The following is a 288,358-nucleotide window of genomic DNA, read 5'->3' on the forward strand; positions in this document are numbered from 1 at the left end:
TTGTCAGAACACTAAGAGTCTAGAAGCCTTGTGGTGCATCAGCTGTGACCTACAGTGCAGAAAGCCTCCTCCATAACTCCACTCACCATCAGGAGAGTGATATTAATTAAGAGGGCCACTGAGCTGGAGAGTCACTATGTTTAGCACAGCTGCAGGTCCACTGGAAAGTTTCCAGCAACAGAGAGCTCATTAAAGTACAAGGCCAAAAAATCACACACCTGGGCATTCTTTTACCAGAGCTGTAAAGAGATAGATCAGACTTTCATGACACACACGGTCCCTTTAAGAATCAGATCTGCTTAATGTTCGTACTCACCAACCAAACAATTGGATTGCAACTATTTTAATTGTACAGCAATTTAGTTTAGCACAATTAGAGGCACTTTATACCCATTGGGCTGTAAAAACTGCCAGAGATACACAGATGATCTCACTTTGAACCACATTATAGAATCTGCTGACAAGTTCCAGCATGTTCTGTGGTCATGGAGGCGCGATCAGTGAAGGGAATGAATGGTGAATCTTCGGATAAAGTTTCAGAACAGACGTGACAAGTAATTGGCTGGAATTGAGGAGCAAACATGAATGAATGACAGGGACTCAAACAAGTAGGGGTGTCTGTGTCCCAGCAATGGATCCATTTGTTCCTAATCTTGAGCTATGCACTGGTGAGCAGTCCTTATAAGGAATGCACTCAGCTCCAGTTTTTGAAAATGAATTTATGATCCCAGATTTCAATCAGGGATTAGTGACTGCTCTCCAGCCCACAGCCTGCACTGTTGAGTGAGTTCTCTGCTATCCCATACAGTACAGAGGTACAGAAAGATCCTTCTGCTTCTCTGAGACTGCTCTCCTGACTCTGTTTTTCTCTGTCTGTCTGCAGATCTCTCTTTCTCTAACCCATAATATAACATACCTGTATCAGATATCTCACTATTGGCCTGGAATCATTTTATAAGTGTACTGGAATTTGTTCTTGAAGATGTCAAGCACCCTCCTGTTAAATTGAGGACTGAAGCAAACATACATTGATGACTGGAACAGGTTGTTGTTAAGGATGGTGGGGCCAGCACACTGGACTCATTTAAAAAAAAACAGCTTGAAGTTGTGATAGGGAACGGTAGGGTGGCTATTCTGGTGGGATGAGATCGGAGGGCCGAAGGGTCTCTTCATCGGAACCAATCTTGTCATGTTGTGATTTGTTAGTGGAAGGGTTCACTTTTGTAGCAAAACATCTGTCCAAGGAAACAACTCCAGAATTCAAAATCAAGAGGAAAGATGTAGCTCTACAAAAATCTAACTTTATATTCACTAATCATTAGCATTTCAAGGCCATGCTCATGTACCTTTCCCCATTTGTTAATCCCTTCTCTGCTGACTGAGAATGAGTGTTCACTATTTACTTCCGGTTATGTTTCTGTCTTTTACGAATCTTAGGAGTGGAATCTGTAATGTTTCTTAAGACGTTGCTTGTGATGACTAGGATAAAGGAACGAGTTACAAAACATCACGAATTTCATTCCTGTACTATCCCTGGTATGTTACAGTGGTTCAGTCCAAGAGAATTCTTGGTTTAGCTCAGTGTTTGGGTCTAAAAGTGACAATTCAATACCTCAGATCGCACACCAACTGTAGATTTGATGTTTCGATTAATGCTAACTTCTGTTATTTGGTTTGAGCTAAATATCTGCTTCACTAATGACAGAGTACAGGTAGCTGGAGTGGGGTCAAAATGAAAGATGGTAGGAGAATGGCATAGTGGGCTGGGGAGCACTGTGGTAAGCTGCACCTGACTGGCAGGTCAGACACCAACAGCAATAGTTAAAGACAACATTCCCCGTCCCCTACAATCTGCCCATTCCTTGCCATATACTAATCTGGTGCTTTTTTTTAAAAAAAGAATTTGACTAATGCAGCATTAAGTTGCCTTTCCTGGGACATTCCCTGCTCTGTGTGGGTGTGAGGGGAGTCTTATTCTAGATTTACTTGCGATTTGTTCATTTCAAACCTATGTCTCTAGATTTTCACATTACTCCTTTTAACAAGTTCTTTCAAAAAAAAATTGGTCACTTCAATCCATGACTGTTTGTGGGACACAGCTGTGCGCAATTGGCTGCTGCGTTTCGCCCACAAAATATACAGTCAATTCACTTTACAGTATATTCTGTGAAGTGCTTTGAGACGTCTTGAAAACGTCTCAAAGCACTTCACAGAATATATCAAATATGAAGATTATTATTATTATTAAGTATCTTCCCTGGAAGGACGATCATAACTTATTAAGTAGCTGACTACTCTCCCACTCAGGGCTACCTTCAGTGCCTTGTGACGTCCTCCTGACGTGAAAGGCACTGTACAAATGTAATTTTGCTGTTGTTGTTACACATAATGCCAGGATACAGATTACAGCAACACAGTCGTGTATGCAGTAGCAAAAATTGTAATATCAAATTTGCAGTATCTATTACACACGTTACTTTGAGAATACAGTATATATTGTTCCAAATAAATCATGTGGATTAGAAACACCAGCGAGGACTATATGGTTCAAATGGCCTGTGTTGGTGCTCTGATCTATGTACTGGAGTTCTTTCTGAAGAAGATAAAGCATATTTTGTTTCAAAATTGCTACCAGTCTTATATTCGCTGGCAAATCAAAACCAGTGCAGCTCTGCAGGGCTGTGATTTACTGGTGAAAGAGTCCACGTGCGAGAGTTGTGAAATTGTGAGTACGTGTGTGAGGTTACTGTGTGGGGGACATAGATTTCCCACACAGTGTTGGTCAAGCACAAGATCCCAATTCTTTGGTGGTAGTGTAAAGGCAGGTGTCAGATGAAGTGATAGGAACTGATATCTGGTAGTGTACATTTTTATATATATATATTATACACACAGAGTTTATAATATTCGTCTTTGAAGGAATCAGGTTAAATCCAACTGATTAAAATAGTCCTTGTGTATTTTGTAAGCGGAGTAAGTCCTGTGAAGTGCTTTGTGACATCTTGACAACATGATAAGCCACTACATTAAAATTAGGACTTACAAGTATACAAGTATAATTATATATATAGTATTAATCACAATGCAAGGGCATAGCCATGTGGTACATCGGCATTATGACGTTTAGACCAATTGGTTAACAGCCATTAACTGGGCGACTGCCATTCTGTGCCTTTCTATATCCACTGGTTTTCCTCTGAGTGGGGCATAATACGTTCTACCGATTTAAATGTGATGCTACATGTTAGGCCTAGGTTTGCTAATAGTTTGGACACAATAATGCTCCTTGCCTTTGATACAGCACCTTATCACATTATCAAGACATCTCAAAGCGTTTCACAGGCTTTTTACTGACTGTATATTGTAGGCAAATGCTGAGGACAGAGTGCGCATTGCATCCCAGACATGGGAATTTCCATGTGTAGGTGGAATCATGAAACTCTCAGTCTGATTTGAATAATATTAAATGTGACAAATGGATTTCTGCATTGTCAGACATTGGCTGACAAAAAAAATTGCTTTGCCACAAATATAATAAACCCTCAATCTTATCTACCTGGAACTAAAATAAAAAACAGCAATTGGTTCACTTACGTGGTGGAGCTTGTAGCTGGTGATATCCCTGCTGGTTCCAGTAGGGAGGAATTCCCAGAGGGTATGGAGGAGGATAGGCTGGAGCGTAAGAAGGTGTAAACCTGCTGTACATATGGGATAACAGAGGCCCTGGAGGCTCCAGTTCATTCAGGCCAGAGATGAGCGGCCCTGGTTGATCCAGCTGACTGTATCCAGTATCCTCTCGGGATTCATACCCAGTGTCTTTACTTGGTAAGTTCAAGTGGGGCTGGTGCTTGAAAGTAGGAGGAGTGTTTGTGAATGAGCCGTCAGCTCCACTTCCACTTAAATCGGGAGAAACGTCAGGGAGGCTCTTTTGAACCTTATGCAGATCAACCCAGGAAGCACCAAAGTTCAAAGAATCTAGAAGTAATCATAATAATAATAATATTGATTTGATATAGCGCCTTATCACGTTCTTGAGATGTCTCAAAGGGCTTCACAGAATATACTGTAAAGTGAATTGACTGTATATTTTGTGGGCGAAACATGGCAGCACACAGCAGTGTCTCACAAACAGTCGTGGATTTTGTGACCAAATTAGTATTTTTTTTGAAGAATTATTACCCCCGGAAAAGCGATCCACCAATTGATTAACAACCGGGTTCCTACATAATGCTAGGTAAACAGAGGCATGTGGAATAAGGAAACTTGCCCAATGTTTCGCCCTGCCGGGAATCGAACCTGGGTTCTCTTGCCTATGAGGCGAGTACTCTAACCACTAGAGTACTCCAAGTAATCTTGGTTCCACTTGCTGCCTGTCCCTGGCTTTGTTCCAGGTGTCCTTCAATTCCGAGTGGGTTAGGCTAGTCCTCTCTGACGCTTATGCAGGCCTGCCACAGGTCAATCGGTACTGGAGCTGAGACAAGGCTTGCTCTTTCCACAGCTTGAAGAATGCTCAAGCTGGTTGGCATTACAAAGGCCCTCCAATCCAATTCAGGGTCTACCTTGAGCCCCACTGAATCTGGGTTCCTGCATCATGCCGCTCGCTGCCACTGAACAGCTTTGGGAAACAGAAGTCAGGCTGAGCCCGAAACTGCCTGGGGACAGGAGGTAGGTGCCAGCTTTCCATTCACTGAAGCTGTGCCTTCCACAGCCATTTTATTAGCAGAGTCATTATGAGGTGCAGCACTACAGTACAACACAATACAAAATTACATTTGTAAAGCGCCTTTCACGTCGGGAGGCGCTGAACAATCAGGGATGTGAGGGTGGGGGGGTTGGGATCAGGGAGGGCGGAGGGCAGGAGGGTGGCCGAAGGCACGGTCAAAGAGGAGGGTCTTGAAGGAGGCAAGGGAGGAAGTGAAGTGAAGGCAATGTGGGATGGAGTTCCAGAGGGTAGGGGCAGAGAAGGGCTATGATAGGGACTGGGGTCAGGCTTTCCATTGCTATTGCACTGACCAAAAGGTCCTTGTTCTTCACCAATAAAACTGCCTTGTGAAGCTTCAGGCGGGACCCACCAGTCCGTTGTCTCATCCACCTCCTCAGGCATGCTTTGCGGTTCTGCTCCAACTGAAAAAGTTAAGTAAAATGGTACCAGATTGGAACCACGGACAAGGCTACTATTTAAAACTTTAAACTTCCTATAATTTCCCTGTTTTTAACCAAACAGGCAGCACAATGTTCATACTCTGTTGGCCCATCTTTGTAAGCTGAGGTTGTTCAAGTTCCTGGACAGATAACTGTTGCCAGTATTTTGTGCATCCATTCAACGGAGCTTAAATATTCTGAAATATTTAAAACTTTAAACTTGTTATAATTTCCCTGCTTTTCAGCGATTCAGAGATTTTCACTGACAAGCAAGTCAGACCCAGGAAAGTTGAAAATTGTGAGTCATAGAATCATAGAATTATAGAGCACAGAAGGAGGCCATTCGGCCCATCATGTCTGTTCCAGCTCTTTTAAAACAGCTACCCAAATCAACCCTACTCCCCCGCTCTCTCCCCATAACCCTGAAAACTTGTCCTCCCCAAATAATTATCTACTTCTCTCTTAAAAGTTGTTATCGAATCATCTCACCATAACTGGAGATGTGCACTCCCATAGGGCCCATGTGCCCTCTAGTGGTAGTAGAAGGGGAAAAGAATCGCAAAGTTGGCTGCTCACAGTCTCCATGGGGACAATACCGATCAGGAAGACAGAAAAAGGGAAAATACCTGACGCGGTTTAAACATATTGGGAGGGGAACCTTAATACAATGACCTGTATTCTTAGTGTATAGTAGACTACAGTTAAACTGGGAGAGAAGGTTAAGTGCTCAGGTTGCAGTGAAGACAGGCAAGCAGTTCAGCTGCTAAACTGCTTCAGTTCTTGCTGTGTGGAGCACACAGTGAGGGGAATGCAATCAGTGCTAGACAAACATACATCCATAAATACATACATATATCAGAATATCAGCACAATATTCTGATATACCAAAAAACACTTTCCCCTAACTCCCATTTAATAAAAATCAACAACTCGATCTGAAATATTTAGGCAGTGCCTTTGTACAAATGAGAACAAGCTTGCAGGGCTATGGGAAGGGAGTGGGGGAGTGGGGTTGGTTTGGATAGCTCTTTCAAAAGAGCTGGCACAGATACGATGGGCCAAATGACCTCCTTCTGTGCTGTACAATTCTATGATTCAATTAAGTGCATCTGTCTGAAGAGCATGCTGGGAGAAACTTAGGTTCTTTCTTTTTATTCGGCATATTATTCATTCTATTTTTCTTTTATCAGGTGCTGTATTAGGGTTAGGGTTATCCCTGCTCCAGCATCATTCAGTGCAAATGGAGAGGGCAAGCAGACTGGTCACAACAATTATCCTCATTAGTGTGCCACCTAGTATCCTGGTCAATAGCCTTCAGATGAAGCCATTCACTTCAGAGCTGTTCATCATGGGACATTGCTGTGTGCAAATTGGCTGCTACTGCCACCTTTGCTTACAACGTAACAGACACAGCACCAGCAGAGTTAGGCACATGCAATCCATGCATGGTGCCCCAAGACAACAACAACACATTGCATTTATATATTGCCTTTCCAATTGGGAGAATGTCCCAAGAGGGGTCCTTGTTGTTGTGACTCAGCGACATGATCAGGTGGTTTATCATGGCTCGAGTGAAGCAGTGGTATAGACAGAACAAACATTTACGGAGCTGAGATACTTTTATCATAGGTGGTATGTTTTAATGAAAATGAATAGAAGGAAGTACATATTCATTTTCATATATTAATGAAAATAAACACATTTGTTTCATTAACAGGTATGTGATAGCAAATAATATGCTCTGATTTCTAAGGGGACAGGCATGTGATGGCATCTAATACATGACAATTTCTAACAGAATTTCTGAATAAAGAAATCAGTGTCATGCCCACTCACAACCATCCTACATAGCAGAGTTCCAGTGTGTTAGACTTGGAGATATATGTCTCATAAATTATTGACTTTGAAATTAACCACTTCAAGAGAGAAAATTGTAAACATACCTCTCAGGCAATCCATCTTCTGTGGTGGAGCTCACAAATCTATGGTCAGCCAGTGGAAGCACTTGGAGAGCACTTGTCCAATACAAACCTCTGAATAATGCAACACACAACAAATATTCATTGATTCCAAAAATAATAACTGATTTCACATAAGCCACGACCTTACAGAAAATGTTCACATTTCTTTCTAAACTTATTAAAACATATTCTCTCGGAGCATAGTAACAATACGAAGCCTTCAGTCCATTCAAGTCTGTTCCGCCAGTTTATTAGGTCATGGCAGATGTTCTTGTCTGATAGTGATTTACTAATTATTTTCATCAGACTAGATGATAGAGATTACTAAAGATGAATTTAAACAAGCTTACATGGCAAAATGGGCGCTTGGAAAATTAACAAAAATCCTTGCATTTGATATAGCACCAACCACATTGTCACAATGTCTCAAAGTGCTTCACAGGATTTTGACTATGTATTTTATAGGCAAACGCAGCCGACAATATGCGAACAGCAATGCCCCACAAATAGCCATTAAGCGATTTCCCAATTTTTTTTGCGCGGGACAATTGTTGAACAGGATCCGAGCAGAATCTCCCTTCTCTCTGAAGAGTGTCACGGGATGTTTAACATCCATCTGAACAGGCAGACAGGACCCTGTTATAATGTATCATCCAAAGGATGGCGTCTCCAACAATTTAGCGCTCCCCTGCCCTGCCCTGCCCTGCCCTGCCCAGCGTGGAATGCGAGTTCAACGTCCCGTGGGGGCTTGAACCCACAACCTTCTGATCCATGTCATAACATCAATCACAAAAGAAGAATGTGATTGAACAGATCACTTGAAGCAAATGGACAGAACATAAGACGAGCAACAACAAAAAAAGGCACAGACATTTAGGTTAGAAAGAAGCTGCCCCACTGAGCCAAGGACATGTGGAGCCTCACACATTAACAACAACAATTGCAAGTGTGGAGTGTGTGGACCATTGACTGGTTTTGCCTTTGGATCTTAGCCTCGTCTCTCTCTCTATCGCAAATCCCACTTCCAACCTCCCCTCACTGTCCACCCCCCACACACCCCACCCCCCCACACCACCCACCCCCCACCCCCTACACCCCCCACACACCGCCCCCCCCCCCACCCCTACACCCCCCACACACCACCCACCCCGTGTGCAGCCAAACCAACACAAGAACATCTCAGCACTGGGGGTCCAGGACAGCCCAACGCCCCCTCCCCAGGTACCCACCTGGCAGTGCTGTCGCCGAGTGAGCTGCAGCTCAGGGCCGTCGGGAACAAGTGTTGGGAGCAGGAAGAGGAACTCACACACAGATCAGGGACTGTCCACACACCCAACCTATGCAAATCCACGGACCAAAGGACACCCTCCAGCTGAGTGGTTACTGGAACGCGGATCCACTGCTCGCCCAAAGCCTCCTCTGATCCGCCTCCTCCCTGTCCCGTCCCTGTCCCTGGTTCTGGGGTCATTATCAATGCACAGGACGTGTCGGGACGGTTCGGAAACTTCTCCTCCAACTTTCGTCTGTGTGTGTATGTGTGTGTGTGTGTGACTGTCATTAATGTTCTGGGTGTCAGTGATGGACAGGATCTGGAAACCTGCTCCAGTCTGTCCAGGTTTGCTCCTGTCACAGCAGTGAGCCGAGGGGACAGGCTCCAGCCACCAGAGCATCCCACTGTCTGCAGGGGCTGCTGAGCTGAGGCTGGAGAGGGAGGGAGGGAGGGAGACAGACAGACAGACAGACAGACAGACAGACAGACAGACAGACAGACAGACAGACAGACAGACAGACAGACAGACAGACAGACAGACAGACAGACAGACAGACAGACAGACAGACAGACAGACAGACAGACAGACAGACAGACAGACAGACAGACAGACAGACAGACAGACAGACAGACAGACAGACAGACAGACAGACAGACAGACAGACAGACAGACAGACAGACAGACAGACAGACAGACAGACAGACAGACAGACAGACAGACAGACAGAGAGGTAGTCAGTCAGTCTCAGTCAGTGTCTGAGGATTTCCTTTGGCACTAAACTCCAAAAAGTTTACAACTATTGCACCATCTGTTTCGCCCATAAGATATACAGTCAATACACTTTACAGTATGTCCTATAAGGCACTTTGAGATCAGGGCTATATCAATTGCAAATGCAAGGATTATTATTATTATGATTCCCTGTTTAGCTGTGTCCCCACAAAGCAAGTTCACCAATTGTCTTGTTTGGTAAAATTGGCTTATTCCTTTCAGTGCATTTCATTTGATTTTTAATTTAATTTTAGTTTTAATTTGGCATGCACTAGTCGGGTTGAATGGGCTGTTTCTGAGTTACAACGTGCTACGTAATTCAGTGATGTTGGCTGGTTTTGCCTCTGGATCTTAAACGTGTCTCTCTTTCATTCGCAAATCCCACTTCCAACCTCCCACAAATATACGGTCAATTCACTTTACAGTCTATTCTGTGAAGCGCTTTGAGACGTCGAGAAGACGTGAAAAGCGCTATATCAAATCCAAGGATTATTTATTATATATTTATTTATGTTCTTTGCTATTTTGCCCACAGAATATACAGTATATTCTGTAAAATGCTTTGAGACATGCCAACTGAGTGTTAAGGGGCTATAATAAATGCAAGGATTATTGTTATTATTTGGTTATTATTATTAATTCCCTACATATTGATGATGTAAGAAAACATTGGACAAGAAAAGATCACAAGATTGGTTTGTATGAAGAAGGCCAACCCAGTCTTATTTCTCCAGAACACCCACCTTACTGTGCCCCCATTACATTATAGAGTCAATCCACTTCACACTATATTCTGTGGAGCGCTTTGAGACATCTCAACGACATGATAAGGTGCTATATCAAATGCAAGGAATATTATTATTATTATTATTATTATTATTATGATTATTATTATTATTATCATCAAGCTGCTTTTTAAATTAGTCCAGTCTCCTTGCCTCAATCACCCTTCCTGGCAAACGGTTCCAGTTATTGATTATGATTACCCTTTGAGTAAAGAGAATTATTCGCTCATCAAAGTCAGCTCCCGCTACAGACCCTTGTCCCTCTTGCTGCTTTCACCCACCACTCTATTTTCTAATCAGAATTCGTTTGGCTCTCCTCATAATCTACAGCTCAAAGTCTCATCCTTGTTCATCCAGATCATCCATCCAGAACCACAGCTTTTTTTGATTCACTGATCAAATGCCCTTAAGATGCAACCTGAAATCTATGAGTTTTGTGAATTAATTTCACACCATCTGGAAATCTTAAACAATTCCTCCTAAATTCTTTCCTTCTCCATTTCTGCTAATGAATATCTTTTTATTGTCATACATGTTCACAGTGTATCTTATTCCAATGTGTATTACAGTACCGCACAATTGTGTATTAAAATTAACCTCAGATTAGGTGCATTATAGAATGCTTAATTATTAAATATAACCTAAAATGTCTAATGAAATAAGAATAAATTAAACTTGCATTTAAAATTAATTAGAATCAGGTTTGTGATAAATTTCTATTATCATTTTCTGTCTATCAATAATAACACAGAGAAATTATACCGGAGGAGCCATAATGGTGTAGAAAACTTTGCAAGAGATAAATGTTTCATTGCTAATATGCCTATACTTTACAGTAAATCCTGTGAAGTGTTTTGAGTCATTCTGATGACATGATAAGGGGCTATATCAAATGCAAGGATTATTATAATTGTACACTGCGAGAAATCACAGGGCCAAAAATTCTGTGGCGATATTTCATTGGTATTTCCTGATTCATAAATATAATACAAATTTACATTTATACAGCGTCTTTCACATTCCAAGTCCTTGGCCATCCCAAGGTGCTTGACAGTCCTGTATTGGACGCGAGCTGAGGAATGGGAGTTAAGGGGGTGGGGAGGGGAAAGATAACCAAAGGAGCAGTCAAAGAGGAAAGTCTTGAGACAGAAATTGAAAGAGGTGAGGGAAGGGATGAGTCAGAGGACTCTGAGATGGAGTTCCAGAGGTTGGGTGGCAGACAGACTGAAAGCCTGACAGCCAATGGTGGGGTGGGGAGGGTAGATAACAAGAAGCAGGATATGAAATATTATTTCAATATAATATGAATATATAATAATAAACATAAAATATATTACCAATATGATATGAATACAGAAATAAACATTAAACATAGATACAAATTTATGCAATAACAAAGATGATTTATTTGATAGAAACTGTCAATGCTTACACTTAACTGGAAAGATGAACAGAAAGAGTTTTCCGTCACAGATGAATGGAAACATATTGTGTAAGGGTTTTACCATCTAGTGGCCAATACATGTATTTCAGTACAATTTGGCATTTGCTTTGGTCAGTCCGGTGTCTCATGCAAAAAAAAATCATCTTTCTTAGCAGAGTCTAGACCAGGGCATAAACCAAGAAATATTCAATCAAGAACATTTATTTTGTTGGGCAACCATATAGGTTGGCTACCACTGGCCAATGCCAAATGTAAGGATTGTTATTGGTATCCTTTAGTGCAAAGTGGCAAGAATATGTCATCTTTCTTCCATCTTTTATCTTTCTCTTCTCTTACTGTTCTTTCTGTCTCTTCTCTCCTGTCTCTTCTGTCTCTGTGGGATTTGCCAGTGCTGCTGTTCACCATTTTGCTTCTTTCTCCACTGAGAGAAAGCAGGAGAATGAAGTAGGGCTTCAGCTGCTTCACACTGATTCTTTATTGAGCCCTCCAGACATTCAGCGGACAAAAGATGAAGGTTATAATTAGTTCAAAAACACTCCTGAATTTTATTAAATTTTGGACATATTTTTAGTATGAATAGCTACTGCTTTATTTCACATAATTTAAGGAAATATATTGAGATACACTATGCTAATCATAATAAATTAAATAAAATAGCTCATTCACTTCACGTTTCCTATCTTCACCTATAAAACACATAATCACTACACTTTACATTAAATAATATTCTACTTTTATTATTGTTAATAATAATCTTTGCATTTGAGATAGCGCCTTATCATCTTGTAAATATTTCTCAAAGCACTTCACTTAGTATAGAGGATAACGACTGTATTTTTGGGCGAATACACTCAGAACAGTGCAGAACAGCCATATAGTGAGTGATCACTTTTATTTGAAGGATTATTAATAATAAGTGACCAAATTAATATTTTCTCATTTTTTTTTGAACGGATTGTTATCCCCAGAAAAGGGATCCGCCAATTGACTAACAACCAAGTTGCTACTTACTGCTAGGTAAACTGTGGCGTGTGGAGTAAGGAGACTTGCCCAACATTTCGCCCTGCCCGGGAATCGAACCCTTGTCCTCTTGCTTGCGAGCCAAGTGCTCTAACCAATAAACTACAGGACTCTCACTGTCTTGAATGTTGGTCAGGACAGTGGGAGAAACACCCTTTCTCTTTTTGATTAGTAGCATGGGACTTTTAAATACCACCTAAACAAGCAAAGGGGACTTTGGTTTAACATCTCATCTGAAGAATGGCCCCTCCATCACTGTGGTGCTCCCCCAGTACTGTATTGGAGTGTCAACCTGACCTATGTCCTGAAGTCTAGAGATCTATTAATTCAGCCAGCCTGACACTCCTTTAGATTTTGAAATACACAAGTCATTTATTTACCTACTTAGAGGTGTTTTCAAATACTGTAATTTCTCCCTCTAGTAGCTTTTCCTCCTCCACACTCATAGCGTCCATTCTGATCTCATAAACGGACTGAATGCACTCAGCGTTCAGCTTCCCATTACGGCACCTGCAGCTTCTGCAATTTGCATCCTGTGGGCTCATCCTCTTTGCATCAATTTCCAATTATGTGAGCAGTGACTTAGTTTGTATGAATTTATAACTGGTTTTGTGGTATATAAATAGTTTTCACCCCAAATATGTTACAATTGTAAACATTTCCCAAGTGACTGCGCATGGAACAGCATTCCACCCAGTAATGGCAAGATATATATTGTTTCCTGATGAATCATAATCCATCAATAAAGTTTAAATACTTGTCTACTACTGCAATCCATGTCATGATTTAAAAATAAACCAATTTGAATGTATTGACTTAAGCCGTTGTTTATAATACGGTTTCCTTGGATTTCACCTTACAGACAGTGATAGTGATGTATGTGACTTAATATAAACTGTGACTGACTAATTTCTGCTCCTGTGAATGGATCCACACTGATAACAGGCTGAGATTACTTTTAGTTTACTTGCTATCACTGCCGTGTAACTCATATAGGAGATTGCAGAATAGCAGAAAAACTGCTGAAATCAGTTTTCTCCTCTATGGTAAATGGGCAGAAAGATTGAAATATTTTCATCCAGGTTCTCGAAGCCATCCAAGTGGCTGTAGCAACCAGCTAAACTCACTGCTAAACTGTTGTTATTCTATTCCAACACTATTGTTAAGTTATGGGGAATAAAATTGTGCAGATCTTGCAAAATCATACCCAGTGATTTTGTTCTCACTGATCCAAAACCAAACCCTAGAGAAGGAATCTCTAATTATAATTTTGGTGGCGGCCACACCTACTTTTCAGAAATCATCCTCTCCTATTAACAAAAGTAGAATGAAAACATAATTACATAGCCATATCCTATTCTATAATGACTCTGACCCATTAGAAACATATCCATCTCTGAAATTTCAAGAGAAACGCCCCAAAACTCCTGTCAATCAAAAGAGAGTGAGTATTGCACACAAGTAGTTGTTTTTTTTTGGTCAGCCGGTGCCAAGACCTGCAGATACCCAGAGGACAACCACATCAACATCCTCGATACAAGTTCATCAACTGAGCAGCACAGAAAGCTTAACCCCCATGTACCTCCAATAGAGACCATACAATGGAACACAAAGAAAGTCCCAATCCACTTTATAATGGGCACACCATCACTGGCTAACGCTCTGTATTCACTGCACATGTGAACAGGCAGCCAGCTGACCTCCCACCTGCTGGCTCCTGTGCTAAAGAAAATGTTTAACTTAGCATCAGATCACTGTCAATGCCACTTCACGTATGCTGTATAATGTGTGAGTTTGCCAGCGTGGGGAAGCTAGTTGACTGGCTTTTTGGATTTTTTTATTGGTAAATATTGGGGTTCCATATCCAACCTCACGCTAAATAAATGCAAGTTATAATGGGATTTCACTGTATACTTACGCTTGCTATTAACAGCTCACTCTTACACAAACCTTTGTTCCATGAAAGCCCTTCTCCTTGGTGCCAGTCTTGGGATAGAGCACTTCACTGGTAAATAAATAATCACATTCAGCATTGTGTTGAAGGAAAAAAAAATTATTTAATTTCATCATGGAACAATATCAGAAGGGAAGTTAGAAGAAATTGTTTTCACAAACAATATGTGGGAATATGTTACCAAAACTGGTTGATGCCAAGTCAATTGCGTCATTTAAAAACTCTGCAGCCAGTGTCCTCATCCAGAATTCTGCAACCTGTGTCCTCTCTCACACCAGGCTCTGTGACCCTATCACCCCCATCCTCGCCCAACTCCACTGGCTTCCCATCACACAGAGGATACAGTTCAAGATCCTGGTCCTCATCTTCAAATCCTTCCATGGTCTTGCTCCCCTACCTCTGCGACTACCTAACCCCTTACCATCCTGCCCGCTCCCTCCGCTCAGTGGCTCTGGCCTGCTTCACGTCCCCCACCTCGCTCATCCCACTATTGGTGGGCAGGCGGGCCTTCTGCCACTCTGCCCCACCCTCTGAAAAGCCATCCCTCAGTCCCTCCGCCCTACCCCCTCTCTTGCCTCCTTCAAAACCCATCTCAAGACCCACCTCTTCGACCATGCTTTTGATCACCCTGCTTCCCCCCAGCCCTCCACTCTCCCCGATCCCGACCCCCAGCTCGGGTCCAAAACTCTGTCTGTCCAGCAACTTTGGGACGTACTCCCGACATGAAAGGCGCTATACAAATTAATTTTGTTGTTGTTATTGCACAATGTGTGAGTTTGAAAGCATGGGGAAACTAGCTGACCGGCTTTTGGGATTTTTTTGTTGGTAAATATCTGTATTCAATCTCACCCTAAATAAACACAAGTTATAGTGGGATTTCATTGTATAGTTACACTTGCTATCAACAGCTCATTCCTATACGAACCCTTATTCCATGAAAGCCCTTCCCCTTACTGCCAGACTTGGGATAGACCACTTCACTAATAAATAAATAATCACATTCAGAATTGTTGAAGGTAAAAAAAAAATTGTTTAATTTCATCATGGAACAACACAAAGAGGGGATGTTGGAAGAAATTGTTTTCACAAACTATATGTGGGAATATGTTACCAAAAGCGGTTGATGCCAAGTCAATTGCGTCATTTAAAAAGGAGAAATTAGACAAACACAGGAAGAATAAAATGTGTATGGGGCGGGGGGAGGAGGGGAAAAGCAGAGACATTGGATTAAAGTACTGTAGATAGGAAATGGGATTAGAGTAGATAGAAAATGGTTTTACAGTAGATAGCTCAAACAAGGAGTTGGCACGGCACTAGCAACATGGGATCGAAGCCCTTCTAATGTGCTACAATGCCAAGGGTTCAGCAGTCTTGAGTCCCTGAGTAAACTGGATATTTTATAAAAATTGCATTTGTCAAACAGTCACTAACAACTGAAATATTTTGCATTTTTTTCAATGATGCACAATTTTGCAACAGGTGCCTTGCAATTAGGCACAATGGGCCCTTAATATTACATATAGCTAATTATGAAAATTTATTTAACTATAATTGATTCTATGTTACACATACATATCCACACAAATATCTCTAAATTAAGTGTCACAACATGAAAACAGTTACTTGTTTATTTCCCCCGTATGTTGCGTATCCAGATTTTTCTTTGTGGAGCCAATCTCAAGGAAGGTATATATCTGCATGGTTCAGTTTTCCTTTTTTAGGACGTTACTGTCTACTTTTTTCATCTTTTCTCCGAGCTCAATTTGTGTGGCAGCTGACAGAGCTGGCAACTTACTGCGAAATGCACCCTTCAGTCAATCCCATAGGGGGTAGAAGAAAGAAATGTTCACATTATCCCTTTTTGTTCTCCAAGAGATCAGGAACTCATATCACTGGCCCTTGTTGTAAGCACCTGGATATTGTGGTCCTGAATTGGTGAATGGATAATGGTGCCATCTAGTCCAGCACTAACCTATACACACCAGAGAGTTGATTCAAGTTACGATTCAGGTTCAATTTCCAGTTTCGAGTCCTGAATTACTTGATTTGATCTGGGACTGGCTAGGTAGACTGCAGTTGTCTTTTCAAGTCAAGACCAGTTGTATTGTCCTGACTGTTGTTTTCAGTCTCAATGTTATAGACAATATAAAAATGCAGATTCATTTTTTAAATATTACCTTTCCTATTCCCTGCCCTGTAAACACTGTACAAGAAATAAACATGGTCAGCAGTTCCACTTAGAGCAATGTGACACTTCTAAAGGATGTAATAATATGACACCAACTTTGTACTTACAGCTGAAATAAGACATATTCACTCAGCCTGAACCAATATCACACCTCTAATACTGCTGATGGAATTACCCTATCTCTGTTAGATATAATTCCATTGAGGCTATTGGGGATGTCCTTAGTGCAAGAGCTCTACAGGAGACTCTCAGGGATCCATTGTTGCCTATTCAAGTGCAAAGAGGATTCTCTAATGTGTGCTGATGGAAGGCACAAGGTGAGGTCACCGGATTTCAAGGGCAAGATATGAATGTGGATTTGAAAGAAGGGAAAGAAGCAGAGGGTAGTTATTTATTGAGGGAGCTAAGACACAATGGAAAGAGCACTTGCCTCGAAAGGGAGAAACCTGGGTTCGATTCCAGGCAGGACAAACCTTGGACAAGTTTCCTTACTCCACACGAATGATAATAATCCCTCAAGAAAAAAAACAATAATAAGTTGGTCACTTCAATCCACGACTGTTTGTGGGACACTGCTGTGCACAATTGGCTGCCGTGTTTCGCCCACAAATATACAATCAATTCTCTTTACAGTATATTCTGTGCAGTGCTTTGAGACGTCTAGAAGATGTGAAAAGCACTATAACAAATGCAAGAATTATTATTTTTATAATGGAAGGAAGTATTAAGTTGAGTGCCTCAGGGGTCTGTATACTGGGACCCCCTTCTATTCCATGCCTACATTGACGACTTGGATTTGCAGACTCAGTGTAAGATAGTTCAATTTGCAGATGACACCAAGTTGGTAGGAACTGTGAAATCAGACTAAGCAGGGAAGATCTTACACAGAGAGCTAGATAGGATATGCACATGGGCTGATGACTGGCAATGAAATTTAATACAAAGAAATGTAAGGCACTACACATAGGAAGTAAATATAGGAAGCACATGTACTTCATTACCAATGCAGCAGTAATAAGAAGGCTCGGAGTTACAAAGGGCAATTTCAGGATAGACACCAGGAAGTTCAGCCAGAGGGTAATTCATAGCTGGAATGGGTTACAAGTTATATAGTTGAGATCAGAATGCTGAACTCATTCAAGAAACAACTGATGCTGCCATGGGAAGACAGTAGCGTAGGTATTCTGGAAGGATGAGATCAAATGAGCTGAGGAATATCCTTCATCTGAACCTCTTTTGGTTAATTTGTGTGAGAGAAAGATATTGAATATCACAACAAAACCTTGGCCTATACAACGATGGAAGCACAGTGAACGGTCAGCGAGCATACACAGGAATGCATTTGCAGAAACACAAATAGAGGTGGTTAATGTGCACAGTTGTAGCATTACTCTCATAAAATAAATCTACAATTAATTTTCATAATGCAAGGAGTTTAAGCAAATGAGTTGTACCATGGATAGGACTCGGCTCTAAAGCTCCATTGCTCTTCCCATATGTCCAAACTAAAATACTGAGATCTTTAAAATATATTTTCTTCCTTTCATTCACTCTTGCACCTTGTCTCTGTGTCTTTTTCTCCCTTTCTCTCTCTCTCTTTCTCTCTCTCTCTTATGCTTTCCTCTGAAGACCGTGGGAGGTCTGGAAACTCTCTTACATTGTGGAAAGGTTTCCGTCAGCGATAACCCCCAATGTAATCTCTGTAACTCAATACACTGGAGTTGAGATATTGTACAGCATAAAGCAAGTGATGGAATACTTGTATGAAGATTGTTACTGTGCCTTCAAGCTAATGCGCTGGTTGTCCCATAACACTGTAGAGTTTGAGTCCTGTGTGTGAAGCTTCTGTGGAGTTTCTGGTATTCCTTCTCCTGAAGGTTAAGACCATTAGGAATTCTTGGCGGAACCGCTTGCTGACTACACAGTACAGCACAAAATTGATGGCTGAGTTCAGCCACTGTAGCATGATGCCGATGTCTGCAAACAAGTTGATGAGCTGGGTGTAGTCATTGCGGTCATGCTTTGGTGTGTTATACACTGTTCTCAGGATACAGTAGGTCACAAAGCGTGGCAGGGCGAGGAAGACGAAGGTGAAGGAAACGGTGAAGAGGATAATTACCGACTTCTTAACCAGGCTGCGGGCAGTGATGCCGCTCATGGTCCTCCTCTGCTCCTTGGTGAACATCCTGGTGGTCGCATAGAGCTGCTGGCAGATCAGGGAGTTGAAGAGGATAATGAGGATGAAGGGTATCCCGCCTGAGATGAAGGTGTGGAACCAAACGACTGCAGTGGAATAGAAGCTGTCATTATAGACACAGAGAAGTAGTGTTTCATTGCGAACAGTCAAGTTATGCTTCTGAGCGCTGTTGATCCAATATGCAGGAACTGCGATCAGATGCGAGACCAGGATCACACATAGGATGATTCGGACAGTCACCTTGGTCTGGGAGCAGTGTTGTCTGGCTTGGGTACTCCGCAACACCAGGTAGCGCTCCATGGTGAAAACAATTACAATCCAAATGGAACTGAACAATGAGCCATATTCCAGGACTGTAACCAGACCGCACCACGGGGGACTGTTCCAGAAAGGGTTTGGGTCTAGCCACACCAAACTTAGGTCAATCAGCCCACCCCAGAACAAACACAAGGTGTCTGCAATAGCCAGGGAAATCAGGTACAGTCTTGCAATCTTGGACATGCCACATTTCCTTTGGTGGATCGTGTACACTGTAAAAAGATTGGCTGAGGAGCAGAGATAGAGGAATGTTAGTCATCTCATTCTGAACTTGTTAGGACTGAATGAACATTAGAAAACAGGGGAAGCAAGCCCTTCAAGCCTGGTTGTATCTTGCTTACCCTTTCACAGGTCACATGGTTATATTTTACTGACCACAAAAGATAGTGTGTTTTTCCAAAGCTGTATTATGATCACTATTTTTAGCAATCAGCGTACATTACATTCCCACTTCTAATTCACTCTGTCATGAACTCAATCCTATAACATGGTCAGTAAGTTAATCCCCACATCTTATTTGTTGCTGCTGAGCATCAAGTGTATCACGCTTGAGCCCAATCCTCTCCTCACTCGATATCCATGCATGCTGGCTTTTACAACAACAATAACTTGCATTTATATGGTGGCCCTCACACAGCGTAGTTTTTTGGAATGCTTAAAAATATTTTGTGGGTAAAACACGGCAGCCAATTGCGCACAAACAGTCGTGGATTGAGTGACCAAATCATTATTATTATTATTTTATATTTTTGAAGGGATTATTATTAACCCCAGAAAGCGATCTGCCAATTGATTAACAACCTGTTCCTACTTGCTGCTGGGGAAACAGAGTTGTGTGGAGTAAAGAAACTTGCTTAAGATTTTGGTTTGTCCATGAATACTGATAGCTCACTCCTAATAGTGGGGTGGATAAGGCATAGCACATGTAGCAGGCTGAGACATGTTGAGCCAACGGAGCAGGTAGATTAGTAGTTTTTGAGGATGTCACAGAGGTAGCTTGGGATGAGACTGTGGGGTGATTTAAATGTGAGAACAACGATCTTGAACGTAATCTCCTGGGGGTTGGGGAGCCTCTGGAGTCAAGTGAAGGTGGGGTAGATAGGCTTATGGAGCCTGGTGCGGGAAAGGACACAAACTGTACAGCTGTGGTTAGTATGAAGCTTGTGTAGTTCGACATGCAGAGAGCTGGCAAGATATTTTAATTTTTCCAGCTTGAACGTGATAAATACATGAATGAGAGTCTCTGTGGCCTAGAGGAGAGGTAGTGGCAGAGGTGGACAATGTTTCGGAGGTGGGGGAAAGCTGAGCAGGTCGGAGCACACGTGTGACACTTTCGGTTCCTGGAAGATGCCATTATTTGCACCACTGGTATTGCTTATTCAGGAATCAAATTAAGAAATCTTGTAAATGAGACTCCTAAATCAATGACCCCTAAATCAGCTCTGATATTCTATCCTGAGTGAAGGGAGCTATATCAATGCGATTTGTTATTGTTGTCAAAATCTATCCAGAGATCACTGCTACCTCATCTCTGCCTTCCTCTTTTACTATGAAAAATCTCTGTAGATCAGCTTTAACTTGTGTGTATACTGAGTATAATATGAAAAGCCGTGGAGCCTACCTGGTATTCCAATGGCACACAGTGAAGGATAGTATATTTTCTGCACAGTCGCAAATCTGTTGTACAGAGTGGGGGCCATGTCCAATGTGTGGCTTTATTCCCTGGAAATTAAACCAGGTGTTTCATTCTCACAGCAATTACCTGAAAACAATACAACCTCAAGTTATTTTCACGTATTTACTCTGCTGCTGTGGAAACCATCACCTGTTTCTCCAGAACAGTAAAACTATCCTCCGTGGGCGGGAGGTAAACAGAGTCTTGGAGTTGAACTGGCTCCAAGATGACATGTTTAGCAACAAAATGTCAGAAGCAAGCCAGCCTCTCTATGGTGGTCTTGGTAGTCCGGTTCCTGAGCCTGGTGAATCCACAGTATTCTAGGGCGCTACTGCTGACAGCACAGCCTGCCTGGCTCATCGGCAGGACCTGGAAGAGCAGATCAGTCACTGGGGGCAGGAAATCATTCCACTCAGCTCCTGTTAATCTTGCAAGCCGAAGCTCTAATGTCGGGTGGTCCTAGCTGGACATGCAGTGGGAAGCTTCAACAGCAAGCTATGCAGTTTTAGCTGGTTAGACCCCAGCAATACCCTAACACATACTCTGGGGTTCCCAAGCCTAGACGCACATCTACATGTATGCCAGGAACATTGGTGCACATGTTACTGGTCTTGGGTGATGTTTATTGACAGTGACATAATTACCAGAGAAAGTGGCACATGTTCCCAGGGACAGTGATACAAAGGTATAAAGCAAATTCTAGAACCCTTATTTTCCTGCATGAAATTAAATACCTCAACCCAGTGAACCTGGGTTCTCCTCCATTGATAGCTTGGCTTCTCACCGGAAAAACATAAGATGAGAGGGCTATAAGAGGATAATACCATCTGAACCCTGAGAGGGTGGAAATTTCTGCTTTGTAATCGCTCCTGATAATCCACTGTTCTGATTATTAATGTTCATTCACTATCTAGTAATTCAGTAAAACCGGTGATAACGTAAAACAGATATTTTGTAACTTCCTGTGAGCATGCAAGGTTGTCATTCTTAATTAAGTAGCACATTCTAACCATTCACAGATGTCACTGTAATAGCACCAAATAAAGCCTTAAAAAGCCTTAACAAGCCTTGGATGTGAAGCTTGCTGTCCTCTTAAGAATGAGCTATACGACTATAGCTCATACACACAGGGCGGACAAAAGGCAAAGTAGTATCAATGTGAACCTTGTGGTCTTCCCCCACATAACCAAAAGCATTAAGGAAAAAAAAGGACGATTTTTCAATTAATTTGTAAAATATTTTGAACGACACCGTAGTTCGGACCTGTTGCGCAACACTTGAGATAAGCACTTCATGGGCAATAAATATTTTATTTAAAATTTGATAGTAGGTTGTACTAAACCGGTATGTGCACCACAAGAACCCAAGATTTGCTTGTGTATCTGAGGTTAGTCCTGACTGCTTGATGAGTCTGTACCTTTTAACCTTCTGCATAGTTGTGGCAGGATTTCTGGTGAAAGTTGTACAGTACGCCTGATTGAATTATACGACTGTGCCACCCCAAGGTCAAATACAATGAGTCTATGAGCTCTCAGTCATGGTTGCTACTGTAATAGAATAAGATCAGGAGCGTTTGGTGCTTCTGGATGTACTGACCCTGCACTTAGTTTTATGGCTGGTACCCTGGTGATATTTGTACTCTCTGCCTGGCTGAATTAGGCGGCTGTGCCACCCACGGCATCAAAGTGATTGCTGAATTCCAGTTATTTTATACGAGCGCCTCGATCTCTGAACAGAATTACAATACAGAAGAACAGTGCAAATTCTGCAACAATATTTAAAAAGCTGGAAAATGTCCCTCTCTTCCCACCGACCCCTCAAACAAAACACCAACTACAGAAAAGGTTGGAAATCCACAACGAGGCAATCAGCATCTGAGAGAAAAGGGTAGGTTAGTGCTGCAGGTGCAATCCAGATCTGGCAAAGCCAGAAGGTTAACCTAAATTTCTCTCTCGGATACTGATTGACCCACTGAGAATTTCCAGCATTTCTACTTTTACGACAACTACAACAACTTTGATTTCTATAGGACTCTTCACCTCGGGTAGTTTCTTGTAGTGCTGAACATTGGAGTAGTATGATTCTGAGCTGGGCAGAGAGGAGAAGTGATAGTAGGCACACTCAAAGAGGAAAGTCTTTGGGTGAGATCTGCCAATGAGTAAGGAGGGGGCAAGGAGGAGGGTTTGTGGCATGGAGATCTAGAGGTTTAGGGTGTAGTGGCTGAAAGCTGCCGTTGGTAAAGTCGAAGGGTCGGGGGATGCGCAGAAGATCGGAGAAGCGAGCAAAGCGGGCGGGTGGAGGAGTAGAAGGTGCTAGGGCCCGAAGTGATTTGTAGATGAATGTAAGGATCTTGATTGATCCATTCAATTTCCGATAGGACCGAGAGAGGAATATAGTTAAGAAGATTCAAGTACTGTTGAAAACTAGGATTAATTTCAAGGTTGCTGGGGAGCTCTAAATGGAGACATAGGGAAACATGGAGCTGCGGGTGTCTTGAGGGTCAGAGGTGAGCAGGAGGTAAGCCACGAGTCACCCTGGGCTGCTTATTAAGGGCTACTGATTATCTAAGGTCTTGAAAAAAGCATATTAAATACAGTACCCTGTACGAACGGGTTAAGCAATAAAACAAAAACAGTGGTAAAGAACAACAATCTTCTGGTCAGTAAAAAGTTCCCACTCTATACTTACATCTGGAGAGTTGGTGGCTTTACTGACTAGCGGGAATATGCATCCCTGAGTCTCTACAACCTGCAGCATGTAACAAGCCACACTTTTTAAGGAGAGGAGGAGACTGAACTTGTTCTTTTCGAACAACTTACAACATTAAAATGTTTCAAAGCACTTCACAAGTAATTAATGTCAAGACTAGTGACAAAATTTTAGGAAACAAGGGATCCACATGCATAAACTAAAATATAATGAGGTGAATCAAGTGGATAAACCAATTTGCCTGAAGGAACCAGGGAAGGGCGAGTATTATTTATATAAAAGATAACAAGCTAAGAGCCTGGAGACAAAAGACTATCTTTACATTCTATTGAAAAGCATAGGGAGTGAATAAAAGTACTGGCTAAACAATGCTTGTTGACTCTTGTGGAAAAATAATACCAACACAGACTTGATGGATGTTGCCCCCCGCTCAGCGGGTGTCAACAACAGCAACAACTTGCACTTATATAGCACCCTTCACACTGGGTAACGTTTCAGAGCACTTAATAGTGGCGGAGCCTGGCTCCGAGCTGGGGCGGTGGGGGAAGGTCACTGTAAACACGGTTGAAAAGGAAGGTTTTAAGAGGCAAAACGTGGAGAGAGGGGGCAAGGCGGAGGGATTGAAGGAGAGTGTTCCAAAATTTGGGGCGTAGTGCTGAGGGTGCGAGTGACATGCAGGAGGCTGGTGCCAGGCGAGCGGAGGTGCCAGGTGGTGAATTGGGAAGTGAGGAGGTTGGAGAGGTAGGGAGGTGCCAGGGAGTGAATGGATTTGAACACTAGTGTGAGGATCTTGAAGTTGATCTGTTCTGTGATGGGGAGCCAGTGGAGCCTGACCAGAACTGTGAGATGTGAGTATAGAGTTTGGTCCGGGTCAGTGTGTGGGCGGCAGATGGGGGTCGAACTGGATGCCAAGATTGTGCACTGGTTCGGTGAGTCTGGGTGGGGCGGAGAGTTTAAAAGTGGGGATTGGGGTGCGGAAGGAGAGGGAGATGTGGAAGTTTCCCCTTGTCTGTGATGGACAGGTTGGAAATGTCAAGGCCGTGTGTGATGATACGGTCGAGGGGGTGGCCATGGTTATGGGTCAACAAGTTGATGTGGAGAGTGAGGTTTAGGGAGGAGAGGAGGGCAGTGAAATCTGAGGAGGTGGTGCAAGGGGAGTTTAGGTGGAGGTTGAAATTGTTCATTATGAGCAGGTGTTCAGTGCAGAGAGACAGGGATGAGAGGAGAGAAGAAATATCAATGAGGAAGCAGCCAGGAGGTTTGTGGGGGGGCGGTAAATTAGGAGAATTTTGAGGGAGAGAGTGGAGAGAGAGGATGGTAGAGGGTGAGGTGCTCAAGGGAGGAGAAACAGCCAGAGGAATAGGGATATAGACCAAGGGAAGCTTGGGAAATGAGGGCCACCTCATTTGGTTGAGGGCCACATTGGTTAGGGCGGGGGATGTGGTGAAAAGTGTGGCCAGGAGGAGAGGCTTCAACGAGGGGGACAGGGTCACTGGGGGAGAGCCAGGTTTCCGTAAGCCCAAGAATATCTACGTGCTCATCCAGGATGAGGTCATGGATAGTAACGGCTTTATTGGAGAGGGAGCGGACATTTTGGAGGGAAATGTGGGTAGGTTTGCTAGTGGTAGGAGGGATGGAGGACAGAATGGCATAGAGAGGATGTGGGGTCGTGGGGGGAGATGATTGTATAGTTTGAGGAAGGGGGAGAGTTGGAGAGGGCATGGTGAGGGTGGGGGAAGGAGTGTTTGTCTTTCGGAGGCGGTTAGTGCAGAGAGAGTGAATGATGGGACAGTTGGGGTGGCTGCTCTGGGATAACCAACGGCGGGAGCCACGATGGGCCTAGCGGAGGATGCCCAGTCTGGAGCAGAGGGAGGTAACAGTGGGATCCAGGAGAGAGAGAAGGCGAGGAGGGCAATGGAAGAGAAGGGTAGAATGGAGGTAGCGGAATGTGGGGGGTAGGAGCAGGAACATTTTCAGAGGGAGTGGCTTGGACGTAGTGGCAGCCAAAACGCGCATGCATTGACCCAGAGTGAGCCATCAGTGAGGCAGAATCAGCCCACAGGCTACGGGAGACAGCACAGGGGGGTGGGGGGGGAGTGGAAGAGAAGGGATGACGGTCATTGCTTAGGTCCTAGGGACAGGTAGAGAAAGGAGGGAGGACAAAGTGTGGGGGACGTATCAGCTTGCTTCACGTCACCTACACTAACCGCCCCAGCATCAGCGGTCGGGCTTTCAGCCTATCTGCTCCCATTCTCTGGAACTCCATCTTGGAGTTTCTACGATTCACCTCCTCCTCCCATGCCTCCTTCAAGGTCCACCTCAAGACCTTTGCTTTTGACCAACCCTTTTGTCATCTTTACCCCACCACACCCCCAACCCAACCACCCTCGGCTCCAACCCCCAGCTCAGGGGCAAACCTTGGATGATCCAGCATCTTTGGGATGTTCTCCCAATGTGAAAGCTGCTTTATAAATGTAAAGTTCTTGTTTCTATGCTAGATTTTATGATACTATGTATTGCGTAGTTTACCTTACATTTAAAATTGAAGAGTGAAGCTGGCTTTCAGAGAAATTATCAGATAGCTCTGAGTTACACTACAGTAATCTGTTAGTCCAAGTGTAAATCGTAATAATAACAAATTAATATGTAATTTTGATTCCTGGGCAGAGCAAAACCATAGGCAAGTTTCCTTACAAAATACAAATGTAATTTTGTTGTTGTACTTCACATGCCTTTATTTACCTAGTTGTAAGTAGAACCCGATTGTTAGTCGATTCACGGATTGCTCTCCGGGGGTAATAATACCTCCCCCAAAAATTTGGCCACTCAATCCACGACTTTTTGTGGGAAACTGCTGCCGCATTTTGCCCACAAAATATACAGTAAATCTTAATTATGTGATAAGGCGCTATATTAAATGTAAGTATGTTATTATTATTATTTTTAAAGGTGAGTGTGTTACCAAATGAGCCAGGGTAACACCTAGCAAGCAGAAGAAGACGACGGAAATATGTATCTGCATGATGCCTGGGGACATAACAAGCTACGTGTATGAGGAAAAATAAATTGGTCATTGATCATAAATTGTCCTGGGTGTTTATGGAAGACTGCTGTGTGCAAATTGGCTGCATTTCCTTACAAATACACAATCCATCACACAGCAATTACCTGAGAAGTACTTTTTGGTGTTATAGGCATTATATCAAATACAACCATCATTATTGTTATTACTCCACCTGCAGCAGGGAATATCTTCATCATATCGCAATTTCCTTCAACAGAGCCCTTATTGTCAGACATCAAGTCCTGGATGAGAGCCAACTTTCTACAGCTGAATATCAGCAAGACCAACGCCCTCCTGATTGGCTTGTGCCAACTCTTCTGCACCTCAGGCACTGGCAGCATCCACGGATGCACACTCCACCTCACCAAGCCAGTCAGGAACCTGGGCGTCTTGTTCAACCTTCAACTGTCCTTTCTTCCGCATATCCGTGCCATGACCCGCTCTGCCTCCCCTACCTCCGCAACGTTGTCTGACTTCACCACTGCCTCACCCCTCAGGCCTCCGAAATCCTCATACACGCATTTGTCACCTCAAGGCTCGATTACGAAACTCTCTCCTTGCTGACCCCCTATCAACCTGTCCGGCTCCGGCCTGCTCCACTTCCCCCGCCCGACCCGTCTTACCATTGGCGGCTGGGCTTTCAGCCTCTTTGCCCCCACCCTTTGGAACTCCAACCCCAACCCTGCCCCCCACGCTCGGGTCCTGATCCTCAACTGTTCATCGCCTTGGGACTGCCTCCCGACTGAAAGGCGCTTTACAAATGTAACTTTGGTGGTGTTGTTATTATTAAATTCATGTCTAGAGTTACTTTTATCTTTTACTTCTGGATTTGCTCCAGCTTTAAAGGCGAATTACTGAAAGAACCTGATGACTCATTGCTGACTTGGATGACTTCTTTCATTCCCGGAAGATAATAATAATGCTTGCATTTGGTATAGTGCCTTATCTGGTCATGGAACATCTCAAAGGGAGTCACAGGATATACTGTAAAGTATCCTTGTTTTCCTCCTCTGCATCAGCTCTCTAGCCTGGGCTGCACCTTTATGTCACCATGACCAGCTCCAGCCTGACCCAGGGCGCTATATGAGTATGAACTCTGGGGATCTGAACTCAGCTGATTCAGCAATATAGCCCAGCATTCTGTTTGCCTTGCTTAATTTTGCCTCACTTTGTTTTGACATAAGCAATGAGTCAACAAACACCACTACATCTCTTTCAATTTCCCCTTTCATAGGTACTAGCCCATCCATGGAGAATAGGTATTTCCTATTCTTACTTCCCATATGCAGTACCTTAACATTTCTTTATAATTGAGCTTCATTTGGCAGTCATCAGCGCATATTCATATCTTAACAAGCTCTCTTTGTAAAACCTTTGCTGTCTCCTCTGATTCTACAATTGCCCCCAATTTGGTGTCATCTGCAAATGTCACTAACTTACACTGGGTCTGTGAGTCGAGGTCATCAGTATATATACGAGGAACAGGAGGGGTCCCACATCAGATCCTTGAGACACCATGCTTTATACCTTTCCCCATGTTGACCTGGCTTCCCTTACAAACACTCTCTGCTTCCTTCCTTTCGGACAATTCTGAATCTATGTCCATGCCTTGCTGTTGATACTCAGTGACCACAATGTTGAAAGAGTCTTTCATGAAGTACTTTGTCAAATGCCTTTTGGAAGTCTCTATTTACTACCTCATATGGCTTCTCGCAGTCAATTTGGACTGTCAACTCCTCATAAAAGTCTTGTGGGCCCTGTTTTGCCCACAAAATACACAGTCAATCCACTTTACAGTATATTTTGTGAAGTGCTTTGAGATGTCTCAACGACGTGATAAGGCTCTATCGAATTCAAGGATTAATTGTGTATTCTGGCATATGTTTCCTCCTCATCCAAATTTATTTCATATTCAAATTAATTTGTTACTCATCTCATTGTTGGGTAAGCCTAGTGCAAGTGAATGGTTGAATCTACCTCAATTAAAGCATTTACTTCATTTTTAATTGATCTCATTCTGTAAAAGTCATAAATTTGATTTTGACTTTGTGCTGGAAACTGATTTAATCTGGGATATCAGTTGGGGCACTGGAACTGACTACAGTGTGTTTGGCTAATGGGGGACAAAATCAGACTAGGTTTCTGCTGCTGCAGATGCCTATCCAGTGACTTTGCTGGAAGTTCCATGTGTATGGAAATTGGGTGAGGATAGAGCTGAGCCTGACTGCCAGGTCTACTGAATACAGTGTAGGTTCACACGAAGAACAGGTGCTTAGGTGAGGTACCAAACAGTTGTCAAAACTCATGGTCTGTACCTCACTTGATGGAGGAGAACAGGAAAGGAAACAAAAAAATTTCAAAATGGCTTGAAACAGTTAAAACATAGTTTATGACAAAGTTGAATACTGTAGAAACATATGGTCCCAGTAATTTTTGTAATGCATTTGAGTCCTGCGGGCTTAGTCTAACCTTCGGTTAATCTTTAATAAACGCAATGCAATATAATTACATTTGATAGAATACAATACTTTCCATTTGTGTGCAACAGTCTCCAGGAACACACACTGCAAACTGTGTGCTGAAAAAAATAATAAAGGCGATCACTTATTTTATTATTCTGCTCTTATATATGAGGAGAAAAATATTTGCTGCTCGAGATTTTATTGATTCATTTTTCAAAATATTTAGTTTTAAATCTATCAAATGTAGAACAGTTAAATACAGAGCAAAACCCCTTCTACTCTGCCCTTCTGAAAAGGTGCCTCAAACCTAATCTTGGAATAGCATCCCCTGCCACACCATTCCAGGGACATGTTTCATTCTCTATTGCTGATCCAAATAGGAGGCCAGTTTGTACCGAATTAAAGCATACCCAATCATACTTGGGTTGGATTCAACATGAGATTGAAAAAAAATCTTCAAAATTTGTAGGGACAGTGAATGAGTACCAGGATATACAGAAGGAGTTTTAAAATGAATCCAAGAGAGAAGTGGAAAGGGACATAATAATAAATGTAAAAAATTCAGCTATATTCAGGGAAGATTGTGAAATCATATGCCTTGCTTCTCACCATTAAATCCAGTTGTCACCACCGTAAAATAACCTGTGCGGCTGTCAGACAAGGTATCCACTGAATCTATGCTTGCTGTCATTTATTGTGTTATTTTCAAGCCAGTATTTTACCCAATTTGTTTCTAATGATTTATTCCATAGTTTTCCAATTATTAAGGAAAATCTAATGGGTCTATGGATGTCAGCTATGCCTGTCAGCTATGTTATGTCATCTGCTCTTCCAGAATTCTTGAATACAGAAACTACTTTCTTGTTTTCAGTCTATTGCAACCTCAAAAATAATGATTGATTTCCTCATAATGTCTATCAATGCTATACAAATCTCCTGCCATGTCTTCCTAACTATACCATGGGGTACAGTTTACCTATCCTAGGGGAATATAGGAACATGAAAAGGTCAATTAGATCATCAAGCCTGTTCTATCGATGCATAGCAGATCTTTTAATGCCACTGTGACAAAGTTTTCCATACCACTTAATACCCTAACTTCTAAAGTATCTATTTGGCTTCCTTTCAAACATCTGAATTGATTTGTCCTCCCCTGCCTTCTGAGGCAGACCATGCCACATTTTCTGAATGCTCTGAATGAAGAAATAAATAAATTCTGATCTTACTTCTGTAAATCATCATTTTAATTTAAAAATTATATACTTTCCCTTTGTGATCCCATCACTAGAGAGAAGAGTTGTCCAAATCTCTAGTTTGCTAATTCCCTTCAATACTTTAAACATCTCAATCAGATCACCATCAGGTCTAAGCATCTTTTTTCATCAGCTGGGTGTCTGACACATGTACAAACCACCATCATCCTAAAGAGTATCTAACCCAGATTGGGAATTCCATAATGGCATGTCACTTACACATGGACCTGTGTCTGGAATAGAATGCACACAGTACCTTGCGTATTTAATTCTGGTGAGTATTAATGCAATGCTCCACAAACAGTCATGGAATGAATGACCATTTTTATTTGGGGGAATGTTGGCCAGGGTACAGGTAAAAATTACCTTCTCTTTTTGAATAGTGTCATTCGATGTTTAACGTCCACTCGAACAGGTATACAGGACCTTGATTTGACATCTCATTCAAAGGATGGGATCTCCAATCCAGCACATCCCCAGCATTGCACTGAAGTGTCAGCTTAGACTATATGAGTTCCAACATGCGGCTTGAACCCACAACCTTCACACTTGGAAGCGAGATTGCTACCAACTGAGCAAAGCTGACACACAGGTCACAGGTTGGTAAATGCTAAGGGCTGGGAATCCCAGAGTGTGTGGTGAAGTACTACTGGAGATTAGCTGCATAGTTTTCTGTCTGGCAAACTTTCCAATGCTTGGGGCTTGGAACTTCTGTTTTTTAAATCCCTTTATGTCCTGGCACCTCCCTACCTCCCTGACCTGCTTACTTTGCCCCGAAACTTTGGAACACTCTTCCTCTGTCCCTCCACCTTGCCCCTTCCTTCCCCAACTTCAGATCGTGCCTGAAGACCTTCCTCTTCAACTGTGCATACGGTCACCTTCCCCTCCTCCCGTCTCGGTATTGTGTTCTGGCACTATGTGGGATGCTTCTCTGTGTGAGGGGTGCTATATAAATGCAGGTTGTTGTTGTCGTTGTCTAAGCTGATACTCCAATGAAGTGTTGGGGGTGTACTGGATTGTAATATAGGATATAGAAATATCTAATATAATGCTACTTTCTAACACACAAAAGTGGCAGGACAAGTGGGTACAGGTTCAAGGCTGTGAAAGGCAATTTTAGATCAGATACAAGAAAGGTTATCTTTACGCAGCGTGTGATTAACAGGTTTAAGATCTTTTTTCTGAATCCTCCCTCACATCCAGTGTCTGACTAAAATCAATTGTAACATTCTCACCTTTACCTATAAATCCTTTCATCCCCTTGCACCTCTCTATGTTTCTCATCTTCTCCAGTCTTACAACCCTAGTCGTGCCACTCTGCTTGCTAAACTCGGGCTTGCTGCATGTTCTTGTCGCCTCCGCCCCATCATTGCCAACTGCGCCATCCAACTCAATTTTTCCACCTCACTTTGCGACCCCCAGTCCCCTGATATTCTGTCAGCCTGCCTGTCAGACCTCAGGAGCTGGATGAGCGTGAATTTTCTTCAGCTGAACATTGACAAGATGGAAGCCAACGTCTAAAATCACATGGCTCTCACCTCCTCCACCTCCCCGACCTCCCCCTAAAACTCTCCGAACCTGTACGCACCTAGGCTTCAGGTTCAACCCCCAATTATTCTTCCTCCCCCACATCCAGTCCCTCACCAGCACCGCTTTCTTCCACCTCCGACGCATCACCTGTCTCCGCCAATACCTCACTCCAAAAGCTCTCCTCACCAGTCTCCCCTCCACTACCATTCATAAAATCCAGGTCATCCAAAACTCTAATGCCCGCATTCTTACTGGCACCAAACTCCAGTCCCCGATTACCCCAGTCCTTGCCAGACTGCACTGGCTGCCTGTCCCAGAGAGGATCGACTTCAAGATCCTCATTTTTGTTTGCAAATCCCTCCACTCCTCTGCACCCGCCCCCTACCTCTCTGACCTCCTCTCTCCTCACAACAGTACCCATTGCCTTCGCTCTACTGGGTCTGGCCTCCTGCTTGTCTCCCAAATCCTTCGCTCTACCATCGGCATCCGTGCCTTCAGCCACTACGCCCCGAGACTCTGGAACTCCCTTCCTCACTCCCTTCCCCTCACCCCCTCTCTTCCTATTTTCAGGTCTCGGCTGAAGTCCTTTCTTTTGAACCGCGCCTTTGGTCACCTTCCTCCCCTTCCCCATGATTTGGCCCCGGGATCCGTTACTGTGAAGCGCTCTGAGACACCGTCCGGCATGGAGGGCGCTATATAAATCCAGGATGTTGTTGTTGCGCCTACAGACACAACGCACCCTTTGGAATTTCCTACCATAACCTCTCTGTCTTGCTCCCTCTGTATCTGTCTACAAAAGCCATTTAGACATTTACCTCTTTGACCGCACTTATGGTCACTTCTCTGCTCCTCTGTTGGTTTCTGCCACCATCTCTGTAATGTGCTCTGAGACGTTACTCTATGTGAAGGCGCTATACAAACACTGTACAATCCAAAAGCCTTCGCTCCCTCGTCAACATGTACCTAATATTTTTGTGAATTAAGTAAGCAGAGTGAGTCCCTCCAGGGAAAGAGTGCCAATTGCATTTCAGAAATTTTCATGCATAGATTGCATCAGATGTGGAATTCTCAGTCTGGATTGGTTACTCTTAAACATAGATTTCTTTATGTGTCAGATAACTGGCTGATCAACCAATAAAATAAAGTGCCTCTGGGTTTTCTCATGATTATATATTCTGCTAACAAGTTCAACAGTTTACCCACCTTTGTGTTCATATTAAAAGTACAAACCTATGACTTCTTTATAAAAGTTTACAACTCTGGCTCAAAATGCAATCAGTCACTCCTCTACATTCCAGTGTATGACTTCTCCACCCAACCCCGGCAGAGAGGTAATGAAAAACCTTAAATATCCATGGTAATGAACAAGTCGTTCCAACAAAGCCATCCTTTGCAAAAGGCATTTTAGCACAGGGTGTTGGTCTTCAAACTGCTTCAAAATTGTACAATGTGACGTACAGTCCAGTTCTCCACATGGTGACATGCTTGGTGTCTGATATTAAAAATAATAATAAATAATAATAATCCTTGCATTTGATACAGCACTTTTCACGTCTTCTAGACATCTCAAAGCGCTTCACAGAATATAGTGTAAAGTGAATTGACTATATTTGTGGACAAAACACGGCAGCCAATTGCGCACAACAACAACAACTTGGATTTATATAGCCGCACGGTGTCTCAGAGCGCTTTACAGTTTTGGATCCCGGGACCGAGCCAGAGGGGAGGGGGAAGGTGACCAAAGGCGCGGTCAAAAAGAAAGGTCTTCAGCAGTGTCCCACAAACAGTCATGGATTGAGTGACCAAATTATTATTGTTTTTTTTGAGGGAATATTATCCCCGGAAAAGAGATCCGCCAATCAACTAACTACTGAGTTCCTACTTACCGCTAGGTAAACAGGCGTGTGGAGTAATAATAATAATAATAATAATCCTTGCATTTGATATAGCGCTTTTCACGTCGGGAGGACGTCCCAAAGCGCTTCACAGAATATACTGTAAAGTGAATTGACTGTATATTTGTGGGCGAACGCGGCAGCTAATTGCGCACAGCAATGTCCCACAAACAGTCGTGGATTGGAAATGACCAATTTATTATTGGTTTTGGTTTTGGAGGGATTATTATTAGGCGTGTGGAGTAACTAAACTTGCCCAACATTTCGCTCTGCTGGGAATCGAACCCAGGTCTCTTGCTTGCGAGGCGAGTGCTCCAACCACTGAGCTACAGGAGTTGGCATCCTTCCTAAGTCATTCATATCATATGCTTCCTAACAGGAAGACTGTTGAATCTGCTCAATGATTAGCTGGATTAATATCTGAGGTGGAAGGATATAAATACATGTGAGAAAAGATTAGAGAATTGGGATTAGTCACTCGTTGCTGTTTGTCGGACATTACTGCGTGCAAATTGGCTGCTGCATTCACCCACAAATAATAATCACTGCAATTTACACTATACTCTATGAAGTACTTTGGTACATCTTCCCGTCATGAAAAGCAAATACCAAATGCAAGGATCATTATTATTATTAGCACCTATGTCAGGATTTGAGCCTATGGTCTAGACACAGCAATCCAGTATTAGGGAGATACTGCATTGTTGGAGGTGCCATACTTCAGATGAGATCTTGTTTGCCTGTTCTTCTGGTGTATTTTCAAAGAGGGAGTTTTTCACGATGGCCAATAATTCAGGAGATTAATTGATCATTCAAGTTGGCATTGGGGAGGGGTAGTGGTCGGTAAGCAGTCTCCTTGCGAGGGAGGTAAGCAGGGTCTCCTTGCGGGGGAGGTAAGCAGGATCTTCTTGGAGCTGAACTGGCTCCAAGGTGACATGCTTGGAATGTCAGAATCGAGCCAGCCCTCTGTGCTGGACTCAGTCATCTGGTTCCTGAGCCAGGTGTGTCCACAGTATTCCAGGACACTGCTGATGTACAGCACAACCAGCCTGACAAGACCTGGAATGGCAGACCATTCACTGGGGTCAGGGAGTCATCCTGCTCAGCTCCTGTTAACTCTGCAAGCCAAAGCACTAATGGATTGGGTGGTCCTAGCTGGACAAACAGCAGGAAAGCTTGCCGGAGAGCAATATCAATGGCAAGCAATGTGGTTTTAGGTGGTTAGATTCCAGCAGCACCCTAACGCACACTCTTTCCAACCTGCGCCTAATACTTTCAGGAATTAGGTAAGCAGGGTGCATCCCTCTATTCCAGAGTGCTTGAGGAAGACAGTGAGCTCCAGACACAGATAAAGAGGATGTCCATAGTACCTTTGACCAGTGAAGTCCTAATGCTGTGAGCAGATTTGAAGCTGAACTACGAGTCTCGAAAAGAAAAGTGGATGAAGTGGATGAAGAGAGGGGAAGTGTTGCTGAGGGCAGTGACAACATGCGTTTTAGAATTAAAAGAACTTGGGCGGTTGTCTGAGAAGGTATTAACTCTGAAGCTGGGTTGCTCTGAGTGAACAGAAAGTAGGTCAAGTTTGTTGTGTAATTAAAATTGTATTCACCAGGTTTTACTCCCCCAGGAATAGAAAATGTTTCACATCCTCCCGACGTGAAAAGCACTCTATAAATGTAATTTTGTTATTGTTGTATCTGGCCCAGGCTAATAAACTCACAACTCACAGCTGGACACCATGTGGGACTCTGTTTGATCACTGACAGAAAAGCATTAATATTACAATCCTTGCATTTGATATAGCGCCTTATCATGTCGTTGAGATGTCTCAAAGTGCTTCACAAGATTTACTGTAAAACTGGGTAAGTGGGGTCTCCTTGGAGCTGAACTGGCTCCAAGGAGACATGCTGATAATGGAATACTGGAATCGAGCCAGTACTCTGTGGCAGTCCGCAGTATTTCAGGGCACTGCTGATGAAAACACAGCCAGCCTGGCTCACCAGCAGGATCTGGTAGGGCAGACCAGTCACCGGGGGCAAGCAGTCATCCAACTCAACTCCTGTTAACCCTGCAAGCCAAAGGCCTAACAGATAGGATTGTCCTAGTTGGACAAACAGCGGGAAAGCTTGCCTGACAGCAATATGAATCGAAAGCTATGCGGTTTTAGCTAGTTAAACTCTAGCAGTACCCTAACAGACACTCTGCGGTCCCAAAGCCTTGGCTCTTGCCAACCTGCGCCTAATACTTTCCGGAATTAAGTAAACAGGATGCATCCCACCAGGGAGAGAGTGCACATTCCATTCCAACAATCTATCTCTGAGATTTCCATGTATAGGTCGGATGAGTGGAAATCGCAGCTTGGTTTGGATACTCTTAAGCGCGGGGATGGGTTTCCATATGTGTCAAGACACCCGGCTGACCAAAAAAGCAAACAAACTGTAAAACGGATTAACTGTGTATTTTTGTGGCTGAAAATGTTGCAATACCCCACTCCTGGATGCGTTCCTGTGTGTATTCCAAGGCATTCAGGTTTGAATTCAGAATTTTTGCCGCACCCAATTAGTAACGCATAAGTAGTTCACCATAGATCCCTGTCATACAGCACGTGACACTACAGGTCAACATATGTTTCAGACTGTAACATTGACATTGAAGACTACACTGGCAACCCCTCATTACATAAGCAGTAATTACTGTTAAGCACTGTAAGATGTTTTGATATTGTAGACACTACAGGATCCAGGAATGAATGTCTTGGTAAAACCAGTGTAAAATTTGTCAGGATTTAACTGTATACATGTTCTCTGTGCTCTAGAATCATAGTGCAATTTGCAGGACATCACAGCTTTTTACAGCCTCCACGATTTACTGCTAGTCTATGATTATACACAGTTGCTGAAGAATCCATTCAACTTTGCTACATAAAAAGACTTGAGGTGTGAGTGGAGGGAAGGGGAGAGAATAATTTCATGAATCAAACTGCTTTAAAATAACAAATTGAGCAATTGAATTGAAATGCTTTTAGGAGAGAAGCCATTGCAATGATCAGCAAAATGATTTAAGCTCTGCCAGACAGTGCCCACATTGTGCAGCTGAGATGAAGCCTTCAATAAAACCGTAATAACAAGCACTCTGATAAAATGTTTGCTTTCAACTGTGCCTTCAGCTCCCCTCTCGACTCTCTTCCCCCTCCTCGCTCCCTCCCTTCCCTCCCCTCACCCTGACCATTTCCCCCCTCCTCGCTCCCTCCCTTCCCTCCCCCTGACCATTTCCCCCCTCCTTGCTCCCTCCCTTCCCTCCCCTCACCCTGACCATTTCCCCCCTGCTCGGGTCCTGACCCAACTGTGCAGCGCCTTGGGACGTCCTCCTGACGTGAAAGGCGCTTTATAAATGGAATCTTGTTGCTGTTGTTGTTGTTGCTTTAATTGAGAATCCCAGCTGAATAGAATCAGAGGCGACAGCATAGGGTAGAGGACAAGTCAAATGAAATAGGAGTTGTTAGGTCATACCAAGCTTGAGTCTTACACCCTGGAGATCTTAGGAGGAAGGGAAGACTGAGGGTGGGAAGGAGTTGCACAGTGTTGAAGTGCTGGGAAATAAATAGTTGGAGGAGGAAACAGAGCAATGAGTTTTGATTTCAAATTAGTATCTGATTTTATGTTTAGGGCAATGCCTATGATCTTTTCAGATTGGTGAATTCCTATTAATTCGCCCACAACTATACAGTCAATACAGCATATTCTGTAAAGTGCTTTGAGATGTCTAGAAGATGTGAAAAGCGCTATATTAAATGCAAGGATTATTATTATTATTCAATGTCAGAGATAAGGGAAGATAACTTCTTCAAGTTTAACGTCACCAGCTATTATATTGATATGTTCCAATGTTAATATGAGAAGGTGAGTAAAGGTAAAATAGCACAGTTTCTTCAGGTGCATATAACCATAGAAATTTACAGCACAGATAAAGGCCATGCAGCTCATTGTGTCTGTGCTGTGTGCTTTTGTAAATACAATTAACCCTGGAAAAGTTACTTTCGCTGACCGTTACATGTATGAGAAGACAAGCGACGGGCTGGCTGCACGTGGAATGTTCTCTTTGTTCATCAACATTCATTTAAAACAGAAATATTATGTTTCAAATGAAAAAGTAAATAACGTGAACAAGTAATGTAACAGTTTGAGAGATTTCAAAGTTGGGAATGAATTTCATTGAGATTGAGCAATCGCCATAAACCCAAACTCACTCCTCCACAAGCTCACCCCATCAAAAAATGTGATTACTTAATATCAGTTTCAGGCATTACTGGCTGACCTTTATATCAAATTGCCGCACGTCACTCACTTTGAGTACAATGGAATACTGAATCGTGTTAATATAAAGCAATACAAAATATTAATTCTTTATATAGACAGCACAATTTCATATCCACTCTGGAGATCTCTGAACAATCTAATTTAGGAGATCTCCTGTAGAGCACTCCTCCAACTACCTTTGGTATTTGAATCTTTAAAGACAAGGATCATCTTTTCCTCACTTACGTTGTGTTTATTTTATGAGGGACAAGTTAGAGCAGGAAGATCAAACCCTCTTAAGAACTCATTTTCTGGAAGTAGAGAAAACCACAGGTTGGTGTTTGGTTTTTAATCTTTGTTAAAGAGTTGGCTACATGTTGAATTTCTCAATAGCAATGGAATGTGGTCTGTGGAAAGCCTTCAGGTTGTCTGTGAATGCTTTTGACTGACCATAGGAGCGAATCATTGCATTTCACACCTAATGCCTTAATACTGTTTGGGTGTGAAAGGCAATGCTCCTGATCCCTTCAGGTGCTGTACGGAGCAAGATTCCAGCATGAGGCACACTAATCCAATTCTCATTTAACCTGCATGTTTTTTTGGAGAGTTGGAGACAAAACCAAGAGGTTTCATCACCAAATGTCGAGTATAAAATTATCAAAAAATGTGTTCAGCTGGAGGAGCCCTGGGTACGCTGCAACAAAACTCCAGCTCCCCACATACAGGATGCTCAGTGGAGCTCAGTGCTCCCTCTCACACTAAACAAGAGTAACATAGACAGGTAACTGAATCTTTAGGAAAGTTGGATAGATATATCTGATGGACCAATAGATTGCTTCTGCCCAAACTGTTACTATATTTGCCTACACATATACAGTCACTACAATTGACAGCAATTCCTTGTAGAGCGCTTTCAGACTTTGCAGGTTTTGACATCCTACACTGTTCCAAAACATTGTCATATGTGAAGGGCACCATATAAATGCAAGTTGTTGTTTTGGGGTATATATATATATATATGTGATCAGCCAGGTGTCTGACACATGCAGACACCTATTCCCATGCTTAGCAGTATCCAAACCAGACTAAGATTTCTACATTTGTATGCCACCTACACCTGGAGATATCAGTGTCTACAATGAAATGTGCACTTTCTCCCTCGAAAGATAAACTGTACGTGCCTAATTTCAAAGTCTATTAGGTGCAGGCTGGCAAAAGCCAAGGCTTGGGCATCCCAGAATGTGAGTTAGGGTATGTCTGGAGTCTAACCAGCTAAAACTACATAAGTTGTCATTAAAAGCGCTGTCTGGCAAGTTGTGTCCAGCTACAACCACCCTCATCACTAGAGCTTTGGCTTGCAGGGTTAACAGGAAGAGTCTGCCTTCCAAATCGCACGGGCTGACTGTTATGGCATCAGGAGTGCCCTGGAATATTGTGGACCAGCCCGGCTCAGGAACAAGCCCATTGAGACTGCTACAGCTCCATTCCAATATTCCAGCTCAGCTCCAAAAAGATCCCACCTCTGCCTCTCACTAACCCCCCCCACGCCCCATAGTAATTATATCAAACACAAGGCTCAGTATCAACACTGCGAAGGTATCATTACCAGAGCATAGCTGATCAGTAAAACCCACAAAGTAGTTACTTTCGGTCAGATTATCAGAGAATGTCCCCAAGAGCGAGGCTGACAGTGAGCCCAGGACAGTGTGAGTGAGGGAGCTCCCCATCCCTGATCTCGCTGGCTACAGACACTCTGCTGTGAACACTGCCAGGGATCCCCTCAATGCTCAGTAAGAGTTTCCAGCCTCCTCAATGCAACACAAACCCCAAACAGAGCTAAACCCGACCCGTTCAGCGCCTTGGGACGTCCTCCCGACGTGAAAGGCGCTCTGTAAATGCAATCTTGTTGTTGTTATTGTTGTTGGGCTATTTGTAAATCAGCATTGGAGAGTTCTGATCATGGATCCTGCAACCCACTGATCCAGATGTGCTCCAGCCCTGAACTCGCCTGTTTCTGTAATGCATTGGTCTGAGTGAAACAATTGGCTCAGACTCGCAGTTCCACCAATATCCAAAGCTCTTCTTAATTCAAATGCTATTAAATCACCAAATCTCCCAACATATGACCCCAACTCACAAAGCGATGACCTGGTGCCTGGGATGGACTCGGTGCTCGGGAGCGTTTCTCGCCTCTCTCCCTCTCCCTCTCTCTGTGCCTCTCGTTCACTGGGTTTAACCAACAGTGGATGTGAAGTCCTGTCGCTCCTCCTCGAGGGCCAGTCCCCAGCCTCTCCCTCCTCTCTGCAGCCACTGCCTCTGAATTACATCGAAAGAACAAACAATATTAAAATCTGGATCGTAAATCGCTCAATGTTTGCAAATGCAGCAGGTGCACAACTCTCTCTCCCTCTCTCTGTGTGTCTCTTCCACAGACTCCCCAAACTGGACCCCGGAATTCAGCGCCAGGGCTCTGAGCTGAATGGAAATGTGGGAGATCTGCAGGAGGCAGTATTTCTTGATGCAAAGCGTTCTTAACGTCTGGAAAAGCTTTGAGACTGCCTTCCGTGCAGGCGGGACCCAACACCTGGGTCTGAAACTTTCCAACGAGAGACACACACACACACACAGACACACACAGACAGAGAGACACACACAGACAGAGACACAGACACACATACAGACAGGCAGACAGACACACAGACAGAGACACACAGACACAGACACACACAGACAGAGAGACACACACAGACAGAGACACAGACACACATACAGACAGGCAGACAGACACACAGACAGAGACACACAGACACAGACACACACAGACAGAGAGAGACACACAGACAGAGACACAGACACACATACAGACAGGCAGACACACAGACAGGCAGACACACACAGACACAGACACACATAGACAGAGAGACACACACAGACAGAGACACAGACACACACATACAGACAGAGACACAGACACACACATACAGACAGGCAGACAGACAGACACACAGACACACACAGTCAGAAAGATACACACAGACAGAGACACACAGACAGACAGAGACACACAGACAGAGAGAGACACACACAGACAGAGAGGGATACACACACACAGACACCAAGAGACACACACAGACACCAAGAGACACACACACACACAGACAGAGAGACAGACAGAGAGATCTCACTAGAGGAATATGACCTGAGGAAAAGGCCAGTGAGCAGAGGCAGGAGCACTAAAGATTTATCTGAGGGACGTTTACCTGTAAAGTGAGCTACAGAAACTGAGTATTAATGTTTTATCTGTGGTTGTGGGGGAGGAGGGAGATAGTGAGTGTAAGCACAGTGTATGCAATTACTGTTAGCATGTTAAGATCTGCAAAGTAATAATGCGCTGGCACTGTATTTGCTGAGGTTTATTCTAAATCAGTTTGCAATGTCAGAGCACTGTCCAGACCACATCCTGCTCATTTCAGACTAGTGTTTATTTCTTAAATTACTCATTGAGAATAAAAACTTTCATCTTCTTAAAGCATTAAACAACTGAGCACATGATCTCTGCCTTTTTTCATTCAAATGTGGAAAATATTGTGTGTGTCAGTTGGACTCAGTGAGTTGTACTTTCGCCTCTGAGTCAGAATTAGATTCAAGCCCCTCATCACACTTTGAATTCACAGTCCAGCTTGATGTTCCAGTGCTGTACTGTGGGTGTCTGTATTGTTGTGGGTGCTATCTTTTGGATGAGACATTAAATCAATATCCCATCTACCTGTTCAGGTGGACGTTGAATATCCCACAGCACTATTCGAAAGACAAGGGAGTTTCTCCCAGTGTCCTGGTCAATAATCCCCCAGACACACACGGTCATTCACTCCATGGTTGTTTGTGGGACATTGTTATGTTAACTGGTTGGAAATGTAACAATTTTTATTGAGAGATCCACTTTACACCAGATGTTTTCTCAGTGGAGGATTGTGTCTTCTGATTAAACCAGTGTTTTGATGTTTCTGAGCAGTTTGGGGGTGAGCTGATATCCATCTATTTCCTTGGATTAGAACCAGAGCGAGAGAGACACACCTTCAGAGAGAGACACACCCTCAGAGAGAGACACACACACTCAGAGAGACCTACTCAGAGAGAGACACACACACTCAGAGAGACACACTCAGAGAGACACACACACTCAGAGAGAGAGACACTCAGAGAGACACACAGTTAGAGAGAGACACAGCCTCAGAGAGAGAGAGAGACACTCAGAGAGAGACACACAGTCAGAGAGACACATACTCAGAGAGACCTACTCAGAGAGAGACACACCCTCAGAGAGAGACACACACACTCAGAGAGAGACACACTCAGAGAGACACACACACTCAGAGAGAGACACACACACTCAGAGAGAGAGAGACATACACACACTCAGAGAGACACACACTCAGAGAGAGAGACACTCAGAGAGACACACAGTTAGAGAGAGACACAGCCTCAGAGAGAGAGAGACACTCAGAGAGAGACACACAGTCAGAGAGAGACACATACTCAGAGAGACCTACTCAGAGAGAGACACACACACTCAGAGAGAGACACACACTCAGAGAGACCTACTCAGAGAGAGACACACACACACTCAGAGAGAGACACACACACTCAGAGAGACACACACTCAGAGAGACACACACACTCAGAGAGAGACACACTCACACTCAGAGAGAGAGACACACACTCAGAGAGAGACACACACTCAGAGAGACCTACTCAGAGAGAGACACACACACTCAGAGAGACCTACTCAGAGAGAGACACACACTCAGAGAGACCTACTCAGAGAGAGACACACACACTCAGAGAGACACACACTCAGAGAGAGACACACACACTCAGAGAGACACACACACTCAGAGAGAGACACACACTCAGAGAGACCTACTCAGAGAGAGACACACACACTCAGAGAGACACACACACTCAGAGAGACACACACACTCAGAAAGAGAGACACACACTCAGAGAGAGACACACACACTCAGAGAGAGACACACACTCAGAGAGAGACACACACTCAGAGAGACACACTCAGAGAGACACACACACTCAGAGAGACACACTCAGAGAGACACACACACTCAGAGAGAGACACACACACTCAGAGAGACACACTCAGAGAGACACACTTAGAGAGAGACACACACACACTCAGAGACACACTCAGAGAGAGAGACACACATTCCGAGAGAGACACTCAGAGAGAGACACACACACACTCAGAGAGAGAGACACACGCTCAGAGAGACCTACTCAGGGAGAGACACACACACTCAGAGAGAGACACACACTCAGAGAGACACACACACTCAGAGAGAGACACACACACTCAGAGAGACACACAGACTCAGAGAGAGACACACACACACTCAGAGAGATACACTCAGAGAAAGACACACACTCAGAGAGACACACTCAGAGACAGAGACACACACTCAGAGAGAGACACACACTCAGAGAGAGACACACCCTCACAGAGAGAGAGAGACACACACACTCAGAGAGAGACACACACTCAGAGAGACACACACTCAGAGAGAGACACACATTCCCTCCCATGGGGTGGGTTCAGGCCATGGTGACTCACCCGTGAAGCGAAGCCCATTTACCGTCCGCACTGCTACCGCCACCCGAGAGCTCCCCAGGCCTTGCCCCCAGGACAGCACCAGGGCACCCAGCAAGCCCAGGGCACCCAGCAGCCAGGGCCCCAGCACCCTCCAGGGCACTCAGCTTCCCTCAGGGCACCCAGCACCCCCCAGGGCTCCCAGCACCCCCAGGGCACCCAGATCATCCAGCACCTCCAGTGAACCCAGCAGCCCCAGGGCACCCAGCAGGCCCAGGACACCCAGCACCCCCCAGGGCACCCAGCTCACCCAGCACCCCCAGGGTACTCAGCACCCCCAGGGTACCCAGCACCCCCAGGACCCACAGCTTCAGCGCAGAGTTTTGGTTTACATTCCACAGATTCCAGCGCAATGTTTTATTGGCAATTTTCATAGCTGGTGTATAACTGAACATAACTCAGTAAACCCCCAACATTGAGGCTGGGAGGGTCAGTGGGAGGGAACTCCCCACCTCTGATCTCGCTGGCTACAGACACTCTGCTGTGAACACTGCCAGGGATCCCCTTGCTCAATAAGGGTTTCCAGCCTCCTCAATGTAACACAAACCCCAAACGGAACTAAACCCGACCCGTCCAGCGACTTGGGCTATTTGTAAATCAGCATTGGAGAGTTCTGATCATGGATCCTGCAACCCACTGATCCAGATGTGATCCAACCCTGAACTCGTCTGTTTCTGTAATGCATTAGTCTGAGTGAAACAATTAACTTACAGTATTTAAACTTTGTTTTAATTATATATATTTAGATATCAGGTAAATATTTTGTTATTTAGAGAGTAATTAACAGCTGGAACATATTACTAGAGAGGGTAGTTGAACCTGGGACTATGGACTCATTGAAGAAACCGTTTGATGCTGCAATGGAAGGACAGTATTCGGGCCCAATGGCCTTCTTTAGACCTGGCTTGATTTCTCCAGTGCACTACGTGCAAGAACTCTGAATGTGTGTAAGACCCTTTGAAGTGTTGTTGAAATCTTAAATTATGAAAGATGCTTCAGAATGACATCTGATTGCTGTCTCAACAACAAATTACACTTGTATAGTGCCCTTCACATCGGAAAGATGTCCCAGGGCACTGGACAGTTAGGGGTTTTTGGACACGAACTGGAAGTTGGAGTCAGGAGGGGTGGAGGGGGGCCAAAGGCACAGTGAAAGAGGAAGCTCTTTAGATGGGATTCAAAGGAGGTGGAAGGATTGCAGGATAGAGTTCCAGAGTATGGGGGCAGAGATGCTGAATGCCCGATCACCAATGGTCTCATAAAGGTAAACTAACTCCTTCTGAAGCACACACACCTTATGTTTATTACTGATCTCATGATTATTGTTTATTATTGTAAAGAGATCCGGCAATTCAAGTTTAATAAGCCTCTAATAGTAGGAACACAAGTAGATAAGGCAATAAAGAATGCAAATTGAGTCCTGGGTTTTATATCCAGTAGAATACAAAAGCAGTAATGTTAAATTTGTCCAAAATCTTAGTTGGACTGCATTTGGAGCAGTTTACAGTTGAAGATACCATAGTACAAAAAGGATGTTGTGGAAATATATAGAGAGTATGGCTTAGATTTACTATGGATGTATTCATCGATTTAATGCATTTATTTATGGCAAAAGGTACCATTTGTGTGTCAGCCTTGCTCTCGCTTCTGAGAAGTTTGTAGTTTCAAGCCCCACTTCGGGACTTGAATCACATTGTCTAAGATGACACTCCAATGCAACGTTGGGGTGTGTTCCATTGTCAGGGTGCTGTACTTTGGATGAAACGTTAAACTGAGGTCCTGTCTATCTGTTCAAGTGGACATTGAAGATCCCATGGCACTAATCGAAAAGAGAAAGGAATTTCTCCCAGTGCCCTGGCCCCACAAACCCCCAAATAAATATTGGTCACTCACTCCATGGCCATTTGTAGGATAATGCTGTGTGAAAACTGTTTGCTGTGCTTTGCCCACGTAATCAATCCACTTTACAGTATATCCCGTGAAGTGCTTTGAGACATCTCAATGACGTGATAAGGTGCTAAATCAAATGGAAGGATTATTATTACTATTATACTTGGTTTCTTTTAGGCCTTAGAATCTAGATCTACAAACCATTAAGTGAATGGTAGGGGGTAAGGGTTACAAACTGAAATGCTTCATACCTAACAGCAATATCTCAGGAGTGAAATATTTTATCTAAATAATAAATTATATTTTTATACAATAGTGTAATACCCATACCTGCATCAGCACTGAAATAGCCTGGATCACTAATATTGTTGGACTGCTGCAATGTGGGCTCAGTTTTCAAATGCTCCATTAAATGAAATACTGCATAGTGAAGTTTGGCCCATGTCAATTCAAATAAGACCATGTCCTGTCTTCCACACACCCTCCCCGCACACAGAACACAGCCTTTGTGCAGTACATGCATTATTATGTGTAGTAGTTCTGATGGATGCTTGGTGCCAGCTTGCATCCAACTGACATAAATGGAATCCTCCTGGGAGTTTGGATGTGCAGCCAAAATGCTGTAGAAAGAATATAGTGAATTGCATGCTGTGAATTGAATTCTGAGCCTGTACCTATGCAATTGAGTGTAACTGCATTCTTATCCCAAAAGATCCATGTCATGTTTCCATCATATGTCTATATGGGTCTGAAAAAAAAATCAATAAAAAGCACCAATGCTTTCCCGTAAAATAAAATAATGTCTTGTGCTTTATCATACTGCAGACAGATTAATTTGAGCAGAGTGCAAAATGATTGCAGAAATTCACTGACCTGGGTAAGATCTTTATTATACAGGCTTTAAAATGACAAGAACTGGATTAGGAAAATTTAAGAGTTATGTAAAATATGTCAACTGGCACAGAAACATTAAAATGCATATTAATGACAACTGAAATATTATATTCATAATGCAAGGTGGGGAAAAAATTAATGCAGAGGCATCATTCGGTTAAACTGTACAAATACAAAGAATCCAAAGTTCAGACCACACGGTCAATTAAAGGAATGTAGTAACATCCTAAAACACGTTACCACATTTGTGCATCTGCTATCAAAGTTATCGAGTGCATAGTAATTCTCTTAAAATAATCCTTTAAGATGTCATTGGCTGTACAGGGAAGCAATCTGGAAACTCAACTGATTACTGCACATAGGTCAAAGTTATATATAAAAAATTTATTTTTTTAAAAAACAAATTCAGCAAATGAAGTTACACAAATGACACTCTGGAATGCTTGCAGTTAAAAGCTCTGTCATTTTATCCCTTGAAGCGCCAGTAAATGTACCGGTTAAGCTAACCGTATGCAGTCGCTCTTAATTTAGAAGTGTAAAGGGCCAGTCATATGCATTCTGGAACTCTCAACGGGATTGTAAATTGCTGGCAGACATATTAAATTAATACTCTCACAAGGTGTAGTCCATACAACAGATTTCCATTTCCTCTCAATTCACCAGCACTCAGCTCTATATTGTTAATCAGACTCACATAGTATCCTGTTAGCTCTGGGGACATTGTTTCACTATGTGAATCACAGTCTAACTAATCTGAACTTAACATCACTGAAAGCCTAATCATTGTGATCATAGGTGGAGGGCAGGAGGGTGGACACATAGGAAATGTGTCCAATTTTAGCACTTGTTTAAAAAAATGACACATTACATCATTAGTTTTATTTTTAAAAAATCGTACAAGTCCATCAACAAACAAAATTCGAAATAGTAATTAAAACAGACGGTGATGCAGGGCAGTGCAACAACGTGCAAAAACAGAGCTTTTGGCATCATCCAATGTCACCAAATAGCCCACCTTCATGGCAATATGCAAAGACCTAGAAAAGCAGGAAATCCTAAAAGAAACAGAATCACAGTTTTCCTTCTTTGCAATGTTCTCAGTCAGAAACCTTCACAATGTCCGTTGAGCTCAAATGAAGTTAGATTACATCTTTTCCATACCTCTGTGGAGTCCTATGTAAAAGGCTTCAAACAATAATTATCAGCAAAGAGTCGATATTCACCCAAGGCCACTGGGTATTAGCATGGTTCAGAAGGTAACTGAACTAAACCAAAACCACTTGGGTTTCATAATATCGATAAGTCTGGATAATCTGAGAGGCAAAACCCCAGGATTGGGGGGGAGAGAGAGATAGAGGGGAAGATGGGGCTTGATATCTTGGTGAGACAAAGAAATGAAGCGAAAGTCGCCCATTCTTTTCAACAATGATTATACAATTCTAACATTCCAACATTAAAAAAAAGCCTCAAATAAACACAGAATCTTAAGATGAAAGGAGGGACATTGCTTTCCAGGGGAATGGAAAAGGGCATGTTATTGGACGATACCAGTTTCCGTAGAGTGGGGCCTAGGTTCTGGAAGGACAATGAGAAATGGGACTGGGAAAAGGGAGGATCAGCTGAAGACAGCAGTCCTGATAGTACAGCAGGTTACAGGTTGTCCCCAGGCTGGTACTGAGGCTCTGTCGCAGTGAAGTAGTCCTCCAAGAAGGCCTGCAGATACTCAAAAGTAGGCCTCTCCTCGGGATCTTTCTTCCAACATTGTATCATAAGCTCATGGAGGGAGCTGGGGCAGTCCATTGGAGATGGCATCCTGTATCCGCGCTCCACCTGCTCCAGCACCTCGCGATTGTTCATACCTAATATACAAATACAGAGGCCGTGTAAGTCAGTGCATTCATAGATTTACATAACTAGATCCTCACTTTGATCCATTACATTAAAACAATACATTTATATACATAATTCTTGGATTTGGTATAGCACCTTTCACGTCTCAAAGTGCTTCAAATGCAAGGATTATATGGGATCTTCAATCTCCAACTGGACTGGCCTGTCCCAAACTAAAAGAATAAATGAAAACTAATAAATGATCCTACACTACTCTCTAATGCCCCTCAACTCAATCTTCCTCAAATTGCAATCCAACTTCTCAGAACTGCTGTCATTTTTTGAAGCTTTTATGTTTTGTTTCCTTTATCAACAATCCCGTGCTGAGGAAGAACTTGCATTTATATTCATGTGGGGTAACTTCTCAGAGCGCTTAAGTGGGCATGCAATTGTCTTCAAACCCACAAAGTAACACAGAGGAGAGTGAATGGTGCAAAGAACTGATGCCCAAAGTCACACATTGACTTGCAGCTTACTTATTTGTTTACACTTTTTTGAATTAGGCGATGATAAAAAAGGAGGGCAAGGCAATGACTGAAGTACTGGACTGGAAAAAAAGCCAACTAGAAAGGAATGAACTAGTTGAGGTAAACTAGAGTGAGAAATTGTCAAGTAAAGAGGTTGAGCAACAACGGAAGGTAATTTAACACGATAATAGAAAAAAAGGCTTAGGAAAAATATATCCCCATTGAGAAATAAAAGGAGTTATACAATAATGAGAGGCCATGGATGAATAAAGAGCCAAGAATAAAACTAGATCTAAGGAAAAAATGGTTGAAAATTGCAAAAAGGATTAACAGAGAAGAAAATAGAAACAAAGACAATGAGTTTAAGATAATTAGTATGGTAAAGAAGGATGTTTAGATAAAATAACAAGAAACAAAAATAAAGAGGTGTTCTACGAGCACTTATAATAATGATCTTTGCATTTAATATACTGCCTTATCATGTCGTTGAGACATCTCGAAGCGCTTCACTGAATATACTGTAAAATGAATTGACTTTAAGAACAAGATAATGTGAAGCGAATATAGAGAATATGAAGTGATTCACTTTGGTGATTAGAATAAAGCACCAAATATACCTTGGATGGTAGGAAATTAATAGGTAGAGAAACAAAGGGATTTAGGGATCAGATTCACAAGAGCACAGGTGGACAAGGCCAGAAAGAATGCAAATAGAGTCCCAAGCTTAAGTGCAAAGGATTGAAGTATAAAAGTAGGGAAGTTATTTTAAATGTATATAAAATTTTGGTTAGACCACAATTGGTAAACTGTGTGCAGTTCTGGTCACCATATTAGAGAAGGATTATTGAAGTGTTTGACAGAGTACAGCATAGATTTACAAGGACTTGCCATGGATGAGTGAATAGAGCTATCAAGAAGAACAACAGAATTACATTTGTATACCGCCTTTCATGTTGGGAGGACATCCCAAGATGCTGGATAATCATTTCTCGGACAATGTTTCGGACCCGAGCTGGGGGGCGGGATCGGGGAGGGTGGAGAGCAGGGGCGAAAGGAGGGTGACCGAAAATACGGTTGAAGAGAAGGGTCTTGAGATGGGTGTTGAAGGAGGCAAGGGAGGGGATGAGGCGGAGGGACTGCGGGATGGAGTTCCAGAGGGTGGGGGCAGAGTGGCAGAAGCCCCACCCGCCAATGGAGTCCTGTAGCTCAGTGGTTAGAGCACTCGCCTTGCAAGCGAGACACCTGGGTTCAATTCCAGGCAGGGCGAAACCTTGGGCAAGTTTCCTTACTCCACACGCCTAATAATAATCCCTCCAAAACAAAACAATAATAAATTGGTCATTTTCAATCCACGACTGTTTGTGGGACACTGCTGTGTGCAATTGGCTGCCGCCTTTCACCCACAAATATAGGGTCAATTCACTTTACAGTCTATACTGTGAAGAGCTTTGAGACATCGAGAAAACGTGAAAAGCGCTATATCAAATGCAAGGATTATTATTATTATTATGGTGGGGCGGAGGAGGCGGTGGACGTGAAACAGGCCAGAGCCTGCTGAGCGGAGGGAGTGGGAAGGTTGGTAGGGGGTTAGGGGGTCGTAGAGGTAGAGGGGAACAAGGTTAGGATCACGGAGCCTGGTGCAGGTGAGGACACAGGCTACAGAGTTCTGGATGATCTGCAGCCTGTGGAGGGAGGAGTTGGGGAGTCCGACAAGCAGGGAGTTTGCATAGTCGAGTCTGGATATTATGAAGATTGTATAAGGGTTTCGGCGGACTGTGGTGTGAGACAGTGGTGGAGCTGGGCGATGTTGCGGAGATGGGGGAAGGCAGAGCAGGTCATGGCATGGATGTGGGGTGTCCGGCACATGCAAGAAAGATTGGACAGGTGAAAGCTTTTCTCTCTGGAAATGAGGCGTTTTGAGAGGGGCCTGATAGAGGTTTCTAAGACTGTGAAAGTATTCGATAAGTTGGTATTAATAGGATGTGTATTCAAAATGAGGGGCCATAAATATAAGGTAGATAGTAGCAAATCTAAAATGAGGGTTGACAAGAAACTTCCTTTCACAGAGGGCAGTGAGATCTCTCTGATAGAAGCTGTGGTTGAAGCTAAAAACATCAATATATTTGAAAGAAAACTTTTGCAAACATGAGGAGGGGAATAGAGAGGGAAATAGGAGGGGTGAGGGCTGGAGTGCAGTGTAAACATTGGCATGGACTAGTTGGGCCGAATGACCTGTTTCTGTGCTGTAACATTCTATGTAATTTTATGTAATTGATTTCCCTTGCATACTCCACAGCAGAGGCAGACAAAAGATTTCAGCTTTTCCAAAGGGAAGAATCAAGCAGTGCCAACTCCAGACTGCAAGCCAACAAGTTCCTTTTCCTGGATATTGCATGCAATATGTAAAGCTGCGTGAGGGGGACTTCCCATTAGGTGTGCCACAGCAATGTGCACTTCCCAGTAGTAAGAGCAAGTATTGATTTGTGAATTGCAGTCTAAGGGTTTTAGAGGAAATAAAACCAAGAATAGATAGTGAGGCCATGTGGTTAAGTGTGGGCCAGAGCCAAATGTGCAGTGCAGCACAGCAAGGCTGCCCTCTAAGGATAAGATTCCTTTTAGTCACTTTAACTCATTCATCTGGTTTCTGAAGCAAGGAAAGCTGGAGAGGGTGTTAGTGTTCCCCCCACCCTGATTTAATAGACATCCATGGGGTCATGGGATTGAAACACCAGAGGGCTGTTACTCCAACCAACATGGATCAGCTACACTCCCTCCCTTCAAGGCTTGTTTCAAGTCCTTCCTCTTTGACCATGCCTTCCTTTGACCATGCCCTCGGTCATTCTCTCACCTCCATCCCCCTTGCCCTCCACCTTTCTTGACTCCATCCCCAACTTGGGTACAAATCCTTGACTATCCAGCACCTTGGGATGTCTTACGAAAGTGAAAGGTGCTATATAAATGCAATTGGTCTGTTACATTGCACATACTCTCTCCCCATTATAATTCTGTGTTGGCAAACCAGTGTTACTGGTGCAGTTGAGCTGGCTCCAAGGTGATTTGCCTTGCAACAAAATTTTGGAATTAAGTCAATCCTCTGTGGAGGGTTTGGTTCCTGAGCTAGGCGGGTCCACAGTACTCTAGGACCAGTCAGCCTGGTTTGTCCATAGAATTTGGAGTGGCAGATTTGTTACTGACAGCAGTGATTCTTCCCACTCACTTCCTTAGAAGCCCCTCAAGCCAAAGCCCTAATGGATAGGGTGGTCCCAGCTGGACAAGCGATGGGAGGTTTACTAGACAGTTCTCTCATTAGCAACCTCTACCATTTTAGCTGGTTAAATTCCAGCAGTATCCAACGCACACTGTTGGTAATGTACATGTGATTCTGTCACACCGTTTACCTTGGTGTAGCATACACGTAATTCTGTCAGATAGAGCATGCTATAGCTTACCTGGGTAAGGTACCCGTCCCTTTGTCACCAACTCTGTTAGGAGAATTCCAAAGGACCATACGTCGGATTTAATTGTGAACCTCCCGTACAGCGCTGCTTCTGGTGCAGTCCATTTTATGGGAAATTTAGCACCTATTGTGAAGTGGTGAGGGGGGGAAGAAAAAATGATGAAACATTTTTGATATCTGAGCATCTGTCTCTTCCATCACCATTTTCTACTATATTCTAGGAATACTGGCACATTTGTGCTTTTAGGTTTCATCGGCACTTGACAATTTAAATCAAGCAAAATATTAATAATAATCCTGGCAGTTGAGGTATAGTCTAATTATACTGTCAAAATGCCTCATAGTGGCTACTGCCATTCCTAGTGGATCATTATTCCAACTCCCTAATTCTGGCAGCTTTAACATCAGTCCCTATTTAGGGGGAGTTTCATGGGCAAGATCACAATCCCTCACTCTCTTAACTCAGAAAAATAATCTTGCATGTCCATGGACTTGGGGAAAACAATCCCAATCTTTTTTGCAGTTTTATTTTAGCAGCTTTATTTTCCAATGAGGGGAGAGAGAAAGAGAGAGAGGGAGCAAACAATCCATGAATCAGGAGCATTTGTATCCCATAACAGGCATGAAGAGACATTATTCAAGCTGCAATGGAAGAAATTCTACCTGGGTCTATATCTTTCAGATTTTGCAAACTGTTCCCTCATAGTGACTTGCATTACAAGGCATTGTCTTCTGCTTGTTCATTCTGTTTCGTACTTCAGTTGTTCTGACTGCACCACTAAAGGGCATGACACCAATGTCAAAAGTGGTGCATAAAAGCAGCAACGCTGCTTTAATAGATGAATCAGACTGCAGAAAGGAGTATATTCAGGTTCAAGGTAGATAAGCTTTAGGTGGACACAAGCAACCAAAAACGAGTGTCCCTGAACTTTGTCACTTTCCCCTGACCTCTGTGGTTCCCAACTCTCAAACAAAGAAGTTTAATCCTGGCAGATAAAACATTTCACCACAAAAAGTTTAGTTGTTATTTGTCCCCATATTTTTGTTTAGCTCCCTGCTTGGTCAATACTGTACTCCCCATCTACTGCTCTGGTCTCCACATGGGGAATTTTATTCTGTGCAATTTACCACCCATGCAATAAAGCAGGACAAATTCCCAACACATCTAATCTCCTTTCCTGGAGTAATGCCATTAATGCTAACCCATTCTACTTTTTGTTTTGCTTTAAGGATAAAGTTCAAAATAAATTGCTTTTTAAAAAAAAGCTGTTGCTATCAAAGAATATCTCACTGGGTTTATGATAACAATGGTGACGATTCTCGCTCTGTCATAGGTACACCTGGCAATGTTTCTTCACCACATTACCAGCGACTTGGGTCGTCCTCCTGACATCAAAGGCGCTTTACGAATGTAATTTTGTATTGTTTTGTACCTAAACCCTTTCCTACCATGTAATGAGTGTGAGTTTAAGGAGCAGATTAGCCAACAAGTACAGAGGCTACAAGGTTTTCAAGGCCAGTTGCCTGCTGAATTTTACTTGAGTTGATTAGATTGATATGAGGCGTGTGACAGAACATCTGCCAGCACACACCCTTCATTATGCCAGCTGATTACAGTGGAAAACTACAGACATACATTAATTATGTATTCAACAAGATGTTCATAATTTGACAAATTACTGCCATTTAAAAAAAAAATTTCTAGGAATACCTTTTCTATTGGAGATGGTTAATATGAATTTTATTTTCACAATAGTCACTCAAGCGTTCCTGTTTCTTATGCATGGTTTAACTATAGGCTATTCCATATTTACATTGGCACATAATAAAACTCCGTTACACCAACATCTTTTCTGCGAAGACAGAATCAATTGCAACATTATGTATCGCAGGCCATTTCTGGGAGTATTTTTGATTGTTTGTAATAACTTTAGTCCTGATTCATTGTAGTATTCTTGAATTGAGTGTGAATCATGCAGTCTGGACTTGTATTCTCAATTCCTCAGGTTGTTATTAAAAGTTATTTGACATTTAGCAGTTTGTTTATTCAGTTGGATGTTAAAGATCTATTTGAAAAAAGAGTTTCTCCTGGTATTCTGGTCAACAAACTCCAGATAAAAATGGTCACTGACTTCATGGCTGCTTGTGGGACATTATGTTTAAATTGGCTGCCTCCAAAATGTACAGTCACTACAGCTTACAGTATATCCTGTTAAGTATTCTGAGATATCCTCACATCGTGAAAGACATTATATAAAATGTAATGATTATTATTAAAAGCATTTCAGAAAGACTGGGCAGAATTATTCTATTCCATTTACACATGAGACAAATAATCTCCACTAAATGGAGGAAGGTTGAAGCCCATGGAATGATGATGTTTCTTTTAAAATCAGACAAAAGATTGCTAAATAAAAACTCCAGTTACAATAAGCAGTGCTTTGATCAACTCTTAGGATTAACCTTTCTACTAAGATACACACAGTGGGAGAGAAGCCAAATTAATGGCACCATTATTCATTTGGATCTTGAACTTTATTTAGCAATTTCCTGCACTAACCAAAACATTTCAAATAAATTTGCTGTAAATGTGATTCATTGAAAAGTACAACCTGCACTGAGTGCATTATTAGATATTTGTTGCAGGCAACTCGATTACAGGATAAGGCTCAGGTGTCTCTTTCTTTAATTCAACTGGTTCCATTCACCAGTATTTAACTTTATTACTTGATACAATGTGCAAACTACATTTATCTATTTCATCAGACTCTTAGAGGCAGATATTACTCCAAAAGCAAGCTGCTTAAACTACATGATCTGATTTTGACTGAGATCCATGCGACAATATTAATCTTTTGCAAATTGAGTTATACTGCAAATGACCAAGAGGGCAATTCTCAACCAGTCAGTGAATTTAGCGATATGCAAGGATTCCCCTCACCCGCACTCCACTGTGGTCTAAATATTCCACCTTCCAGTACTTTTCCAGCAAAACTCACAAAACATTTTCTCGGAAATGCACAAAATCTAAAATGCTACACGAGAGGGATGTTGTAAGTATTACTTTCAAAGCTAACATTCAGAAACTTGTGGATGAACTGCACTTTGTATCTTGCACAATCTAAATGACCTTTGTGGAACTACAGGGTATCTCAAAAGCCATACAATTTTTGGCTAGCAAATTACAGATTGAGGTCCAAATCATGAAGTTTGCAAAAGTGAATATTGGTTGCGTCATTGTTGATGATCTAACTTTGCTCAACTTTATGCAAGCTGGAACTACGAGAGCCACAAGCAGAATTCCACAGTAGTCATCAAGCAACCCTTTTCCAAATTTCATAAACTAGATCCAAATATAAAAAAAGGCCTTAGCCATGGTTATCCACATTCTAAACTCAAAACAATCATTTAGTGTACTGAACATTTGCACTGATTGTTGCGTGTAAAACGCAACCTCCAACACTGAAACGAAATGCAGCCCGAGGAGGTCCATGGATAAACAATTCATATGGAAACAGACAAATGACCCACCTTGCCGTGCCGTGTATTCATTGTCTTCGATCAACCTTGCTAATCCGAAGTCAGCGATCTTGCACACCAGATTGTCTCCGACCAGAATGTTGGCTGACCGTAGGTCTCGATGAATGTAGTTCATTCTCTCAATGTACGCCATGCCTGCTGCCACCTAATCAAATAGTGAATCGAAAAACAGTAAAATACTAAGTAAAATTATGCACAATGCTATCGGTATTTTTTTTAATATGGTCAGTTTGCACCTCACCTGTGCTGCCATGTCCACTAGGTTCGGCAACTTCAAAGCTCTTCCCTCTCCATCTTTCAGGAAATCTAATAGGCTTCCTGAAAATCAGCAAGAAAGCAAAAGTGATCAATGTTAACAAGAATCACCATTAATGTCACAGACATACAAGTTTTTATTGAGTCTCAAATAATGAACATCATTTTAGTTTCCAGAACTTTAAGGTGTTTACTTCAAAGCTAAGAATTGAGAACCTTCAAGCTAAAAATCTGCACCGAAAAGCACCAGCAGTCTTTGGATCACCTTCGGTAGTTAAATGCTAACAATTCAATCTTATTGCAAATCAGTTTATCCTACAGAAAGCTGCTGAGAGTCTAAGTCAGTTGGCATGCTTTTTGAAGATGGGATCGTGGACTTGTCCCGAAATATACATACTTATGCAATTCCAAGGTAACATGATTGGCAATGGAATGCCAGAATGAAGTCAATCCTCTGTGGTCTATGAGCAACCAGATCCATAGTATTCCAGATGAGGATAGATCAGCCAGCCTGGCTTGTTGGCAGGAATTGGAGGGACAGACAAGGGCAGGGATTTTTTCCATTCAGTTCCTGTGGACCCTGAAAGCCAAAGTCCTAACAAGTAGGGTGATCGTAGCTGGATAAGCAGCTGGAAGCTTGCCAGGCAGTGCAAGCTATGAGGTTTTAGCTGGTTAAACAGCAGCAGTACCCTAACATACACTCAGGGGGCCCTATGCCTTGGCTCTTGCTAACCTATGTCTAATACTCTCTGGGATTAGGCGAGCAGGGCTATCCCTCCAGGAAGAGAATGCACATTTCATTCCAGATTCGGAAATATTGATGTGGAGGTGGCATAGATATGTGGAACTCTCAGACTGGTTTGGATGCTTTTAAGCATGGTGATGGATTTCTGCATATCAGACCTGGCTGACCAAATGAAACGCAACACTGTGTCCATGATATTGTTGCTCCGAGATGCTCTCCTGGGTGAAGGACACCATATAAATGCAAATTGTTAAAACCAGAACAGTAACATTGGCAGGGCTAGTTAAGTTGCATGGAGCTTTTCCTCTTTCAAAGACTTAACGCTTTTCACTGTTTTGTAAACAGGTGTTTACTTGTTTTCCCAAGAGTGATATTGTAAGACAGCAGGAGTAAAAATGTACTAATTTATTTTGTAAATCAATAAAAACATGTATAATTTGAGATGCTTTGGCCAATGTTCGCTGGCCAATAAAAGGGATTTGAGTGAACATCTAATACAAGTGTTCCTACAGCAAAGTAACATTTCATTTATACAAATCAAAGCAATAATGTTTTAAATCACTGAAAATCACAAGTATGTGACCATGAGATGAATCAAGTTGCAGTGAATAGCTAACAGCGAGCTCGGCTTCTGATTAATCTGACTCTTTGGAATTCTCGCCCCCAAACCCCTTTGTCTTCAGCCATCTATATACAACCTTCAGAAATCTCTTAAAAACATATTTTCGATTGTGTAAAACCTTTAAATCAACCCCTCCCCTCACTGCCTAATGATCTCCATCATCTACGTGAAGCACTTAGAACAGTTCATCTCATATGAAAGGCACTATACACCAAGGTAATGTCTTCAAAAACACATTTGTGACCATACCAGGAAATTAGCATACAAACAATTAATGATAATAAACCTATATAGACGGTACAGGCTTCTGAAAGTAAAGATGAGGATCCTAAAGTCAGTCCACAGCAGTCATCCTGCTGGCCCCAGTATCCCTACAGCAACAAATACTTTCTGGAAAATGTCATTGGAATGGTACATTTTTGTTAATGGTTTTATTAATGGTTGAATGATGAGGGGAGAAGAGATTGGGAAAAAAATCCCCTGTAACTAGACATATCCTTTGCTTGGGAGTCGACAATAATAATCATCCTTGCATTTAGTATAGTACCTTATCACATCCGTTGGCCATCTCAACGGGCTTCACAGCATTTACTGTGAAATGGAGTGACTGTGTATTTGTAGGCAAACGCAGCAGCAGTCAATTTCCCACAAACAGCCATGAAACAAGTGACCAATTTTAATTTGGGAGATAGTTGGCCAGGATACTGGGTGAAACTCCCTTCTCTTTTCAAGCAATGCCATGTCATCTTTAACGACCGCCGGAACCTCGGTTTAATGTCTCATCCGGAGAACAACATCTCTGACAATGCAACACAGCTCCTGTACGTGAATTCCAAGCCCCGACTTTTGACTCAGAGGTGAGAGGGCTACCACTGAGCCAAGCTGACACACTTGATCAGGAGCATGCATCAAAGCTTTTGACAGTCTATAGAGAGTTGGCTGATCTCAGCCAGCAACAATGTAGATGCTACAATTAGCCTTCATGTCCCTGAGCTAGGAAGATTGAGGGCAGGAAATGAACACTGCCCTGTGGAGTCCTGTAGCTCAGTGGTTAGAGCACTCGCTTTGCAAGTGAGAGACCTGAGTTCAATTCCAGGCAGGTTGAAACCTTGGTCCATACGCCTAATAATAATCCCTCCAAAACCAAAAACAATAATAAATTGGTCATTTTCAATCTACGGCTGTTTGTGGGACATTGTTGTGCGCAATTGGCTGCCGCGTTCGCCCACAAATATACAGTCAATTCACTTTACAGTGTGTTCTGTGAAGCGCTTTGGGACGTCCTCCTGACGTGAAAAGCGCTATATCAAATGCAAGGATTATTATTATTATTATTATTACCCGGTGTGTTTTTCCATTTGGCAGCTAACCAGCACGAAGCTACTGAAAATATACCAAATGCAAGATTTCTAAAGCTGTCACATGTACTTTCTATTAGGCTCCGTGTATGGATGGATATGTACTGAGGACTTACAAGCCCCTTTAATTATAGAACTACAAATTAGAAGCATTCCGGAATCATGCTTAACCTCTGGAAGTCCCTGCCTCTTTCCCTCTGCCTCACCTGCTTTTTAATCTATCTTTAAACCCCACCTAATGACTTGATCGTGCCTATGGTCACCCACTCCCCCTTCTTTGCTCAGTGTCCAACCTCACCACTGTGCAGCTTTCTGAGATGTTATCCTACGTGAAGGGCACGGTATAGATACATGTCCTTGTACACATGGGGTACACATGGCAGACAAATGGTGCATAATAAATCCCAGTGTCTTTTTCTCTTTTGATGAAAACTTCAGTTAGCAACACCACATGAGTGACAGACTGGCAAAAGAAAAAACAGAGATCAACGCCAGCATCTTTGTTCATTACACGATGGACAGTGGGAAAGGTGGATGTTGCCAGTATGGCACTTAAAACAGCTTGTGCTATTTGGCAAGAAAAGAATGTTTAAACAGCAGGCAAGCAAATGGGATTGAGAATTATCCCAGCACTGGCAGTGGTAAGCATGCAGATTTAAACCACATGTAAAAGCATTGTTTGGAAGCAAAGATGCTGTGCCTGCCAGTCTGCTTTTTACTTTAGTACAGATGGCAACAATAGGTTTTTGTGCTTCAGTGAGAACAGAAGATGACGGCTCCTGAAGACAGGCAATTTCAGCCTACAAGTTGGAGTTTTTCTTCTTTTTCGCATTTTCTCCCCATCTCTTCTGAAGACACAGACTCTTGCTGGGGTAGGTTTCCATGGATGCTGGAAACCTTCAGGTATCTTGTTCAAGCGAAAGACCAAAGCATCGAGAGTGGGCAGGATATTCAACCGAGGGGATGTGACATCTGGGTCAATCCAGTTCTAAGATGATGTCTACACCACTTTCGGTGTAGTGATTGGAAGCTCAACTCTAGATATTTCCCCCCTACCTCAGTCCAGCAACTGCTGCCTTGACTGATATCCAATATTGAAGGATGGTTGTGAGAGAGTTTAAGACTGACTAACTGTTGTTTATTGCTGACTAAGCCATTGCTTCATGCTCTCATATCTCCTTGTGGCCAACTCAACATGGAGGACGTCTGGAGACTACTTCCCCTCCTTCCTCACATCCAGGATAATAATAATCCTTGCATTTGATACAGCGCCTTATTACGTCTTCGAGACATCTCAAAGCACTTCACTAAATACACAGTAAAGTGAATTGACTGTATACTTTGTGGGCAAAATGCAGCAAGCAATTGCGACAGCTGTGTCCCACAAACAGTCGTAGAAGTTTTGCCCGGTATCCTGGCCAACTATCTCCCAAATTGAAGTGACTAATTTATTATGACAGAGGGAGACAAAAGATGGTCAAAAAAGAACATAGGGCCAACTTGCTTGAGCAACTTAAAAAGTAATATATGCTATTTCCAATGGTATTGAGATCTCTCTGTAGGATTTACAACCTGTAACTTTATTTATGTCAGATGTACATGAAGTTCACTGTATATCCAGCCCACATTAGGTGAATGTCCTGCCACAGGTCATCAGGTGCAACTAAACATCCCCAGGCCCCAATCAACAGCAGAATATCAAGCACCATGCTGTTCCCTCCCCGCAACAGAGTAGAGAAACCAAACTCTTTGGTGTGCAGACTTTGAGGTTTTAATGTGATGGATGGCTCTTTCCGATGAGAACAAAGTAAAATCAATTGACTGCTGTTGTCGATTTTCCAAGCCACAGCAACCTCTGTCTGCCATCCTTTTAATGTGTTCATCTTCTAATTGGAAGGGTTATTTTCTTGTTCCATTTCAAACCAGATGGTCACAATTACCCAATTGTGCTGTACATCACTGTGATGGCCAATAAACAGATTACTCATACCAGTTTTGCACATTGGGTCCAGTCATCCTCTCTATTTGTTTTTTATATAACACTCTAGAGTGCCTTTTGAAGGCACCTCTTATCTAGTGGAAATTTAATGACGTCAGTGCAGTACTGCAATCTGAGCAAATATCTAACACCAGTTATACAGTACAATATTAAGAGAAATGCAATTTCACGATACATTATATTGCCAACATTTTGTTTTCATTCATTGTGAAGATTTTTAAAAAAATAAACTGCCCTTTGAAGCTCTCATGGACACATGCTGGCTAGCAGGACAGGCAGACATATTGCTCTCCGTTTTATTGCTAATTCTAAACTTGTAAGTTGACTATAATTTAATTGCTCTACAGAATTAGAGTTGATCTTATAGAAACCTATAAGATTCTTAAGGGCCTTGACGTGGTAGATGCTGTGAGACTGTTTCCCCTGGTTGGAGAATCTAAATCTAGGGGTCATAGTTTCAAGATTAAGTATCAGCCTTTTCAAACTGAGCTGAGGAAAGATTTCTTCACTTAGATGGTAGTTGAATTTGTGGAATTCTCTACCCCAGAAGGCTGTGGATGTCAGTACTTGAACATATTCAAGACTGAGATTGATAGATTTCTAAAGGATAGAGGGATTAAGGGATATGGGGATAGGGTGGGTAAATGGAATTAGGTTGGAAGATCAGCCATGATCTTATTAAATGGCGGGTCAGGCTCGAGGGGCCGAACCGCCTACTCCTGCTCCTACGTCTTATGGTCTACTTCATGGCTAAGGTACACAGGAGCAGAACATTGTTCATCGCTACACTGCCATTCATTGAGTAGAATAAGTCCAAAAGAGCACAACTCATAGGATACTGTACCTCTATAATGCACAGATTTGATATGAATGGAGTTAACATATATACAGTAAACTCCTGATAACTCATTACTCCAAGAGGAAAGGGCTCAGTGACGAGTTATCCAGAGTGGCGTGTTAGATATATATATATGTATATACACACATAAATAAATGCGGCCGGGATATTGACAGCATGATGACATAATTAAATCACAGTGACAAGTTAAGCCGGGGTTGAGTTATTAGGAGTTTACTGTAGACAACTCCAGCAGGAGGACAATTCATGAAAATAGGAGGCGAGACAGACTGGATCAGCAACCTTGTCGAGGCACACCTACTTCCAGTCCATTGCAAGGCATCCGGGATTTCAAGCTGGAAGGAAGGCCATTAACCCTGACCTCAGGAAGCAATGCACGCTGGTCACAGCACTTGGAACTTACCAAGGAGTACAAGATTTGTTATCCCTTTTCCTGGACTGTGGAGGGAGGAGAAAATATCTAGGGTTCCTGTTTCTGATCAAAAACTGGACAAATTCATTACTCAACCTCAGTTACCCAGTCTATTGCAGCTGTCAGTTATAAACTAAGGTAGTCACTGTATCACTTTCCTGGATAAATTCTTGAGTGATACAGTAGAAAGGACAATGTAAAATGGGTACACTTTATTTTAGACAACATTGTTTAGATGTCCACAATAAGTGCTTTTGTAGTCACTTGAGAGCAATAACATGCTGAACTATTTAACCTACATGGTTTGCATGCTTGCTTTAGTCATTTGGCTTAAACCCGGGAATTGTCTATCCTTTACAGCTTGCAGGATATGTCAAGGATTTCAATCTCATGGCTTGAAAATAGTAAAGTTTGCAATAATTGTTACACTCATCAGACTGTATGTTGTAAAGTCCCAGGGATTACATCCTTTTTATCTGATGATGGTGTTCAATAGTCCCTGGTGAGACACATTGTTGGCTAAGAACAGTTTAGTCTATTTGCTGCATTCAAGGCATTGACTTTCTGCTTGATGACTGGTAATAGGCTTTTGAACAGCAGAAAAAAGTAGTAAGCTCGATTGTGTTTTCTTCAAATATTTAATTTTACAACTTTCATAAAGTTGTTTATTTTTAGTTAGACAGTGCTGTTTTGGGGCAGGATTTATAAATATTGCAGCCAGTGCTTATTAAAATGCATCAAGATGGTAAATTCAATGCATTCATATAGCGATATAAATAAATATTAAAGAAAGAAAGAAAGAAAGAAAGAAAGAAAGAAAGAAAGAAAAAAAAAAAAGAAAGAAAGAAAGAAAGAAAGAAAGAAAGAAAGAAAGAAAGATGGTAAATAAATATTCGCATCAGGAGGAATCCTGAGGCACTTTATCAGGATGAACAGTTTTGGTCGGTCAGGTGTCTGACACATGTGCAAACCCATCATCATGCTCCAAAAAAAGACTGAGAGTTCCACATATACATTTATATATGTGGGAATTACATATATGTGTGGGAATTTTCCTGTATCTGGGATGAAAGATATTGGACAGAGAAAGAGGGAGCGAGAAAGGTGAGAGGGGACAAAAAGAACCGTGTCAAAGGCAAACATGTAAAACACATCTGTACAGCATTTTGAGGTTGGTAAAACTTTTTTTTCCATTCTTAAAATTTATAATAATGTTCTTAAGGCCTCAGAATGTTTAATCCCTCAGTTTTCCATAATTGCTCTGCCTGTCTATAAAGGGTTAACCATCGACTCAATCAGCTGTGTTCTACTCTAATGCCCTTCTTAGAATGATATCACTTTGAATGATACAACGTGTAGCTCGCTCAAGTGTTGGTACATACCGATTCATTTATTACACTTAGCTGCATTATAGGTGAAGTTAATATAAAACGTGACTTTTCATATGCTAACATCTAAAGAATATAAACTATTACTGAGCCACTAAATATTACACAGGCTTCTTTTTACATTTAATACCTGAGAAAAATATCTCACCTTTGCTCATGTATTCGGTGACAATGTAGATAGGCTCTTCTGAGACTACAGCATAAAGCTGAACCAATTTATCATGTCTCAATTTCTTCATGATTTGAGCTTCCTCGAGAAAGGACTCGGGAGACATGGTTCCTGGCTTCAGGGTTTTCACTGCGACTTTAGTGGTTCCATTCCACGTACCTTAACCAAAACCAAACAGGGTAAACCAGAGAAATTCACAAGGAGGAAAGAAAAATAATACACTGCATTAGATATATTGTCTTAACACGTCAAACCGTCTCTCGTCAGTTCATGCAATGAGCTATTTTATAATCTAGCAGGTGTTACGTAAACAAACATGGCAGCTAAAATACATCAGCAATGCACCATCATCACAAATGGGATGAACCACCACATTACTCCTTTTTAAAGAATTTGGACGAAGGAGAATTATTGATCAGGACCTGGGGAGAACTTCCCTGCTCACTTTTGTTTCCGGCAAACAATTCCTGAATGTCATTAAAAGAGTTCTCCAGTGTGTATGGACAGCAGAAATATGGCAATTAGAAATAGTGTATTGAGATCTTTATTATTAATAGTACTTACATTTGACTTAGTGCCTTACTATGTTGTTGAAACGTCTCAAAGTGCTTCACAGGATATACTATGAAGTGTAGTAACTGTGTTATTTGTAGAGGAATGCAGCAGGCAACTTGTGCACAGTATGACAACAGTCTTAAAGTGAATGACCAATTTTATTTGGGAGAATGTTGGCTAAGACACCGGGACAAACTCCCTTCTTGTTTTGAATATTACTATGCGATCTTTAGCATTCACATGAACAAGCAAATGGGACCTCAATTTAACCTCTTGTTTCACCTCCAACAATGTAACATCCTCAGCAACACTTTGGAGTGCTACCAACTGAGGCACGCTGTCATTTGTCAACATCCTCCTGACCAACAAGCCAATCGAAGTCAGACAACGAGTTTCCTAATGTCTGTTGTGTTGAGTTAAATTGACCTGCAATGTTACACTGCACCTGCAGAGTCATGATCACAAGGGCACAATAGTTTCCTACACTAATGGAATAATGCCACTGAATCATTCACTCAATCTGAATGTTTTAATTTAAAGATGACAATTTTCACCTCTAGTCTCCGGTGATTGAGCTGCTACAACAGTTTCCAAATATCCATTAACCATCCACACTGGAGAATTTCACAAAATACAGGAATTCCTCCCACAAGGATCGCAGGAAACAGAAGTGAGACTCCACAGATATGAGTATATAACTAGATATGCACTTGCTCAAATGGATGTGTTAACTTCAAGAAGATGACATGGGCAGAAAACACAACCAAGGGATATCTGAGTTTTATTTTCAGTACCTGCAATCGTATTTTTTGATCAGCAGTCTGCATAGAGTTAGCTGATCTCAGCTGGGTTACAGGTATTTTGGTACAATTGGCTTCAGTGCTCCTGGGTGGGGGGGTGGAAGAGAATAAAATGACAGGACTCCTGCTGCTGGATCACAGTCCAATGACCTCTGCTCAAGTGCAAAGGCCCACGGAGGTTCCCCTGTGATCACTCACTGTCTAGGCTCAGACCTAAAGGTGAGATTGAAAGAATGAGGATGTCCTAACCTGTGGAACTGTACTTAATGTAAATCAGTGTCTTTAGGAGAGAAACAGGAGAAAATTGAAGGGAAAGAGAATAAATCATTTGTAGTCTCCTCGTGGTCTTACTTTTTTTTGACACAATTGTACGTTAGATGGTTTGTATGTTATAACTTTATTAACCACATTTTAGCATGTCCTACTGGATCAAAGGACCTACTGTTCTGACATTCAGCTGTGTGCAGCGATGGTGGTTGGGAACTGCAACCAGAAATAGCCAGAGGCTATTTAGCAGCGTCATACGCTGCTAAATTTCTTTTAAACTCGTTCCAAATCTTTCAAAAGATGGAGAAGTGTGGGGTTGAAACAAATCCCAAATACAACTCGAATATGCAATTGATCACAACAGCGTGCTGTTACTCTTATATTTCTTAATTACTGTTATAATATTATATTTCAATTCCTTCAATTAATGCCATGCACCTACAAGCCTCTATACGTCAGCTGAGATGTCCAAACATATGTCTACAAAAGTATTGAAACTTGTGGTGCATAGAAGTGGTGAGAAAAATGATGGGCCAGCCAATGCTTGATGATGGCAATGACATAAATGTTACTGACCAGTGAACAATTTCTCTTTTCACCTATTTCTATGCAAAGGGCAGAATTCATCATCCTCTCTCATCAGCGTAAAACTAACCTCATAAAAGGCTCCAAACCACGTGGATTCATTGCAATCTACTATTTCAATCACAATGATTAAAATGCTGCCCACATTTTCAGTTATACACATGACTACAGACCTTTGCTAAAACAAAGCCTCAAGGCTACAGAATTTTTCAGTTGTTGCCAAATATGTTTTCCACAAGATGCAGGGTTGATGGAAAGGGACAGGATTAGAAAAGAAAGGAGGGAGAGGTGTATATGATGCAGAGATGTTCCACATTAAACCTCCCACAGTCAGAATTGGTGCAACCAGGCGGAGTTTGGTCTATGCCAGCATTGATTTGGCACCAGATGTCTGACTCCAATGTTCATTAAAGGAAGAGGACATCCATTCTGGGGTAACCTTTCCCTGATCTGGAACAACATTTCCTACAGGTTCCGATACACTAGCACAATGTGTTCCACATTAAAGATCAATTGTTAGCCAAAGCCATCACCTCCGAATACTTAATACATTACCTTCTCCAAGGCTAGACTGCCCCTCACATTTCATTGCTTGAAGAATTTAAAAAAAACTAAAGTCTTTAAAATGGATAAAGCTTTTGGACCACCTTACCATACCAAACGTCGGCGAAACATCCCTGCCCAAGCTTTTTTTCCAAGTGTAGGGACTCCCGTACAATTTCCCATGAATCTTTAGCTAATCCAATAGTTTGTGGTGTCATGTTTGTACAAACCATTGTTAAGTTATGGCACAAACCGTCAGCTGACTCTATAGAGAATAGATGCAATGGGAACAGGATTTAAAATCCAGTGAAGCGCATGCAATCAGGAGGGATGGAAGCTGAAGTGAACACTGTGGAGCTTTAATTTGTTTAAAAAAAATTGCATTAAGTATGTACTTTTTACCCAATGACTTCTTTATTTTTTAAAATGCTGTGAAACATTTGAGAAGATCTTTCCTTCTGGCTGAAGTGGAGTCAACAACCAGCAGAGGACTGAGAGACATAGTGGTTTGAATCGTGCGTGTGGAGAAACCATACTCAGAGCTGAGTTCTCACAGGTTGGTGTGATGTACCAAGAGTTCCTTGCATGAGACGCAGGAGATCTTCTGAGGTGATTTATGGTGAGAAGCACCTTTTGCTCTGCTGTTTTTCCAACAAGCACCTTTCAAACTCAATGGAATTTCCAAAAGTACAAATTATTTGGGGGTTTACTTTGTCAGCCACCATTAGGGCTGAGCGTATTTACACTCAACTCCACTGAGCTCCTTTCACTGTCCATCCCTCCTCGTGTCTGCCCCATTGTCGGCAGACATCACAGAGATTTTTCAATTTCATACCCATCCAGACTTCCCCAAACTGCCCATTTCCAAGCCTCTTGATTAACTGCAGAGATTCCCGGGGAATTTCCCATACGTCTTTGGTTTTCACAGAAAGATCAGCAAGCCTCGGCATACCCTTATGGCATGGGACCACCAAGCGACAGCAGAGACCAGCAGCTCGCTCTACAGGGCAGCAGAATAGATGGTACAAAAGGCACATAGGAACACGGAGACATAGGCAAAAAGATCATACAGACTTTGCACATTTGCAAGAGCAAAACGCATTGAGATAAATCACTGCAAGCACCTGTAGGATACTTTCACTGCATCTAATAGCACTTTAGCTGTTGGGTTTACTGAGACCCACTGGCTATTTAACTCATCCAATGAAATTGGATACAATTGACCAACACATCACCATAAAAATTAGGATGGTCCTTTTAAACAATTTGAATTAATTTACAAGGAGTATAGGAGTATCTTGTAGAAACTTCAACCAATTTGACTGGGTCCCAGTAGTATAATTCACCATGTTCTGTTTGGTAAGGAAGCAATTTATTAATGGTTGAGCTGATATAATTGGACAGAAAACCAAAGCAATGCAAAAACAGACTTTTTAAAAAAAATGGTTCTCCAAATATAAAATTGAAAAGTAACCTTTTGTAAAAGGCATGAAATCTTCTCAGTATTGTAGCATTTTCCCCACAAACCACAGAATTTTGCATGGTACTGCAATTAATACAGTAATATATTTATAAGCTGGGCAGCATCACAATCTCATCATGTGCAACACCGATGTGTCAGTCCCGTACAGACCTATTGAGGTTTTTTTTCCATGTCAGATTAAACGTCAACATCAAAACAAACAGTGATATGACAACTGTGCTGTGTCAGAGAAAAGCAGATCAATAACACACTGAACTGAAGCAGTGACTAGGCTCTTCCACATCAGAAAATCCTGAAGAGCAGCACTCCAGTGCAGCTCTAAGCTACTGTATACGTATATGAGCATAGGGGGGAAAGAAAAGGAGAAATAAATAATCGTGTAGCTCTTCCTACAGAGGGATCTGATTTTGAATGCCAGTCCATCATGATATTAAACTCACCAGTCCTCATCAGACAAACTTAAGCTGTTCTGTCAGATCACTGGATAGGACACCGGACCACAAACTAGTTATTGTGCACGAGAAGGGAAGGGTGGGAAGAGAATGACTATTGTCGCAAGCCAGCGAAGCTCACCCCCTTCTGGGTGATGAAGGGGCCACAGAGGCTGTGCAGAAATCCCCTTTGTCAGCTCAGCTGAACCAGATAGCTAAGCAGGAAAGAAAACCACTCTATCTATAAAAATCGCTGGTACATTGGGTTTTCTTTCAGAATATTCCAGAAAGCTTGAAAAAATTACGGTCAAAATGCAAACACAGCTTTGACAGATTGCAGGTGAAAGGTTGAAAAAAGACCCTTTCACCTCTGTTTAAGGAATGGCAACCAAAGCAGAAAGATAGAAGGCATGTTACAGTCAGAAGGTAAACCCACATCAGCGTCCAAGCACCGGATAAACAGCTGTTCACATCACGACTTACATTCTTGTATAAGATATAGTTTTCTTATCACCAATTTTGCAGGATACACGCCACACACTCCCCATACCTCCGAAACTGATAATAACTATAACCTCTTTACATACGTTTTAAAAGATTTAATCAGGCTAAGCCTACTTTAGTGTTAATTTAACTTATTTCTGAAAATAAAAAGTGACCACATTTTGTCATAAATTCCCCAGCAAGGGCTTCTTTATAGAAAGGGCTCCCTTAGTCCCCCACAACACTCTTTCAACGTAAAGCTTGAGAGCTATGATAAGGAATCGGTCAATTTACCTGCATAATGTTGAACCAGCTGCTGGAGTGTCTCGAACTGTGCCCGAGTCGTAATGTAATACCCACCATTATCCAGTTTGCGGATCTTATAGTGTTTAACATGCTCGCCTTTCGTATCATCCCAGTCACGTATGGACAAAGAATAGGCACCTGTGGACAAGGAACACTTATGCCATTATTTAGGACATTGCTTTGAACCTCTCTGTACCACACATCAAGCCACTCACTGGTTTCTTATCTCAACTTCTCTCAATGGTTAGTTAAGTCTCTCCCATGCGACGAGAGTGACCAGGATGTCAAACCCTAGAGATCCAACCTTGTGTGCTCTTCTAATTTGATCTGGTCAAAATTACAGCACAACAGGTCTGCTCATCACTTTTGATTTGTCAGACTCCCACAATTAAGAGCAACACAACCTTATTGCAATCGAATATTGTTTTCCTATATTAAAAAAATTGCGAATAACCTTGTAAACTGAAACCTTTCCCCCTTCTTGTGTCCGCTATTTGTATGTGTGTGTGTGTGCTTTATATATGTGTGCATGTGTGTAGATGTTCACTTTTGATTTGAGAAAGTACCAGCTGACCCTCACCTTTGGTAGTTTCACTTTCACGGATGAGGAAGGTCCCCCTCAGGTTACAGACAGACAAGAGCTGTCTCTCAGCTTCTTTGCGACCAAGTTTACCAAAGTACCACCTGTCAATGGAAAGCATTTCATTACAGATGCCAGAAAGCACTATGTCCTCCTATAGTTGATACTAAATCAGGAGGTTACAAATGGTGAGGTTACCAATGTAACAACGACAACAAGATTCCATTATAGAACGCCTTTCACGTCGGGAGGACATCCCAAGGCGCTGTACAGTTGGATCAGGACCCGAGCAGGGGGGAAATGGTCAGGGTGAGGGAAAGGAGGGAGCGAGGAGGGGGGAAATGGTCAGGGTGAGGGGAGGGAAGGGAGGGAGCGAGGAGGGGGGAAATGGTCAGGGTGAGGGGAGGGAAGGGAGGGAGCGAGGAGGGGGTAGAGAGTCGAGAGAGGAGCTGAAGGCTCATTCAAAGAGAAAGGTCTTGAGAGAGATGCAGAGGGGGGAGGGTTTGGGGGTAGAGAGGAGGGAGGAAGGAGGGAGGGGGTGAAGGGGCTCGGGTAAGTATAGAATAGTTTTCCAAGTTCACTATTTCAATAATATTTACATGGAATGATGGAAAGTTGATAACAAATAGAAACTTAGAAACAGGAGTAGGTCATTCAGCCCCTCGAGCTTGTTCCGCTGTTCTATAAGATCATGGCTGATCTTTACCTTAAGTCCAATTACCCGCCCTTGTCCTATATCCCTTAATACAGGGCAATGTTTACCAGCTGCTACACTCTTTAAAGTAGCACTGTTCTCAAGTGGGCGAAAGCATTACAGTTTGGTTTGGAGCCAGGATATTCTAAAAGGATTGAAACACTAAAATTATGGCGACAACAGATCAAGTGAAACCACTTTGAATTTCAACATCATCGATGTTGTATTTGTACGTTTTATACTCTTTAAGAGTCAGAATTTCCTTTGCATATTTCACTAAATAGCCAGGTGTGGCCTGTCCAGAGCACGTTGCAGCTCAAGTATGACGTCTGGTGAGCTGAACTCAACAGATTGGGTTATATAGTCTAGCAACAACAACAACAACAACTTGGATTTATATAGCGACCTCCACGCTGGACGGCGTCTCAGAGCGTTTTACAGTTGAGGATCCCGGGATCGAGCCAGGGGGAGGGGTGGAAAGGTGACCAAAGGCGCGGTCGAAAAGAAAGGTCTTCAGCAGAGACCTGAAAATAGGAAGGGAGGGAGCGAGGCGAAGGGAGTGAGGAAGGCAGTTCCAAAGCCTCAGGGCATAGTGGCTGAAGGCACGGCTGCCGTGGGTGGAGCGGAGGACTCGGGGGACAAGGAGGAAGCCAGTCCCGGAGGAACGAAGGCAGCGGGTACTGTGCTGAGGAGAGAGGAGGTCAGAGAGGTAGGGGGATGCAGAGGAGTGCAGGGACTTGAATACGAGGGTGAGGATCTTGAAATCAATCCTCTCTGGGACAGGCAGCCAGTGTAGTCTGGCAAAGACTGGGGTGATCGGGGAGCGGAGTTTCGTGCAGGTGAGAATGTGGGCGGCAGAGTATTCTGTTTGCCTTGTGGATTGCTGCCTCACTTTGTTTTGATGTAGTGAGTGATGAGTCAATTAAAGTTCCTGCATCTCTATCCCAGTTCTATCCCATCCATGGGACTTATGCCACCAATTTGTATTTCCTATATGTACATGATGACCAAAAAGTTATGATAACTAACCTATTATCTCCTCATTTCTTTAAGACTTATTAGACATTGCAATGGTATCACAACTTTTTTGTCACCCTGTAGTACCTTCCATTTGTTTGTATTGAATTTCATTTTCTAGACATCAACCTATGTGCATACCTCAACAAGTTCTTTGTAATTTAATAATAATGTGATAAACCAGATTTGCCATCAACTTTGCATTATTCCATGTAAATATTATTGAAGGGGGGGAACTCATTGTAAGACCTTTGCTGCCTCCTCTGATTCCACAGTTCCTCCCAACTTGGTGCCATTGGTAATTTAACTACCTTACAATGAGAAGGCAAATCCAAATTATTATTGTATAGTAGAAATAGATGTCCCAGTACAAACCCTTGGGGCACCCTGCTTAATACCGCCCTGCCGTTTTGAATGCGATTCCTTAACACACACTGCCCCCTTCAGACAATGTTGAATCCATGTCTTGGCCTTGAAACCCAGTAGCCACAATTTGTAAAGGAGTCTTTCATGTGTATGACGTGACCAAGAACACAAAGTACAAAGTGGAAAGTAGAACTTATCACTCACTCCTTCTGGCAGAGACTAGAGAGCCCAATGTGTAATTTATTAGTGCTTGCAGGTGTTTAAATATACAGGCATTCATTAATGTATGGCTATGTATTTTGTTAGCATTAGATCCATATTTTATGCATGTGGGGTCTTTGTCTTGTGACTTGGTCTGAGTGGCATTAACAGGCTCTGGTTAATTTTGGCTAATAGAAGTGTATTTAAAACGTGCAATTATACTTGCAATAAAAATTACTGCATCTGCTACCCAAAAACAATCCTTACATTCAATAGTCCCCCTTATGTGAAAACTTCAAAATTCTCACAGGACTTCACAGCTAATTGCTTGCAAGTTCACAGCTAATTGCTAGCTTTTAAGAGAGAACTGGATAGGTATCTGGGGAAGACGGGTTTGCAGGGTTATGGGGAGAAAGCTGGTGATTGGGGTTAGTGAAAGTGACTTGCTCTGTCAAAGAGCCGGCACAGACTCGATGGGCCGAATGGCCTCCTTCTGTGCCGTAACATTCTATGAATCTATGACGTATAGTAATCCTATTTATGAAACAAAGATCCCAACTTTGAACATTCCTCCTCTAATGTAAACGTCAAGTATAGCCCACTATTGCACCAGATTGTTGCTGTGTTTGCTTGAGGACTAGAGACTGAACTGATTAGCTTTAATGTGTCTGGCTGTGCGGTGTAGACCATGGTGGGGTCCAAGGTGGACTAGAGAGGGATGGGGAAAAAGATCAGCAGTATAAATTTATAAAGTGCTGTTCACATTACAAAGACGTTTCAAAGCGCTTCATACAGTTGATTGTGCATCTGAGATTGGGTGGGAGGGAGAGAGGGAGCCGAGGAGGGGGAAGGATTATTGATTATCATTGAATGAAGTATTTTAATTGTAATAACAACAAATAATTCTAACAGGGTCTGTATAGGTTGAAAAGAGGTTACGGCAATTTTGTTTTGGGGACAGGATTCAATGTAGATCAAATGAATGAAACTGAGAAAGAGTGTGCTTGCCTTAAGTCAGTTCGTCCACAAGGTGGCTATATCCCCTGTCAAACCCAACTAACGAATCTGGAATACGCAACACCACAGTGATGACACAACCTCAGGGCTCAAATCTCCCGAGAGGTCTGCACTGCGCCGTTCTACACAATGAATCATCCAAGAGTGGTGCACAGAATGACAAAATAATAACAGAGGGGAATACAGAACTTTCTTCCCTGCTCTCAAAGCTTCTAGTCACGCACTAGTATGCCATATGCAGTAAAACACCACAGTGCACATAGCTAGCTGGTAATGTTACAGCTCCCATGTCTCACAGTTGGGACAGGATTTGCAAGGGTCTGATCGGCAAAAATCTAGGAACAATTTGTCTTCTGTGACGAGAGCCACACATTGCTGGAGCCGAGTGTAAACTGCACCCCAGTGGTGACGTGTAATTTCCAGTAAAAGCGCCGCTCAGCCCTGCGTAAGGCTAATAGTTTTTGCAAGTCAAATTCAGATGTATTGAAATTATTTGCCCTCTGCTGCCCATGTCATTTGAACAGCATGAAAAGTATATAAATTGCACCTTGCCAGATAAAAAAAACACACAAATAAAAAAAAGGAAGGTGCTGCAGATACACAAAGCTGAAAATACAAGAGGATGATTTCAGGAGCTATTCGCCTTCTCCCCCGCCTGCCCCCTCACTGTCTGCTTATCGATCTGTTGTTTTACTGAAAGAGCAATAAATATGTTCAACATGCTCGGAAAGCCTCAGTGCTGTTACAGAAACAAATCCTCTATGAAGAAGTATCCTGCACACCAGCGCCTGGCATTTGAAAAAGAGACTAAGCAGATTATAACTAAGTCTGAATGTCACACTGTGGGTAGGGGATATAGTAGACACTGCTGCTATTTGAAGCAAATCGCTCATGAGCAACAGAGCACTAATTAGGTGCCAAACCAAGTATCTGATCTGAACACTGGAACAAATTACAAACATAGTAATACACACAGTGATGGCATTTACGCTTCACTACTTAACATTACTTACTAATAGGATGTGGTATCTCACCATACAACATTGAATTCACCAGTCGCATATCACACATTAATTCGTCATTTACCTCACGGCTGCTTGCGAGACCTTTTTGGCATAAAGGGCCACTGCGATTGCCTACAACTAGATTAATAGTTTTTTTGCAAGTCAAATTCAGATGTATTGAAATTACTGCCCTCTGCCGCCCTTGTCATTTGAACAGACTGTTGGATTGTAACATCTTGTGAAGCAGTTTTGCGAATTACAATAAGGCGCTATAAAAATGCATGTTTTCTTGATAACAATAAGTTGGCAGATGATCACATTTTAACTGCCTAAATAAAGAATACATGTGTTACATTCTTCGAATTTATTCAACTGAGATACTGAGGCAATATCTATTTGCTGACTTTCAATCACGGTGAAGCCTATGATGAATAAATCATCAAGATTCAACAGCAACAATTTACATTTATATAGGGTTCTTCACACTGGTAGTATCTGAGAGCACTTAACAACAGTGGGGTTTGACACCAAGTGGAAAGAAAGAAAAGGTGACCGAAGGCCTGGTCGAAGAGGAAAATCTTCAGGTGTGATATGAAGATGGGCAAAGAGGGGTTAAGATAGAGGGATTGAGACAGGGTGTTCCAGAGACTGGGGGATAGTGGCTGAAAGCACAGCTGTCAATGGTGGAGCAGAGGGAACAAGGGATGTGCAGAAGACCCGAGCCAGCTAAGCAAAGGTGTCAGGTAAAGGAGTGGAATGTGAGCAGATAGGAGGTGCCAGGGCATGAGGCGATTTGAAAGTGAAGCTATTGAAAATCAATCCGTTCTGCGACAGGGAGTCAGTGAAACCTGGCAAGAACTGGGTTAATGGGGTGCAGAGTCTTGATCAGGTGAGGACATGGATGGCAGAGTCTTGTATCATTTGTTAATAGTAGAGCTGAGGAGACTGGCAAGGAGTACATTGGAAATGTCAAGATGGACGTGATGAAAGCTTGAGTGAGGATTTCAGTAGCATTTGAAATAAGCAGGGGTGAGTGCAGGTGGTGGAGGTGGAGGGAGGCAGCCTTGGTCAGAGAGCGGATGTGGGGTAGGAAGCATAACTGAAGTATTGAACCCGATGCCAAGGTTGAGTACAGGTTCAGTGAGTCTGAAGGATAGACAGGGAAGGTTAAAGAGTTCAAAACCACAGGCAAGAAACCTTGACAGGAACCAGGAGGATGGCTTCCATCTTGCCCATATTCAGGTGCAGAAAGTTGCTGCTCATCCAGGTCTTGATGTCAGACAAGCAGCCAGTCAGAACATTGGTAGGATTGGGGTTGAGATTATAAGAAGAAAATTAGATTTGTGTATCATCTGCATACTTGTGGAAGTTAACCCGATGCCTGAGGATGATATCACCAAGAGGAAGATGTAAATGAGACCACACGGTCACCTGTGCCTATACCATAGGTGACCGTGTGGGGGCGTGAGGGGAAACCATTAGAGGAGATGAACAGGTGGCAGTGGGTCAATCAGTAATAATAATAATCCTTGCATTTGATATAGCGCTTTTCACGTAGGGAGGACGTCCCAAAGCGCTTCACAGAACACACTGTAAAGTGATTTGACTGTATATTTGTGGGCGAACGCGGCAGCTCCCACAAACAGTCGTAGATTGAAAATGACCAATTTATTATTGTTTTTGGTTATGGAGGGTTTATTATTAGGCGTGTGGAGTAAGGAAACTTGCCAAAGGCTTCGCCCTGCCTGGAATTGAACTCAGGTTGAACCAGTACTTGAACCAGGCGTGTGTGGTGCTACTGGGGTGGTTGAGGGAGGACAGGAGGCAATCAAGGACAATGGCATAATCCCATTATATCAAAAGCAACAGGAGGTCAAGGAGACGGAGGAAGCCCTAGTCACAGACGATGTCTTTGGTAAGGCTGACTAGCACTGTCTCATTGATGTGAGCAGGGCAGACACCACACTGGAGGGAGAAGGGAGTGGAAAGAAAAGTGTGAGCAAAGTTGGGTGGCAGCAATGTATTACAGGAAGGTCAGGTATGAGATGGGCCGGTAGATAGCACAGTTTGACTGATCAAGGGTTTTTTTTTCAGGAAAGGGGCGATGACCACAGTATGGAAACAGAGCAGGATATTGCCAGTGTGGGGGAGAGGAGTGACAGTTGAGTGATCAGTACTGCAAACTACATAATTTATGTTGACTTTGTCAAAATGTCACCATTGCGTTTGGTTGCTGCTCTTTCTTCACTTTCATAATCCACGGTTTCCCAAAGAGTTGGAGACTAAGAAAAAATGCCCTCTCAAACGTCACTGATTCAGTGTTCATCCACAGATTAGTTCATTAATTCGCAACACTTTCTAGTCCGCCGTGATGCACATTCATGGAATGTTTGCAATTGCTGCCGGTGGTCTAGCAAAAGGCAGCTCTGAAACAACTATGAGGTGGTGAGACACTGCAGTTGAATCAGTAGTAAGGGAAAGGGATTTATTAATACCAACTCAGGGAACCCCACCTGTATTCAGCAATGTGTCGCAGTCCCAATCTACTAAATAATTCCAAGAATAGTAATCCTTGCTTTTGATATAGCATTTTTCACATCAGGAGAAAGTCTTGAAGTGCTTCACAGGATTCACTGTACCATGTAGTGACTGTATTTTTGTACAGAAATGTGGCAGGCAATTTGCACATAGCAATGTTCCACAAACAACCATTAAACAATTTATCTGTGGGATTGTTGGTAGGATACTAGGAAAAAATCTCTTTTCGAATAGTGCCAAGGAACCTTTAATATCCACTTCAACAGACAGTCGGGACATCGGTTTAATGACTCATCTGAAGGATGGTACCTCCAACAATGCACCATACTCTCAGCACTACACTGGAGTGTCAACCTAGTTCTTCCAGTGCTGTGAGCAGGGATTCCCCCAGTTGTCTGTGATGCACGAACTGTGGAAGTTTGATCGCTTTAATTACTCCGAACTGAAAAAGGGCACATGTGAATTGTGCATTTACCGACAAAACCTCAACTGAAGTATTCAGAACTGCAAGGGGCAGTCTGTGAGAAACCCAATTTGCAGGGTTGTAATTGTTCCCTTCACCACGAGGGGGCACCGCTGCCTCTTCTAGCATCAATCAATCTACCATATATACACTAATAAAACAAAATGTCTGTCTGTGCTTCAAGAAGGAACTCAATACCCAATTGATGTAGAGATATGATTTATACCTCATCAGAAAGGTCTTGTTACTGGGAGTGACATGGGCTTATTTGTTTTCGGGTATCTCCTATCGTTCATGATTTATTTTCAGTTTTGCATTTTTCACTGCAGTTACCCCTGGTGGCCGCCAAGTCAAAGTGGTGCTGTGGCATCGTGCGTCAGTTACAATTGCAGTTACACCTGGTGGCCACACTGGCTGACAGTGCGCACATAGCTAAGCGGTGGGAACAAAATGAAATGTCTGTCTGTGTGTCAATCTACATTTCATATTGGATCCCTTGGCTGTAAGTGAAGCTGCAACGGATATAACTAGTCAATAATAAAGCTGACACTGTGGCTCGAGGAAGTGGGGCAGGATAGTGATGGGATCATATTCGAAGTCCAAAGTTTGGTTTACCTTACTGAAATTGATTGAAATCTTTAATAATTAATACTTCCACATCATAGGGGTGGAGGTGCAAAAAATGGACAGGGTCTGTGATCACAGTTCAAAGACTGACCGAGTGGGAACTCAAGTTTCCTCATGTTGTGCAGGCAGGGAAGGGCAAGCTTTGTTTTGTAGACAGTGTGTGTCCTGTTGCTGGGCTGTGAAAAAAACTTTCCAGATAATCTTGGCTCACAAACAAAACAGATTGTTTCGCGTTTATGATGAGCCAAAGCTCTGCACAAAAGTTTTACAGGACAGCTGTAGCTGAGTCATCAAAACTTGGAAAGTATCAGGAATGAGAATTATGATCAAAAGCAGCGAGGCAGCTCACAGATCCATTGAAATATTGGGAGGGGGAATAATTTGACTTGTGCATTTTAAAGCGAGTTGGACAGAGTCATAGGAGGCAACCGGTTATAGTTAGTGCTCTAGCATAAACTTTCTACTACCAACAAGTCAACATCTGAATTTACCACCAAGCTAGTTGTCATAACTAAAATCTCCAGCCCCACAAATTTCCTTCTAGACTGTAAATGTATGCAAACATATGTTAACCAATGCATGTGCAACATCCAATGCTACTGGTGGTAACTGTGCAAAGCGGAGGCCAGAAGGGGACAATGGCAAACTTCCAATATCACAGGATCATTGAGTGAAAAGCTGGATTTCAGAAGCCAAAGACCATCGCGCTTGGTCAAGTGGCACTGAAGAAAAGAACCCCAATTCTTCAAAATCATTCCATGAGAAAACTATTCCACTGAAGTCCCAAGTGGCAAGTCTCAGCTATATTCTCTTCTACAAATCTTCCAGTATAATAAATAAAAGCTATAATAATAAATAAAAGCCATTGGACACAACTGTTATTGCAGCAAGAAGCCATGAGCCCTTTAATAAACATGTGAAATGTCCTTGCATAACAGTCCATAGTGACACCTCACCTGCTTCTACCGTTTTTTCTGAATGATGCCTGCAGCTGCCTGTCTAGTCCTAGAACAGAACATGCGTCTCTATAACAGTACATGCATTGTCCTTTGTTTACATAGATCATCATGTGTGATCAGTTTCTAGTTTCACTCCATGATAAAGACCATTATTATTTTATTGGAATTGATGGGGTTTGTTGTCACAGAAAAGTCCATAATCCAGACCCATCAAGGTGTCTCAACAGGGACTGCTCAGAGAGACGTGAAGCTTTTGGGACATTCTGCATGTTGGCAGATGAGAGGCAGATGCCAGCTTTGTTATTAACCCCACTTTCGTATCATAGTTATGTGAACACAGAAAAAGACTAATTCTGCTTGACATCTCAGTGCCTTGCACTGGAGAGGATGTACTTTCCTGAAATAATGTCCACCTAGCATATGGTCTGTCAACTACCATATGGACTTTACTAGAGTCCACCTGCTCTCACAAGAAAAGAGCTTGTTTTTTCAAGGTTACTTAATAAATTATATCAGGTTTTTCTGACATACTACTGTGGTCAATGATGTTCAATTAATCATCTTCAAACATATGCACTTTTCTACAGCCTGACATTGATAGATTTAGAAATATGACATTTTCGAGTGCTCCAAGCATATCATCAGGAAGACTCCATTTAACCACTCCACAACACTTGACATTTCCAGGCGTCAGTCACCACAGGCAAGATTCCAACAGACTGTATACAAGTAAGTATTGTTCCAATATTCAAGAAAGTTGATAGAACCACACCTGGCAACTAGACACACTAGCCTGACTTCAAAAATTAGAAAAGTGATGGAGTCAATCAACAGAAATCAAGTGGCAGATTACCTATATAAAAATAATCTAATAAACAACAGTTAACCTTGGGTTCAGAAATGGTAGATTTTGTCTGACCAACCTCAGTCTTTTTTTGAGGAGTGACAGCCTAAATTGATTGTGAGAAGCAATATGATAAGTATATCTGTAGTTCCAAAAGGCATTTGACAAAATACCACATGAAAGACTTCTTTGCAAACTGTGGTTACTGGGTATCAAGGTGAAGACGTGGACATGGATTCAGAATTGGCTGAAGGGAAGGAAGCAGAAGGTCATTGTTTGTGCAGCTAAGTCAAAATGGGGAGGTAGAAGGTGGCACCATTCTTATGTCTTGTGTATATTAACAATCTGGATTTGCCATAACAGTTGTTAAATATTAAAATGACACGAGTCGACAGTAACTATGAAATCAGAGGAGACAACAAAGGTCTTCTAAAGAGTGCTTGGTATGTTACGCACATGGGCTTATGATTGGCAAATTAATACAAGTATATAAAAATAGGAAACACGTATTCCATGAATGGGATAGAACTTTCCAAGGATGACACTCCCAACAATGCTGCACACCCTCTGCATGGGTTCCAAGTCCTGTAGTAGGGCTTGAACCCACAATCCTCTGACTCAGAGATGAGAATGCTACCAATTAAACCCGGCTGAGACACATATTTTCATAAGTGAAACAATACTAATACTTGCATTTGGTATTGCGCCTTATCACGTCTCAAAGCGCTTCACAGAATATACTGTAATGTGAACTGACCATATATTTGTGGGCGAAATGCGTCAGCCAATCACACACAACAATGTCCCCCAAACAGTCATGGTTGATTGCCTAAATTTATTATTTTTTGAAGGAATTTTTACCTCCGGAAAAACGATCCGCCAATTGACTATCAACCAGGTTCCTACAGATTTCTAGGTGAACAGAGGTGTGTGGAGTAAGAAAACTTATCCAACTTTCGCCCTGCTGGGAATCAAATCCAGGTCCTCTCACTTGTGAGGCGAGTGCTTCTAACCACTAAGCTACAGGATTCCATTAAATGTTCAATAGAAGTTGTTGTTGAATAGTGGCTGCCTGAACTAATCCAATCTGGGTGAGACAGTATAACTGCTTGTATCATCACAATATAAAATGCATGGTACAACTGCATTTCAGCCCAAATAATGCGGTTTGACTGTGGCCCACCGTTTGTCTTGTCCACTGCGACACCCACTGCCGACAAACAGCATGTTCCAAAACCAGAATAAAACCACAGACAGTAACCTCCAAATGCATTTACACTCGTATCTCTATACAAAGAAGAGCAGCAGTCAGAGGGTATTTCAGGACATTAACACATGACAGGCCTCTGATGATTTCAAGACTCAAGTAAAATCACTGCATTTCAGAAGTGCGACTGCCTATTAACATACCCTGGCTTTTACATAACCCACTCTGTAAAGCAACCTAACCTGTGTAGTGGTTTTCTAAGCGGTAACCGTGAGCTTATGTCAGGTAACCATTAGTCTAAAGCGGAGAGCAAGTGTGATCAATGATGGAGGTGCCATTTCTTCTATTTGGGGAATTCAGGCTTTAAGTTAAGTACAGCCTTTGGCAGGAAGCTGATATGTGAAAAAAAACAGGATGTGTGTGATAATTGGGTACTACTCTCTCATTTAACTTTTGCATTTGTGTCAATACTGTGTCCTCGTATGGACATCACACAACAGTGTTTGTCAAATGCCCAATGTTACCATATTCAAGTGGGTGCTTGCCATCACTATTATGCAGCCAGCTGTCAGGCTGGGCTAAAGTTATTGGCAGCAACTAAATCCACAACAGGGCACAATGAGGATGTGCCAGGTTAGCACATAAGAACCTTCATATAGTTTACAATGCCTGAAGAGATCCGCAGTCCTGCTCAGAATAGAGCTAAGGCTGTTAATGTTTATAGGTGGAAACAGATGGTGAAAGAAGAACTGCTGTCGTTCACCATTAAATGTTCAACTAAAAGCATAAACAACAGTCTCAGCCTCTGTAAACTTCAAATTGGACTGTGTCATCTGGGCATAATGGCTTGTGTCTTACTAGATCAGTGAGCATGAGTATGTAGTGAATCCCATTGAGTTTGGGACCATTATGAAAGTTTTCATTGTCTAAAGATTTATTTACAAATTAAGGAGGATTACTGGGTAGCATAGTAACCTTGAAAATCCAGTCTTCATCTCTGGGGTATTCCCAGAGCGCTGACCCTCTCTCATCTCCTTACTCATGCGTTTACATTTTTTAACCACACTTTACAGCAAAATCCTGAGATGTGATTCAACATGTCCTCCAGACATGAAAGGCACTACATCAAATGCAAGGATTATCATCAAGTCTGCACTAGTCTTTTTCTGCACTCTAGATACCTGGTCTAATCCCATTTCCCTGCTTCGTTCCATACCATTTAATATTCCTCCTCTTTAATTATCCATAAAATTAACCTTTAAAATAATTAATGGATCACGAAATGACTGTCTCTTCCCGGGAGACATTTTCTCAAATAAGCCGACCCGACACCGCCTTCTTTGACATAAAAAACTTGATTGGATTCCATAGCCTATCCACAAAACACCTTCTGCCTTGTCTGAAAATCAAGGCTCTTAGATTAATTTGCACAACTGATAGGGGTCAATTTCATATTGTTATTGATTATGGTCCAGTGGTGTTATATCTCAGTGGTTATGAAAAAATGCCAAGCTGTAGAGCACACCAAGGCTCCGTTTTGAAAAAATAGCTGATGCTATTGTAACTTTAAACCTGTGAGAGGCACAAAGGAACACAATAATATAATGAGAAAGGTATACCTGGTATACCCCATCAGGTGAAACAGCAACCCGATGTTGCAGGAAAACATGCCGTTCAGACAAAAGCACAAAGGTAGCAAACACCCACATTGGCAATGGGAGGCTCAAAGTTATACTTGTATTTACTCTGAAAGGCTAATTCATTTTTAATTTTAAGATCACACAAAATTGTGGAAAATCCTTTCATTTAGTTTTAATTTGGAAGAACGGCAGAAAATGGTCTTTCGGTTTAAAACCAAATTGATGAATTTTCCATAATTCTGCACAATCTTACATTTTAAGAAAAATATGGTCTTATAGGCCGGCAAGATGGCAAACCCATGTTTCATTGGTTGTTCTAAATTATTCAGACACCCGTATCTCCTTCTTTACATATGACTGAACATGGGTTAAACAATGTGTATAATAGCCTGCTCTGTGCATCATTTCCCAATCGTTAGCACTGAGAGTTTATTCACAATTCAGTCTAATGTGAGAGTTTCCCCTTCCCACCTACCTTATACTTATTTCAATGGATTGATTCAATAAAACAGGTAAGATACCCAACTATGCACAATGCACTAGGCTTACACACAGTAACCTAAATGTGTCAATCGCAGTCACTGCATCAAATGCAGTCACTGTATTAAATCTGATGTGACTAGTTAATGGAAAAGAGATGACACTATCCTAAACAGCCTCTATATGTGAGATTTCCAAAAAGTTATAGCAGAGTTGCTTTGTAATGGTCCTTTGGGCATTCACTGCAATCTATGTTAGACGTCTCCTGATATTTAGCTCAAAACACTAAGATTTTATCCAGAGACTGAGCTGAAAGCTTGCAGTTGTGAATCCTGTTCCCAGTAAAAATCAGAAAAGACTTTGCCTACTCAGAGAGTGCCATTATGTTAGCAAAAAAGATTGCTTGCAGATGTTCCTGATATTGTGATCTCGGTTTTGCAAGTTTTTAAAATCTTTTGCTAAATTAGAATTTCCATTTGTACCTCTTTTATTCATTTAAAATTGTCCTAAATATTTAAGAGAAACAAAGGAATAACATGGCCTAAAACTAGAACAGTTTTTACTTTTTTAAAAAAAATGGACAGGCAACATAAACAAGCAGGATTCAAATACATTCAGGGAAAGGGCCAAAAGAAAAAACAGACCTTCTCAACACTTAAAAATGAGGGTTTGGGCTTACTGATTCAAATTAACATCTTGCCTTCAGTTTACATAATGTAGTTCTGGTGTTATTGCATTATGGTGCCCTTGTGCACACATGACCTTTACCCAAATTAAAGACTTACTCCTCTGCATGGATGGAATCAACTGGAGCTACGTAATTGCTGGGAATATATCCTGTTCCTCCTGATTGCAAAGATCGAGCTTCCCACCAGTCTCCCTCTCTGCAAAGAGAGAAGTACGTTAGCTAAGAAAGCAGCAAAACAGAAACATGACAGATTCCACACAGTGATTCATTAATTGCAACAGTGGAGTTTAATAACTTATTAAATAGATTTTATGAATTACATAAACATGATAGGTTCTACACTGACGCATGAAACCCAGAATTATCACCGTAATTTGTAGCTGTTTTAAATTATCCAACGATCCTCTTAAACTTTTCTGGTCAAGATATTTGAAGGTTTACCGCCTATTTCAAGAATGCTATATTCACAACCTTAATGATAAAGAAAGCCTTTTCTCAACAACACCTCGAAGTCTCATGTACAGCTGGAAATAAGTGAGGAAATCAACCCAAATTAGTATTAAAATGCAAGTTGTGTTTGTGGTAGGTGTTAAGTGTCACACCCAATTTTGTAACAATGATGAGGTTATGTCCTCATTGACACTTGAAGATTGTTTGCATAGCTGGCAATTGTTAACATGTTTTCATACTCGGTAATAATAGCATAAATCCCATTCTCTCCCCAAAAGTTTACCAATAGTACAGACAGAATTCTGTCATGTAGTGAATACTGACCAATGTCTGGTCTCATGTGGTTTTAAGAGCAGCTGCTGAACAAATGAGTAGCTTTTTTTAAAAAGCTTTTTTTTAAAAAAAGTGATGCTTTTCGTGCATTAGGAAAAGTAAATCTAATTTCTATGCAGCAAAGAGCATCACTGAAAGAGATCAAGTAATAAAAAATAGACCAGATGGACTGCAATGATCTTTCCTGTGTTCCTAAATGAAGAATTCAAAAGAGCAGAGGCCTTCTCAGTAAATGTTCTGGGCTACCACCCAGATAATATTTCATACAGCAGCACTGAGAGGTATGGAGTAATACAAAAGCTACCTAATTTTCCAAGCACTATTAAGCATCGATTTGATGTCTTCAGCATAAACAAAACCCATGGATATTGAAATCAGCAAAAGAAACATTTTTATTCCTCTTGCTTCCTCCCCCACCCCTATGCCATGTTTGCAATCTCTCATTGCTCCATAATACATTCTATGAAACATTCATTCCACTTTGGTGAGCCAATATTTTTATGATGTGTTTATTACACATTTTTCACTGTTTCTAAGATGCACAATCCACAGTTGAATAGCTGTGGATAGGTTTTAGAAAATACTTTTAGAAACAGTTTTTTAAAACAATTTTTTTTAGTAAAGTGTTTGGACACAGTAGAATGTGTTTTAAGGTGCATTTTTCACTTGCTGGTTTTGTGAACATTCCCACTATATTTAATTGTATTTTATCACTGTCGCCTTCCTACATAGGAGGATAAGTTAGACTTTCTCAATATACAGATTACAAATATTTAGGGAATACTTCACTATGGTGTAGATTTATTCTATTTATGAAGCATTTCAGAATGTCCAGAACTTGGCAAATTGATGAATTTGGTGTTAACTTCAGTCATTTTCCTGCAGGTCTTAAAACAAATGAACGAAAGATGGCTTCAAAATCAAGGCTGTATTTAACAAATCACAGATGCTCTGAAATCCACATCAATAGAGCAAATCTACACTCCAGTGGGGGTTTTCATCCTGAAAGATTCTCCAAGTGGGGATGTAAGGTCTAGCAAACCCAGCTGTTTAGTGCACATAAAGATTTCCTGTCTATTTGTACTAAGATGAAAAATAAAAATGACAGATCAGCAGCCAAACTTTTTTTTGTTTCACAAACTGGAATATGATTTTAAAGTATATATTCATCAATTAACACAACACTTGTTCATTTGTGTGTGCTAATTCTCAAACCACCGATCAGCCTGGCTCAGTTGATAGTCCTCTCACCTCTGAGTTAGAAGGTTATGTGATCGGGCCTCACTCCAAATGGAAGAATTATTAACTAATTTACATTGGAATATACAGCACAGAAACAGGCCATTCAGCCCAACTGGTCTATGCCGGTCTTTATGCTCCACATGAGCCTCCTCCTGCCCTTCCTCAACTAAGCCTTCAAGCATAAACTTCTATTCCTTTCTCCCTCATGTACCTATCTAGCTTCCCCTTAAACACATCTATGCTATTTGCCTCAACATCTCCTTATGGTAGCATGTTCCACATTCCCACTACTCTCTGTGTGAAGAAATTTCTTCTAACTTCTCTATTTGATCTATTTGTGACTATTTTATATTGATGGCCCCTGGTTTAGGTCTCCCCTCAAGTGGAAACATCTTCCCTATGTCTACCCTATCAAAACCTTTCATAATTTTAAAGACCTCTATCAGCCAGATATTCACCTACCTTGTTTTGAAAGTTATTAATGAACACCATTTTATCTGGGTGTCTGTTGCACATTTCCATGAATCTCTTGGAAAAATTCGTAAATTCAACCATTGCCATAGGCTTATTATTCTTATGCTGATTCTTCTAGCTCTACGCTTATAGTCCATGTTAAATAATCTGATCAGAAGCTATATTTCCAATCCTCTCAGCAATTTAAAGACACAAATCATGTCTCCTCTCAATCTTCTTTTCTTTTATGGAAAGATGCATGGTATTGGGGTTAAGGCAGGGCAGCAGGATTGAATGAACTGATGTAGACTCGATGGGCTGAATGGCCTCCTTCTGTGCTGTAAATGTTTGTGTTTCTAAATATATTCAGCTCTGCAATACTCTCTTCAGCACACAACATTCAGAACATTTCTATGCAATAAGATTTTTACTTCAACTTGTGAGCCTTATTCATTGCTCACTTGTACCCAGCTCCTCACTCATGAGAATAAGATGTATTTAGTGTAGTCCCATTGAGTATAGTTTGTTTTTCTGAGGCTACCATGGTTTTTGACAAAATTTATAGTGAACATTAGATCATGTTCCTTTTGTTCTTCTTGGTCTCTTCAGTGCTGGATGCAAATCATGTTGCTCAGATTGAGTGAATAAAACCAGCTGACATTCTTGGGTTTTAAGTAAAACTTTGAAGATGTGTGAAATCAATTGAATATTTATGTACTATTAAAAACAGACAAGCTGACGTACACCAACACTGATTTACAAAATGTGTATAGCAAGAGCTGAGACCAGTCATGTAATAGAAATTTCGAATGTTGACTTGTTTTTATTTCTTGTCCTTTCACATATTATGGGGGTAAATTGGACAAATTCTTTGTGCAGATACTTGCCTACAAATTAGCAGTTACTACATTTGACAGCAATTAACGTGTAATAGCTTTGAGTTATTTTAATGCTCTAAGTGCTAAATCAAAAGCAAGTATTATCATTATGTAATTTTTAGAAGATGTTGGTCTTCACCTCTTATTATCTGAGAGGTAACTATTCCCTTCAACAGTAACTGATGTGTCCAACTATGGGCTTGTGTAGTTTACCCTCCATTTGCTTCTAGGTGATTCATGTTTACACAGAATTTTAAATAGGCCATTTCTTGGCATTAAAATGTGGAAAACTGCAAGAAATCCTTTTTACAGCCAACACCGACAACCAGCACCTCTCCCATTTCTCTGAATTCTGATAATTGTAAAGATAAGAGACAGAGACTTGACAGACTGTTAGCCCTGCGAGCAGCTGGAATGCTGATTATCCATAAGCCTGGCTAACAACTTCATAAAAGTCAAGCCTATGTGACTTTTATGAGGTTTCGGACTTGACTGTGGACTGTGGATAATTCCCGCAGAATGGTGATGCTGATACCGACATTTTCTAAATCAACTTGCACATGCACTGGAAAAATAGGTGATTCTTTTCAGCTTTTTTTTTAAAAAACAAAAATGGGATTTGAAATATTTTAAATAGAAAAGTTTGGGGTCAAAAGTATTTCAAATAGGTAATCCTATATTTCTTTAGAAGGTTAATTGAAGAAATTCTGTGGTTGCAACAGAAAACATCAATGCATTGAAGAGGAAACTACATGAAAGTGAAGGACTAGAGGAATATGCAGGGAGGCTAGGTAGAGGGGATTAGGAGTAAGGGAGACTCATGTGGAGGATGAACAACGGGACAGACTGGTTGGGCTGAATGCTGTACATTCTGTGTAATATTATGCAAGTGAATCCAGAGGAAACGATAGCTCATTAGATATTAGGCTGCGCTCACAATAAGGTGGAGCTCAGCAGCCAACAATCACAAAACTGCGGTGAAATATCCTGCGGCATTTCCTGTAAACAAAACGACTTGAGACAAACAAAATACACATTATTCTTATTCAAAGCAAAGGAGAAAATAATGGCAAAATTCATTGTATTTTAATGCTTGTGGTTTACTGATTGAAAGGAACAAGATGCCATCATCTGGTCCTCTACCTGGTATAGGCACACAAAGTCTATTCAGCTGTTCGGAAAGGTTAACAAGATTTTTTAAAAAATAAATAAATGTGGTACATAATAAACCCAAATCCTCCTATAATAGAGATAGTGTTGCTTTAACCGTCTCATTTTAAACGTAATTAGTAATTAGTCAAAACACCATCTTTGAAAGTAGGGCATTCAATGAAGGCTTTGACTTGCTCATGCATCACTGAATGGAAATGAAGCAGCTTTACACCAGCTCTCAGCAGTTCATCATCAGAGGAACATTTATAGGCATCACCCTGGAGCCCTTTCACCGCTAGTTAAAATATAAAAAAAACTTGAACTGGAGACTTAGCAATATCTAGCCTTACTTACGTGTTGTTAAGGATCTGAAACTTTTCCCCTTTTCTAAAACTAAGATCGTCGTCTGTTCTGGCATCGTAGTCGTACAGTGCCACAAAAAGGGTTACTCCTACTGCAAACACAAAGCAGAGAGATGTCTGTCAGCATTTCTTTGAGGAAAAGAATAGTTTAAGATGATTATCTTCCTTAGAATCTATTTACCCCGGATAGCTAACAATAGCAATTTATTCTGCTATTTTTCAATAATATTTTATTACTATGAATGGATTTCCCATTTTAATGTGGGACTGAAAAGATCATGCTCTTTATCAATCAGTGTGACGTGTACTCCAGAGCATATACCCTACCTCTGCGACCTCCTAACCCCCTACCAACCCGCCCGTTCCCTCCGCTCAGCCGGCTCCGGCCTACTCCACGTCCCCCGACCCACCCGCCCCACCATTGGCGGGAGAGCCTTCAACCACTCTGCCCCCAACCTCTGGAATTCCATCCCCCAATCACTCCGCCTCGCCCCCTCCTTAGCCTCCTTCAAGTCCTTCCTCAAGATCCTCCTATCGACCACCCCCCTTCCTCCCCTCCCTCCGACCCCAGCTTGGGTCTGAAATGCTGTATTCTATCCAGCGCCTTGAGACGTCCTCCTGACGTGAAAGGCACTATACAAATGTAATCTTATTGTTGTTGTATAACATCATTCAGTCACTGGTACATGAATTTACTGATGAGAATGTGTTAGTCTAGAGTGGGTGCTATTCTATAAACGCTAAACAAAGATTCCGTACCTTTTTATTTTTGGTGTTTTCAGGCTCAGAAGGTATCAGAGTGCAGGGGTTCATGCGATCGAATCATAGAAGTTGACAAGAATTGGAATTGTTCAAGTGTTATATGGGGGAATTTTACTGCTGATTATCTGTGAGGTTACGAGTCTATTACTCTGATACCAACTTCACATGACACCAGTGGATACAATACAATATTCCCTTTTTAGCACCTTTCACATTGGGAGGACATCTCAAAGCAGTGAAAGATGAAAGGGAGGGAGCAAGTCAGAGGGACTTGGAAATGGAGTTCCAGAGAGCGGGCACTAAGTGGCTGAATACCAAGTTACCTCTGCCGAATCAACTGTCTTTTGTTTTAATTGATATGAATCAAACATCTGGGGCTGGAAGATGGCAGGGTGACTGTGTCAAGCATCTGAATTGCAATTGGTCAGTTCTGTGCCTTTCCCCCTCTCCAACTCCAAAAATAAAAGTCTTGCTCTTTTGGAGGAGCTTCCCATTGCCTCACCTCACCAGATTAAGACCAAACTCTGGGCTCAGTTTATCCCTCCTGCCTAGATTACCAGCAGGTAAACTGTTCAGTCCTGCTGCTGTTGGGAACTCTGGATGATATGGTAATGTAGAATCAAGGCTATTGTAGCAGATCTTCAGACTGTGGATACCCAACACTAAATTGGGTAGCGTTTAAGTGTGGGAGCTTGGGAATCCAAAAAAAAGCTACTACTAGCACCTTAATAGGACAAAGGCCAAAGATCACTGAAGAGACATCTCACTGTGCCACCTCACTGAGAAATGTAACCATGTCAGAAACAAGGTGAGCAGAAAGGCTGGAAGATCATGGAGAGAACTTGGTGCCCTGAACTTTTAACACTGAAACAACAGGGAGGAGGGGCCAGGTAACAAGTCAACTAACTGGCAAACCACTACTGAGATTTTTCAATATTTTCTGATCCGATGTGCAGATAAGGGGGTGTGCAGTTATCCTGCTCTCACCATTATTTCCATTGGTTATTAGGAAACTGCTAAATGCCGAGGGTAGTCTTATGCACCTGTGTATTATGTGGAGGGTGCTGGCCAGTCACAGCTGGATGTGTACCTTTATACAACAGGTCCACAGTACTCGGCACTTTATTAACAGGCGGCTGGTATTTTCTCATACCTGTTAACGATCCTCCTCCCCGTGTACGTAGCGTCCCTGTGTGAGAGGAAGAAAGGACGCCGCCAAAGACAGCCAGTGCTTGCCCACTTGTCCCGTGGAAGCTGTTATAATTAGGAATCCCCGAGATGCCAAAGCTGGGATAGTGCTGAGGAGAAGGTTCCGGTCCATACCGATAGCCTGTGCCTTGGGAAATGCATCCATCCCGATCATCCCCGGTTGCTTTTGTTGTCTCTTTATCCTTGCATTGCACACAGCCCATTATCTAAACACCTGCAAAAATAGAAAACAATTTAGTCCTAGTGACAATTGAAATGTGTTTCGTGTAATCTTCACTCACTGACTGTATTTTCCCATTAGTCAATCAGCAGTGGAATGTTGAGACGTGGAAAGGGAGGGAAATAAATAATAATAATTCTTGCAGTCGATATAGCACCTAATCATGTCTCAAAGTATTCACGCTCAGGAAAATATGCATTAAGCAATTTTCCACACACAAACATGATCTATTAATTGGAGGATAATTGGCAAGCCTAATAGAAAATTGCAGAAATATTTGCCAAAAATTGCAGGGAAATTTGACAAATTTAACAGAAAATTGAGGAGAGATTTGACAAATTTTGCAGAAAATTACGGGGAGTTGATTGATGCACAACATTGCTTCAAGTATTCCATTGCGTTACAGCCTTCCTTGCAGCTAGAATCATTCAGTAATTGCATATTACATAATCAATATATACACTGAGAATTAGATGATGAAATGCATGATAGGTGAGTGCACGCTCTGCTTGTCGGCCTTCCCAACTCCTCCCTCCACAGGCTGCAGATAATCCAGAATTCTGCAGCCCATGTCCTTTCCCGCACCAAACTCCATGACCCCATCTCCCCCACTCTCGCCCGATTCCACTGGCTCCCTGTCCTTCAGAGGATCCAGTTCAAGATGCTGGTCCTCACGTACAAAGCCGTCCAAGGCCTCGCCCCACCCTACCTCTGCGATCTCCTAACCCCTTACCAATCCGCCCGCTCCCTCTGCTCAGCCGGCTCCGGCCTGCTCCATGTCCCCCGACCCACCCCACCATTGGTGGGAGAGCCTTCAGCCACTCTGCCCCCAATCTCTGGAATTCCATCCCCCAGTCACTCCGCCTCGGCCCCTCCTTAGCCTCCTTGAAGTCCCGCCTCAAGACCCCCCTCTTCGACCATTTCATCGGCTTTTTGCTGAAAAACTGCAGACACACTTTTCTAATGTCCCAGATTATCGGTCAGGGCATGAGGAGAAACTTATCTTTTAAAATACTGCCATTGGATCCTTAACTTTTACCAAACAGGCAGACAGGACTGCAGTTTAACATCTCATCCGAATACCAACAGAGGAACCCACAATCTTCTGATCTAAAGGCAAAAAAAGTACTACCAACTGAGCCAGGCTGATACAAGTGTATTTGTTATCATTACCGTCACCATTCCCCAAACTGGACTGGATGCGTGTAAAGATTTTGTTTTGCATCTTGCTTTGGAGGTCTTTATTTTTCTCTGCTTCTGTTAGATCTCAATTAAACTGAAATTTCAGTCGTCATTACATGCAGTGCTTTTTAATGAAGCTGGCTACTAACAACATTGTCCCAGTTATTATTGGGAATTGCTGTGTGTAACCCTGACTGGAGTTTCATCTCAAATGTGCAGTGCACATTCCAAGCCACAGGCCAGACAGTTGACCTGATTTGTGGCGTTGCTGGTTGCACTCTCTAGCCAGCAGCTCATAGGCATGCTCCATTAACCACATCTCTAGGTTCTCCCCTTGCATATTTTGTGAACTGCTGAAGCAATTCAGATGCAACTTGCTGCCTCCCCTCAAACATAGGGCTGCTAGGAACAGCAGGCGTGGACCCACATCCTCCATCATGTGGTGGAATGTATCTGAACTCAAGGTTCCTCAAGCAAAACGGCCCATTTTCATTAGACTCGATGCATAAACCTGAATGTTGAAATGAGAAAGAATGTGTCTGTCATGAAGTGTATTCAATAAAAGGTGTCAGCCTGGCTCGAGGGTTAGCACTCTCACCTCTCAGTGCTGTGCTCAAAATGGCTGTAGTGTTTGCCTACAAAATATGTAGTCAATACATTCTACTGTAAATCTGAGGCACTTTGAAACATTTCGATAACATAAGATGCTTTAATCAAATGCAAGGATTATCATAAATGGAACAACTGCATAATATTGCGTTCCAGAGAGATACATTACTGATGCACCTTCAAGCCCTGATTGTTTCTTGGTACCAAAATCATTATTGTTTCACTGAGGATAATAAACACTAAAAAATACACTTCTTAACTCTCTAAAGCCCATATGTAAAAGTCCTCCAAATCTTAATATGAAGTTTGGACATCGCAGAGCACCACTCTACACTACAGTACCAAACACAGCAGTACATGCAGACAACAAATAGCCTAGTAGAAACAGATATTGTTCAATAATATTCATAAAAACAGCAAAACCTTATGATTCTTATTGCTGCATACAACAACTACTGTGGCTTATGATGTAGAGAAACCCTTCAATTATTATAGAGCCAACACACTCAACAACTACAACAACTTGCATTTATATAGTGCCCTTCACGCGGGGTAGCGTCCCTGAGCGCTTGACAGTGGTGGAGTCTGAAAACGAGCCAACGGGAGAGGGAGGTGGGAGGTGACCATAAGCACGATCAAAAAGGAAGGTCTTTAGGTGGGACTTGAAGGTGGGGAGGGAGGGGGTAAGGCGGAGGAATTGAGGGAGAGAGTTAGTTCCAGAGTTTTGGGGCGTAGCGACTGAAGGCACGGCCACCAATGGTGGAACGGAGGGCACGAGGGACAAAGAGGAGGCCGGAGCCAGCCGAGCGAGGCAGCGGGTGGTGGAGTGGGGGGTAAGCAGGTCAGATAGGTGGGTAGGTGCGAGGGCATGAAGGGATTTGAAAACAAGTGAGAGGATCTTATCTAGCGCTCAGCTTCAGCCAATAAAGACATTGCTACAGAACTTCATGAAAAACTATTACTACAAACCTCCTGTTTTGACAAAATGTTTGTTCTGGTCCCATTCTTAGGCTACACTCACTTGTGCAATGAAGATAAACGGTTCTTTGAACCCACCAGTGACACCGTTGGAGCATACAATAAATGCACATTCTTGCACTAAAAGCAGAGAGCGTTACCTCAGTTGTTCTCAAGCACTTCATTATCATATCGCAAGAGCATTGCTGTGAGGGCTGAGTCTCCGCCTGCATTGTGCACTCTCCCACTCACTGCAATGGCCACAAATCATTCCTGACCTGTCAAGGGGCATTCCTCGCCACACACACACACATACAAACAAAAATGTATTGTTTTAAAAGATCAGAGGTCATCAGCAATCACACCTCAGTGCTGCAAACATCACATTCACAGCCTTCCTGCAGAGTAGCTGCAGCACAGGGCGCATAAGCCTCTGTACTGCATCAGGATGAGATTCGATGATGAGCGGCTCAGGAAAACCATTCTAATCCTTCAATTATTAAAGCAATGTTTGTTCATCATGGGGGAGAAAAATCTCCCACTGGCATAGGAGGAGTCCACGAGCAGGCGCAGCAGGAGAGGAGCCAGCACTGAAACACTCCATTTTCTCAGCAATAATCTTTCTGCGCAGATTGGAATTAAAGAATGTCCGACAGGTAATTCTTCTCAAACTATCTTGATTGTGAAAGTATAGCTCAAATTTAAATGGCAGCTTACAAGAATAGAGCAGCAGCGATTTGCGCCCTGTAAAACTATCCAATTCTCTCTGTTCGTTTTGGTCAGCCGGTATCTGACATATATGGAAACCCATCACCATGCTTAAACGTATCCAAACCAGACAGAGTTTCACATGTGCATCATGCCACTTACACATGAAAATATCCCTGTATCTGGATCCAGTGAGTAGTGGGTTTCAGCTGAAGAAGCTGGAGAGCCAAGTCTGGCAGCTCCCAAAAGAATGGCTCAGGAATTGATTCCTGCAACTAGGGTTAGTGAATGCTTCCTTTTTGGAAAATTATAAAATCCTGTGAATAGAAAGAATCAGACTTGGATATGTAAATGATTATAAACTATTCTTTTTCTTAATTCCCCAAATACCTCAACTCACTCTCAAGGGTTTTGAGAAATCCTCCTGGCATGCACAGGGTGACCAAAAAGTTGTTTTTTTAAGACTTATTAGACAATGTATTGGTATCACGACTTTTTGGTTACCATGTATATTGTAAAAGATTGAGGAAATAATCTCGTCCCTGTGCAAATGCTCTTCCATTGGCTGATGGGAGGAGCAGGAGTGAACCCTAGAGTGACTGGCTAATTAAGAATTTATAAACTGCTGGACCAGGTAAAGGCAATTAGTCATTTCAAATACTATTTGTTTCTCATACACCATTCTCTAACCCCCTGCAACATCAGAAATGTATCATAATGTATAGTACGACAACAACTTGGATTTATATAACACCCTCCATGCCGGACGGCGGCTCAGAGCGCTTTACAGTAACGGATCCTGGGACAGAGCCAGGGGGAGGGGGAGGAAGGTGACCAAAGGCGCGGTCGAAAAGAAAGGTCTTCAGCAGAGACCTGAAAATGGGAATGGAGGGAGCGAGACGAAGGGAGTGAGGAAGGCAGTTCCAGAGCCTCGAGGCATAGTGGCTGAAGGCACGGCCGCCGAGGGTGGAGCGGAGGACTCGGGGGACAAGGAGGAGGCCAGACCCCGAGGAACGAAGGCAACGGGTACTCTTTTGAGGAGAGAGGAGGTCAGAGAGGTGGGGGGTGGGGGGGGTGCAGAGGAGTGAAAGAACTTGAATACGAGGGTCAGGATCTTGAAATCGATCCTCTCTGGGATAGGCAGCCAGTGCAGTCTGGCAAGGACTGGGGTGATCCTTGCATCTGATATAAAATGTAAACAACAGCATTATATTTGTATACTGCCTTTCATGTCAGGAGGACATCCTACAGCCCGAGCTGGGAGTCGGGATCAGGGAGGGTGGAGGGCAAGTGGGGGGAAGGAGGGCGACTGAAGGCACAGTCGAAGAGGAGGGTCTTGAGACAGATCTTCAAAGAGGCAAGGGAGGGGGTGAGATGGAGGGACTGAGGGATGGAATTCCAGAGGGTGGGGCAGCGTGACTGAAGGCCCGCCCGGGAATGGTAGGGCAGGCGAGGCAGGGGACGTGAACCAGGCTGGAAATTATAGTGACCATGCATTTGTAGACGAACGAGGCGACCCATTTGCACCCAGCAATGTCCCACAAGCCATGAATGTCGTATCAAGCAACAACCACCACATCACTGCCACCATTTATACAACCGGAGATATCCACTAAAATATATAGTCAATTCACATTGCAGTATGTTCTGTGAAGTACTTTGAGACGTCTTGAAGACTTAATGAAGCACTATACCAAATGCAAGGATTAATATAGCATATTTCACCCCCATCAAGTTTGAAACAGAACATTTACTGTGAGATTTAGGGGTATCATTATGCTATAAACACTGTCATTGAGGAACAACGTTTACACATGATACTGATAGGTGACTGACAGGCAAAGAGTAACCTATCAAATCATTCCGATTCCTCCATAAGGAGCTACAATAGGAGCTAATAATCCACCAACATCAGCTAAGAAATCATTTGATTTTGCTAAATAATAGAAACATTATCACTGATTTCAGGTCCTATCAAGTACTGCACAACAACAACTTGCATTTATATAACACCCTTCATGTAGGATAACAAAGGATGCTTGAGCTTTACTGTAGGACTGCATTTGGAAATCTTCTTCCGTAAAATTATAATTCCCTTTTGTCAGAAGTAGAAAGCTCCTAAATGTCTAATACTGAATCTAAGGCTAAAACATTCTAATCGCTTGAGTACATGTGCTATTGCACTTGAGCCTAGAGCTGGAATCCAGGTTTAAGCTAGTGGCCAAATATCAATACATTGTACATATCATCTCCTAGACGAGCAGAATTTTCTGAGTGCCAGAGAAGAAAATCTAGAAGGCACTTTAACAAATTAAATGTTATTTATGTAAAGTGTTTAAATTTATTAAACAATGGCTGTAGTCTCTCAATGCTGATGTATCAGAGGCCTCATAATTTGCAGTTGGTAAGCACCAGCACCTTCCTCCACAGACACAGGGCATGGAAAGAAAGCTAAAATGGCAGGAAGCAAGCGTGAACAAATAGAATGCATTCAGCTTATTCCTCAATCTTATTTCTTCCTTCCAAACCATGTGTATGGCCCACAGAAGAGTTCCTCCAATGCATGTTCATACATTGTACTGCCACGTGCCTTGAGGCCCCACAAAGCCCTAGAATTGACCGCCATCAATAAAGCGCAGAACTGCAGTCAGTCTGTAGGCTTGCTCTGCTTCACACTCTCTGCAATGACTCCCTCCTTCCTGCCAGTAATCCAACAAAATGCCACAAATTACACCGCTCCTAGGTGTTGCCGAGCACAGCTTTAAGGCAGATCCGTCACCCAGTTAGCAATTTGTGAAAATGTGAAAAGAGAAAAGTGGGGTGTCTGACACATGCAGAAACTGAAACCCATCATCATGCTTAAGAGTATCCAAACCAAACTGAGAATTCCATGCATCCAACCTACACATGGAAATTCCAGAGATAGATTGTTGGAATGCACACTCTCTCCATGGAGGTAAGCAGGATGCATACCTCCATAGTCTGGAAAGTATTAGGCACAGGTTGGCAAGAGCCCCAGAGTGTGCTTTAGGGTACTGATGGAGTCTAACCAGCTAAAATCGCATAGTTAGCCATTGAGTGTAAAAATAATAACTTTTAAAGGAAAGCACAGGGTTTTGGACTTAGAATTGATACATATTTGAGATTCACGAGAATGGTACAGGCTGGAGAAGTTAGGACTTTTCCCATTAGAGCAGAGAAGGTTACGTGGGGACCTGATAGAGGTCTTCAAGATCATGAAAGCTTTCGACAGGCAAGATAAGGAAAGCTGTTTCCGCTGGTAGGTGTGTCTGTGACCCGTGGTCACAGTCTTAAGATATCTACCAAAAGGAGGTTAGAAGAAATGTTTTCACTCAGTGAGTTGTTCGAATTTGGAATGATCTGACTGAAAGGGTAGTGAAGTCCGATTCGATAACAGCTTTTAAGAGAGAACTGGATAGGTATCTGGGGAAGACAAGTTTGCAAAGTTATGGGGAGAAAGCTTGTGATTGGGGTTAGTGAAAGTGACTTGCTCTGTCAAAGAGCCGGCACAGACTCGATGGGCCGAGTGGCCTCCTTCTGTGCCGTAATCTATGAATCTGCTTTGGGAACTAATACCAGCGCAGACCAAGTCAAACGTGCTATAAGCGTTCTAGCACTTTAGCTACCAATAACTAACTCTCCTTTGTACTTGTGTGACATAATCCAAAACAATTTGTGTATGTCTTGGGTGTAACACATTCACACATGCAACACTGATGTTATCAGCTCTGATGTGCAGTTAAATGCTGTTTCACACCAGAACCCATTTATTTAATCTAAACTGCACTAAATTGTTCAATAAACTGCATTTTACACAAATTCTGGGATATAGGGACTTATATCTCCATTGACTATTTTTAATGCTTTTCCCAGTATTACAACGTATCAGGCAACCTATGGTTTCTTCAAAATCATCATTTATCTAGTGGTTGTCAAAATTTCCTGACAGAGAAATCCTTTCCAGGAGACTGTTTCAAACCTTCACTCTACAACTTCCTTATCAACCATCTGGGAATGTCACACTGCAGTGTTAATAATAATAATCATAATAATAATCCTTGCATGTGATATAGCACCTTATCACGTCTTCTAGATGTCTCAAAGCGCTTCACAAAATATACTGTAAAGTGAATTGACTGTATATTTGTAGCAGCCAAAACGCAGTTGCCAAATGCGTACAGCAGCGTCCCACAAACAGTCGTGGATTGAAGTGACCAATTTATTATTGTTTTTTTTCTTAAGGGATTATTATCAAGCATGTGGAGTAAGGAAACTTACTTTTTGTCACTTTTTTGTCACTTGGGCCTTTCATAGCAAACTGCCAGTTTTATGAAGTTTTAGAAGCAAAGACCAAATTGATTCAGCTGGCACCTGCCTGCTGCTGTCCACCACACTGTCCGCCCCACCATTCAACTGTCAGGTATTCAGGTTTTCTACCCCCTCCCATTGGAACTCCATCTCGGAATCCCTCTGCCGCGCCCCCTCCCATGTCTCCTTCAGGGTCCATCTCAAACTTTCCTCTTTGACCATTCCTTCAGCCAGGCTTCCACTGCCACCCGCTACCCTCCACCCCTCTCGATTCCAACCCCCAGCTCGGATGTAAACCTATAACCGTCCAGGGCCTCAAGATGTCCTTCTGATGTGAAATGCTGTTATCAACAGATACTGGCCTATTCCAGCAACTTTTAGTGCAATTTTGAATGTTGCTTTAATCTTCTCAATCTTTCAATTTGCAGATCCTATTAGCAATAACCTGCCCACCTGTGCTGGAGTATAATTCTGTACATTATTAATTGAAATGAACGAAAGTGGAATGCAGACAAAGCTCCCAGAATTATAGAATTGTTCTTCAGAAATCTTTCATAAACCATAATAAACACAGTAATGGTGATTTACAGGTTAATATTGGAATGTGGCTATATTAAACTCTGGAGGCGGGTATGAAGCAAATAGGTGAGATGCGTTTCCAGATCAGCTACTCTGAAAATGCATCATTCATGTTCCTGTTAATAGGAAAGCATATTCATGTTCCTGTTAATAGGAAAGCATCATTCATGTTCCTCTTCACTGGTCTGGAGTGTTTTCACACTCTTCAAAAAAAAATTTCATAGAGCTGTTAATTCCTAGAACTGAATCTCACCAAGCACTCTCCTACCTTAAAATGCTATTAAAGGAAATTGTCGTCTCTGTCCCCTGTCTCTCCCCTTCACCGTAAAAGTAGAAATGTATTTACACGGCAACTGCAGATTAAAGCAAACACAGTTTCAACAACTCTGATAGAAGTTCCTCAGAAACCATACTCTTACATGCATTTCAAATAGAGAATAGAGCAGCTCCCATCAATATTTCAACTAGTAAGTCACTGCTGAGAGTGAACCAATGCCACCCAGGGCCTAGGAGGATCCAAGTTTGATTCCTGGTCTCTGCTGAGTTAGGCGACCTATGCTGAGGCATCAGTTGAACCTACAATCGACTTCAGGTGCCCTGGGTTAGGAAGGGAAACTGAGTCACTTTTGATAGCTGTGCCGTTACCACTGATGTAAGTGCCCTTGTGTGGAAGTTGGGTGAAGGCAGAACCTTACATGGTGCAGTATCCCTATGGTCAAACCTGCTGTCACTGACTAGACTCAAATCTGAACAATGGCCACATAGGCAAGTTTCCAGAGAGCATCTGCTGTCTGTGGAGTCTTGTCCCCAACACGGTTCAGTGCCTTCAGGAGAGAAGGAGGAAGCATGAAAAGAAGTGAGAGAAAAATAAGTGTAAAAAGCACTTATGACAAGATAGTAGTGAGGTCAATCCAAGTGATGAAGCTAGGTTACACAAGAATCCAAAATGTCACATTACGTTTTAAATATACAGTAAACATACTGTGGAGCTACTCACAAAGGTATTGTATTGTCTTCTGAGGCCTCATGTTTTGGTTACACATGACATGACAAGCACATTAACAATTGGACCAAAATTGTTGGCAGTTGTCTCCAATTAAATATTTAAGCTACCAGGCATGTAACAACAACATTACATTTGTATAGTGCCTTTCACATCGGGAGGACATCCCAAGGCGCTGGACAGAGTACAACATTTCAGACCCGAGCTGGGGTTTGGAGAGGGGGTAAGGGAGGGGAGGGGAAGGAGGGTGGCCGATGGCATGGTCTTGAGGCGGGACTTCAAGGAAGCTAAGCAGGGGGCGAGGCGGAGTGACTGGGGGATGGAATTCCAGAGGTTGGGGGCAGAGTGGCTGAAGGCTCTCCCGCCAATGGTGGGGCGAGTGGGTCGGGGGACGTGGAGCAGGTTGGAGCCGGCTGAGCGGAGGGAACGGGCGGGTTGGTAGGGGGTTAGGAGGTTGTAGAGGTAGGGTGGGGCGAGGCCATGGAGGGCTTTGTATGTGAGGACCAGGATCTTGAATTGGATCCTTTGAAGGATAGTGAGCCAGTGGAATCGTACGAGAATCGGGCAGATGGGGTCACGGAGTTTGGCGCGGGAGAGCACGTGGGCTGCGGAGTTCTGGATTATCTGCAGCCTGTGGAGGGAGGAGTTGGGAAGGCTGACAAACAGGGCATTTGCATAGTCGAGTCTGGAGGTGATGAAGGCATGAACAAGAGTTTCAGCGGCCTGAGGGGTGAGGTAGTGGCGGAGTCGGGCGATGTTACGGAGGTGAAGGAAGGCAGAGCAGGTCATGGCTTGAATGTAGGGGAGAAAAGACAGTTGAGGGTCGAACAAGACACGTAGGTTCCTGACTGGCTTGGTGAGTTGTAGTGTGCAACCATGGAAGTTGATGTTGCCAGAGCCTGAGGTGCTCAGGCACTGGCACCAGCCAGAGTAAAGGGGCACATGACTGGGCACATTTTACTTGGTCAAGTCCACTTATACAGAGATGATGAAAGACATCAGAATCTTTATCTATATTCACTTGAAAGATTCTCAAACCAGAACTGACTGGTACAACAACAACTTGTACTTATATAGCGCCCTCCACGCAGGGTAGTGGCTCAGAACATTTAACAGTGACAGAGCCTGACTCCGAGCTGGGGGGGTGGGGGGGAGAGTGGTGGTGGGGTGAGGGGGGAATATGGCCGCACATACAGTTGAAGAGGAAGGTTTTCAGGTGGGACTTGAAAAAGGGGAGAGAGGGGGAAAGGGAGAGATTGAGGGAGAGTGTTCCAGAATTTTGGGGCGTAGTGGCTGCAAGTGCGATCTACGATGGTGGGGCAGAGGGTGCAAGGGACATGCAGGAGGCCGGTGCCAGTTAAGTGGAGGCACCAGGTGGTATATTGGGGAGTAAGGAGGTCAGAGCGGTAGGGAGGTACCAGGGAGTGAATGGATTTGAACATGGATTTGGCTGGTATTCATTCAGTGGGAGACTAACACACCACTAAGAAACATACTGAAGGCATATTTGGCTGGAAATTAGTAGCTTTAATGCATCTGGATAGCCGATTCATTATTTAAAATCATGTTTAAAGCACTTTTTGTAGCTTCATACTCTCTAAGAGGAATCAAGCTAACTTCTACCAAAGCTCCAATGCCAATTCAGGTTGTTACATTCTGCCATGGGAGAGAAACTCAAATCAAAATTGATGAGGTGACCAAGTTGTTTTTTGGGGGTCAGCCATGCGGGAACCCATCACCATCCATAAGAGTATCCAAACCAAACTGAGAGGTCCACATACGTGTGTCACCTACACACGGAAATTTCCTGTGAGTGGAATGGAATATGCACCGTCTCCCTGGAGGGTTGGTGGAGTGGGGGGGAAGCAGGTCTGATAGGTAGGGAGGTGCGAGGGACTGGAACCTCGCATCTCCCTATCGATAACATGAAGAATTGCTGCATACCTGGATCCCGACCAGCCTGTGAGATCAGAGTTCAGATAGTTCAGAGGATACAAGAAAGTTAATTTCAAAGGCCAACTGGGAGACTGCAGGAGAAACACTCATTACAAATAATCCAACAAGTAACACCCTATACAATATTTTCAAATGTATCAATTGCAGTCTGTACCAGAGCTTTTTTCTTTGTCACAACAGCTTTATTTTTTAATATGTGCGAATTCCTCTTGCGTTTGCTGTACTGAGAAAGCCCGACTCTTTTACTGGACCTTCGGTAATTAAAACAAAATATCCACACATGGAAATTTCAGGTCCTACTGGGAACTAAATCTGATCTGCAATGATCATAAAGAAGGGCCTAGATTCTTTTAATATAAAGAACCGTTAGTTTAGGTAAAGAATAAAAAGACTAATTAAAGGCACTGGGATAAGCAGCTGTATTAAGGAAAGTTAGGGAAGTTAGTTTTTTCTTCTTCAAAACAAATCAAAGATTAATAAAGTTGGCCTGGTTGAAAATGGTCACAAGGCTGTCAGCAGTTACACTTGGCCAGTGCTATTCTCATCACAAATGAAAGACGCGATCCCACACTGCTAGGATTGATGGGATGTTGAACAATTACTAATGATACCTTTCACTTTGCTTGTACTGTCACCACCATCATCGGGGGTTAAAATTAGACTTAAACACATAAGCATCTCAGGATAATGTAATGTACATTTTAGTCTATCAAATCTTTTTGGAAAACCAGCGCAAAATAATTTAATTTGTAGAATACTATACAATTACAATAACATGCGTTTTAAAAATTAATTGCACAAGGCTGTCTCTTCCTGATTTACGTGTTGATGAAGTCTTAAAAATGCTAAATCACTATGCGATGTTGCACCACTTTCAAATTTCAGGCTACCTCCATATGTCAAGTAGATTCAGAACCAAAGAATTAATCAACATGTCCCAGGTTAGGTTTTCCACAAACTGCAGTAACTCATTAAAATATTAATAAAACTCACTGAAAACAGCACACAGTGTCATTTATCACCAAAGCAGATTACCTACGTACAGCAGTGATGTAAATAGTGCTCAAAAAACCTCTCCCAGGAATGGTTGCTGATGGAGGAACTGAATTGTATATATAAAAAGTCACCAGTGCCACTCCAACTATGTCTAAAAACAGCATCCGACACACTATCTAACAGGAATGAACAAATTCCATTCAACCCACACACTTCCTCAATTATTAATGGGGATGAAGTTCATTTCATTAGAAATGATCATCATTCATCATGGACATTATTTCCCCTCTGCAGTTTAATTGCTGTACTACAGTTTGTTTGGGGCTGGGTGGGGGGCCTTATGTAATGATCTATTTTTAAGGGATCCAGAGAAATGTTTTGCCTCTTTCTGCGCCTGCAGGTACACCATATGCCATCGTTGCCATTTTTTTCTGGGCCTCCACCACGTGGGACATCAAGAAGGCTCAGAACTTCAGCCCCTTTAGGAAAACAACTAATCAAGTTTTAATTAATTAATCTCTTTGACTTTATAATCTAGACAATGCTTTTTCTAAATGGGGATAGAGTGGGTCAGGAGACCGAATCAGGCTTACACCTGATCTAGTACTGAAAGTAAGCATATCTGGCTTGGCACAAAGCATTCGCTGGCAAGTGTCCCCTACCTACCTGCCCGTACCCTCCGTTCCTCTGGCTCCGGTCTGCTCCACGTCCCCCGCCCCAATCGCCCTACCATCGGTGGTCGGGCCTTCAGCCTCTCAGCCCCCAGGCTCTGGAACTCTATCCCCCAGTGCCTTCGCCGCTTCCTCCCTTTCCTCCTTCAAGGCCGGTCTCAAGACCTTTCTCTTTGACCGTGCCTTCAGCTCCCCTCTCGACTCTCTTCCCCCTCCTCGCTCCCTCCCTTCCCTCCCCTTACCCTGACCATTTCCCCCCTCCTCGCTCCCTCCCTTCCCTCCCCTCACCCTGACCATTTCCCCCCTCCTTGCTCCCTCCCTTCCCTCACCCTGACCATTTCCCCCCTGCTCGGGTCATGACCCAACTGTGCAGCGCCTTGGGACGTCCTCCTGACGTGAAAGGCGCTTTATAAATGGAATCTTGTTGTTGTTGTTGTTCCTCTTCCAAAGACAGATCCAAACTACCTGGTAAAACTATTAACTTGGGGTTGTTCCCAAGTCTGCTCCAGTAGAGTCAATGAACTTCTGGACAACCCTGATATCAAACTCCTCATCAGATCACAAGTCCACTTTTAACACAGAACTTCCTAGACGATTGCAGTTCACTTCCTGCACATGTGTTCACTGGCCGATCTGTGCTGACTCATTATAACAGAACGGATTTTGGGGGATTTGCAGCACTGCCTTACAATAAAACTAAGCCTTGCATTTGATATAGTTTCTTATCAAGTCATCCGAGACATCTCAAAGCTCTTCACAATATATACCGTAAAGGGATTTGACCTTATATTTTGTGGGTGAAACACAGCATCCAGTTTGTGCACAACAATGTCCCACAAACAGCCATGGAGTGAGTGACCAATTTTATTTGGGGGATAGTTGGCCAGAACAACAACAAAATTACATTTATATAGTGCCTTTCAAGTTGGGAGGATGACTGGGAGAAACTCCCTTCTCTTTTCAAATAGTGCCATGGGATCCTTAACATCCACCTGGACAGGCAGACAGGATCTGGATATGACGTCTCATCTGAAAGATAGCACCTCTGACAATGCAACAACTCCCAGCACTGAATTGGAGTTCGCTTAGACTATGTGATTTATATAACCGGGTCACTCTGTGGTTTGAAATACTAGCATGTTTCAAGAGGCTTTTCTGTTCAAAAACTCTGAACCTTTTCATAAAAAACTCAAGACTCTTTAATTGACGAGATATTTCATTAGTTTACTTGCGAGAAAAAATTCCCTATCCAAAGTTCTGAATCTGGAGATGCTGTGTGGTAGAGAAATCCATTCTGTGCCCTCACACCTGGGACTCTGTTTTCCATCTTCCACTGTACTCGCCCCCAGAGATGTCGTGACTGTGTGCAAGCTGTAGCTTAAAAATACCATGCAATAATTGTCAGTGGGAACTACACCCACTGCTGAAATCAACCACAACAAAGCTACGCTCTCTCTACACAAGTCCTGTTGTTTATGCGTTATTCTCATTGAACATATCCAAAATCCTACCTTTCCAATTCTTAAAACAAGCACTATTTTTGCTTGAATCATAACTTTGTAAGTTCCCTGCACTTTAAAAAGTCTGTACCGTCTGCGTAAAGCATATCAAGATGTTGCTCTACATTAATACAATAAATAATAATCTTTGCATTTGACATAGCACCTTTCACGTTGGGAGGATATCTCAACAACAACTACGAGCACTTATATAGTGCCCTCCATGCAGGATAGTGTCTCAGAGCGCTTAACAGTGGCAGAGCCTGACTCTGAGCTGGGGGGAGGGGGAGGTGGCCGTAAGCACGGTCGAACAGGAAAGTTTTCAAGCGGGAGTTGGAAGAGGGGAGAGAGGGGGTAAGGCGGAGGAATTGAGGGAGAGTGTTCCAGAGTTTTTGGGCATAGCAGCTGAAAGCATGACCTCCAATGATGGGGCAGAGGGTGTGAGGAATGAGCAGGAGGTCGGTGCCAGTCGAGCATAGGCGCCGGATGGTGGATTGGGGAGTGAGGAGGTTGGAGAGGTAAGGAGGTGCCAGGGAGTGAATGGTTTTGAACACGAGTGTGAGGATCTTGAAGTCGATCTGTTCGGTGATGGGGAGCCAGTGAAGCCTGTCAAAGTACTTCACCTGATTTATTGTAATGTATGACTGCTTTTATATGTGAACCCGGCAGCCAATTTGTGCAATATCTCACAAGCAGCTACAAATAAATAAAATAAGTAATCCTTGCATTTTATATAGCGCTTTTCACGTCTTCTGGATATCTCAATCCCTTCACAGAATATACTGTAAAGTGAACTGACTGTATATTTGTGGGTGAAACGGCAGCCAATTGCGCACAGCAGTGTTCCACTAACAGTCGTGGATTGAAGTGACCAATTTCTTATTGGTTTTTTTTCTTGAGGGATTATTATCAGGCATGTGGAGCAAGGAAACTTGCCCAAGGTTTTGCCCTACCAGGAATCAAACCCAGGTCTCTCGCTTGCGAGGCAAGTGCTCTAACCATTGATATACAAGACTTCTGTAAACATTCTTGCAAATGACGTAAACATTCAATTCTCTCTGGGGGATTGTTGGCCAGGACACTGCAAAAAAATCCCTTCTCTTTTCGAACAACATCATTAATATCCACCTGAACAGATAGGCTCCCTCAACACAGTAATGGCGTGTCAGCCAAGACTGAGTTCAAAATCTTGATATGATATTCTGATTTGGAGCCGAGAGTGCTACCAACTGAGCCAAGCTGACATTGTGAAGAGTGGTATGTAAATAAAAGTTACAGCACTTATCACTGAAATTCAGTGACAGAACTGGCAATTCTGGCAAAATGCCCCTTTTAACAGTTGACTGTGTCCTCTACTGATGTTAGCCCTGAAGATGTCCATGGCTCATATTACTGCCTTCTGAGTTTGAAGAGAAGTACAGAGGATGGAACAATAAAGCACATTTATACACTTTTTGGTCTAAATCTTTTTTTAAAATATCAACTAATTTCTCAAATAATTATATTTAAGAAGAAAATGTCTCAGTCTTAGCTTTAAGACTATTGCTTTAAAATGTAAGATTGTGCAGAAGATTCTTAAAAGTGTATGATGTCTCTGTTTGTGTATTACCCTGAAAAAAGACAGCAGAAAGCAATTCCAACTTAAAGACTAAATTTAGTAATGTTCCTAATTTCACCAGTGCTTAGTGCTAAGTTCATCAAAAATTTCAGACCGCAGCAGTACAAATGAAAGCAAACAGGTCAATGACAGGAATACCAAGACACCACATCCTTCCCACATACAGCTCCTCCCATGCGACACTCTCAAAAGAGGGCAGCATACATCAAATGAGCTGGTTCTTACATGAACGACGAGGGAAATGAGCTAAAAGTGCCTTTGACATGTGAACATCAATGCTTGGCTTTAGTGTTGCAGCAAATATTAATGTTGGCAGGTTCCCTTCCCCGCCAACCAAATCAATCAAACTTGTGTCATAATACGATAAGCAGGTCCTAAATCCCAGGCAACAAGTGTTAAGAGGCTGGCTCTGGAACGCTCAGACTTCAGGGCATTTTTTAAACATATAAAGTGGTGGGAAGATCCCCCGAGGAATACCCCAACAGTAATTTCAAAATTGCCCACCAGTAAATTGTCCTTCCATAATAATAATAAAGGTAATGGCGATTTTGTTGACAGTTGCCAAGCTGTCACCATTTAGGCGATGACGTTATCGTATATGTAGCGAGACCTAATCAGACTGGCTTCTGTTACATCACGCATCTAGAACATGGCAGCTAAAGGTAACTGTAACACTGGCCTATTTTATATTGTTTTTTTATACTCACTTGATGTAGGATAAAAGTGCCCCTTTGAGTTCAGGGCCCACCAGTGACAATTCCTTAAACAATGCCCTGTGCAGAACTTAAATCTTCCATGCCAGTTCTGCACTGCAGACAAAACACTTTTCCTTACTGGAAAGGTTGTTTTAATTATCATTTTTCAAATTAGTGAATGGTAAGAGCAAGCCCTGGGGAGGAGCGATTAAGGAGCAGCTGCAGCATTGATTTGCTTATTTAAAGTATGATTGTAATCCCCAGGAAAAAAAAAGCATGCACCATGCAGCAATCTATTTTGCCATCACGGCACCTAACTCAACAGATGGAATGCAGCATGTCGATGTCATGCTGTCCGTTGATCAGCAACACCACATGTGGCTAAACCCAAGCCACAGCATGCATGGAAACGTAAACAAAGAGAAAAAAAATCAAGAGCCCTGAGCTGTTTCAGCGGGACCGACCCCACAAATCAGACAGCAAGTTCTTGGGCTGATATGACAAAAATTCAATTGAACCAGCGTTACTCTCAAGTAAATTTGAAGACTCAAAGGAAATATTGCTGATCCATAAATGTAGCACACATACAACATAGATCAGTAAACTAGTAATGTATTCATTGGTCATTCATCTGCTAGATATTTGTGGGACCTTGCTGTGTGCAAAATGACTGTTGCATTTGCTTGCGAAAACAGCTGATGAGTTTTTTTCCTTCTCTTTAAAATGTAATGTGCCCAAATTATGATGATAGGTTAAGTATTCTGAAGGGATGAGATTGGATGGACCAAAGGGCTTTCTTCATCCAGAGCTATCATATGATCTATCTACACATTCTCAATTGGGTCTACAGGACTCCACAAACCAACCTATTGATGGCTTGGGTTCCAGTTGATTAATCCCTATGCACTGGTTAAAGTCAAAGAATAACATAAAAATGTACATAATCTCCCTCTCAGAACCAGGGCCCCGACTATGCATAATTTGGGGAAATTCTTAATCTGAGACTTAATTAGGAAGCCAGTAACATTAATTAATAAAGCTAAGACTATGGGAGATTTGAAGCCCCAGATGTCTGAACCATATAACTCTTTTGAAAAAAATTCTGTTCTTATTGTTCCTTCTTTCTCTGTTCTTTTCAGTTGAAGTGTCTTCTTATCAAGTTCTTCTCCTCTATCCCCCGCACTGTCTCGTGCGGTGTTCCTCAGGGCTCTGACCTTGGTCCCTCCTCTTCAATATCTATACGCTCCCTCTTAGTGACATCATCTGCAGACATGGGGTCAACGGATGACACCCAACTCTACCTCTCTGCCTCCACCACTGACTCCAGGACCACTGCTGTCCTGACTGAATGTCTGTCAGACATCAAGTCCTTGATGAGAGCTAACTTTCTACAGTTGAAGGTCAACAAAACCAAGGCTCTCCTGATTGACTCCCAACAGCGCCTCCTCACCTCAGGCACTGACAGCATCACCATCCATGGATGCACAGTCCACCTCATTCTCACAGTCCGGAACTTTGTCATCTTGTTTGACCCTTAACTGTCCTTTCAATCCCACATCCATGCCATCCCCCACCTCTGAAACATCGCCCAGCTCCGCCACTACCTCACCCCTCAGCCACTGAAACCCGCATTCACGCATTCATCACATCTAGGCTCGACTCCACCAACTGTCTGCTTGTTGGCCCCCCCAAATCTTCCTTCCAGAACTCTGCAGCGCATGTCCTCTCCTGCAGCAGGTTCAGTGACTCCATCGCTCCACCCTCGCCCAGCTCCACTGGCTTCCCATCCCCCAGAGGATAGAGTTCAAAATCCTCATCCTCACTTTCAAGGCCCTCCATTGCTTTGCCCCCTCCCTACCTCTGTGACCTGCTGACCCCATATCAACCTGTCCACCTCCCTCTGCTCAGCAGGCTCCAGCCTGCTCCATGTCTCCCATCCGCCCCATAATTGCCACGTTCCCTTCTCTTGCTCACCCCTTGCCTCCTTCAAAGCGCATCTCAAAACCTTCCTCTTCGTCCGAGCCTTTGGCCACCCTCCTATCCTCCCTGCCCTTCACCCTCCCCAACCCCCAGCTGAGTCCAAATCCCTGACTGTCCAGCGCCTTGGGATGTCCTCCCGACGTAAAAAGTGCTGATGAGAGCCAATCAGGCTACACAAATATAATATTGTATTGTAGACAAGTGCTGGCTAAGTAAGTCTGTATTCAATCAATAGTGCGTTTTCAGGTTTTTCCTCAATGAACATTTTTTGATTTATGGCATAACTCATGAAATATTAAATCAAGACAATTATTTTGATGGCCGACCATAAAGATTGACCACCACTGTCCCAGAGTGTGGACAGATCTCTCAACCTGCTCCGTTGTTAAATTTATGGTAATTCTCTTCAATTCAATTCCCACTTGTCTCTCAATCTCTTAATATCCTTACTTTCCAAGATGCTATCTTTCTTTGAACACCTCAATTGACTGTAATTGGCAGAGTCTGTTCTATATTCTCAGGTCCCTTTGTGGATCATTAACTTCATTCCCCAGACAGCAGAGGGCTGGTTGCATTTTAAAAAAAACAACACCATTGCGAGGCTGGTATGGTGGTTATTCTGGAAGGATGAGATCAGACGGGCCAAAGGGCAATCTTCATCTAAATTTCTCTTGTGATCTTTCCTCCTCAGCCTGTACAGTGTCAATTTAATACGAGGCATGGGAGATTAATGCACATACTGGTGAAGATTTCACATTGGAATTAACACCAATTGACTAATGGATCTATCAACAGAAATAGAAGTTACTGAAACCAGGCAATGTTGCACATCACCAGATGATCCACAGTGGGATCCTGGAAATGGTAGACAATGTACAATAATCTCATGGAATTCTCAAGAAGATTTCTTCCTTAGATAGGATTTATTAGCTGCAGTAAAATTACTAGTACAACAACAACAATGCCAACAATGTAAATAACATGCATGAAATTCCAACAACTATCAATCTGAGTTATGGCTAAGGTCTCAACAATTTTATAGGATATTTGTAGCTTATTTTTAAAATTAATTTTTTAAAAAAATACAAAAGTAATAATAATAATCCTTGCATTTGATATAGCGCTTTTCACGTCGGGAGGACGTCCCAAAGCGCTTCACAGAACACACTGTAAAGTGAATTGACGGTATATTTGTGGGCAAACGCAGCAGCCAATTGCGCACAGCAATGTCCCACAAACAGTCATAGATTGAAAATGACCAATTTATTATTGTTTTTGGAGGGATTATTATTAGGCGTGTGGAGTAAGGAAACTTTCCCAAGGTTTCACCCTGCCTGGAAATGAACCCAGGTCTCTCGTTTGCAAAGCGAGTGCTCTAACCACTGAGCTACAGGACTCCTCTAGTACTTTCAGAATGAACAAGAATAATTAATTAATTATTTACTTAATACAAAAAGTAAACCGTCCCTTTCAATTGTGATTTAAAAATAGGATTTCTCGGACTATATTAGCAATTCAAGGCAAATCATGACTAGGAAACAAATCCTGTTTATACACTCGCTAAATGTCACTGAAGAAACATCATTCAGCTAAACAGACACATTTTGGGAAATGGATAAGGGTCAGTGGACAAGATGGGGACAATGTAGTCATTTGCCCTAGTGTTGTCACAGTACAAACCACAACTGTGTTAGCACAGTATTAACACAGCACTGAAAGAGTGTGCTAAATGCATGCAGTATGAAATAATTTCAACATTAGTAAGAGTTAAACAATGTAGTTTATTATGTAGTTTCAAATGGGATTGCTTAATAATGGAAACTTCTTCCAGTAACAGGACACATGGTACACCTGTGGAAACTGCCCTGATGGTAGACAATAAAAATAATGCTTGCTTATTTTTATACAGTGTCTATGATGTTGAAAATGTCTCAGAGTGCATTACATAGTTTCTGTGAAGTGTAGTGACTGTGTAACTGTAGAAGAATACGGAAGCCACTTTACGTGCAGCAATGTTGCACAAACAGCCATGAAGTGAATGACCAATTTTATCGAATAATTGGTGGCCAGGACAAGACCAGGGTATGAATTCAACATTGTGACAAGCAGTAAAGAGGGAGGTTCAGAATAACGTATTCTCTCAGAGGGTTGTCAGAGTATGGAATGATTTGGCGTGGCTGATTTTTAGAGCAGAGATGATTGGGGCATTAAAAAAAGAATTAGAATGCAAACGCATGCAGAGGAAGGATATTAGAGTGTAAAGAGTAGGGAATTGAGATTAGCATAGACTACTTCTTGAAGGAGCAAACGCCAACCTCAAAATAGTGGGCTGATTGGCCTCCTAATGTGGCATACACCTTTATGGTTCTTCACAGGTTTGTATGTCTGGTTTTGATGGAGTTTCACAAGTTGTTGCTGCATTTAGTTCAAAGAGTGAACATTTAAATTCCTGTCACTTATTGTGCAATGTAGCATTTTGAATCAATTACACACCACACACATGATCTACATACATTTGAAAGGATCATGTATAGAGGTAGCACATAAAGCAGCTTTTGCAAGAATTTGTTCTATCCGACAACCCCTCCCACGACATCTCACCAATGTCTTTTTCCGTGTAACAAAATGAGAAAAGGAAAGATGTAGAAAGATGTAGTCAGTTTAATCATGGCCAGCTCACAGGAACAGGAAGGTCTCTGTTCCATCCAGGCAGCATCTTAAATTGACTGCGCTTATCTGAGGAACAGTTGTTGTGGGTAAAACTGGCCTGCTTCCGAGGGGTCAGGGGGCAGCTGGCAGATCCATAAGGAACTGCATTAGCACAAAGCTCCTCTTTGGACAGACGTCATCAAAACTCTTCACTGCCATGAATCAAGAAGGCAGGTTCACCCTCTGAGCCTCCACAGACGAGCATTTTGCTGCTTTTACAAATACTGGAGAGCTGCTAAGTCAGGTAGCTCTGGGCTCACTTCACAATCTTTGTATGCTAAATAGCAGCTCGCTATGTACGCTTCAAGCAAGAAAATCTCTTCTGTAAGAAATGGGCAGTGCCCACACATGATTTACTCCAACAAATTTTACAAACTACCAAACGTTGATGGAGCAAAAGCAGACGATGTACACCAAGCTGCTCTACTTAGAATTTTTAAAAATGCATTATATAAGGGGACAGGCAATCCTCTTTGCTGTTGTTACCATATGTATTCAGAGGTCTTGAGTTTATTGGTACAACATACAACTATTTTACAATATCTTATTAATCAGATGCTAAACTGGGTATGGAAAAAAAAATTTATGAACAAAATCCATTAGAGATTTAATGGTAATGTGCTGTGGTTTCATAAATATCAGTGATGCCGATTAATTCTGGGAAATTTAGTACAACTATTTGAAGAAACCGGTTTAGCATTATTTATGTTCAAGTGCAAAATGCTACATGATCAAAGGAATCCGATAGCTCAAGTGACTTGAGCACTTGATCCCCAAACAAGAAGCTAAAGCATTGATTCCCAACAGAGACTGACACTCAAACCAGCTTCCATCAGTTTGGAATGCTAAATCCAACGCTGTGTCGGAATAAGGCAGCTCACCCTGTGAAGGGAAGAGTAGCTCTGTTAGAATGGACACCATCTGAGTAGCTCTATCTAATGTCGCCCATCAGCTCTGTCTAAATGTCACCCTCTGCTGGACAATTGTAAAACAGCTCTGGCATCAATCACCGAGAATCCGTAGTAGAAGGTAGTGCACAATGCTGGGAGTAAACCCACTGTTTTATGTTAAACCATACAATATGCATTGTAAAATCATCTGGTGAACAGTTGTGTGACAAGTTTCAGCTTTACCATATGAATAATGCTCTTATAAGTGTGGGTAACTGATCTGCATCCCTGCTAGGCACATAATCTCCAAGATTGACAGGAAGTTGTACAGAGGTAATTCATTATACTACGCTGCGTCAACCAAACTGTATTTGTGATGGACTGATCCCTCTCTGTAAAGGGCAGATTCTGAGAGCCATACTAAAACCACATTGAAGCAAGGACTATGTGACGATTTCTAAAAAAAAAGCCATGAACAGAGAAGTTCAGGAATCATTTTTACCGTATCAGAGAAGGGTTAAAAATGAAGAAATTCAGGAATGAGAGCCTAATGTAATGGGACAATGTGCTATTATTTCAACTTAGGCTCAATAGACCCAAACAGGAAATCAAGACTCCTTGGGTAGGACTCTTCCAGCACGTGAAAGGCGCTCTATAAATTTAATTTTGTTGCTGTTGTTGTTCCATACCTCCTGATGACAGGTGGAGTCTGAATGGCAATGGTGGAGATCTAAGAGCAGAAGTGTAGCCTGCCCTCTAAGCCGCGGGCTATATAATAACATAGAATAATCTGTGCATTTCATGTTACAAGGATGTCTCAAAAGTATTTCACAGCATATACTGTAAAGTGGATTGTCTGTATTTGGTAGATCAATGCAGTGGCCAATTGTGCACAGTAGTGTCCCACAAAGAGCATTCAATCCTTTTGGAAGGACACTAACTGCTTCGAACATTGTAAAAATTGTCCTCGAGTATAATAGAATTATCTGCCCTCAAATATTTTCCTTTAGAAAGATGACTTTACTTAATAAATTGAATTAGCATTGCAGTTCAGTTCAAACTTCTGCCCCTGCCCTTATCAGAGGAGAAAAAAACCTAATGCTAGGCATAGTTAACTACATTGTGAAGTGAAATGGAGTGAGGCATAGACTCTATCTTTGAGCAAACAGTGATGTTGTTTAGGAATTTGCTGGTTATTGTTGGACTGGTTCCTTATAATAAAGAACCCTTCTTTGTATGTGTGTGTGGGTGGGGAGGGGGTGGTACGGAGGAAAGAGAGAGAAAGAGGTAAAAGATGGCCTGGGAAGAGGAGGGAATTTCAACCCACCAGCCACCATAAGAGTTTTGAACAAAACACTGCAGTCTGGGCCCACTTTCCCAGTGAGAAAGTGGCCAATGTGAGAACTGGTGTGGAAGCTCATGTGGAGGTTGGCCTGTGACTGCCTTGCAAATTGATGAAGTCAGAGTCCTACTGCTACTGAATGACTTATTTGTATTAGGATCGTTGATAGATGCGGGAATTGGCAGTACATCAACTCCCGAACAACAGAACAAAAGGCGCCAACATTTTTGCAGTGTGTACAGGGGAGTATTTCTGATTCGAATGCTATACGTGTACAGGAGAACTTCACAAAGCACTTACCCTGAACTGGTTGCTGGTTCTCCTTTACACATCCAGCAATTCCCAATTACATTCCAGTGTTGCACTGTATTGGTCAGCCTTCAGCAGCTTATTTATTTTGCAAACGGCCTGCAATTTAAAGGTTAATCAGCAAGCTGCTGAGTTATTTACCACTCAATTGGTCTGAATTAGGGGTTTGGCTTTAACCTGTTACATACCAGTTTGCACTGCCTGCTGGAGAAACAGTTTTGAGAATGCTCAGTGGTGTTCTGGTGGTATGTGATCGCAGTTTAAGGGATTCATCAGCAAGTCCTTGGTGGGTTTGCCCCCTACTCATGGATTGAAGGGAGGAGGGGTGGATATCATTTGGATACATGAAAGAACTGATCCAAAACTATAATTTGTACAATATATTTGTTTATCTCCCATTGCTCCACAACGCCTTAACTCAGGGTGGTCCAAATTTTTGGCTGCCGTGGGTGGCATTCCTTATTTGAGAAAGGTCCACAGGCCGGAGCCAGCGTGGGTCAGCTGGCGGCCTGTATGCCACCTGTTGGGACCGCACAGAAACTCACAGGACCAGAAAAGACCATTGTGGTCCAAAGGACAAAAGTAATCATTCACTACTCCTCATAAATCCAAGTAGAATAAATAGTCCAAAAACCCAAATGAACAAAGAAATGTAATACAATACTGTATAATATAACTCAACAATATTATATAACAATACAATTGAAAGGCGAGTCAATGCTTCGCTTGCATTGAGTGCCAACGGCAGGGACCTGAGAACTATTTAGGACAACAGAAAAATTTGATTGCCCACAAATGCATAATCTCTACCACGTCAATTGCAAGAATTGTTAAATCCAGTGTGTCACCTTTTGAAAAGTGCGTGCCTTTAAAGTGAGTTTGACTTCTGTGCTCTGAGAGAAAGGGTGAGCAACCATGCACATAGCACAAATGATGTATGGGTAAGTACACCAACATCCCACACTTCCAATTTTCCCAAATTGAGTTTATTGAGGATCAGAGATCAAGAATCTAGACCCACGTTATTATGATTTCATGCTTTGTGGTTTCCCTCTTCCAGTGAACACCCGAGCTGAGGTTGCAGCAATGAAGAATGAGCAATCCTGAATAATTCAGTTGCTGATAAGGTTCAGTTCACCTTGCAGTTATTGAAGCTTTATTGGCACTGCTGTCAGAGTCCTAACAACTGGACAGCGGTCAGTTCTCCACCTTCCTGATCTACAACAAATTATATGTTGCTGTGCAGGTGGGAGAACTGGCCTCTGTATTTGTTTGTTGGCTCAGTTGTTGGAGACAACCTCTGGGATAGGTGACTGCAATTATTCCATAAAGATTGTGCTGGTGTTTAGTTTTAACATGTAATTCATGCTGCGTTTGTGCAGTCAATAGGAACTCATGCATGATGCGCCATGGCTCCATTGCTGGGAGGTGGCTAGGGAATTGGGTGCGTGTGTGAGGGAGTGGGGGGTGTGCTGCTGAATTAGTCATAGGCGTTCAGTTTGCTAACTTAAGCCACGCCCTGCACTTGAGAATAATGATTACAGGACAAGTGTCCTGAGAATCCCTGTGCTTTGGCAGAGCTGACATTACCACTGGCCTTTTGACAAGAAGTACAAGAGATACGAGCAGGTGAATGCCCAAGAGGGATTGAATTGTTCATAAAAATTGACAGCATGAATGAAGTCCTGCAGAGAACCAGTGTAGCTACAGCTGTCACTGGGGAGTACAGCCAGCCGTCTTGCCAGTTTACCAATGGCTGGAAGGACATTTCATTCTTCTCCAATTTCTATAGAAAGCACTGCCAGAAGGCAATAAATACAGGATGGTTTGAGGGATTTAAAAGGGCGGTAGATAGGTATTTGAGAAATTAGGGTATTAAGGGATGCAGAGAAAGAGCAGGGAAATTGGATTAAAAATATTAAGAGGCCCCATGATCCACAGAATGGTAGAGCAGCCTTGAAGGGTTGAATTGGCTGCTCCTGTTCCATAATGTGCCATTTTCAAACAACACTGAGACAAGCTGACTGTTTTCTACATGTTTTATCACTACCTAAGTTTAAAACCCATTCTTAACCTTTCATCTTCTGCCAAGTTCCAGTGCCCAATTTGGAATATGGGAACAACTTTTTTCACAATAAAAGTAATTTTACTAAAAGAAAGAACAAGCATTTCTATAAAGTCTGATCATGTCTGAGCGGCTCAAGAGAGTACTTCACAAGTAATTGCCATCAATTGTAGTTACTGTTTCTGCAAGCAAACTTCTATTTGTGCCAAAAAAAGGCACATGAACAAACAATGGCTCTTCAGTCTCGAGAGAAGATAAATTATTTGGAAGGGACTTCATAGTATATAATATTTTAAAATGGGATTGAAAATAATAATAATAATCCTTGCATTTGATATAATGCCTTATCAAGTTTTCGAGCCATCTCAAAGTGCTTCACAGAATACACTGTAAGGTGAATTGACTGTATATTTTGTGAGCGACCATGCCATCCAATTATGCACAGCAGAGTCCCACAAACAGCTGTGGATTGAGTAACCAAGGTATTGTTTTTTTTAAGGAAATATTACCCTCAGAAAAATGATCCACCAATCAACTAACGATCAGGTTCTTACTTACTGCTAGGTAAAAAGAGTCATGTGCAGTAAGGAAACTTGTCTAACATTTGCCCTACCCGGGAATCGAACCCAGATCCTCTCGCTTGCGAGGCAAGTACTCTAACCAATATGCTATCACCAAGATCAATAGTTTAGGATTAAACAAGACAGTAGAACAAGAGAGGCCAAAGGTTTCTAATTGTAAAGGGCAATTTCAGGACAGATACCAGAAAGTTTTAATTTTTTTGGTCGGGCAGGTATCTGACACATGCGGAAACCAACCTCCATGGCTCAGAGCATCCAAACCAAACAGAGTTTCATGCATCCCACCTACACTTGAAATTGCAGAAATGTTTAATGGGATGTGCACTCTCTCCCTGGAGGGACACATCTTGCTTTCCTAATTCCAGAATGTATTATGTGCAGGTTGGCAAGAACTAAGGCTTGGGGGGTCTTAGAGTGTACTGCTGAAGTCTAACCAGCTAAAACCACCTTGCAAGCTTCCCCGCTGCTTGTCCAGCTAGGACTACTCTACCATTTAGGCCAGGAGGCCAGGACACTTAACCAGTTTAAAAAAAATCTTGATGTAGTAATGGGTGGGATGATAGGGTGAGTGTTCTGGAAAGATGAGATCAGATTGGCCGAAGGGCCCTCTTCATCCAAAACAATCTTATAATATTGTGTCTGGAGCACTAATGTTGTAATGGGGAGGAATTTGACATATTCACAAACCAGACAACACAAATTACTCAAATTGGGCTGGAAATTTAAAGCAACCAGTGGGAGGTTAGAAGATGAATGGTTAACAAGGTTTCAGCTGAATTGGAAAGTTGGTTGTTGGTGAGGGGGGTGAGACAAATGACTGAGCATGCAGTCCTCTCCCCCCTACCCAAGTTCCAGGAGAGTATAATGAGAAATCATGTCAGTGGTAAGAGCTGAACCAGACTCCTTATTGCCAAGATCTGGATTGAGAATCCTGGCAATATCGCCAAATGTTAACTGGACATGTAAATGTAATAGGCCTGAGGATGTGTGCAAGAATTGTGCCAGTACAGCATTGCTGTAGATGTGTATCAGGCGTTTATTTTAATAGCAATTTTTGAGTTGTGAATTTGTGAAATTTTAAGTTTGTTTTTAAAAAATGGTCTTCATTATATCCTACTGAAGAATAGAAAATACCTGGGAGAGGCAAGATGTTTATTAAAACAATTATAAATAATACTGGATTTGGATATAGAACCTATATCAAAACACTTCAAAACTCTTTTCACCGTGAATTTCTGTAAAGTGTAGTAACTGTGTATTTGTAGGTGAACAGGACAGCCAATTTAAACCCAGTAATGTCCCACAAATAGCCAGGAAGTGAAGGATCAATCTTACTTGAGCAATTTTTGGTCAGGACACCAGGAGAAACTCTATATATGAGACTATATATGAGTTCAAGTCTGGACGCTTGAACCCGTGACCTCCTGACTCAGAGGCGAGAGTTCTACCTACTGAGCCAGCCTGACACCACTGTATTATAGATTATCCACTTTAGGAAGCAATTAATTGATTCTAGACAGCAAAAGGATTTCTTGCTCAGCAGAATGGCACATACATGGGTAAATAATTTGTGGCAAATGTTCATTTGTTTGTGCGTTTTAATAAAAAATTATGGCCAATTCCATTCTACAAATGCAATAAAGGTTTCTGAAAACAGCTCTGCAGATCACAGGAAACAGCTGCTGGGCAATTGTGAGCAGCAATTTCATGCCAACAATTTGCTCGAGTGAATAATGCAGCTATTGGAAAAGGTAAGGAGTCTCAGCTCATTGGTTTGACAGATCAGACTCTTTCTGCTTTTAACTCGGTAATAAGACTTCCGCATCACCACAGTTTGCTGTTTGCTCCCTCTTTGCTGTTCTTTCTTTAAAAGTAACCCTGCCCTAATGTGTCTCAAACAACCTCACATTACACCTTTGTGTGCTGCTGCTGAGCTTGTAGTCCCACCATCCCCAGAAGGGCAGTTAATGTAAGTAAGATGGTCTGGTTATATTTTCACTTTAAAACATCTTAATTGAAACCTACTTTATGCTGCCATTATGCTCTCCTCCAAATGGAACAAGTTATCTTTTCTTTTCAATCAGTAGCAAGCACAGAACACTGGTTATCCACATGTCCTTTCAGCCCCTTCAGGCTACCGATGTGGAAGTTGATGTGGGGCTGCAACAGGCAGAAAATATCCAGTAAAATGCATGTGTGAAGTTGTGAGGGATTGCGCCCTTCAGTAACCGTGCCCATGTGAGCACAAGTTTGGACAGCCACACTCAATGGTCCTAATGGTCTCCTTCTGTTCTATAAACTTCCATGATTCTAATGTTATGCAAGATAAAACAAACCTACAATTTCAAAGCTGCAAAGAAAGTAGTCTGTGTAATGCTGTCTGTGACATTACTGTGTCCAGTCCACCTTCACTCTGGTGTGTAATACTGTCCCTATACAACACTCTGTTCAGTCCACCTTGGTTTGTAGGCTGGATTAGTACCCAGGATGCATAATTGCAGTTACGGCATTTCCGTTATAGAGTCTTGTGCTGCTGCAGTGCAGAGCCTGGAACAGTAACAGTTAGTGAGCAAAACCTTTGTGGATTCTTCATCCCACCAGGAATTCACAGTCTGTGGATAGAAGCAACGCTGTTATCATCCTCGGTGCCTGTAGCAGCTGAATCAATTGTCACTTGAGTGGGCTTGATTATAGGTTAAGTGAAATAAGAAGTTTTCAATATTAGATACTGCTTTGGAAACCCTGCAGTCCAGTTGAGTTCACAATAAATCAAACTACAGTATACCTAATTGGGGCAGTCCACATTCTCGCCTCCCCTCTCCAAACTCAGTCCTGAGATAGAATTTGGCTCAGTTCCATCACGGTGCTAAAAGTGAAGACATGAATGCTGACTCGACACTGTATTGTGTTCAGGCAAGAGATATTGTATGTTTTACACACATGGACCTGTGTAAATAGCCCAAAATATTCCGGCTTTATTTGTTCAGTTTTAAAAAAAGCTCTTGTTTTCCTCTGTGAATTTGATTTATTAAACTAAGAGCATTGCCAGTATTAGTGCCTTGTGTCGTTTGCATAATATTAAGAATAGCTACACAGTGATTGATATTCTTCAAATGAACTGCATGCTATAGGATGATCACCTGCTAATGGTAGGGGGAGGGGGAGAGAAGGGAAGACATGGAGAGAAGAGAAAATGTGAAGTGGGAAACCAGGTTGATTGAGCAGGATCCATCTGTTGTGCTAAGGAGCTGCAGAATATCCGTTTGCAGCGGTTACACTGAAACTATCATACCAACTAATGCATGCATGGGAGAGATCAAGATTGCTGATTCAAAATTACAGGAAATAAGGCTAAAGAAAGAATGAAATAAAAGATCAAATAATTTTCTTCAAGTTTTTTTTAAAAACAGATGTGGACTGTATCTGCAGCTCTACCTGTTCCCTGTGGGCTCCCTTAAAGCACATTGTACGCACTTGTTTTCTCAAATATTGTTTTATAATGACTCAGTAATAATGTTGCATCAATGTAGTTAAAGGCACAGCCATGGTGAAATGCTATTATATGCAGACGAAAAGGTTCCAGGTTCGAATCCAGATGCATTTAGATTTATTTAATCTCAGTGAGAATGCTACTATTTTAGCAAAATGTACCAAATGTAAGGATTATTAGTCTCAATGCCACTGGGCTAGTGAGAATACTACTGTTAGCATCAGTGCTCCTGGGTTAAGGGAGGGGAATTCAGCCAGTGTTCCTGCTCCTAATTGTTTTCCAGACACCACAGCTGGAAGTTGTCCGCTTGCCAAGATAGGACAGAGTCAAGCTTGCCTGTGATATCCCCCCTTCCTCTACACGATCAACAACATGCCAACATTGTCCACACTCCCCAGCGGCTGCTCAAGCTATAGGCAAACTAAGCAGCTGCCTAGGGCGATAGATTTCTGAGACAAGCTTTTTTTTAAAATCCTCGACCGGCAAAATTGAGATGGGTGGTGCTACAGCAAATGTCATGTGCTAGCACCAGCAGCGGCCTGTAGGTGTTTTAAGTAAAATTCATCTCTCAAGTTAAAGCAATCGAAATTCTAAAAGTGTAGGAGGACAGCAGCACACTGAAGTTTTACCTAGGGCGGCAGATCGTCTTGAATAGGTTCTGAAACTCTCACAAGAATAAAGTCCACGAACAAAGTACTGGAGGACATCCAGAGCTCATGAGACTGATTAGAAGGGTGAAAAAAAGGAATCAAATGTCTTCAGGGGAGGGGAGAAAAAAAGCCTCACCGCTTCTACTCCCTTAAGGCAGCACCTGTCCTACTCCCTCTTACCCGATCCCCATGAGATCATTATCTCTAAGCTTGCCAAAAAAAAACAAATCTGAACCAAGAGCCTTATGGGGTGAGTCATCTAAAAGTAGTTGGCCATGTAAGATGTGGGAGGGGAGGCAAAATAGCCAAAAAAGGCCTGTATTATACTGGGGTTTATGATACATATATCATGTGCGTGTATTTTATATATATATCTATCCCCTCACCTCCATCTCAGGTGCCAAACCAGTATTGTTAAGCGCCTTGGCTGTCTCCCTAGGCGAAAGGGCCATATAAGTTTGTATTGCAATCTAATTTTTAGCATTTCTTAATGCAAATTGGGACTCCAGGTAACATGAAGTATGTCACACTGGCCAGTGGGAACTCTGCTCCACACTTCCACATAAGGGTGTCCAATGGGAATATTAACACGATTCCTCATTAAAGAAGTCCATTAAGAAATCCTATAAATTAGGCCATTTTTCAGGCCCATTTTTATAGGAAGCTGACATGGCCATGATGCACGTTTGGCGATGTGTGGATGTAGAGTTGGCAGGGAAGCTGTAGGACTACGTGTACAGACATAAAGGTTTATATGTGTTTGTGCAGCTTTTGTGGTTTCAATGAAACACATGGATAATGAAACCTTCCAACTGCTTCAGTAGAGAAAATATTTTCAGAAAAATAAAAGCTTAAAAAAAAATTGCAACCTTGTTTTTTTTATTCCTAACCCACCATTAGTCATTGAGCAAGTACCCAAGTGGGACTCAAGGCTCCACTGCTTTTAAAGTCTGACACAATTTTTCCGAATCCCAGTTTACTGCCCAGAGTACTGTAGTAACCATCTAAGCTACTGAATTTGATTTGCGATTTTCATGGAACACATGAATACATTATTTTCTATCCAGTAGAAAAATGTTTCCCCCTCTGGAGTTGCTAGTGGTTAATGGCAAGAAGTATTAAATTAACACACTGATGACATGAAAAGCCCCTGCTGATCAGCAAGGGCAAAAACTGGATTGGCGTAACTGTGTATTGGTGATGCAAAGCACTTTGTTTTAAATAATATTCATTCAACTCCAATTACTACAGGTCACGAGAGAGAAAACAGTGCAAGATTTGCAGTGTGGATCTACCAGACCATTTCCTTCTTGGATTCATTTTGCAACCACTGATATCACTCTCCTTCATAAACAAAACATGCTCCTCCTCCAAACAAATCAACACCAATTGAACACCGTTTCTCCCCAGGAGTCAATGGCTCTTTATAACTCCATTTGCTTGTAGTGATATCGCAAATTGTTGACCATTCAATGTGACCAAGATCACATAACGACAACTTGCACTTATATAGTGCCTTCCATGCAGGGTAGTGTCTCAGAGCGCTCAACAGTTGTGGAGCCTGACTCCGAGCTGGGGGGTGTCGGGGTGGGGAGGGGGATTGTGGCATGGTCGAAGAGGAAGGTTTTCAGGGGGACTTTAAAAAGGGGAGGAGGGTGCAAGGAGGGATTGAGGGAAAGTGTTCTAGAGTTTCGCAGCGTAGTGGCGGAAAGCGCGACCTCCGAATGTGCAAGGAACGAGTGACAGAATACATTGGGTAACCTGCTTTTATTTACCTTTTTATATTACAAGCCGTTTCTAGAGAGAAGCCAGTTTGCCTCTGAAAGCAACACACAATATTAAATGGCAGGCTTCCCCAACGCCAAATGTGCCAAAATTTTATTTGGAATTGGATCTCTTTTTGTCTCTGAATACAGGAAATCTGATGGGCTAAAGAAAAATCCCAGCGGGTGTTTCACATATGCCCAAGCGTTGTGATATCAGCCCATTAATATCGTGATGCTGTCAGACTATTAGATTTTTTTTGTGAGGTCGGCTTCCCAAATGATAATTGATAATCTCACGAGCTGTGAGAAATAGTGAAAAAGGCCAATAGTAAAAGTGTCAAGGTATTAAGCAGGGTGCCTCAGGCGTCTGTACTGCGATCTCTCCTGTTCCATATATATATTAATGACCTGGAATTTGCAGTGTAAGGTAGTTAAATTTGCAAATGACCAAGTTGGGGGAAACTGAAATTAGAGGAGGAAGCAAAGGTCCTATAAAGAGAGTTCGATCGGGTATGCACATGGACTAATGGCTGGCAAATTAAGTTCAACACAAATAAAAGCAAGGTACTACACATAGGAAGTAAGACTAAGAAACATAAGTACTCCATGGATGGGATAGAACTTGCCAAGGAATGTTAGTTTAACTCATTGCTCACTATGTAAAAACAGCGTGAGGCAGCAATAATTAAGGCAAACAGAATGCTAGGCTATATTGTCAAGTCAGTTGAGTTTTACTCAAGTGTATCATTTACTGTACTGCTTACAATTCTGGTCACCAAGACAGAAGGGAGCTACCCAGGCCCTCAGTGCGTTGCTGAGGAGAGCAGCGAATATGATACCCAATGTTAGAGGAACGAGCTGTGAGCAACTTTTAGACAAGCTAGGACTCTTCAGTTCTGAAAGGAGATGTCTCACAGGTGACCGAATAGAGATTTATAAGATTTTAAAAGGAATTGAGAAACTAAACCTACAACAATATTTTCTAATCCACTGAAACAGGAGAAAAAAAGGACACAGGTTAAAGATTGCAAAAGACGATTTCAGGAGATCTGGACAAAGCTGGTTCAGGAGTGGGAGGTGGGAGGAAAGTGAGAGAGGAGTGGAAGTTTGAGGGTGTTGAATAAAAGGAATGGTCAAAGTGGACACAGGTTTAAAATTCTCACCAACAATTTTGGGACAGACACCAGGAAGTACAGTTTTTTTTTATCCAGAGCGTATTTAACAACTGGAAAAGATTATCAGGAAAGGTGGTTGGGGCCAAAACACTAGTATTGTACCGCACATCCAGTCCCTAGCCAGGACTGCCCGTCTCTGTCCATACGTCACTCCAAAAGTTGCCTAAACCCTTGTTGACACCTTCATCACCTCCCGCATTGATGACTCACTTTAAATACACTTTCTCTTTGTATTTAAATCCCTTCACGCCCTGGCACGACCCCACGCTCTCCCTGCGCTACTACCTGCTTCCCTCTTTCGACTGGCTCCAGCCTCCTCCTTGTCCCCCAGACCCTCCATCCCACCATCAGTGGATATGCTTTCAGCCACTAAACCCCGAAGCTGTGGAACTCTCTTTCTCAATCCCTTTGCCTTGTCCCCTCTCTCCCCATTTTTAGGTTGCGCTTGAATACCTTCTTCTCGACCGTTCCTGCGGTCACCTTCCCCAGCCCCCTGGCTCAGCATCGGTCTCCACCAATGTTAAGCACTCCGAGACACCATCTGGTGTGAAGGCAAGTTGTTGTTGTTACTTTTTAAAAAAATACAAACTTCATGCTGTGAAAAGAGGACAGAGGGCAAGTGCTCTGGAATGATGAGATCAGGTTGCCCGTTCCAAGTCTCATGCGGGGACTTGAAGATAATAATCGTGTCTGACACTTCAATGCCATGTGGGCGGAGAGCTGAAAAGCCATCTGTAAAACCAAGGTTCCATCTGTTTGTTCAGATGGGCGTTAAAGATCCTATGACACTATTCAAAAAGAGAACTGAATTTCTCCTAATGTCCTGGCCAACATACTCCCAGATAATAAAAATAATTGGTCATGCTTGTTTGTGAGAGATTACTGTGTGCAAATTAGCTGCTGTGTTCAAATAGAGTCAGTGCACATGATTAAAAAAAACTGAAGCCCTTTGAGTTTGATGTGATAAGATGCTATATCAATTTCAAAGATTATTTTTTATTATAAGATTAGAAATAACATCACCTGAGAGTGAATACAAAGCCCAAATCTCATCGAGGTTTTCAAACAATGTCAGACACCACAGAAATTAAGCTTCTGATGTGTGCAATTACCATCTAAACTCAAAGCGACGATAACATTTGGCATAAAATCCTGTGTGTTATTTGCACTGATGTATACTGTACTGTACTTAAGCACTGCATCTTTTAAATTGTGATTTTGGAGATTCGATCACAAAATACAGTCAATTCACTTAACAGTATATTCTGTGAAACACTTTGAGATATCTCGAAGACTTGATAAGGCACTATATCAAATGCATCGGTTATTATTATTATTTTAAAAATTAGCTGCCAAACTGAACAGGCAAATCGGACCTCGGTTTAATGTCTCATTCAAAGGATGAGTCATCATCGGTCACCGCTATCGTCACTTCCTGCACGTGGCATACAATATACAGAAGTGATGTCAATGGCATCAAAACAGCCTGGAAGCCGGGTATTTTCCACTCTCATTTATAACAGCTGCTGAGATATTGGACCAAGCCAGGCTTCCCCTATATATAGAAACAGTACCTATGGTAACAATAGACAATATGTACTGGTAATACTAATACAAAATGTTAAGTGTACTGATACTGTAACACTCATAGTGATGTAATACGAATTGTAAGCGGCCCTTATTTAACCTTAAATGTATCTATTTGATGCAATGGGAACACAATTATTATCCTCTCTAGTTCTGTTATTATTTGTTCGCTTTACTGAATTGGACGATTCTGAACAGACAAAAGTACACGTTGCCAGAGTGGTTTATGCTGTTTCAACACTCCTGCCATTTCACTGAAGATACAAGCTGAACAACCAAAATAAAAGATGTCGGGTGCCCATTATAAAGAAAACAAACTGACTTGAATTCACAGCAGAGCTGGCAGCGCAGTACTTTACGACATTTGTCTATCAGCATGCCGATAGAGCAGGTATAAATCTGCACGCTCATACAGCATATTCACTTCATTATTCCAGTCCTCCAGACTGGTAGTATCAGGTATAGTACAACTGCTTGATGGCAGTACAAGAGATCAATCTATTCCCACTCCTCCTCAATAGAAATCACTTTCTCATTACTCCTGTCACAACAACTTCGCTACTTGTGTCATTTCCAGAGCATTGCTCAGAGTAAGAGATGCTAGTTCACACCGGTGTTGATGGGCTGCCACTAGGAATTGCAGTAAAATGAGACTGATATTTGGGAGGAAGTCCGTTCATTGTTTCCCACACTGATAAGTGAGGGTAGCGCCACACAAAAACTAATAAGGGGTAGCTGAACTAAAAGGGGAATAGAAAACCAGGCAAAATTGGCTAGAAAGATAAACAAAATTCACTCTCATATATTTTGCTTGGGATAGCACACAATCTACAATTTTGATAGATTAGCCAATTATAGGTTGTAATGCACACTCCTACAGAGGTACATTATGCATAATAAGGCTATAAATAAAACCATTTACACTCCACAGGTTAGAAAGCAAGAACCCAATGGGCAGATCCAACAAAAACAATGTGTTATTTTGTTAAATTAAAGACTATAGTAAATGAGAGGCACAAGCATACAATTGAACACAACTGATTTAAGAGAACAGTTTGGGTGTCAGAGAAGAAGTTTGATGGTTGAATGCAAGTTAGGAGTCCTGTAGTGGTTAGCACGCTCACCTCGCAAGCGAGAAGACCCGGGTTCGATTTCCAGATGGGGCAAAACCATAGGCAAGTTTCCTTAGTCCACACCCCTGTTTACCCAGCAGTAAGTAAAAACCTGGCTGTTTGTCAATTGGCGGATCACTTTCCAGGGGTAATAGTCTCTCAACAAACCAAAACATTGGATCATTCAATCCAAGACTGTTTGTGGGGCACTGCAGTTTTCCGTTCAAGGTCTTTTTCAATCTGAATATAACATTTTTAACAGACACAAAAGAAATATTCTGCTTAAATAACATTTAGGACTGGCTCAATCAGTAACTCTCTTGCCTCTGAGTCAGAAAGAGATTGCGGGTTCAAGCCCCACATTGGAAGTTTGAATTCAGTCTAGGCTGACACTCCGTTACAATGCTGCGGGTTTGCTACACAATTGGAGTTGCTGTTCTTTGGATGAGACACTAAACCGAGGTCCCATCTGCCTGTTTAAATAGACTGCACAGATTCTGTAGCACTGATCAAAAGGAGAAGGGATTTTCTCTTGGTGAACAATTGCCTGGATAAAATTGATCATTCATTTATTCCCTGCAGTGTTGACTGTGGGCCATGTTAGTCTACCCAATTCTTAGTCATTACACTTCACAGTAAAATCCTGTTGAAGTGCTTTCAGATAGCTTCCAAATGTGAAAGATGTTATGTCAAATGTAAGGATTATTAATAATTTTGACCATCAGGAGATTTTGGTTGAGTGGAGGGAGATGCACAGTTCACAATCAGTGTCTCATGAATCAGCGATGGGAGGACAACCTCATGGAGGCAGTACAGAACCTCAGTGTCTTGTGACTTCTAACTGTCCTTCAAGTGCCACATCCCCTCTACGCGCTATTATCTATTAAGCTTTCCGTCACCCCCCCCATACCACTGATCGCGTCCTCTGCTACCTCTCTCACTTAGCCGCTGACAGCCTTATCCACACTTTAACCACATTCAGCCTAGAGTATGCTCTGTTCACCAGATTCCCCCACTACTCCCTACACAAGCTGTAGACTGTCGAGAACTCTGTACCATGTCCCCTCCTGCACCAGGCTCTGTTAGCCTATTACCCCCATCTTTGCTCAGCTCCACTGGTTCCTCATTCCCCCTATAAATTCAATTCAAATCCTCGTTCTCCTCTTGAAATCCCTCCATGGTCTTGCCCCAGTCTACCTCTGTGATCTAGTTCAACCCTACTAACCGGCCACTCCCTCTGCTCAGCGAACACTGATCTGAATTATAGGATACTTTATGCTGCACCAAAGTTGTTAGGATACTTTACAGTACACCTGCTTCTCTTCAGTCACTTGGTTTGGCATGTATCCAGCTGTCCACATCAGTAAAGAATATTGATGTTAACAATGAGTTACACACATTTGTGTTTTACTGAAGCCCATGTCAATTCAGTGGAAAATAGCTCCATTGCATGAACAATGTTGATTTAATACCAAGTCATGTTTTAAAAAAAACACTACCGCTCAAAATCTGGGCAAGGATTATTATTATCATGCTATACGTCTGTCTATTAATACTGCACAGTATTTACTGCATCTGACAGGTTTCCTGGATTTATACTGTAAAAGATTTTAAAACGGCTTTAAAGGAGGCATCCTCAAGCAAGGTCACATAACTAACGTAGCACAAATAGGACAAATTTTAAACCATAATGATCTTGTGTCCTAGCAATGCCCATCAGTGGCCTCACTGTTGTAACTCAGCGTGCACTTTGATGATCTAGCACAGATGCAAGGGAATTAAAACGATCTAAATCTGACATGACAGGTCACGTCAGGCCCATGAGGCAAAGGGTTATGTAGTACGTGTCCTGCATATAGAGTTTGATTGTATTTGTGCAATAGTATTGCTATGTCCTGCTGCATTCAGTATTCTCAAACAGAGTAACTTTGTTAAGACTGCAAGTCAGCAGGCCATGTGTTGCAATCACACTTAGGCCTTTAAGCTACAACTGTTTAGATAGAGCTTACTGGAAACTTTCAGATCACTCTTCTCCAGTACTGTAGGTATTGTTCTGTATCTCATTCCAAGGAAAACAGGTTTGTATATAACTGTGTCAGTCACACTACTTCTTGAGGATAGGGGCCCAGGTTTTACTGCACAGCAGCAATAATTTAGGCTGTATCAAATAGCACTAAAGTGATCAAATGCATTTCACATAAAATTGTGGATTGGTTGAGTAGAGTAAAATGCAAGTATTATGCCTATTCTGGTTGACGTTATTTAGAAAATTACAACACCGAGAACCACCACCACATTTTAATGTTGCTACTTGCTCTGCTCGTTATAAGCTTTCATTGAACCAAAACTATTGTTCCTTTGAATTCTTTAAAAAGTGATCCAAATACAGAAAAGCCCTGTAATATGCAATTGTTATAATGCGGGTTCCCTTACAATATGGATCCCCTTTGGAACTTAGGGTTCCCTGACATCTCCCAATGGCCAACTTCCTGCAATGAAACATATCCAACTTCCAATCACATGACTGATAATATCATAATGTGGAAGCACTGACCATCTGTTTTTATGGACACAAATACCACATTATAAGATAGCTTTACTGTATTCTGTCTACCCAATCTTCCTCCCCCTGCATCCTTACAATCTTCCTCCCCCGCATTATGAAATTGAGACTCATCAAATGGAATTTAATACACCTTATCTTTAACAAGACCTTCATAAAATGGTTCCATAAAGAGCATAATGAAATTACTATTCTTGGCGATCAGTGTATAACACCTCCTACTCTCATTCATTCTTTTCCAGGAATTTAATAAAGTGCGTTAACTCCCTTTTACCCTCAGTCTTTTCTCCTGCAATCTACAGGCTTATAAAACTGCAGTTAGTATCACTTAACCACCATTCAAATTCTTTTAAGCCTTAGTGCTACCCTTTGCCTCAACGTTTCAGTTAAAACAAGCTGCATTTACATTTTCCTTTGGCAATCAGGAATACTAAAATTTGCAGCTACCTCCAAAAGTTATTTTATTCTCACTATTATCTTATTGTTTAATGGGCTAGAAATTTACTCATTGGTAAAATGTGTTAAAAATTCAGCTGTCCTGTTTACAGGTTTAAACCATCAGGATTGGTTGCTATTCATTCCACTCCAATGGCATTCTTCAGTGTAGCAATGTGGAACCTTGCACTTCTGCACATCTATTATTTACCGTACATGGCACAGTAAGCACGAAGTAACATTGCCAAGTCTAGGTGCACCACCTGTAGGGATATAAACTCTTGTTGAATTTCATGTTTGTACCTTAAAAGAGGAACCAATTCTTCTACCCCAATGAACTATTAACTTCTTTAACCTCACTATTACAATCAAGCTCAAGATGGAGAGGAAAACTAAGCAAGGAAGAAATCAGTTTAGACCTACAAAGTAAGATGAGGTGATTCAACCATTTCTCGTGTCCACTTCTACTAACTCCAAAATAATCTACTCTGGATTCTACCATCGGTTATTTTTATAGTTATTGAGCACATCTCTTATGTTTGAGGTACGTTTTTCTAATTTTTAATAACTTCCACTAGGTTTCCATGAATCACTGATTTGATACAATCACTTTCATGATCAATCCCCACTTGTTATAGTGCACATTGTCAAGTCATTTTTTGTAGTCATTGCAAAGAGTGAATTCTTTAAATTTACTATTCAGTTGACTTGCATTTCTTTTCTAAACAAATATTAGGCCACCGTCAGAAGCCTTTCCTTGGATGGTGACGATCCTATGACTCTTTTGGAAAAGAGAGGTGAGTTACTCCCAGTGCAATGGCCTGCAATCTTCCAGATTAATTGGTCATTCATACATACAGACAGAAACTAGAGCACCAAAAAGACTATTCAGCCCAACTTGTCCATGCTCCATATGAGCCCCCACCCATCCCAATCCTCCTCCCTCATCTCTCCTTATACTCTCTTCTCTCTTAATTAAGTGTCAAGTTTCCTCTTGAATGCATTGATGCTTTCTGCTTCAACCAGAGCTCCTAGCAGTGAGTTCCACATTCTGAGCACCCTCTGTGGGTGGCGATTATTCTGTGAATTATGAGATGCTATTAGTGGGACTGTGCTGTGTAAAAATATAGTTTGAAATTATTCTTTTTCTAAAATGATGCAATACTTGGCTTTTACACATTCTTGGTGTAAAAATGAAGGCACCCAACCCGACTGATTCCACAGGAGATCATTCTGTTTGTTTGTCATTCTGTTGAATAGTTGGAGGTTTCTCTTATAGTAATTATTTTTCTTCTCCCAATATATTAGTTGTACAACAGTCACTGGAAATCCATCAAATGGAAACCTTGGACATCCCCATTTCCAGGAAGAGGAGATGGGGAGAGGAAAGAACAGTTGATGTGAGCACTCAGCTAGACTAACCCTTTCCTTTGGAGTTAGAGAATAAAACTGATTGCCTTGATTGACACATTCGGAGCTAAATGCAATTCCTGAAGTCAAAATAAATGATTAAGCCAAAATAACCCCACCCTTTTTGTTTCGTAAAACAAACATACATGTAGTATAGAATATCAGTCTTTAAAAAAATTCTAATAATTTTAATGATTCACTTCTGGCTCTTTAAAAGAGCTTCTAGATGGGATATTTAGACTGGCTACAATTATGTTACACATTGCTGCAGAGCTAGTTTGACCTCTCAGCCTGAAATGCATTTTCCTAAGTGCATTAAGGACTAGAAGTATGATTAATTCTATTCAAACTCACAGAAAAAGTCAGTGAATGACGAACATGTTTTTTACTGAAGTCTGTTTTACTAAAATAAATCTGTACACAACACTTGAGAGTTTACTCTGTGTTTAGGTGATCAAGGTAATCTTTTTTAGATAGCGAGCACTTTAAAAATGCTAAGGTCAGTTTTTACCGACAAATTTGGGATTGGAAATCACAACTTCAGTGAAGGATCTCCAGAATGCTGATGGTTGCACTGATCTAAAGACAAGCTCACAACACATCAGTGTTAAATAAGACGATTATCTTTTGGGAGAGACTGTTCTCTTACAGGAATAAACCCAATGAGAAACTGTCCCAAAGGATATGCATTTTGTAATGGCCAATAAGTTAAACTCTAAATACATAAGTCATTTGATCAAATAGATGAAGGTTGAAGTACAGAAGCATGTATTGGGAAAGTGAATACAATTGTTGATCAAAACAAAATTTTGGTCAACTATATTTTTATCCCCCCACTGCATTGTGGACAGTTTTGAGTTCTGCTGTCATTGCCTCCAGAAATTGTAGTGAAACGTTCCAAATTGATTTCAGTCAAAAACCCTGAACCCAGCAGATAAAGGAGATATCTATCCTATGAAGCTGGGCTGAATCAATCCAAGGCCTCGGGGGTCAATAAGAACTCAGCCAATCACTACTAGAACATTGGTTCCTTTAAGAGTATATTGCTCTATCACATGGAACCACACCCTTTGCAATTCAAAATGCTCGCTTCCATCCCACACATCTCTTCTCAGCTCTTTTCAATTGTCAGAGGATAAATGTGTACAATTGCCAAGCAAAATATATGTAGAAAAGCTTCTTTCCACTTAGGAATAACTTTTTTGAAATAAGTTCCAAATATAGTGTATACGTATTATATATTAATGACTTTTCTTAAGCGTTGAAAATAACTAGAGCTTGTAAACCTTCACAGACCATCCACACGGCAGAAACCCTTGACATTCCATATCGTTTTATTTCATCTCCTACTTGTATGTAGCATCATATTAATATAATATCCCTTGCATTTGATGTAGCATCTTAACCTCATGTTGAAACATCTCAAAGCTCTGCACAGGATTTTTAACAGAAGTGTAGCGACTAGATGACACAATGATGGAAAGACAGTTATTTGCTGAATAGGTTTGACCCATTTTATGTAAGAGCACAAGATACAGCCAAAGGATTGATCTGTTCTGATGTCACATTAATAAGGTTAAAAGAACAAGATATGCAAGTCACAAATCCTTTGTTTGTTTATAAACTCCCAACTAGGAGAATTAGTTTTCTAGCTTCATGGATATAGCAGATGTCAGGAAATTCCAGTTTTAGTTGATATTATATGATGTCCATAAATTTGTTGCTAACACAATAACATCAGTTACATAATAATGGGCTGGAACAATTTGTAGTATTTGTTATCTAAATTTAAATTGGTCCATGGAGATGAATGCTAAATACTGTACATTGAAATACTGTAAATACTGTAAACATTGAAGCTCCTTTGGCTGTCATAGAGATGTAGCTTAGTTTCACAAGAGGCTGTACACACTTGGTGGCCAAATAAAAATGAGTATAATGTTTAATTATAGTTCATATACTTCAAGCACATTTCTACACATTAAATATAGTTTGAAATGATTCCTTTTCTAAAAATGATAGCACCCAACCCGACTGATTCCACAGGAGATCATTCAATTTGTTGGCGTTCTGTGAAGTAGTGGATTGATGATCAATGCCAGCTAGCAGATAGCCTCACATAAGAAATGAAATAGTAGTGGATCACTTGTCCCACTACTTCCACACATCTACCCCCACTCACTTGATTTTTCTGGAGAGGGGTGGGGTAGGGAGAGGAACTGAATTAATAATTCCTAAACCACAAAGACAATTAAGCAAAACATGTATTTGCTGTTTCCAACACTACTTCAAGATCCTCACACTCGTGTTCAAATCCATTCACTCCCTGACACCTCCCTACCTCTCCGACCTCCTCACTCCCCAACGACCACCCGGCACCTCCGCTCGACTGGCACCGGCCTCCTGCTCGTCCCTCGCGCCCTCCACCCCACCATCAGAGGTCGTACTTTCAGCCACTACGCCCCAAAACTCTGGAACACTCTCCCTCAATCCCTCCGCCTTGCCACCTCTCTCCCCTCTTTCAAGTCCCGCCTGAAAATGTTCCTCTTCGACCGTGCTTACGGCCACCTCCTCCTGGCTCAGAGTCAGGCTCCGCCACTGTTAAGCGCTCCGAGACATTATCCTGCATGGAGGGTGCTATATAAGTGCAAATTGTTGTTGTTGCTTTCCGCAACAGAAAAGCTGTTGCATGAGATGGATATTTGTGACCTCCGATTTGGGCAGAATCAAGTCCGCACAGTTCAAAGCCCAATTTTTCTATCATCAATTTGACTTTTGTGTTTTAAAAAATCCCAGACACTTCACACTTAACTTTTCCAAAAAGCATTGCCTTTAATATTATTAGTAATTCTTAGACATTTAGAAATTCAGAGCACAGAGGGAGACTACTCAGCTCATACAAGGTCTTCCTCCCTTCACCATTAAATGAGTGCAAGAGCAGAAATTTGTAACATCATATGTATATTCTTAACCATCCACAACTTTGTTGTACAAGGTGAAAATATCACAGGCTCCAACTACACACCTCTCAGTTGAATTTGAATTAAACATTTTCTCTGCATGAAGCATTCCGGATCAAAATCACACACGAAACGTAATGGGAAATGATGAATGGAAATGATTTGAAACCAGTGACCATTTTAAATGCAAAGTGTGCTGTAAAAGCTTACCACTTCTTTCCTGTTGACCTATAAACAAAACAAAGGCTTGTTAAGGCAATAAACTAGGTCTTTGCAGCATATCACAAAAACCCTCTGTCACACCACAAACTTGTGGTCATCCTATGTTTGCTGATATTCAATAGCTGCATTGTTAAAGTGAAACAAGTGGCTGGTGAGAAAGGGGCTTCCGACAGAGGAGTGTATTAGGTGTTAAATGAGTGCGAGCTTCATACAAGTTCGTACATTTAGTTAATACTGGCCAAAAAGCTTTTCAAGTGTCACTAATGCAATCAAATAACAAGAATAAAATATACCGGAAAGGGAAGAAATGGCATTGATGAGACCTGACTGGACCACAAAGTGCATGCAACGTATGGCTGAAATGGACTGGCAGGAAGGCACAAAGCTTCAGACTGTACTTGTTCACATCTGATCCTGTGACATGGATAGGAACTAGGAGAAGCCAGACTCGTGCCCACAGGTTAGAATGATCAGAAACTAGAGACAAGCTGTGGGATGTCCTCCCGACGTGAAGCTAATTTTGTTGTTGTCCTGATTAACTTTCTCAGCAGAGCTTTAGGAGCAGAATGATGTTGTGTGTGTTACAGACCTGTTTCGCTCAATTGCCACAGAAACAAATTGTCAAAATTACTGTAACTCTGGTTCTTCAGGTTATCCAACTTGCTAATGAAGCACTAAAACCATTTCCTTTTGGTGGCCAACACGTTTAGTGTGCTTAGCTTATAAATAACATTGTGGAATATAAACAATAAACGCTTTGCCTTGCTCCAACATTAATTCACAGGATTTTAAAACAAATTTGGTATTACCTTCCATTTTGGAAGTGGAAGCAACTTTTATCTCCCCCCCAAAACTGTTTCATTGTTAGATGAAAAATTTGTTTTAAAGTTCTGTTTACAGTTACGGACAAGCCTGGACTCAAAAGTATTGTGCTGGTTTTGGATTTACCACAGATGAAACAACAAGACTGATATTGATAATAATAATGCTTTGTATTTCATACAGTATTATTATCAGATTATCACTTTTAAGTATAGTGACGATTTGTAGATGATGCGTATATTCTGCAGAGACTTCAACAACAAAACAGCTCCCTGATAAGTGAAGCTCTCTGGATTTGGCCATTTTAGGAAACTTTTTCATGTGAATATGAGTAGTTGGGAGAGGTGCGGGGGGTGGGGGAGGGGTGGAGAAGAGAAGGATAGGTGATGTTCTAAAGAGGTTTGTCAATTTCAAAAACAACTATTCTTTTTAAAACACCGTTTATTACATTTTTACTTTGTTTTTCTTGGTCTTCCTTCTCAAGGCAAATTGCTATGAATTTACTTTTAACCTCAACAAATGTGAAATCCTTAAGACGCTAACCAATTCAGAATACTGAAATGCACATTTTAATTGCCAATAGATTACATGCCCACTCACCAGCTTCAATGGAAGGTAATTTTATGTAATAATTTTAAATGACTAGAGGAGATCATACATGCTGGGCTATAGGAATAGATGGAGGCACTTTGTTCTCTAAGAGTCTACATTTTGAATTCATATAGTCTATAATAAGCACAGCAGCAGCAAACTGCACCACATCCAGAGAAAAATAGCAAAAGGGGGTTATATTACATAAACATACTTATTGTAAAAAAAGTTAAGAAAAGTTTAACTTCCCAGAACTTGAATGGTCATATAAACTAGCAACGGCTTTCTCTGAGGTACTGGAGTCACTCACCCTTTACTTCAACAAACTGAAAGACGGCAGATTCTGTAAATCACCATTATTGTCAAAGGTCAACCAGCAAGTCATTAGGATTTAATTAAATTTGCTGTGTAATTAAAATACTTAATGTGTCAAATTAGTTTTTATAATTTTCTCCCCACTGGTTTACGTCTCTCTAATCCTGGTCTGCAGCCTTCTCTTGCTGGTGTGTGGTTCCATGAGAACTGGTTGCCCTCTGTTACCTCACCTAAGCGGCCATGTGCGTGACGTAAGCATGAATAGAGGATGTTGGAGAGAAACCAGGAGCAGGAACACAGTGTGCTTTTCCCCTCCATAAATGTGGGAAGGCCGAGCGCAGTTTAGCTTTCCTATGCAGTGGGTTTTCCCAGGCATTGGCTACTGGCTGATAACTTGTCCGTGGGTCAATTCTTCATGTGCAATGTGCAAATCTATACAGCGAGTTTTGACAGACTGTTCAATCATGGAGGGTGTCACAGGCCGAGCATGATCCTGTTCTTTCCCAACAACCGCACAGGTACACCTTCCAGCGGGGTCACTGGATAGGAATCTGGAGCTGGAACTTCCCAAGCCAAAATAATTAAAGCTGCTAGTGATCCCCCAATGCTGCCCAGCTGAGATCAGACCTGGGGATTGAACCACTGACCTCTTTGATCGTCATATGAAAGAGAACATCGCAATCATTAATCTCAGTGCACCACTGTTTATTGCATATGTGGAAATGTTGAATTATGGAAAATAAACTATTTGAGCAATGCCAGACCAGACATGCAAGAATACCACAAGTTATCAGTGAGCTGTGTGGGCTGTTGTATGATGTTCACCTAAAAATACAGTCGCTGCACTTTACAGTAAAATCCTGTGAAGCTCTTTGAGATAAATGCTTAATTTATTGCCATAATGACTTATATTCTGTGTGTAGCATATGTACATAATGAAAGTATTTTAAGAATAAAACCATGTATATTTTAGGAACTAAATTTGGTTTACAATCCTGTTTATTCTCTCTCATCGAGTGTGTGACTTCTTACTGGGTACCTTACTGATACAGTCAATACACTGTTAAGTGCTTTCTGCCTTGCTTACGCCGGGAAGCTCTGCTGACGAGGGGAAGAGCACAGAAAGTTCAGGATAGCAAACATAGCTAATGGTGCACAGTGAAAGTGAGGAGGAGAAAGCTGTGCATTGAATAAGCAGCAATAAGGAGAACAATTACCAGCAACAATAAGGCAGACAGACTTGGAGAAAACGTAAGAAGGAAAAAGCAGACCTAATATATCACACACTAGCCGAACTGAGAGAGAAATAGAGGCAGCTAATGTAGATGTCCTGGGGAGGGAAGAGGAAACATATGATTATCTTAACTGACCATGGTCTGAACTGTATGAACCCTTATCATGTCATATGTAGCTATTTCATTAGTTTCTGTAATGAATTTCTATAATTGGATTATTGATGATTGCAATCACATTATCAAGATATCTCAAAGAGCTTCACAGGATTTTACTGTAAAGTGCAGCGACTGTATTTGTAGGTGAACATGCCAACCAATTTGCCCACAGCAATGAATGGTGAGTTATTTAAATAATTGAAACTGGATCTTTCCAAAATGTTTTGCATAAACAACAATCCATTGCTTTTCCAATACCAGGAAGAACTCAAAACCCTGTCAGGAGATGCAAAACAATGTCTCACATAATTCCCAGTTAGTGCTGGCTTGTATAACATCATCCATTCTCAGGTCATGAACTTTTTTTAAAACTTGAATTGAATTACTTATTTTAGGAAATGTCAGCAAAATGATACAGACAAAAGCTAAGATATGATAAGCTTGCACTTACTATAGCAACTATCATGTCAAGAACATATCAAAGTACTTGAAATGTATATTTGAGGGTGAATTTGTTCACAGCAACGTTTCACAAACAGCCGTTAAGTAAAATGACCATTTATTATCTGGAAGATTGTTGGCCAAGACGAGAAACTCTTTTCAAACAATGCCACGTGATCTTTATCGTCCACCTGGCCAGGCAGTTGGGACCTTGGTTTACCATCTCATTTCAAACACAAGGTGGGACAACATTAGCATTTTAAGGAAAGGATAAACACACACTACAATATTGTAAAGATGCAAATTAGGAACTAGCTAATCATAGAATCATAGAATTATACAGAACAGAAGGAGGCTATTCGGCCCATTGTGTCTGTGTCGGCTCTTTGAAAAGAACTATCCAAATCAATCCCACTCCCCCGCTCTCTCCCCATAGCCCTGCAAACTTGTCCTCCCAAAATAATTATCCAGTTCTCTCTTAAAAGTTGTTATTGAATCGGCTTCCACCACCCTTTCGGGCAATGCATTCCATATTCAAACTCACTGCATGAAAAAATTTCTCCTCACCTCCCCTCTGTTTCTTTTAACAACTATTTTAAATCGGTATCCTGGGGTTACTGCCCCACGCGTCAGTGGAAATAATTTCTCCTTGTTCACCCTCTAGAATCTCCTCATAATTTTGAAAACTTCTATTAAGTCTCGTCTTATCTTTCTCTCTCCAAGGAGAATAATCCTAGCTTCTCTAGCTGAGGCCAAACTAGTGTTTTATAAAGGTTCATCATAACTTCCTGACTTTTGTATTCTATGTCCCTATTTATAAAGCCCAGTATTCCGTATGCTATTTTTTTTACAGTTTTATCTACGTGTCCTGCCACCTTAATAATAATAATAATGATCCTTGCATTTGATATAGCACTTTTCACATCTTCTAAACTGCTCAAAGCGCTTCACAGAATAGACTGTATATTGGTGGGCGAAATGCGGCAGCCAATTGCGCACAGCAGTGTCCCACGAACAGTCGTGGATTGAAATGACCAATTTGTTATAGTTTTTTTCTTGAGGGATTATTATCAGGCATATGGAGTAAGGACACTTGCCCAAGGTTTCACCCTGCCGAGAATCGAACCCAGATCTCTCGCTTGCGAAGCGAGTGCTCTAACCACTGAGCTACAGGACTCCACAGGACTCAAAGATTTACTTATATGAACCCCCTAGAGGTCTCTCTGTTCCTTTACCCCCTTTAAGATTCTACCATCTAGCTTATATTGCCTCTCCTTCCTCCTCCTAAAATGAATCACTTCGTATTTCTCCACATTAAACTTCATCTGCCACGTCTGCCCATTTTATCAGTCTGTCTGTGTCCATTTGCAGTCGCCTACTATCCTCCTCACTATTTACTACTTTTCCTAGCTTAGTATTATCTGCAAACTTGGAAATTGTACTCCCTATACCCAAGTCCAGGTCAATTATATAGATCAGAAACAGCATTGCTCCCAATACCAACCACTGGGGGACACTTCCCTCCAGTCGGAAAACCAACCGTTCACCACCACTCTTTGCTTTCTATTTCCCAGCCAATTCTGAATCCATACTACCACTGTCCCATTATTTTGGTTACACGTCTCTTGCATTTTGCTTACAAGTCTCTTATGTCGCACTTTATCAAATACCTTTTCAAAATCCACATAAACTATATCAACTGAATCACCTTCATCCACCCTCGCCGTTACTTCATCAAAAACTCTATCAGGTTTGTTAGACATTTAGAAATCTGCCTTTAACAAATCTATGTTGGCTGTCCTTTATTATCCCATATTTTTCTAAGTGAAAATTTATTTTGTCCCAGATCATAGTCTGTAGACGTTTCCCCACTACTGACGTTAGGCTGAATGGACTGTAGATCCCGGGTTTATCCTTCTGTCCCTTTTTGTACAGGGGAGTAACATTTGCAACCCTCCAGTCCTCTGACACCCTCCCCACCCCCAGTGTCCAAGGAGAACTGAAAGATTGTGGCCAGAACCTCTGTTATTTCCACCTTTATTTCCCTCAGTAACCTAGGATGCATCCTGACCGGACCAGGCGACTTACCTACTTTGAGCACCAACAACCTTTCTAGTACCTCCTCTCGGTTTATTCTTATCTTATCCAATTTCTTTCCCTCTTCTCCGATATTGTGGCATTGACTGCATCCTCTTCTTTTGTGAGGACAGATGCAAAGTATTCATTCAGTACACCAGCCATGCCCTCTGCCTCCACAGAAGATTTTCTCTTTGGTCCCTAATTGGACCCACCCTAGCTTTGACTAACATTTTATTCTTCATATGCTTTACGTTACCCGCTAATCTTTTCTCATACAATCTTTTTGCTCCTCTTATATCCTATTTCAGTTATCCTCTGTACTTTCTATATTCTATTTGATTATCTTCTGTATTTTGGACCTGGCATTTATCATTAGCTTCCTTTTTCTGTTTTATTTTAAACCAAATTTCCTTATTCATCCAGGGAGGTTTGGATGCCCTATCTTTCCCCTTTGTGGGAATGTATTTGTTCTGTCCCCGAACTATCTCCTCCTTGAAGGCTTTCCATTGCTCTTTGGCTGTTTTACCTGACAATCTTTCTTTCCAGTTCACCTTGGCTAGGTCCCTTTTTAACTCACTGAAATTAGTCCTCTTCCAGTTGAGTATCTTCACCTTTGATTGCTCCTTGTCCCTTTCCATAAGTACTCTAAACCCAATGATGTTGTAATCATTGTTGTCCAGATGCTCTCCTACTGAAACCTGTTCCACTTGCCTCACTTCATTCCCCAGAACTAGAAGCCCCCCAATATCACTACTCTATTGGTTTTGCATCTTTCTGAAATCTGCTTGCAGATTTGCTCGTCTGTCTCCTATGTCCCCCTGTGCATCCATTGGCTTTTGACTTCTCTCCCCAGAGGTGTCATCACCCTCAACGATATTCAGTTTGTGAGTGCCACACACTCAGGGGTTTCTGCACTGCCCGTGCCCTCTTCCTACCATGCCAGGTGGTCACCCACTCACTCTCCTTCTGAACGCTCTGTGGCTTTGGGGTGACCACCTAATGTTAGGTGTCTGACAGATAATGATGAGCATTACAGCTTCTAAGCAAACAGTATTGACCTCCCTTTAAATCCAAACCTTAACATAACATGTAGGAGCAGGAGTAGGCCATTCGGCCCTTCGAGCCTGCCCCGCCATTCAATCATGGCCGATCTTCTAATCTAACTCCAGCTAATAACCTGACCCTGCCTTATTCTCATATCCCTTAATCCCTTTTGCAATAAGAAATTTATCTATCTCAGTCTTGAATATGTTCAAGGAGTGAGCGTCAACAGCCCTTTGGGGTAGCGAGTTCCATACATTCACCACCCTTTGAGTGAAGAAGTTCTTCCTCAACTCAGTGTGAAACGGCTGGCCTCTGATTTTAAGGTTGTGACCCCTGGTTTCAGTTTCTCCAACCAGGGGAAACAATCTCCCACTATCTACTCTATCATGCTCTTTGATGATCTTATAGGTTTCTATAAGATCCCCTCTAATTCTTCTACATTCTAGAGAATATAGGCCCAAATTGGTCAGCCTATCCTCGTAACTCATCCTTTTCATCCCTGGTACTAACCTAGTAAATCTACGCTGCACCCCCTCCAGGGAAGTACACTCTAAGGTAGACAAGCTTCACAATACATTCAGTGGCATCTCTGCAGGGACAGGCTGGTTGAGGAGTCAGACTGGCATTGAAACAAAGGTTGATTATTGGAAGTTATAATGTATTATAAAAATAATTACTGGGAGAACAACTGACCATTATCTGGATCTGGTTTGTTCCCCCAATTTCCATCACATTTTTGTAGGTTAAGCGAATGCTGCGATGCAGGCACTCTCTGGCATAATTATGTTCAAACTCACACAAGCAAGAGCTGTAATAACAGGGTTCCTGCATTTCACTGCCACCATAATTGATCAGTGGCATCTAAAATAAAATCATGTCATGCAACCACATTAAATTGTGATCACAAAATAGAAAGAGATCTTGTTGCGCATTTGTCATTGTACCGTGCAGTGCATCTCAAAGTTACTGGAAAGGCTGACTCTTTCTCAGAGTTGACAGCACAAAGCTATAATGGAGAGGCAATCATCAGCCAAGTTGAACTTAAATTATAGGATTTATTTTTACAGAACCAAATGTTACTTTCAATGATCCAACAAGCTGAGTTAGCTTTCCTCCTGGTTAGTTGTGAATTGGCCTCTGCATATAAATTCCAATCGCTAGTTATAGGGAAAGATGCAGGAAGTGCTCATATGGTGAACAACAGAATGCAAGAACTCATTATTCTGTATAGGGGTCTGATTCCCAGAAGGATTTCTACCAAGCAAAAGTAGGAAGTGTCATGGCTGATCCGTCGTAATGCTGCTTGAGTACTAATCTCATCTTCCATGAAGTCGACATCCAAGTAAAGTCTCAGAGAGGCAGCCACAGCAACCACCAGGATTCACAAAAACAAATCTGTGAATCTGATAAATTGGATCCCATTGAGATTATAAGATGATGACCTTGTAGATGTCAAAACCAAGATCAAGGTCTAAGTGTAGGTTCCAGAGATGGGTCACGGCACATCTGATATCCATAATGATGTGGAGAATTATGCTACCCAGTTGTTATCAACCTCTTGTCGTGTCAACCTTAGCCATCAGTTTGGGGCTATCTAATCACACCACCCAATTTGTCTATACATTCATGGCACAACCAGGAGTATAATTTCCTTTGTGGACTCTTCTTTAGCAGAGCTTTATTTTCTGATGTAGTAAGATTTTCTCCAGCATTACTGTTCTTATTCAATATAATTCAGGTTGTGTGATGGCATTTTTAGATTGCAGAACCACTTCAAAAAGCAGTTAACAATCCTACACAAGTTTTCTAGTGCTGGGAAAGTCACCTTTTCATACCGTGCAGATCTTTTGAAGTTAAAATTGTTTCTCATCGGTTTACCTTTCCCAGTTAGGGAAGGTATTTACAGGGATAGGGAAAACAAAGCCATATTGCTGGTCAGTGTGAACCACAAGAAAACATGGCTGCCTCCACCAGCAATGCTTTATAGAGGGCAGAGCTGCTTCTGGAGGAACCACCCCTCCTCCCATATTTGACTTCACTTCCTGTTTGCTCTGCATGTGGAAACCAGGAAGCGATGTTGGTAGCAACCTCTTACCTGGAAGTCAACCATTTTAGCAACAAAGGCCGGCCAGCATGCAGGAAGTGACCGGACTTGCTGTCCCTCCTTTCCCTCCCCTCACCCTGACCATTTCCCCCCTCCTCTCTCCCTCCCTTCCCTCCCCTCACCCCGACCATTTCCCCCCTCCTCGCTCCCTCCCTTCCCTTCCCTCCCCTCACCCTGACCATTTCCCCCCTCCTCGCTCCCTCCCCTCCCCTCACCCTGACCATTTCCCCCCTGCTCGGGTCATGACCCAACTGTGCAGCGCCTTGGGATGTCCTCCTGACGTGAAAGGCGCTTTATAAATGGAATCTTGTTGTTGTTGTTGTCCACATGCACTGTGAATAAAGTCCACTGTGTAAAACCACACAAGCAAATTGATTCTGAAAGTGAAGCACATTATAAAGGGACTGTACTGCATAAACTCAGGCTTCAGTGCAATACTGTAGGCATAATGCACTGTTGAGTCCTTTTGATGAAAAATTAAAATTAAAATCAAGATACCATCTGCCTGTTCAGGTGGCTGTTAAAAATCCCACGACTATTTTGAGTTTGTGCAGAGTTTTCCAGTGCCCTGACTAATATTCCTCTTTTACCCAAATATAAACAAACAGATTAATTGACCATTCTCCTCATTGGTGTTTGTGACATTGCTAGTGCAGATTAACGGTTGTGTTTGCCTGGATAACAGTCAATAATTATCTTCACAGTAATTCATTGTTTGAAGCACTTTTAAGACATTTCAATGTGTTGAGATGTTTTGTTGTTATCAGGCTCTATATTTCAACTAATTTCTACATCTGAAAGACACATAAGGGAGCTAGTCCTCATCTTTAAAATAAATGTTGCAAATTCTCCAGGGGCTTTAACACAACTGGAAATGAACTGCCTGAATTCTCCAGTACCGTACAATGCAAAATTACTATTAGCCAACAAATACACTATAAATAGCATTGCATTCAAAGCTCTACTCCACCCTTTTAATCTCTAATCACATTGGTGTACGACTGTACAAATAACCTTTCACTTTCTATAAACAATCACAGTTCTTTATATTCTCCCTCCTGTTTTAGCACATTCCTCTCTTCTTTCCACTGTCACTAAAAATATATCTGATAGGAACAGTATTGGAGATGCAAGCCCAAATTATGACATAATAATGATAAAATAATAATAGTATTTGATAGATCAGTTAAAATTTCGATACATTAATTCTTAAAATAGATGTTTTTCTGGATCAATTATTTCTGTGTTGCTGGGTGGGGAAGGAGGGAGGGAGAAACAATAAGTGTGATACACATGGGATCCTGCAGAAGATGTACTTTGCATCATGAGGCTTTTTTCCAGTGTGAGACACCATTTACTCTGCCATTTTCTCAATGAGTGCTTTTCCAACCTCACTGCAGAAACCTGATCTCCAACCTAGTAGGGGAAATCTTATGGTCCTTATGGAGGAAATGTATTACTTTGGTGACAGCCTTTTAAAATATAAAATATTTGTGGGTTATTATAGTTTACTTTTTTTTTAAGTGGATCAAATGTTCGCAATTCAGTGTGCAAAAGGAACAAAGCAAGACACTTCTGAGCACTGCTCTGAAAGAAGCACAGAAAAATGTTATGCACTTGTACTATACTGTACTTCATTTACAGAAAAGAACAATTTTGCATGAATCAACCATTAGTTTGGTAAACTGAACTTTGTGATTTCCGAAGCCCAACTTACAACTTAGCCATATCCAAGTGTGCATCAGAAACCAGATCTACGTAGTTAATAGTCTTAACACTCTGTGCACATACAAGAGAATGAAAATAACCTCTACTGCCTCCATTGGTCTCCTATAGAAGATTTGTTCCCAATCTGCACTGACTGCTCTGTGCACACAAAACATATATATTAACATATGGCCTGATTTACAACACAACCCCTCCACAAATTCTTAAAATATAAGGAGCACTATAAAACCAAACTGCTCAGCAGTCAGACCACAGCATCTTTGTTTTTGAAGATGTAGAAAACTGCAAAATTAATAATAATCCTTGCAATGGATATAGCTCCTTATTACATTGCCTCAAAACCTCAAAGTGCTTCACAGGTTTTTACTGTGAAGTGGAGGGGTGGTGTATTTGTTGCTGAGCATGGTAGCTAATTTGAGATGGTTATAAGGGGTTAAATTAAATTAGTAGGTTCTGAAAATACATCACTGCAGTAAAACCAATTCAAATGCAACTCTAACCAGAAGGAATCCATTTTTATGTTGTGGCACAATGCACNAAAAAAACGTTGCACATTAAACGTTGAGTATTACAGAGTGCAGATACACGGTGACTAAAGCAGGAGCTTCTCCTATGACAGATAGCCACAAAAAAGCATCTATTTCAGGCTTAGTGTCCATCACAGTCAAACCAATGTATCAGATTCATCCAGCTGTCAACTGGCTGGGATCAGAGCAAGATGTCTTAGGTCACAGTCATTCATTAAATGCTGAAAAGCGAATAACTGGTTTTGAGGACTGCACTCCACAGACAGACCCTGCCAATACAGGCACCATTCTCAAGACAAATGCTGATGAGCATGAACTTTACATTCTTGTTGTGACAATAGAGATTCACATATCACAAGCACTGAAAGTATTGTTTTGTTTTCAAAGCAACCAGGTGGCACCTGAAGCCGCATCCCTGGCCCTTCTGGCAATGTGGTTTCCCACTCACTGCTTATTCTCACAAAGATAAGAATTGTAGCAACCAGAAATGTAAGCTGGGTTTTATCAGCAGCCTGTACATGGAAATTCTCAATTTCCTACAATGTAATTAAATTTGACTAAGTAATATAATGCTCTTCTTCTAAATGCTCACCATTTCTGAACTCCTAGCAATCCACTATCCCTAGCGAAGCTTTTACCTGACTTGTACAGCATTTATGGCAATGCAACCTACTCAAGAACCACAATCAAAAGTTTAGAGGAAAACAGTCAGCATTTTCAGGGACCCCAAAAAACTGCAGTGAAAGCTCATTTTAAGAATACAGTTTAAAGCAGCAAGAACACTTTTACAGCAATTTAGCTAAATAAAATAGAAGAAATAAGACTCCAGCTTTAAAATATTCAGGCTCTTTTCACTAATGTTCTGTACATAGCACAATATAGCACACCACGGGTCTTGCTGCTTCCTGGCATAATTCTGAAAGACTATACGATTACAAATACAGATTGAACATCTGCATCAAGCTATTGCAGTACTCTTTCCGAGAAGTTAAACCATTCCCTCGGGTTGACTCTAATCTAAGTGGTTTGTGTACGATTTGATCCAGACACATGGATGACCAAACACAATCTAAATGACCCAATTTCATATCTTTCGGAACCCAGCAGGTATCTGTTGCTATTGCTACTTAACGTCCAACACAAAAATAATAGGTTATGAACTCAAATTCCAAGGCAAAAGTGCTCTTTATTCCAATGCTAATAAAACAACTGCAGAACACTTAATACTTTCTATCTGTGCAGTTAAATGCTTATCATAATGCAGTGCTTGGGAGCAGGCCAAAACTTACATCATAAGCCAACATACACTTGAGTTTCTCCATTACGTTTCATTTCCCAGTCTCTTTCCTGTAAGTGACAGCTGCATTATACAATGTTACAATTTACACTACGGAGCAAGTCCTAATGGTGGATATTCCTTCCAAATGCTCTATTATAGGTGATTCCACTCAATAACATTGTGAAAACCACTTTAGAGTTTCAATGCCACGATGAGAATGACACCATGGTGGGAGGTAGACAAAGAGATACTTGCAGCACAATGGCATTAGACACTTTGTACACGTGCAAAATGTTTAGAAAACATTTTTCCAATCTCCCAATATTGCATTAACGGTAGCAGACCATTCATGAATTCATTCATGGTAATTAATGAATTTTCTCCCAGAATTTTTCTCCTGGTTCCATGAGTTAATTACACCAATTTCTGTAAGGTCACCATTTTTTTTGCATTGCCTTATTGATCGTTTATCATGTTGTCAAGATGTCTCAAAGCACTTCACAGGAATTACTGTAAAGTGTGGTGCATTTGTAGTTGAATAGTGTAACCAATCTGTTCACAGCATTCTCCCACGGACAGCTGTGCAGTGAATGACCAATTTTACTTGGGGGATTGTTGGCCAGGACACCAGGAAAAATTCCCTTCTCTTCTTGAATGGTGCCACTAGAACTATATCTGAACAGGTAGACAGGAACTTGGTTTAACATCTCATTCGAAGAATGGCACCTCTGATCATACAACACACTACAATGGAATGCCAGCATAGTCTGAGTCCAAAATCTCTACCTGGGCTTGAAAACACAATCTTGTGAATCAGAGGTGGGTGTGCTACCACCTGAGCAAGGCTGATGCACACACGTACAGTTAAGTAAGTGATGGTTTGTGTGCACATATTTAATTTTTCATTTTTGCAGCACCTTGCTCTCATTGTAGCAAGGTGCTGCAATAAGAGGCAATAAATGTCTCTCCTGTCGCAATGTGAAACTGTCCAGAGACATTTATTGTCCATGATGATAAAGGTTATGGATGACACAAGTTCTAAGAGGATATCATTCAAAAAAAACAACTTTCCCATGTTACATGCTAATATCCAAACCAGAATGCACTGCAGGCACGAAACACCCAGCCATACTACACATTTCCAGCTATACATTAACAGAAAAGAATGTAAGGGACCATTGAGTCTAATCCTTCCAAAACAGATTGTATAATAATAATCCTTGCATTTGATACAGCGCTTTTCATGTCTTCTACACGTCTCAATGCGCTTCACAGAATACACTGTAAAGTGAATTGACTGTATATTTTGTGGGTATAAAAGTTGCTCCATTCATGGCTTCTACCCAACTCACCCAATCTTCAGCATGAATCAAATAACCAGTCGAATCTCAAAGATACCCAACACAAATGTATCCTTAATGCATGAAAGTAATGATGTGAAACCCTAAACTAACCGAGCCTTACAATCAGCACTATTTAACTTAAACCACTTGCATTCCACAAATAATTCAACCATGATCCTGCAATCATAAGAATCATACTCCAGGAATATTTGATCATTTCTCTTTTATCCTTATAATCTGCAGCTGATCCTTGAACAGATGATATTGATCCAGCTCTTTCTTTTGAAAACATTAATCCGCAGAGCATTAACTACTTCTGACGAGAATCTGCTCACTCTGTGGGTTGGGGTGGGGGGTTGGGAATCACTTCTTATCACTAATCTTGTTCGAGGCTTATTCATTCTGTGCTCGTGGTGTCCAGATTTGTGGTCACAGTACAAGCCAGGTAACCTGGGTTACCATGTTTTTCATCACTTTAAAGATTTGAATCGTGTCCACTGTTCTTCTCTTCAATAAAGAAAGCTTAATTCTGTGAATATCCATTTGTGACCTTCCATACAAGACTTTCCTGACTATCTAAAATTGTTTATGTGGCAACATATCACAACATTTCCACTACTCAAACTTTTTTTCTTCCCCACTGAGCTATATTAATACTTGTGGTCATTTAATAATCTCTAGTACAAAGAGATTTTACAAACCAGAGACTTTACTGCAGATTTGGTAATACATCTTGTCTGAGTTCATGGAATAAACTCCTCATTAATCTGCATTTTTTTAACCAAAAAAAGCAATGTTCCATAAAAAGGAATCAGAAAATTGAACCATGCTACTGAATTTCCTGCCACATTTGCTAGAAGATGTAATTATTTATTCCTTACGGAACACACTCAATTCTCTGAGTGTTTATTATTCTGTACGTAGAAAGAAAACTGTTCTGTGGCCAAGCACTTAGAATAGTTTCAGTACAGCTGCTGGCCTGCCAGATCCTAGCCCTGCTGAAGGGCAGCAAACAGCTATTTACGAGTCTAACTTGTTTGACTTCTCAGAAGAATGACTACATTTGTCTAATTTCTAATAACGAGCCCACAGATAAATGGATGGGAGTTCAGCACACTGCTACTGTGCCTGCCGAGGAAAGGTTAAATGGCCTGAAACGTACGTTTCTGTAACGTAGCCAGGTGAAATTATATTCAATACTGAATGACTACATTTGTGCTCGCTTTGGGATCGCAGCTCTGCAGGAGTACAAAGTGAATGTCAATTGTATGTGAATACCACTAAATTTTAACATCAGGAGGGAAGGGGGGTCAGAGATAAATGAAGAGGAAATCAATGTTTAATAAATAATTAGGGTGGGCCATTGAGTAGCAGCACTAGAAACTCCAATTACAGTGCAAGAATGAAGACTTACTTACCAAACGCTTTCCACCATTCAGGATTTTACATTGCTTCACGCAGATGTACGCTGCAAGACCTAGTACACAGAACACAAAGTAGATTACAATTTGAAAAGAAAGATGAACTTTACACAAGATTGCAATCGGCAATCAATTCAATCATGTAGCTCAAATGCTCCAGTCCAGACACCGAGTAGGAGGCGTCATTCCATAGAGCATCAGGTCACATTGGACTATTCCCAGGATTACCCAATGATTCACAAACAATATACACTAACAAGTTTATTCAGCGGGTTCTGCAATTAAACAAATCAATTATCACATTGGCTGTTGAATCAGCTTTTATAGTTACCACTGCTCAAAAAGTAGATGTGTTTTTATTCAGCCTTTAACAAGTAACAATTAATAATCTTTACACTTGAGAACAATTGACAACTAAGCAGAAGAATATACACCTTGGTGCCTGTAAACAAAACAGGTTCAGTGTGAAAGAATGGAGAGTCCATAGAGTACTCAGGTTGAATGTTGCTTTATTTACATCTCTTTCTGCGTGTTATCCTTCCTCCAACCATCAGAGGATTTGCATTAGAGATGACAGAGTAGAAGAAGTGAAAAGGAAAATAAACTGCAATGCAACATTTTCCAGTGCTGGAACTCATCATATTGGATTTGGTTTAGCAGCTCATTAAAAAGTCTGGACATTTACCAGCAGCATTTTAAACAGTCACGGTTTACAGTTTGCAGGAGTGGAATACACATTAATTATACAAGAATGATCTGTATGCGCAATAAACTCACTTAGCTACTGGCTGAGTACTTGCCCCACCCTAGGTGGTTGGGACTTCAGCCTCTCCATTAGAACTTCATCCCACAGGCCCTTCGCCTCAGTCCCCCCTTTGCCTTCTTCAAGGCCTGTCTCAAGACCCTCCTCTTCAACTTTGCCTTCTGCCACCCTCTTACCCCTACCTTCCTGATCCCAAACCCCTGCTCAGGTCCTTGGGACATCCACCCGAAATGAAAGGCACTATACAAATGCACTTTTTGTGTTGCCGCCATCTCCGACAGAAGCATACATCACAGCAACAACAACAACAAGATTACATTTGTATAGCGCCTTTCACATCGGGAGGATGTCCCAAGGCACTGAACATCATAACAAATACATTAAAAGAGAATGTATTCATCAGGAACTAATTCTTTGCCACCTTTTGCTTAACTTCATATTTGCTTTCAGTCTGGTTATTTTTCACTCAGAACAACAATAAAAAAATTACATTTGTATAGCGCCTTTCACGTTGGGACGACGTCCCAAGGCACTGGGAACAGCTTAGCACCACACACCATCCTATAACCAAGAGGGGGAGTAGGTTTATACACTTGTACAAGTAGCCTTTCTGATCAAGCCCCTTGGAGCTATTCAAAAGCCTTCCTTATCTGAGATTTCCCCACCGGAAGTAAGGGTACAGAAGGACACTCGAGATGCAACCAAAGAATGTCCTGAAAATGTACGTATGGTAAACATGTGTGTGTACGATGCACATCAGGAAGTCTTCCCAAAGTGGTGTGTGCGGGTGCGCACGTGGATATGGTGTACACAGGGGTAACTCACGACTATGTTAAATGGAGCGTCCCCCAAAAAATGTGTGCAACCTACATGCGGGGAAGGAATGTACCGTAAACAACAGAATGTTTTTTGTACGAAAAAAAATTGTAACAGAAGATGTTGGGTTTGTTTTGGATTTCTGTTGTACTAAATATTATATTTATAAATAAATATATATTTAAAAAAAGATTTACCCCACCCACCCTGACCTCTCCGCGATTGACAGTTAAAGAACACACTGAGTGGGGATTCATTGCAGATCCAAACACCAACCCCACACTGAATTGGACCAACAGATTTCATGAAGTTTCCAAAACTACAAATTCTAGTTGGAGCATCAGTTGGTAGGATTCAGAAAAGCCAATAACTACTTAAGGGTTTTATTTGAATGGCAGCATTTAATACTCTTCAGTCACGCAGTTCCACATTCAGGAGCCAGTCTGAAGGATTCATGACAGCAACTTTATACTCCTCCCTCCTCTTAGCCTCACCACCTCCAACCAGTAGCTATCAAATTAGGAGTCAATTTATGTTGCTTTTCCTATAGGTTTTGGATCTTTTAAAGTTTTTAAAGAGGAAACAGAGGAAACACAAATTATCATGGCAGGATGTACAAATAAGGACACCAAGCTGGAGTTAATGACTTTGAACAGTGACTATAGAGTGAGCTACAGTACTTGATCGAGTGTGGGTGGGGAAAATCTTCTGTTTTCCACTTCTAATGAATACCTTGCAGCGCTAGGTCAGTCAAGCTGGTCACGGGTTTCTCATTGTGAGAATTATATTTTCCATCTACTCTGAGTGTACGGAATGACAAGTCGGCTGTGAAGCCGAAAATAATTGAGAACGATTGCACATTTGACACATTCTATGATGGTGTTCGTATTAGCAATGCAAATGTACGACACAAAGCACTCCCAATTGTACATGGGGGAGAACACAAAATGCCGCCATTAATTTATCCCATCCTACAGTTCAACCCTGGTTATGTCTCATATCAAATATACAAGCTGTATTAGGAGGCAAAATTCATGCAGATATAATGAGGATTTTTTTTGTCTCTTCCCTTGTCAATTATGAAGCGTGAACCACAGCAACATTAAAACCTCAGAGAATCACTTGAAATATGTTTAGTCTATTTACTAATTTCAGCAAAAATATAACACTGTAATTTATAATGTGTTGTAGAGACATTAAATCCTGGCAAACTGCCATGCGATAATACTCTTTTTCCTGATGATGCACACAATCAGTAGCTTTTGGTGAACATAATTGTGCATCAAGGACATGGACCGCGCTGATGAGGTCCCCCCATTTAAAAAAAATTCTACATACACTGAGCAAATATAAATTACTATCCAAGAGTGAGTTGTAGAAATGTGATCAAATGGAGGTGCTTAAATTTGGTAAATAAAAAACAACAAAATGAAATTTAAAAAGATTGTTTTAGAACAAGTATCTGAAAGATTATTACTTTACATCTTATAGATATTTCATTGCTAAATCATATATACTAATTTTGCTTCTGGATATTTATATTGCTGTTGAGCATTTGAAACACTGTTTGTGCTGCAATGGTAAATGTGCTCCATCTCCTTGTTGGCTGACGCCAAATACAAAATACTGTGCTCACTGAATCTGATGTGGGCTTCACTTCAGATATCCCCACACTTCATCAGTGATACAAATCCTCACCTATCTGACAAAGAGATGTTAAAAAAAATAAAAAAATCTGTCCACAAGAGTGGGGGGATGTGGTCAGCGGTCAGCCCTGTTGATGGAGCAACTAGTTCCTTCAGAACTGAGAAGGTTTAGAGTGTACCTAATAGAGGTTCTCACAATTCTGAATACTTTGAGAGGTCAGATAATTAAATATCATTATTTCTGCTGCTTGGTAAACTGGTAACAAGGGCTCAGGATTGTTATTCGAAGACTTAAAGGAAATAATGAGAAGAAACTTTTTCATGTAGAGGGTTATTAGAATATGGAATATTGTACCACAAGTAACTATTGTGTTTCATACCAGTTAAAAGGAAATTAGACAAACATTTAAAGAGGAAGTATGTGAAGGATAAAGCAGGGAACTGGGATTTGAATAATAATAATCCATGCTTTTGATATAGTCGTGCCATTGAGGCGTCTCAAAGCGCTTCACAGAATATACTGTAAAGTGAATCGACTGTATATTTTGTGGGTTTTCATGGCAGCCAATTGTGCACGGCAGTGTCCCACAAATAGTCATGGATTGAGTGACCAATTTATTATTTTTTTAAGAAGTATATTCCGGAAAGCAATCGGCCAATCAATAAACTGGGTTCCTACTTTCTGCTAGGTAACCAGAGTAAGTGTGGAGTAAGGAAACTTGCCTAAGGTTTCGCCCTGCCCGTGAATTAAACCTGTGTCCTCTTGCTTGCAAGGAGAGTGCTCTAACCACGAAGCTACAGGACTCCACAGGAATAGTTAGCCCTCATGGATGAGATCAATACCCTTCTCTTTACCATGCTCTTTTAGATTGCTGCTCTTCAAATATTTATTCATTTCACCCCTAAATGTTACTGTGATCTTAGCTTCAGAAGTCAATTGTGGCAAAGCAATTCACATTTAAAAATCCTCCACGTATAATCATTCTTTAGATTCAGCAGGATTGCTGGATCAATACTAGCAAAAGTTGTTTGAGAACATTGCTTTATGCCTGTAATATTAGTTTATTGCTTTAGTAATATTAGTATATGCCTCTATTTTACTGATTTCCTGGCTGTAGTAGACTGACAGATAATAGTCCTGATTTAAATAAATTCAATACAACGACTGCAAATTTACTGAGTGTTGGTGAGTGTTGACCAGAAAACAAATAGGTCTTCAAGTCCTCTTCTTGTTCACATCTTCTGGTCATTGTAGTACCATCTCTATTGGGTCTCGGTGTTCCAGTGAAACAGATTGGGATTTTTTGGTATTCAGTTACTGTGCGGTTTCATTAACCTAGTTCATTCACTCACTAGATTCCTCTGTCCCTACCTTAATCTATCTATTTCTCTTTCCTTATTCATTCTGCAAACCCAAGATGTCTTCGAACAGATATAAGAATGGCATGTCTGTATGACAGTAATATCTGCAAACAGACTTTGCTTCATAATGCTATCCTCGGCAACTCTAATGGACTGTCATACGACATCATCAGATCCATGTACATCTCTAAGAGCTTCTGGTCATGAGATTTTTCAAACGCCCACACTTGTTTTTCCTGTGCAGTGTTTTAAAGACATCTCACACCTACGCTCAAGCACACAGGGGTCTAATCTTGATTTGACACTAATAGTATTTGCTTCCAAACTCTCCAACAAAAACTTTTCGAAAGCTGCAATTCACTGGGCTGTTCTGATCTCATTTTTCCACCTGCAGGTTTAAGCTAATGTTGCTACCCAAATACTTAAATCTGGTGCAGGTTCCAGGATCTCCTCACTGATCTGTACAATCACTTCCTTTGCAGGTGACTACGGTTTTTTGTTAAAAAAAAATACTTATTGTTATACAACATTTCATCCACTGAATCAATACATTCAGCTCTGCTGCTTCAGCACTGCTGCTTCAAAGAGGAACTGGACAGATGGCAGTTTTCTGTGTCTTCCCTCCCTCTACCCACCCACCCACTCACACATTCAGCTGCTCCACTGTTATCAACTATGTTAGGGTTTTTGGTTTTCATGCAGATTCCTGGTTTGAAGAGTTTAGTTACTTTTCAATGGAGATTCAGAACCTTCCTCTCATTATATTCACTCACCCTACACAAGCACATGGTGAACTGAAGACACTGGTACGCTAACTACTCCAATCCCAATTCCTCTTGCTTTTTCCCTGCACAGTTATTCTCACAGGGGCAGTGAATGCCATCCACTGAATTGAATGCTCTCCAGCAGCTGAGTCGTGCACAAGGTCACATTTTCACTGGAAGTAAATGTGACACAGCAGTCTGAGTCACCGATTGCAAAGTAACAATTACTGTGGAAATAAATCGTAGAAACTCCTGGACACTGGGTTTGCAGATTGTTAAAAGGCCACAGGCTTACTTTGAAGATCTTTCAACTGTGCATCTTTACACAGTCTCTTTAATAATAATAATCCTTGCATTTGATATAGCGGCTTATCACATCTTTGAGACATCTCAAAGCGCTTCACAGAATTTATTGTATATTTTGTGGGCAAAACACAGCAGCCAATTACACACAGCAGTGTCCCACAAATAATCAAGGATTGAGTGACCCTTTTTTTAAAAAAAAGGAATTATTACCCCCGAAAAGCAAGCCACCAAACGACTAACAACCAGGTGGAGTAGGGAAACTTGCCCAATGCTTCGTTCTGCCCAGGAATCGAACCCAGGTCCTCTCGCTTGTGAGACAAGTGCTCTATCCACTAAGCTACAGGACTCCACAAGTTTAGTTTGATAAAGACAATGCAAAGGGTCTTGGAAAACAAAACTTGGGTAGCTATATTCAGTGGAGGAAGCGATTACTGTAACTCACGAGTCTGTAGACTTTATGGCTCGTATGATTGTGTGTTTTGCCTACGATACAGAAATGTATTGGCAAGTCAACTACCTAGTGTTTGTATGGGTGCTTTTTATGTACTTGTCTAGTTTCATTAACTGACCAAACATAATTCAGAAATGGCTAAAGCCCAGTAACCACTACTTGGTAAACATTACTTTTTCATTCTCCAATAAACTGTTCTTAAGACTAGTGGACAGGAAGTGAAGTTGGATAAGGCCATTCAGTCAATCCAGCCAATTCTTTCCACAGCCTGCACACACTCTGCTGAATCCTGGATTCCAACCATTTCTTTATTCACTCGAGGAAATGGTTGCCAAATTTCTCCACGACCATAAAACACAATTGAACATTATTTCAACCTGCTTTCCAAGAATGACACAGTCATGATTCCAGGATGATCATCAAGTTTCACGGAGCATTTGATTACACATCAGCAACAATTACTACTGTAGCCATTCCCAGATACTTGTTCAAATATCTCTTACTTATATCCACTTATATTTTGCCCACAAAATATACAGTCAATTCACTTTATAGTATATTCTGTGAAGCGCTTTGAGACACCTTGAAGACCTGAAAAGGCACTATATGAAATGCAAGGATTATTATTATGATAATAACTTAAAAAGCTCTGCACTGGGTCCTGGGAATCTCTTTGCCTCTATGTGGAACTCACTAGCGTTTTGAAGATAATCATGCACGATGATAGGTTTCAGCGTATGTCAAGACACCACCCGGCTGACCAAGAAAAATTATTTACAGAATCATCCCAATTATACTGCTCAGATCTCTATAATGTACTGAAATTCTTTGAACGGTAGAGTGCACCAAACAATATTCCAATTATACATCACCAATGATCTTGAGAATGTTAGAATAACTTGTTTTAACTGATAATCAATGCCCTCACCTTGATCAGCCTCATTGATAACAATTTGACACAGACTAGTGTACTTTCCATTCTGCCTTTTGAGTTCATAAGAGATTAACCCAATATAAAACACATAGTGTAACAATTACAGAGTAGCGGAGAACACAATGCTCTTGCCCATCAAGATCTGTAACATTACTGACATTTAGAGAATCACCCCTTTAATGCTTTCAGTTTCTTTGTTATATTTGCTTTTCTGTCTTATAATTTCCTGTCAAATGAATAAAATCTGGATTTTGTTCGCAAACTTGATTTGTGAAAACTGAAGTACCATTAATGGATTCCTGATCTATTATTTCTCCTCAACTTTGAATTAAGTAGGGTTTGATAGCATCACGGTTCAATGTCAGGGGTCAGTTAAAAGTTGTTCAAGTAGCATAAGTGGTGCCATGAGGCTTCACTGAATATTGGGTTATTTCACATGAGTGAATTATAAAAAGGCATGGACCATTCTCTGTATAGTTTGAATCAGCAACCCAATTGCAGGTTTTAAAGGACATCAAACCACATGCCTGAATGCTTTAATGTTCGTCTGTTAGATAAGACAAGATTGGATTTTAAAACCATTACCCATTGACACCTGATATTTTGTATACTACCTGTATATGGATTGATTTTTTTTGATGAAGGCTCTTAGATACAATGGGCGGTGGGAGGAAGTGGGAGACCTCTATAAGTACTTGCCTATTTTGGATGACCAAACGTAGAGGAAATCAAAATCTTTAATGCAGTTTGAATCTTTCATGCTCATGACTCATTTGGTTATTGTCAGCCTTAGGTATATACCACTGCTCATGTGAAATACCTCAACTCCCTCCCACACTTTACAGAACTGTTTGGCAAATGAGTTTCAGTTCTAAAGAGAATGGTGTTCTGAGAATACATGGGCAAAGGGGTAAGGGAAAGAGCCGAGTAGCTATGCTGCATCTTTGCACAGTAGGATTGCCGAGATAACCAGAAGAGGAGAGAGAAACCAGAAAAACCATCTGACAAATTTGACGAGTCTGTGCTTTCTAATCCATTTGGATTTCAGCTGAAGTGAGTACAAAACACAGCTATTTTCTGCTCCTAATTAGCATTGAGTTCAGCTTCACAAAGCATGTCCTGTCATTGTGATGAACCACACAGCAAACCGTACCAACCTTGTTGTGTGAATCAATTTGGTCGCTTTGTTTTTAATCTTTTATCTGGGCAAGGCTCAGTGTGTTTTTTTCATAACAATAAATAATTCTTTGTTCAAATATTTCTGCTCTTTTTTTTTTGAAGCCTTTGATTCAACTTCTGAATTCCTCGTTATACAGCACTATGGTATTTCAAAGGAGCCACGTTCTCGTACACAACACATCTCAACTCACACACAGGCCTCAAAGGGCCTTTAGCAGCACAGCTAGATTTTCATTGGAAAGATTGATGCGTGCATATTTTTGCATTTTAATGTTAATATTTTGTCCGACTGATAGCACAAGCATACGAATTTATTATTGTCACTTTTCAAACATCACTGCTTGTGGCCGGACATTTGCATAAGCTGCTGGTGTTTGAATACCATATTCTCAAGTCAATGAGTTTTCTCAGTGCTCTGCATTCTAGATGTGGTTTCAAAATGATTCCTCTGTGAAACTGAATGCTGGAACATCCTCCAACTCACACCCGAGACATGAAAGGCAACGCCCACCCATTGGCATCACAGTATCAGTAATGTATTAAGTCTAGTGCGGTACAGCTCACCCTCCCACCATCCAGAGTTCCCACAGCTACCAGTAAATGAATGGAAAATGACACACCCAAGCGAGCTGCTGGGGGGGGAAGAAAAAAAGATGGGAAAATCAAGAGTGGTCTGAGTTCCCATTTTCTATGCAGTTCCAAAATGAATAACCAAGATTTCTGGAATCCAAAGTAGTGTCAGGACTAGTCCCACCTGGCTTCAGTGGCTCCCTATTCTCCAGAAGATCAACTTTAACATCTTCATCTTTACATTTAAATGCCTCCATTGGCTTGCCCCCACCCTACCTCAGAGATTTCCTGCAAGCATGCCCCCACAGCCATTCACTCTGCAAATCCTGTCAGCACTGAACCCACACTTTTCTGGCAGATATCGGTTTTCAGTGTGGTGGAAAGATCTTTACAGGACACCTTGTGACGTACCAGCCACCTTGATGTTCTTGAGGTCAAAGTCCAATGTTACATATCAGGCTTACTCAGCCTCAGTTGCTTAATCCAGGCCCTTGTGTGAGGAGCCTTGGCAAATAGATGCACCCACTGTGAAGCCACCTCCGCCTCCAGGGTGTTTAGTAACAGGTCAGTGTAGTCCAGAGCCCTCCCTTCCTGCAGCCACTTCCCATGTTTTCCACAAATTCACCTCACTGGACTTCACAAATGAGCTGGCAGAAGCCCGTCTGCTTCATTCCCAGGATTTTGGATTCATAAAGGGCTGTTTACCCACAGGTCTTACATGCTGCAAGATTGACTTGCAGTGGGACCGAGGTATCAAGGAGAGGAACAAGGATAAAATCAGGACTTGAAGCTCTTAAAAAACAGAGAAGGTCAAACTTCTTAGAGAATATAAGATTCATGTGGGACATGATTCTGATCTTTAAAAGTGTAGTACAGCATACATGATGTGGATATAAGCAAAGTATTTGACTTGGACTGAGAATGCTAAACTAGAGGATGTAAATTTTAAATTACCAGGTCTCAAGAGAGGGCAGAGAATCAGAAGAACATTTTTCCCACAGAGCGATGAAACAAGCTCCCCACCAAAACTGTGCTGTTAATGTTGTACCCATTAACTCGTTTAAGAAATGACTGGATAAATAGCTGAGCAGGAACAGATTAGTATTTGCCGGTATAGGTGCAGACTAAGATGATAAAGCAATGGGGCACAGTGATTCTAAATATTGTACACAATACAATTTAGACTTATATAGCATCTTTCACATCAGAAGGACATCTCGAAGAACTTGACAATGCCAGCTGGGCACCCTTGTTGGGGATAGGAGCCAAGGAGGTGAGGTAGGCAGTTGCAGTCTTTGCCATTTTGTTTGCTTATTCTCCAATGAGGATTGGAGGTATCAGGGAGGGATTCAGAAGATGAAGTGGATTTCACAATAGTATATAATTTCTGTGGTTTATGGACTGAACAGATTTGATGAGTGAAATGAGCTTTTAAGCTTTATTTTGCTGCAGTGTTTTAATGTGCCCAATATAAAGGGCCGAATATTTGCACTTGGATCTATTCCGTTCAAAATACAATATTCTGAATTCCTGGGAGAGACAGTTTTCTCCACCAAATAATAATAATAAAAATCCTTACATTTTGCATAATTGAAGAGCATCATTGAACCAATGGCCAGATTTAAAACACCACATGAAATCAACAGTACATTTATCACTGCACAACTACATGGCAATAGGGCCACTGTGTTCCATGCTTATTGCATCACTTCAGCTAAAGGAATGACCTTTTCAAAACACAAAGAGTAGACAAGCACCATTATGTGAGTGAACTGCAAAACACTGAGTCATACTGTACATTTGCACCACCCCGAAACAAAAAACAGCAGAAGGCACGCTCCAGGGGGGTGGGGGGGTGGGGTGTTGTACAGTATCCACAATTCGCTGCCTCGTTAATTACCACTCAGTAAATCATCATCATTGTAGTCCATCATTGCTATCAGAATACGAATGAGGCCATTTGACACATCAAGTCTGCTCTAATCTCATTCCCCTTCTCGATTTCTCTTTTACCATGAATTTTCCTCCGGTATCCCTTTTTTTTTAAAAAAGCATGCTGCGATGGATTTTCTCTCATTTGTTATTTCCAGTAAGCCATTGCACATGCTCAACTTTTGCATAATTTCTTTTCAAACACAATGGTTATGGACGATTCTTACAGACCTGTGTTTTCTTCACGTGAAGATAATCTCTCTCAGAACAGTGCAACAATCAATCTGAAGAAACCAGAGCTTTAGGTGGTGGCAGCAACGACAACAACAATTGCATTTTGTACTAACAATCTGACCAACAGTTGACAAAGTTTATACAGAATGGACTGTCCATCCATTCAGTTCAGATATTGGTTTATATATACTGCAATACCATGGCTCTGGGTAGGTGACTTACCGTCAACATATTTTGTAAAACAGTGAAAACTTTGCCTTATTTTGAATCATTATATTTAATGCAGTCATAGTGAGGACCGTGTTAAATTAAATTACAGCAGTAAATGGCAGGCATCAGAATACAGTGTTTACTGTGCTATGCTGCATTTGTAGAACCAATCACTGATAACAGGGAGAGGTAGGACAGTTTCAGTACCTGTGACTCCCATACAGCATAGAACAAACAAAGGCCAGATATTTCTTGATCCGGGTTGGGGAGGAAACAATCAGTGCTCTCAGCAGCTGGTTACTGGCAATTACCTTGAAACCATGTAAATCAATGGATGTACTTCTCAAGAGGGTGAGGGTTTTGGCTTCCCACTAATGTGATTTTTTATTTGATTTAAGGTGACACAGTCACTGCACCACATTACACTTGGTGAAGCATCGGTTTGGCTTTAATGGCTTTGGCTTATAAATAATGTGAGGGGGGAAAATTGCTCCCCCAGCTTTTCCTGCCCTGAAGCAAAGACCTAATTACTTGTAGTGTGCAATGCTGGTTCTGCTGGATACAGCTGTGGAGATTCTGCACACCGATGCAGAAGGGCGCTGAATGCAACTGTGCTCATTAGGATATGATGGTCTGAGAAGATGGCTTGCATCAAACAGAACTGTCCAAGCAGCCCCTCCAGGTATCCTCTAGGCATCAGTGTCCACATTGACACACGCCTTTGGAATAAATTTCAACTCAAACTGTTAATCATGGTCACAGTGCACTGGCCGAACTGGACGGGTGCAGTTAATTAAGATGAACATTACTCGCTCCCAAATGCACTTAAAATTAATGAAGACATTTAAGCGCAATTACCGTTTTTGCTCAAGCATCACAAATCTTAGATACTAACTGAAGACATCAGGGAAAACAGGGAGCATTAATATTGCAGCAGCTGCAATTTTGCACTCAAAACAACACAATGGGGTACAAAAATTAAACAGCAAAATTCAACGTTGAAAGAACTAAATATTATGCACTACCAATTCAAAACTTGTTTCAGTGAAAGTAATTTTCTTTTCATGGAGGGGGAATGCAGTGTCAGCAACTTGAGTAACTATAGGACAATGGGTGGTTTGGGGGGGGAGTGGGAGTAGAAAGAGGTGTAGTTCACATGAGGATTCCAAAGGAGTTTACAAATTGTCCAGAGCTCAAAAATTGAACTTCCAAATATTTATATTTTATAGTCATATTTTAAATTATATTAAGGATTTAGAAGTTAAACACATTTTCCCCACAAAGCTGAATTTCCCTGATCATTCAGTCAGATAAGACATTTATATTATTGCAGTTTGAATTGAACAATCCTTTTTTTTGTATGTTTGATCCTTGCAAATCAAGATCTTTACTGCACATCAACTGTTACTATTTTGGAAGGCATTGCAAGACAGGTACACATTCCTTGCTCCATATTATATTGGGATTATATGCTTCTATTTATAGTGGAATGATTCTTTAGTATCCCAAGACAGCTGGTATACTGGATTATCCATGTTTACACTGCAAAACAGAACACACAGCACCAGGAATATCTCTGGAGAGCGCTTGTGTGTGCGTTGGAGGGTGGGGGGCAGTTGGTGCATGTACAGATTATATCCAAAATCATGAACAGGCCCCCCCAGATGAACCACTGGGTAAAGGTCACTATCATTGCAGTATAAGCTTTAGAGGAAATAGAAAGGAAGGAAAGAATTTGCATTTGTGTAGTGCATTATGTGCAGAAAGCCTCAAAAAAGGCTTTAAATTAATAATAATCCTTGTATTTTCACATCTTCTAGACGTCTCAAAGTGCTTCACAGAATATACTGTAAAGTGAATTGACTGTATATTTGTGGGTGAAACGCGGCAGCCAATTGTGCACAGCAGCTTTCCACAAACAGGTCGTATATTGAGTGTCCAAATTATTGTTTTTTTTCTTGAGGGATTATTATCAGGCGTGTGGAGTAAGGAAACTTGCCCAAGGTTTTGTCCTGCCGAGAATTGAACCCAGGTCTCTCACTTGCAAGGCGAGTGATCTAACCACTGAGCTACCAGACTCCAGTAATTGTAAAGTGTAGTGACTGTTTCTGTAGACAAACACGGCAATCATTTGGTTCACAGTAACGTTCCACAAACAGAATATAAAAGTGAGGAGGGAATGCTGAATTTATATAAAGCTCGGTCGGACCTCATTACTGTGTACAATTCTGGTCACCACAAAACAAGAAGGATATAACAGCATTTGAAAGAAAAAAGAATAGGTTTACGAGGATGATACCAGAGCCGGGAGATTAACGCTATCAGGACAGACAGGATAGGTTAGGCCTTTTTTCACTGGAAAAAAGTCATTTGAGGGTTGATCTAATAGAAGTGTTTGAAATTAAAAGAATTCCATAACATTAGCATAAATAGACTGTTTCCACTTGTTGGGGAGTCTGTAACCAGGGACACAAATATAAGATAGCGACTAGGGGGAAAATGTAAAAGAGAATTTACGCAGAACTATTTCACACAGTGTAAAGCGAGATTGTGGAACTCGCTGTCTGAAGTTGTGGTTGAATCAGATATTGTAGATGCATTTAAGAGGAAGCTAGATCTTCAAACGAGGGAGACGAAATAGAAGGGTATGGGAAGTAAGAAGGAACTAGGTGAAGGCTCATGTGGAGTACTGTATGAACACCAACATGGACTAGTAGGGCAAATTGACCTATTTTTCTGCTATACATTCTTTATAAAATCGCTTGGAAAAGAAAAATCTATTAATTTATAGCATTATAGATTAGATAGGACAATTCAACAGTGTCAAGGGATTTTTAAAATTCACTTGAACAAGCAGTTTGTACCCTGGTTTAATCCGTTGAACAGCACCACTGATAATGTAGCACTCTCCTAGTAGTGGTCTCAGCCTGGAATGTGAGCTAAAGTCCTGATTATGTGGTTTGAACTTGCAACAGTTTATGGCACAGCGATAGGAATACTATCAAGCAAGTCAGGCTGACAGTCTAGTTTACAGGTCTGAATCACGGTCTGTGTGGAGATGACTGTCCTAAAATACAGTCACCACACGACAGTAAATCCTGAGAAGCACTTTGAAATGTCCTCCAGATGTGAAAGGTGCTATATCTAATGCAACACTTACTTGTTTAATCTTAGCCAAAGCAGCAGTTGATATTCTACAATTGTAATTGGATTTAGAGCTTCTGAGTCAAGGACAGGAAAAACAGCCAGGGATCTCCCTCCTAATAGACTCCTGCGGGAAAGGACAGGTGTGTGGACGTCGGCTAAGAACAAGATGGATCTTAGAAATAATCCATCTCACCATTAAAAGCCCGCTGACACTGTCCAGCCTGACATGTGAATATTGCTATTTTGGGTGAGATACTGGGAGAATCCTGGTGGTTGTGGAAATGTAAACCAGTGAAAAGAAAGAAAAGTAAATTTTTTACAGGAGAGGATGAGAGGCAAAAAAATGAAAATGGTTTGGCATCATCTACTAAGGTGTCAGCCTGGCAGTGGGACGGGAAGGGGTGAATGGATCAAATGGCCTTCTGTATCATGCTCAGTTATATTCTTAAAATGGCTTTATCAGAGAGCTGTAGGAGATTACAATTAGGCTTGACTGTCAGCAGCAATCCTATAACCCGTAGGTGTCAATGCAGAAGTTGACCTGTGAAACCAATTGTAACCTGTGATTATATTCCAGCGACAACAGAAAATCCACCCACAGTATAAAATTAAACCTCTCTCCCAAGTCTAATCTGACAGAGATGCTTGACACTGCTGCTCGAACATTGTCTCCACTTCCACAGAATTGCTTAACATCAGTGGGTGGATTGGCAAAGGGAGCAGTTGTGCAATGTTTTATTTAATATCGTGGATCAAGCTCAGTGAAGCAGAACAGCTAGATGCAAGTAGAGCGAGGGATGACTTTCCATTAGCTTAGAGTCAAGAAAAAATGTTAATACTTAACAAGAGGGGCGAGTCAGTCCACTAGGAGCCTGCTGACTGACACTCCCAATCAGTGCTCTCATAAATAGAAACTCCACCATCTCTGCTTAAAGGTTCCACATGCTGCCTTCCTTATGCTTTAAAATATGCTGGCACAGGCTCATTTCTTTGTTGTTACATATGTGCTATTCTCTCCCCCCTCCCACCTTTCTTATTTTGTTTTTTTGAAATGTAAAACATCTCAACTCATCCCAGTCTCAGTTTATATTGGGACATCCCAAGAACCCCTGAGCTCAGTTGGATTGTCAGGTATTGAGCATAGGGAGATTAATTGACAAGAAAGAGTAAAACAAAGCTGTCATTTCCAACTTGAGCTTGCCTTCCAGCAACGTTAAGGACCATTAAAATTGTTTTTTTTAAATCCATAAATAGATAACTAATCCTTGCATTTGATATTTTGCCTTTCCTGTCAGGAGAATGTTGCAAAGTGCTTCACAGGACATACTGTAAAGTGTTACTGTATTTTGGAGGCAAATGTAGCAGCCAATTTATTCACAGCACACCATGAACAGTCATGAAATGACCCATTTTATTTGGAGGAATGTTGCCCAGGACACTGCTAGCACCAACCTCCAACCCCCACTTCTCTTTATGAACAATGCCAAGGGATCTTTCACTTCCATCTGAATAGACACATTGGATAAGATGTTAAACTGAGATCCTAAGGATGAGAGCTCTGGCATTGCAGTGTATCCCCAGCATTACAATGGAGTGGCTGGTTCCCACACTAATATGGAAAAAAAGGCAGCTTTCTGGTTGATCGAATCAGTTCCATCGCTTCTTGCAAAACAGTAAGTGACGTTAGAGGTGATCTAATGACCCAGACGTTGGCCTTTTTAGCACAAAAATGCAATGTGCATGTGGGAAGCAAGTGGCCAGACACACATATGCGCCATGAAATTGGTCCATGGTGAAACCGCGTCATAAGTAAATTTGTGCTATAAAGAAATGAATTATTGCAGGGCAGCACTATAATAAAATTTAGCTAACGGGGCTCAACTAGAACTTTGTCCTTGGGGTCTGTGAAATTGCTGATCTAACTAAAAAGGTCGGGAATAAAGCCCAAACTGAAAGAAACCAGACATCCTTGTGAATCGATCGATTTTCTTTAAGGAGTAAAACAAACAAAATTCTTTGATTTATTGAAGATGCTCCAGGGAATATATTTTCTTGAATTTTCAGAAGGAACTCAGTCAAGTTCTCCACTTAAAGTGAAGGTTAAGACTCTTGAAATGAATGGTAAATTAGCTGGCTCGACAATGAGAAGCAGAAGGTGATAACAAACGTGACGAGCTTTGTCTGGGAGCGCTTCTGGAAGCTGTGTTCTGATTCTCCTGCTGTTCACAAATGGCTTCACAAAAAACAATTATAATATTTTAAAATGTTAAGATGACAGGTGTGGGCAGGTGACTAATCTGAGGAAGATAAATGGCATTCAAGAAGATCTGGACCAATTAGGCAGATTAGATATGGACAGTGTGATGGATTTTAATCTGGATAGTTGTAAGGTAATGGATATTGGAAGTGTTCATGATGAAAGGGTGTCCATTAGCAGAGCTGGAGAAGGATTTAGATGTGATTATCATTCAGCTCCTGAAGCGCCCGATACAACCCCACATGAAGGGCACTATATAAATGCAAGTTGTTGTTTTCCAATTATCATAAAACAGTTATTAACAAAGTTAATTGTTCAAGAGCATTTTACAAGTTGAAATGAATTATTCTAGCCTCCTAGAATAATGTTTACATTTGAAAGATGTTAAATCATTGGAGAGGAATCAGAGGACAACTGGGAAGATTTGGGATTTTAAAAGCTACAAGTTAAGAAGAAAAGTGCAGAACTGAAACCAGTTTCCTTTCAGAAGATCACGAAAATGTTAAAAGGCATTATTGATGTAGACGCAAGCAGGCCATTTGAGTGTGAATGATTGTGCGTAGTGGCTACAATGAGATATGCTTTGTGTGGTCTGTAAAAGGAACAGGCTTAATGAACCAAATTACATTTTTATTGTTCTACATTCTTATTTCTTTCCTTATCCACCCAAGGTCTAGTAGTAGGTTGTCCAACCTTTTACATTTTTTTACATTTTTTACATTTCAATAGTGCCTTCCATGTTGGCAGGAGGTCGCGAAGCATTCAACAAAGCTAAAAGATGGTATTATTATTATTTTTTATTATCATACTGAAACCAGCTCAACATTAAGAAAAGAGTTGAACTTCATCCTGACTCAATATCGTTCAGTTTCGTGAAACAGGTTACACGAAACCCTTACCTTCATATTGAGTTATTAAGATTCAAAAGGATAATAATCCTTGCATTTGATATAGCGCATTACCACGTCTTTGAGACGTCTCAAAGCGCTTCACAGAATATACTTAATATTTTGTGGGAGAAACGTGGCAGCCAATTGTGCACAGCTGTGTCCCACAAACAGTCGTGGATTGAGTAACAGAAAGATGTCCCTGAGATACTGAAGTTAGACCAGTGCATTAGAATATTAGATCATGAATGTGTATGTCATGATTCTGGATACTGCAATCCTCAGATAAGTATATATATTTTTAGTGTAGCTAATTCTACAATTTATTCTCCATTTTCTAAGATTTTCTCATTTGATCTTTTTCTGTTTTCTACAGAAGCAATCTCGTTTTCTTTTACATTTCTCGTGAAGTGTCACTGTTGATTCCTTATCAGGGCTTCTCTGATGCCCTGGCCAAAAATCCCCCAAATTAATAACTCTGATCATGGCAGTTTGTGGATCATTGCTGTACCTAAATTGGCTGCCAGATTCACCTGGAAATACGTGGTCAGAACATTTCACAGTAAAATCCTGTGATGCTCTTTACAACGTCTCGACGATGTGATAAGGTGCTGTATCTAATGCAAGGATTATGTTTTGCTTAGGTTCATTCTCTCCACACTCTCCCCTCCCCCCATCCTCTCAAAAGGGGTGTACACCAGTACCCAAGTTGGGTTAAGTATAATATTGCACCTTTTGCAGTTCAGATAATTACACGGAAAATGTAAAAAAAAATCAGCTTTGCCTATGCTTGCAACATCTTTTCAGTCTTCGAGACCAGCAATACAGCACACATGAATGTCAGATGTTCCATACAACAGCATGGCATCAAACGTATAACTACACCATTTTAAAGTGCTGCTTCAGAGAAAGATTCAAGAGGAACTGGGGGAAGGGAATTGAAAAAGGAGAAACAGAAGAGAGCTCTAAAGTGACATGGGAAAGATGTATCTATTGGCATGCAGCTTTGAAAGATTGTCTCATCAATAATTCATCAATAAAGTCTGAAACAGCCACTATGCACAAGGATACATGGTGCATACAGTATTTGTATTCACCCATGTAATACATTAACAAACATAGGCAGGTGCCCACTCGAAGATGAACTTACACTGAGCTTAATGCCTTGCACCTAGTTCTTGCGTTTTGTTTATAACAATATAGCATGGCACATATTGGGCTGGTGACTTAAGCAGTAATGTATCTCAGGTTCCACAAGACATAATAAACCACAAGAGCGACCAGTCTATCATTATAACTCTGAAACGGTACAGCCTTGAAATACTCAAACCTGTATCAATCTCTATAAATGCATACAGGTCGTCAGACCGAGCAGTTTGTGTAATTGCCAAACACGTTTGTTCTCTGCCAGCAGTGTTTATGCGTCCCAGCACGCTGGTTTCAATCGCCCTTCTTGGAAATATGTTCAGATCATTAATTACCCTCTGGGTAAAGAAAGCCTTCCTGGTGTTGGGTCTGAAATTTCTCCTTGCAACTTCAAACCCATGTCCACTTTGACTATTTCCTTTGGTCAACAACTTCAAACATGGGACGGACAGAACTGGGAGAGGGGGAAGAGGAGATGCGGAGAAGAGGGGGCCCCCTTTTCTCCCTTCCCCCTCTCCCGGTTCTTCCCATGCCATGTGAAACACACTGCGTAACTGCACGTGACTGTCCCAGCACTGTTGGCACAGCAGAGGTCAAGGGATCAGACTCTCAGTGCTGGATGAGACTCGATATTCCATTGGAGTACTGAGGGACCACTGCATTGTCAGAGGGGTTATGTTTCAGAGAGTATAACTGAGATCCTGTCTGCCTGTTCTTCATGTTGGGGTGAAAGATCCAATTTGAATAGGGATGGGAATTTCTCCCATTGTTTTGGCAAACAATCTTCTAGATAAATTAATGATTTCTATATAATAACAGCATTTGATATAGCACCTTAATCCGTCTTCGAGACGTCTCAAAACGCTTCACATGATACACTGTAAAGGAGAATGGCCTCTCTCTGTGTTGTAATATTTTATATTTTGCAGGTGAAATGTGGCAGCCAATTGTGCACAGCAGTTTCCCATAAAGTGTTGTGGATTGCGTGAGCAAATTATTTTTTGGTTGTTTTGAAAGGATTAACACCCTCGGACGCGCAATCTTCCAATTGACTAACAACTGGATTCCTACTTACTGTTTGGTAAACAGAGGTGTGTGGAGTAAGGACACTTGCCAAACATTTTGCCCTGCCCGGGAATCAAACACAGGTCCTCTCGCTTGCGAGGCAAGTACTCTAAGCTACAGGACTTCACTTAGCTTATAATATTTTTTGATGGGGTCAGCTTGGTGTCTGACCCATGCGGAATCCGATCACCATGCTTAAGAATACCCAAACCAAGTTGAGAATTCCATGCATCCCACCTGCACATGGAAATTCCAGAGATAGATTATAAAAATAAGTCACTGTACTGGACAGTGAAGTGCTTTGAGACATCATGATTATTTGAAATGAATTCTGGAAAGCACTTCGAGACATCTTTCCGAGATGAAAGGCACTATATCAGATGCAAAGATTAATTATTCTTCTTCTTAGGTTTCAACGTGATTATTAGGCACTATAAAAATGCAAGTTTGTTCTTTCTTACTGTTGTAAAAAATTACAATAATAACATTACACAATAACCATCGCACTGGTACAGAATGTACTCTGCAATCCAAGTACCACAATTTTTAAAATAAGTTACAGGGATTTTAGGGTCAGGATCAGAGCTTCTCAAACTGGAACTTCACTAAACTCAAATACACATTCAAAACATGGTTAAGTCACAAATCAAGCAATATGGACTCAGGCTCAGAAGAGTCATATTTAGAATCAATTACTTTAGACAGTGAGCACGGAATACAATATGAGAATAGACCACCAAGGCTGACAATGTCAATTACATCAGCAAATACAAGATGGTATCAGATAATTACTTGCTGAAGAAATCAAGAGGGTAGGAGAGATAGAGCACTTTTAAACTTTGGGTCAGCAAGATGGACTACAATGATCTCTTTCAACCCTGCACAGTCCTAAATCCATCTTTCATTCAGTTTCACAAGTAACAAGCATTCTGCCCATTTAAAACCACGTTGCAGAGACATGAATCCCAGAACTCAGGATAGCAGCAAAACATTGAACCCATCTTACACCCAATTCCTTATAACCTCGGCAGCTAATAAATGTGGATACACAGCAACAGTTACCAAGTACAGTAGAAATAACACTGGACATGGCAGTTTTTGAAGACAATGTGCTTTCTTTCACACATCACTGGGCGCACATCGCAACAGAAGTGCGGAGCCACAGGAGCGTTCAAACTAAAAAGAGAAAGCGGTGTGGGGGAAGTAGTTTGCTGTAGCAGCCGCCTGTGTTTTTAAAAATCAGGTTTCCACAGGAATCGAACTTCCCATCTAACAGCAAAGGCTTTACGCTCCAACACACAGCCAATGTTGTTGCATTCAACCCCCACAGTAGGAGATCTTGCCCCAATATGAAGGCTCTCAAATCACCATGAATAAATCTACATTGAAACTGACAAGACTAAGACGGTGATGTAATTCGGGGGAGGGGGAACTCTCCGTGGTTATTTTGAGACCCATCATTACAAGTTAATTTTTTCTTACCCCACGTGCAACCAATCAGCACACATGTGCAGTAAAGGAGAAAGAGATAAGAAAACAATAAATAATTCAGGAAAAGTTGCTAAAGATGTTCTGAATTACCATAGAATTAGCACAGAAACACACCGTGTGGCCATCAAATCTCTGTTACTGATTTTTCCACAATTAATCTAATCTGTCCCATCTAGATCCCCATATTCTTATCAAAAAAACAAAAGACCTATCATGTTCCCTTTTAAAAGGATATATGAACTGTTTCAATAAAGGTTGTAACTTTGCTGCATCTCTGAGATCAGGCCCAACAGGAAAAGAGAAAGGTCACTTGACAAATGTCTCACTGGGTAAGTCATGATGATAGTTCAAGTCAGTATTTGACCCCATTATGAAGAACGGAATATGCCTATTTTGCAACTGGTAACTGAAATCCAGCTTCACCTACTCAGTTACCTATATCCTCACCCACACCAAACTCTGCATCCCATCACCCCAATCCTCATCAAGGACAATAGAAACATTTGTTTCAAAAATGGGAATTGAGAGAAGGAGGTTATAAGATCTGCATTGTGCAAGCTGCAAGGCCAAAACAACTAGTCCACAGTCACTGTGACCACTACCCAAGATGGTACAGATTTTAACTTCATCTTCCCTAACCTCATGTTACTGGGGAGGGATTGCCTCTCCTGTATAGCAAACAGTTAAGTGCAACATTCCAGTCAGTTAATTGAAAGGCACTGCTACAATGAATGACATCAACTCAAACTTATGTAATTATTAAGAGTAATAACTCCCACAAGCTATGCCTCGTTCACTGTCTGCTGTGAGGAGGAGTCGAATTAGTAGGAGACATTTAATATGGATATGTGGTGAAATATGACCTTTTTCCAGTCTTGTTTTTCATAGAAATGCTTACAGAATAGGGGAGCTGCATAAGCCCTAAAGGCAATGCAGACGAGAGCAACAAGGATAATTCCCAGTGTTAGAATGTGGAGCCATGAGGAACTGACTAGATAAACTAGATTTAAATTTGCACAGAATTGTGGAAAATTCTTTTATTCAATCTTAATTTGCAAGCACGTTTTCCCAAACAGCTACACAGATAGATAAGGCTATAAAGATGGCCTTGGGCTCTTGGGCTTTATATCCAGAAAGATAAGTATAAAAATGAGGCAATGACAAATTTATACAAAACCTTGGATAGATCACATTTGAAGTACTGCGTCCAATTATGATACCAGGGCTGGCAAGATGCTGCTATCATGATAGACTGGCTAGGTTAGGCCTTTTTTGCTAGAGATCAGATTGTACTGTATTTCATTTAAGAGGAAGCAAGTCTTTCATGTGTGAGAAAGGGCAACAGAAGGATAGGGGAGGGAGTAAGGAGTGGAGATCGTGGAGTTTAAACACTGACAGAACTGGTTGGGGTGAGCGGCCGTTTTGGATCAAACAATCATCAGTAGTGTTTATGTTCACAAAGGGTAATTAAAAGCTTTAGCAGGAAAGGTTGACTGGGCCAGGACATTGGACTTATTTAAGAAATAGCTTGATGTTGCAATCAAAGAAAGTATGATGGGTATTTTGGAAAGTTGAGTTCAAATGGACCTTTTTCAACCAGGTCCCTCTTGTGATCTTGTGAAACAGAGGGAGATGATGTTTTGGCACACAAGCACTTCTCCAATAATGCCACTGCACCAGTTGCTGACACAAACCTGAGTTTCACAATTTTGAAAAGAGAAGAAATCTCATTAAAGTATAAAAATTGATCGCATTCTGCCAGAATAAAGGGTGGTCCTGTAGGAACGTGTCCCAATTGATTGGAGGTTAATGTCCAACAGTACCTAGCCAGCTTCCCATGCTAAAACATGGCCAGCTTTCAGGTCATCAGACTGCTGCTGCAGTCATTTTCTGCATATTGCACACATGCGTGTTATGCACAGGAAGCACCAGTAACAACAGCATGTGCACATGTCCTGTGTGCAGAAATGCACACAATGAAGTATTGCCAATCACATTAATTGCATATTGCATGCATATTGCACAGGATGTAAAGTCAACACAACTTGGAAGTTGGCCATTTTTTTCACTTTGTTACAGCACAGAAACTGATATATTGGACCCAAATAACATAGTTATAAACAGTTGCCCTGTACTATCCCTACAGTCTTCCTGGTAAACCTGGTCCAGCTGTTGATTATTCTCTATGTAATTAAATATCTTCACAAGTCTGTCACCTCTTGTCTTGTTGTCTTTACATATCAGAAAGTTGCTCTGGGTTTACTTTCTCTATCCTATTTTTTTTAAGCTCCAAAAAAAGTTTGAATGGCATAAACCATGGATAAAGTTCCTAAAATGTAAACTGCAGTTGATCCAAGGAAATCACACGATTCGTTTAGATGAAGTAGGCCCTTTAGCCCATTTGATTTCATTGTTCGTGTTTGATCTGAAACGGGTTCACATTGTGCTGACTTAGCAAACTTTGGCTGCTTGGTTTCGATTCTCCAGTCCCCCTAGTTTGATGCTCTCTGCAACTTTAACTATCTTGAATCCAGGTCATATGTGTATAGTAGAAACAGGAGGCAGCACAGAGACATTCCAGAGGCATCCCACTCAATTATTTCCCCCATTTTGATGCAGCTTCCCTTATGCCCACCCTCTACTCCCTTCCCTTTAATCAGTTATTAATGCACGACTATGTGGAAGGCTCTTTGAATATCTGGAAATATCACACCAGCAAATCAATTTTTTTAAAAATCTAGTCACGTGATTCAGAAAATCGGGTTGCAAATTCCACAACCGCCTTCAGTTATCTGTGAATCTATTGCTTGAGTATAAATTTTCAAACTGAATAGAAAGTGCAGCCAAGAATGCAAAAAGAACTGGTCAGTCCTGCAAGTGATTTCCTCCTCAAGATCCACAATGACAGCATTCATTATTTTACTTTAGACTGCATTCAGCTACATCAACCACAAAAGTAAATTGTGGTCTTGTCAGAGCATTAAAGGGATAAATTAATATCCTCATTCATATTTGCAATCTTCCATATCCTTCCATCAATTTTCAGATGGAATATTTCAGCTCAATTGGTTTTGGTTATTACAACAAAGCAATTTATTTATATATTAAAAAAGTGCTGAAATCCTTCATTAATTCCAAGATATTACGTTAAACCGAGGTCTTACAGCACTATTCGAAAAGAGAAGATGTCCTGGCTTGGCCGTCAATGGCCCAGATAAAATTGGTCATTCATTTAATAGAAGTTTGTGGGAGAATGCTATGTGCAAATTGACTGTTACGTTTGTCCACAAAACACAGCCACAGAACTTAATAGTAAATCCTGCGAAGTGCCTTGAGATGTCCTCCTGACGTAAAAGGGGGTATATAAAATGTAAGAATTATTATTGTAAATTAATGTTAGTTTCTTCCTTTTGGATTTCTGTACTTTGGGGAAATGCTTCTAAAGGAACCCGTGCAGTTCTCGCCAAAACAACCACCAACTCGATCCAAGCACCATCGAGGTTCCTCTTCAGATGGACGTTAAGGATCCCATGATACTAATCAAAAAGAAGTTTCTGCCTGGATTGTCCTGGCCGACAATCTGCCACTTAAATGGATATATTTCGCGGCTGACTATGGAACCCTGCAGTGTGCAAATCTGCTGCCTTCACCTACAAAATTACAATCACTACATTTCACACCATTATTTCTGAACAGGCTTTGAGAGGGTTTTTGATCTTCTAGCCACTGTATCAAATGCAAAAATTCAAGCATTCTTGTTATTGATGTGTATGTCCCCGGGGGATATCAAGAGAAAAAAAACTCCCTTGAAATAAAACTTTTATATCTGTATTGCTTTATGTTCCTAGTGACGAGCATGCTTAATCCAAAGAGTCTGATTGATCCTGATCTTCAAAACCGGAAGGTAAAGGTAACCTTGCATCATTAATATCGAAATATATGACTGAAACGCTACCAAAACAGCCTTCAAGGAAATTCATTTATTTTGTACTGGGAAACTGTAATTTAAACCCTCTCAGGTTTGTTTCAATGCTTTACAAAGAGCGTTAGGAAAAGCAGACCTCAGCATCCTCATTAGGCTAAATATGCACGTGGGAGTTTTTCAACTGTTACTTCTCAAATTCTTTGTCGTGCTTCTGCCTACATTTCATTTTTTGGGGATTGACTGACCGAAAACATTAATTTAGTCATCCTTCAGGATTCAGCACTGTTCCAACAATTCAAGGCAAAAGGTATCATTTTGGAAGTCAGGACTTAGAATGACATGGGCTGATACTCCAATGCAGTGCTGTCAGTGTGTTGCATTGTCAGATGTGCGTCCTTTGGATGAGACATTAAAATGAAGTCCCGTCCGTCTGTTCACATGGATGTTTAAAATCCCATGGCACTATTCAAAAAAATAGTTTTTGTTTTGAAAAAAAAAGGTGTCCTGGCCAACAATCCCCCATATAAAATTAGTCACTCACTCCGTGGCTGTTTGGGGACATTTCGGTGCACATTGGCTGCCGTTTTTCACCCACATAATACAGTCAATCCACTTTACGGTATATCCTCTAACCACTCTAACCACTGAGCTACAGGCGTGGAGTCCTGTAGCTCGGTGGTTAGAGCACTCGCTTTGCAAGTGAGAGACCTGAGTTCAATTCCAGGCAGAGGGCGAAACCTTGGGCAAGTTTCCTTACTCCACACAGAGCCTAATAATAATTCCTCCAAAAACAATAATTAAATTGGTCATTTTCAATCTACGATTGTTTGTGGGACATTGCTGTGCGCAATTGGCTGTGGCGTTCGCCCACAAATATACAGTCAATTCACTTTAAAGTATGTTCTGTGAAGCGCTTTGGGACGTCCTCCCGACGTGAAAAGCGCTATATCAAATGCAAGGATTATTATTATCCTATGAAGCACTTTGAGACGTCTCCACTACGTGATAAGGTGATGTATCAAATCTAAGGATTATTATTATTAAATCATCAAAATAAATTCCGGTAACAATGTGCACAAAAAGGAAAGAATATTAGATAACAAGTCAGAAAGCCCAGCACAGATTATTCCTCGTCAACATTACTTTCCCTAGCAACCTTTTCCAATATTTCAAACTGTAGCATACAGCATTGCTCTGCAATGAGTTTTGCTTTGAATGAGCTCTGGTACTGGCATAAATGCAACACAAAATTCCTAGAAGGTTAGTCACACCTTGATCACACCCTCAAAATTCAATTCTGGAGAGGAATAGTAACACAGCAGCCAAAAACCTCATTGTGATATTACACTGCTTCAGTCCATCAACATTATATAGTGCACCAAATATTCCTGTTGAATAATCGTTTCATTCAGATTTGGACTAATTCTGGTTCTCTAACACGGGGAGATAAATCACCAGATGATAAAATGTTAGATTTTATTCTTACAGATCTGGAGATGTTTAATCTTTACCATCAGTGGCTGTTGAAGAGCAGTCAGCAACAATATTTAAATGGAATTGGATGAATAATAAGAAAATAACATTAAAATGCTTGGAAAAATAGGGAAAGGGATTCAATTACATAATACCAGCACAAACAATGGGCTGAATAGCCTACAATATTGTAAACATTTTATGGTTCTACAATAACAGCTGTTGACAGTGATACAAACTGTTAAGGCATTCTGTTGACACATGAAGACATTCTAATGCTGGATTAATGATGGTGACCATTAGTACTTCAATTGAGAAATAATTAGCATTTAATTACCAGAATTAAGTTTTACTTCCAATTCATATTACATAGGGAGTAATTGATACCTCGGAGTGACAGTAATCGCTTTGAAGGGTTGAAATGAATGTTAACTAAGAGTGCATTTTGAATACAGGTACTTGCAGTCTGCAGCTGAACTGCAAAACTCCCCTTGTATGTTTGCGGTTTGGCAGAATATATACTATGAACCTGGTTTCGTTTTACCAGAAAAAATGGTATAACACAACCAGCATGATCTTTGCAGCTTGTGCATCATGAGGCCACCCTTTTATCATGCATTATTTGTTGATATGATGGCTGTGGCTTAACCACTGCAATTTTATTATAACACTTCTGGACAACTTGGGTAGTTCCTGGATTCAAATAATGTGCAAATTAGATTGAAAGTTAAGAAAATATGTAAACTAATAAACACTGTTTGCTCCAATTATAGTAGGATGTCTCCGTAAACAAGTCAAAGGAAATCCATTTTGTTAGCAATCAGCAATGGATTGTCAGCTCCTCATGGCTATCATTAAAAGGAAGCCATTCCGATTATTGTACAGCCAGAAAAGAAATTAACAAGGAGTCTACAAGACTCTAGAAAGTAAAACACTACTTCTCATTTTCTAAAACTTGGCAGTGCAAAACAGAAACGTTACACATTCATATGTACGTTATGTAACCAAAAATAGCACAAATTTAAAATTTGACAGGATGAGATCTATAAAAGAACACAAACTGGTCAAAATCAGTCCAATGATAAACAAAAACCCACACATTGCAATATGGTAGATATCACTTAGAATAGGAAAATTAGACCAAATAATGTATTGAAATAGGGGGTGGAGAAGAGCAATTTTGTACAACTTTTTTCCTTCCATAATTTTCTCAAAGAGTAATCTAATGTACAAGAGCAAAGTCATAACTGCGCAAGAATAACACACACACTCACATGGAAGCACGTGACTAAACACAAACATGCCAAAACCCAAGTGCTCAATGTCCTGTGTAGTTTAAAAATAACATTGTTTCCATCCAACATCTGTAAAATTGATTCCCTATCCACTTTCAATGCTCAATAAAATCAGTATAATATACAAACCATATGCATTTATCCAGCATTTATTTGTGCTTTTTCCTCAAACCTGTTTCACTTGCTGCTAGGACTGGCGGTGGGCTAAGATAGCTCCTGCTTCCATTTTTATATTTTCTCCATGATGAAGTACCTGAGAGCTAACAGTCAATCAACCTAGCCTTAGCCCATTCACCATTTTGTCTTAAAATTTAAAATTGTGGAAAAATCGTGTTTGACCCTCAACTATTCTTTCTACCCCACACCTGCGCCATGACCTGCTCTGCCTTCCACCATCTCTGCAATTTCGCCTGGCTCCACCACTGTCTCACAGCTCATACATGCTTTCATTATATCAAGGCTTGACTATGCAAACTTATTGCTTGTCGGCCTCCCCAACTCCTCCCTCCACAGGCTGCAGATCATCCAGAACTCTGCAGCCTGTGTCCTCTCCTGCACCAGGCTCCACAACCCATCACCCCCGTCCTGACTCCACTGGCTCCCCATCACACAGAGGATACAGTTCAAGATCATGGTCCTCACCTTCAAAGCTCTCCATGGTCTTGTTCCCCCCTACCTCTGTGACCTCCTAACCCCCTACCATCCTGCTCCACTCAACGGGCTCCGGCCTGCTTCACGTCCCCTGCCTCACGCGTCCCACTGTTGGCCGGCAGGCCTTCTGCCACTCTGCCCCCACTCTCTGGAACTCCATCCCGCAGTCCCTCTGCCTCACCCACTCCCTTGTCACCTTCAAGACGCATTTCAAGATCCTCCTCTTCGACTGTACTTTCAATCTCTCTGCTTCCCCACCCCGCCCTCCACCTTCCCCAACCCTCCGAAACTCTGTCTGTCCAGCACCTTGGGACGTCCTCACACATGAAAGGCGCTATACATATGTAATTTTGTTGTTGTATTTTATTGATATCACCATGAAATACATTAACTGCGGCCACTGCAGTTAAGCACCTACTTTAATAAATTGAATGAAACATCAAATATAAACAGCGTGTTCACAGAATTTGAGCTTTCCATCAGAATCTGTTCACATGAATTTTTTTCAACAACAACTTGCATTTATATAGCGTCCCTCACACAGGGTAGTGTCCCAGAGCAGAATTTGAGCTTTCCATCAGAATCTGTTCACATGAATTTTTTTCAACAACAACTTGCATTTATATAGCGTCCCTCACACAGGGTAGTGTCCCAGAGCACTTGACAGTGGCGAGCCGGGGCGAAGGGGGAGGTGACCCTACTCACGATCGAAGAGGGAGGTCTTCAGGTACTATCTGAAGATGGGGAAGGAAGGAGCAAGTTGGAGGAATAAGGGAAGAGTGTTCCAGAGTTTTGGGATGTAGTGGCTGAAAGCGCAATCACTGATGGTGGAACGGAGGGTCCAAGGGACATACAGGAGGCCAGAGCCAGTCAAGTGGAGGTAACTGGTTGTGGATTAGAGGGTAAGCAGGTCAGAGAGATAGGGAAGTGCCAGAGCATGAAAGGATTTGAAAATGAGTGTGAGGATCTTGAAGTCAATCAGTTCGGCAATAGGGAGCCAGTAGAGCCTGGCGAGAACTGGTGTGATGGGGCTAGAGTTTAGTAGAATGAGAATGTGGGCAGCAGAAGTTTGGATCAGCTGGATTTTGTGGATGGTGGAATTGGGGAGACTGTCGAGGAAGAGATTTGAATAGTCAGAGGAGGGAGGTGACGAATGCATGGACGAGTGTTTCGGCTGCATCTGGAATAAGGAATGGTCGGAGGCAGGCAATGTGGCGGAGGTGGAGGAAGGCAGTCCTGGTCAGGGACCGAATCTGGGAAGACAGCTGTGGGTCGAACCTCATGCGTAGGTTGCGCACTAGTTCGATGAGTCTGAGGGATAGGCCGGGGAGGTTGAGGAGGTCAGAGCCGCAGGATAGAAGACATTAACAAGAGCCAAGGAGTATCGCTTACATCTTATCAAAATTTAGTTGCAAGAAGTTTGTGCTCATCCAGGCCCTGATGTCTGCCAGACAAGCCAACAGAACATCAGTGGACCTGGAGATGCAGCTGGAGCAGAAGTAGATTTATGTGTCATCCGCATACATGTGGAAGTTGACCCCATGTCTGCGGATGACAACGCCAAGTGGGAGCATGTAGATGAAGTGGCCAAAGATGGAGGTGGTTTTGATGTTTTTAATTTCAGATTTCCCTTTTATCTTTACAGAAGCAAAGAAAGAGGCCACTTAGAAGCCACTGTACATTTTACATATGCAATGATTACAGTCTCTGTATCTCACAAGTCAGCATTCAGAAGGCAAGTGGCACAACCTGTCAAAACAAACAACTTTAGCACCATCTCATCAGTCTTAAGAACTGCTCATAGATTGTTTTCTGTGCACACATTCTTGGGGGGAATAGTTTTTTTGTAACAATATTTTTGGAGCTTAGTAAGTTTTATAGATGTAACATTGCGTGTTTCACAGTTTGTAATACACTTTCAGGCTTTGAAACTAACAGAAGTATGAAACAGAAAATCAATCAGACTATTGAACTTGCTTCTTCAAACCTGTGAAGATGTAAAATATACACAATTTTAAACAAACTTCGTGAAAATGCATCTAAGATTTTCCGAGGTACTGAAGTGATATGCAGGACAACAATCCCTTTATTGACAAATAATGTTTAAAATAAGCTCTGCTGTTGCCTGTACACAAAGCAGGGGTACATTTCACAGGTATTTCCCAGCAGGGACCTTCCAGCCCATTAAGTCTTTCATTCACAGAAATTAGGGTATAACAAGGTCATCTCAAGCCTTCTTGATGAATTGACAGGTCTAACTAACCGCAAATATTTCCTTGGGTTATTGTTCCTGTCTGGCTTAGCCAGTCACTTCTCATACTTTCTCCTCAACTTCAAAAGATTGAAGAGATCCTATTGATGCCGATGTTCTGTTGTCTTGTCTGGCAGACATCAGGACCTGAACCCATTAGGCTTCTAATCGGGAACTTTTAGTCCCAAAACCTTTTTTGAGTTGATTGCGCTACCAGAGGATGTTTTATTGAATGAACAAACAGCTTGCTCTGAGAGCCATTACAGACTGAATGGGCTGAATAGCCTACTTCTGCACTGTAAATCTCTAGGACTCTAAGTACGTGTAATAAAGGGATAATAGATGCAAGTACTGTAATCCAATGGCCATTTCTTGGTTATTGTTTGGGGATTTTATTTATATATGACTGCAGAGATAATCCTACACATAGCTGTAACTTTTGGCCTGAGCAACTAGAGTCTACTTTGCTGCATTATTCATTTGTACAAATTAGTTACAGGAAGGAAAACAAGAGCTAAATGTCAAAACTAATGCCACGATCTTTTGTTTTGGCTCGTGTTATCTTTAACTTCAGAATAATGGTTAGATACTAAACTTGGACAATTTTTAAAAAAATATCTAGTATTTACCCATCAAGTCTTTTGCTTATTGCAAAATTAAATTTTCCAGAAATGTTAATCTGATCACATCTTCACAAGGGGTCATCAGACAGACGAAATTACAATACATTTCAGATACAAAACACGTTTACAGCTTCTCGACAAATACTAAGCTCTCATTCAATTTGCACACAGCAAAGTTCCACAAACAGCCATGAAGCCATATTCCCTCTATTTTTAAATAGAGGCGTTGGATCTTTAACATCCACTTGAATAGGCAGATGGGTCTTTGCACCTCTAACAAAACAAAACTCCCTCAATATTGCACTGTAGTGTTAGCTAGGCTATGAGCTCGAAGTCCCAGCAAGGACGTTCTGAATCAGTGAAGAGAGCGCTATCAATTGAATCAGGCTGATACTTTTTTTTCAAAAATTAAGTGATTAAATAAATTAATCAAAATGAATCCATTCACAATGGGCAGGTTTCTCAATAAGATGAGCCACAGTGTGTCCAATTTTCAAAAGACTTGCAATTCTGTAATTGTACTTTAAACTTCCAGCTTTTCTTATAGGGAGTTGTAATTTTGAGCTATTGCTGTACAATCTTGTATTTAGGATATTGATGTGTCGGGCAAGTGAAGTTCTAAAGAACCCCTGACATTTGCAAGCAGTCCATTTTAGAATGTTAAAAATCAGGATTTATTTTAACCAGGACCCCAATATTTTTGTGCAAACACCAGATAGCACACAAAATGATTTTTGAACACCATTTAAAATCTAATCTATTTGATTTGAATTATTACACCGAATTATTACAAGCCACAACTCTCTCTCTATATATATGTGTGTGTGTGCATATATATATATATATACACACACACACAGTGGTATATATACACACAGTGGTATATATATTATATAAATAGTGGTTTATTTCATCTGAAAAAAATGCATTCTGAATACATTTGCAAAAATCCCTCCCCCTCCCCAATACAAATTGACTGACACCCATTTCAAACAAGGAAGATCACAATTCTGCAAACAACATCAAAGTACGACTTTTTAAATGTTTTTTTTCTCTATAGATGCACAAACATCTGTCATCTAATGCAACAAAACAACCTATAATAATTTGATTTACTTCAAGGAACTGTAAAATAAATGTTTCTAAGAGTTTTTCCCTCCACCTTCAAAACTTTTTTTTAAAGAAAATATTTGTAACTAATGTTGCAACATAAGAAGAGCAAAATGTTCTGTATCCGAATTTCAAGGATGTTTTCAGGGTACAGTACTTTAAACTGATAATTAGTCACTCCAAGGGAAAAGGGCTCAGTGATGAGTTATCCGGAGTGAAGAGTTAGGCATATGTATTTATACATATATAAATGTGGTAAGGATATTGACAACATGATGATTTAGGTGGTAGTGACGAGTTAAGCCAGGGTCAGGCTATCAGGAGTTTACTATATATAACCCTTTACTCCTAATAATGCAACTTAAACGTAGTTCTAAGTTTAATACTTTATTTGGATGTACATTCTAAAAAAAGTTGTGCAGCAATAAATAAGGAAAGATGTTTGTGCATTTACAGAGAAAAAACATTTTGAAATTTCTAGTTTGATGCTTTTAGCATGAACTGTGAGCTTCCTTAGTTGAAACTGAAGTCCATCAATTTTTTTCAGGCGAGGAAAAATATCATAATAATCCTTCCGTATGATATAGTGCCTTATCACGTTGTTGGAACGTCTCAAAGCACTTCACAGGAGACATCTCAATGACAAGACTATATCAAATGAAAGGATTATTATTATATCCCACTGGCTGAAAAAAATGTAATGTGGATAGACTATGTATGTTGTGGGGGAAACAGGGCAGCAGTTGCACACAGCAACGTCCCACAGTCATGGATTGATTGACCAATTTTATTTGGAGGATTATTGGCCAGCACACTGGGAGAAACTCCTTTCTCTTTTCAAATAGTGCACAAATTCTTATGACTCGTGTTGACTTAAATCATCACATTTTAATTATTCAGACAGCGATAATCAAGTTCACAGAGCCAGGATGTTCTGTTTATACAGCAACATGCATGATACAGAGAGGTAACAATCTGGAGAAAATAATTAGTTACAGGAGTTTCTTCCAGTCTTAGTTTATTTTCTTCTTGTATTCTTCTTTCCCACATCTGAAGAGTTTCAGCTATATTTATATCCACTTGGTTGTTTGATGCTTCCTTCAACTCTAATCATCCAGCTTATATAATTTCCTCAATTTTACTTTCATCCCACAAAACCATTTAATTTAAAAAATCCTTCTTGCTCCTTCCCGTCGCTTGACCACATTTGCAAAAACATGGACTTTGATAAGGAAAGATAGCTTTGCCCTCAATTTCCTCCAATTTTGATCCAATGCAGTCCCTACTATCCACAAATACTGTTCCACCTGTCATCCAAGTATCCAACCAAGTAAATTTATCGATACACTTGAAAGCATATCAGTCAAAGACTTGAAATAGAGACACCATTAATTCCCAGCAAGGTTACAGAAGTTACAAAGTACAATCATTAACAAAATTTCACTTAAAGGTATAATATAGCAGATGTTGAATAATTTCCATTACAGGCAAAATACATAGTAGTACAACAGTATACTAGTCAATAAACAAGATTTCACCCATCTACAACATTAAAATAATTCTAAGTATACATTTCATGCTGGCAACACTCATCAATAGAATATATGCGTCATTCTTATGTGAGACCAACTTCACTCGGAAACATCATTATTTTTCAGATGAAATCAACAATTCTTTCCTCTGGACTAATGTTTCTCTAGTCTAGCACAGTTTAACATAATTATCTTCTACAGGAGTTATCTGATTCAAACACATATCAATATGACAGTTGGAAAGGAATGGGTAAGATTATACAGTCTTAGATTTGAAAAAGTAAAACTTTGAAAATTAGGGAAAGGCCCTATTCACCTCAAAGAAATGTGGCACATTAATCTATAAATTGGATTTATAAAATGTAACCATAAGATAAATGGGCTCTTGAATTATTTTGCAAACAGTACTTAAGATTTGAATTATTTGGGGGAGGGGGTAGAAAGGGCAAGTAAGCCGGGTCTCCTTTGAGCTCGGCTGCGCTGGCTCCAATGTGACATACTTGGCAACAAAATGTCAGATATGAGACAACCCTCAGCTAGTCTGGTTCCTGAGCCAAGTGGGTCCACTGTATTCCAAGGCACTGACCAGCAATGCTGGCTGTTTGCAGGACTTGGTGAAGACTGGGAGGAGGGATTCTTCGCATTCAGCTCCTGTTAACCTCTCAAATCAAAGCTCCAATGAATAGGATGATCCTAGCTAACAAGGAGCAGGAAGCTTGCCACACAATGTTCTCATTGGAAATCTTGCAGTTTAATCTGGTTGAGCTCCAGCATTAATCCAATTCCCACTTTAAATCCCCAAGCCTTAGACCTGATCAACCTGTTCCTAGTACTCTAGAATTTCTCCAGGGAAAGAGTGTGCATCCATTTCAGTCTCATTCAAATTTCTATGTAATGATGGAATACACATGTGGAACTCAGTCTGGTTTCGTTATTCTTAAGAATAGTGATGGGTTTCCACATTTGTCAGATACCTTGTTGACGTAAAAAAACACTGAATTCATACTGGTAAGCATACATTCTTCAACTGTAACAGAGAATAAAGTACCTTTTACTAAAAAAGGTAAAATCCTGCTGTTCATATGTTCATAGAGCTCTTGCACACCTAATCTTACATATTGCAATCTAAAATATTATTAAGTGCACCCATCTCAAACCCACATCCTGTAGCACTAGCTGAACAGCAGAAACAAGTTAGACTTTAGAGACCCACATCCCACAATCATTCATTGAGGTAACACTTTCATGCAATTATTTTCCATTTGAGGGTTTCTGTATAAGTCAGTACAATAACAAGGATCAGTTGATAGCTACAATAGAGCTGTGACAGTTAAAACTAAATGAGTTTAGTATTCAAAATTAACAAGAAATAATTGTTCATAAGCCAATTGATAATCGTGGTATTAATCAGTAAATCATTCAGACACACAGAGAAATCAAGAACTAGTCAGAGAAGCATGGAGACAAAATTGAACCAGTGTGCCTCTTACCACTTTTGTCAATTTTAAACTGGCAGCATGTTCAGTTACGAAGTAGCAACATGCATCTGCTAATAAAATCCACAGGTATATGGGCGGAAAAGAAATTATTTGATAAAGCAACTTTAATTAAAAAAACTATTTAAACAAGCCACTGTAAAAATTCTCGAAAAACAAAAAAAAAATTGAAATGTTAGCTGAGACTCTGTTCTTGACTCTCTTCCATTACATTCAGCTACGAGGAACCCTCAACAACAGGGAGGCAAGGAATGTTCGATCAGCTAATGATGCACACCACGTAAGCAAGTGGTTGAACTCCTGCTCTGNAAAAAAATCAGCAGACCTCTGACATGCGTTCAATTGGAAGCAATGAAATGCATCTTCACTTTTGGGAGCAGATCAGCTGAGTGCCTGGCATACGCTATAATCGGAACAAGCTGTGGCTTGTTCTCTTGACGTCAATGCTTTGCTGTTGTAAGCGGCTGGATTCACATTCGACAATTACATTCATTTTAGGATGGTTTTATGAACGGTCAATAGTTTGATCATACAGAAAATTTCTTATCACAGAATTAAGCAGACAACAGAATTCTTTGGATTCACTTGCAACAGTATTGCAGCCAGAACCCAGAAATAAATGACTTGTAGATTTAGACCCATGTTTACTGACTGCCGTCTCGAGTACCCATCGGACTCAGATACCTCCAGGGATGGGAAATGTTCACAACTAGTTATGGCAAGTGGCTTATAGTGGAAAGTTTGACTAGTTTACTTCAGCTCCACAATAATGAAAATTATAACCCTTCTATTGAAAAGTATAGTATTGCAGTACATGCAATACCAAGTCTGTTTTACCCCTCTCCTTAGTTTTATTAAAAAGTTTTAAACAAATATTTATCCTTGTCTGAAATAATCCTGCTTTCATCATGTAATCCTATTACCAAAAGACCAACAAATGATTAATGATATGGTTGGCATCAATCAGCAATTTTCAACTTTATGATCCAAGGAAGTAATCTTGCATGAGTTACACAGGATATAAACCTACAGAATGGCTTTTCAGGGTCTCAAGCAGGGATGGCCAACTTGGCGTGACTACTTTATGCACGGGTAACGCAAGTTGGCCTAAAGGAAGGAACAGTTAATTTTTAGGAGTCAATTTCTCTCTCTCATATTATACATATTATAAATATATAATGTATATAAATATATAATGTATATAAATATATTATGTATGTATGTACATATATAAATAAATTAAATATATATATTCACAACATTTGTAAGTTTTGTTTTGAACAGTCGACCTCCTTCTCCCTCCAGCACTCACTCTAACCATGAACAAACAACCAAAGGCAAAATCCTTACTTTTTAAAAAAATTAAGTAACCAATAATATTTATATAGTGAACGTCAAACACAGTATCAAGAAGCAGCTTCATTGCCAATGCCTTCGTGTGCGACAAAGACAGATGCAGCTACACATTTCAAGCAAAAGCATTTAAAAATGCACAATCTGACGCTACACATTCCTATCTGCTTACAGTCCTATTGTTGTACATTTCACTCACAGCATGTTTTTGCCAAGGGGAAAAGAAAAATAATTTAATATTCCACAATACCAACATGCTGTAAAAACAACACATTTTAGCCCAAAAGCCAGCAGTTCCATTCCAAACACTCAGAAGATAATCTCGCAAAGTACAGCTGTGGCTGAACCATACTCAAACGCACAATACTGTATCAGCATCTGTTAATGGATGCACGCCACTACATAAATCATCGGCTTTTTGTTCCTTACACACAAGCTTTGCATTTTCTGTTAGTTCATTAACAATATGAAACAACCGTTAACCAACAGAGGCCTTCTGCAGGGCTGTGCTAACCAATCACAGTACTTTAATTATCCTAACAATCATCTACAGTATTTGGCCGCATAGAATTTTTCAGAAAATTGGCATAAAAATCTTGCTTCATGTGGCGTAATACCTTGCAATGTAATAGATTATCTCATCAACCACACTGTAATCAAATTACTGTTTTATCCCAATTTGTTTGTTAAGAAAGACGTGCATTTTTAAATGAATTGACATAACTGTATCAAAAGGATTGATGCTAGCACTGGAGAATGGTATGTTTCCCAACTGACACCCAGAATCACCAGCAAACACAACACAGCTAGATGCAGAATACAGTTCTCAGTAGCCCATCCCGACCGTAGCCCAAAAATTCCACCTAATCTTTAGCTTGGAAGGTCATTTTGTTTTAAGATGTAAGACTGCACAGAAATTAAAGATCACAAAGCCCCACGTCAAGATTTTGAGCTCGCAGTTCTTCAGTGACATCCAATGCAGTGGTGGGGGCCCTGGATTAATGAAGTTGCCTTCCTCCAAATGATATATTAAACTCAGACTCTGTCTGCCTGTTAAGATCCCATGACAAATATTCACAAAAAGAAAGGAGTTTCTCTTGGTGTTACAAATAGTCACCACATTCTCAGAAAACTCTGAAGCACTTGGAGACATTTTGATAAGTTGATAAGCTTGCATTTGTTATATGCAAGGACTATTATTAATAATGATTTTTATTATTAACAATTATTATTATTAATTAATAATAATTATTAAGCACTTTGAGGCGTCTCGAAGACGTGATAAGGCGCTATATCAAATGCAGTTGTTGTTATTATTAATTAATAATAACAACAACTGCATTTGATATAGCGCCTTATCACGTTTTCGAGACGTCTCAAAGTGCTTCACAGAATATACTGTAAATCAAATTGAATGTATATTTTGTTGGCGAAACACGGCAGCCAATATCCCACAAACAGTCATGGATTGAAGTGCCCAATTTTTTTTATATAAAGGAATTATTACCCACGGAAAAGCGATCCGCAATTCGACTTAACAACCAGGTTCCTACTTACTGCTAGGTAAACCGAGGTGTGTGGAGTATGGAGACTTGCCAAACATTTCGCCCTGATGGGAATTGAACCCAGGTCTCTCGCTTGTGAGGCAAGCGTTCTAACCACTGAGATATAGGACTCCAACAGTAAAATTCAGCCTTATTTTGGTGCCCATTTTTCCCCACAATTCTTAAAAAGAATTGGATTGCAAATTAACAACAGTAACTTGTATTTATATAGTGCCCTTCGCATGGGGTAGCATCCCAGAGTCCTTGACAGTGGCGGAGTCTGACACCGAGCTAGGGATAGAGGGTGGGTGGGGGGGGTGAACGCAAGCATGATCAAAAGGAAGGTCTTTAGGCAGGATTTGAAAGTGGGCAGGGAGGGACAAGGCAGAGGGACTGAGGGAAGAGAGTTCCAGAGTTTCAGGTGTAGTGGCTGAAGGCACGGCCATCGACGGTAGAGCGGAGGCAACAAAGCAAAAACAGGAGGCCAGAGTCAGACGAGTGGAGGCAGTGGGTGGTGGAGTGGAGGGTAAGTGGAGGCAGCGGGTGGTGGTGTGGAGGGTAAAGTAGGGAGGTACGAAGGCATAAAGGGATTAAGACCAAATTTAAGTATGTTTCACAATTCTGCTTGAACTTAAATTTTATGCCTAAGTGTTTTACAGCCTAAATTAAATGGAATTTTAAGGCTCTGGACCTTCATGGTAGTTCACATCCTCCATCCTTTTGGCCTCTGGACTGTGAATTATGAACATTATTCTGGTAGTAAATCAAATTTAAGATCTTCTCAATCTTAACTCACTACCATAGGTACCCATATAAATTTGAACTCCATTCCATAATACAGAGGTAAAAAAATGGTTTTGCATATTTCTTGTAACTACCACATAAACCACCTCTTTAAAGTTCTTGCATTCTTTTGTCTCATCATTCCTTTTAGCATCTGTTGTATATTTCCAGGTCACTTTTTATTCTAGTGTCTAAATTTTAGTGATGAATGTAAACCTGTATCTTCTATACCCTGTTTTATTGCTAACTTGCACTTCAAAGATGTGAAAATGTATGGTGGCAGTTTGGCAACAGTTATGATTCCACTTACACCTAAAAGACACAAACTATCTTTCGTCCCTCAACATATTCATTCACTGGTTACCTGTTCTCAGAAGCTTGTTTACACTTCAAATCAGTTTGTTTTGAAATCTGAACTGATTCCCAACCTTGATGGCAATACAGAAAAATAAAACAGTATTTGGTTTCCAAACTATTAATTCTAAAAATGTACATTGCAGGTCTAAATGTTTATACTTAAAAGGCCACAGACTATCTTCAACAAGGTGATATTTTATGCATGGCTTACAAATATAGGGTTTAGGAAATAGGAATACATATCGAAACAATCCAATAGGAAAACACGTAATATTGTTTCTGCACAAAAAATAACAGATCCTATGTTGCAATGCTTCTGTGCATTTTGTAAACAAGGCACACAAATATAAAAAAAACCTTGGGGTCAGGATATCTCTTTACATACACACACGCACGTGTATATATATATATATATACACACACACATTTAAAAAAACACATCAGGCTGTAGATGATACGGAGAATTCGCGCAAAAATTCTATAGAAAAGGAAATACTGTTTAATCTCAAACTGTGGCACCGCTTCTCCTGTGGCCACTGCACCTGTGTGTGTGAGAGCCTCAGTGCTCAGCCAATTCCTCCACAAAACATCTCACTCCAGTTATTCCACACACACACACACACAATAATTTTCGAGGGAAGGCCGAGATGTATTAAGAGGGTTTGGAGAAATCTACTCTGTCACGATTTCCAGTCCATTAAAACACACACACAGACAGACACACACACAGACAGACACACAGACACACACACAGACAGACACACACACCACAGGCTTGGGGTCCGGAGTGCAGTAACTTCAGCCGCAAAACATTGCGGGAAATCAAACCAACTCGAAAGGTAATGTTTCCAATGTGAACTTGGGATATTATTCAAACCGAGATATTAGTATTATTATTATTATTGAAACCTTTTACCCCAATAAAGGACGCGGAGTTTATATTTTTATTTGCGGTCGCCGTGTGAAAAGGTTTGGTCAGTCAGACAGGGGGTCAAGAGACCTTGTTGCAATGGGGAAGGGATGCAGTGACAAGCCCTGGGGGGGAGGGATGCAGTGACAAGCCCTGGGGGGGGGGGGGGGGGTAGGGGAGGGATGCAGTGACAAGCCCTTGGGGGGGGTAGGGGAGGGATGCAGTGACAAGGGGGGGGGGGGGAGGGAGGGATGCAGTGACAAGCCCTGGGGGGGGGGGTAGGGGAGGGATGCAGTGACAAGCCCTGGGGGGGGGGGGGGGGGTGGGGGGAGGGATGCAGTGACAAGCCCTGGGTGGGGGGGGGGTAGGGGAGGGATGCAGTGACAAGCCCTGGGGTGGGGGGGTAGGGTGGATGGGACAGTGACAACGCCTGGGGGGGGGGGGTAGGGGAGGGATGCAGTGACAAGCCCTGGGGGGGGGGGGGGGGGATGCAGTGACAAGCCCTGGGGGGGCAGTGAGTGAGGAGCAGAGACCCAGACGGCCTGGAGCAGAGATTGGGGGCTGATACCCGGTGTGGCTGCGGCTCAGGCTGTGCCTGGGAGCAAAGCCCCAGTGAGCAGCAAACTCAACACCCGGGCGAGGAGACAGACAGACACCAGACAGACAGACCGACAGACAGACAGACAGAGGCGGAGCACATAAATATATAACTTGCAATATTAATTAAAGCACCTTTTTTTTTGCAACAGCGTCGAAGGGAAACGGGCCCAATGCCCCCCCACCTCTCTCTCTCTCTCTCCCCCTCCCTCTCCCCTCCTCCTCTCCCCCCCCCCCTCCCTCTCTCCCTCCCTCTCTCCCTCCCTCCCCCCCTCCCTCCTCCCTCTCTCCCCTCCCTCCCCTCCCTCCTCTCTCTCTCCCCTCTCTCCTCTCCTCTCTCCCCTCCTCTCCTCCTCTCCTCTCTCCCCCCTCTCTCTCTCTCTCCCTCCTCTCTCCCCCCTCCCTCTCTCTCTCCTCTCTCCCCTCTCCCCTCTCCCACTCTCTCTCTCTCCCCTCCTCTCTCCTCTCCTCTCTCCCCCCCTCCTCTCTCTCTCTCCCTCCCTCTCTTCCCCCCTCCTCTCTCTCTCCCTCTCTCCTCCCTCCTCTCTCTCTCTCTCCCTCTCTCCCCCCTCCTCTCTCTCTCTCTCTCTCCTCTCTCCCCCCTCCCTCTCTCTCTCCCTCTCTCCCCCTCCTCTCTCTCCCCTCTCCCTCCCCTCTCCCCCCTCTCCCCTCTCTCTCTCCCTCCCTCCCCCCTCTCTCTCTCTCCTCCCTCTCTCTCTCTCCTCCCTCTCCCTCTCTCTCTCTTCCTCCCTCTCTCCCCCCCTCTCTCTCTCTCTCTCCCCCCCTCCTCTCTCCTCCTCTCTCCCCCCTCCCTCTCTCTCTCCCCCTCCTCTCCCCTCTCTCCCCCCCTCCCTCTCTTTCTCCCCTCCTCTCTCTCTCTCCCTCCCTCTCTCCCCCTCCCTCTCTCTCCATCCTCCTCTCTCTCCTCTCTCTCCCTCCTCTCTCCCCCCTGTTATTTCTATTATTTATTTCTCTTGAAATAACGGTCCCTGTGTGTCTGCAAACGCCGCCGCCCTCCCCCTCCCCTCCCCTTTCCCTCTCAAATAAAACAGCTTCCCCCCCCCCCACACACACACACAGCAAAAACCAAACCGAGATGGCTGGAAACTCCCATAAAAGAAACCTCGAAAGAAACCCCCTCGTTTTATATGAAAAAAAACTCATATATATACACATATATATTTTTTTAAAAAACACAGAAAAATAGCACAATAACATCGGTGTTGATGGCGATGCATTTGGGAAGACATTCCCGCAGGGAGGCTAGGGCTGGGCTGGGCAGGGCAGGGCAGGGCTGGGCAGGGCTGGGCAGGGCTGGGCCAGGGCTGGGCTGGGCAGGGCAGGGTTGGCAGGGCTGGGCAGGGCTGGGCAGGGCTGGGCGGGTGGGCAGGCTGGGCAGGGCAGGGCAGGGCTGGGCAGCTGGGCTGGGCAGGGCTGGGCAGGGCTGGGCAGGGGTGGGCAGGGCAGGCAGGGCTGGGGTGGGCTGGGCAGGGGGGGTGGGCTGGGCTGGGCTGGGCAGGGCAGGGCTGGGTAGGGCAGGGTTGGGCTGGGCAGGGTGGGCTGGGCTGGGCCAGGGCAGGGCATGGGCAGGGCTGGGCAGGGCTGGGCTGGGCGCAGGGCTGGGCTGGGGCATGGGCTGGGCAGGCTGGGCTGGGCTGGGCAGGGCAGGGTGGGCTGGGAGGGCTGGGCTGGGCAGGGCAGGGGTTGGCTGGGCTGGGCTGGGCAGGGCAGGGCTGGGCTGGGTAAGGCAGGGCTGGGCAGGGTGGGCTGGGCAGGGCTGGGCTGGGCTGGGGCAGGGCAGTGGGGGCTGGGCTGGGCTGGGTAGGGCAGGGCTGGGCAGGGTTGGGCTGGGCAGGGCTGGGCTGGGCTGGGCAGGGCTGGGCAGGGCAGGGCTGGGCAGGGCAGGGCTGGTTGTGGTGGCTGGGCGGCTGGGCTGGGGACGCTGGGGATGGGGTGGGGGATGTGCGAGGTGGCGGCGCAGCTCTCTCATTCATCAAAACTCCCTTCCCTCCACAAGGCGCACCGCTGGAGCCGGGTCGCTGATGCACGTACACCGGCACAGGCACAGCACCTCAATCCATCCCGGCACCCGGCACCGGCACAGCCACAGCCACCGGCACAGCCACCGGCACAGCCACAGCCACAGCCACGGGCACAGACAGAGGACAGACAGCACAGCGCGGAATACAAGCAAAGCAGCCGGTGACTTACCCGGGGAGCCAGCGGGGCCGGCACTCACATCTCCTGAGAGCCACTGAGGGAGGGAGTGAGCGAGTGCCCCTCCTCTGGCTGAGCTGTGCACAGAGAGCCCCAACCCCTCCCCTCCCCTCTCTCTCTCACACACACACCGCTCGCTCCGCTCTTTGTGTCAGAGCGAACCCCGACCTCACACACTAACTTGCTGGACTCAGTCCGGGCGGCGAGGAACCACCGAACTTCGTAGCAGCGGAAGTGTCGTCGCTGCGCAAAGCCGTTAACGTCATCGAGGTGTAGAACGCAGGGAATCCCCGGAGAGGAGCGTCTCGTGCAGCTCCAGTGCAGTGTGGGGAGAGGCTGAGCCTCAGTCACTGACTGTCTGACTGCAGCTCCAGTGTAGTGTGGGGAGAGGCTCAGTCACTGACTGACTGCAGCTCCAGTGCAGTGTGGGGAGAGGCTGAGGCTCAGTCACTGACTGACTGGCAGCTCCAGTGTAGTGTGGGGAGAGGCTGGGGCTCAGTCACTGACTGACTGACTGCAGCTCCAGTGCAGTGTGGGGAGAGGCTGAGGCTCAGTCACTGACTGACTGACTGCAGCTCCAGTGTAGTGTGGGGAGAGGCTGGGGCTCAGTCACTGACTGACTGCAGCTCCAGTGTAGTGTGGGGAGAGGCTGAGGCTCAGTCACTGACTGACTGACTGCAGCTCCAGTGTAGTGTGGGGAGAGGCTGAGCCTCAGTCACTGACTGACTGACTGCAGCTCCAGTGCAGTGTGGGGAGAGGCTGAGCCTCAGTCACTGACTGACTGACTGCAGCTCCAGTGCAGTGTGGGGAGAGGCTGAGCCTCAGTCACTGACTGCAGCTCCAGTGCAGTGTGGGGAGAGGCTGAGGCTCAGTCACTGACTGACTGCAGCTCCAGTGTAGTGTGGGGAGAGGCTGGGGCTCAGTCACTCACTGTCTGACTGCAGCTCCAGTGTAGTGTGGGGAGAGGCTGAGGCTCAGTCACTGACTGACTGCAGCTCCAGTGTAGTGTGGGGAGAGGCTGAGGCTCAGTCACTGACTGACTGACTGCAGCTCCAGTGTAGTGTGGGGAGAGGCTGGGGCTCAGTCACTGACTGACTGCAGCTCCAGTGTAGTGTGGGGAGAGGCTGAGCTCAGTCACTGACTGACTGACTGCAGCTCCAGTGTCAGTGTGGGGAGAGGCTGAGGCTCAGTCACTGACTGACTGACTGCAGCTCCAGTGTAGTGTGGGGAGAGGCTGAGGCTCAGTCACTGACTGACTGCAGCTCCAGTGTAGTGTGGGGAGAGGCTGGGGCTCAGTCACTGACTGACTGCAGCTCCAGTGTAGTGTGGGGAGAGGCTGGGGCTCAGTCACTGACTGACTGCAGCTCAAGTGTAGTGTGGGGAGAGGCTGGGCTCAGTCACTGACTGACTGACTGCAGCTCCAGTGTAGTGTGGGGAGAGGCTGAGGCTCAGTCACTGACTGACTGACTGCAGCTCCAGTGTAGTGTGGGGAGAGGCTGAGCCTCAGTCACTGACTGACTGCAGCTCCAGTGTAGTGTGGGGAGAGACTGGGGCTCAGTCACTGACTGACTGCAGCTCAAGTGTAGTGTGGGGAGAGGCTGGGGCTCAGTCACTGTCTGACTGACTGACTGCAGCTCCAGTGTAGTGTGGGGAGAGGCTGGGCTCAGTCACTGACTGACTGCAGCTCCAGTGCAGTGTGGGGAGAGGCTGAGGCTCAGTCACTGACTGACTGCAGCTCCCAGTGTAGTGTGGGGAGAGGCTGGGGCTCAGTCACTCACTGACTGCAGCTCCCAGTGTAGTGTGGGGAGAGGCTGAGGCTCAGTCACTGACTGACTGCAGCTCCAGTGCAGTGTGGGGAGAGACTGGGGCTCAGTCACTGACTGACTGCAGCTCCCAGTGTAGTGTGGGGAGAGGCTGAGCCTCAGTCACTGACTGACTGTCTGACTGCAGCTCCCAGTGTAGTGTGGGGAGAGGCTGAGCCTCAGTCACTGACTGACTGTCTGACTGCAGCTCCAGTGCAGTGTGGGGAGAGGCTGAGGCTCAGTCACTGACTGACTGCAGCTCCAGTGTAGTGTGGGGAGAGGCTGAGCCTCAGTCACTGACTGACTGACTGCAGCTCCAGTGTAGTGTGGGGAGAGGCTGGGGCTCAGTCACTGACTGACTGCAGCTCCCAGTGTAGTGTGGGGAGAGGCTGAGGCTCAGTCACTGACTGACTGCAGCTCCAGTGCAGTGTGGGGAGAGACTGGGGCTCAGTCACTGACTGACTGCAGCTCCCAGTGTAGTGTGGGGAGAGGCTGAGCCTCAGTCACTGACTGACTGTCTGACTGCAGCTCCAGTGTAGTGTGGGGAGAGGCTGAGGCTCAGTCACTGACTGACTGTCTGACTGCAGCTCCAGTGCAGTGTGGGGAGAGGCTGAGGCTCAGTCACTGACTGACTGCAGCTCCCAGTGCAGTGTGGGGAGAGGCTGAGGCTCAGTCACTGACTGACTGCAGCTCCAGTGCAGTGTGGGGAGAGGCTGAGGCTCAGTCACTGACTGACTGCAGCTCCAGTGCAGTGTGGGGAGAGGCTGAGGCTCAGTCACTGACTGACTGCAGCTCCCAGTGTAGTGTGGGGAGAGGCTGGGGCTCAGTCACTGACTGACTGCAGCTCCAGTGTAGTGTGGGGAGAGACTGGGGCTCAGTCACTGACTGACTGCAGCTCCCAGTGTAGTGTGGGGAGAGGCTGAGGCTCAGTCACTGACTGACTGTAGCTCCCGGTGTAGTGTGGGGAGAGGCTGGGGCTCAGTCACTGACTGACTGCAGCTCCCAGTGTAGTGTGGGGAGAGGCTGGGGCTCAGTCACTGACTGTCTGACTGCAGCTCCAGTGTAGTGTGGGGAGAGGCTGAGGCTCAGTCACTGACTGACTGACTGCAGCTCCCAGTGTAGTGTGGGGAGAGGCTGAGCCTCAGTCACTGACTGACTGTCTGACTGCAGCTCCCAGTGTAGTGTGGGGAGAGGCTGAGGCTCAGTCACTCACTGACTGCAGCTCCCAGTGTAGTGTGGGGAGAGGCTGAGGCTCAGTCACTGACTGACTGACTGCAGCTCCCAGTGTAGTGTGGGGAGAGGCTGAGGCTCAGTCACTGACTGACTGCAGCTCCAGTGCAGTGTGGGGAGAGGCTGAGGCTCAGTCACTCACTGACTGACTGGAGCTCCCAGTGTAGTGTGGGGAGAGGCTGGGGCTCAGTCACTGACTGACTGCAGCTCCAGTGTAGTGTGGGGAGAGGCTGAGGCTCAGTCACTGACTGACTGACTGCAGCTCCAGTGTAGTGTGGGGAGAGGCTGAGGCTCAGTCACTGACTGACTGACTGCAGCTCCAGTGTAGTGTGGGGAGAGGCTGAGGCTCAGTCACTGACTGACTGACTGACTGCAGCTCCCAGTGTAGTGTGGGGAGAGGCTGGGGCTCAGTCACTGACTGACTGCAGCTCCAGTGTAGTGTGGGGAGAGGCTGAGGCTCAGTCACTGACTGACTGACTGCAGCTCCAGTGTCATGTGGGGAGAGGCTGAGGCTCAGTCACTGACTGACTGCAGCTCCCAGTGTAGTGTGGGGAGAGGCTGAGGCTCAGTCACTGACTGACTGTCTGACTGCAGCTCCAGTGTAGTGTGGGGAGAGGCTGAGGCTCAGTCACTGACTGACTGCAGCTCCCAGTGTAGTGTGGGGAGAGGCTGAGGCTCAGTCACTGACTGACTGTCTGACTGCAGCTCCCAGTGTAGTGTGGGGAGAGGCTGAGGCTCAGTCACTCACTGACTGCAGCTCCCAGTGTAGTGTGGGGAGAGGCTGAGGCTCAGTCACTCACTGACTGCAGCTCCAGTGTAGTGTGGGGAGAGGCTGAGGCTCAGTCACTGACTGACTGACTGCAGCTCCAGTGTAGTGTGGGGAGAGGCTGGGGCTCAGTCACTGTCTGACTGCAGCTCCCAGTGTAGTGTGGGGAGAGGCTGAGGCTCAGTCACTGACTGACTGACTGCAGCTCCAGTGTAGTGTGGGGGGAGGCTGGGGCTCAGTCACTGACTGACTGTAGCTCCAGTGTAGTGTGGGGGGAGGCTGGGGCTCAGTCACTCACTGACTGCAGCTCCAGTGTAGTGTGGGGAGAGGCTGAGGCTCAGTCACTGACTGACTGACTGCAGCTCCAGTGTCATGTGGGGAGAGGCTGAGGCTCAGTCACTGACTGACTGCAGCTCCCGGTGCAGTGTGGGGAGAGGCTGAGGCTCAGTCACTGACTGACTGCAGCTCCAGTGCAGTGTGGGGAGAGGCTGAGGCTCAGTCACTGACTGACTGCAGCTCCAGTGCAGTGTGGGGAGAGGCTGAGGCTCAGTCACTGACTGACTGCAGCTCCCAGTGTAGTGTGGGGAGAGGCTGGGGCTCAGTCACTCACTGTCAGACTGCAGCTCCAGTGTTGTGTGGGGAGAGGCTGAGGCTCAGTCACTGACTGACTGCAGCTCCCAGTGTAGTGTGGGGAGAGGCTGAGGCTCAGTCACTGACTGACTGCAGCTCCCAGTGTCGTGTGGGGAGAGGCTGGGGCTCAGTCACTGACTGACTGTAGCTCCCAGTGTAGTGTGGGGAGACGCTGGGGCTCAGTCACTGACTGACTGTAGCTCCCAGTGTAGTGTGGGGAGACGCTGGGGCTCAGTCACTCACTGACTGCAGCTCCCAGTGTAGTGTGGGGAGAGGTTGGGGCTCAGTCACTGACTGACTGCAGCTCCCAGTGTAGTGTGGGGAGAGGCTGGGGCTCAGTCACTGACTGACTGTAGCTCCCAGTGTAGTGTGGGGAGAGGCTGGGGCTCAGTCACTGACTGTCTGACTGCAGCTCCAGTGGCGTGTGGGGAGAAGCTGAGGCTCAGTCACTGACTGACTGACTGCAGCTCCCAGTGTAGTGTGGGGAGAGGCTGAGCCTCAGTCACTGACTGACTGCAGCTCCAGTGTAGTGTGGGGAGAGACTGGGGCTCAGTCACTGACTGACTGCAGCTCAAGTGTAGTGTGGGGAGAGGCTGGGGGTCAGTCACTGTCTGACTGACTGACTGCAGCTCCCGGTGTAGTGTGGGGAGAGGCTGGGGCTCAGTCACTGACTGACTGCAGCTCCAGTGCAGTGTGGGGAGAGGCTGAGGCTCAGTCACTGACTGACTGCAGCTCCCAGTGTAGTGTGGGGAGAGGCTGGGGCTCAGTCACTGACTGACTGCAGCTCCCAGTGTAGTGTGGGGAGAGGCTGAGGCTCAGTCACTGACTGACTGCAGCTCCAGTGCAGTGTGGGGAGAGACTGGGGCTCAGTCACTGACTGACTGCAGCTCCCAGTGTAGTGTGGGGAGAGGCTGAGCCTCAGTCACTGACTGACTGTCTGACTGCAGCTCCCAGTGTAGTGTGGGGAGAGGCTGAGGCTCAGTCACTGACTGACTGTCTGACTGCAGCTCCAAGTGTCGTGTGGGGAGAGGCTGAGGGTCAGTCACTGACTGACTGCAGCTCCCAGTGTAGTGTGGGGAGAGGCTGAGCCTCAGTCACTGACTGACTGTCTGACTGCAGCTCCCAGTGTAGTGTGGGGAGACGCTGGGGCTCAGTCACTCACTGACTGCAGCTCCCAGTGTAGTGTGGGGAGAGGCTGAGGCTCAGTCACTGACTGACTGCAGCTCCAGTGCAGTGTGGGGAGAGACTGGGGCTCAGTCACTGACTGACTGCAGCTCCCAGTGTAGTGTGGGGAGAGGCTGAGGCTCAGTCACTGACTGACTGTCTGACTGCAGCTCCCAGTGTAGTGTGGGGAGAGGCTGAGGCTCAGTCACTGACTGACTGTCTGACTGCAGCTCCAAGTGTCGTGTGGGGAGAGGCTGAGGGTCAGTCACTGACTGACTGCAGCTCCCAGTGTAGTGTGGGGAGAGGCTGAGGCTCAGTCACTGACTGACTGTCTGACTGCAGCTCCCAGTGTAGTGTGGGGAGAGGCTGAGGCTCAGTCAGTCACTGACTGCAGCTCCCAGTGTAGTGTGGGGAGAGGCTGAGGCTCAGTCACTGACTGACTGCAGCTCCAGTGTAGTGTGGGGAGAGGCTGAGGCTCAGTCACTGACTGACTGACTGCAGCTCCAGTGTAGTGTGGGGAGAGGCTGGGGCTCAGTCACTGTCTGACTGCAGCTCCCAGTGTAGTGTGGGGAGAGGCTGAGGCTCAGTCACTGACTGACTGCAGCTCCAGTGTAGTGTGGGGAGAGGCTGAGGCTCAGTCACTGACTGACTGACTGCAGCTCCAGTGTCATGTGGGGAGAGGCTGAGGCTCAGTCACTGACTGACTGCAGCTCCCAGTGCAGTGTGGGGAGAGGCTGAGGCTCAGTCACTGACTGACTGCAGCTCCAGTGTAGTGTGGGGAGAGGCTGAGGCTCAGTCACTGACTGACTGCAGCTCCAGTGTAGTGTGGGGAGAGGCTGAGGCTCAGTCACTGACTGACTGCAGCTCCCAGTGTAGTGTGGGGAGAGGCTGGGGCTCAGTCACTGACTGACTGCAGCTCCAGTGTAGTGTGGGGAGAGGCTGGGGCTCAGTCACTGACTGACTGCAGCTCCCAGTGTAGTGTGGGGAGAGGCTGAGGCTCAGTCACTGACTGACTGTAGCTCCCAGTGTAGTGTGGGGAGACGCTGGGGCTCAGTCACTGACTGACTGCAGCTCCCAGTGTAGTGTGGGGAGAGGCTGGGGCTCAGTCACTGACTGTCTGACTGCAGCTCCAGTGGCGTGTGGGGAGAAGCTGAGGCTCAGTCACTGACTGACTGACTGCAGCTCCCAGTGTAGTGTGGGGAGAGGCTGAGCCTCAGTCACTGACTGACTGTCTGACTGCAGCTCCCAGTGTAGTGTGGGGAGAGGCTGAGGCTCAGTCAGTCACTGACTGCAGCTCCCAGTGTAGTGTGGGGAGAGGCTGAGGCTCAGTCACTGACTGACTGACTGCAGCTCCCAGTGTAGTGTGGGGAGAGGCTGAGGCTCAGTCACTCACTGACTGACTGGAGCTCCCAGTGTAGTGTGGGGAGAGGCTGGGGCTCAGTCACTGACTGACTGCAGCTCCAGTGTAGTGTGGGGGGAGGCTGGGGCTCAGTCACTCACTGACTGCAGCTCCAGTGTAGTGTGGGGAGAGGCTGAGGCTCAGTCACTGACTGACTGACTGCAGCTCCAGTGTAGTGTGGGGAGAGGCTGAGGCTCAGTCACTGACTGACTGACTGCAGCTCCAGTGTAGTGTGGGGAGAGGCTGAGCCTCAATCACTGACTGACTGACTGACTGCAGCTCCCAGTGTAGTGTGGGGAGAGGCTGGGGCTCAGTCACTGACTGACTGCAGCTCCAGTGTAGTGTGGGGAGAGGCTGAGGCTCAGTCACTGACTGACTGACTGCAGCTCCAGTGTCATGTGGGGAGAGGCTGAGGCTCAGTCACTGACTGACTGCAGCTCCCAGTGCAGTGTGGGGAGAGGCTGAGGCTCAGTCACTGATTGACTGCAGCTCCAGTGCAGTGTGGGGATAGGCTGAGGCTCATTCACTGACTGACTGCAGCTCCAGTGCAGTGTGGGGAGAGGCTGAGTCTCAGTCACTGACTGACTGCAGCTCCCAGTGTAGTGTGGGGAGAGGTTGGGGCTCAGTCACTCACTGTCAGACTGCAGCTCCAGTGTTGTGTGGGGAGAGGCTGAGGCTCAGTCACTGACTGACTGCAGCTCCCAGTGTAGTGTGGGGAGAGGCTGGGGCTCAGTCACTGACTGACTGACTGACTGTAGCTCCCAGTGTGGTGTGGGGAGAGGCTGATGCTCAGTCACTGACTGACTGTCTGCAGCTCCCAGTGTAGTGTGGGGAGAGGCTGAGGCTCAGTCACTGACTGACTGTAGCTCCCAGTGTAGTGTGGGGAGACGCTGGGGCTCAGTCACTGACTGACTGCAGCTCCAGTGTAGTGGGGGGAGAGACTGGGGCTCAGTCACTGACTGACTGCAGCTCCCAGTGTAGTGTGGGGAGAGGCTGGGGCTCAGTCACTGACTGACTGTAGCTCCCAGTGTAGTGTGGGGAGACGCTGGGGCTCAGTCACTGACTGACTGTAGCTCCCAGTGTAGTGTGGGGAGAGGTTGGGGCTCAGTCACTGACTGTCTGACTGCAGCTCCAGTGGCGTGTGGGGAGAAGCTGAGGCTCAGTCACTGACTGACTGACTGCAGCTCCCAGTGTAGTGTGGGGAGAGGCTGGGGCTCAGTCACTGACTGACTGCAGCTCCAGTGTAGTGTGGGGAGAGACTGGGGCTCAGTCACTGACTGACTGACTGACTGCAGCTCCCGGTGTAGTGTGGGGAGAGGCTGGGGCTCAGTCACTGTCTGACTGACTGACTGACTGCAGCTCCCGGTGTAGTGTGGGGAGAGGCTGAGGCTCAGTCACTGACTGACTGCAGCTCCAGTGCAGTGTGGGGAGAGGCTGGGGCTCAGTCACTGACTGACTGCAGCTCAAGTGTAGTGTGTGGAGAGGCTGAGGCTCAGTCACTGACTGACTGCAGCTCCAGTGTAGTGTGTGGAGAGGTTGGGGCTCAGTCACTGTCTGACTGACTGACTGCAGCTCCAGTGCAGTGTGGGGAGAGGCTGGGGCTCAGTCACTGACTGACTGCAGCTCCAGTGCAGTGTGGGGAGAGGCTGATGCTCATTCACTGACTTGACTGCAGCTCCCAGTGTAGTGTGGGGAGAGGCTGGGGCTCAGTCACTGATTGACAGACTGTGTGCAGTTTTCAGTGTAGTGTGGAGAGAGGCTGTGAGTGTAGTTTCTAGTGTGGAGAGGCTGTGGCACACAGTCACTGACTGAGTGTAGTTTCTAGTGGAGAGAGGCTGGTGCACAGTCACTGACTGACTCAGTACAGTTTCAAGTGTAATTTTTTTTGGTCAGCTGGGCGTCTAACTCATGTGGAAACCCATAACAATGCTTCTGAGTATCCAAACCAAGTTGAGATTTCCATTCATCCCACCTACACATGGAAATCCCAGAGATAAGATTGTTGGAATGGAATGCGCACTCTCTCCCTGGAGGGACGCATCCTGCTCACCTAATTCCTGGGGACAGGGATTCATCCCACGCAGCTTTTGTTAATCCTTCAAACCAAAGCCCTTACGGATAGGGTGTACCCAGCTGGCCCAGCAGCAGGAAAGCTTGCCAGATCTGCAATATCAATGGCAAACTACACTGTTTTAGCTGGTTACACTCCAATAGTACCCCAACGCACACTCTGTGGTCCCCAAGCTTTAGCTCTTGCCAACCTTTGCCTAATACGTTCCGTAATTAGGTAAGCAGGATTTCTTTTTTGATCTAGCATTTTTTATATTCTTATTTTCATGGGTAGGTATGGCCCCATGTTGACCCCATATGTAGACATGGGGTCAACTTCCACATGTATGCGGATGACACCCAACTCTACCTCTCTGCCTCCACCCTTGACTCCAGGACCACTGCTGTCCCGACAGAATGTCTGTGAGACATCAAGTCCTGGATAAGAGCTAATTTCCTTCAGTTGAACATCAACAAGACCGAGACTCTCCTGATTGGTCCCCGTCAGCGCCTCCTCACCTCAGGCGCTGACAGCATCACCATCCAGTGGAGTCCTGTAGCTCAGTGGTTAGAGCACTCGCTTTGCAAGTGAGAGACCTGAGTTCAATTCCAGGCAGGGCGAAACCTTGGGCAAGTTTCCTTACTCCACACGCCTAATAATAATCCCATCAAAAACCAAAAACAATAATTAATTGGTCATTTTTCAATCTACGACTGTTTGTGGGACATTGCTGTGCGCAATTGGCTGCCGCGTTCGCCCACAAATATACAGTCAATTCACTTTGCAGTATGTTCTGTGAAGCGCTTTGGGACGTCCTCCCGACGTGAAAAGCGCTATATCAAATGCAAGGATTATTATTATTATTATCCATGGCTGCACACTCCACCTTGCTCAGCCAGTCCGGTAACTTGAGGTCTTGTTTGACCCTCAACTATCCTTTATATCCCACATCTGCCCCATTACCCACTCTGCCTCTCCCCACCTCCATAACATAGCCCGGCTCTGCCATTGTCTCACATCGCAGGCCGCCAAAATCCTCATACATGCTTTCATTACATTGAGGCTTGACTATGCAACCTCACTGCTTGTCAGTCTCCCCAACTCTTCTCTCCACAGGCTGCAGATCATCCAGAACTCTGCAGCCTGCTTCCTCTCCAGCACTAGGCTCTGTGACCCTATCACCCCCATCCTCGCCAGACTCCACCGACTTCCCATCACACAGAGGATACAGTTCAAGATCCTGGTCCTCACCTTCAAAGTGCTCCATGGTCTTGCTCCCCCCCTACCTCTGTGACATCCTAACCCCCTACCATCCTGCTCGCTCCCTCCGCTCAGCGGGCTCCGGCCTGCTTCATGTCCCCACCTCGCTTACCCCACAATTGGTGGGCGGGCCTTCTGCCACTCTGCCCCCATCCTCTGGAACTCCATCCCACATTCCACCTTCAAGACCCATCTCAAGAACTTCCTCTTCGCCTGTGCTTTCGATCTCCCTGCTTTCCCCACTGCCCCCATCCTCTGAAACCCCAGCTTGGGTCCGAAAGTCTGTCCAGTGCCATGGGACATCCTCCCGACCTAAAAGGCACTATACAAATGTAATTTTGTTATTGTTGTTGTAGGTGAGATGCATGGAAATTTCAGCTTGGGTTGGATACTCGTAAGCATGGTGATGGGTTTTGGCATCTGTCAGACATCCGGCTAACCAAAAAAAACTTCTGATGAATTGGTACATCCGTAAGCATTATTCTGGATTTATTTTGTCAATCCCATTTAAAATGTTATACACCTCTGAAAGGTCCCCTCTGAGACATTCCATTGCCCCATTGAAATGGCTCCTCAAGTTTGTAAAACTTACATCGTGATAATTTCTTCCTAATCTATTCAATCATTTGAGAGGTGAGTAACCACAGCTGACATTTCCAGGAAGAATACGCTCTGAAATTGTCCCCAAAGATTTGAAGGAGATACAAACCTCCAAGATATCAATTTAGCATTGTAATCAATGTTATGCCCCATACATTGTATTTCCATGTTTCCAACAAGCCATGAATCTTATTAATATTAAATGTATTTATTCCCAGACAGCACCTTCAAAACCTATTATATCTAAATCTACTTATTTTTCAAAAGGAGGTCACTGACCCAGCTTGCATTATGTTCAATAGAAATCTATGCCCCAAATCTGCTACTTGGATCAGAAAAAAATCTGCTAATATCTCATCTAGCTTGAAGATTACAACCATGTAATCATGTTCCTAGTTTAAGTTGAATAACTTGTGGACAACAACATTATAAAACGCCTTTCCAAATTCTGAAGACCTGCCATGTTTCTTCTCAATCATCTTCTCCAGTGAGAACAAATTCAATCCTGACAGCCTACCTTTACAATTTAGTGCTTTGAATCATAGTTGCATAGAGTGATGATATGGCATTGGATGAATGGGTAACAGAACGAGTAGATAAGGGTAATTCGGTAGATGTAATATATTTAGATTTCCAAAAGCTGTTCGATAAGGTACCACATAATACACTAATGAATAAGGTCAGAACATGTGGAGTCAGGGGAAAAATAGCAGAATGGATAGCTAGCTGGCTGGAAAACAGAGAGTAGGGGTAAAGGGTAGCTACTCAGACTGGCAGGGGGTGGGCAGTGGTGTTCCACAAGGATCGGTATTGGGACCACTGTTCTTCACAATATACATTAATGATTTGGATTCGGGAATCAGCAGAACATTTCAAAATTTGCAGATGACACCAAATTGGGGGAGTAGTTAATACAGAGGAGGACTGCAACAAATTACAGAAGGCATTAATAAATTTGCTGAGTGGGCATTTAAATGGCAAATACATTTCAATTTAGAAAAGTGTGAGGTGGCACATTTTGGTAGAAGGAATAAGGAAGTCACATACATCCTGGAAAATAAAAACCTAAATGGGTGAGAGGAGCAAAGGGACCTAGGGGTACACATACATAATTCACTAAAAGTAGCAACGCAGGTTAATAAGGCCATTGGGGTTCATTTCTAGAGGGATAGAAATGAAAAGCAGGGAAGTTATGGTAAACTTCTAAAGAACCTTGGTTAGACCACACTTAGACTACTTGTGCAGTTCTGGTCTCCACATTATAGGAGGGATGTAGATGCACTGGAGAGGGTGCAAAGGAGATTCGCAAGGATGATCACAGAACTAAGAGCTCATACCTATCAGGAAAGGCTGAACATACTTGGACTCTTCTCTTGAAAAGAGGTCTTTAAAATGAGCTCTTTAAAATTATGAAAGGTTTTGATAAGGTAGACATAGGGAAGATGTTTCCACTTGTATATATATATTATATATATATTATTATATTATTGTAGGGGAGACCAAAACCAGGGGCTATCAATACAAAATAGTCACAAATAGATCAAATAGGGAAGTTAGAAGAAATTTCGTCACACAGAGAGTAGTGGGAATGTGGAACATGCTACCATAAGGAGATGTTGAGGCAAATAGCATAGATGTATTTAAGGGAAAGCTAGATAGGTACATGAGGGAAAAAGGAATAGAAGGTTATGCTTGAAGGCTTAGTTGAGGAAGGGCAGGAGACTTATGTGAGCATAAACACCAGCATAGACCAGTTGGGCTGAATGGCCTGTTTCTGTGCTGTATATTCTAATGTATTCTAATGAATAAGGCCATTTAGCCCAACTGGTCTGTGACTGTGTTTATACTCCACACAAGACCACACCCCTCCCATTCTCCTTTTGTGCATTATACTTTATTCCATTCTTCCTCACGTATTCATGTTTTCCCTTAAATAAATTGATGGTATTTGCTTCAACCACGACTTTCAGCAGGCACTTCTAATTCTCACCAATCTCTGATTGAATAATTCCTCCTAAACTCCTTATTAGATCTACAATTGACTCGCTTAGATTTATACCTCCTAGTTTTGGACTCATTGATAAGTGGAAACGACTTAATCAACATCCACCATACTGAATTCCTTCCTAATCTTAAACCCCTCTATCAGGTTCCCTCTTAATCATCTCAACTCTAGAGGGAAAAGCTGTAAGCTGTTCAATCTTTCTTGATAGGTGTTTCCATTCATCCCTTGTAAATCATTGAAATAATAATTATAATAATGATCCTTACACTTGACATAGTGCCTTTCATATCAGTGTAGAGTGCAATGGTTATGTGTTTTGTGGGTCTGCACTCCTTCCTCCATAGGCTGCAGGTCATTCAGAACTCTGCAGCCTGTGTCCTCTCCCTCACCAGGCTCCGCAACCCTATCACCCCCATCCTCGCCCAACTCCACTGACTTCCCATCACACAGAGGATACAGTTCAAGATCCTGGTCCTCACCTTCAAAGTCCTCCATGGTCTTGCTCCCCCCTAACTCTGCAACCTCCTAAACCCCACCACCCTACTCGCTCCCTCTGCTCAGCGGGCTCCAGCCTGCTTCATGTCCCTCGCCTCAACTGCCCCTCCATTGGTGGGTGGGCCTTCTGCCACTCTGCCCCCAACCTCTGGAACTCCATCCCGCAGTCCCTCCACTTCACCTCCACCCTTGCCTCCTTCAAAACTCATCTCAAGACCCTCCACTTCAACCGTGCTTTCAATCACCCTCCTTCACCACCCCCCCATCTCAGTCCCTCCACAATCCCCAGTCCCCACCCCGGCTCGCTGACTGACTGTCAAATGTAATAGTATTGTTGTTGTTCTAATTCTGCTATTATTCTTGTCACTTTTCTCTAACTCTGTTCTTGTTCATCGATGTCAATATTTTCAATTTAAGGTAGTAAAAATTTCATACAACAACCTGCATTTATACAGCGGCTTCATGCAGGATGGTATCTCAGAGAGCTGTACAGTGGCGGGGTTCAATGCTGAGCAAGGCAGTAGGAGTTGACCATAGGCACATAATTGTGTATTTTGTAGATGAACACAGCAAACAATGCGCGCAGAGCAATATTCTACAACAGCCATGAACTTCTATTGAAATGGCAACTGTTATCTTTCACATATGATGGTGCTCTTCAAAGGGGATTGTATTGGTTGCTGAGCAAGGAAGGAGGGCATAGGAGGAGGTGACCATAGGCGCAATTGAAAAGGTAATGTTTTAGGTGAGATTTAATGACTTAGAAAGAGGGGACGAGACGGAGGGGTAGAGGAAGGGAGTTCGAAAGTGTGGGGGCATTTTGCTGAAGACTCAGGTACTGATAGTGGGTTGGAGGGGGGAGGGGAGACCTAAGTTTATGGAGGAGAACATTGTAGTACAAAAAGATCATGGAGATGGGAGGTCCTAGGGTAAACCTATATGACACACAAAAGCGTATACTCCTGAACCCCAGACTGTATACCTTACTGTTGTAGATCTCACCCAATCTAGAAACAGTGACATCCAAATGTAGGACACATGTAGGACCCTCAATGTACATAAGAACATAGGAGTAGGCCAGTCGGCCCCTTGAATGTGTATATATATATATATATATCGTAATATCTGGTATTTTGAATCACATCATGTAATGTGCATTGCTCGCTCAACTCAAAATATGTGAATTGTACAAAATTCTGTTTAATAAAATGAACCAAAATTGGAGGACTAGTCACCAAGTGCTGCTTCTCCACTTTAAACACAATAAGAATGGTTGTGTTAGTGGATTGCTACTTCCTGATCTGAGCAAGGGAACAAAATCTGGCAAGAGAGGTCTTTCAAATCTACCTCAAGGATTTGGAACTGCATTGTTATATTTGATAATAATAATAATAATATTTGTTACATTTGATATAGCATCTTATCACATCACCTAGATGTCTCAAAGTGCTTCACAGGATATAATGTAAAATGTAGTGACTGTGTTTGTAGGCAAATAATATGCTGCAAGTGTATAATATTTTAACTTGTAATATTTAAATGATCACTACTTTAGCTGTATAATACCTGGTTTCATGCGTTTGGTATAATATTCCCTATCCAGTTTGAGATTGAAGATGCTTAGTATCAGGAGTTTTATTTTTATAAAACAATGAAGAAGAGTAGTGACACGGCTCATCTGTATGAAGCATTGGTCAGTTTCACGCGATTTGAATTTTTAGGGGCACCTTAACCACAAGTTTAAAGACATGTCACACCTTCAGATCTCATTGACCCTTTTTCTCCTCTTAAAATGAGTCGAGTCTGAGTTGATCTGAAATGATTTGGGTGGGAAAATCCTATTGCTGTTACAACATAGCATTGTGCCTTGAATTCCCCCATTGTGGTTTGACAGATTGAGACTGGCCAGACTGCCTCATTGATGAGCCAGACCGGCTGGTCAACCATCAACTCTGTGTGGATTACAATCCTTATGACTGGCTTTGTCAGGCATGTATTTTTGCAGCCAATTCAATCCCAGGGAATTCCATTTATCCCCCCACTGAATTAGATATTTAAAAATGGGCTCAGTTTAATAGTTAGTAGTTTCCTGTGTATGGGTGTAGTCTTAATCTGATTTTGACACGATTATGCTTATGCCCAAAACAGTTGTGTAATATTTGCTCTTTCTGTGTTGTGGAAAAGTTTACATAATTTAAGGGAAAACCATTTCACCATTTGAGTGGCTAATTTTTGGAATAGACTGGAACTGAGTGCACTGAAGATGAATGGAAATCAATAATACAGACAAACAATTTAAGGCCATCTTTGAAAGCATTCATCAGTGGCTAGCGGAATAAGTGTATTACTCTTATAAAATCATGTCCCCAAGTTAAAATTTTGATGACCCTGAAAAGGCAAATAAGACTATGTCCACTCAAAAGGTGAATTTTGGGAAAAGGTGGTGGTTCTGTGCTCTGGGACACTATCCTGTGTGAGGGGAGCTATACAAATGCAAGTTGTTGTTGCTTCTACTGGTACAAATGACAATACATTTACACTGTTCACAATGGTGCTCTCCATAATATACGTTTTCCAATTTCCAAAGACAATATTATAAATTCTTACTTAATTCCTAAAAGAGGATTATTCCAGCAGAATTCATAATACTGGAGTTGCAAATGGCTAATTCTGGCCAGTCTCAACCTGTTAAACCACAAGAGGGGAATTCAAGGCACAGTGTTATGTTGTAATGACAATATACGTTCCCCACCCAAATCACTTCAGAACACTGCAGACTCGACTCATCTTAAGAGGAGAAAACTAGTCATATAACACAATACAAAATTACATTTGTAAAGTGCCTTTCATGTCGGGAGGACGTCCCAAGGTGCTAAACAATCAGAGATTAGGACCCAAGCGGAGATGGGAGGGATCAGGAGGGGTGCAGGGCAGAGAGGGTAGGAGGGTGGCCGAAGACATCAGTGGTCCTGGGGTCGAGGGTGGAGGCAGAGAGAGGTGGGTGTCATCCACGTACATGTGCAAGTAATGCATGAAACTTCCATGAAAGCAGCCTACATTATGTGAATTAGTAGATGTCTTTTACCTGGGAATCTGATGGGATAAGTGGGCTTGGCACCATACATAACTAATACAAATCATCTTGTTATTGATTTGTCCTCTGAGCTAGTTAAAACTAAAAATAGTTTTCCAGACAGCAGGTTGAGAGTGCCAACTGCAATGCATCATGGTGGAAGTACCAATAGTTACAGCCCAATGTAATATACCTCATTAACTGAATATTGTAAGGTTACTAAAGAAGGTGTATTTAAATAAGAACCACCAGCTGACAGAGGCTTATTTGAAATCAATGCACAACATACCTGAACCTTTGTGCAGTACAACATTACAGGGAAGCTCCAGGCAACAAATTATACAATTCTGCATTTGATTCAGTTTTCTTTTTGGTAAGAAGATATATATTTGTAACGTACTTCAAAAACAAAGTACTTTAGAAATGATACTAGGGGCAGGGAATCATCCCACGCAGCTCCTGTTAAACCTGCAAGCCAAAGCACGGACAGGTAGGGTGGGCAAGCAGTGTGCATAGCTTGCCAGACAACGATATCAATGGCAATCTATGCAATTTTAGCTGGTCAGACTCCAGCAGTATCCCATCGTACACTCTGGGGTCCCCAAGCTTTGACGCTTGCCAATCTGCACCTAATACTTGCCGGAATTAGGTAAGCAGAATGCGTCCCTCCAGTGAGAGAGTGTGCATTTCATTCCAAAAATCCATCTCTGGGATTTCCATTTGTAGGTGGGATGCATGGAAATCTCAGCTTGACCAAAAAAACACAGATAGGACTGTTTGGAGTTGTACTGGATCACATACCCTTGAAGGATAACTGTGACATTGAAACAATGTTAATAATGTAAAAAGATAAAACCTGTAATACCAGATTTAGAAACATCATCTGGGAAAGCAGTTCTTCATGTTCCCACCGGTCTATTGTATGGTCTCTGTTGGAGGCACATGGGGTTAAGCATTCTGTGCTGCTCAGTTGATGAACTCATTTCGAGGATGTTGGTGTGATTGTCCTCTGGCTTTACTTCAGATCCAGACTCTGCAGCTGAAAGAAATAAAGTATTCCTCTCTGCCTCGAGAGGCTATTGAAAAGGGAAAGATTTCAAAATCTCTGTGCAATGATGTCAAAGTTGATTTTGTGCCATCGTTCCTCGCCCAATTGAAGCCAGTGCTGCTTTCTGCTTAGTTCCCATTTCTTGCTGAATTTGAAAAATGATCACTACTCACAATCCAAACTCTCCACTTCTATCTGGCTCTATCCTAGAAGCCATTCATTTATTCATAGAATCATAGGAAGTTTACAGCACAGAGGGAGGCAACAGCCTATTGTATTTGCGTTGGTGTTAAATTCCCCCCATTCTCCTGCCCATGCCCATACACTCAAAATATTTTTCTCAAGTATTTATCCAAATCCCTTTTAAATATTGTTATTGTCTCAACTTTAATACTCACTTGTGGTATACCATTGTTTATTTCACCAACCGTCTGTGTAAAAAAAAACTAACTTCTAAAAATCCAAACTTTACAAGCTTTTCTATGTAATTATAGCTTCTCATCCTGGTATCCCCAAGTGAATCTCCGCTGTATCCTTTCATTGGCTTTTATAATGCCGTGCTCAAAACTGGGCACAGTACTCCAGCCATGGCCTGATCAATGTCTAGTACAACTCTTCTATTCCCCACTCTTCTATTCAGTGCACTGATATAGAAAACCTAGAATTTAATTTATATTCTCATATACAGAAGCTGAAATACTCTAGTCCTTTCTGGTATGCAGCAACTTTCCCTCAAGCTGCTATATAAGTTACTAACAAAAGGATGAAATGCTGCCGATATTTATTTTCCATTCAAGCAATCCCAGGTCTTTACCTTGTCTCCTGCATATGCCTTGGGATGTCCTCCCAACGTGAAAGGCGCTATACAAATGTAATCTTGTTGTTGTTATTGCATACTTCCTCTGCTCATTTCCAGCCTTTTGGATGCAGATAATTAACAGAGGAGGTATACAGGAGACAATTTTAAGTCTGGATTTTAAATGTGATTTCAAATGGCTTCATTCTTCTGAGCACAGCCTGTGGTATTTAGTGTGACTAGTGAATGGGGCTTTTGTCTTGTGTCTGCAGTACATGTCAAATCACATTTGCTTGGTGTGTGACTGCAAACTGGAGAAGGAATGTAAAAATGAATATGCCCCTCCTCTTCAATTTCTCTCAACTGATTCCATCCCCCATTTGTTTTCTTCTCCCTATTTCTCCCCTTCTCTCATGAAGGAACTGACCTTTTGTTGTTTACATTTCCATGGTGCCAACAATGATCTGGTACCTTGCCCAAGTGACAATTCTTCATACGTGAGATGAGAGAGAAAATATCAGCAGGCTATTAAGGAGTGGAGGTGAATGGAAAGAAACACAGATGGCCCAAATCCTATCCCTAATTCAGAATAGTGGTTAGCTTGCTCTCCTTGTAAACAAGAGGACTCCGGTTCGATTCCAAGACAGCCTGAAACATTAGGCAAGTTTCTTTACTCCACATGCCTCTGTTTACCTAGTAGTAAGTAGGAAACTGGTTGTTGATTGGGCAGATCTATTTTCGGGGATAATGATCCCTCCCTCCCCCAAAAATTAATCCACCACTGTTTGTGGGACACTGCTTATGTGCAACTTAAATGGACAGGGTAAAGCATAATTATCTTCATGAAAAAAAGCTTAAATAGTGTAGCTCAAAAATAACAAACTATTCAAAATGAATACTTTCAAACATCACAATGAAATCCATTCTCAGGATAGTACATATCCATCTTCATGTAACATCTCATTGCAGATTCCCATTCCCATTGTAACAATACAAGATGGAAACAATTACAAGAAACAGAACACAAGACACGTCCTGCTAAAATCCTTACAAATTCACCCAAACCTGCACTAAATTTAATACATTCCAAACTAATCTTTGACCTAAAATCCTCAATATTCCCGCAGAAATAAAGGAAGATTTACACATCAAAGCTCGCAACAAATAGCTAAGAAGTAATGTTTACAAAAACTGACAGACAGAAGCCACTAGGCAAATACTAACAAATACAGATACTAAAAAGAGAATGAACAACCTATAGAATAAATGAGTGAACCACAAACAATAAGATTGCTAAAAGCACACCAAAAGCCCATTATTTTTGAGTATTTTGAAAGATATTGCAGATGTGAAAAATCAAAATATTTCAAGTGTGATAAGACAGAAAGTGGTGAATATTTCAGGTTTCTGACAATGTAGAGTCCAACTGCCAACATGTGTCCATCCATTAAATTGTAATGTCAGTTCAGATATTTTGACGTTGGTTTAACACGGTGTTAAATGAAACATACCAATTGACGAAGAGGGATTCAATAAATGTAAGACATTTCTAATGATTGAACAGTGCACTCCATTTGTGCTCTGCACTTATAGTAGGCCTTATTACCACCAATAGACGGAAGACAATATGACTTAAGTTGAATTTTTTAGTATCTGATAATAAATTGCAAAATAAAATAAGTGTTCATGCCATTTAATCTATGTGGAGACATCATGCAGAAATACTGATGGATTTTCTCATTCACCCTTTAAGGATTACATAAATATTACAGAAAATGCCTTTCTAGGGCTGTAGCCCAAATAAAGATAAGCCTTACAAGTGAGACACCTGGATTCAATTCCAGGCAGGGCGAAACCTTGGGCAAGTTTCCTTACTCCGCATGCCTAATAATAATCCCTCCAAAAAACAAACCAATAATAAATTGGTCACTTCAATCCACGACTGTTTATGGGACACTGCTGTGCGCAATAGGCTGCCATGTTTTGCCCACAAATATTACAGTCAATTCACTTTACAGCATATTCTGTGAAGCGCTTTGAGACGTCTAGAAGATGTGAAAAGCACTATATCAAATGCAAGGATTATTATATTATATGTTTTTATACTTCAGGAGTTTTGTTCACTTGGTAATTAAGTAGTAGATTACAAAAAACAAGTAATATAGTTAATCAATATATCATAGCTTTACAGATCCATGTTCTAAGAGAACGCTTCTTTAAATTGATCCACAGTCTATGGTCTCCATAGGCTGTCTGCCCTCTAAAGGTTGACTTGATGTTGGCAGTAAGTTATAAATAATGTTTGATTGCATTTGATATACCACCTTTCATATCGGGATGATATCTCAAGGCGTTTCACAGGGTTCACTGTAAAATGTAGTGACAATAATCTTTTGTTTGTGGTACACTGCTGTGCGCAATTGGCTGCTGCGTTTCGCCCACAAATATATGGTCAATTCACTTTACAGCATATACAGCATATGTCCTCTCCTGCACCAAACTCTGTGACCCCATCGCCCCCATTCTCGCCCCATTCCATTGGCTCCTTATCCTTCAGAGGATCCAGTTCAAGATCTTGGTCCTCACATACAAAGCCCCCCATGGCCTCGCCCCACCCTACCCCTGCGCCATCCTAGCCACCTACCAACCCGCCCGTTCCCTCCACTCAGCTGGCACTGACCTGCTCCATGTCCCCCAACCCATCCGCCCCACCATTGGCGGGAGAGCCTTCAGCCACTCTGCCCCCAACCTCTGGAAATCCGTCCCCCAGTCACTCCGCCTCACCCCCTCCATTGTCTTCTTCAAGTCCCGGCTCAAGACCCTCCTCTTCGACTGTGCCATTGGCCACCCCCCTTCCCCTCCCCTCCCTCCACACCCCCCTCCCTGACCCCAGCTCAGATCTGAACTGCTGTACTCTGTCCAGTGCCTTGGGATGTTCTCCTGATGTGAAAGGCGCTATACAAATGTAATCATCTTGTTGTATTCTTTGAAGCGCTTTGAGACGTCTGGAAGACATGAAAAGCGCTATATCAAATGCAAGGATTATTATTATTATTATGTGCTCAGAGAAACAAAGCAGTCGTAAGAGATTTTTTATTGACAAACTTTAGAAGTCAGCCCAGAAAGAAAAAAGCAACATTACTGCTTTGAAATGGATGACGGTTTCTTTTGAAAGAAATGAATAAAGTGTGACAAAGTGTCCTTGGCAGTGGAAACCATTACTCAGTGCACAGAGGACACTGAAGCTTAAGAAAAGAGCGCCAGCTACCAGTGAAGTGTAAAGGAATCGTGGGCCATGAACGAAGTAGCTAAACCTATTTATACACTGTGACAGCAAAAGCTACACTTGTACAATGTGAGAGTTGGAAAGACAGATAGTTGTTTGGGAGTGAGTTTGAAGGCCCTGAAACACCCAGCAGGTTTTACTGATGTTATGAACTGCAATGCCGAAGCTCAATTGAGGTTTAGAATGGCAGCTAATATCTGATGGTGCAATGCCCTTTCGTTTTTGCAACATTAAATCAAGCACAGACCGATGTCATGAAGGCCTTTGCTCTATGTGAGCTGTATGGGTCCCTCTGTTTTTGTTGATGCCTGGGCAGTCACCTCACTGTTTGAACACAAGCTTTGCCTTTTAGCCACCACTACATCGATTAAGGCAATCAAACCACTGTTCACAAAGCTTGGCTTCTGCTACAACATCTGGTTCACTGCTCCGCAAAATCTGTACTCCACAACGAAGTTATTGAAGAAGTCCTCTTTAAATGCTCTTTCTGCTTGTCAAGCACTCAATTAGCAGCTCCATTTCTTGACAGCTCTGACTTGCTGCAAACCATATGCAAATATTAACAGATTGTGATCTCGTTCAGAAATTCCAATGTGTTTTACAGTGATTATCATGGTTTCCTGATACAGTTTTGAACATTTACATATGGGAAATTGTCGCAGGATCTGTCCAACCTGCAGAAAATGGACCCCAGAGAATGGACTGTGATAATTAGTCCAGCAGCAACTTCCTAATGAGAACATCCCACATGACAATCCAGTATTCTCTCCTAGGAAGGGAATGGAGGAAAGGTGAATTAATTGGTTTCTTCAACAAACATTCTCTTTGAACAAACGTTTCCATTAATAGAATGACCATTAAGAAGAATGTACTGTACCCATCCTTAAATCAACCGTGAAATGCAAGTTTTGATTTACTGCATAAGTTCTCATTACAATCACATCACGTGCAGTGAAATGCCCAGACATAGGCATGCTGGAATGCATGGTTGGGTGTGGGGAAATATTTAAGTAGACTGAATATAATTATTTTTAAAAGTCCTGCTCTGAAGTGCTTTAAACAGTTCCTTCGCAGCAATAAACTACCATTTACTTGTTTTCTGATACTTAAATTTATTGGTCAGGACACCGAGAGAAACGTCCTTCTCTTTTCAATAACTGACATGAAATCTTTAATGTCCACTTGAACAGGCAGATGGGATCTCAGTTTAACTTCTCATCTGAAGTACAGCACATTCAACAAAAATGTAAGTGGCGCTGTGTCCTGAACCTGGATATGAGACATTACAGAGATGGCAGCCACTAAACAAAATGAAATTTATTTCCTATTTTAGGTTTTATTAAAAAAACAATCTTTGACTCTGCAGTAACTATGGATAGTAAAGACTTTTAATATGATCTTGTTCACAGTAAAATCCACTGTGTGATCAATACCATTGTTTACTTAACAGATCACCAACAAGTATGAATAGTTATTTTTAGGGTTATTTAATTCCTTGATTTCACCCAAGCAGCTTGTCTGAAAGCAACAAATTCAACCCAGGAAGGAGCATCAAAGTGAATTAATTGTGCAGCGTGTTGTGAATTTGGACAACTTGAGATTTAGTTGTGCTGTCTTTCTCAAATAGTGGATGCACAGATTTCCGTCTGCACTTCTCCAATAAATCCACAAACAATAGAGTCTCATCCTCCTTGACTTCTCTGCTGCCTTCGATACCATTGACCACTCTATCCTCCTCAACCGCCTCTCCTCTCACCTCATCCTTCGTGGTTCTGTCCTTTAATGGTTCAGATTCTATCTCTCACATAGTCGTCACTTCAACCTCACAGACAGCTTCTCCTCTAGCCCCCGCATTGTCTTGTGCCGGGTTCCTCAGGGCTCTGTCCTTGGTCCCCTCCTCTTTAACATCTATATGCTCCCTCTTGGTTACATCATCCGCAGACATGGGGTCAACTTCCACATGTATACGGATGACACCCAAGTGTACCTCTCTGCCTCCACCCTCTACTCCAGGACCACTGCTGTCCTGACAGAATGTCTGTCAGACATCAAGTCCTGGATGAGAGACAACTTTCTATAGTTGAATGTCAACAACCATGCCCTATCACCCCCACCCACCCTCGCCCAGCTCCACTGGCTCCCCATTCCCCAGAGGATAGAATTAAAAATCCTCGTCCTCACCGTCAAGGGCCTCCACGGCCTTGCTCCTCCCGAACTCTGCGATCTGCCAACCCCCTATCAACCTGTCCACTCCCTCTGCTCAACAGGCTACAGCCTGCTCCACGTCCCCCACCCAGTCAAGCCCGACCCATCATCAGGCTCTCTGCGCCCCAACCTAAGGAACTCCATCCCACATTCCCTTTGCCTCGCTCCCTCTCTTGCCTCCTTCAAGGCGAATCTCAAAATCCTCCTCTTTGACCGAGCCTTTAAGCCACCCTCCTACCCTCCCTGCCCTCCACCCTCCCCGATCCCGACCCCCAGGTCAGGTCCAAATCCCTGACTGTGCAGTGCCTTGGGACATCCTCCTGATGTGAAAGGCGCTATACAAATGTAATTTTATATTGTATTGTAACTAAATAGCTTATCTTTCAAAATTTATTTGAACATCTTGCAGGTGGCAATCTATGTGGGCGTCTAATTGGAGAATGCATGAAAGTGCTTTAGTGGAAACGATATTAATAACTTGTTGTCTAATAGCAGTTTCTCAATTCAATTTAAATAAAATGTTTGTTTGGTGATTGCCACTAGAGAGCAGTCTAATACCGATCTGGTGGGTCAGCTTCTGATTTCACAAGATAGCAAGAGAGGTTTGTATGAAGAAGCTTCTTCGACCTATTTCATCTCATGCTTCCAGAATACCCATCTTACCTTCCTTTGATCATAGCTTCAAGGTGTTTCTTAAATGTGTCCAAATGTGCTTCAACCACCGTTCCTGGTTACACGTTTCTGCTGATCCTGTGCAGGTATGCTGTCACATACTTGTCATATCAACCAGGCTCTCCAGTTTATTAGGCTCCAGTAGTTTCAATGCAATATTGGCAATTTAGCAGTTTCCTTGGTAATAATAAGAAATAATAATAATAGTCCTTGCATTTGGAGTCCTGTAGCTCAGTGGTTAGAGCACTCGCTTTGCAAGTGAGAGACCTGAGTTCAATTCCAGGCAGGGCGAAACCTTGGGCAAGTTTCCTTACTCCACACGCCTAATAATAATCCCTCCAAAACTAAAAACAATAATTAAATTGGTCATTTTCAATCTACGACTGTTTGTGGGACATTGCTGTGCGCAATTGGCTGCCGCGTTCGCCCACAAATATACAGTCAATTCACTTTACAGTGTGTTCTGTGAAGCGCTTTGGGACGTCCTCCCGACGTGAAAAGCGCTATATCAAATGCAAGGATTTATTTATTTATTTATTTGATATAGCGCCTTATCACGTTGGAAGGACATCTCAAAGAGCTTCTCAGGATTTACTGGATTTTGCCCACAAAATATACAGTCAATTCATTTTACAGTTATTCTGTGAATTGCTTTGAAATGTCTCGAAGGCGTGATAATGCGCTATATCAAATGCAAGGATTATTATTATTACTGTGAAATGGAATGACGATTGAAATGACAAATTCATAGGCAAATGCAGCAGCACAATTGTGCACAGCCATGAAACAAGTGGCCAGTTTTTTTTTCCGGGGATGTTTGTTAGCCAGGACAGAGGGAGAAAGTTCCTTTTTTTTCCGAATAGTGCCATGGGATTTTTAACGTCTACCTGAACAGGCAGACAGGGCCTCAATTTAATATCTCAGCCAAAGGGTGTGATAAGGGACTTAGCAAGGGACTGTTTTTTTTCCCAGTAGCTGTTCTCTCAGTAGGTTCTTCAGTGCATCATTTACTCCAATAAATATCTCTAGAATTTCCATGTGTAAGTGGGATGCATGGAATTCTCAGTTTGGTTTGGATATTGTTAAGCATGGTGATGGGTTTCTGCATGTGTCAGACACCCGGCTGAACAAAGAAAGTAATCATTTGTTCTTGTTTTCTTTCTCAGAAAGTACTCCAATGCATAACAACAACAACTTGACATAAGTCACTATATCAAATGAAATAATTATTATAAATGCAAAGATTATTATGCACTGTAGAGTGTAGTGAATGTATATTTTGAAGGAAAAATTTGATACAGTAAATGCCAGTTAACCAGCACCTGAAAATGCTCATTTTAAGGGAGGATCTTTGGGTTTTCAGGCACTGGTTCTATTCTCACACATTGCAATGAAACCTGTGAGTTTGTACCATTTTAGATTGGGCTTGCTGATTTATAGGCAGTGCAGTAACTGATCCATTATCAGATTAGCCGTCGGAAGTAGTTTAAACCAAAGTATTCATCACAGTTTCATTTGCATATGATTAACACAAGTACTGCATGCCTTTGTAAATGATGGAGCAGAACCAACACATAGAGCTCAAAGGGAAAGTTCATTCATCTCCTTCCCCTCCCCCACTTTGTGAAACATCTAATGAAATCCTGCTGTTTCAGGAGACATTGCTGCCAACTCATGATTAAATAAAAGAAACATTTTCCCCAACATGCAAAGCATTCCAATCAAAAGACTTATTCTGTGTTCCTGTTTTTCCCTTGATTGAATGACCTGTTGACATTCTTTGATTAGAATAAACAAGGAATACTATTCTTTTATTGTGTAGATTTACACTCTGCTCATTGCTGTTGTTGTAAAGGCCTAGCTAAGCGCTCACTATTTCAATAGTAATAATAATCCTTGCATTTTGGTATAGTGCCTTATCATGTTAAGACATCTCAAAATGCTTCACAGGATATATTGTAAAGTGAATTTTCTGTGTATTTTGTGGGCTTTGTTCTCAGTCAGAGTTTGATAATTTATTTTAGTGGAGGCTAGTCTGAGTGGAATCTAGTGAGTGGAATCATTTCTGCACTGTAATACGCATTTTATGGTGTATATTTTCTCTTCTAAATGTTTTAATTGTTAACCTGATTACCAATTCAAACTAATGAGTAGATAGTGCTTTCCCTTTGGGAGAACATCTCAGAGAGCTTGAGCTTGGGCTACTGCTCAACCTTTATCAAGCTCTCTGAACATCTCAGAGAGCTTAATAAAGGTTGAGCAGTAGCCAAAGCTGGGAAAGAATAGAGAGGTGGCTCAGGCAGGGAGAGATGACCAAAGAGGTAGGTCGGATTTGAAAGCCGAGATGAAAGGTGAGCCGGAGAGATTTCAGGAGAATTCCAGAGAGTGGTGGAAGGAAGCCAAGTTAAGGATTGGAGTGATTATCTTGCAGAACCTGGGACCAGACAAGACAGAATAGAGGCTGTGGTATTTTGGATGGTCTAGAGTTTGTGGAGGTTGGAAACGACAATGGTGTGGAAGAGGATTTTGGCTGTATTGAGGTGAAGTAGTATTTGAGGCCAGCAATGTTGTGGTATGGAAGTTGACTTGGTGTAGACCAAAATTGATAACTGTAATCCAGGCAATTTAAAGGTTTCTTTCCTGCTGGGATTGCTGGGGTTAAATAGTGCTGTTTGTGAAAGAAAAGGCCAGATTTGAACAGATGAGTTGTGGAGGAATATTTTAACTTTTGCTTGATTCGCTTTGAGATCTGGAGCTCCCTCGTTGCAGGTTTGCTGCACAACATTGAGGGAAAATAGTAAGGTCCACAATAGGTTTGTGGAAAGTACTTTGCTTTTTTAGTGAAGATACTGTACATTTTGGAGTTGTGTTTGGTGACTTCTAGTGGACTCTTCAACTCATTGCAAGGAATTGAAGTACATCAAAATATCTTGTTTTCAGTTATTGGTCTTGCTTTAACATGGGAAAGAAGATATTGTATTACCAAATTAATAAATTACAGCTAAATGCCTTTACAAAATATTTTTATTTTTTCCACAAATATGGTCAGTGTTATGAAACAAATATTACATTTTGACATAACACTATTCATGTCAGGAGGACACCTCAAAGCACTTCACAGGATATCATAAGATCAAGATTGATTCAGATGGAGAAGGCTGTTTGGCACATCTGATCGCATTCTTCTGGAATACCCACCATCATCTTCTTATCACAGCATCAAGGTGTTTTTTAAACAAGTACAGTGTCCCTATAATATAAAGAGCAGTGACTGAATATTTTGTAGGTGAAAATGCTAGTTTGCAGACAGCATTGTTCCACAAACAGCCACGCAATGAATGACCAATTTTTCTGGGGGATTGTTGACCAGGATACAGGGAGAAACCCCTTTCTCTTTTCAAATTATGGGATCTTTAATATCTACTGGAACAGGCAGAAAGGATCTCCATTTAACATCTAATTTGATCATAATGCAGCCCACACTCCCCCCAGTACTTAGAAGTTGCATAGAATGGCAAAATAAAGGTTCTTCAACCTTCTGTAGCACACTGAGAGGTTACCTCATGTTAAGGATGCTATATGAATGTAAATTGTTTTTGAAAAGGGTTTGCCTTATTCTGGATGAAGCTCCACTAGAATCAGCAGAAAAATAAATTAAATAGAATGAAATATCTTGATGATGGAACTGCTGGTCTAAAGGGATTTGTCCTGATGAGGTTTAACCTTAATCAATTGTAGTGCACTGAAATCCATGATTTACAGTATTATATAGTGAATTGCTTGACTGAAAAATTCCTTTATAACTCTGTTAGTCATCTATTATTCTGTATAAACCATTACCCAGGCCTTCTGGCAGTGAAACCACTTATGGGTATTATCATGCTGAAAGACCGATATATCATAACATTGCTTCCAAGAGTATATTGGAGTCTATTTCATGTCCCTTACTGAAAGCATAGGGATAAACTAGTCAACAAATAACCTCAGAGTCAGAGTGCACCTGCAGTAAATAATTTGTAATATGTGAAAGGCTGAAGATAGACTCTTCCATCCAACCATTCATTTTACTTTATATCGTTTGACTACAAGATATACAGTCACTGTACCTTAGAGTAAAATTCTGTGAAATCTTTTTGAGATGTCCTCTCAATGTAAAAGTTGCTATAATAACTGTAACAGGTGTTGTACCATTATATCTTGACATATCTTTTGACATAAGCTGATCTGAAATGGTGGGGGGAGGGGGTGGTTGGGGTACAGTATAATTTCATTGGCTTTGCTAGAATGGCTCTCATTGTTGTAAAGCTTGCTGACACTTGCTGTTTTTAAGCTGTGAACAATTAATATTACTTACATTTGATATAACGACTTTCACATCAGAAGGCCACTCCAAAGCACTTTACAGAATATATTGTAAAGTGCAGTAATTATGTGTGTTTTGGGGTAAACGTGTCAAACAATTTGTGAACAACAATATCCCAAAGTGAATGGCCAATTTAATTTGGGGGATTGTAAGCCAGGACACTGGGAAAAACTCCCTTCTGTTTGTGAATAGTGCCATGGGATCTTTAACATCCACTTGAACAGGCAGAAGGGATCTTGGTTTAACATCTCATCTGAAGGATGTCACCTCCAACAATGCAGCAGACTACCAGGACTGCACTGGATTGTTAGTTTAAATGGGTTCCAAGTGCTGACTTACAGCTTGAACCCACATCCTCTTGTCAAGATACTGGAGGGTTTCTGGTGAAATCAATCTTTAAAGGGATAGTTTTGCTAACATGAAAACAAAAACAGAGGACAGGGGATGATGGGTTAAATGGGTGTTAATGATGCAGAACAAAGGGGAGATTGCAAAAAACAGGGGAATGGAGGTGTTAATACTGCAGAACAAAGGGTGGGGGGAAGAAAACTTGCAACAAAACAGGTAGATCGGGGAGAGAAAAGGTGTGTCTGGGACTCAGATGATTTTGTAATGGTCACAGGGGAGAGAGAAGGTGAGCTGTTATGATCTGAAATTTTTGAAATCAATATTGAGGCCAGAGGGCTGTAAGGTCCCTAGCAGATAGATGAGGTGCTGTTCCTCGAGCTTGCGCTGTGGTTCATTGGAACAGTGTAGGAGACCATGGATGGAGAGGTCAGAGTGCGAGTGGGAGGGAGAGTTGAAGTGGCAAGAAACCGGAAGCTCAGGGTTGTGCTTGCGGACAGAATGGAGGTGTTCGGCAAATCAGTCACCCAATCTCCTCTCTCCTCAAAACAGTACCCGTTGTCTTTGTTCCTCCGGGTCTGGACTCCTCCTCGTTCCCTGAGTCCTCCGCTCCACCCTCGGCAGCCGTGCCTTCAGCCACTATGCCCCGAGGCTCTGGAACTGCCTTCCTCACTCCCTTTGTCTCGTTCCCTCCCTTCCCATTTTCAGGTCTCTGCTGAATACCTTTCTTTTCGACTGCGCCTTTGGTCACCTTCCCACCCCTCCCCCTGGCTTGGTCCTGTAAAATGCTCTGAGATGCCGTCCGACGTGGAGAGCGCTATATAAATCCAAATTTTTGCTGTTGTTGCATTTCATCTCTCCAGTGTAGAGGAGACTAGTTCCCTGGCCCTGACCGTCGCTTATTCGCAGTGGACGTTCAATCCCTGTACACCTTAGATTGGGTGACCTGATCTGCCTGTTTTGTTGCAAATTCCCCCCCCACCACCACTTTGTTCTGCAATATTAACACCACTATTCCCATGCTTTGTTGCAACCCCCCTTTGTTCTGCATCATTAACACCTCTTTAACCCATCATCCTCTGTCCTCTACGCCATTTTCTCCTTTGTCTTCCTTGCCCTGCCTCCCCCTCTCCGTTAGCCCCTAAAAGCCTCTCCCCCCCCCCAACAGGCCCCAATTCTGACGAAGGGTCATGAACCCGAAAGGTGACTCACTTTCCTTTCTCCATAGATGCTGCCTGATCTGCTGAGTGTCTCCAGCAACTTCTGTTTTCGTTTTCAAATTTCCAGCGTCTGCATTTGTGTTTAGTTTTGCTAACATTACTGGTGTATGAACATTGCTATTGGAAAATCTGTTGTCCTTTGATATCCTACCTAGTCTTTCTGTGCTACCAGCAATCAATAACATCTAGTTCCTGAAGTATCATCATTACAATTATCTTTACCTCCATTTTGTTGCTGTATTGCCTAATAAATATGAAAACGCCAACCAACGAAAAAGAAATCTACTTGACTATTTGTTTAATTCCATGCAACAATGTTGATTTGTTGTTTTGGTTTTGATAGTAATCGCTAATAGTTGCATTGACTTGGGGTTGCTATGTGCTTAACAGAATGCCCCAGCTAATACTTGAGATCTCCTATAACTCCAGATGTCGAATGAGCAAAACATTTAAGGTAGCTTCAGTAACACCACTTACTGAAGTCTGTACATCTATAGGTTTATGAATCATAATATAACAACAACAACTTGGATTTATATAGCGCCCTCCATGCTGGGCGGCGTCTCAGAGCGCTTCAAAGTAGTGGATCCCGGGGCCGAGCCAGGGGGAGGGGGGGGAAGGTGACCAAAGACGCGGTCAAAAAGAAAGGTCTTCAGCCGAGACCTGAAAATAGGAAGAGAGGGGGCGAGGCGAAGGGAGTGAGGAAGGGAGTTCCAGAGCCTCAGGGCAAAGTGGCTAAAAGCACGGCCACCGAGGGTGGAGCGGAGGACTTGGCGGACAAGGAGGAGGCCAGACCCGGTGGAGAGAAGGCAACGGGCATTGTTGTGAGGAGAGAGGAGGTCAGAGAGGTAGGGGGATGCAGAGGAGTGGAGGGATTTGAAGCAAGGGTGAGAATCTTGAAGTCGATCCTCTCTGGGACAGGCAGCCAGTGCAGTCTGGCAAGAACTGGGGTTATCGGTGAGCGGAGTTTGGTGCGGGTAAGAATGTGGGCGGCAGAGTTTTGTATGACCTGGATTTTTTGGATGATAGTGGAGGGGAGACCGGTGAGGATGGCATTTGAATAGTCCAGCAGAGAGGTGACAAAGGCACGGACCAGTGTTTCAGCGGCTTTTGGAGTGGGGTATTGGTGGAGACGGGCGATGAGTCGGAGGTGGAAGAAAGCGGTGCTGGTGAGGGACCGGATGTGGGGGAGGAAGGATAATTTGGGGTCGAACCTGACGCCTAGGTTGCATATGAACAAGATTGGACATTCAATGAAAACTATAACGAAAACCATGAACATTCTTTGAAATAGAAAATCCCTAAAGCATGCAGTACTGTGACAATTACATGCTATTCATTCAAGTACTGTATCTGCATTTACTCCAGGCAAGCGGTGTAATTGACCTCATTACCTCACTACATTGTTACAGGTAAACGTTGGCATTTAACAAACATTTAGCTTGAACATGCTTTGTTGGCAAAAAGTCCAGAACATCTAATAGTAGTTACCTAGGTTATTTAGGGATCAAAGCTACTTTGCTTCTTCCTGAATATATTAATGTAAGGACAGTGAGAATGTCAAATCTAATGTTGATTAATGAATTAAGTTTGAAATAGAACTATGTGAGGTGATGTTGTGCTCTTATCTAGAATTGAAAGTTTTGCCTCTTCTATGCAAACTTGCTTTATAAAGTGTGCCACAATCGGACAATGGAATCATGCACAAGTCAACGTGGCTGATATTTATTCAACAGAAACCCTATGAAGTGCTTTAAGATGTTTTGATGATGTGACAAATCACTATATAAGTCACTAGACTAAAGAATCCCTCTATACACTGTATTGATCAACAACTGTTAGACGATTGGCGGATCGCTTTTCCGGGGATAATAATTCCTAAAAAAGAAATAATAATTTGGTTACTCAATCCATGACTGTTTCTGGGACACTACTATGTGCAATTGACTCCCACATTTTGCACACAAAATATGGCAATTTACAGTATATTCTGTGAAGTGCATTGAGACTTTCCGAAGACTTGATAAGGAGCTATATCAAATGCAAGGATTATTATTATGATTTTTATTATTATATCAAATGGAAAGAGTATTATAAGTATAGTAACTTATTGTGCAGGTAAACAGGAGCTAATCGACTGTAGCAACACTCCACAAAGAGCAACACTCCACAATTAATGAGCAATTCGTCTGTTTTGTTACATTGAACGTGGAAACGGAAGGAGGGAAAAAGCAAACATTGGCCATATAATAATAATAATAATCCTTCGAGACATCTTCACAGAATATACTGTAAAGTGAATTGACCGTATATTTGTGGGCGAAATGCGCCAGCCAGTTGCACACAACAGTGTCCCACAAACAGTCGTGGATTGAAAATGACCAATTTTTTTTTGAGGGATTATTATTTGGCGTGTAAAGTAAGGAAACTTACCCAAGGTTTCGCCCGGCCGGGAATTGAATCCAAGTCTCTCGCTTGCAAGGCATAATTCTCTGCTCTTAGATATACCGTGGTGCAGGAGAGCCTTAATGGCCACAATCTTGGATTAACATCTCATTCAAATGATGGGACCAACAATGCAAAAACTTGTGACCTAGAAGTGAGAATACTGCCAACTGAGCTAAATATCATATTAAAAAACATCTTTGTATCTGCACGCTTTTTTATTAGTATTGGCTTGTCATGATGAGGGATGTTAGATTTGGAGAAAAAAACCTATCATGCTTCTTCCATTCTGGCTTTCAACAATAAATAAAGCTTACGTAGCTAAATGAAAAAAGGTAAATAAGTATACAGTATTTGCAGTCTGAAGTAGGCAGATTTAAATTTTAAATAGTTTATAGCATTACATTAGTATAGTTGTACATTGTAACAATTGCCCTCCAAGTTATGGATGATTTCACTGGTCTAGACCAAATAATCCTCATCATTTCATTGCTCTTTGTGGGATGTTGCAGGCCAGATTAGCTGAAAAGTGTTCCTAGGTAAAAAAATAATCAACTGAATCATCCACTACCTGTCACACCACGGGAAGCTATTCAACTTAGACTGTATTTGCTTTAGATAAAAGGTATTTTCTGATAACAGATCTTATCAATCTATTTTCAGGCAGTGCCCATGAAGACTTGTGGAGAAATCCCCAAAACAGCTATAAAACCTAAATTAATACAGATCCTTCAGAATATTGTCCAAAAGGTTGATGGCAATTCAATGAAAATATAAAAATCCCAAATCATTGATTACTATAGGAAAAAGATACATTCTATCCCAAAAGAGATACAATCTATCCCCATCCAAAGCTAAACTGAATCTATGAAGCTGCGTCCTTATAACAATTCCTACAGTAAAAATGAGCCTATTAGCCTGGTGCGAAATATCAAACAGATTCTTAAAATTGCTGGTTGGTAGCTGTATCAGAATCATTGAACGCTTCATTAATTTTCAGCGGATAGAATATTTCGAAACATAATAATGGAATACAAGTGTGTCAAACAGCTTTAGAAAGCTGGCGGGGGCTGAGTGAGTCTGCGTGACTAACAGTCCATTGAGCATTGTGAACAGCAGAGGGTACAGGGTTTAACTGTCACTGAAACAGCACCTCACCTTGTTCAAAACCTGCTTAACAGGACTAAAATGTTAGGCGAGATGGTGAGCCCAATAACAAATTAATGAACTGGCCATGTGAAACGTTGAAAAAACAAACTCGTAAATGTATTTTTAATTATTAAAAAAAAGAATATTAGAAGGGCATTGAAACGTAGGCTTTTTAGATGCATGCTATGGGTTTAATTTTCAAATCTTTATTGCATTAAAAAAATGTAAAAATATAAATTGCAATACTTCATAATTGTAGGGAATTCCTTTACAATAATGTATGAATGGGGTGCATGGGTTAACACAGTATTATAATAATAATAATCAGTATAATAATCCGTACATTTGGTGGAGTGTTTTTCATGTTGGGAGGCGGTTCCAAAGTGCTTCACATGCAATACTGTAAAGTGGAGTGACTGTATGTTTTGTGGGTGAACATGGCAGCCAATTTGTGCCAGCGATATCCTACAAACATGAAGCCATGAAGTGAATAACCGTGTTTGTTTGGGGGATTGTTGGCCAGGACACCAGAAGAACTTCCCTTCTCTGTTTGAATAGTTATAATAATAATAATAATCCTTGCATTTGATATAGCACTTTTCACATCTTCTAGATGTCTCAAAGCACTTCACAGAATATACTGTAAAGTGAATTGACTGTATATTTGTGGGCGAAATAGTCCCATCGGATCTTTAACATCCATCTGAACAGGCAGACAGAACAGGCAGTTTAAAATCTCATCCAAAGGACCGCACCTACAATAATGCAGCACAGGCCCAGCACAGCACTGGAGTGTCAACTTAGATTATACGAGTTCTAAGTTCTCTCATGGAAGTTAAACTCACAAGCTTCTGACTCAGAGGCAAGAGAGCTACCAACTCAGTAAGCCTAACACACAAGCATTTAAGATCCTATTTCTAAAACCACTATACTCCTAACCTTTGGAACACCTTGCTTCAATCCTTCTGCCCCCCAGCGCCCTTTCTATCTATCTTTAATCCCATTTTAAGACCTACCTCTTTGACTGAACCTATGATCACCTCCCCCTTCCCCCTTACTTAGTATCCAACCATGCCACTGTGCACCGTCCTGAGATGCTATCCTGCAGGAAAGACGCTATATAATAATAAATAATAATCCTTGCATTTGATATAGCGCCTTATCATGTCTTCGAGATGTCTAAAGTGCTTCACAGAATATAATGTATAAAGTAAATTGACTGCATTTTGTGGGTGAAACCCAGCAGCCAATTGTGCACAGCAGTGTTCCACAAACAGTTGTGGATTGAGTGACCAAATTATTATTTTTTTAAAATAAATTTGGAAGCAATTATTATCCCCGGAAAAGTGATCTGCCTATTGACTAACATCTGGGTTCCTACTTACTGCTAGGTAAACAGAGGTGTTCACGGAAACTTGCCCAACGTTTCACCTGGCTGGGGAATTGAATCCAGGTCCTCTTGCTTGTGAGGCGAGTGCTCTAGCCACTAAGCTACAGGACTCCACAAATAAATTCAAGTTTTGTTGGAAAGCAATGTTGGTGTAAGTGTTTTCTGTAACTGCATCAGATCCACTGTTCCAATGCTGATTATGAAAACAAATCAAGGAAGCCATTGCTGATGCTGAAAACAATTTATCTCTGACTGTGGGTTCTCCATTTGTGGGTTTCCTGAAGCAGGCTTTCATCATATTATAGGGGGAAGGAAGGAAAGAAAGGAAGTTCTACATAAAAATCCCTAGAAGCAATTGCTAACAAGCAGTTCAACATGCTGACAAGCTGCATCTGTGAAAACACGCAGCTCTTCCTTTATTACAGTGAGAAATGATGTATCAATTCAGAATAACATGCTTTCCCTTTACATAATTCTATTATACACGGTGCCATTGAATTTGGGTCAGTGTTGACAAATATAAATCTCATGTGTGCAAAAGGAAACAGAGATCAACCAAGATAAATGCCTTGCTCTGTGTATGTATAACAAGTTGTAAACCTCATCTCATCCATCTCAGGCCAAGAAACAATCTACCCGATGTCAACAGAAAGCTGAACTGGATATTAAAGAAATTAAATAGATTGAATCAGAGAAATTGATTTTTTTAAAAAAGTTGCACGTGGTTTTCGGATGTCACACAAAACTGTTGGATCACAAAGCATTAATGGATTGTGTGATTTATTTAAATAGGTGTAACAAAAGCAAATTTGCAGAATTAATGCAATGTATTAGATTGTTCAATTATAAGAATTTGCAAAATAATGAGATCTGAGAATGGTCAGTATGTCAATATGATATGATATTCTACCAAGCTACACCAAGTGGTTCAGGCGGGAGAGTATGAAGTGGCCTTCTCTGCCCCTGAACCAACTGCAGGTGACGACTCCTATGCCGGTCTCATTCACTGTCGTTAGACCTCGAGTCCTGCCCCGCTCCAGCTCAGAAATACAGTTTCTGATTCTATTCCTCTGTAGCAGCAGGATCAATCCTCATCTCCCAATGATTTGAGAGAAGGGAAGGGGAATAACAATTTGTGAGGATTCCTGTTACTTATTACCATCCAGTGTTGTCAGGTTCATCTTCCATCTTGAAGACAAGGTACACAAGTTACAAGTCCTCAGTCACCACTTTTTTTTTAGATGTTATTTTAAAACAGAGCTGAGTAATACAATTTAAAAAATAGGATCCTATTAACATCCTGCATGCTGATACGTTAGTCATACTGCACTAATATTTATAGATTACATAACAATGTTTAATTTGTTTGGAAAAATAACATAACATAACATGTAGGAGCAGGAGTAGGCCATTCAGCCCTTCGAGCCTGTCCCGCCATTCAATCATGGCTGATCTTCTAATCTAACTCCAGCTAATAACCTAACCCTGCCTTATCCCCATATCCCTTAATCCCTTTTGCAATAAGAAATCTATTCATCTCAGTCTTGAATATGTTCAAGGACTGAGCGTCAACAGCCCTTTGGGGTAGTGAGTTCCATACATTCACCACCCTTTGAGTGAAGAAGTTCTTCCTCAACTCAGTGCGAAAGGGCTGGCCTCTGATTTTAAGGTTGTGACCCCTGGTTTTAGTTTCTCCAACCAGGGGAAACAATCTCCCACTATCTACTCTATCATGCCCTTTGATGATCTTATAGGTTTCTATAAGATCCCCTCTAATTCTTCTATATTCTAGAGAATATAGGCCCAAATTGGTCAGCCTATCCTCGTAACTCATCCCCTTCATCCCTGGTACTAACCTAGTAAATCTACGCTGCACCCCCTCCAAGGCAAGTACATCCTTCCTTAAATAAGGAGACCAACACTGCACACAGTATTCCATGTGTAGTCTCACCAGGGCCCTATACAGTTGCAGCAAGACTTCCCTACTCTTATACTCTAATCCTTTCATAATGAAACCTAATATACCGTTTGCCTTCCTAATTGTTTGCTGCACCTGCAGACTAACTTTCTGTGATTGGTGTACAAGACACCCAAGTCCCTCTGGACACTAACACATTCCAATCTCTCCCCTTCTAAAAAATAACCTGCTCTACTGTTTTTGCTACCTAGGTGGATGACTTTGCACTTCCCTACATTATACTTCATCTGCCACCTATCTGCCCAATCGCCTAACCTATGTATGTCTCGCTGCATTTTTTTAATGTCGTCATCCTCTGTGTTGACACTTCCTCCTAGTTTTGTGTCATACGCGAATTCAGATATATTAACTTCGATGTCCTCATTGATGTAGATGGTAAGTAGCTGAGGCCCAAGGACTGATCCTTGTGGCACTCCACTAGTCACATCCCGCCAATCTGAAAAGGACCCGTTTATCCCTACTCTTTGTTTCCTACCTGTTAACCATTCCCCAATCCACGTTAATATGCTCCCCCAATTCCATGGGCCCTTATCTTTTGGACTAACGTTTTATGCGGCACCTTATCGAATGCCTTCTGGAAGTCCAAATAGACCACATCCACTGATTCACCCTTATCTAGTTTACTCGAAATATCCGCAAAAAACTATTTGTCAAACATGACTTCCTTTTTGTAAAGCCATGTTGACTTGGCCTAATTATATTGTGCTTCCCTAAATACTGCACTACCACATCCTTAATCAACGATTCTAAATTTTTTCCTATCACTGATGTGAGACTAACTGGCCTATAGTTCCCCATCTTTTCCTTTCCACCTTTTTTAAATAGTGGTGTGACATTTGCGATCTTCCAATCCATGGGGACTGTTCCAGAATCCAAGGAATTTTGGAAGATCAGACATAAGGCCTCCACTATCTCATAAGCTACCTCTTTTAAAACCCTGGGATGCAAGCCATCCGGACCAGGGGATTTGTCACTTTTTAGTGCTAACAGTTTCCCTAGCACCAATTCTCTACTAATGAAAATTTCCATAAGTTGCTCCCTGTCCTTATTCCCTTGGTGCATCTCTAATGTTGGCAGACTTGTGTCTTCTAGGGTGAAGACAGATGCAAAGTACCCATTTAGGGACTCTACCATGTCCTTATCCCCCATTACAACTTCTCCCGTCTCTGACTGAAGTGGACCTAACATTTACCCTCACTAGCCTATTCCTCTTAATATATTTATAAAAACTTTTACAATCAGACTTAATGTTCCTAGCTAGCTTACCCTCATACTCTTTTTTCTCGCTCTTAATGAGTTTTTCGTTTTTTTTTGCTGGTTTCTAAAACTCTCCCAATCTTCAGATTTGCTGCTTTTCTTGGCAGTTTTATAAGCCTTTTCTTTTAATTTGATGCTTTCCCTAACTGCTCTAGTTAGCCACGGATGAATTGCTTTCCCTGTGGTACTCTTATTCCGCAAGGGAATATGCGACCGCTGAGAATTTTGCACTACATCCTTAAATATTTGCCACTGTTGGTCTACATTTTTACCTCTTAATCTTATTCTCCAGTCTATTTTACCTAAATCTTTCCTCATACCTACAAAATTAGCCCTATTTAAATTCAGACTACTTGCCTCAGATTTAACTATATCCCTCTCTAACTTAATGCAGAATTCAATCATATTGTGATCACTCTGCCCTAGAGGAGTTTTAATACCTACACAGCCAACTCGCCCTGTTTCGTTACACAAAACAAGGTCTAGGATGGACTGTCCCCTAGTTGGTTCCTCTGCATGCTGCTCTAGAAAGGTATCTCTCATACACTCAATGAACTCTTCTTCTGACCTATTTTTGCCGATTTGGTTTTCCCACTCTATGTGGAGATTGAAATCACCCACTATTATCGCTTTACCTTTCCTACATGCTCCACTGATTTCTTGATTAATACCCTGTGCTATATTGTGATCGCTGTTTGGGGGTCTATAAACCACTCCCATTAATATTTTCTGCCCTTTATTATTTCCACCCATATTGTCTCAACCTCCTGGTCATTGGATTTCAGATCCTTCCTCTCCACTGCTTTTATTTCATCCCTAATTAACAGGGCTACCCCCCACCTCTTTTCCCACAGTGCCTATCTTTCCTGTAAACTGGGAACCCTGGAATATTTAACTCCCACCCTAGATCTCCTTGTAACCATGTTTCAGTGATGGCTACGAGATCGTACCCATATGTGTCTATCTGTGCTTTTAATTCATTAGTTTTATTCTCGCGCATTCAGATATAACATTTTTAATTTCCTACCATTTCCTCTACTCTCTGATTCCTTATCTACTTTGCCAAGCTTCTTACCCCTAGTTAACATATTCCTATTATCTGGCATGCTGTTCTGCACTGTCATCTTTACTTTTTCTAATGGTAACTTATGGTTTCTCTTACCTATATATTCCCTCCCCTTTACTAGTTTAAATTCCTATTTATTTCCCTGTTAATTCGTTTAGCTAGGACATTTGTGGGAATACACAAAGAAATCCACATCCACAATCATAAAATGCAATCTGCAGCAAAACAGAAGGAACAATACTTTTGCAAAATTATCCGAATAATAAAACCATACCTTTATCCGTCCCAAACATGATCCTTTTGCAGAAACAACATAATTACTCACAATAATATGGTCCAGCTAGACATGTCGTCAAGTTTGGTTCAAAAACAAATCACTTGTCAGTTGTCTTTTTACACCACTTGAGTGAGGACATAAATAGTTTAGGATCAGTCATTTGGTCCATCAAGCTTGCCCACCAGTAATAGTTACTCCAGTCTAAAGAATTACACTTTAAAAACATTACTTCTTTTTGTCAGCCCAATTTGTCTTCATTTTCTCTTCTATTTTTGTTTCAGCTTTATTTTATTTATGTTATAATCTTGTTTTCTTTTGTCATTATTTTGAAGTGCTTCTTAATGTGTGCCTTTTTTATGCGGGATCATTGAATACAGAAATAATAAATAATAATCCTGCCATTTGATATAGTGCCTTACCATGTCTTTGAGATATCTCAAAGCGCTTCACAAGATATACTGAAAAGTGGATTGACTGTGTATTTTGTGGGCAAAACGCGGCAGCCAAATGCGCACAGCAGTGTCTCACAAACAGAAAAGAAATATGGGATATGTAAAGGCAGTACAGTTCCCCCCTGAAAGGCACTATACAAATGTAATTTTGTTGTTGTTATTGAGACACCCAGTGAAAGTGGCGACAGATTAAATTGAGAATCATTTGTGAATGTTGTGTTTTCGACTGGGCCCAATCTCATTTCCATTCCATTCCTGGTCCTATCACTCACAGGCTTACTCACTCACTCATTCCGTCCGTTGGAAAGACAAGATCCATTTAAAAAAAATTATAACAATAACAACAAGAGCAACATTCAAACTATCAATAACACTGGAACCTACCCCACTGGAGTAAAAGCCTTTCTATGGATAAAGTAGCAAAAAAACAGACTCATCAGCAGGCAACTCATAAACCCAGGCTCCGAGATCCTTTTGGAAAAAGACCCGAGGCCCGAAAATCCCACTTAGGCTTAGCCTGCGACTCATGTTGTCCTTTGACTGTGAGGTGATGAGGAACTGTAGGAATTTCTTCAACTCAGTCTCATTTTGATGCAAACTCACATCTTTTGTTCTAGTTCCTTCCTGTTCTCACAGACATCATCAACCTGTCCCTCTCCTCTGGCTCTGTTTCCATTCCCCTAAAAACTGCCACCATCAATCCCACTTTGAAAAAAGCCTCCCTTGATGCGTCGCAGCTATCAAGCTACCGGCCCATCTCCAACCTCCCCTTCCTGTCCAAGGTCCTTGAAAGAGTTGTTACCTCCCAGCTGCGCTCTTTCCTCTCCACCCATTCATTATTCGAATCGCTCCAGGTTTCCGTGCTGCCCAAAGCACAGAAACCACCCTGGTCAAGGTCACTAATGACATCTTGACCATCTGCGACCAGGGCTCCCTCTGCCTCCTCGTCCTCCTCGACCTATCGGTCGCATTCGATACAGTCGACCACGCTATCCTCCTCCACCGCTTGTCCTCCCACCTCAACCTTCAAGGCCCTGTCCTTGAGTGGTTTAAGTCCTACTTCTCCCACCGTCTTCATTTTGTTTCCCCAAACGGCTTTTCCTCCAGCCCCCGCACTGTCTCGTATGGTGTCCCTCAGGACTCTGTCCTCGGTCCCCTCCTCCTCACCCTCTACATGCTCCCCCTTAGTGACATCATCCGCAGACATGGAGTTAACTTCCACATGTATGCGGATGACACCCAACTCTACCTTTCCTCCTCTACCCTCAACTCCACGACCACCGATGTCCTGACAGCCGCCTGTCTGACATCGAGTCCTGGAGGAGAGACAACTTTCTTCAGTTCAACGTGTGAAAAACCGAGGCCCTCCTGATTGGCTCACGTCAGCGCCTCCGCACCTCAGGCGCTGACAGCATCAGCATCCAAGGCTGCACTCTCCACCTCTCAAAGCCAGTCAGGAACCTCGGCGTTTTGTTCGACCCTGAGCTGTCCTTTCTTCCCCACATCCGCACCACAACTGGCACCGCCTTCCATCACCTCCGGAACATCGCCAGACTATGGCACTACCTCACCCCTCACGCTGCTGAAACTCTGGTCCACGCCTTTACCACCTCATGGCTGGACTATGGGAACTCTCTCCTCGCCGGCCTTCCCGGCACCTCCCTCCACAAGCTGCAGGTCATTCAGAACTCTGCAGCTCGTGTACTGTCCCGCACCAGGCTTCGGGACCACATCACTCCCACCCTCGCTCGCCTCCACTGGCTCCCCATCCCCCAGAGGATCGAATTCAAGATCCTCATCCTCACCTACAAGGCCGTTCACGGCCTTGTTCCCTCCTACCTCTCCGACCTACTATCCCCCTACGTACCTGCACGTACCCTCCGTTCCTCTGGCTCCGGTCTGCTCCACACCCCCCGCCCTAACCGCCCTACCATTGGTGGCCGGGCCTTCAGCCTCTCAGCCCCCAGGCTCTGGAACTCCATCCCCCAGTGCCTTCGCCTTACCTCCTCCCTTTCCTCCTTCAAGGCCGGTCTCAAGACCTTTCTCTTCGACCGTGCCTTCAGCTCCCCTCTCGACTCTCTACCCCTCCTCGCTCTCTCCCTTCCCTCCCCTCACCCTGATCATTTCCCCCCTGCTCGGGTCCCGACCCAACTGTCCAGCGCCTTGGGACGTCTTCCCGATGTGAAAGGCGCTCTATAAATGAATTGTTGTTGTTGTTGTTGTTCCCCTTCTCAGAAGCCAGTGCACATTCCTGGTAAAAGACTTAGCAATGTGAAGATTTGAAACAGCTGGATCAGGAGGTGATTTTAAATTTTTTGAAAACATCCTCTTGCTTATATAATTCACAACATTGGAAATGTTCATTCATGTTACAGAACATTTCTTATATCTGTGAATAGATGCCTCAGTTACATCCAAACTTCTCACTTCAAAAATATCATTCGATATCAGGGGAGCAATAGCCTCTATTTTCATTTCACATTTTTCATTTCACTTCATGAGAGTCACTCGCCAAAAAAACTCAGAGTTTTAACCCTGGTAGCTGTTGGAAGCAAGTCAGAAGGTTTTACCTGGGTACTAACAGGTTCAGATATTCTTTGCCCGAAACATCCTCCACCCTAGGTTAAGGAAAGAAGAAAGAATAGTTAAACAGAAAGGCTGCTGTTATCTGCAACTGGTTATGTCTCATTAAGTGAGAAAGAAAAGGTCATTCCTCATGACAAGTGTGATGACTAACTTAAAGTCAAGCATAGTGATTTTTGTCCAGCTTCAGTAGCTCCAGATTTGATCATAAACCAGTTTAAAATGCTGCTTCCTACTGAAGTTAACAAAGCCACTTTGTGATGTATAGAGGCTGTCCCCGTAACCATGAGTGACTGAGGTGGGAAATGCAGAGCCCAAATCTATGTTTAAAAATATTTCATAAAGGTTTATGAAGCTTTGCCAGTAGGACCCAGTGTTGGATTGATGTACAATGTTAAAATGCAAATGTAGTGACTCATAAATGTGATGAATTGGCTTTAGCATCATACATTATCCTGATATTTATCGTGTGTGGCAAGATCTCCCATTGTGAAATGGATTTAGCAGCATAGCACAAGGTCATGTAAAATTAAGCAGAGAAATGTACATAAAATGAATCATTTACATCATGGGCACATACTAAGTAAGCCTTTAAGCACATGTTACAAGAACATTAAGCACAAGTTACAATATTCAGAGGAAATAGGCTACATTTTCTGTTGCTGACATGAAAGTACAGGAAAATCTGAATGCATACCATTTAATAATAATAATAATCCTTGCATTTGATATAGCGCTTTTCACGTCTTCTAGACATCCCAAAGCGCTTCACAGAATATACTGTAAAGTGAATTGACTGTATATTTGTGGGCGAACGCGGCAGCCAATTGCTCACAGTAATGTCCCACAAACAGTCACGGATTGAAAATGACCAATTTTATTATTGTTTTTTTGTTTTTTGGAGGGATTATTATTAGGCGTGTGGAGTAAGCAAACTTGCCCGAGGTTTCGCCCTGCCTGGAATTGAACTCAGGTTTCTCACTTTTGCTATGTTCTTACCTCAAGTGTAGGGTATCTCAACTCTGTTCTCTAACCCATTACCTTGGCAAGTGCAATCCCAATTGCTCTTCCCAACTCCTGTGAAGGATTAATATCTGCAGCATAAGTACATTTACAAATAAGGCATTATGATCTTTTTTAAAAAATGCATATTCACATTCTACTTCTGTGAAAACCTGACAAGGAAGTGTTGAAATGTTATGTTGTAGTAGAGAGCCAGTACACTAGAGTTATTCAAGAAATTATTTGATGGTTTAATGGAAGGCGGTAAAATTAGTATTCTAGGATTCAGATCAAAGGATTCTTCATCAGTACATCTCTGAATAATAATCCTTGCATTTGATATAGACCTGGACTTTTTTTTAAACACACTATAGCAATCAGTGGATTTCTCATCTCATCATCGAAACATCACAAAGCACTTCACAAGATTTACTGTAAAGTATAGTGACTATGGATTTTAGAGGCAACCTCTTCTAGGTCTTCCAAAATTGGTCCTAGCAATCATGTTTTTACCAAACACAACTTGTAATATAAATTTACCCAGTGACTATGTGCAATTTGAAAATCATGAATAGAATCAGCAAAAGGAGCATTGTATTGTAGAAATGCATCTAGTTCATATAAAACATTTGAAAAATCTCAAATGTGATCTTGTGAGTCAAATTGTAACTGAGTGCAAATTTAGAGAAATTTAACATTAAACATGGTCAGAATGTTTTAAGAAACCAGGTGTCTCAAACAGAAACGTGATCTGCACTTTTTTTAAGCACACACTATAGCAGTGGATACTTCGCCTTTTAAAACATCTGTACGATGGAGCTTTTTCAATGAATAATAATAAGCCTTGCATTTGATATAGCGCTTTTCACATCATTGTGACATCTCAAAGCGCTTCACAGAATATATTGTAAAGTGAATTGATTGTGTATTTTGTGGGCGAAATGCAGTAGCCAATTGCGCACAGCAGTGTCCCACAAACAGTCGTGGATTGAATGACTAAATTATTATTATTATTTTTTATATTCTTGAAGTGCAGAGCTCTTAATAGGAATTAATGCCAGCTCAGCAACAAGTCAAACTATCTCATTAACCACTGACCTCTGGTATGCAAGAGGCTTTTTAATGCTGCAATGTTTCTGTGTGTGCAGCACCATTAACAGCAAGGTCAAAACAATATAATCGAAAAAAATTGAATTAATTTGTTAAGCTCTAAGAGTACAACTGGTGAGTTATAATACTGATAAAATCATTAATAATAGAAAAAGCATCTTAATATTAGCAAGCTATCTAGATCAGCAATATTTTGATGATTCAAGTAATATTTCTGTTGGAATGTAATCACTAGGCCTGAAACTTATATTTAGTGTTTAAATATGCTCGACGATAAATTTCATAAATAGCTTATAATGTGCCATTAATGCCTCTATGATCTCATTGCTTACATAACGCAATAAGATAGCTGCCTATTCTCAACAGCATTTCAAAATCCCAGTTACCGTTTAAGAAATAAAAGGTAAAATACTGCAGATGCTGGAAAACTGAAATAAAAACAGAAGTTGCTGGGAACATGCAGCAGGTCAGCAGCATCTATGGATGCATCAACCTGAAATGTTAACTAATTTTCCTCTCTCCCTGCTGCATGTTCCCAGTGACTACTATTTAAAAAATGCCTGCTGTACAAATTCACTGGCACAAAAAGCCAACCTTCAACCTATAAGTGATCAGATTGTGCAACAGTCTTTGTTGTAATTTCTGTCTATTGATATACTATGTTCTCCTAAATACATCTCTTACAAATTCCCTCCCTCCTTAAAGGAGCAGATAAGGAGTTACAGGAAAATATGTAATAATCCTACTATTTGGAATCCTGTAGCTCAGTGGTTAGAGCATTCTACTCACAAGCGAGAAACCTGGGTTCGATTCCCAGCACGATTCAACCGTTGGGCAAGTTTCCTTACTCCACATACCTCCAGGAACCTGGTTGTTAGTCGATTGGCAGATTGCTTTTCTAATTCCTTCAAAAAAAAATTGGTCACTTCAATCCACGACTGTTTGTGGGATGCTACTGTGCTCAGTTGGCTGCCACGTTTTGCCCCCAAAATATAGAGTTAATTCACTTTACAGTATATTCTGTAAAGCGCTTTGAGATGTCTCGAAGATGCAATAAGGCGCTATATCAAATGCAAGGATTATTATTATTTGATGCAGCACCTTGAATTTGAAACATCTCAAAGTGTTTCACAGGGAAGGGAAAACAGCCAACAAATTATAAATCTACCTTGGTTTTCTTCATTGACTGAATGTAAAAAACTTCATTTCAGAACATTTCTGTTCTGCTCAAAGTTGCTGCAATATTAATTTCCTGTGCATTATGCAGTATTAGACAACATGTTTAAGACTAATTACCTGTGCAGTAAACCTTTTAGCAATTTTGCCACTGCAACAACAAGAGACTCAGAAATTCACATTCACTTTCATTCTTAGGCTTACATAGCTCATCAGGGAAAGTGTTCTTGGTGATGGTGTAAAATGTCCCTGGTGATTTCCTTGAAAGGATATCAGATTGTCCAGTTGGACTTTTATTCAGGCCTGTAGATGCAGCTTTATCTAAGTCACTGCCCAACTTTTGTCCTTTATTCTTTCTCCCACTGTTTTCTTCCTGGGTTGGTTGTTTTAACCCATTTTCAATCATACCTAAAGTGTGTTCTTATATACTTACTAACATCCATGGAGATAATAATTGTTTGCTGGATTCAAACCAGCCGGAAGTGACGAAATGCGGTGAACTGTTTGAAATGTGACCGTTAAACAGTAATTTTGTTGTTGTTGGTGTGGATATTCTTTACAAGTGTTGTACAAGAGACGTTTTCTCATTTTCTCATTTTTCCCGGCTGTTCCTTGTCCTCAACTGCACACAAGCATCTCCTGCCAGGTTCCAGTGTATAGTATTCGCACCGTGCATGCCAATCTCTACAACTCGCTCAAGCTTTGCCCCAGTTCAATTAATCAAAGGGAAAGCACGTCAGGTTGGTTCAGTTGGTATTACCTTGAAAGCAAAAGATGGGTAAAATAAGAAAATACAGAACATACTAATATGGATTCACGTTGTTATTTTGATAAGACGAAAGGATGAAAAACAATTTATAAAAGATATGTTTGGACTTGTTTAAATGTAGACAATTTTAAATATTGAGGTGAACGATCAACAATTGCAAAAAGATCACAGGATTGTTAAAATTTTAATTTATTGAGAATGTGAAGGGTGTGAAGAGGGATTTCCTGAGGCCTAGTAGAAGCTTCATATGTCACCAATGGTTAAGAATGAACAGATTGATGAATCAGGAACTTAGAACAATCAACTTGATATTAATGGCAATAATAATTGAATGTGAGAATGGAATTGGTTTTACTGTGATCATTTACTAGACTATCTAAGGATGTGATGAAATATGAATCGGTTCTAAGGTGACATACCCACCAATGTGTAGGAATCGAATGGAATCTCTGGTGGTCTCAATAGTGTAAGCCAGACAGGTCTATGTTACAACAGGACACTATTGATGACCAGCAGGCCTGGCTCATTATCAGGATGAGGAGAAGACCAGTCACTGGGAAATGATCCTGAATTTGGCTCTTGAGAGCCCTGCAAGTCGAAGCACTAACAGGTAGGGTGGTTTTCTCTCATTTTATCCTATTGTGCCTTAAAGGCACTGACGTCTTGGAGCCAATGGCAGATACACTAGAGTTGTCTTTGAATACACTAACAACAACAACAACAACAAGATTCCATTTATAAAGCGCCTTTCACGTCAGGAGGACATCCCAAGGCGCTGCACAGTTGGGTCAGGACCCGAGCAGGGGGGAAATGGTCAGGGTGAGGGGAGGGAAGGGAGGGAGCGAGGAGGGGGGAAATGGTCAGGGTGAGGGGAGGGAAGGGAGGGAGCGAGGAGGGGGAAGAGAGTCGAGAGGGGAGCTGAAGGCTCGGTCAAAGAGAAAGGTCTTGAGACTGGCCTTGAAGGAGGAAAGGGAGGAAGCAAAGCGAAGGCACTGGGAGATAGAGTTCCAGAGCCTGGGGGCTGAGAGGCTGAAGGCCTGACCACCGATGGTAGGGCGATTGGGGCGGGGGACGTGGAGCAGACCGGAGCCGGAGGAACGGAGGGTAGGGGCAGGTAAGTAGGGGGATAGTAGGTCAGAGAGGTAGGAGGGAGCAAGGCCATGGATGGCCTTATAGGTGAGGATGAGGATCTTGAAATCAATCCTCTGGGGGATGGGGAGCCAGTGGAGGCGAGCGAGGGTGGGAGTGATGTGGTCCCGAAGCCTGGTGCGGGACAGTACATGAGCTGCAGAGTTCTGAATGACCTGCAGCTTGTGGAGGGAGGTGGCCGGAAGGCCGGCGAGGAGAGAGTTCCCGTAGTCCAGCCTTGAGGTGATAGAGGCATGGACCAGGGTTTCAGCAGCGTGAGGGGTGAGGTAATGCCGTAGTCTGGCGATGTTCCGGAGGTGATGGAAGGCGGTGCCAGTTGTGGTGCGGATGTGAGGGAGAAAGGACAGCTCAGGGTCCAACAAAACGCCGAGGTTCCTGACTGGCTTTGAGAGGTGGAGAGTGCAGCCTTGGATGCTGATGGTGTCGGCGCCTGAGGTGCGGAGGCGCTGACGCGAACCAATCAGGAGGGCCTCGGTTTTTCGCACGTTGAGCTGAAGAAAGTTGTCTCTCGTCCAAGACTCGATGTCAGACAGGCAGGAAACTAAGTTTCATGCATGGAATTACACAACATAGTCAAGTAATGAAATCTATCCACTGTACAAACCTCATTTTGAAATATGAGTGCTAAGTAGTATCATTTAACAGTAAATATTTGAGATGAATAACATATCAGAATATAATTCTGTTCAACTGTACTTTTTGAGGTTTGAGAATCCTCGGTGGAGATCTCTACAGTGTCAGTCATAGGATGGACTGATGGATGATGTATTCCCCTCAAGATCTTTGCAGCTAATTCAATGAAGAGATGAATGGTGACATCTCGGGACTATGAAAATCCACTGCTAGGTTTGTGTCAAATCAGTAAGAGAAATGATCTAGGATTATTACAACAAAACAGGTTCCATGATATTGCAAACCAGTTTTACAATGTTACAATGATTCTGTACACTTGGTTGAAGCCACTTTTAATAGATACCATAACCTCTCTAGCCTCTTGATATATGTGTAAATACTATCTACCTATGTGCTCTGGGACTGACGGGGAAGATGAAGAGGCATCCTCTGTGAACAGTATCTTATCTCTGATGGTATGTAGAGCTTTGGCAATGTGAGCAATGTCCTTCCACTGCTATTGCACATTTGAAGTATTTCTTAAACACATTACATCCCTCATTTTAAATAGAGATCACCTCCTCCTCCCACTCATCCTCGTTGCTCGCTGCTGTTCCTTAACATGAAAACCTGGATGAATCAATGGAGGTAATACAAAAGCAATTAGATTTTGATTCTTTCGTGACAGACTAACATGAACTAACTAAACAAGACAAATCCATCCATCGCACTCCTTCCAGAGCTCGAAGACAGCTAACATAGTATGGACTCTCCCTCCTCACAAACGTCTGATCACCTGCAAAATACCCAGCAGTCAGCCCCTAAGTCATCAAAAGAATTAAGCAGAGTTCCAGAAAATTTATCTCTTTCAATCCTAGCAGCACAGACTCATGGTCATTGAATATTTGTCCTTTTATTTTTAAGGGTATTTAGCAATTCAGTAATAACTGCTCTTTGGGGGAATCTGTTTCTTTCGAGCTTTAATCTTACTGAAATCTCATAAATGTTCTGCTTGGAGGACACAGCCAGAATGGATTGTCTGCATTTATAGAGTTCACTGTTTAGGCTGATAACCCACCAGTGCAGTGATGAAGAATTGTTTAGGAATACTGCACTTTCTCCCCTATCCGCTTTTGGGACTGTGATGACCAAAACTACTCACCATATTCCGAAGTACCTCTCCAATCATTTATACAATAGGTTTTAAAAAAAAACACCTGAACAAGAAAAACACCAAGTTACTGATGCTATGCGTAGAAAAATATTCCCTTGATGTAAACTCCATTTACTATATGTTAGTTGAATTGATGTTTTCTTTTGTATCAGCCTGATGTATAGGAACAGTATTTCCAAGCCCAAAACTGAGTTTATAGTATAAGGCTTTTTGTAAGTGTAAGTACTCAGTAATTTGATTTTGAAATTGAACAATATTTTGACCCTAATATCAGAATTGCTTGTTGGCGGGTAATCAATAGCTGCTTAGATGTTTCCCAATGTTTGATTTTTCTGTTCACTTGCTTACTTTTGCATAGACTATAATTTTTACTCTGACAATATCTATTCTGGTTCTTTTAAAGTGAGACTTTTGTTCTTTAACTAATTGTTTCTTCTTACCAGTTAACTGTTTTTGCTTCTAGTAATTACCTGGGGTTTTTACAAACTTTATCTTATTTTGTTAATTTCATTAACCTGTCCCTCTCCTCTGGCTCTGTTCCCATTCAAAACTGCCACCATCACTCCCACACTGAAAAACCCCTCCCTTGATGCATCGCAGCTATCAAGCTACCAGCCCATCTCCAACCTCCCCTTCCTGTCCAAGGTTCTCGAAAGAGTCGTCACCTCCCAGCTGCGCTCTTTCCTCTCCACCCATTCACTATTTGAACCCCTCCAGTCGGGTTTCTGTGCTGCCCATAACCCTGGTCAAGGTCACTAATGACATCTTGACCATCTGCGACCAGGGCTCCCTCTGCCTCCTCGTCCTCCTTGACTTATCGGCTGCATTCGATACGGTCGACCATTTTATCCTCCTCCACCGCTTGTCCTCCCACCTCAACCTTCAAGGCCCTGTCCTTGAGTGGTTTAGGTCCTACCTCTCCCACCGTCTTCATTTTGTTTCCACTAACGGCTTTTCCTCCATTCCCCACACTGTCTCGTGCGGTGTCCCTCAGGGCTCTGTCCTTGGTCCCCTCCTCTTCACCCTCTATATGCTCCCCCTTAGTGACATCATCCGCAGACATGGGGTTAACTTCCACATGTATGTGGATGACACCCAACTCTACCTTTCCTCCTCTACTCTCAACTCCACGACCACCGATGTCCTGACAGCTGCCTGTCCGACATCGAGTCCTGGATGAGAGACAACTTTCTTCAGCTCAACGTGCGCAAAACTGAGGCCCTCCTGATTGGCTCACGTCAGCGCCTCCGCACCTCAGGCGCTGACACCATCAGCATCCAAGGCTGCACTCTCCACCTCTCAAAGCCAGTCAGGAACCTCGGGGTTCTGTTCGACCCTGAGCTGTACTTTCTTCCCCACATCCGCGCCAAAACTGGGACCGCCTTCCACCATCTCTGGAACATCGCCAGACTACGGCACTACCTCACCCCTCACGCTGCTGAAACACTGGTCCACACCTTCATCAGCTCAAGGCTGGACTACGGAAACTCTCTCCTTGTCGGCCTTCCCGGCACCTCCTTCCACACGCTGCAGGTCATTCAGAACTCTGCAGCTTGTGTACTGTCCCGCACCAGGCTTCGGGACCACATCACTCCCACCCTCGCTCGCCTCCACTGGCTCCCCATCACCCAGAGGATCGAATTCAAGATCCTCATCCTCACCTACAAGGCCATTCACGGCCTTACTCCCTCCTATCTCTCTGACCTACTATCCCCCTTCTTACCTGCCCATACCCTCCGTTCCTCTGGCTCCGGTCTGCTCCACACCCCCGCCCTAACCTCCCGACTATCGGTGGCCGGGCTTTCAGCCTCTCAGCCCCTAGACTCTGGAACTCCATCCCCCAGTTCCTTCGCCTTGTTTCCTCCCTTTCCTCCTTCAAGGCCGGTCTCAAGACCTTTCTCTTCAACCGTGCCTTCAGCTCCCCTCTCAACTCTCTAACCCCTCCTCGCTCCCTCCCTTCCCTCCCCTCACCCTGACCATTTCTCCCCTGCTCGGGTCCCGACCCAATTGTCCAGCACCTTGGGACGTCCTCCCGACGTGAAAGGCGCTCTATAAATACAATCTTGTTGTTCTTGCTGTTTTGGAATTGTACTCCATCTCATTCAATAGGGTTCAGCTGTTCATGGTTGGGACTTTGTGCCCAGTAATAGGTGTCAGGATTTAACAAGCTGTTTGAGTAAAGTTTCAAAAAATATTGCAAAGCAGTTTCTTCTGTGAAGCTTTTGAATGCCTGCTGCAACCTTGGTTTGGCCTATAGGAAGAGACTACAGAGAGGTCTACAGTTATAAGGAGTTTTGATGAGTCATCTGGGAGAAATTATTTCCTGGTCGGTGCATCAATGATAAAGTTTAAGATAGCCACTGAGCAAGTGGGGAGGTTAGGAGATTTGTTTTTATACACAGAGTAGCTGGATATGGATTACCTGCTGGGGATAGTGGTTGAGGCAGAATCCATATTAGCTTTCAAAACGGAACTACTACTGTAAAGAGATATCTAAAAAGGAGTAAATTACAAGCATATGAGGAAAGGGCAGGTAAATGGGACTGAAAGGACTGCTCTGAAAACAACAGCAAAATTACATTTATAGAGCGCCTTTTATGTCAGAAGCATATCCCAAGGCATTGGACAATGAAGGGTTTGTACCTGAGCCGGGGGTTGGAATTAAGAGGGTGGAGGGTAGGCAGGTGGGTGGATGGCCGAAAGGTCAGACAAAGGAAAGTCGAGACAGACCTTGAAGGAGGCAAGGGAAGGGGCAAGAGGTGGAGGCATTTGTGATGGAGTTCCAGAGTTTGGGGTGGGCAGGGGACATGAAGCAGGGCAGTGCCCATCAATCGGAGGGAGCTTTCCTTTGTAAAAAGTGCTAGTACCGACATAACGGGCTGAATAGCTCTCTGTGCTGCAACTTTCTATGGTCTATTAATAACTTGCTTGCAGGGAACCAACTCCACCAGGATCTATGCTAAGTACCTTTCCTCAGGTAATAAGAATACCCACGAAAAATAATTTCTCAGTGCACCTTAGGTTGAAGGCAGTGATACTGAGCTATGGATAGTGAATAGAACCTATTTAAGATTTACTATTTCAGTTTAAGATATTTGTTTGAACCCATTGATTAAATTAATCCTGTCTAATTTAGTGCAGGGAACTGTCTCCGAAATCCATAATTTCCATAATAGTAATGATGTGGTTTACATATGAACCATGTGACAATATGCAATTTACAGTACAAAATGTTTGAAATCTGTATATGTCATTCTGATTTGATTTTTTCTCCAAGACCTGCTCATTTATTCAACAAGCAGAGAGGAAAGAGAAATGTTCTTTTCATAGCTTATAGATTTATGTAATTCCCACAGGTTGTCAGGTTGTCAGCTGTTCTGGTGAAATTACGTACAAGATGATCAGAATTTAAAATGGTTGTACAATGCATGGTACATGACTAGAATAACCAACCTGATAAATACGTCTTCTTCATATGACCCTTGTGAGCACAATAATAAAATACTGCTCTGTGCAATATGGAATATTGTGTTAAAGTAGGAATATATACCAAGAACATGGACTTGTGTATTGCCTTTCACCTAGAATGAACAACTCAAAGCACTGAACAAATATAATGTTGAGCACCTAGCAGGAGCAAATGGAGACTTAAGCTGGTTGACCAAACAACAAAATTAACAACAACTTGCAATTCTTGCATTTATATGGCACCCTTCATGCGAGTGCTGTATGTTGTAAAGAGGTTTTAAAAACAGGGAAAGATGCAGCAAGGTGAAGAGATCCCAGAAGAAAGTTCTGGAGGCCAGGGGCATGAAAGTGTGGGAAGCAAGCAATGGACCAGAATTGGAAGAATGGAGGAGAGAGTGTGGAGAGATACCACTCAGTAGAGTGTGGAGGGATATGAAAGTCAAGATAACTGGTTAAACCGGAGACGTTGATGGAGTTGAAGCCAGAGGTGTAATGTTGGTAAGGTCCAAACAAGATGCCTTCATTTTGTTGACATGCATGCAGCTGCAGCTGAGGTTTTTCAGGACTTGGCAGAATAGCAACAATACTAGAAATGTGTCTACCTGATGATTAAATGGAGAACACGAAAAACGTGGGTCAGTTTCATTAGTTGCATGCAGTCCTAAATATTTTTATTGGATTTATAGGAAAATATTTTGTATGATTGCAAATAGTAAAACAGTTCTGCCTTCCCTCCCACATCGCTATTATTTTAAATGCTCTATCACATTCTTTAATGACAGTTTGCTCCAATTATGCTTTAAAAGAACTACCCTGATGGTGACATAGTGCAGTCTCTATGCCACTACATGCGTAGGAATTATGTACCCAAATTAGCAACAAGATATGTTTTCATGTTTTTTGCTTTTACATTGTTCATGCCTTTAAGGACATATTCAGCAAGGTTCAGGCATGTAAAAACATAAAAATAACAAACGGTTGGAAATAAAACAAATACAGCAAATCCACAGCAGTATCTGAAGGAAAAAAATAGGATGATGTTTTAGGCGTGACACTTATCAGAATTATTTCAACTTTCCAGCAATCATAATTTTGTTTTATTTTTTACTAAAAGGTCTTGCAAGGTCTTGCAGCAGGTTACCAGGAAGGGTGTCTGAGGCAAAGCGCTAGATTTTAGGAAACAGCTTGATTATGTGATGGAGGACGGTAAGGTGGGTAATCTGGAAGGATGAAATCAAATGAGCCGAAGGGTCTTCTTTATCTGAATTTCTCTTAGGATTGAATCTTCCCAGAAGCATGTTTAATTGTTGGGCCTGTAGCCCAGTGGGTTAGACATTGGCCTTTCAGTACTTGAGAACTGGGTTAGAATCCAGCACAGACAGAAAGTCGTCTTTGTTGGTTGTAAGTGAAATGAGTCTGTGAAGGCTTCCTTTGATCTCTGAAGTTTACAGCCATCAATCAAGCTTGTGTGCTTGCCCTGCTACCTATAATAAATGCTTATTTAAACACACATAAGTCAGGATGTTGTAAAGACCTGAGCGCATTCTCAGGCTTACCCTCTTTTCCACTCACCCATGACAGCCATAACTTGTATACTTGGGATCACTCTTCTTTTGATTTCAGTGGCATTTTATTTTGTGTGCACTGCTAAATCTTTTTTTCACGAAACAAAGGTGAAACGTGAAAGTTAATGTGTGAATGGAGTCGAGTGTGTCAGAACTGTATATTGCGCAGAGCATCTGACTTTTTTTTCTGTTCAACTGTTAATGTGAATGTAGAAGCTGCCTTGTCTCACAGACTTTTTAAACCATTCACAAGTAACCTAAAACTTTATGCTGCTGCTTCTCCTGTTCAAACAACTCTTAACAAGAGGTAATCAAAGTTTGAGATGTTGCAGTATTATGCAAGCACGCACTGAACAAATATTCTCCTCTGGATTTCCCATTTCTTCTCCCATTTCTGCTCTGGATTTTGCATTTCTTGTTTCTGCTCTGGATATCTCATTTCGTTTTTCGAATCTGGATTTCCGATTTCTTCTTTCAAGTTTGGATTTCCTTTTTCTTCTTATTTCTCCCCTGGATGTCCCATTTCTTCTTATTTATACTCTGGATTTCCCATTTCTTCTTACTTCTCCTCTGGATTTCCTATTTCTTCTTCTTTCACGTTTGAATTTCCCATTTCTTCTTTCTAATCTGGATCTCTCATTTCTCCTTGTTTTTCCTCTGGATTTCCTGTTTCTCCTTGTTTCTCATCTGGATTTTCCATTTCTTCATATTTTTCCTCTGGATTTCCCATTTCTTCCCGTTTGTCCTCTGGATTTCCCAATTTCTTCTGGTCTCTCCTCTGGATTTCCTAATTTCTTCCCGTTTCTCCTCTAGATTTCTCATTTCTCCCCGTTTCTCCTCTGGATTTCCCATTTCTTCTCATTTCTCCTATGGATTTCCCATTTCTTCCCATTTCTCCTCTGGATTTCCCATTTCTTCCCGTTTGTCCTCTGGATTTCCCAATTTCTTCTGGTCTCTCCTCTGGATTTCCCAATTTCTTCCCGTTTCTCTTCTAGATTTCTCATTTCTCCCCGTTTCTCCACTGGATTTCCCATTTCTTCATATTTGTCCTCTGGATTTCCCATTTATTCACATTTTCCCCTGGATTTCCAAATTTCACCTCGTTTCTCCTCTGGATTTCCCATTTCTTCTCGTTTCTCCTATGGATTTCCCATTTCTTCCAGTTTCTCCTATGGATTTCCCATTTCTTCCCATTTCTCCTCTGGATTTCCCATTTCTTCATATTTTTCCTCTGGATTTCCCAATTTCCCCTTGTTTCTCCTCTGGATCTCCCATTTCTTCCCGTTTCTACTTTGGATTTCCCATTTCTTCTCATTTCTCCTCTGGTTTTCCCATTTCTTCATATTTTTTCTCTAGATTTCCCATTTCTTCTCGTTTCTCCTCTGGATTTCCCATTTCTTCATATTTTTCCTCTGGATTTCCCATTTCTTCCCGTTTCTCCTCTGAATTTCCCAATTTCTCCTAGTTTCTCCTCTGGATTTCCCAATTTCTCCTAGTTTCTCCTCTGGATTTCCCGTTTCTTCCCGTTTCTCCTCTGGATTTGCCAATTTCTCCTTGTTTCTCCTCTGGATTTCCCAGTGTCTCCTAAAAGGTCCTCATTCAAGTCTACATAAGGATCACATTCATTTCCTTTCTACTTATACTTGGTACTAAACCTGATTCCCCACTGTTCCCTGTTGAATTAGGAATAACACAGTGCTCAGTGTCATTGATTTTATTTTCCCAAACAAAACAATTACGATAACTTTTCATGGGAGTGAGAAAATTACCTGTGTGTTTTTGCTGCAATGTGCAAAATTATTTCCCCCCTGCAGAATTTCAGAGCACTGAAAGTAGATTGGTCATTAATATTTACTTGGTGGTGCAAAATGCCACTTTGCACCACTGAATTGATGAAGCACAACAATGCCTTGAGGAACAGTTTTCCAGGCGTTGCATATTTATACAGTGAATGGATTTTGTTTTAACAACATGATGAATAGCATTGATAGTACATATGGAGAGAGGCTATTTCCAATGATTGTTAAGTCAGAAACAAGAGGGCATAAAGACCAGAAGAAAAAAAATTAGAAAAAATGTATTTTACAAAGAGGATTTGGTAGAAAGATGGTATGGAAGTCCTCACTATAAATCATTGCTAATATGCATCTATAAAATTATAATGGAGTCCTGAAACTCAGTAATTAGAGCACTTGCCTCGCAAACCTCACCAGCAAGAAACGTGGGTTTGATTCCTGGTAGGGCGAAAAGTTGGGCAAATTTCCTTATCCCACATGTCTCTGTTTACCTAGCAGTAAATAGGAACCGAGTTGCTAATTGATTGGTGGATTGCTTTTCCGAGAATAATAATTTCTTAAAAAATAATAATAATTTGGTGACTCAATTCACGACTGTTTATGGGACACTGCTGTGCGCAATTTGCTGCTGCGTTTTGCTCACAAAATATACAGTCAATTCACTTTACAATATATTCTGTGAAGAGCTTTGAGACGTCTCGAAGACGTGATAAGGCACTATATCAAATGCAAGGATTATTATTATTATATCAAATACAAGCATTATTATTATAATATAAAATTATAGTGTGAAAAAGACATATTTACAATAAGGAATTACAAGTGATGCATTTGCAGGTGGCTCGCACTGACCTCCTGGAACTTCAGTAAGTCACACAATGAGACTCTTTCTTGTGAACAATGCAATATTAATCCCTAATATTAAGGGGTATGGGGAAAGGGAATGCAGATAGAGTGGATTGCTTTTGTAAGAAGCGACTCCAATTTGGAAGCATTTCAATACAAAGTAACTGCCACTAGATGGCCCCAGCACCCTGTGGAATTGCTCTGCATTATAGCTTATATGTGAAGCAGCAGTATTGAATTAAGAACATAAGAAAGGCTAGATGATAAAAGACCAAGCTTCATCGAGTTCGCTTTCCACCTTCGTGGCGGTCTCATGCACATATGAAGGTGAAGGCGAACTAGGTGGTGCTTTTGTTTGTTCTCATAATTATCACAAAGACCGAGAGATCTCTAATGATCTAGTCCTGCTCCCAATTTTAACATTTTTGAGATGCCTTCAGTACATTTGATTTTTTGCCTCACAGACCCACACCCACAACTAGAAACTCAATGTCAGTTTTACAAGACCAGCTTTATCATAAAGAAGTAGAAAACTGGCAAGAGTTTAATGGATTGAGAATATTATAAGCATGTGGATGTCTCACAAGACTAATTCAAGGAAAATTGTAACATTTCATGTACATTTGTCATGAAAAATTTGGGACGTCTGCTGAGATTCCCAGAAATAAGTACATAATTTTAATTCCATAAATGTAGAGGCAGGAGAAGTGATTTAGAGAAAGAGAACAAGTCTTATTCCAGGTGCCTTATTATTGAGCTGTGAAAAGAGTAGCTAAATCTAACTCAATTCCAATTTTAGCTAGAGAATAAGGGAGAATACAATTTTTGAAATAATGAGCAAGTGGGTGTATGTAACGAGTTATTATTTTGCATGCAAAACAACAGGATATGATTATAAGTTAAAGAAACTAAGAACTAAACTTAAATTATGGAATAACTGCATTGTGCTTAGAGCCATTGATTTATGGAAAACAAATTCCAATGAAGTTCACTGAAGCACTGGAAATGAGAACAATTCCTTATTGTACAATGACAACAACAACTTGCGCTTACATAGCACCCTCCACATAGGGTAGCGTCTCAGAGCACTTAACAATAGCTGAATGCGTGACCTCTGATGGTGGAGGGAAGGTTGTGAGGTGTGAGTCGGAGGCCGGTGCCAGTCAAGCGGAGACGCCGGGATGTGGATTGATGAGTCAGAAGGTTGGAGAGGTTGGGAGGTGCCAGGGAGCCAAGGGATCTGAACACGATTGTGAAGATCTTGAAGTCGATCCGTTCAGTGATGAGGAGCCAGTGGAGCCTGGCCAGAACTAGTGAGATGGGAGTACGGAGTACGGTCTGGGAAAGTTTGCGGGCGGCAGAGTTCTGAATGAGCTGGATTTTGTGAATAGTGGAGCTGGAGAGACTGGCGACTGCCAAACACATGCACGAGGGTTTCGGCTGCACTTGGGGTAAGGTACGGTCAGAGGCAGGTAATGTGGTGGAGGTGGAGGAAGCCGATCCTGGTCAGGCTAACTGTAAAGTAAGGTAACTGTGGATGAACACAACAACCAATTTGTGTACAGCAAGGAAAAAATGGATGTATCACAAGATCACAACATTGGCTTGGATGAAGAAGGCCCTAAGGATTTAGGATTTGAAAAGGTAGCAAATTAGAATGATAGAATTATACAGCACAGAAGGAGGCCATTCGGCCCATCATGTCTGTGTCGGCTCTTTGAAAAGAGCTATCCAAATCAATCCCACTCCCCCGTGCTCTCCCCATAGCCCTGCAAACATGTCCTCCCCAAATAATTATCTACTTAAAAATTGTTATCGAATCGGCTTCCACCACCATTTGATAGTGCATTCCGAATCGAAACAACTTGCTGTGTAAAACCATTTCTCCTCACCTCTGTTTCTTTTAACCATGCAGTTAAAGCAGTTATTCCATAATTTAAGAACTAACCAGTGTTTTATAAACGTTGATCATAACTTCCTGACTTTTGTATTCTATGCCCCTATTTATGAAGCCTAGAATCCCATATGTTTTTTTTAAACAGCTTTACCTACCTGTCCTGCCACCTTCAAAGATTTACTTATATGAACCCCCAGGTCTCTCTGTTCCCTCACCCCCTTTACGATTGTACCATCAGCTTATATTGGCTCTCCTCATTCTTCCTCCCAAAATGCATCACTTTGCATTTCTCCACATTAAACTCACATTAAATACTGTACTCTGTCCAGTGCCAGGGGACGTCCTCCCGACATGAAAGGCGCTAGACAAATGTAATCTTGTTATTGTTTTAAACTTAATCTCCTACATGTCTGCCCGTTTTACCAGTCTGTCTATGTCCTCTTGCAATCTGCTGCTATCCTCCTCACAGTTTACTACTCTTCCTAGATATTAGTCAGATTATGTCCTGAAATAGTGCCTGGATAAAGGAATGAGCTCACTGGACTGTAAACTGGCTGGACATCCCAGTTCTATATTCTTTTATTCTTTTGTTAAATCTGATCATTGTAATCCAAAATCACCATATTTCCAACAACAAATTGCATTTATATAGCGTCTTTCACTTTACAGTTGAGAGTTTGCACCTGAGCTGGGGGTTGGATAAAGAGGGGTGCGGGGGGGTGGGGGGCAAGTGGGTGGGCATGGGAAGATGACTGAAGCGATGGTGAAAGAGGAAGGTCTCGAGACAGACCTTCAAGGAGGCAAAAGAGGAGGTAGAAACATAGAAACAGGATTAGGCTATTCAGCCCCTCGAGCCTGTTCCGTCATTCTACAAGACCATGGCTAATCTGTACCTCGACTCTAATTAACCGCCCTTCCCCCATATCCCTTGATACCCTGACCTACCTAACAAATAGCTAGTCATCTCAGTCTTGGAAATGTGAATGGATCCATCATCCACAGACTTTGGGGGAGAGAGTTCCAGATTTCCACTGCCCTTTGGGTGAAAAATTGCCTCCTAATTTCATTAATGAGGGACTCCGGAATAGATTTTCAGAGGGTGGGACCAGAGAGGCTGAAGACCCAAGCACTAATGGCAGGGAGGGCAGGGTGGGGACATGACATAGGCCAACGCCTGCCGAGCAGAGGGAGTGAGTGGGTTGGTAAGTGTTTAGCAGGTCTCAGAGGTAGGGTGGGGTAAGAACATGGAGGGCTTTAAAAGTGGGGACGAGGATCTTGAACTCGATCCTTTGAGGCATGGGGAGCCAGTGGAGCTGGACGAAGATGAAGGTGATTGGTTCACATAGCCTGGAGTGGGAGAGGACACAAACTGCAATTTTGGAGGAAAAATTTGGGAGATCCGGCAAGCAGGAAGTTTGCAGTCAAGCCTGAAACTCTCGTTTTCACTTATGATGTATTTTGGGCAGTAATCCTACTTCTGAATGATCTAAATCTTTTATCAACATGTAAAAATGTTTGCATTTTTACATTGGATTAGTGTATAATAATTAAAATGATACCTAGGGCAGATATGACTAAAACAACCCCAACTGCCTTTGTATGCTGTAAGCAAGTCTATTTGAAGCGAGGCATTAATAATGCCTGTATTGTTTGATCAATGGTTAGTCACAAAGCTACAATATATATTCTGCTATAGATGAAAAATCTGTGAATCATAAAACAATCGGGATTCATAAACTTACTTTATGACCCATGAATTGAATGAATTCTGGATTTGAAAGCTATTTACGATATTTAAAAACTACAATGAATTAATCATATTGTAGTCTTGACTGAAGAGGCAGGAAATATGGAAATTTGACTCTATCCAAGTGGATCTACAACCTACCTGGAACTACATTCTGTATTCATATTTAATGCATCTTTTAAGGAATATTTCTTGGTCAGCCGTGTGACTGACACATGTGAAAACCCATCACCATGCCAAGACCGTTCAAACTAGACCAAGAGTACCACATATGCATGCCATCTCTACATAGAAATCAGGTCAGTAGGAATTGTTTTCTATTTGATAAATATAAAATACATTGTAATATTTTTACATTTAATGTTGTCATCAATGTTTAATTATATGAGGACTCAGATACACTAAAATCTTCTAGGACAGGAAAATACTTCATATAATAATAAAATAATAATAATAATAATTATTATTATAATTATTATTATTTCATAGCATTTTTCCCCAAATCTTATCTGAAATGGTAAGTAGCTTTGATGAGAGAATGGGACTAACAAAAGAGTTCATGAAACATTAAAAGTAACAATATAACATTGTATTTTATATCCTTCAATTCCCCTCCTCCTCCCCCATTCTAAAATCTCTTGACCTGATGCAGAACACAGGGTCACAGCAATGTGCAATATCTCACAAACAGCGACAAAGTGAATGACTAATTTTTATCTACGCTTTCATACAGTGTTTTCCAATTCTATTTTACATACTGTTGTGGATGCAGCTTCATTTGCGGTAAAATACTAGAGAAATCTTAAGAAATTATGAACAATTTTACATATACAGTTTTTCTCTCGATTCTAGAGAAAATCTAATGTTGCCCTGGTGATACATGCTTGCAGAACAGACTATTGGAGCCTGAGGCAGCAATGCTGAGTGATAACATTCATCAGCACCTATTACAAAACATTGCGAACCTTGCCATTTAGAAAATGCAGTATTTCATTTCTGAATAACATTGTTTTTTAATCAAATACAGTACTGTATTTTTAAAATGCATTTTAATAGGCATGCTTGCAGTACGTAGAGAAATAGAATGTTTCAGGAAAATAGCACAATATCTGTATTGATAATGAAAAGTGAAAACAGTCGACGTAGTAATAATAAAAATAATCCTTGCATTTGCTATAACACCTTTCACGTTGAGCAGACGTCTCAAAGGTCTCCACAGAAACTGTAATGACTGTATATTTTGTAAGTTAATGGGGCAACAATATCCCACAAACAGCTATGAAGTGAATGATCAATTATATTTGGGAGATTATCCGGCAAGGCATCGGAAGAAATTCCCTTTTATCAAATAGTACCATGGGATCTTTAATGTCCAGCTGAATGGGGCAGACAGGACCTTGATTTAACGTTTCATCTGAAGGACGGCACCTCCATAAATGAAGCATGCCCGCAGCATTGCACTCGGGCTATTTGAGTTCAAAGACCTGATGTGGGGTTTGAATCCAGTGTTCTGACTCAAAGGTGCGAATTCTACCAATTGAGCCAGGATTACATTAAAACAACTGGTTTATAATATATTGAATGGCTCCCTTGCCAAGATTTTGTTATGGCACCCTTTGTGTTGTGCCAATGGTATGTTTTGAAGGATAAACAATTGTTCCACAAACACTCTACAGAACACATTGGTTTCCATGCTGCTGAGAGTGATTTGGGGAGGAGAAGGCTGTTTAGAAGGAGGCTAGATTTGAATAATGAAGATGTGAGGATTAATGAATTTTTGCATGATTTGTTTGATTCAGGAAGTATTTATGTGAAATTTTTTGAGGAAGTCAGATATAAATATAAGTAGGTAAGAAGGAAATTCTGATAACATTATCCTAGTATACAGCTCATATATGTACTAAATCGACAAGGTGAGATATACATTTCAGTAATAACACCAGTATATAAAAATTATTCCCTGCAGAAATTTTAGGAGGCTTTCTTAATTTGCTGAAATAAACACAACCTTTCCTCATCAAACAAATATTCTGAAACATTTATTAGAAGCCATTTTTGAGTCCCTGAAAGGAGCTTTTCAAAAAGGATAAAGAAATTAAGTAAATATACACACAGATATTAATACGGATATTGCTGAACAAAGGAACCAGTTTTATGTGTCTTCTTTGATGATTCCCAAAAGTTTAGTGGTGTTTGCTTTGAAACAAATAGTAATTGGGAGGGAATGTGTATGGGTGATGCATGGCAACCATTCCAATCTATGTTTCTAAGTGCAAGTTTTGTGTTACTTTCAGCTAATGTGATGTACTTGAACAAACCATATGTTTATTCTTGGTATTTTTCATCCCAAGTAACTGAATAAATTACAAAATGATGTGCAGAAGAGTTAAATGCATTTTTTATCATTCTGTGGTCAACATTTTCTATCAAAAATAATGAAGTCATGCATATGTAGTTCCATTTCTACATTTGGTTGCATGTGAAGCTTCCGAATGGATATTATAGTTGCTGTATTAGAACATAAGAAAGCATGAAATTTGTCCAAAAAATCATCTCCTCCATAGCCAACATAAATCTTACCGTCTCCTAGACTCCACAAACTCAATTTCATCAGCACAGTTCTGTACAGATACTTGATGATGCTAAAACCTCCGAATATTCATCAATCACTATTCAACCTGGTTTACTCTTCATCCCCAGCAGTCCTGAAATTGTGGTCTCCTCTGGAGTATTTGTCCAACTCCATCTATGGCTATACCTATAACATTAAATATTATTATAATTATCAATCCAATATTGTTATATTATTATTTTGGATTATTATACAATATTATTCTTACCAGGTTTTTTGACACAGCAATAACTGCTCTTGCTAGGAAACTATTTGACATATCCAATTTTCTATGTATAAAACAAATCTATATTAAAATCCATCTGCCACACCTAATCTCATGTGTTTAATTTATTAAGAACTTCTTGAACATTATTGATCTTGAATTTAGTCAATTTATTTTTCTGTTCAAGAAATTGCATTCCCCAAACAAATCAATATATCGTGACAGATGTAAGTATGATTGTATGTTTAAAAATTACAAGTAGAGTTCAATAGTTTCAACCTCCGAGAAGAAACTTTCACAAAATTTAAAATAATAATAATAATAATCATTCTATTTGATATAACATCTTGTGTCATTAGAATGTCTCAAAGTGCTAAACAGGATTTACTGTAAAGTGTAGTGATTGTGTATTTGTAGCAAGCGAATGCTTGCTTCTCACTTTGACATCTCATGAAATTCAAATCTCAGTGTCTGAACCAGGAGAGGGAAAAATAGCTGGAGCTCCTGATTGTTATTCAGTGACCTTTTCTACAGATGCAGTTGTTGAGATTGAATGCAGTTAAGATCTCCTCACTCATGATTATGTGACCTGCCAACAATCACCATCTAGATTCACACATGTGGGTGAAGTACTGGCTAGTTGTACATGTCCATGGAACTGTATCCCAGTTTAGTCAGCATCCTAAAAAGAGGAATGGAGAAAATTGGGGAACCCAAAAATAAATCTTAAGGTACAATTTGTTTTAGAAACAATAAAGTATTGTTATGAAAGCAAAGACGTTTAAGAAATAAGACATGTGTGTATATATTCCTATATATACACATACATCTTATTTCATAAATTAAACTCCATAAACAAAATTGATTACATGTACGCTTATTGTTCTCAGCGAAAGACTTGCATTTGAGCCTAAAATACAAGTTGGGCACATGGACTAACCATGTTCAAACCTACATAGGTACCCTTAATTATGTGCTTAACTGCCAATGAAACAATTCCAGCTGATTTTATGTCATTTCATTGGCTAATTATTCAAATAAGACCACCTGTATGTGTTTAAACATATTAGCCCAACCTGCATTTTAGACACCATTATCTCTCCATAAAGCCCTTCACTTTTTCAGCCTCTGAACTCAGCCAGATATCACTGGATTAACTAAAATATTTTGATGAGACGATAGTCAAACAGGTTTAAATCACTGAACCCTTCCCTTAGAGTATCATAAAAAATACATAGAAGGCAGCACAGAATAAAAATCTGGGCAGATTATAGACTCTTTGTAGATCACTCAATGAGTCCCAAATAACAAAAGCATAACAAAGGACAAGTGAAACTCACACAAAGCATTTATTGAGGATCCATAATAGAAAGATTCAGAATCTTCAGCATGCTTTGTCACCTTGAGAACATTACCATAAGAGTTGGCATCCTGCTGAAGGACAGGGTGACAGATCATCCAGATATGATTTGATCATAGGCAGATTGTAAATTCTAATCTGCTAGAGCAGAGGTGGGCAAAATACAGTCCGCGGACCATTTCCGGCCCACCAAATGATTCTATCCGGCCCGTCATTGTGTCTAGCAATAGAAAAAATTATAGTTTGTTCAGTCCCAGAAAGTCGTACAATTTTGCATTTGAATCTGACCGGGAACATCAGCCAATCACACTGCTTAGTTGTGCGCACGCTCCCTTAAGTGTTCAATCAGGCTGACACCAGAAATGTACGGATCGGCAAATTTTTAAACATGCGCGGCAACCGCGGCAATACTTTTCACTGAAGAGGACGTTAATTCGAAATGAGTTTATCAAAGAAGTGGAAAGTGGACACTGAAGGCTGAATATTCAACAAAGAATGGACTTCTAATTTTTTTTTTACCAGTGTGGGCGAAAAATGAAACAAATAAATTAAATAAAATAAAAATAAATTAAAAAATAAAATAAAGAAAGAAAATAAAAACAGTGCGCAGTTACAAAATAAAGTAAGCAATTTTGCATGTTTTTCACTGGCACTCGATGAGAGTTGTGATGTCAAAGACACAGCCCAGTTGATAATTTTTATTCAAGGTATCACCAAACATTTTGAGCTCACAGAAGAAATGGCATTAATGCAGTCAATGAAAGATACGTCAACTGGAGAAGACATTTTAGAGGCAGTAAATAAATGTATCTTAAAATTAGGAGTGGAAAAAATTGGTGAATGTGACCAACGATGGAAGCCCAAATTTGACAGGCAACAATGTTGGGTTACTGAAAAGAATTCAAGATCAAGTCAAAGAAACAAATCCAGAACAGAATATTGTTTTTCTACACTGCATTATCCACCAAGAGGTCCTCTGTAAGAGTGTTCTAAAATTAAGCAATGTCATGGACACAGTTACGAAAGTGGTCAACTACATTCGAGCAAGAAGATTAAACCACAGGCAATTTGTAACTCTGCTTAAGGAATTGGAATCCAAGCCCACGGATGTTCTGTATCACATGAATGTAAGATGGCTTAGTTTAGGAAAGGTCTTGAAAAGAGTGTGGGAACTGAGAACAAAGATTGATTTATTTTTGGACATGAAACAAAAAAATTGGATTTCCCACAGCTGAATGATGGGAATCGCTCTATGATTTTGCATTTGCCATTGATATCATGGGCCACATGAATGAACTGAATTCAAAACTGCAACAGAAGGGGGCCTTGGTGTACGATTTGTATTGCAGTGTCAAGTCATTTATGACAAAATTATTTCTTTTATCGCGTCAGATAGGAAACAGGCTGTTCGCCCACTTTCCAACTTTGCAGCAGATTACTGTTTGCGATCAAAGCCTTAAAAAGTATATTTCATCACTACTTGACTTACATGCCGAATTTTCTTGCCGATTCCAGGATTTCAATTTGATCGAAAATGACCTGTCTTTGTCTCTTCATCTTTCTCATTTGATGTTGACAAAGCCCCATTTGACCTCCAACTCGATCTTATTGACCTGCAATGTGATTCATTGCTTGCGGAGCAATTCAAATCAGTGAATCAGTATACCTTTCCAAAAATAAAAGCTCATGTCCGGAGGATGTTTGTGCTGTTTGGATCAACATACATATGCGAGGAGACATTTTGTGTGATGAAATTCAATAAATCAAAACATAGATCTGTGATGACTGATGACCACCTTGCAGCAGTACTCCGCATTGCAGCAATGGAGACAATGCCTGACTTCAATTGTCTGGTTAACGCATATCAGTGCTTTCATTCTTCCCATTGAGTGAGCTTCTCACATTCTCATCAATGTGTGAATAAATGAATAAATATCGAATAAATGTCTGCTGAATTAGTTGTTTTTATTTAACCTAATTTTAATGAATGTCATTTATATAGACTTTATTTTATGCATGTACAAGTGTAAGACTTGATATTATTAAGCATTTGCATCTATATTAAGTGTATGGCCCGCGAAGCTTACCAAAACTCGTGAAGTGGCTTGTCAGCCAAAATAATTGCCCACCCCTGTGCTAGACAACAACAACAAGATTACATTTGTATAGCGCCTTTCATGTCAGGAGGATGTCCCAAGGCGCTGGACAGTGTTCATCATTTCAGACCCGAGCTGGGGTCAGTGGGGAAGAAGAGAGGGGCGGGGAAGGGGGTTGACCGATGGCATGGTCGAAGAGGAGGGTTTTGAGCCAGGACTTGAAGGAGGCTAAGGAGGGGGCGAGGCGGAGTGATTGGGGGATGGAATTCCAGAGGTTGGGGGCAGAGTTGCTGAAGGCTCTACCGCCAATGGTGGGGCGGGTGGGTCTGGGGACGTGGAGCAGGCCGGAATCGACTGAGCGGAGGGAGCGGGCGGGTTGGTAGGGGGTTAGGATGTCACAGAGGTAGGGTGGGGCAACGCCATAGAAGGCTTTGTAGGTGAGAACCAGGATCTTGAACTGGATCCTCTGAAGGATCGGGAGCCAATAGAGTCGGGCGAGAATGGGGGAGATGGAGTCACGGAGTTTGGTGCGGGAGAGGACACGGGCTGCAGTGTTCTGGATTATCTGCAGCCTGTGGAGGGAGGAGTTGGGAAGGCCGACAAGCAGGGTGGTGGCATAGTTGAGCCTGGAGGTGATGAAGGCATGAACAAGAGTTTCAGCGGCCTGAGGGGTGAGGTAGTGGCGGAGTCGGGCGATGTTATGGAGGTGAGGGAAGGCAGGCTTGGATTTGGGGAAAAAGACAGTTGAGGGTCAAACAAGACAAGAGTATGAAAAAGAGAAGAGCTCTCTTTAAATGTTGATTTATTTATTAAAAATCTGTTCTTTCATTACATGAAAATATAATAAAAGATGCAATTTACCATAAAACTAATACATGAGTGTTCCGATTACATGCACAGTTGCATTCTTTTTCATCATGAAAGGTTTACACAAAATACTTTTGGGTCTGTAGTCATTTTTTAAAAATTCATACTTAAAATCATAATACTCATGAATTAGTTTTTTGGTAAATTGCATCTTTTATTATATTTTCATCTATCTCACGCAGATCTGATGGTTACAGGGTCAAATCCCAATTTGTGATGAGTTAGCTAATCTCAGTCGGACCTATATTTGGCCTCAGTGTTCCTAGGTTAAGGCAGGGAATATCAGCTAGGGTTCTTGCTGCTCTGCCTGTTCAGCTGGATGTTAAAAATCCAGCGGCACTATTCAAAAAGAGAAGGGATTTCTCCAGGTGTCTTGGCCAACAAGTCCCCTAATAAAGTTGGTCATTCACTTCATCGCTGTTTGTGGAAAATTTCTGAGTGCAAATTGGCTGCTGCCTTTACCCACAAAATATTCACTGCACTTATCCTGTATATCCTGTGAAGGTGCTACACCAAACGTAAGGATTATTATTATTATACATATAGACATCAAGTGAGGGCAGCTTGGCTGTGAATCCCCCACCCTCTCAGTAGTAGAGCCGGCTAACACATAATTATGTTAGGATAGAGGGCAAGCATACCCCATGAATTCTTCTGTTGGAGTATGGTTACCCTGTGCTAATTCAGTGAGAACCTATGCCAACCATACCCCCAACAGAAGAAAGGAGGCAACATGTCTTCAAGAAGGGGAAGTAAAAAAAAGAGAAGTACTGGCATAAAAAAATGTGAATAAAGATTTTATTCTAAATACTGTACTGAGGATCAGCACTCTAGAAATGGGTGATCAGTAGTTGAACCATTAGAGGGCATTATTGTTTCATTTTTTGGAGTAAAAAACACTCAGCTACAAGTCTGCTCTTACATGAAGTGGATCCATCCATTCCCCATTTTAAAATGCAGTATCTAATAATGGAATATCTAATAAATCCCATTAGTGCATAGCTGATATACTTTGTTTAGGAAAACTAGCATCACTATGTAACTGTGAATAACTCACTTTTGGCAATGAGCTTGGTAGCACATTTGGACACGACTAAATATTGCAACTAATCTCCTTGTTTCCTTCAGAACAATGTTAGCTTAAGTACGTGGACTCTTTAGGCTTACCAGTAAAAAAAACATGTAATGCCTGCCCTTTGAAAGGGCAACTGCTGTTCATAAAATTCTGCTGACTGCTGAAGTCAGGGATGGGGTGAGAACCTGCTACCTCTTAGCCCACAAGGTTAGTGCTTGACAATTTGTAGTTGAAAATGCATTGCGTTCAGTTTTCCACGATTAACACAGCAGCGCAGTGTATGCACGATTGCAGCTCAAACAATTTTATTGAATCAAGTTTCCTCTGGGTCGTTTTTAATTCCCACCTACAGGCAACTGCTGTTTTAACGGTTAATGAACCAGGAGTTAAATCAGGGCAGAACAACTTGAGTGAGGAAAAGGTGCATGTTGTTTTGCTATGGATCTGGTCTATAGGAATAATCAAAACAACCTGAGGTTCAAATAAACAGTTCAGTTTGGTCTGAACTGAACCAAATCCATTGAACTCTGAGCCAAAGTTGAGCAGCTGCTCTGTGAGAACCTGACTTGGCTCCATCTTACCAGTGAGAGAACAAGAGTGAATTCTGTAACTTTTAAAGAGGCCAAATCCAACCACATAATACTGTCTATTGCCTCGGTTAAAGAAAATTTAAATTAGCTTCAGGTTCCTTCTATGGTAGCAAATAGTAATCAGGTTCATCTGAATGCTGGCCTCTTTTTAGCACTGAATTATGTTTTCTGAATCGTAAACCAGGGATGGGTCTTATGCCATTGGAATCAGATAAATGTGGTTTCATGTCAATATAAATTGGCAAGGCACTCGTCACAAGAATCTTTTCACATCGGTTAATGCACTTGCACTCCTCCTGGCCAGTCTACCTAATATTGTAAAATTGAACCACTAAAAATTAAAATACTCTCCAATAGAATGACTCAATCTACCCACATAGATTAATCTATTGACCCCAGTTTACAGTATTAGTTCAGAATAAAATAAAACATTATTAGATTTTTGATCAGTTGTTGAAACCTACCAATCATTTCACCTTCACTGCAGAAATAGCATAAACCTAAGATAAAAAGGTAGTGGGTAGAGTTTTCTCACAGCTCCATCGTATATATAAAAATGGCTGGATTCTGTGAGCTGTAGTGCAGGCTACTTCACTGCATATAGAGCTAAAGAATACTACACAAGATGCAATTCACTTTAAACAAACCTGAACAATAGAACAGGAAATGCAAATATGAGGTTGAATATACAGTAGGACATGCTACAACTGAACTGTTATGAGTAGAATGCTTTAATAGACTAGAAACAAGAGTCACAGGATTTGATGCTGTTAGCTACTTTGAAAGGGAAGAAAAAGAAACAATGTTTTGTTGACCAGAGAAGGGACTGTAAGTTATTTTCCACGGTTGGCAGGAATTAGAATATACCTGTATTTTTCTGCAATGTAGGTCAGCGTAAAAATAACATAGTTCTCACCCTGTTGTAATCAAATCTCTGGGGTTAATAAACTAAATAACATCTGGGTTCTCTTGATGAAATCTCAACCATAGGCAAGCTAGTAGTCTGAAAGTCAATCCCTCTACCTTGGCCTTACAATCTCTCAGCCTTGTCCGATCTTTATCTATCTTTAAGTTCTTCTTTAGGATTTACCTCTTCAACATGCCTATGATCACCCCCTTCTGCCTCTCTCGTTGTCCAACCCTTCCATGGTGCATTGCTCCGAGACGCTTTCCAGTGTGTGAAGGGCACAATATAAATGCAAGTTGTTTTTGTAAGTGAAAAACTTAACATATTATGCAAAAAAGAAGCCAAATATAGAACCATGATTGTGACAGGAGAGGAAAAGTCATTGAATGCACCGTGAGAGAAGTAAGGCGGTGTACTATAATGGAAGCTGCACAATACAATGAATTCCAAGGCACCAAAACAAATTCATTGCAAATTAAGAAGTACAAAGTTAGGTGTTGTGAATGACAGGATGATATATAAGAAACGGGTTAGAGCAGCCACAGCAAATGTGACACAGAACGAAACTCCAGCAGTAAGTGGGAAGTGAGCTGAAATACAAAGAAAGTCATAACACAAGAAACGTATGAGGAACTGATGTGGACAGAGCTCACAGGGACCTAGAAGTAACATGAACAATTCATTGTGGCAGTGGGAAGAAAAGATATTCAGATCCTGTAACTCTGTTCATCACCCATTTGAAAAGATATTTAGGATTGTTTTTTATGAAAAGTTATTCTTACAGAGAATGATATTGTTGGTTGTTAATTAGTGATAAATTTGAAATCTCCATTCAGCCTTTGAGATTTTTTCCAGATTTGATAGAAGTTGTTGACAGAAAAGAAGAGGACCAAAATGAAAGCAGAAGAAAATTGCAGCATGAAAAGTCTTAATTCGGGTACAATATCTAACTCCGTAGTAACAGCAAAACAATTTATATTGTTATATGTTGGCCAGTGAGCTAAAGATACTTCCCTGTTCAAAAAACCTTGTTTCTCCTGAGGATAGAGCTGCCCAGAATAGAGTCAGCAGAAGACTGCTTGTTTTGCTGTCGCTTTAAATTATATGCTCTCAGATGTAGTAACAAAGCTCAGATAGTGCAGACACATCAGTGACCTCTGCTGCGATGTAGTCACCAGCAGCTGTAAAGGACTGTTTGGTTTAGATGGATTGATGAAAATAGCTTCAGGTTAGCAGACCATCCTTTGGATGAAACTTTAAACCAGTGCTCATCTGCCTGTTTGGGTGGACGTTAAAGATCCCATGGCAGTATTCGAAAGAGAAGGGAGTTTCTTCTGATATCCTGGCCGGCCTTTGGTCAGTCACTTCATGGCTGTTTGAAGGACATTGCTTTGTGGAAATTGGTAGCTGTGTTCACCTTCATTTTATAGTGAACCCCAGAAGTACTTTGAGACTTTCCTGATTTGAAAGGTATTATATCAAATGTAAGGACTATTTATTGTTATTGTTAGGAAAAGCAGACATGCCTGCAGAAGACTGAATAGAGATATTAAGTGTATTAAGAAACCATTCAAGATACTGTAGTTAGATATAATAATAATCCTTGCATTTGATATATCGCCTTATCAAGTCTTTGAGACGTCTCAAAGCACTTCACAGGATATACTGTAGATTGAATTGACTGTATATTTTGTTAACAAATCACGACAACCAATTTATCCTGACACAGAGTTAATAAGTAAGAAGGATAAGGGATTGTTTATAGAATCATAGATATTCCATTATAGGAGCTGGTCATTAGATCCCTTGAGCTTTAACAGCCTCCTGGGCTAACCAATGTAATACTAATTTCTCAAACGCTTTCCTATACTTTCTCTTCACATGCTTATCCAATTCCCTTTAAAATATTGTTATGGTCTCGGTCTCAAAGGCTACTTGTGGCAATGCATTCTGTATTCTAATTCTACAGGACTGTGTGAAACCATTTCTTCTGGCCTATACCTTATTTCATTATTATTTAATTCACTTAATAATAATAACAATTTTTACATTTGGTGTAGCGCCTTTCACATCAGTTAGACATCTCAAAGCGCTTCACAGGTTATACTGTAGAAGGCAGCAACTTTATTTTTTGGGAAATACATGGGACATTGCTTTGCACTCCCCTATCATTGATATTATTCTTTAAGTTAAAGTTTAGTTTAATTCAAGAAAACAATTCTCACAAATTTTGAGTTGATGGAATTGAATACTATCAAATCACACATAAAATCCAAATTCCTCTTGGATTTATTGTTAGAAAGATGAACCATATGCACGTGTGGCTCAGGTTGATTTGAATCTTGTTCATAAACAATAGCTATTTCTGAAATATTGGAGCAACAAAGCACAACAGTCCAAAAATCAAATGAACTCTGATACTGAAAGCTGAAATATGTAACCAATGTATGATTCTCCATTAGCAAATACAGAAAAGTATTTGGTGCAGATCATTAAACATTCACTCTGCAGGTATTCAGTCAATGTAAAAGCATCATCAACAAGGCTAATCAAACATCTTGAGGAGATCGGATTATGAATCCGACAGACAATACTCTTTCAATGGGAGCTGGTGTTGAATCTTATCAATGAGAATATACTCACTGTGCACAAAGTGTACATTGTTTGGATTTCTATAGATAGAAATCTATAGAAATCTGTGATGGGAAACAAAGAAAGGTATAATAACTTGTGTGCAGGAAAAGGCAACATGTCATAGTAAAACTTCAAATCGTAAGTTCACAAGAGATATAGATGGAGGAGGCCCTTTGGTTGAATTGATCTCATCCTTCCAGAATATCGGCACTACAGGGGAAATCATTACTAGATAATAGGTTGACTGCTGAACTTCATGAAGTACTCAACAAGTTTGTGATTTAATGAACCTCATGAAAGGTTTCAACGATGGATGTCAAAGCTCAGTAGGCTGTGTAAGGGGCAATGGCCATGGACATCCATTGTTTGATACAGAATTCCATTGGCCTCATGTTGAAAGGTATTTGAACTTTCTGCTGAGTTCCCGGGCAAGCTCATAACTTAGGTATATCTGCTCTTCTGAATGATCATCTATAGCTGCTGAAACATATTGTACTGCTTCAAGCATTTCAATGTAATGAATCAAAGTATTCAACAATGAGAGGTTTCACTTCTCATTCTATTATTCACATTTACAGGACAACGTGTGTCAAGAAAGGAGTTTATAGACATGCTCCTGATTTTGGCAAGAACAATTCTCAGCATCTGATTTATTTTCTGACCAGAACAGTGTTACACCATGACTCCTCTAAGTGCTGAAACATTCTGAAATGTACTTCCCAGATTCTCTACAGTATCAGCTGACTAAATGTGAGAAATTGTGTGAGATGCAATAGATATCTCAGTCCGAGACAAAGCATATGGAGTGATCCATTGACGATCCTTGTCTGGTAAAATAGCCCCTTGCTAAGTAAGACCAGCCTAACAATTTTGAACAAAGTGCCAACAAAATTACACCAGCCCCAACTACTCCTAAATGCTGCTTGTGAGCAATGCGAGTTAATTTGCAATAACTTAATAGGACCAGTCATTGGTAATACTCCTACAATAATGAGTAAGTGTTATTTCTAAAATAGCTAACAAGCCAAATAGCGCCCAAAAATTCAGAAACCTCTAAGTGCAGTATAGGTTCTACACAGTCGACCAAGCCATCCTCCTCCAGCGACTCTCCTCCCTCATCTACCTTAGTGGGACCACACTCGCGTGGGACACTCACACTGGTTCGAGTCCTACTTAACCAACCGCTTCCATTTAATCTCAACAAATGGTTTCTCCTCCCGCCCTGCCCAGTCACCTGCAGGGTACCCCAGGGCTCCATCCTTGGCCCGTTTCTTTTCGTTATTTATATGCTCACTCTGGCCGATGTCATCCGCAGACACGGGACGCTATTTAAGTGCAAGTTGTTGTTGTAGAAAACAGCAGAAATAGCAATAAAACAATAATAATAATAATAACAATAATAGTCCTTACATTTGATTAGCACATTTCATGTTGGGAGGACTTCACAAAGCACTTCACAGTAAACACTGTAAACTCTATTTACTGTATTAGTGAGTGAACACAATATTGCTGTGAAGTGTAGAATTTAAAGGGAGAATGGGAAATTTAGAAACGACGATTTATAAAATGCTGAAGGATTCATTAATCGAGAGACACCAGGACATATTTGGTACTGGAGATCTCTCAGGACAGCCTCTCTTCCACCCCATATATCAGTCAATAAATACCATACTCATGGTCTCCAGCCAAAAGTCTTTATACTGTTTAATTTAGGCTCCCCTGCAATAATATTTCAAACCATGGCATTTATTAAATTCAGTGGCTGAAACTGGCAAATAGAATTGAACAGATAAATGCAAGTACTACATAAAGGAGCTAACAATAGTGCTCCATGGATTGGATAGAATGTACCAAAGAGGAAGTTGAAAGAGATCTAGAGATGTTAGTTGACTTATCGCTCACAATGTCTAAACAGTGTGAGGCAACAATAAACAAATGCCTTCTTCAATCAAACAGATCGTCTGAACTACACTTCTGACTATTTAATGAACTTTCTCAGCTGGATAATGGGTAAGATTTCCTCTTTAATTTCCTTTAGTACAGCCTCAGCAAGTAAATTAGCCTCTTCCTCCCTTTTCGCTATTAAGATCTGTGAACTATAAGAATGGCGAGAATAGAGCTAAACATGGTTAATTCTCCAAATGCAATGGCAGCTGCAGACAGCTTCAGGCGCAATCACTGTAACAGTGGGGAGACATTCCCACAGACAGTCTTGTTATCGACTGGCCTCATTGACCATATCTGTACAATACAATTGAGACTTATATAGCATCTTTACATTGGGAGGACGGCTCAAAGAACTTGATAATTCTGGCTGGGCTTCTGTGCTGAGGGTGGAAGCTGTTATCAAGAATGCGTTAATTCTTCCATAGTATTTAGGTGGCAATTATCAAGCCATTGTTATAATCAGTAAACACTGGAAGGTGGTGCCTAATATTCCTCAATATGGTATCAACATTCAGTTGGACCATGAAATTGCACTTTTATTCTATTTGGGACTAATATGCAACATTTTGAACTATGCACAAGGCAGAGCTTTCTCACTATAAATTAAGAGCAGTAACTACTGCATCCAACTAGCCAAATGACTTTAAGCAATGCAAAAGACATTGAAAATACAAGAGGCCTCAGGCCATTTATTTTCCTCCAGGGGGTCCTCAAAGTATTTGGAATTTAAACCAGTGGCTCTCAATCAATTACATTCAATTAAAATTAAGTGTGCAGCTATTTTCCTTAATTAATTCTTGAATGCGGTCGGCTCGATCCTTGAAAAGAGGGAATCAGAAGCTGGTGATTTATACTCCACAGGCTACCTCTGCTGGTTACAACAGTGCACTCACCAATTACACTGTGGGAAACCATGAGGATTTGGTTAACAGGTTGTTAAGACTCAAGTTTGGACAGAACTTCAGCTGCTTTAGAGCACAGAGGACATAAAGGAGATTAGATGTCTGTCTGGAACTGCTGACCAGGACAGGCCTCCAATGATTTGTCCAGCAATTATATTGTGATGAGGCATTGTTCGGGAAAATGAAAACAAGTTTGCTTTATGGTATTTGAATAACATGATGACATCCATTGTTTTGAATGAAACAACTGATATCAGTAAGCTCTTTTGTCTATGGAAGATCTCAGTCAGGATCCTAGCTTTAATTTTTACTGTTAAGATGTCACTTCACGGACTGGGGAGCTCCATATCACCAGTATGGAGCCAGGGATCTCCATACTGGTGATATGGAGCTCCCCAGCCTGTTAGCATCTGCTTTGGATACAAAAGCAGAGGAGCGATGCTGGGTTCTCTGTGCTTACCATGTACTATGAGTAAAGCTGGCTAAATAATGCATATAATTGATGGACTCACAAACATATTATGACATGGTGGGGTGAGATGAATTAAGAAGAATGCTTAATGCTAACTATTATCTTCCCTGTTTATTTTCAGTTAGAGTAGGAAATATAATCCTTGCCTGGTAACATGCCCCATGGGATTTTGTTCTTACAACTGATTATTATGGCAGAAGGAATTTTCATAGAATTTCACAGAACAATGAAAGCAGCCCAGCTAGTCCATGCCATTTATACTCCACATAAGCTCTTGTTCCCCTCTCCTACACCACTCTATTCCCTTCTCCCTCATATATGATTCAGGTCTCCTCTTAAAAACATTAATGCTTTTTGCTTGAACCACAGTGAGTTACATATTTCTCCACTGTTTATAACAACGGCAGCAACAACTGAACACCCCTTCATGATCAAAGGAGGGGGCAAGGCAGAGGAATTGGGAGAGAGAGTTCCAAAGCTTCGGGGCAAAGTAGCTAAAAGTGCAGTCGCCGATGGTGGAGTGGAGGGGTCAAGGAGGAGGCCAGAGTCAGCTGAGTGGAGGCAGCGGCTAGTGGAGTGGGGAGAAAGCAGGTCAGAAAGGTAGGGAGGTGCCAAAGCTGAAGGGATTTCTAGACGAGTGAGAGAATCTTGAAATTGATCCGTTCTATTGTAGGGAGTCATTGGAGCCTGGTGAGCACTAGCGCGATGGGATTACCGAGTTTAGTGTGGATGAGAATATAGTAGGCGGAGTTCTGAATCTGTTGTTGTTTGTGGAACTGCGGAGACCAGCGAGGACGGCATTGGAATAGTCAAAGCAGGAGGTTACGCAAGCATGGATGATGTGATTTTTTGATTTGTCATAAGTCAAGAAATATTCAATCAAGAAAAAACTCAAAACACACCAATGATCAAACACAGACTTACTTAAACTCATGCAAATATTTGGCGGGGGATGGGACTATGGGATGCCAGGATGGGGACGGTGTTGACATGACGGGGGGACTGGATGGGAGAGTGGGATGGGATGCTTCTTGACGGCCCCGCGGGCTACAGGCTGACCATCACCGGCTTAGACCATACACAGTGCGTTCTCAGCTCTCATTTAACTAATGGTTTGAGGAAAAATTTAGAGTGTTATATACAGTTAATCTTGCTAATGTTAGTTTTGGGCATGCTCCTGAATCTTCCGAGGATACATCCCTGTAAATATTTTGGTTGGTTTCCATGAAAGTTTGCTGAAATTCCTGAACATTTGAGAATCGGATGTATTTGATATTTTCCAAATTGCTCACTTTAAAATATCTTCATCCTCTGTAGAAAATATCCTGGAAACTAGTGACAATCTTCATGGGGGGGGTGGGGGAGCGGTAAGAGGTTTTCTTGGACTGAACTGGCTCGAAGGTGACATGTCTGGCAACAGAATGTCGGAATCGAGCCAGTCCTCTGAGGCAAACTCGGCAATTTGGTTCCTGAACCAGGTGAGTCCGCAGTATTCCAGGGCATTGCTGATGACAGCCAAGCCAGCCTGGCTTATGGGCAGGACATGGAAGGGCAGACCAGTCACTAGGGGCAGGGAATCCTCCCACATAGCTGCTGTTAATCCTGCAAGCCAAACTCTAATGAGTAGGGTGGTCTTAGCTGGTCAAGCAGTGAGAAAGCTTGCCAGACAATGATAACGATGGCAAGCTATGCAGTTTTAGTTGGTTAAACGCCAACAGTACCCCAACACACACTCTGGGGTCCCCAAGCCTTAGCTCCTGCCAACCTGCGCCTAATACTTTCTGGAATTAGGTAAGCAGGATGTGTTCCTCCAGGGAGAGAGTGAGCAATCCACTCCAACAATCTATCTATGAGATTTCCATGTGCGTGGGATGCATGGAAATCTCAGCTTGGTTTGGATACTCTTAAGCATGATGATGGGTTTCCATATATGTCAGACAATCGGCTAACCAAAAAGTAAATTGTGGAAACATGATTTGTATAACTGTAATTTTACATTTACCATCTAAATATTGTGGATATTATATTTTCATTCTGTGAATTATTTAGCCACTAAAGTAAATTATGAACTGTACTGAAATTATTACTATATCCCAAATGGTCCACTTAAAAGATAATTTTGTTTGCAAATGCATGGCATCGATGACACATCTTGCATCAAATTTTGTTATATTGAGACTGTCATATTAAAGATATGCGACTTGTCAGTCTCATGATCCAAGGAGACGTTTGCTAAATACTTTTTGTTTGAAATGTGTGACCCTTTTAAGCAAAGCTTGCCTGAATTTCACTCTGTCACCAGAGGCGGTTTGAAAATGCAGAACTGGCAGAAATCATCAATTCCTAATTAAACTCATGGTCCCAATGGGATTGCTTCAATCACTGCTAAAAGCATTGCCCTCTCCAACACCACCACCACCCTCCATTTAGTGAGTCACCAGCACAAATTTTGTTAGAACTCTGCAAGATTAGCGTTCAAAAATGCAGTAATCACATCTTGTGTTTTGTTGGTTAAGCTTTCTCTATTTTTGTCACAATTTTCTCTTTGGTCTCCAGGATATGATTGCAAGGACTGATACAGAAAGGCAGTCTCGGATTGGGTATGGTCCCTAGAATTGTGTGAGCAATTCAAGATGGATGTAGCTGTTAGCAATAGGTTAAATTTAGAGGTATGAGCGATCAAGTAGTGGATGCTTATTCAAAACAGTCTCCATATTCCATGCCATTTAAACGTCTAAATGAAAACCGACTCTAGTTAATGCAAGGAACCTCTCAGAGGTCACGCACAAAACCTGAGCATCAAATCTTCTCGCAGTTTAATCGTTCCAGCTCTTACGGATTAAACTTTATAAAAATGTATTGTTGGCAAATTGAAAGAATCTGTAGTGGTTTTAACTTTTGCTTAATCAAATGCTTTTCTACTTTATTAATGCAGCTGTGACATTTAAATTTAGAATAGTCAAACATTCTGGCAAACTGTTGCCAGCAAATATAAATCATTTCCGTTCTTTTACAGGATTCTCTGGTCACTATGAAAAGGCCATTCACTGAGAGGTTAATCATAGTGCAAAAGTGCACAGTTTTTTTTAATCAATGAGCATATTTCACAGTTGACACTTCTCAGCTGGTTCAAATCTTTTTCAAGTTTGAAGCAACACAACCTGTTGCAGCATGAAAGTGTTTGAATGAATTAATACTTTCTTAGTTTGTTCTATAAAGTTCATCCAACTGTCTTGTTCTTTGGATCAAACAAAAGAAGCTGGAAGGAAACATCTCAAAAGAACAATTTAAAAAAAAGGAGCATCTAGTATGTGGAACTGTGCACATGCAAAACATGCACATGTGTGTAAGTGGAAATGTGTATATGTGATTGCTCAGGCAGGTGCAAGTGTTTCAATTTAATAATAATCATTTGAACGTCAAATACACAGTCCCTATACTTTACGGTAAATCCTGTGAATCGCTTTGACACAGCCTCCTGAAGTGAAAGGCGCTATATCAAAATGTATGGAGTACAATATTATTAATATAACATCTCAAAGTGTTTTACAAAAGCTTTGTGGAGTCCTGTAGCTCAGTGGTTAGAGCACTTGCTTTGCAAGCGAGAGACCGGAGTTCAATTCCAGACAGGGCGAAACCTTGGGCAAGTTTCCTTACTCCATACGCCTAATAATAATCCCTCCAAAAACCAAAAATAATAATAAATTGGTCATTTACAATCTACGACTGTTTGTGGGACATTGCTGTGCGCAATTGGCTGCCGCGTTCGCCCACAAATATACAGTCAATTCACTTTACAGTATGTTCTGTGAAGCGCTTTGGGACGTCCTCCCGACGTGAAAAGCGCTATATCAAATGCAAAGATTATTATTATTATTATTATTAAGCTGTAGTCGAGTGACTGTGTGTTTGTAGGCAAAATTTGCATGTGTAATCATAGAAATGACAGCATATGAAGAAGATATTCATCCCATCAAGTCTTGCCAGATTCAAGCTAATACACTGCTATAGATAACTACTGTACTATGCTCTAATGTACTCTATCATACTTTCACACTATTCCTCTTCAGATGTTTATAAAATTGAGTTCTAAGTGTTATGGTCTGAGCCTCAGTAGCATTTTGAAGCAAATCATTCCTGGGTTCTAACAACCTTCTGAGAAAAATGTCCTTCCAAACGCCACCTTAAAACTTACAGTATCAAAACTGAGTTCATGTCTTCATTATAATATATAATAATAATCCTTGCATTTGTTATAGTGCCTTATCACATTAGGCTGCACTCTCCACCTCTCAAAGTCAATCAGGAACCTCGGCGTTCTGTTCGACCCTGAGCTGTCCTTTCTTCCTCATATCCGCGCCACAACTGGCACCGCCTTCCATCACCACCGGAATATCGCCAGACTACGGCATTACCTCACCCCTCACGCTGCTGAAACTCTGGTCCACGCCTTTATCACCTCAAGGCTGGACTATGGGAACTCTCTCCTCGCCGGCCTTCCTGGCACCTCCCTCCACACGCTGCAGGTCATTCAGAACTCTGCAGCTCGTGTACTGTCCCGCACCAGGCTTCACGACCACATCACTCCCACCCTCGCTCGCCTCCACTGGCTCTCCAGTCCCCCAGAGGATTGAATTCAAGATCCTCATCCTCACCTACAAGGCCATTCACGGCCTTGCTCCCTCCTACCTCTCTGACCTACTATCCCCCTACTTACCTGCCCGTACCTTCCGTTCCTCTGGCTCCGATCTGCTCCACACCCCCCGCCCCAACCGCCCTACCATCGGTGGCCGGGCTTTCAGCCTCTCATCCCCTAAGCTCTGGAACTCCATCCCCCAGTGCCTTCGCCTTGCCTCCTCCCTTTCCTCCTTCAAGACCGATCTCAAGACCTTTCTCTTCGACCGTGCCTTTAGCTCCCCTCTCGACTCTCTAACCCCTCCTTGCTCCCTCCCTTCCCTCCCCCTGACCATTTCCTCCCTGTTCGGGTCCCGACCCAACTGTACAGCGCCTTGGGACGTCCTCCCGACGTGAAAGGCGCTCTATAAATGAAATCTTGTTGTTGTTGTAGAGACATCTCAAAGCGCTTCACAGAATATACTGTAAAGTGAATTAACTATATTTTGTGGGTGTATCATGTTATTGAACTATCAACGAGTGTGGATAATCTTTTGGAGATCCCTGTTGGATTACCATGTAACATTCTCTGTAATTGTGTAGTGTGTATGTAGAATTGTTTGAGTGTGCACACCTATTATTAACTGTGCAGACTTGTATGTAACTGTGTATGCTTAAATGTGCATATGTTAGTAGGTTTGTGCAAGTATGCATCCACCTGTGCAAAGATGCATTCAAATCTGAAAGTGTTCATGGATAGCTGTAAATCTGCTCATGCGATTGCAAGTGTGCATCCTCATGTTTAAGTGTGCCAGTGCATAGTTTGCTCTGCCAAAGTAAAGAGTCATTGATGGGATGTTGTGGATATTTCAGTTTGGGAAATCAGTAAATCATCCGACAGAAGATTGTCAAACAGCATCACTGGGATCCAATTCAGCATTAGTCAATTAAAAAGACATAGCCTATCCCCAATGCAGCTTAATACTGATTACCTGAATATCTTATCAGGATTCACTGGAGTAACATATTTTATGAAAAAAGGCATATTCAAACTCTTGCACCAAGGCATATTTCCTAGACTTAAGTAGACCCTAGACAAAAGCCTCAAGTAAAATATGTCTTGAATCTATATTTACTGTCTAAAACATTTCAATGGTACTATCTAACCTAGATTGACATGGAGTTTAAAGTAAAACGGTTAGAGTTTAGTAATTTGTAGTTCGAGGATAATATTCTCTACTGAATAATACTGATCAGTGCGTGGGTGGATGAGACTGGTGCTCTCCACGCAATATTTCAACTACATTTTTTAGGAAAGTTGACAGGTATGATGAAGTATGCAGCAACATATCTGTCAAAGATAGCAATCTGTACTTTTTACAGGCTGATGTACAAGATGTTTTGGAGTAATAAATGTTAATAAGTTCTTGGGTAGTACCGGGGGAATGTGACAGTGCTGCATTGTCACAAGTGCTGTCCTTCAGATGAACGTTTAAACCAAGGTCCTATCTGCCTGTTAAGATAGATGTTAAATTAATCATATGGCACTGTTCAAAAAGAGAAGAGAATTTCTTCCATTCTCCCGGCTAACAATTCATTAGTCAATTGTTTTTTTTTGGGTGGGCGGGAGGTCAGCCGAGTGTCCAACGCATGCTGAAGCCCATCATCATGCGTAAGAGTTTACAAGCATACCACCTACACATGGAAATTCCCATGTTGATACATTGATTATTCAGCCCATAGTTGTTCAGGAGGACCTTGCTGGTGCAAATGGCTGTTGTGTTTGTCCACAAAAACAATCATTACGGTTGATGAATTTCACACCTGTGAAGTGCTTTGAGGTAGTTCAGTGTGATAAGGTACTATAAAAACAAACAGTACCAGCTGTTTCTTTGAATAGGATAACAAAATGAAAGAACATAGAATAGAAAATATTTGAATATAATGTCAGGATCATTATTAATACACAGGACTATCCAACTATCAGATGAGAATTTCATGAGTTTCAGTTGCATAAGAACCAATATATGAATTGCATCAAGCACTGAGTGTTTTTCTTTAAAGGACAGATCCATCCTATGCAGAAAGACCTCTCAGACTCCCAGAATGTTCAGTTCTTGAGCCTATAGGGCTGCTTATAGAGACTTCACCTTTCTGCTCACATGTCATTCTCGAGGCCAGAAACAACCCCAAAATCCTGTTCTCCACTACCGAGCACCTCCTCCATGGCCCCTCTCAAGCACCCTCGATCCTCACTTCAGGTGTCAAGTGCGAAGAGGTCCTGGACTTCGTTATCCTAAAATAGATATCATCTGCCTGACTGCCTCCTCATCTTCCTACCCCCACCCCATGCTTCCTTCATCACCCTCTCTTCCTAACACGGTCCCCACCCTACATCCTTTGCCTCCATCTCGCCTGCCTCTATTTCCCCCACCATCACCCAGATGAAGCCCATCACCTGTTGCCTCGACCCCCTCTCCACCCAGCTTTTGGTCACTCAACTTCCTCCTCTGCCCACTATTGGCCGACATAATCAACTAGTCCCTCTCCTCAGGTTCTGTCCCACTCCCCTCAAAGCCGCTGTCATCAGTCCTCTCCTTAAAAAAAAACTACCCTCAATCCCTCCAACCTAACAAACTTCAGACCCATCTCAAACCTGCCCTTCCTGGACAAGTTTTGGAGGCCATCGTTACAAACCAACTTCGCTCACACCTCTCCTTCCTCTCCCTATTCCCAGTTTTTACATTGCCCACATTACAGAGACAGCGCTCAACAAAGTAACAAGTGACGTCCTCTCTCTCTGTGGCCAGGGCTCCCTCTTTCTCCTCATCCTCCTGGATCTCTCACAGTCAATCACGTCACCCTCCTCCACCGCCTCTCCTCCCTCATCCACCTTAGCAGGACAGCACTCACGTTTTTAGAGTCCTACTTAACAAACTGCCAACAATACATCTTGGCAAATGTTTTTTCCTCCCGCCCTGCCCAGTCACCTGTGGGGTACCCCAAGGCTTCATCCTTGGCCCCCTTCTTTTTCTTATCTACATGCTCCCTCTGAACAATGTCATCCGCAGACATGGATCAACTTCCACATGTGTGAGGATGACACCCAAATCTACTTCTCCACCTCCAGCTGTGACTCCCAGTCCACTGACGTTCTGTCAGCTTGCTTGATGGACATCAAGGCCTGGTTGAGCACAATAATCTTTGGCTCTCATCAGCGTCTTCTCTCCTGCACGTCTGAAATCCTCAACCTCCCTGAGCTCGCCCTCAGACTCACCGAACCCATGCACAACTTAAGCGTCAGGTTCGACCCTAGCTTTCCTTTCTACTCCACATCCATTCCTTGACCAAGACCACTTTTTTCCACCTCCATCAAATTCATTACCTGCCTCCATCTGTACTTCACAACCTAAGCTGCCGAAACCCTCGCCCACACATTTGTCACTTCCTGGCTGGACTCTTCCAATGCCCTCCTTGATGGTCTCCCCAACTCCACATGCAAAAAATTCAACTAATTCAAAACTCCATTGCCTGGATACTCACCCCCATAAAACTCAGTACCCTCATCACACCAGTCCTTGCCAGGATCCACCAGCTCTCAATTACCGAACGGATCGATTTCAAGATCCTCTCACTTGTTTTCAAATCCATAATTCACTTGCACCTCCCTACCTATCCTATCTGCTTGCCCCCCACGGCACCACCTGCTGTCTCCCTTGACTGGCTCTGGCCTCCTGTTTGTCCTTTGTCCCATTTATTCCACCTTCAGTGGCAATACCTTCAGCCATTATGCCCCAAAACTCTGGAACTCTCTCCCTCAATCCCTCCGCCTTGCCCCATCCCTCCCCACCTTAAAATCTCACCTAAAGATCTATCCCACTCCCTCTCCCCCGGCTTAGGTTCAGGCTCCACCACTGTTGAGTGCTCCAGGACGCTACCCCACATGAAGGCTGCTATATAAATAGAAATTGTTCTTCTTCACCTTTTACTTGTCACTAGTCCTTCATTTCTCAAGAGTTTCCTGACCCAACTGTCCAGCACCTTGGGACGTCCTTCCAACGTGAAGGGCACTCTATAAATGAAATCTTGTTGTAGTTGTTGTTTTCAAAGGCTACTCAAAACAATCAGTCAATAGTTATCAGCCCCTTGGGTTGTCCTCCCGATGTGAAATGGACTTTACATATGTAATGTGTTGTTTGCTGTTGTTATCAACACGCCAACAGTCCCTTTAAACAAACCTCTCACCACATCTCTGCCCCTTCCTGAGGAGAGCTCTCAGTTTATAGACACTCAGATCAGCCCATGGTCATTGACCTCATTATCACTTTCAATGATCTGTCAAACATTCCATATGTTTTGTTTTCCTCCTTGCTCTGACCCTCCCCTGGGCTGGTGGATCCCATCGTAGGTTCTAAATTACGAGTTTGCAAATTGATTTGTAATTAGTGAATTCTGCAGGTACTGGGATGTGTTTCGCTTCCTAGGTGTCTGGAGTCTCCTTTGACTACAGTCCGGGTTTCCAGAAATTGGAACTGAGATTGGTTTTAGAGTAGAGTGTGTGTGGACCGGTCTCTGCCTCAAGCCTCCATTTATAATAATAATAATCCTTGCATTTGATATAGTGCTTTTCATGTCTTCTCGACATCCCAAAGCGCTTCACAGAATAGACTGTAAAGTGAATTGACCGTATATTTGTGGGCAAAACGCGGCAGCCAATTGCACACAGCAGTGTCCCACAAACAGTCCTAGATTGAAAATGACCAATTGATTATTGTTTTGTTTTTGGAGGGATTAATGTAAGGCGTGTGGAGTAAGGAAACTTTCCCAAGGTTTCGCATTGCCTGGAATTGAACCCAGGTGTCTCACTTGTAAAGCGAGTGCTCTAACCACTGAGCTACAGGACTCCACGATCTGTCTAAAGAAGTATTTTAATAAACTCACCTCGTGAGATGTTCTAAACTATTTGATCTTTAATATGAACGACAAGTTTGAACTTTATAGAACTTTCTTTTAAGAGACTAGCCTTCTAAATCTGTCCCTTTCTATTTTTTCCAAATAAAACACCTGCTCCCTCCTTTGTATCTTCATTTTATCTGCCACCTGAGATGTGTATTGATTCTTCCCAGGCAATGATCATATTGCATTTTGTAACGTTCAGGACATTCCTAAAGGCAACAAACAGCTGAAGCAAAGACTGTTCCTAGGAGAGTCCTTCTGACCTCAGAAATCATTTTTTAAGACTTGTTTGTAGTCTGTTCTCAAATTGAATTGAAGACCCACATGTGGAATAGAGAAATTTTCAAACACAAAAAGCAACTACATCTATACACTGGAGTGTCACTGCTATGATCCTTGATATGAAAGAAATTAATGGCATTTCTAGGAGACATTCAAAGCAAAGTGTAAAGTAATAAGTGAAAAGTTGGTGATTTTAGAGGATAGAAGTTTTTTTTGTAGCATAGAATATGTTATTCTTAGGCCCAATGTTGCTTTAAATGTTGATCTTATCATTTTACCTTATCTTTCCATCCTATTGTTTCTTAAATGAGTCCAAAGTCCTGGCTTCCACCACCCTAACTAACATCCAATCCCAGCTGTTCATTGCCTCTTATTATCTTTCCCATCTATTATACGTGTAATCATTGTTTGCATTTATTATTTATCTGGAACCTTAGGCTCATTTACTCTTCTTTCTCATGAAATGTTCACAGCTAAATTGAAGATTTTCTATTGACTTGCTCAGCTGCCTGAGGATCTGTTTCAGAGTAATGACCTGAGCATTCAATCAATACTCACTCTAATGGATCATTTCAATCTGTGCCTCTATAGCTCTTTTAAATGGGAGTTGTCTCCACTACAGAAAGTCCTTATTAATTTAAGCAATGAAAAGGATTACAGAATCATCTATAATCATCAATAACACTCACACTTATAAGGCACCTTTCACATCAGGGGGTCGTCTCAAAGCAATTCACAACAGCAACAACAACAAATTATATTTATGTAGCGCCTTTCACATTGGGTGGATGTCCCAAGGCACTGGACAATCAAGGGTTTACAGCCAAGTTGAGGATTGGAATTCAAGAGTGAGCTGGGGGTGGGAGGATGACCGAAGGCATGGTCAAAAAGGAAGGTCTTGAGACAGGCTATGGAAATCTTTAGTTGTGTTAACGATTGATATGTTAGGTCTACAAACTTAGGTTTTAGATTGTCATTGCCAGTATACTATACCATTTGGAGACATACTTCAAGGACACAGCAATGAATATAATATTTAAAAACAATATTTTATCTCGAATAACAACACGACCCACCAAAATAATACAGTATGTGTGATAACTGCCTTTTTAGCTTGATCCGGCTGCTTTTTCAAAGGTACAGGGAGAAAGTCTTCCTGCAGTAATATGGCAATAATCGACAGCAAAGGCTGAAGCCTGCCGGTGTAAGATAACAAGCACTCACATAAATCTGAGGCTTTGTGTCTGGCAAATCAGTGATGCAGTCAGGTGCCCATAAGGCACTAGTGTCAAATTAATGCTTTCCTCAGTAACACATTCTAACCCTCTTTACATTGCACTTTTTAATCCCTATTTAGAGCAAATTTGCAACAGCATGGAATTACGATGCATTCCACAAACGCTACTGAATTATGTAGACTGTAACTGGTGTGTAGCAAAATGCAACCTTCTCCATCTGGGATTTACAGCTGCTCTGACATTTGGAGCAGATCTGTATGATGATCAGATCTGCAATTCTCCTGCTGGAGAGAGAGCACAGAACTCAAACACTCTGCCTTCAGTCATATGGCTCAGGGGAATGGGATCAATGCTTCTGATCTGCCAAGCTTTTGCACAGAATTAATCCATGAATGTGCTAGGTTCCTTTTTATATGACAATCTCAGTCTTTCCATTCTCCACAAAATCACAAGATTTTCAAATCCAGTACTTCTTGATTTATCTGGAGCTCTACTTCTCATTTCAGGCTGTGTGTTTTTGGCCTTCTTCCTTTACCTAGGTTTTCAATAAAGACGTTTTTATATCCATCTGAAAGTATCCACAGTGAGCTGTGTGAGGGCAGGTCGCCAGACATAGGCTTAGCACAGTTTCTTCACAAGATCACACTGGGGGTCAGATAAAGAAGGCCAAATAATAATTATACTTGTGTTTGATCTAGCGAGTATAACATCAACAATATTTCAAAGCACTTTTCTGTGAATTTTAGTGATTGTATTTGTGGACAAATGCAGCAGACGCAGTACACAAATACAACAACAATAAGTTGCCTTTATGTTGCACCCTTCACAACAGGATAACGTCTTGAAGCGCTTAGCCAGGGAAATAGCCAAGGAGTGAGTGACCAATTTTATCTCGATGATTAATGCCCAGAACATTGGAAGAAACTCTCCTCTCTTTTCGAATAGTGCCATGGGATATTTAACCTCCATCTGAGCTGCAGTCAGGGCCTCGGTTTAATGTCTTGGATTAAGAAGAGCACCTCTAACAATACAGTACTCCCCTAGCACTGCTTTGGAGTCTGAGCCTAGACTATGATCTATAAATCCCAACATGGGACTTCAACCTGCCACCTTCTGACCCAGAGGCAAGCATGCTACCAACTGAGCCAAACTGACAGCTCAGGCCCTATGGTCCATTTGATCCCATCATTCTGGAATATCCATCCTTACTATTTTCCCCTGCAACATCAAGCTGTTTCTTAAATGAGTCATGTAGGCTCAAAGAGACAGCTCTTAAGATAAGATATTACCTCAACCTATGGATTGATGTTTATAATAACTAAGGTGTTATGCTTACAGCAGTGGGGCAGAAGGAAGAACCATTAGAGATCTGGGATCCCCTGCCCTTTCACGCCTTCTGTTCCTCATCGATTGTTTCTCTTCAGGTTTCAAATTTAGCAACATCTTGAAGAGCTTTCGTAAGGTTTTTGAGCGGATAATCCAGCCGTGGCAGACAGTCTTATAAGATCAATAGCTGCCAGAAGATTTACATTTACATGCCATTATTAGTTCTGATAAGCATTTAATACTACATTTACATCATCAACACCATGCTGCCTTCACCTTATGTTTCAAAAGTGAAAATTGAAAATAACTCATGAATGATAGGAGATATCTGAAAACAAATGTGTCCCTATTACTCCCAGATGCAAGACCTTTCCGATGCGGTATAAATCATGTCTCTACGTCAATCGGTTATTTCGATCCTTCTTGAAACACAGACAGACCTTGTCGTTTCATTAGTATATATAATAAAATGTCCTCCTGATGTGAAAGTCGCTTTACCAAATGTGAAGATTATTATTGTTAATAGACTTTTATAATACCTTTCATGTCAGAAGAACATCTCAAGGCATTTTACAAAGTTGACTGAGCAACCGAGCTGGGAAGCGGAGGAGAAAGAGACCTGAGAAGGTTGGGAGGGGAGGGAAAAGATGATCAAAAGTGCAGTTGAAAAGATAGGTCTTAAGACAGCTTTAAATGTGAGGAGGGAAGAGTTGAGGTGGAGGGGCTCTTGGGTGGAATCCCAATTTTTCTGCTGTGTTACTATACACTTTATTATCTCAACTACCCAAGTATCTGTCTATCTCCCTTTTAAGGATCCCTATTGATTCTGCCTGTACAGCTCACACTCAGTGAACCACCTAAGACAGTTTTATCTGATCTGAGCTAGGCTACTGAATGTGAATTCCTGAACTGAATTGATCATTCCATCTTGCAGCTAAACTTGGCCCAGTGCTCTTAATCCCTGTTTAAAGCTCTGATGCCCTGGTGCCCAGCATTCATCACATTCGGGAATGTGATTTCAATCTACTGACCTGGATTTCAGAATGTGCCAAGAAACCCAGAGCAAAAAATAATAAGATTTGCTGTGCTTTATAATAATAATAAAAATAATAATAGTCCTTGTATTTGATAGAGCGCATTATCATATTTTCGAGACATCTCAAAGCTCTTCACAGAATATACTGTAAAGTGAATTAGGAGCTGGATGAGCGCAAATTTCCTTCAGCTGAATGTTGACAAGACGGAAGCCATATTCTTTGGCTCTCGTCAACGTCTAAAATCACACGGCTCTCACCTCCTCCACCTATCCGAACTCCACCTAAAATTCTCCGAACCCGTTACGCAACCTAGGAGTCAGATTCGACCCCCAATTATCCTTCCTTCCCCACATCTGGTCCCTCACCAGCACCGCTTTCTTCCACCTCTGACGCATCGCCCGTCTCCGCCAATACCTCACTCCAAAAGCCACTGAAACCCTGGTGCCATGCCTTTGTCACCTCTCGGCTGGACTATTCAAATGCCCTCCTCGCTGGTCTCCCCTCCACTACCATCCATAAAATTCAGGTAATTCAAAACTCTGCTGCCCGCATTCTTACAAGACGGAAGCCATATTCTTTGGCTCTCGTCAACGTCTAAAATCACACAGCTCTCACCTCCTCCACCTATCCGACCTCCCCCTAAAATTCTCCGAACCCATTATGCAACCTAAGAGTCAAATTCGACCCCCAATTATCCTTCCTCCACCACAGGACGTGGAGTCCTGTAGCTCAGTGGTTAGAGCACTCGCTTTGCAAGTGAGAGACCTGAGTTCAATTCCAGGCAGGGCGAAACCTTGGGCAAGTTTCCTTACTCCACACTCCTAATAATAATCCCTCCAAAAAAAAACAATAATAAATTGGTCATTTTCAATCCATGATGTTTGTGGGACATTGCTGTGTGCAATTGGCTGCCACGTTCGACCACAAATATACAGTCAATTCACTTTACAGTATATTCTGTGAAGCGCTTTGGGACATCTAGAAGACGTAAAAAGTGCTATATCAAATGCAAGGATTATTATTATTATTATTATTATTACCTGCACCAAATTCCGCTCCCTGATAACCCCAGTCCTTGCCTGACTGCACTGGCTGCCTATCCCAGAGAGGATCGACTTCAAGATCCTCACTCGTCTTCAAATCCCTCCACTCCTCTGCACGCCCCTATCTCTCTGACCTCTTCTCTCCTCACAACAGTACCCGTTGTATATATAACTATATAAAATTATTTAAGGGAAATGCGGAGGCCTGCCCGTTTAAATAGGACCTGTAAGGTTCCATGTTGCAGAAGCTGCTTGCAGCAGAGTTAGCAAACAGACTACACAAGTTTACAATAAAGGAATAGATTCAGGGCTGCCTGATTGACAGTCAGCTGACAAGCACTAGCAAGCAGCCTGTAGAGGAAAACAACACGTGGACGCTAGCGCGGGAAGAAACCCTTGTATTCCCATCTTACGTTGGGCACAGTCACACGCCAAAATAAAGCAATGCTCTGTGCTCCTCGTGGTTACTAACTAATGGTGGTTATCTTGTACGTACTGACGTGTACAGGACTACTGTACAGTCAGGGTTAGTTTTCATATTTCTTTAGTAATGTAGTATTGTGCTGCCAGTTGTTATAGTTATGTGTGATTGTTATATTTGCTCCCATTGTTGTATATCTTAAATTGTTGTGTTCCTTATATGCAAGGTCGCTCACCGTTGCTCGGTTTTAATAAAGAGCTGTTGTTTCTACCGAATGTATCCTCCAGTTTCTGTAGTATTCTAGACTGGAGATGCTGTCCTTTGAATGAGACATTAAACAAAGGTCCCATCTTTCTGTCCAGTAGACTATTCAAAAAAAGGCAGTTTCTCTCGGTGTCCTGACCAACAATCCCCCAGATACAATTGGTTACTCACTCAATGGCTTTTTTTGGGCATTGCTAGAACTAATTGGCTGATTGATCCACAAAATACACACTGTCACATCACCTTACAGTATGTTCTGTGAAGTGCTTTGAGATGTCTCATCGAAATTGCTATTAGGGGGAAGCCATAAGCAGTGTGAGAGAGTACAGTGAAACGTTACTAGGATATTACCAGAGTGGATACAGCTATTAAGAAAAACTGGACAGGTTGGAGTTTTCCCTCTGGAGATGAAACGAATGGAGAGGTGTTTAAGATGAAGAGATTTACTATGGTGGACATTAGTGTGATGTTTCCACTTTTTGGTGAGTCCAAAATGATGGAGCATACATATAGGATAGCCAGTACCAGATCTAAAAGGGAGTTTAGGTGTAATCTTTTTACACGGAGGATGGTGAGAATGTGGAATTCACTGCCACAAACTATGGCTGAAGCAAAAACTATCAATGTATTTAACTATTTTTGTATTTGATGCCTACATGAGGAAGAAATGAATAGAGCAGTATTGAAAAGGGAAACAAGACAGTGGAGGTTCGTGTGGAGTATAAATATTGTTACAGACTCGTTGGGCTGAATGTTCTGTTGCCATTTGTATCATGCTATGTACAGCAACAACAACTTGCATTTATTTAGCGGCGTCTCAAAGCGCTTAACAACAACAACAACAACAAGATTCCATTTATAAAGCGCCTTTCACGTCAGGAGGACGTCCCAAGGCGCTGGGGAGCCTGTGATGTTGGCGGAGCCTCAGCCTGAGCCAGGGGGACGGGGAAGATGACCGTAGGAGCGATCGAAGAGGAAAATGGGGAAGGAGCGGTGAGGCGAAGGGGTTGAGGGAAGGAGTTCCAAAGTTTTGGGGTGTAGCGGCTGAAGGCATGGCTGCTGATGGTGGAGCGGAGGATTCGGGGGATATGGTGAAGGCTGAAGCCAGTAGATCGGAGGCAGTGGGTACTGCTGTGTAGAGAAAGGAGGTTAGAGAGATAGGGAGGGTGCCAAGAAACAAAGGGATTTAAACACTAGAGTGAGGATCTTGAAGTCGATCTGCTCTGTGACAGGGAGCCAGTGGAGTTTGGCAAGGACTGGGGTAATCAGGGTACGCAGTTTAGTGCGGGTAAGAATGCGTGTAGCGGAGTTTTGAATGAGCTGAATTTTGTGAATAGTGAAGAAGGGGAGACCAGCGAGGAGGGCGTTAGGGTAGTCCAGCCAAGAGGTGACAAAGGCATGGACAAGGGTTTTGGTAGCTTTTGGGGTGAGATATTGTTGGAGATGGACAATGTGGCGGAGGTGGAAGAAAGCGGTGCTGGTCAGTGACCGGATGTGGAGGAGGAAGGATAACTGGGGATCGAACCTAACGCCTAAGTTGTGCACTAGTTCGGAGAATTTTAAGGACAGGTCGGGTAGGTTGAAAAGGTTGGAACCGTGGGACAGAAGACATCGGCGGGAGCCAAAGAATATGGCTTCTGTCTTGTTGACGTTTAGCTGTAGGATATTTGCGCTCATCCAGTTCCTGATGTTTGACAGACAAGCTGACAGAACAGCAGGGGACTGGGGAGCACAGCTGGAGGTGGAAAAGTAGAGTTGAGTCATCCGCAAACATGTAGAAGTTAACCCCGTGTCTGCGGATGACATCACTGAGAGGGTTCATATAGATGAGGAAGAGAAAGGGGCCAAGGATGGATCCTTGGGGTATCCGGCAGGTGATTGGGTGGAAGCGCGAAGGAAAGCCATTTGCAGAAATGTAGTGCTGGTGGTTTGTAAGGTAGGACACGAATCAAGCGAATGCAGTCCCACTGAGGTGGATGATGGAGGACAGATGGTGGAGGAGGATGGCGTGATTGACTGTGTCGAACGCGGCGGAGAATCCAGGAGGATGAGGAGGCAGAGGGAGCCCTGGTCACAGATAGAGAGGATATCGTTTGTGAGCTTCACGAGGGCTGTGTCTGTACTATGGGCTGGGCAAAAACCGGACTGGAGGGGTTCAAGTAGGGTATGGGGGGAGAGGTGTGCGCAAAGTTTGTTGGCAATAATGCATTCCAGAGCTTTGATTTGAGATGGGGCATTAGTGGCCGTGGTTGGAGGGATCGAGGGTAGTTTATTTAAGGAAGGGGTGATGACCGCGGTTTTGAGGGCAAGTGGGACTGATCCTGGGGAGAGAGACTGGTTAATAGTGTCTGCCAGCAGCGGACGGAGGAGGGGGAGTTGGGTGATCAACAGTTGGGTGGGGAGGGGGTCGAGGCAGCAGATGGTGGGTTTCAGTGTGGTGATGGTGGATGGAGGGAAGAAGGAGAGATGGGGGCAACTGAATGTAGGATGGGGACCACGGTACAAGCTGAGGGCAAGGTGGATGAGGGAGCTGGAAAGGGAGTGGTGGTAGGCGACACAGGATACAGGGATGAAGCTGCCAGGCGGATGTTGTCAATTTTAGAGGTAAGGAAGTCCATGATCTCTTCACATTGGCATTAGGTGTGATGATTGAGGGTGCTAGAGAGGGCACACGGAGGAGGTGGTGGGTGGGGGAGAATAGGATTTGGGAGTTATTGTTGGCCTCCAGTATGATTTTTGAGTAGTGCGCAGTTTTTGCTTACTTCAGGGAGCGGTGGTAGGTGTGAAGATGCTCGAGCCACAGCTGGTGGTGAACCGTGAGGCTGGTTTTCTGCCACCTGCGCTCGAGCAACCAGGTTTGGGATTTTAGGGAGTGGAGCTGGCTGTTGTACCAGGGGTAGTGGGTGGGTTTGGGTGGGTCATACAATTCTATGTTATTTCAGATGACATGACATAATACAACTCTTTGAAGAAAATGATGGGAAAATGATCAGTATCATGGTTTATGTAGATTTACAGAGTATATGGGTAATTAGTGAAGAGCATACTATACAGAATGATACAATTGTCATGTAGTGACTCTCTAAGCATTATAGCTATAGAATGGCACTGGGTTAGGGTCTAATTGATAAATAATGGCAATTTTTTTTAACGCAATGAAATGAATTATGCATGCTCTGAAGCCTCTCCTGCACTTGTGATAGCTAAACTACTTGGGCTGAACTTTCCACTTGCTGCTAAATGTAGTGCCTTTGACAACAAGAAAGTGCCATGACATAGTGCTACACTTAGCCGGAAGAGAAATGTCATCCTCTCCCCCAATGTTAGATTAATAGAGCTAAACACATATCAGATATAACTTAGATGAGTCACAGAGCATTGGT

At 42.1% G+C, this 288,358-nt stretch overlaps 3 protein-coding genes across 8 annotated transcripts in view; all 3 read right to left on the reverse strand.

Moving 5' to 3' along the window:
- The window catches only part of traf3ip2a (TRAF3 interacting protein 2a), a 21,452-nt gene extending 13,045 nt beyond the window's left edge, over positions 1-8,407 (reverse strand). The window contains exons 1-4 of one of the 2 annotated variants that reach the window (XM_007893962.2): positions 8,333-8,407; positions 7,086-7,175; positions 5,073-5,124; positions 3,595-3,975 (exon numbers count right to left, since the gene is read on the reverse strand). In XM_007893962.2, coding sequence (XP_007892153.1) covers positions 3,595-3,975; positions 5,073-5,088 — 397 coding nt within the window. In that variant the 5' untranslated portion in view covers positions 5,089-5,124; positions 7,086-7,175; positions 8,333-8,407. Of the gene's footprint in view, positions 1-3,594; positions 3,976-5,013; positions 5,125-7,085; positions 7,176-8,332 lie in introns of both variants that reach the window. The other variant, XM_007893961.2, reaches the window with a different exon arrangement.
- Positions 8,408-18,325: 9,918 nt separating this feature from the next.
- LOC121848539 (probable G-protein coupled receptor 139) lies at positions 18,326-19,234 on the reverse strand. Its single transcript, XM_042333109.1, has one exon. It carries the CDS (start codon positions 19,232-19,234, stop codon positions 18,326-18,328), a length of 909 nt encoding a protein of 302 aa, XP_042189043.1.
- A 27,125-nt stretch (positions 19,235-46,359) lies between these two features.
- LOC103178951 (tyrosine-protein kinase Fyn) lies at positions 46,360-192,997 on the reverse strand. 5 transcript variants are annotated; one of them, XM_042333724.1, is made up of 14 exons: positions 192,785-192,997; positions 149,511-149,569; positions 90,105-90,374; positions 88,182-88,281; positions 83,417-83,515; positions 69,575-69,678; positions 68,983-69,132; positions 67,127-67,291; positions 66,401-66,556; positions 63,521-63,700; positions 55,976-56,052; positions 55,726-55,879; positions 52,187-52,318; positions 46,360-48,239 (listed from the first exon to the last, which is right to left on the reverse strand). In XM_042333724.1, exons 3-14 carry the CDS (start codon positions 90,361-90,363, stop codon positions 48,031-48,033), a joined length of 1,785 nt encoding a protein of 594 aa, XP_042189658.1. In that variant the 5' UTR covers positions 90,364-90,374; positions 149,511-149,569; positions 192,785-192,997; the 3' UTR covers positions 46,360-48,030. The 5 variants fall into 5 exon arrangements, with proteins under 5 accessions (XP_042189658.1, XP_042189655.1, XP_042189657.1 ...); XM_042333721.1 differs by lacking the exon at positions 66,401-66,556 and adding an exon at positions 99,013-99,097 and having other exon boundaries at positions 192,785-192,992; XM_042333723.1 differs by lacking the exon at positions 67,127-67,291 and having other exon boundaries at positions 192,785-192,995.
- Between the last annotated feature and the right edge of the window lie 95,361 nt (positions 192,998-288,358).

The sequence above is a fragment of the Callorhinchus milii genome, unplaced genomic scaffold, assembly GCF_018977255.1.
Source record: "Callorhinchus milii isolate IMCB2004 unplaced genomic scaffold, IMCB_Cmil_1.0 Scaffold3, whole genome shotgun sequence".
NCBI lineage: Eukaryota > Metazoa > Chordata > Chondrichthyes > Chimaeriformes > Callorhinchidae > Callorhinchus > Callorhinchus milii.

Excerpts from the sequence above, each read along its gene's own strand:
- LOC103178951 (XM_042333724.1), bottom strand. The coding sequence starts at position 90,363 with ATGGGCTGTGTGCAATGCAAGGATAAAGAGACAACAAAAGCAACCGGG. Across the intron at positions 69,133-69,574 it reads TGAAAGTGAAACTACCAAAG|GTGCCTATTCTTTGTCCATA; the intron begins GTGAGGGTCAGC and ends CCTTGTCCACAG. Across the intron at positions 55,880-55,975 it reads TAGTGGACATGGCAGCACAG|GTGGCAGCAGGCATGGCGTA; the intron begins GTGAGGTGCAAA and ends CTATTTGATTAG.
- LOC121848539 (XM_042333109.1), bottom strand. The coding sequence starts at position 19,234 with ATGTCCAAGATTGCAAGACTGTACCTGATTTCCCTGGCTATTGCAGAC.